We start from the raw sequence: 242147 nt of genomic DNA, 5'->3' as shown, positions 1-242147 counted from the left end.
AAAGCTAACAGGTCTTAGTTGTCCATTCAAGACAAAGCTATTTGGCATTACAACAGGGGATCCATTCTTCAGCTACTGTGAGGATTGTAGCTAAGCTCAGAGGGAACAGGGGTGCCTGAGAGAGGTGGCAGATGACTTCAGCATCCCTGCTAATAAAGAAGTGCTGGTACTGCATCCCTATGAGCCGTGGGCCCACAACACCACTGGTTGCTGGGAGTGGGAAGCAGGGCTCGTACTCCAGTTTGTTGGGTCCCTCAGCTGCTCTCCTAATTCGCAAGCAGCATATTATTTGTGTCATGGGTTTTCTAGAGAATTTCTGATCCAGTTGGAGGATCCATGTAAAGTCAGATAAACGTGTGTCACTGAATGGCATAGAGCACGTAGATCAAAACAAGACTCAAAAGGAGACTGATGTGGGTAGGGGTGGCAGGGCCCATCTGCATGCCTGGAATTCCACCACCGGGCACAGTACCAAAGAAGGCCTGGGTGAATTCAGATTGATCCACAATCTTTCCTTTCCCTCAGGCTCTGCAGTGAATAGCAGCATTTTGAGCAAGCTCAGTTATTTATTATTATTATTTATTAAAACATTTTTTATCCCACCCTATATCACAGGGATCTCAGGGTGGCGTACAGATAAAATCATACATATCAAATATACAGTTCTAAAACAAATTAAACCATTAATATGTTAAAACCAATATGAAATGTTAAAACAGTAAAAGTCAATTAAAACAAGACAGTGTGCAGGCTGGTGGATTTAGCCATCAAAGGCTCTGTTAAAAAGTCATGTCTTAATCTGGCGCAGAAATGAAGCCTATGCCAGCACCAGTCAGGCCTCCAGGGGGAGGGCAGTCCACAGCCTGGGTGCCACAACAGAGAAAACCCTCTCCCATGTCCCACCATAGCATATATCTCACGTTGGTGGGGCACTGAGAAGGGCTCCTCTGACAGTTCTCAGATCTCAGGCAGGCGGATCTAGGGAGAGGTGTTCCCTCAAGTATCGAGGTCCCAAGCCGTTTAGGGCTTTAAACGTCATTACCAACACCTTGTGTTTCGACAGGAAATATATTGACCACCTCTGCTAGATCATATTAGCCAAGATGGGCAAGGGTCAAGCTTACATGTAGTGGGAACCACTGATTCAAGCATCTTGTCCTCAGTTCTGTGAGGTATATGCCATCTGAAGTATCAGCGATCAGATTGGGTCCACAGCAGGGGGAAAGGGTTAAAGTCTCCTGCCTCCCATGTTAAATTTCAGGTATAGATTGGGACCTCGAGTAAACAAGGAAAAAGATGTTACTTTAAAAATGTAGGCAGCAACTACATGTCCTTTCGCTTTGTAAGATCTTCTCTAAACGAGCAATTTATAGCCCACTCATGATTGACCACTCACGGAAGTTTGTGGGTTCATTTCAGAATGTCAGCATCGAGGGCCCTTTCTGTGTTATCCCCTGGAAATTGTGCGTTTAAAAACCCCAGCAATATTGTGGAAATATCCGGGAAATCTCCCAGCATGTAATCTTGGCATTGCTCTATAATTACGCCATCACATGACGCTGTCTCAGTATCGTTAATTGAGCACATGGAGCAAGCAGACAGAGGAAGTATTCAATTTCAATCCACGTGGCCGCCCATTTAATGCCACCGATCACACCAAGAAAGCAACCACAAGTAGAAAGTCCAGGTGATAAGAGACCCTGACAAAGTAGAATCCCCACCTGGGTGGAGTGTTCTACTTGTGTTCAAGCAAATGCAAGTAAAACATCCTATGCTTGCTGCTCAACTTGATAAGTGGGAGTGATGAGTGGTATGTATATCCCCCCAAATGTGCATTTTATGCATAAGATGGCACTATGATGCAGGGGAAAGACACTCCAGGCAAAGAGAAGAGAGATTTTCCATCTGTTCTCCCAATTTCAAGCCCCACATATGGATCTGCAGTGGTTGCTCCTTCTCCACCCACCCCGGGGCTGTTCACATAACACACTAACCCACACGCAGTGGTTGGGTGTGTGTTGTTGTTGGGCCATGGGTTGTCTGTTGAACCATGCAGTGTGGTTTGCTAAGCACCCTGAAGAACCAAAAACAATCCTTGGGTTCTCACGGTGGTTTGCTCGAGAGAAGTAAGCCACACTGCATGCTTAACAAGCCCCCCTGTGGAAGATGCCCTGGGTTCAGACAACACGCTAATCCACAGTTCAACAAACAGCCCACAGTTCAACGACAACCCACACTCAACCACTGAGTGTGGGTTAGCATGTTGTGTGAATTCAGCTTCTCTCTCACTGTCCTGCCACTACTTTCTTAGCCACATGAACCTGACTTGTCTTTCCCATATGTGCTTGTTGTTCCTTAATCTTGCCTATGCCAAGCTGACCCCTTCGAGCTCCAAGTGGAGGGCAGATGCCCTCATGCTATCCCTTTTGCTATCCAAGTGAATCCTGCTGTGTCAGGCACTGCTGCCGGGTCCCTTGGGAGTCTTTCTCACGGGTGCAATTTAAAATGCCCCACCAGCAACTAAATCATAATTCTACTCACATCATGTTGAGATGCCTAGAAAGCGTTTCATAGCATTAATTCCAAAATGTGAATGACGGGAACAGAAGGTTGAGGACAGGGACTGCGGAAATTGGCCTGTGTCTGTGCCGTGAGTGCTCGCCCCGCTGCTCATGTGGTCCCTATTGACCCTGGTGTCAATAAGGCCTTTAAGGTCTCCATTGGCGCAGGGCAGAGGGAAACATGCGCTATCTGGAGGGTCTGGAAATGGCATATTTCCCCCCTCCACGCTGATGGTGCCATTAGCGCGAAGTGGGAGAAATGTGCAATTTACGTACCCTCCAGAAACCGTGCATTTCCCCCTTTTGTGTCAATGGTGGCCGCCATTAGCACAAATGGGGAAAAGGGTGGCTGGTTGCCAAGCGCTTACGGCAGCTTATGAGCGCTTCAGAGCAGGCCTGTGCTGCTTCCAGGTGCATCCGGTTGGGTCCGTGAGGGGGCATCCGCTGCTCTCAAGACCCCAACCAGATGCTCGACACATCCCTAGAGTGCTGCATTAAATATGCAGTACATGAAGGTCATTTCGCATTATCGTTGCCTGTAAGGACATCTCCAATAGCTCTGCTGGGTTCTGTTAGCGTCATCAGATAAGAGTTTTATTGTGCACTTGCTACAGCCCACTTACAGATGTTCGCGTGTCCTTTAGACGATGACGTCCGCCTCCTGCATGCCTTCCGCTCATTTTTCCATCGCAAAATAAACCCCTTTTAATCCAATTTTTTTAAAAAAACATGGAATGTGCCGCTCTTTCCAGGGGGGATCTACACTACTGCTTTTAAAGCGCTTTAAGCACTTTGAAAACGTTTTGAAAACTGTATATGTAGTGCGTCCTGGGCCCCAACAGTTGTCAAAACTGTTATAAAGCGCTTTAAAGCAGTAGTGTAGATTCCCCCCTGCTGTGTGCATGAAAAGTGGCATGTTGTAAATGGGCCACGTGGTCGTTGCTATTGTGGGACAGCAGCAGGAGGCCATAACAACAGTAGGGAAACATGAAAAATCCACCCTTCCCTCAGTACAGTCTATTGTGACCTTGAGAACAATAGGAGGGTCATAAGGTTGCAATCCTAGGCACATTTACTCAGTAGTCAGTCCAGTTGAACTCAATGGGACGTCTGTACAAACATGCTTTGGTCTGTATCAAGAGAGCATTTCTGATCATCTTACCCTTGTAGATGAAAATGCTTTAGGCAGGAAACGAAAAAACAACACATAGCCCACAGCAAGAGGGAAATTCCCTTCCTTCCTGTATGTAGTTCAAGTTATGTGGGCCAAACGTTCTCAGAAAGACAATTTCTGAGTATTTTGTTTACCCTTTCGTGGGAAAAAGGTTGCTGTTAGTGTGTGTGTGTGTGTGTGTGTATGAGAGAGACAGATGTCAGTCCCTTCACCCCGCAATTTCCCAGAAGAAAACAAAAACACTTCAGAAAAAGAAAAGTCATGCTTTTTGTACAAATGGTGCCGCTAGGCATCCCTGCCCCAAGACAGCGCTAGAGAACCTCTCCCCCACCCCAAGAACATTATTTATACTGTTTTATAGAATTGATTTTATCTGTATGCCACCCTGAGATCTCAATGATTTAGGGCAGGATACAAATGTTTTAATAAATAAATAAATAAATAAATAAATAAATAAATAAATAAATAAATACATTTGTCTCGTAATAGCATGGAAATTTTTGGAGAGGTCATTTTTGCCCTGCTGTATAAGAAAAGACCTCCTCCCCACACACAGAATCTGTACAAGTGCTGGAGATTTTTTTAAAAAATAATAATCCCATCCCCTGTGAAGTTCCAGGTGTATGATGATGCAGCTTAAGAAAGACTATTTGGAGGGCATCGGTGGCTGGTGGACAGCTGGAGGAGGCCCAGAGACAAGCTACCACCATCCGACTTCAGCTCAAAGCTATGGTTCATGACACGCCTGTAGTCCTGTGGCAGGGTTTTGGCCTTGGTCCTGCGCTCTGTTGCCCCACAGTTACGCCCCCCTGCACCTCACCTCCTGGCCAATAACCTCATAGGAACGTGGTTTCTGTGGCTGTTTTGTGGCTAATGGCATCCCTGCCATGGAGTTATGTGTGACTGGAAGGTTTAATTGAGCCTGCTCATTCAGAAGCGGACTTTCTGAGCTATTCCATTCTGTTTCAGATGTGTTTGGGGCATTATCAGGCCTGGATTAACCTTTAAGCAATATAAGCAGGTGCTTAGGGCACCAAGGAGCACCACATTGCATTTCCTCCCTTATAACAGTTTTATTAAAAAATGCATAAAAAAGTGATGAAAAAATGTATATAAATTTTCTCTTGCCCTAGTTACAAGTAAGTAATTGGCTTATATTGCTTGATGCTATTTAGTGTTAAATAAATATAATAAAAACAGTTTATCTTTAATATAGTTGTGTATTCTGGCGTGGGGGATGGCCTTGAAGAAAACTGAGTTTTTAATGTCTTCTTTCACTTTCAGCACTTTTAGAATCTTAAATGTCTTGCCAGCTAAGCAAAGGAAGGGCCAAGGGGGCACCATTATTGGGCTGTGTTTAGGGCATCAACTGGCCTTAATCCGGCCCTGGGCATTATGGGATTAATAGTAATATAATATTGCAAGGGTTTAGTACTAAAATATGGCTCTCAAGCGTTCCTTACACATCCTGATATTTTTTGCGTTTATTTTTTATAAAGAGGTTGTTCAACTCTGTTCCGGTCTAGCTTTTACGTCGTTCCCCTGAGATGGCGGGTTGGAGGCTGAAGCTCCGTTTAGCCCTATCGTTAACCCAACCCGGCCCACATAGATTCATTAATAATAATAATAATAATAATAATGCTGAATGCCAGTCGTGGCTTTTTTCAAAAGGGCAGGGACGCGGCTCCAGCCCCCTCCCACCCCAAGTTCGACAGTGATGATGAAATATTTGCACAGTGATTGGTCTGGCGGACGCTGCTGTCACTCTCCCATTGCAAAGACTGACCGTTCCTTAAAATGCACCCAACCTGCCGTCTGCCTGAGGGATCTGCCTGCTGGAAGTGGCGGAGGAGGAGGCGGCCGGGGAATCCGGCCGCGTCTTTGCCGCCACCCACCTCCCCGCCGGCCTCGTCCCAGCCACGGGGGTGCCGGTCGAGACCCCCTCCCGCCGCGGACCAGGCTCCTCCTTCCCTGCTCAGGCCAGCCCCAGCCCCAGCACGTCCTCCGGGCTGATCAGGAGGCCGGCGGAGAGGTGGGCGGCGACGCCGCAAGGACGCCTCCTCCTCCGCCTCTTCCAGGGCAGGATCTACACACGCGCTTTCGGATCCACTCTCAGCAATCGGTGGAGCAACAGCAGAGAGTGAGATCTACGCAGCAGTTGAGAGTCCCCTACTTGTAGCAGCGGTCTCCGGTTGAACGTGTGACAATAATTCGGCGAATCAACTTCAATTAAGGGGGCGAATCACTTTTATTTAAAACTCACTTGAGGATAGGGTTTTGTTTTTTTTTTGTTGCTACGATCGAGAGTTTAACTTTCTGCCTTTGACTGTGTTAAAGCCACAACTCAGGGAAACGCGAGGAAAGCAGCAATAGGCAGTAGGTACATTGTAGTTCTTTTTTTAAAATTATTATTTCTAAATAGTTTTTTTTTCTCTTCCCCTCTCCCTCTTTTCTCCAATTTCCGTTGCTGGGCTTCTCTGCTTCTTAATGCTTCTCTCCCCCACTCCAAAACCCGCTTCTCCTGCGCTAGGAACTTGCTTCCTTCTCCCCTCTCATTTGCTGGGAAACCGCTGCCAGGCTGGCTGTGAACGCGCTTTCCTGTCCGTACTGGGACCTGCTTCCATCGTCAACCCCCCCCCCTCTCCTTTCTCTCCCTCCCCCTGCTGGGAACGCGCTTTCCTGTCTTCCTCCCCCCCCCCCCCTTTACACTGGGAACTCGCTTCTCTCCCTCCCTCCCCCCTTCACACTGGGGACTTGGGGCATGTCTACCCCATGCATATATCCCCGGGGTCGTCTCTAGGTTGTCCCTGTGCGTCCAAATAATGCACAGGGAATCCCGGGGTCAAATGGACAACCAGAGAGTTTTCCTGGGATAAGTGTGACCGTGGATTTTCTGGTTTTTTCCACTGTCCCCGGGACACCTCTGAGGACCGTGGGCGTTGTGGCACCTGTTCCTGGGATCGTCCCTTCTTCCCGTGAGTAGCAGGGCTCCTCAAGTGGGCATGGAGTTGTGCAGGGGAGGGGAGGGGGCAGCAGTTTCGCCAGCTCTGGGGTGGCTCTCAGGGGGTTTTGGAAGTTTTTTTTTTTTTTTTTTTTTAAGCTTTTGGCACAGGATTGCACCACCATTGTGCAAACATCCCTGTGTGTGTATGTGTGGTTTTCTTTTTTAAAAAAGAACATTGTGCCGGATGACTCGCTTCCGTTTAGGCCCTAGGGCAGCCTTTCTTAACCTGGGGCGCTCCAGATGTGTTGGACTGCATCTCCCAGAATGCCCCAGCCTGGGAGTTGTAGTCCAACACATCTGGAGCGCCTCAGGTTGAGAAAGGCTGCCCTAGGGGAACAGAAAAGGCTGCGATCCTCCCACCCAAGCCCTGGAAGGCCTGTAGGTTTCCCCTCCCTCTTCCCTAACCTCCACACTCTGCACTGGGGACTCACTTTCTTCACCTTTCGCGGAAACTCATTTCCCTCTACTACTCCCCCCACACACACACACTGAACACGCTTTAGTCTTTTCTCTCCTTCCCCTCCCTCTCCGCTCTTTCCTAATAATGCCCCCACAACTCTCCAACCTCCACTCCTGGCCCCTGTCTTGATGGTGGCGCTTTGGCACCACGTGGCACCTTGCTGCTGTACCTGCATTCCTTCCAGGCATCTGCAAGGGTTGTGAACTTTCCCGATCTTTAAAAGTAAAACACACACACAAACAAACAGGGAGGGGGGAGAAGAACGGGCCGTTCCTTCCCCCTTTTTATTTTATTGTCTGTACCTGCACCCAGAGAAAACATGAGGGAGCAGGGACTCAGGATTTTATTTATTTATTTATTTATTTATTACATTTTTATACCGCCCAATAGCCGAAGCTCTCTGGGCGGTTCACAAAAATTAAAACCACAGTAAAACACCCAACAGTTTAAAACACAATTACGAAATACAGTATAAAAAGCGCAACCAGGATAAAACCACACAGCAAAGTTGATATAGAATTAAAATACAGAGTTAAAACAGTAAAATTTAAATTTAAGTTAAAATTAAGTGTTAAAATACTGAGTGAATAAAAAGGTCTTCAGCTGGCGACGAAAGCAGTACAGTGTAGGCGCCAGGCGGACCTCTCTGGGGAGCTCGTTCCACAACCGGGGTGCCACAGCGGAGAAAGCCCTCCTCCTAGTAGCCACCTGCCTCACTTCCTTTGGCAGGGGCTCATGGAGAAGGCCCCCTGTAGATGATCTTAAGGTCCGGGTAGGTACATATGGGAGGAGGCGTTCCTTCAGATAACCTGGCCCCAAACCGTTTAGGGCTTGAACCACCTCTCCTCCTTCTGGCTGCCCATTTGTCCCCCCCTTTTTAATTTTTATTACCTGTAGCTGCGCAGATACAGATAATAAAATTTTTAAAAGAGGAGGGAGGAACAGCCCCATTCCTCTCCTCCCCCTGCTTTTTTTTTAACTTTTACAGGCGCAGGGCCGCCCATGATAACCAATCAGCCTCCCCTCAACACTCCACCAAAGAAATGTGTTCTTCATTAAATTGTTTAAAGGAAATCAGTTGAGGTTAACTCTGTTCGGCTCCTTGGGTGAGATGTTCTTCTATTCTGCTGCCACAAACACAGAAAATAAGAAGCCATTGCTAGGTCGAACGATTCCTTTGAGGGTCTTGCACTTTCCTAATAGTATTGCACTTTGTGCCACCTAAAGAACTGCCCCAGCTTTCCAAATTTACTTGAGACGAAGTTAATCTGGGCTTCAGATTTGCAAGGTCTACTTTGTTTTTCCTAGAACCTTGAGGTCCACCAATGCCCCCCCCCCCCAAGATGCAAAATAGTGGTGCAAGAAGACTTAGGCTAAGAAACAGGCTGCCTCTGAGATGTTCAGCCTAGGAATTTGTAAACAGTAGTAACACACCCAACAGTAGTAACACACCAAGTTCATAAATCCCTTCACACATCCGTTCCTGGTTTCTTTTTCGGTCACCTGGTTTGCTGAAATGGGAGGGGAAACCAGATCTACACCAAGTCGGATATGACACTTTGAAAAGGGTTTGAAAACTATCTGGAGTGTGTTTTGGGCCCCAACAGTTGCCACTACTGCTATAAACTGTTTTAAAGCAGTAATGTAGATTCTGGGATGTTTTTTAGTTGTTGCTATTATTAGACGATTGGGAGTTGGTTTGGCAGGCAGTCAAAATGTTTCTATTCCGAATGGGTTTAAATATGTGAATTCAACTATTTTTTGTCCATTTAGTATGGGTTAAAGTTTGGTTTTCATGGTTGGTGTTTGTATACCATCTTTGAGGCGCTTTGTACCAAAAGATGATTTATACATGTTTAATGAAATAAAGCCAGGGTTGCAGTAGTGACACATTCTTTAGAGAAAGAGGGGGAAGGTGTACCCTTGAGAAGTAAGTTGCTCTGCAACAATTAACAATGCAATTGAGAGTGTGTGTCATGTTATTATTATTATTATTTATTTATATAGCACCATCAATGTACATGGTGCTGTACAGATAACACAGTAAATAGCAGGACCCTGCCGCGTAGGCTTACAATCTAATAAGTTGTAGTAAACAATAAAGAGGGAAGGAGAATGCGAACAGGCACAGGGAAGTGTAAACAGGCACCGGGTAGGGTGAAGCTAAACAGTATAGAGTCAGAACAAACTCGTAGCGCATCTGGCTTAACAGAAAACAACTAGAGCCTGCCCACTGCCTGCACCATCAGCCACATGCAGGAAATCGACTAGAAAATCCCAGTAAAGGCGCTCCTCCCCATCCCTTCTCAAAGTTTAAAGGGCCATACACCAAGGTTTCACATGCATGCATCTCTATGTCCTCACTGCAGAACACGTAATTGGGATTGGGTGCAGTGCTGCTGCTAGCTATTTTATTTATTTAATTTATATCCCACCTTTTTTCCTCCAAGGAACCCAAGGTGGTGTACATAATCCTCCTCCTCTCCATTTTATCCTCTCAACAACAACAACCCTGTGAGGTAGGTTGGGTTGAGAGTCCGTGACTGGCCAAGTGAGTTTCCGTGGCTGAGTGGGGACTAGAGCCTGGATCTCCCGACCCCCAGTCCAACACTTTAGCCACTACACCACACTGGCTCTATGTACCTTGGGGCCAAAGTCCAAGCCTCGCCTGTCCTGTGTGTGTCAGGGTGGGTTGGCAGGGATTTCAGGGAAGGCTCCGGTTTTAGGTCCTTTAGAGCAGCTCATAAACAGAACGTCAGAAATAGACTCATCCCAAGTTTGAAAGTTCAGCTCATCATTTAGTTTTAAAAAACACTTGAAAAGGAATTCAACCCTTGCAAATCACGTTCCTTCCTTCCTCAATCAGATCCCCGGTGTCAGCACCACAGAAATTTATCAAGTTCATTGTAGATCGGCTCTGTACTAAAACTGCAGCTCCTTAGATTCCATGAATCTAAATGCAGCCACATAATGATGAAAAAGAAATTGGGCATGGCATTCCAAATGGAAAGGTATGAAGAATTAGAACAAGCAGAGCAGATTTTTAAACCAATTTCTGAAGAATTAGAACAAGCAGAGCAGAGATTTAAACCAATATCCATTCCATCTCAATTCAAAATATTTATGCCAGTATGATGGAATAAGGTGGAAAAGGAAGAACAAGCATCAGGATGTAGATGTCAGAATTACACATGGTGTAGAAAAAGAGGTAGGGAGACATTTTTCTACCTCTCCCATACTCCCATCTAGAAGCATCCTATGTCACTAAGTGAATGAAGTATGGCAGCTTCACACTAAACATCTAGCGTGGAAACACCCTAAATAATAATCTCTCTCCTTAGGTTATCCCAGCTAGGGTTACACACAATCAGGTGATACTTTTTCCATTGTGTGTCCCCCCGCCCCGCCCCCCAAATTTCTTGTTTCACCATATAACTGTAGGTAAAAAGTTATACAATCTTCAGTGACAAATGTAGTGCTGATTTCTTAATATGGCTAGAAAGATCCATAAAACAGCCCGTGTAAGGTTATCCTTAGTGTGTGGAGGGGAAGAACATTTGTATATGGGAATATAGATGTTGTTAGGGCACTTCTAATGGGGGGGGTATACAAATTCTATAAACCTAGTGTGATGTAGTGGCTAGAGTGTTGGACTGGGAGTCAGGAGATCTGGGGTCTAGTCCCCACTTGGCCATGGAAACCCACTGGGTGACTTTGGGCCAGTCACAGGCTCTCAGCCCAACCTACCTCACAGGGTTGTTGTTGTGAGGATAAAATGGAGAGGAGAAGGATTATGTGTGCCACCTTGGGTTCCTTTGAGGAAAAAAGGTGGGATATAAATGCAATAAATAAATAAATAATAGAAGGTTGTGTGTGTCCTTCTGTTTGTCACTGCCATAGCTCCAAGACAGTAAAATTTAAGCACCTGAAACTTGGTGTGCCTACTCAGTTGCCTAAGTTTTAAAACCATTGATTAATTTAAATTAATTTAAATATGTCCAGTGTGCCCAAGTAGTTAATCTTTGCACCGCATGTTCATCCGCTAGGGCAGACTTTGCTAGCCAGCACATAGCTTTGCAGAGTCCTATGGGGCAGCTCCTGCCCTCAGGGGACATACTCCACCCATAGGGCCTATGGGATGCATCGTCGCAGGGGCCTTGCTTAGGGGTGACAGTGAACATGCCTTCACTCAGACAGGATGGGCATAATATATCCTGCTCTGTGATGGCTGTGTAGGTTTGCTTGATGGCCTCATTGTGTCAAACTGACAGGTATTTAATCGACCAACGGACAGGGTTATATGCCTGCTCCCTCTCCCTTATTGTGGGGCAGGCACCCCTCAGGAAGACGGAGTGGACAGATTCTTCCCTCAGGGGGCTATAGGGATGCAACGTCTCAGAGGCCATGCGTAGGCATGTCAAAAGGCTGTCCATAGTGTGTCGAATTCCTGATAGCTGCATGAGTTTGCTTTCAGCTTTCGCTGTATCAACGTAAGGGCTGTTCTCCATGTTGGTGTGAGGAAGGTATCCCACAATGGTTATCTCCCCCTATCGCCCAGGAAAAGCAGGGACTCACGTGACTGAGTTTTAAGACCTCTATCAGTCTGAAGCTCCTCCTAGCCAGTTCGTCCCTGCTTTTCGCCCAGGACAGAGCTAATGTTCCCATCCATGTGAAGCCTGTTCTGTTCACTAATAAATAATTAAAAACTGTAAAGGGGGAAATCATTGTGTACTTTTGCTCCACAGGGAAGTCTTGGACACTGATCTTGGGGAGAGTACTGCGACCGAAAAAGCTGCTTCAAAAGTGTTTTCTCTGATCACATCATGTAGCCAAACTGCTTCAGATGGTGATCTAAAGAGTTGGGTTTTTTTTTTTTTTAAAAAAAAAGTCAGATGTATAGAAACTGTCCAGTTCAATATAAGTAAACCCTGTGAGTAAAGCCAACTTCCTGAGAGGCAATTAAGGACTGCGCATCCTTTGAGGAGAGAGAGAAAAGATGGATGGAACACGGGAGACCGAGCAAGACCTTTGTGCGAATTTGAATCCAAGTCCGAATACAGAAACTCCAGGAAGCAATAATGTCCGTCAGAGCAGAATACACAGATTGAAACGAGGTGAGTCATAACATGCAAAGTTCTTCGATCTTTAGCTAAGGTCAGAAAAGTTGTTTATGTATTTGAGGTTGTTGAACCTCAAGGCTGTGGGCCACTTTTGGCCCATCTGGAGTCCCTATCCGGCTCTCCTGCACTTCCCAGATGGACACGCCCCACACCCCTTTCTCCTAATGTCTGATCATTTGGTGCCCCCTTCCCCAGCTTTTGCACATTTTGTTCCCTTTCTAAAAGGTTGAAATGCGTAAGGCTTAATGAATGGCAGCAAGAGTTTTTAAGCTAAAAATATGCCGGTGTTTTTAAAAGATTTGGCACTGCCACTCCATTCGATTTCAGTGCCCCTGACCACAGGAATATGGTCCTCAAGGGCTTCTCCCATGAGTTTGACCCTTGGGCTGAAAGAGGTCGTTCACCTCTGATGTATTCTTTTATACCATCTTTTAGAACACAGACTTTACAAGGCAGCTGTGTATTTATTACTAGAATGAGTTGGTATTTCAGGTATGCAAATATGTCTGGAGGCAAGCAGTAGTGTTTAGAGATAAGAGCAGGGTTTCCCATGTCAGTACCAATCCCCAGCAGCCCTGCCAGTGAGATTGTGAAAGCCTCCCGCAACCGCCAGTGCTCCTAGATTTCAGTGGGCAGGGAGAGGAGGTTTTAACCTCTCTATGCCTTCATACTGAGATGTGGGCGGGGGAGTGTAGAATAGGTGTGTCTCTGTGTGTGGGAGTGTTTATGTGTACCTCCGTTGTATGAAAAATAGCTTTCTTTGGCTGTGTGCATAAGTGTGTGTACATGCACAAAGACTGAGCTTCGTGTTTTAGGCAGAGTAGGGGACCTGCTACAGGCTGCTAACTCCAGGGCCCATCAGGACCTTGTTTTAGCCCTGACTCTATACATTATGTTGGTTACTCTAAAGCAGTGGTTCCCAAACTTTTTCAGGTCACCGCCCCCTTGGTTCCACAAACTCATGCCCACAATGTTCAGTATTGCTTCCAGAAGCAATTAGCCTGAGCAAGTACTGCTGGCATAAAACACAATTGAACATGTTTTCCAATATACCCATTTGGGGTCAGATGATGCTTTACCCTCTACAGAAGGCTTTAGATCAGTGGTTCCCAAAGTGGGCAGTACTGCCCCCTTGGGGGTGGTGGGATTGCATAGGGGGTATTAAGAGGCAAAGGGACGGCGGGGGGGGGGCGCTAACAGGCAAAGGGGCGGCAGGGGGGCATTCGAGGTGGTCTCTCCAGAAAGTCCTAAAACCCAGGGACCAAGCAGGAAAGATCAGCAAATTCAGCAGCTCTCCCCACACCACTCCTGCTCAGGAAGGACTTTCTCACTCACGCAGCTGCTCTCGCCTCCTATCTCAAGCCCACAGAGAGAGAGAGAGAGATGCTGTGTGTCTGTGTGTGTGTTCTCACCCCACAAAAAATCTGGACTACAACAGGATTGGGAGAGAAAAGAAAAGGGGGAGAGAGAGAGAATTGCAATTCCCCAGGTCCTTCCTGGCTAAAGAAGATTCAGCAGCAACTTTTTCCAGAATGCTTGCTGAAACCATTCCTATCTACCCTTGCTTATTTCAGGGTGTCCATCCCCTTTTTTTCAAGCGTTCTTTTGGTAAACATGGTATGTGTGCATCTTGTGTCACCATAAAAACAGAGCTGCAGTATGTCTACTCAGAAGTAAGCCCCACTGAGATCAATAGAACTTACTCTGAGGTAAATGTGCATAGGATTCAGCCTGAAAATGAAGAGAGGGTGAAGAAAAGACAGGAGAAAATGAATTGTAGAAATAGAATAGCAAGGTAACTGTGGGATATTTAACCATATTTAAAGACAATAAGTACAGTAAAATTAGTGCCCCTCTACTTCAGTCACAGCCAGGTTTTCCATAGGAAAACTCTGTACCAGGTGGCAGATAATTATTTTTAAATTTTAATTAAAATACATTTTCCTTCCTATAACAAAATAGTGCTTACTCCTAAAGTAAGTGTGTTCCACTGAAGAAGGAAATCCTGTTTGATTCCTGTATTCATGCTAGTGTGACATGATAAGTTAAAGGCACAATTTTATGCATGTTTAGACAGAAAAAAGTCCTTCAACTCCTAGTTGTTGTTGTTTATTCGTTCAGTCATTTCCGACTCTTCGTGACTTCATGGACCAGCCCACGCCAGAGCTTTCTGTCAGCCGTTGCCACCCCTAGCTCCCCCAAGGTCAAGTCTGTCACCTGCAGGATATCATCCATCCATCTTGCCCTTGGTCGGCCCCTCTTCCTTTTGCCTTCCACTTTCCCTAGCATCAGCCTCTTCTCCAGGGTATCCTGTCTTCTCATTATGTGGCCAAAGTACTTCAGTTTTGCCTTTAATACCGTTCCCTCAAGTGAGCAGTCTGGCTTTATTTCCTGGAGTATGGACTGGTTTGATCTTCGTGCAGTCCACGGCACTCTCAGAATTTTCCTCCAACACCACAGTTCAAAAGCGTCTATCTTCCTTCGCTCAGCTTTCCTTATGGTCCAGCTCTCGCAGCCATAGGTTACTACGGGGAATACCATTGCTTTAACTATGCGGACCTTTGTTGTCAGTGTGGTGTCTCTGCTGTTAACTATTTTATCAAGATTTGTCATTGCTCTCCTCCCAAGAAGTCAACGTCTTCTGATTTCCTGGCTGCAGTCAGCGTCTGCAGTAATCTTTGCGCCCAGAAATACAAAGTCTGTCACTGCCTCCATGTTTTCTCCCTCTATTTGCCAGTTATCAATCAAGCTAGTTGCCATAATCTTGGTTTTTTTGAGGTTTAACTGCAACCCGGCTTTTGCACTTTCTTCTTTCACCTTTGTCATAAGGCTCCTCAGCTCCTCCTCGCTTTCAGCCATCAAAGTGGTGTCATCCGCATATCTGAGATTGTTAATGTTTCTTCCTGCAATTTTAACTCCAGCCTTGGATTCGTCAAGCCCAGCACGTCGCATGATGTGTTCTGCATACAAGTTGAATAGATAAGGTGAGAGTATACAACCCTGCCGTACTCCTTTCCCAATCTTAAACCAGTCCGTTGTTCCGTGGTCTGTTCTTACCGTTGCTACTTGTTCGTTATACAGATTCCTCAGGAGGCAAACAAGATGACTTGGTATCCCCATACCACCAAGAACTTGCCACAGTTTGTTATGATCCACACAGTCAAAAGCTTTAGAATAGTCAATAAAACAGAAATAGATGTTTTTCTGGAACTCCCTGGCTTTCTCCATTATCCAGCGGATATTGGCAATTTGGTCTCTAGTTCCTCTGCCTTTTCTAAACCCAGCTTGTACATCTGGCAATTCTCGCTCCATGAATTGCTGGAGTCTACCTTGCAGGATCTTGAGCATTACCTTGCTGGCATGTGAAATAAGTGCCACTGTCCGATAGTTTGAACATTCTTTAGTGTTTCCCTTTTTTGGTATGGGGATATAAGTTGATTTTTTCCAGTCTGATGGCCATTCTTGTGTTTTCCAAATTTGCTGGCATATGGCATGCATCACCTTGACAGCATCATCTTGCAATATTTTAAACAGTTCAGCTGGGATACCATCGTCTCCTGCTGCCTTGTTATTGGCAATGCTTCTTAAGGCCCATTCAACCTCACTCTTCAGGATGTCTGGCTCTAACTCACTGACCACACCGTCTGAGCTATCCCCGATATTATTATCCTTCCTGTACAGATCTTCCGTATATTCCTGCCACCTTTTCTTGATCTCTTCTGTTTCTGTTAGGTCCTTGCCATCTTTGTTTTTGATCATACCCATTTTTGCCTGGAATTTACCTCCGATGTTTCTAATTTTCTGGAAGAGGTCTCTTGTCCTTCGTATTCTATTGTCTTCTTCCACTTCCGCACATTGCTTGTTTAAAAATAATTCCTTATCTCTTCTGGCTAACCTCTGGAATTTTGGATTTAATTGGGCATATCTCCCCCTATCACTGTTGCCTTTTGCTTTCCTTCTTTCTTGGGCTACTTCCAGTGTCTCAGCAGACCGCCATCTTGCCTTCTTGGTTTTCTTTTTCTTTGGGACGTTTTTTGTTGCCACCTCTTGGACAATGTTGCGAACTTCTGTCCATAGTTCTTCCGGGACCCTATCTACTAAATCTAGTCCCTTAAATCTGTTCTTCACTTCCACTGCATATTCATTAGGAATATTAGTGAGCTCATATCTAACTGATCTGTGGGTCTTCCCTATTCTCTTTAGTTTGATTCTAAATTGTGCAATAAGAAGTTCGTGATCTGAACTACAGTCAGCTCCAGGTCTTGTTTGTACTGTCTGTATAGATGTCCGCCACCTTTGGCTGCAAAGAATGTAGTCAATCTGATTTCGGTGTCGGCCATCTGGTGAAGTCCATGTATAAAGCCGTCTTTTTGGTTGTTGGAAGAGAGTGTTTGTTATGCACAGTGAGTTGTCCTGGCAGAATTTTATCAGCCTATGTCCCGCTTCATTTTGTTCTCCTAGACCATGCTTACCTGTAATTCCAGATGTCATTTGACTGCCCACCTTAGCATTCCAGTCTCCTGTAACGAAAATAACATCTCTTTTAGGTGCTGCAGATCCTCATAGAACTGATCTACTTCTGCTTTTTCAGCATCTGTGGTTGGGGCATATATTTGGATCACTGTGATGTTAAATGGCTTACCCTGAATTCGAATTGAGATCATTCTATCATTTTTTGGATTGTATCCAAGCACTGCTTTAGCCACTTTATTATTAATTATGAAGGCTACTCCATTTCTTCTGTGATCCTCTTGTCCACAGTAGTAGATCTGGTGCTGATCTGATGTGAAGTGGCCCATTCCGGTCCATTTCAGTTCACTGACACCCAATATATCTATATTTAATCTTGACATCTCGCCAATAACCACGTCCAATTTGCCCTGGCTCATAGATCTTACATTCCAGGTTCCTATGGTGTGTTGACCTTTAGAACATTGGATTCGTCGTTCACCACCAGCACCATCGGCTGCTAGCCGTCCTTTCGGCTTTGAGCTAGCTGAGTCATCACGTCTGGGGCTAGTTGAACTAATCCTCTGTTCGGAAGCACCTGCCCTAGGCTTGCCGAGGGAGGGAGGGAGGGAGGGAAAAGAGAGCGAATGCCTCTGTTTGCAGCCAGCGTGGCAGGGCACACCAATTGGATTTTGAATAAAGTATTCAATTAATTGTTACTGTTTTGAATTTTATCTTCCTTAGTGGGGCATTGAAAACCGCTATTCTGAATAATGATTTTTATACTGTAGGGTAGGGGGCGCTGGGCATGAGTTTGTGGAATGAAGGGGGTGGTTACCTGAAAAAGTTTGGGAGCCACTGCTTTAGATCATTGCTGCAAAGAGCTAGCTCAAGATGTAGGTAGCAGATTTGGAGGCTTCGATTAGTCTGACTCTGATTTATTTTCGAAGGGTTAAGAAATGGTTGCAGTGATCTGCAAGTCCAGAGAGTCTGACATTATCTGGACTCTTGCCTCTTTTTCACCCATGTATAAGGTTTCATGTTCATTGCTCTCTCATCGCGTTATATGTCAAGTTCCACATCACAAGAGTTGTGGAATCACAATCCTATGTGATTATGAATGGCCCAGATTGGGTGGGTGGGCAGTAGTGGGCGGGTAGTGGGGGGGGGGTATCAACTGACAATCGCACATATGATTTGAGCGACCTACATGATGTAGAGGTTCAGGTGACATAGAAGATGATCACATGTAATGGTGACCATGGTTAAAAGGTATGTTTGGAATGGATCTTGCTGCCCTTGTAAATGTTATGGCTCTGAAGATCACTTCGTATAGCTCTGCGGATGCTGAGAATCTACAGGGGGAGGGGCTGTTACCCTCATGCCCTGTTTGTAAACTTCCCTGAAGCACCTGGAAAGCCAGTGTTGGAGACAGAATGGTTTTTAGCTCATCTGGTAGCTGCACATGAGCAACAGCAAAATTTTTGGCAATCCTATTTACGAAAGGCATAATCAAGTACTCTGGTTACGGGACTGAATCAGCCTTGGTTGCCCTGATGGATGACCTTTATCAAGAGAGGGACAGGGGGAGTGCAACCCTGTTAATTCTGCTTGATCTCTCATCGGCTTTTGATACCATCGACCATGGTATCCTCCTGGATTGACTCTGTGGGATGGGCATCGGAACCACTATACTACAGTGCTTCCGGTCCTATGTATGGGGTCATTTCCACTCCTCGGCCCCTTGGCAATTGAGCTATGGAGTGCTGCAGGGCACCATCTTGTCCCCAATATTATTTAACATCTATATGAAGCCATTGGGAGCGGTCATTAGGGGATTTGGAGCTAAATGCCATCAATATGCTGATGACACGCAGCTCTATCTCCCTGTGGCAACTGAATCAGGTGAGGCTATGCAGGACCAGTGTCTAGACTCAGTAATGGGCTGGATGAGGGTCAATAAACTGAAACTGAATCCTGGCAAGATGGAAGCCCTGTGGGTGAGCAGTTCCCGAGTCCAGGAGACAGGCTCATTGCCTGTTCTGGATGGGTTTGCACTGCCTCTGAAAGATCAGGTTTGTAGTTTGGGAGTACTCTTAGATCCATCTCTGTTGCTGGAGGCTCAAGTGGCTCGAAGTGCCTTTTACCAGCTTTGGCTGGTTCACCATCTGTGGCCTCTCTTGGACAGGAATAGCTTGGCCACAGTGGTTCAGGCATTGGTAACCTCAAGATTGAATTACTGCAATGCACTCTATGTGGGGCTGCCCTTGAAGCTGCTCCGGAAGTTGGAGCTAGTGCAGCTCGGCTGTTGTCTGGAGCTGCCCCTTTCCAGCATGTAACTCCTTTGCTGAGGGAACTGCACTGGCTGCCTATTCGCTACCGGGCCAGGTTTAAGGTTCTTGTTCTTGTGTACAAAGCCCTAAACAACTTGGGACCAGGATACCTGAGAGAGCGCCTTCACCCCTACTAACCTGCCTGGCCACTGAGGTCATCCGAGGGCATGCTCCTGGTGGTTCCACATAGACCCATCCTCTGATTGGAGTCCACCAGGGGAAGAGCCTTCATTGTGGTGGCCCCCCTCCTATGGAATTCCCTGCCTCTGGAGGTCAGGCAGGCGCCAACCTTGTATTCATTGCTCTGATGTGTAATTCATTACACATTGTTCCAGGAAGCCTTTCCTTAATGACTAACCACGGTTTACTGTACATTTTTGCTCCTTTTAAAATCTATTTTAAAGTGTTTTATTCTGTTTTTATTTTATGTTGTACACCGCTTTGAAATTTTCAATGGGGAGCAGTATATAAATATTGTAAATAAAACAAATACATAAATAAATAAACAAGTACTCAAAGCTCTTTACACTGTTGTCTTTTCTGAATTTCTCTTAAAAAGTTGATACATTAATCTTGGATGTAACCCCATGAATTCTGTTAGTTATTTTAAGGATCACACTGAAACCCTCTGAACATTAACACTTTGTTTCCCTCTATAGGTTTGCAGCATTATGCCAAACGCGGAAGAGTTTCTTTTACAGTATTTTTGAACGTGATAGTTATTGTGACCCTGTCCTGTGTCATTTTAACTAAAGGTGAGTGAAGAGCTGCATTGTTCCTTTTGTCCTGTATCTTCTGCCACTGTAATTTTAACTAGCTTAACTGGAGACTTTCCTTTTTCTGGCAACAATGCCAGAACAATCTCCTAGTCAGAAACTTTTTTGACTTTGTTGGTGGACTAGCCTGATAGCAGTGGTTGCTACTTCTTTTTGCGGGTTTAATCTTTTTTTATTGTTTCCAAACACCAATAAATAAAAGACACTACAGAGCAAAATATAATACATATAGACAGACACACCCACAAAAACCAAACAAACAGAAACCACAAAAATAAAATGTTCTTCCAATATTCTCCCCAGCAAAAATATGTAACAATGTTGTTATTTCTTTTTCTTACTCTATCACTGTCAAATCCAAATCTCTAATTTCTCTCTTAACATTTTCTACATCATTGGTTGAATCCACAGATATACAAGTCATCTTTTTCTCGTCCCTTCATAAAGTTTACAAAAGGCTCCTATTCAGTTATAAATCTTACAGTTGTTTTTCTCTCATTATTCAGTGGTTGCTACTTCTGACTGTGGGCACCCGTTCCTATCAGAGAAGCCCTTGTGTAATGTTATGATAAGTAAATATGAACACAAGCATGGTCTTTGCTTTGGTGTTTTAGATCAGGGGTGGGGAACCTCTTTCATCCTGAGTTCCAAATTCAATTTCAGAGAAACTTTCAGATGTATTCTAGTAGTGGATAAGTCTGAAGGCAAAAGAGGTGGAACCAAAAGTGAAAATCTCTGTGTTGGTGTGTGTGTGTACATACAAAAAAATTAGCATATTGCAGTGGTGACTGGTGGTTACTGGGGCTGGGAGGGCTAAGGATGGCCCACTTGCAGAGGCGGAGTCAACGTGCTCGACAAAGGCAGAGGAACATCAAAGTTGGCAGCAGAGGAGTTCCTTAAGACATAACATGGTGCGATGCAGAAACAAAAACATAGGAGCTTTTACAGGAATAAAAGTTGACCACCTGCGTAGCATAGTAATTCTCAAAGGCATATAGGAAGAGAGAATGAATAGCATAACAGGAGTGTAAAAAGATAAAATCTGGCTGCTGAGGGATAAGCTTCTTAAAGACCTGGAATTTGACAAGCCATAACAATGTTTTTTTTAAAAAAAAAGTTAACCAAAAGATCACAATTTTTTTCAAGCTTTCAAGATTTTCAGATCCTTTTTATCAGGCAAGATGTTATAAAAGACAAGTTGTGGGAGGGAGAAAAAACACAAAAATGAATAGATGGTGAAAACACATTATCTTCAACTTCAGGCTAGATCCAAGGTGTACTGTGGAAGGAGGCGTCTGCAGGTATTCAATGTGGGTTCAGTGGGTTATGTGCTGATTGCAGGAGCCTCCTGGTGGCTCAGGTTACATTGGGAAGAAATGGGGAGGATCTTTGGTCCTCCATTTTGGGGTGTTTATATACCCCTAAAAGGAGGATTAAAGATTTCCCCCTCACTCATCCTCTTTCTTTCCAGTGTAACCCAGTGCACCAGGACCTTCCTGTAACAAGCATATGATTTGCTGAGCTGAATACTTCCTCCCACAAAGAGTGGATAAAAATCAATGATAGATAGATATTTCTGCCCAGTATATCTCAAACCTTGCTTCTACCTATTTTTCATGGGCATTTCATTCTGGAAGTTGGGGTCCAAAATACCTGAAAGATACCAGATTGGGGAAGAATACTATATTCCCATACTAAAGTTGCAATACTATACCCTCTTACCTGGGAGTAAACTCCATAGAACTCAGTGAAATGTATTGCTTAGGAGAGATGTACAGGATTGTGCTGTTAGCCTCAAGTTGTCATGGGTACTGGTCATAAGAAAGACGCAGTGTTCAGATGACATGCTACATTACGGTGGTTAAGCATTTGAGCTAAACATTATGGCTTAGTGTGTCGTGTGAACCATTCCTAACCATGGTGGCTACATAACCATGGTTTAAACACGCTCACTAACCATTTGCTGCAACCCAACCCTAGCTTAGTGTGTTGTCTGGACAGGCATTATATGAAAATGTTTTAAAGGCTTTCCCTCTATAGGTAAAAAAGAAAAGTGTACAAATTACACAGTGAGACAAAGAGATGCAAAACCGGCTTGTAAGAATGGAAGAGTGTAAATGATGCAGCTGTAAATTAACATGTCTTAGTGTTCAGATTTGAACCATTCAGCATCTACCCTGGGCCACATGCTACACCTTGGAACTAGTTGAACTTGAAGACAATGTTACTTCACTTATCTAGTCTAGTCTAATTTTTTCCCCCTATTCCCCTAACTGCCACCTGCCCTTTATAGTAGAGTGACCGTATGAAAAGGAGGACAGGGCTTCTGTATCTTCAGCAGTTGCATAGACAAGGGAATTTCAACAGGTGCATGCATGTCGCATCTGATGACATTCCCTCTTCATCACAACAGTGAAAGCTGCAGGAGCCCTGCGTGACCAGATACAAAAATGTATTGTAAATGTGACCTTAAAAAAACTGTTTTAAAGCGAGAATTTAAAAAAAAAACAGAAGAAAACATGTGAGCGCTGATAAGAGCCTAGTGGGAAGCTTCTCTGCTAGTCCAGCTCTAACAACGTTTAAGAATTAGGTCCCACTGAGTTCAGTGAGCTTTACCGCGAATAAGTATGCTTAAAGTAGTAACCTTTAGGTCACTGAAATCTTGATCAAAATTCTCACTACCGAAAGGCCTGGCAAGATCAAGTTCAGATTACATGTTACCTCTTTAACTGTTAGTATTTTTTTTTATTTATTTATTTATTTATTTACATTTATATACCGCCCCACAGCCAAAGCTCTCTGGGCGGTTCACAAAAGCTAAAAGCAGTATGTATCAGGAAAGAGCACAGTCTTCAGAGCAAATGCCTCCATTTGCAAAATATTACTACTGCCAGTTAAGTGTGTTGGATCTTCCCAAATGCCCCGTTGCTCTCAGTGAATGGCCAATGTCTTGGTGGACTATGAAGTAGTCTTATTTTTCCAGTGCAGCATGCAAATGTCCAGAGATGGATATTATATCATCTTGAATTGTAGGGGTAGTAGCTCCTCAAACTATGTTGATTGTGTCTAGCATTCAAAATGTCTTCTATGTTTCCCTGCATACCAGGGTGTATGGTAACAGAACAATCAGAAGTGGTTTCCTGGTTATGCTAGGATGGTACACATCAAATCAAAGCTGAAGTTTTAATAGCATCTCACCTTCTGACTTCATTTCTTTCCCCAGCGAACTGTCCAACTCCTCCTACCATCTCAGTGGATGTCTGTCCAGCTGATTGGATTGGGTATCAAAAGAAATGTTATTATTTTGCAAATGCTACAGGAGACTTGAATTCTAGCAAGGCATACTGTTTGTCCTTCAATGCTTCCTTGGCAATGATTGATTCCCAAAAAGAGATGGTGAGTACAATGATATCAAGTCATAAGGCAGTAGCCATTGGTAGGCCCATTCACTTCAATGGTTCTACTCTGTGTAGGAGTACTATTAGGTACTGCCCAAAGGCTGAGTCTAGGACTTCTGCCTAGAAAAAGCAAGTACCCAGCAGTAGTAGATTATACTCCTTCAGTCCAAGTGTATATTGTATAATCCTGACCTAAGTATTAGTCACTATGCATTAGCTTTTTGTCTTGAAGCTGTTCATGTGGCAGGTTTAGAATTTTTGTATGGTATCATGGCACAACAGCATTAGATTTCCTATTGTTGTTCATCTGGAATACTTTTTTTTTATTTATTATATTTTTTATTGCCCAATAAATGAAGCACTCTGGGCGATTCTCAACAATTAAAACCACAAAAATGTTTAAAACGACAGTGTAAGAGTACAACATAGAATAAAGCCAAGCAGTAATGCTGAGATTTAAAATACAATAACAGATTTAAAACAGAGCTAAAAGACTAAAATAAAAAGGTCTTTACCTGGCATTGGAAAGAATACAACGTAGGCACCAGGCAAGCCTCTCTGGGCAGTTCATCTCACAACCAGGGTGCCACAGCAGAAAAGGCCCTCTTCTTGGTAGCCACCCACCTCACTTCCTTTGGCAGGGGCTCCTGAAGAAAGACTGCTGGATATGATCTTAGGGTCTGGGCAGGTGCATATGAGAGGAGATGATTCTTCGGATAACTTGGCCCCAAGCTGTTTCGGGCTTTGAATGTTAAAACCAGCACTTTGAATCCAGCCCAGAAGGGGACTGGCAGCCAATGCAGGTGGGAAAGTACTGGCATAATATGACCATGTTGCCCAATAGCATTGTTGCCCTGTTTTGGACCAGCTGAAGTTTCCGGATCATTTTCGAAGGCATGCATTGCAGTAATCCAGACAAGAGGTTTTGAGAGCATGGATAACTGTAGCTAGGCTATCTCCGTCCAGATAAAACCATAGTTGGTATATCAGCATAAGCTGATAAAAGGTGCTCTATGCCACCAAGTCCACCTGTGCCTCTAATGACAGTTCTGGGTCCAAGAGCACCCCCTAACTATGAACCTGATCTTTTAGGGGGAGTGCAGTCTCCTCCAGATCAGGTTGAACAAGCAGACGAACCACCTGTTAACAGTTATTCCATCTTGTCTCGATTGAGTCTCAGTTTATTAGCCCTCATCCAGTTCATTACCATGCCTAGGCACTTATTCAGAACAGCCACTTCAGACGCTTGCACCTTCCCAACTTTCCATGATATTTGGGCAGAGAGTCCAATTGTGCAATTAGCTTCTGGAGCCCATGGAGAAAGGTTTGTTTTCCCTTCATGATATAAATAGTAGAGATCCAACCTACAGTTCTAGAGTGCATGATGATACCTGGAGTGGTGATCTGTAAACAAATTCAACTGACATCCTAATAATATCTAATTTTATTCACGGCTACCCTAAATGGGTTTTAGTCAAACACATATTATCACACATTATTGCATAACAAATTACAGTTTGCAGTGCACTATATAGCAATTACTCCCATCAACACACATCTTCTGTAGTATACATATCTTACTTTCTCGTTGTACTCCGTGTATTTACGGTGACACCTGAACCTGTTCCTTCCTAATTTTTGCAGCTCTTACTGCAAAATAGGCCAAATTCAGTAGGGTCGATTTCTCTGCAGTTAGATGATGAAGAAGAAGATAATAATAATAATATTTCTTACCCGCCTCTCCATCCTGATCCATTGTTTTCCATTTCAGAGTCTTTTCTTATGAATATAAACTTGGGTGGGGGTGAGGGGCAGGGGGAGGAAACATAACCTAAACTTTTAATCTGGTAGATGTAGTTTTGCAGTTTACATTTTTAATAAATGGTTGAGATTTTGGTGGAAAAGATTCCACATGAATTTGGATAACTAGATAAGGGCACTGTGTTATTGCCTACGTCCACGATATTCGTAAGCCTCCGAACTCAGAGGCTTACGAGAATCCAGGGCAGAATGGGAGGAGTGGTGGAGGCCATCGTTGCCTCCCCATCCTCTTGCTCTGCATCTTCACTGGACGGGCTGTTTCCAGAATATTTTATGGCCCCCATAGGGTTGCTCCCTAAACTTAAAATAATCCTGGGGTTCATTATGGAATAATAGAATGAGGCCATGCACCACTGATTTAGGGCCAAAGTTTATGTGACCTAGGAGAGTTGTAGATCCCAGATTTAATTCAAAAGCAGCCACATTCAGTACAGCACCATGTACATTGATGGTGCTATATATATAAATAATAATAATAATAAAGATTGTGAATACTGAGGGAGAACTGGTTTTAAACTGCCCGGAGAGCTTTGGCTATTGGGCAGTATAAAAATGAAATAAATAAATAAATAATAACCCTTCCTCCCTGCTAGTTTCCGAATTGAAATTACACACACACACACTGAAGCTACTATTTTTTTATCCCGTTGGCTCAGAGTAAAGTGGGAGACACTCGGACTGGAGTTAGCAATGTGTACACTCTTCTTTTCTTTATTAAGGATTTCTTGAAACGCCACAAAGGTTCTCATGACCACCGGATTGGTCTCTTGAGGGACCAAGATAAAGGCTCCTGGAAATGGATTGATGGTACATCTTTCGATGGATGGTGAGACACTTTTTGTATATTTCAAGCAGTAAATGTATGTTTCAAGTAGTAAAAGCTAGAAGTGCCCTGACATTATATTCAGCAGCCTCCACCATGGATTTGTTAATGCCTTCAGAATGTTTTTGAGGATTTCTGAAAAAACTGTTTTCCTAATGCCTTTAAAAAGGGATTTAAGCATGAATAAGGAAGGTAGAGTATGTTGGATATACAATCTGAAGTGTAGTCTTAAGGTTTGTTGAAAGAGAGAGAGAAAGAGCGCAAATACAACCAGATGATTCTTTGATTCTTGAGCAACAATGGCAAAATAGTAGACTTGAAGGAGGAGTCAAATAGGGTGAAAAACTAGGAAATGGTGCATTATAACTATTAACTGTAAATGGATGGAAATTACAGAGTCCGCCAGAGGGGCTGTAAGATCAAGTATAAGAAAATAATATGGTAGTGGACTCTTTGGTCCTAAGGTGACCATTTATGCCTTGCCACAGAAGAGGATTGGCACTACCAGAAGGAAGACACATAAAAATTGCATATGCTAAATTGCATAGATGCACATTTAGGAATAATTACTAGAATTTAAATGTCATAAAAGGCAAGCTAATTTCCCATCCAAATAACTCCAAATAAATCCTTCAATTAATTTGCACCTCATCCCCATCTTTCCAAATGTCCCCCGTCTAGTCATGTACCCTCAATTTATTTATTTTGGGTGGTGATCACTTAAAGTATGGCTGGATTTTGGACAGTTGGGTTCTCCCCATTCATTTTGTGTTTAATAATAATAATAATGATGATAATAATAATAATAATAATAATAATAATAATAATAATAATAATAATAATAATTCTTACCTGCCTCTCCCTCTGAATTGAGGCGGGGAACAACATTGAATACAAAAATATAAAATACATACAACTGATTAAAACATAAAACCAATACATCATTAAAATCTTAATCTTTTAAGACATCTTAAAATTCGACTGGGTAGGCCTGTCTTCTATTGCATATACTGTTTGCAAATTTGGTCTAGGATTGCACTCTTAGTATTGATTCTTGAGTGTAAAAAGAAAAAGGGGGTGCAGGCTCTACTTGAAGGGGCTTCTTCTATGTCCCAGTTGCCCAAGGCTCCCCTTAAACACCCAGCAAAAACTGTGAGATGAAGCCGGGCAACTCAGAATGTTGCTCACTCTTTCCTCTTCCTCTTCCATCCTTCTCTCCCCTATATTCAGCCGCCAGTAAACCACCAGTAAAAAAATAAGACAGCATCAGCCCTGCTGCAGCAGCTTATGATTAGCACGCTCTCCACCAAAACATGGACATGCATTCACAAAAATGCGTACCCGTACACACAGCATCCCTTCAGAATCCCAGTTTTTTCAGAGGACAATTTGGGAACTTGGACGGGACGTTAAAATCCTCGGCTGCCCAGCGCAGGCCCTGGCCACCCAAATCCCCGCTGCCTCTTCTTTGTTCCAGTTATTGAAGAAGTATGTTCAATTACACTTATTCTGGGCAGAGAAGGGAGCGTAGTGGTAGAGCCTCTGCTATGCATTCAGAAAGTCCCAGGTTTGATCCCTGGCATCTCAAGGTAGGACTAGCAAAGAATCCTGCCTGAAACCCCGAGGAGCTGCTGCCAGTCAGTGTTGACAATACCGGGCTAGATGGACCAATGATCTGACTCCGTATAAGGCAGCTTCCTGTGTCCCAAAGGGGTCTCAGTGGCCTAAGCACTAGTTACTATTGTCATACCTTAGGACTGGAGTGGGCAACATGTGGTCTGTGGTGTTCATGTGGGTCTCCCTGGTCATTTTTGTGATCCCCACTGTCCTCAAACTGCCACTGCTGAGCTGCTGAATTTGCTGCCAAAATCTGCTGGTGATTTCCCTTTGAAATAAGCCTCCCGAGAGCATAATTGTGCTTGACAACAAGGTGCACGCTACCCACACGGCTTCTTTAAAAGGGCAATTGCCTTCATTGTTGTTGTGGTGGTGGTGGTGATGCTGCAGCAGCAACAATATCAACATTTTGGCATCCCCTGTAGAGATAAGCAAGCTATCCGAAGTTCACATCTGATTAACTGATTAAATTAACTGATTAAATTATCCAAAACTTCCCTCTACCCCAAATTGGGAAAACTCTGATATTCTTTTCTGTGTCAGTCTAAAGCACACACAAGATTATCTGCCTATCTTTGTGATCCTTGCCTATCCCTAAAAGCCGCCCCCCCCTAACCCACATCCCCATCATGCGTTCTCCGCTTCCCTTCACCCACCAATGGCGGCAGGTGCAATGGGCGTCAGGAGAACCCCATCTCCCCTGATTCCCAAGCCTCAGCATGCTGTTACTTTGCGAATTTTTGTGACTAGGGGGGGATCTACACATCGTCATGAAGGCGCTTGCGTGCGCCTTCAGTGTGTCCCGAAACTCATCGTGTAGATCCTGCCCTACCCTGGCCAGAAGAGGCGGAGGAGGTGGCCCCGCATCGCCCCTCGCGGGGACGGGGCGAAAAGTTTCCGGGCTCGGCAGCTTCGCTGGGGAATCCGGCCGCGTCCTTGCCGCCGCCACCGCCCTCCTCCCCGCCGGCCTCCTGCTGCCGGTGAAAGAGCCACCCGGGTCGGAGAGCTTAGCGGAAGAAAGCGGGGCGGCAGCTTCTTCCGCCGAGCTCTCCGACCCGGGTGGCTCTTTCGCCGGCAGCAGGAGGCCGGCGGGGAGGTGGGCGGTGGCGGCGGCAAAGACGCGGCCGGATTCCCTGGCGAAGCTGCCGAGCCCGGAAACGTTTCGTCCCGTCCCTGCGAGGGGCGATGCGGGGCCTCCTCCTCCTCCTCCTCCTCCTCCGCCTCTTCTGGCCAGGATAGGGCAGGATCTACATGATGAGTTTCGGGGCGCACTGCAGGCGCACGCAAGCGCCTTCACGACGATGTGTAGATCCCCTCTTGGCTTCACAGTAGGCAGTACCTTGCATTCTAGAATGTACCTGAGAATCCTATGTAATGTATAGGGTTTCTTCAGCAGAAATGCTGATTGTCCCCTGAAGGTAGAAACTTTGAAAGCTACTGCTCTAATGGAGCCTGTCATTCTCAAGTAAGGTGGCAACCTACCTCAACATTCCTTGCCCACCAGATGTTTGAAGTTTGGTTTCGGCCAGAAATTATGCCATAATTTCTTTGAACAGCTCAATTTGATTACTTTTCAGGTTTGAAGTTGGAGGAGGAGGAAAATGTGCATATTTGAACGACAAAGGCGTTACTGGCGCTAGCTGTAGAAGAAATGAACCCTGGATATGCAGCAAAAAAAAGGACATCCTGTGCTTTACCAAACAAGAACATGAGAAGAGTCCTGTTGCTTCCTGCTGGATCAGGCTGAAGGCCTGTCTAGTCCAGCGTCCTGATTCCCACAGCGACCAGCCAGATCCCTCTGGGAAGCCCACAAAGTGGACATGAAAGTGATATTATATGAATGAAGCTATGGGGAGCTGTTATTAGGGGTTTGGATCAAGGTACTCTGAAGACACTTGGTTCTGAGAGACTCCGCAATTTCAGCAGCAGTGTGGTACTTTACCCTGGGGAAGTGGGGAAGGTGCATAGTGATTTCAGCAGGATGGCCCCATGCTTCTGGGAAGAGGGGTACCTTGACTCTCAAAACCTGAAGATTTTTATACAATTTAAAGAAAAGCACTGACATCACTACTTATAAGCACAGGAAGTGGTCTACTTGCCACAGGAGAAAGACTAAGCTGGCCTTTCATCCCATGTAACAAACAAAGGTGCTTTGGGATGATGGCTGAACTTGCCGGAAACATTCTTTTAACAAAAGATGATTTACATGTAATGCTGTCTTAAAAGGCAGGTGTCCAGGCTGGAGTTCAACAGTAGGACCACGTTGCAGGTGGATGACCAGGTGCATTACCAGATATCACTCTTGCCATCTAGGATTCATGTTCTGCTCAATTTTAACCCCACCTTTGTCTCTGGGGAATGCATTTTGTTACACTGGTCAGACGACATGCTCACAGTGGTTAAGCATTTTGAGCTAAATGTAATGGCTTAGTGAGTCGTTAACCTTGACTTGGCGTGTTGTGTGAACCATTTCTAACCATTGTGGGTAAATAACGACAGTTTAAACATTATCACTAAGCTTCGGCTATTGGGCGGTATAAAAATGTAATAAATAAATAAATAAATAAATAATAAATATTTGCTGCAAAAGGGTTAGCAGCCTAACCATGGCTTAGTGTGTTGTCTGAACAGGCCCAATGAGTCTGAAACCTGGCAAGATGGAGGCTACTGGGCCAAGTTTAAATATGTTTTGTTACTTGTTTACAAAGCTCTACACAGCTCAGGAACAGAGATCAACTGACTGCGCCCTTATCTGGACAGAGATAGCCTAGCTACAGTGATCCATGCTCTGATAACCTCTCGTTTGGATTACTGCAATGCGTTATACGTGGGGCTGCCTTTGAAAACGGTCCGGAAACTTCAGCTGGTACAAAACAGGGCAGCCCGTTTACTAACAGGGACTGGCCGACGAGACCATATTACGCCAGTCCTTTTCCAGCTTCATTGGCTGCCAGTCCAGGTCCGGTCCCGATTCAAAGTGCTGGTATTAACATTTAAAGCCCTAAATGGCTTGGGGCCAGGCTATCCGAAGGAACGCCTCCTCCCATATGTACCTGCCCAGACCCTAAGGTCATCCTCAGGGGTCCTTCTCTGCGAGCCCCTGCCAAAGGAAGTGAGGCAGGTGGCTACCAGGAGGAGGGCCTTCTCTGCTGTGGCACCCCAGCTGTGGAATGAGCTCCCTAAGGAGGTTCGCTTGGCACTTACATTATATGCTTTTAGACGCCAGGTGAAGACCTTTATATTCTCCCAGCATTTTAACAGTATAAATAAATTTTAACTTGGTGTTTTAAATTTGTAATTTTGCATTGCTGCTGTTTTTATCTGATTGAGCTTTTATATTGTATTTTAAATTATGGTTTTACACTGTTGTTTTATACTTTGAATGTTTTTAATTTTTGTGAACCGCCCAGAGAGCTCCGGCTATTGGGCGGTATAGAAATGTAATTAATAATAAATTATAAATAAATAAGTAAGAGTGAGTACTGTGTGTGGTTCTTGCTTCTGTTAGTAGCAAAAAGCACTGAGCTTCAGCAGGTGTTCTCTACATGAGGTATGTTTAGCATGCTCGTTTCTGGCCACTCACGGAAGTTTCTGGTTCAAACTGACGATGCTGTGCTCAAACACAAAGTCTTCCTTAGCTTCCCCTCATCCCTTATTCCATTTTAAAATACAACCCAGATAAAGTGGAATAAACCCCTAATAGCATGAAACCAGCATCGTGTAAAGCTGACATTGTGCTATGAACCTGCCGAGGAAGGGCTTTGAACGGAGGAAGAAGAGGGTAAAATGCAACAAAGGGAAGCAGAGCTGATCCCTATGTGTCTACTCAGAAGAAAATCCCATTGGGTGTATTCCCAAGTAAGTGTGATGAGGGTTGTGAACTTACAGCAAAATCTTACTTTTGCTCAGGAGGGATCTACACTATTACTTTTAAAGCGCTTTAAAGCACTTTGAAAATGTTTTGAAAACTGTATATGCAGTGTGTCCTGGGCCCCAACAGTTGTCAAAACTGTTATAAAGCGCTTTAAAGCAGTAGTGTAGATCCCCCCACCCTGGCTTTCCTGGGGGCTGTGAGGAAACAGACAGCAGGAACACCCCCTCCTTTGCACACATACCAGGGAGGGAAGGAGGTGCTCCCATGATTCAACTGTGTTTATGTTTTAAAGGAACACTGGGAAACTGCAGCAGGACCTTCCCTCGCCCCTCTCCTCCCATATAATCCAAATTACATCAATTTGTATCAATCCTGCCAAAGAAACAGGAAGCACAATAGTGCCAGATAAACAACGGGGTTTCCCTTAATGTACAGAAGGTATATGGCTTTGTGTCAAATCATTATGAGTGTTTGAGTGCTGATGTGAGTACAGCTATCTAAGCCAACTTTAAGATCAAAAAGATTGCTCTGGGAAATCCATGTTAATCACTGCATTTGCGTACCACATATGGATCTGGCAAATTCACAACTGGCTGCCCACAATTCATCTCAAACCAAATCCATAGCTAGATCCTCCTCCTCCTCCTCCTTCTAGTTTAAGATCAGAGTCGAGCCTCAAGCTACACAAAGCCAGGAAACTTAGGCTGATGCCTTAACAAATGTGCCCTGTGATCAGTGATGAGATTGTGCAACGTCACAAATTGTGCTTGCTCACAAGTTGCGCTCCGTGCACCCACACTTTTCCTGGGTCTTTCAGACCCAAGTCCAGATGGGGAGGATGGAGTGCCTGGGACCAACGTAGTTATTACTGGATTTCTGGAAGAAAGTCCGAGCCACGAGGGAGCAGGAATATCCTCAAATTCCCTCTCTGTTTGCTCGCCCACCAACCAATCCTGTCTATCTAAAACTGCTGCTTGGAGCCATGCAGATTGGATTTTTAAGTACTCCCCAGCACTTCAAAATCAAACTGCAACTCCAAGCCACTTTTAGTGAGAGACCAGATGGGTCAGCAGAAGCAACTTTTGTTTACAAAAGGAAAGGTAAAAGGAGCTGATCAAGGGCCTTGCTACCTTAAAATCCTACCTTAAAATCCAGGTGTGTGGAGGGGCCAGCCTGCGTTAGAAGTAGCGCAGGCTGTCGCTCCTATCCACACGTCGACGCGTGCAAGAATTTTAATGTGATAAAGACTGTGGTTCATGTTTAATGCTCTAGTAAAAATCATTCGCTGCACTTTGTGAGAATGTTTTAAAAAAATTCTTATAAAACTGAATCAAATTACTATGCTGTGTGGAGATTTTAATGCTAGAATTGGGGCTGGTTCAAAACAAGTAGAGGGCACTAATTTTGGACAAGATATCCAAGTTTCACCTGTTGCTAGGGTCTCCCAAGATACTACTATAAACAAGCCATGACTAAGATTTCTAGAGGTTCTCTCTTTGCATCAATTGCAATGTCTCAATGGAACCCATCAGGATATAATGTTGGGTACCTATACCTATGTCACCAACAGGGAAGCTAGCACAATAGATTATATAGCAGTTTCTGCCAATCTGCTCCCAGACATTAACAACAGGGTTGAAAGTGATCATTTTTTTGTCACTGCTATTTAATTTTGAAATGCTCCACCTCCCATGTCCCTCTCAAAATTTAAATGGAATTCACGTGGGAGAACAGAGAATAAGGTGGTCAACCAATCTGGGCACTTCCATTTTTCAGACATTTGAGAGTCCAACTTTTAAATCCCTTTATCAAGAAATCTTACATTCTAATTCAGATATCTTAATTGTTTATAAAACCATTATTCAAAATCTTAGACCTAAATTGGTCTGTGACAAACAATTTAAACCCAATAGAGTAGTGGGCAACAGATGGTTTGATCTAGAATGTAGAGATCATAGTATCATAGAATAGCAGAGTTGGAAGGGACCTACAAGGCCATTGAGTCCAACCCCCTGCTTAATGCAGGAATCCACCCTAAATCATCCCTGACAGATGGTTGTCCAGCTGCCTCTTGAAGGCCTCTAGTGTGGGAGAGCCCACAACCTCCCTAGATAACTGATTCCATTGTCATACTGCTCTAACAGTCAGGAAGTTTTTCCTGATGTCCAGCTGGAATCTGGCTTCCTTTAACTTGAGCCCATTATTCCATGTCCTGCACTCTGGGAGGATTGAGAAGAGATCCTGGCCCAACTCTGTGTAACAACCTTTTAAGTATTTGAAGAGTGCTATCATGTCTCCCCTCCATCTTCTCTTCTCCAGGCTAAACATGCCCAGTTCTTTCAGTCTCTCCTCATAGGGCTTTGTTTCCAGAACCCTGATCATCCTGGTTGCCCTCCTCTGAACACGCTCCAGCTTGTCTGCGTCCTTCTTGAATTGTGGAGCCCAGAACTGGACGCAATATGCCCGGAAAGCATTAATGCATTATTCACGACAGGTATTTAGAAATAATGGTACTACCTCTCCTGACATTCTAGTTTCTATGAGATTATCTTATAAGGCACTGTTAATACAAAAGAAAGACACATATGTTAGGACACAATGGAAACAATTAGCCCTAGCTGTGACGGAAAAGAACGAGAAGCAGTTTTGGGATATAATTTCTACTGGTATGCACACTGTTAGACCGGTAACCATAGGGCACATTTCTTCTCATCAGTGGCATACTCATTTTATATATATATATATAAACTCTAAATTTGATATAAAAAGCCTTCTAAATTTGGTTGTATAGGCAATAAACCACGATTGAAATGTTAAGAATACCATAGGTGTTGTATCCCATGTGAGTTTGGTTTTGTAAATAAGTTTTAAAACTGTGTTAATCTGATTGATTGTAGTTCCTGAAGAAGGATTATTTCTAATCCGAAACGTCGAGCATTCCGGACACAGACAAGAACTATTAAAGATTTTAATCATTTTTATCGGCACCAGAGCTAGTCTCGCAATCTGTGCCTGCACAGTGGTGCCTTCTTACCCTGCCAACTACAGACTTCAGAAAAAGGCAACTTGCTAACACATTGTAATCATGAGTTGTTGTTTTTTATTTTATTCCTAGCAGATAACAAACTTACATACCACAATGAGATTATGCACCCATTTAAAACATCATATCAAGAGGGGGGCTTTCTGGCAAACCCATCTAAATTCCGCATTGCACGTATCAGATGTGATTTTGCTATTCTTTATTGCTCCACAGTATTCTTCCTCAGAGTGATTTGGTTCCTTGAACCTAGAGAAGTAAGAAAGAGGAACACTTGCTTTATCAAGATTCAATGCTGTGGCAACTTTCCCCCATTCTAATAATAAGCAACTTCAGTTTCTTCTCCAGTGCAGCCTTCCTTCCTACCTTTAGTGCCCAGTATTTCTTCTTGCGTCAATTCTGGATCCTTAATTTTACTTCTCTGTGGGAAATGTTGGGAGCTTAAATCTGAGCTAGTTTACAACTGAGAGCTTCCACTGAGCAACCTGATCAATTCAGGTCTAAACACCCCATGCTCCATAGTCTCCGTATTTTGATCAGAAAAGGAAAGGCCTAATGAAAAACAAACTTACAGATTCTTGTCCAACCGGGAGCCTGTCATCCATACCCATTTCTTCTCCGGAAATGACATGAAGAGTCCAGCCCAGTATGTATGTATATCTTGGGTAATCTGCTTTAAATACTCCTGAATCATAAACATAGTGGGGTTTTGTTTTTGGTTTTTTGAGAGAGAGGGTGATTAGAAAGTACTGTCACTCTCTTGTTATACTTCATTTTCCTGTCTATTCTGAGCACCAGACTGCTACTGCCTCTTGTCTATACAGTCACCACAAATTGCCCCTTTGTGTAACTTCTTGGTAACCTGGAATCTATGGATCATTTTGGCAGCAATTCCATTTGCTCTCAAGCTGTGTAAATCTAGTCAAAACTGTGCTCGGACAAGTAGTTGGATTTCTAGCACCAGATTTTGTATTTGTGTATTATTATTATTATTATTATTATTATTATTATTATTATTATTATTATTCTTGCTATTTCGGTCTCAGCTGAAGTCTCACTCAGGGGTAAGGATGCAGATAAATTTAACCCCAAACCATGTGTGCTGGATCAGGCTTTTTTTGGGAAGTGGAGCCAGGAGCATATGCTGAATCCTTTCTGGAAATACCCAGGGGCATTTGGCAAAGAGAGGCATTAATTATTTCATAAAAACTTCGCCATGTTCATGGCTTTCAGGTACACCAGATCAGAACATCTCAGAGAACAGGTAGCCTTATACCTCACATAGTCAAGGCCTTTGGTGAGGCCCAGTATTGGGCAAAAGGCGGGATAATAATAATAATAATAATAATAATAACAACAACAACAACAACAGCAACAACTTTGGTGTAACAAGGTACCAACACTGCCCAGGAGAGTTCCTGTTCTGTTTAGTTGAGTTCCAATTCCAGGCAGGATCTACACTAATGTTTTGAAACAGTTTATAACAGTAATGACAACTGTTGGGGCCCAGGACACACTCCATATATACAGTTTCCAAAATATTTTCAAAGTGTCATAACCTGCTTGGTGTAGATCTGGCCCATGTCATGGTTTCATCTGCCAATGATTTCCATAAGAACTGGCACCAACCTTCCCCTGTGCCAATTGATGGGGGGATGATGCTTTGTGGGGTTTAAGGCAGCCAAGGGATGTCCATAAGTCACATGACCCACTGCTTTGCATGCTCAGGAGCCATTGGCATGACAAAGAGTGGGTAAACACACTGAGCACTTGACAGCCTGGTGGCCTTCCAACATGCACAAAGAGGCCTAATCACGCAAGAGCCCTTCACACAGGCCTAGAATGGATTGTGGAATCCAATCCAAATCCAGTTTACTCTGGAACCTGAACACAATTATTTCCAAAGCTTCTCAGAGCATATCCAGTGGGTGCCACTCATTCCTTTCTCATGAAATTTTATTTTATTTTACTTTGAAATGAAGTTTTAAAAATAAAAGGGATAAAAAGAACACACACAATAATATAACAACATCTCTAAAACAAGAAAAAGAAAATAGGAATTCTCTGCAAATAAGGCCACTTTATATTCTGCATGACCAACACGTATGCCTTGGATGCGCGGATGAGCATGAAAGCAATCATTTTGCAGGCCTGGGATGGATTTCACAGTGTGGTTGTCCCTAACTGCCATCTTTGTCCTCTTTCAGACTCAGAGGCCAGGACCCCTTGGGTCACTGTCTATGCACTGACAAACTGACCAAGGCATGTGAATGAGATGTGGCACAGGGCAGGACCCTACGCCTAACATACCTCCCAGCTGGCCAATTACCAGTGTTATTATTTCAAAGTCGCAATCCAGTATAGACTTGGAAATAAGCCCATTGAACTCAGTGGGCCTTCTGAATAAACATTCATACCAACACATTGTAACAAATGGATGGTGGTTTCCTTTACCATCTCTTCCTTGTCTTGGATCACCACCAGGTGAGAACCCCTTGCTGAGCAAACATCTCGACTCTCGTTCCAAGATTTAACGTCTGTTGATGGCCAGTAGCACTTGTCCCCGTGGAGGTGCCAGTGTGCAGGGCAGAGTTTGCAAGTGGAATTCACTGGGGAAGGAGAGTCAGGCATGCCATTAATGCTTCTGGCTAAGCCCCATTTCCAGTGAGGGAAGACAGTTTCAGCAAGTCATTGTTTTTGCAACCTGTACAAAAGCACTGGATGCTTTCACAGAGTCTAGTTTTGCTTCATTATGCTACTGCATGGTGGAAGAGAAATGGATAGTAGCTACCTGAATTAGTCCTCAGCTAATCACAGAACCAGAGAAAAAGAAAGTGGCCTTCAATCAAAGACACTTTTGCCTGGACAAGAGACATGGCAACAGAGGGTGTATTTGTTTTGCCCTGTCTGTATTACCAACTAGCCACTATCAGTCAGTAAAGAGAATACTGAGCAGCACAGCAAAATAGGGCTGTGTACCACCAAAGCCCTGAATCCAAGCTGAGGCGGGCCAATTTGGCCTGCCTCAGCCTGAATCCAAGCCACTCCTGGTTGGCCTAAGGCTGAAGAGGATCAGTACTGAAGCACTTGGGCTGATTCAGGGAAGTGGTGGCCCACTCCCCCCACTCACTCACTTGCCCAAAAAAGCTTGTGAGAGGCCAGCTGGTGAGTCCAGTGGACTTACTGGACGCACCTTCCTCCCCCTCACCACCCTCCTCTCCCTTCCCAGTCACCTCCTGCCACTACTGGGATTTACCTTGTCATACATCTTCCTCCCTGAGAGCCAAGCCATGTTTTAAAGGTAAGATCATGTGGAGTCTCTATTTTTAATAGATCTATGGCTACTATAAAGGGCCATTTTGCCAGATCTATTAAAAATATAGCTCCATGATCTTACCTGTAAAGTGCAGCTCTGTTCTCTGGGAGGAAGACACAAGGCAAGGTAAGTCCCGGCAGTGGCAGCAGCTCTCAGTTGAGGGAAGGAAGAAGTGGGGAGTCTGTGGAGAGTCCAATGGACTCCTGGGCTAGATCTACAAGTCATTGCGAAGGTGCTTCCGTGCGCCTTTTTTAAAGACGTACCTAAAAGAAGCGCCTCTTTCTTTACTGTGTGTACTGTGAGCTAGGCAGCGGCGCCTGCGGAAGAATCTCTACCCCATTCAAAGACGCTGCTCGGGCCGCTTCCCCCTCGCGTGTTCTTTCATTCGAATAATCCCCCCTCCCACCCGCCGGCTCTTCTGGCGCGTCCCGGCGGCGGAGCCTCCCGCTGAACACTTTTCTCCCTAGGTGTGTTTGTATTTGCGTTTGCGTGCGCGTGTGCGAGCACACACCGAAGAGAGTCCCAGGGAGATGACACCGTGGGGGAGAGCGAGAGGCAGGAGCTGAACTCGTCCGCCGCGCGCACGCAAACGCAAATACAAACACACCGAGGGAGAAAAGTGTTTTGCAGGAGGAGCCGCTGCCGCCAGGACGCGCCAGAAGAGCCGCCGGGTGGGAGGGGGGATTATTCGAATGGAAGAACACGCGAGGGGGAAGCGGCCAGAGAAGAGCAGCGTCTTTGAATGGGGTAGAGATTCTTCCGCAGGCGGCACTGCCTAGCTCACAGTACACACAGTAAAGAAAGAGGCGCTTCTTTTAGGTATGTCTTTAAAAAAGGCGCACGGAAGCGCCTTCGCAACGACGTGTAGATCTGGCCCTGGTCAGCCTTGCAGCCAGGTTTCCTGGGTGCTGACCACATGGCTGACACCCAGGAACTCAGATGACTGACCCACTTTTATATACCACCTCATAGCCGAAGCTCTCTGGGTGGTTTACAAACGTTAAACTCTCTTGAAGTGCAAAGAGATGTTTATTTACTGAATAAAGTTTTCTGGATTACTTGGCAAACTTCTTTTTTTCTTGCACTTTGGCAGAAAGGCAAGAAAACACGACCGTGAGGCAACCAAGTTCTGAAGTGCCCCGAGTCGATTCAGGGCTGTTTCAGAGGCTCCGAAATGGCCTCTGAGGTGAGTTGGGGGGTGAGGGGCTTTGCACAGCCCTGTAGCAAAACTTTCTTGTGGGATTAAAATGAAATTGTTGCAAACTGCCCAGAGAACTTTGGCTATGGGGCAGTATAAAAATGAAAATAGCAACAACAAATAATAATAATCCTAGATTATGGAATGTTTCTGAAGATATACTCTGCTTGAAAGGAAGTGGAAGTTATTAGGCGGACATAATCCCTATTCTGAGCTAAAACACACGGAGAGAGAAAATGGAGCCCTCTTGAGGCTTGACACAGGACATACACAATATAAAAAGCAGATGATTGCGGAGTGTAGGAAAGAAGGAAGGAAAGAAAGAAAGGAAGGAAAGAAAGTAGTTCACTGCTGAAATATACTGTTGATGCTTGATATTATAAATGTGAATGCAGATACAATGAATGAAACAGATTTGTCTAGAGAAGGTCAGAAGATCCCAAAGAACAGCACAAAGGTGCATTAAAGGAATGAAGACAAGCACTTACAGTGAACTGCTATCAGTAACTGCAAGTGGACAGGAGAACAATGTATCATTTTTACCTGAAGAGCCACCCTGGCTTTGGTTGCAGACTTTGCTTCTAAGAAGAGATTGGAAATTGCCTGGAGAAACATCACATTTCACAGGGCATGTGCTGGTATATCTGGCAATGGCGGCCTCTGCTTTTCCTTTCTCAGCCTCCAACTGCAAAACTTCCAAAACAAACAAACAAGCCATTTCAGTTGAGAAGAATGAAAGAGAAATGGCCTCAACTCCATTTTTTCCCCATCATAGCAAAGTTATGTTTATGTTTATCCACCAGTATGAAAGGACGTTTCTTAGATTAGGAGCTTGCCTCGTGGCACTGCTTGGCCGCTAAACCCTGTGGTTTCGCTGCTTCAGGTGGGGGTGGGTAATCCCTGTTGTAGGAGGCAGTGCAGGATTTCCGGTGGCCATCTGGGTACTTGAGCCCGCCCTCTACCCAGCTTCTGGTGACCAATCAGTGGTCGTTATCTGCCCCAGAATGCCCCCAGCTCATTGCTGAAGCGAGGTCACATGGTGGGAAGAACCATGCTGACCTTGCTTGAAAGGAAAAAGTCGGATTAAGTCCTTGACTTTTTGAAAGTGCAGCTTCAGGGAAAAGCCCCTTGGTGGCTGTGAGTTGGTGGCTGCATCATATAACTGACGCAATGCCACCGCACAGCCACTGCAGGACAAAAGAGTTATATAGAAACACACACACCCCAGGTGATATTGGGCCCAGCATATACGTGACTTCATTGGGCAATGTTCATGCATTTGTTTGAACAAGCAGATCCTTCAGTGCTAGGGTGACCGGATTTACCCGGATTTGTCCTGGGGTTTTGTTGGCAAATCCAGGAGGGGGAGGAGAAATCCGGATTTTTTTGGGGGGGGGCAAAGAGCAGCTCTAATGGGAATTAACAAAAATGCTTATAACTCTGTCATTTTTAAAGATAAAGACATGAAACTTGGCACAATGGTAGCTCTTAGGAAGGGCTTTAGTCATACCAAATTTGAAACAGATCCGTTCATCCATTGATTTTTAAGGAATTTTTTAAAAATTGAGGTTTTAAAATTATTATTTTTTTAAATTGTCATTTTTAAAGATAAAGAGATGAAACTTTGTACCATGAAAGGATTTAGGTAGAGCTTTAGCCATACCAAATTTGAAACAGATCTGGGGCCAGTAGCAAACCCTGTTTACAACAACAGCAGCTTGCAATGAGTGAAGATACAATCAGAAAAGATATTTGAGGGAAGAGGAGAATGTAACACACAGAGTATAGCAAAAGCTTCAAAGTACAGCAAAACCTACAAAAGTAGGAGTGAGTGAAGTTAATTTCAGATACACTGAATCTCTCGCTTGTTCTTTATTTCAGTGATTTTAACATTAAGATGTTATGTAGAACAGATTTGTCTTAAATGTGTGCTGTAAAATCAGACATGTGACCAAGGCTATGTTCGGGTGGGCACGCCCCCTTGGTACTGGACACGCCCCCTTGGGGGCGACCAGGTTGTCCTCCTTTTTGGTTTCCAAAATATGGTCACCCTATTCAGTGCAGCCCTGTGGGATATTGGGATAGATGGACTTTTGAGTGCAGCCCTGTGGGATATTGGGATAGACGGACTTTTGAATTAGCCTAGCCTCAAACCAATCCAGCAGCCATGATTATTAAGTTGTCTATTTCCAAGATTTATCAGTATCATTTAACAATTCATTGGACCATGGGATGGAGCATAGAAGGCAAGCCAATGAGGCTCAGGGACAAGTAACTTCGTCAAGAAACTGAAACCGAAGCATGGGTGGGACCTGAGCCCCAATTGCCAGATCTCATATTTGCCCCGCAAAGCTCAACAAATGCCCATATCACAGGATGCCCATTTCACAGAAAGCAAAACTGGTGATGCTCATAGAAACACACACACCCTCACAAAAGCACCACCAGGAAAACAAACCAGCTAACACACACACATACACACACACACACACACACACACATGAGACAAGAAAAACACCCTGCAGGATGCTTCCCAGCAGCCCTTTTTTCTGGATGCATTTTCTGGATGGCTGAGATCTGGTGTGTTGTAATAGTTTGTGTGTTGGCCTGGGAATTGGGAGTTCTGGGTTCTAGTCCCCATTTGGCCATGGAAGCTCACTGGGTGACTGTGGGCCAGTCACAGACTCTCAGCCTAATTTACCTCACAGGGTATGTAAGGATAAAACGGAGAGGAGGATTCTTACAGTGCCTTGAGTTCATTGTAGGAAAAAAGGCAGGATATGAATGAATGACTTTTCAAAATGGAGAGCTGGGCTGCAGCCACCTGCCACTCACCCCCCTAAAAATGCTCACACAGCCCCCCCCCCCCGAGGCATTCTTGGAAACAGAGTTGGCACCTCACTTTGCAACAGGTCAGGGCTAGGGAAAAGCATGTTACACATTAAACAGACTTCTACTTCTAAATATACATAACTCTGGTACTCACCTAAGGCTATGACAGCACTCACCAGGATGACAATCACAAAGCATGCTATCCACAGAGTGATCTGGTGCCAACGGAGAGGGTGGGGAACATCTGTGAAAAGTGACAGCTTTTTTATGAAACTGAATGACGTGTGTAAGGAGTACTTGGAGTCTGTTAACCACAAATGATTGGAGGTTGAGGAGCACTGAAATTAAAGGATGCTTTGTGAAGTCTGAATTTTGTTCTGTGCAGTGTTATGTGCAACAGACATTATTATTATTATTATTATTATTATTATTATTATTATTATTATTTATTTATTTATATAGCACCATCAATGTACATGGTGCTGTACAGAGTAAAACAGTAAATAGCAAGACTCTGCCGCATAGGCTTACAATCTAATAAAATCATAGTAAAACAATAAGGAGGGGAAGAGAATGCAAACAGGCACAGGGTAGGGTAAACAGGCACTGGGTAGGGTAAAACTAACAGTATAAAGTCTGCACAACATCAAGTTTTAAAAGCTTTAGGAAAAAGAAAAGTTTTTAGTTGAGCTTTAAAAGCTGCGATTGAACTTACACATTCATCAAATTTCCAAATAGTCACTAAAATCCAACATTTTGTTCCTGGTAGATTAAGATTTCAGCACTGCATATCACAAATCTGTCGACCTTTTCAAATCCATATCTATCTATCTATCTATCTATCTATCTATCTATCTATCTATCTATCTATCTTTGGAAGTGTATAAACCAAAATAAAGAAAAACCCATATCTACCATAAAATGGCCATAGATCCAAAAGAGTGAATTTAGTTCTTGGAATCTAGAACTGCAGATTGCTTCACAAATTCCTGGTAAGAAATTATGCATTCACAGAACTATAGGGATGTTTTTTTAAAAACAACAATCTCCTTTTTTTTCCACAGAAAGAAAATGGTAACCCACGGTGTAGCCTGTCACTATGGCCATAGCTAGACGGGGCTTTATCCTCAGACGAACCCCGGAATAAGACCCTTCCCTCCTCCCCCTTACTTGCGTCCGTCATGTTCCAGCAGCGGCTTCACCTGAGGCCAAGGCTCAAAGAAGAAGGGCAGGCTGCGGTTGCGGCCTGGTCTTCCGGTTTGAGCCTCAGCCTCAGTTGAAGCTGCCGCCGGACCGCGACAGAGGCAGGTAAGCCCCGCTCCCCTCTGCCAACTTACCTGGCTCTGCTGCCGTCACTACACAGACTGCAGCAGTGCCAGGTAAGCCCCCACTTACCTTTTTTTCAGAGTTCTGGATCGAGGTGAAGGATCCGCTTGGTCTTGATCCTCTTCACCTTGATCTGCAGCCCCCCCCCGACCCGCTTCATCTCCGCCTTTGTCGGAGGCGAATCAGGCCACCTCTCTATTGCTTCTGTGCTCCGAAGCGAAGTGGAGCACAGCCCTACTCAAAACCACTTAACAGACAGGGGCTCAGCCTGTAAATCATGCCTGTGTCCAAACAGGGCGGTACTGTTCAGCCCACCAAGATGACACTACAACCTGAGTGACTCCTTCAACAAGCCCCCCACCCTTTAAAACACTTTATTTATTTATTTAAAACATTTGTATCCCGCCCTATATCATTAAGATCTCAGGGTGGCATACAGATAATCTCAGGGCAGCGTACTCTATCAGTTTCCCACAGAAGTCTTACAGCCCCAAGGCCAAGGGAGGAAGAGGGGCAAAACTACTCTCTTCTATACTCCTGAGAACCCTGACAGAGATAAGCCTGCTCACATTCTGACACTCCAAACCAGTTCTAATTAAATCTACCTACATCCTGCAAGGACTCCCAGCCTTGTAGAACAGATATAGCTGGTTTGCAATTCTTCAAAACCTGGGAATTGTTATTACAGGTATATTAGGGCATGTGCCCTGAACCTTCTGGGCTGTGCCTTCCTGAATCTTTAACACTGCCCCAGTGATGTTATGTGCCTCAACACAGACAAGCCTCTTCCCTCTGAGCTTAGTAGCCTTGCATTGGCTAGACATTAGGAATCTCTCCCTTAGTAGACCAGTAGAGGGGGGCAGCATAAAGGCAGCAACACAAAACAAAACAAAAATAAAAATTTCCCAAAGAACATGTTCAGAAGAAACACTCTTAAGTGCAAGGAACCAAACAAGGCTGCACTGGATAGTTGTTGCTTTTTTTAAAAAAAGTTTAATATAGGATGGTGCACTTAATATAGGATGGTACAATTCTAGCCTGGGCTGCAGTTGAAGCTGCCGTGATAGAGCCAGGTAAGCCCCTCTCCCCCCTTACCTGGCTCCACTGCCATTGCCACATGGATTGCATCGCTACTGCCAGGTAAGCCCTCCCCTCCACTGACATGGGTCCGTCATGGTCCGGGCAACAGCTTCAACTGCAGCCCAGGCCTCAGGCCAGAAACAGGCGGCAGCGGCAGAGCCAGGTAAGCTCCCCTCCCCACTTACCTGGCTCCGAATCGCTTCAGACTATTCCGAACCGCTTCAGACCATTCCAAACCGCTGTGAGCTGATCCGGACCTCCCCTGATCCATTCCGGAACCGGACTTTGGAGGTCCAGATCTGCCTGCTCTGCTTCGGATCTGGGGATCCATAACAGAGCGGAGCACACCCCTATTAAATATCAGGAATTCTCCTTAACAGAGAAGTGAATTTTAAATGGAAAGAATGTGTCTGCTAAACACTTTGTCTATTAAATTTGAGACCTTCGGCTCCTCTGAACGAGTGATTTATTGCACACTTGTTATTGGTCACTCAAGGAAGTTTTCAGGTCCATTGCATGACATTGTCCACAATCAGGACAAACCCTGCTGTGAAAAGAATCACTTTTAAAGCTGTAATATTTTTGGGGAAAGCGAGATCTTCCACCACTAGATGTCACTGTCTCAACAGAAGTGAATGGAGGGGAAGTTTTCAGTTCTCTGCCTGTGTAATCATGCCAAAAAACCAGGAAACAAAGCCCCATGATAAGCAACACGATGTCCCCTTGACTTGAACAAATCGTCTCATTGCTCTCCTGAACAGCTGAAAAGGGTATATAAGCCACAGTGGTTAACAAGTATTGACAGAGATGGATAGAGTACTCTGCAGTTATCACCACCAGAGATGTCCTCCATGGCATTATGGTAATGTAGAAAGAGGATGTGGGTGTAGAGTGAAGGAGAGGAGGATGTTTACAGCTTTAGACTGTGGCTTGGCCAAGACATCATGTCTCAATCTTTCACACAGAGTGGAGAAAGAAGTGTGAAATGCTAGGGTGTATGTTGTCTCTGCTGAAATTCACTTTTCAATACAACTGTTAAAGATACAGGAGCCCTGTCCTCCTTTCCATATGGTCACCCTAGAAATGCTGCAGAAGAAACAATAAGCAGAGGTCTAGCTCTGTGTGTGGTTCACAGCCTTTCCTCAGCCTGGGGCCCTCCACATCTATTGAACTACAACTCACACCATTCTGAGCCAGCATGGCCATGTTGACTAGGGATCAGGGGTGTTGTAGACCTGCATCTGGAGGGTGCCAGTTTAGGAAAGGCTGAATTTTCACTTCTTTGGATAACATGATTTGAAACCCATTTCTCTGCAGGGTCAAGGGTGCCTGGGCTCATTGAAGTCAATGGGTTCAGGCATTCCTGTTTGTGAAGGTAGGCAGGGAGCTGTGACTCTGCCAGCCTCCTTTTCCTGCTGCCACCACTTCCTGAGCCCTCCCTTTCCTGGGACTCTTGGAGGAACCTCTGAAGCATTCTCGTTCAAAGCTGCCAGAGCAGTATCCCACTGGTTTTAGCCCTAACACAACAAAAAGAATAATAACATCAAAGATTGGGGTAGATGTTTGTTTACAGATTAGGAGTGAGGAAATGGGAAGAGGAAATAAGAGCAAAATACAGAAAAATACCCAAGAACCAATTCCCTGGTTGGAAACTCGGCACAGACTAAAATAATAAGTTCTACCTGGCCTAACTACTTATACCCAAAGTAGGATCTTTTGTTGTTTGCCAGCAACTGAAACCTTCACCTGAACCTGATGAAAACCCAAAGGACAAAAGGCGGAGATTCTCTCCAGAGTTTTATACCATTTCCATCCCCACGTCCTCTTCCAGAGGAAGATGAGATGGCATTTTCACTCTTTCACAGCTAGGGCTGTTCTTTTGACAGACGAAGATGGTTTACTGCCCCGAATCGAGATAATGGCTCGGGACTGTTGCCCCCAGCCTTGAGATGAGCCAGTCTGCCCCTGGCCCAGGTTACTGGGGTTGCAAATCTTCTTTGCACGCTAAAAGAAATGCTATTCTCTATCAACCTTTGCCTCACATGGCAGTCACTGCAAATGAGGCCATCTTCTTTACATTGATGATGTTAATGATTAATTACATTTCTGTACCGCCCCATAGCCAAAGCTTTCTGGGTGGTTTACAAAGATTAAAACATTGAAATCTGTATGCAAAATTTAAAAACACACAACAGACAGTACACGCAGAGACAATGTACATATAAAAACAACTTTGAGCAGTCAGACAAACCATAAAAACAAATCCAGGATAAATTAAAACTCATCACATGCTGCTAAATGCCTGGGCAAAGAGAAAAGTCTTGACTTGGTGCTGAAAAGATACCAGTATTGGCACCGGGTGGGGGGTGGGGATCTACACTACTGCTTTAAAGCGCTTTAAAGTGCTTTATAACAGTTTTGACAACTGTTGGGGCCCAGGACACACTGCATATACAGGTTTCAAAACATTTTCAAAGTGCTTTAAAGTGCTTTAAAAGCAGTAGTGTAGATCCCCCCCCCCAGGTGGGCCTCATCGGGGAGATCATTCCATAATTGGTGGGCCACCACTGAGAAGGCCCTCTCCCTTGTTGCCGTATTCCAAGCCTTCCTTAGAGTAGGCACTCAGAGAAGGATCTTAGATGTTGAACTGTTTTTATGCATTTCATTGTTGTAAGCCGCCTTGGAAGGGCTTCTGCTTTGAAAGGCAGCCAAGAAATGTTTAAAATAAATAAATAAAATACAAATGGGTAAAATCCAATGTAAGTCCTACTTAGTAGACCCACTGAAATGAATATAACTTAGTCTTGACTAATATAAGTCCCATTCATTTCAATGGGTCTACTCTAAATAGGACTTACGTTGGATTCTACCAAATTAAAATCCAATTTGAATTTTAAAATAATCTCATGCCATCTTATTTTCCAATTTAATTATAAATCTAGTTTGATTTGCATTGTGCTTAATAAATGTAAATAATAATAATAATAATAATAATAATAATAATAATTCTGTATATGTTCTTAATGCTACTGTTCTTATGCAAATCAATTACATTCAACTTGTTTTACCTTATATTTAATTCATGCTTTAGAAATTGACATCTCTAATACATTAAGCGTGCAATCTTATGCATGTTTAGACAGAAAAACGCCCTACAACTCCTAGCATTCCCCAGACAGAATGGCTGTCTAAATATGCATAGGATCGTGCCCTTATGAACTCATATAAGGCTCCAGAGCTCCAGTTTGCTTGCCATCAGATCTTAGAGTTAATGACATCCTCTACCACATTACTCTTGAAAAATAAACCTTATTCCTTAATAGGTTGTTGGTTTCTTTTAGTTTAATAATAAAACGTTATCCATGGCATAATTAAATTATCACCTTGATTTCTAAAGAAAGTTTATCATAACAAAAGAATACCCAGGGGAAAGTTTGAACCTCCACATTATTTTGTTGTTGTTGTTGTTTTTGTTGTTGTTATTATTAGTATTATTATTTGTATACCACCCTGTAGCCGAGGCTCTCTGGACACTTTACATAGTATAAAAACACTTAAAAACAATATACAAAAATTTTAAATCACAAAAACATACAATTTTAAACCACAAAAACATACAAAACCAAACTTAGGCTAATTACATATTGCTAAATGCCTGGGAGAAGAGAAAAGTCTTCACCTGGCTCTGAAAAGATAACAATGTCATGCCAGGCTGTTCCACAATTGAGTGGGGGGGGACCAAGCCATGTAAGGCTTTATAGGTTAAAACCAACACCTTGAATCGGGCTCGGAAACATACTGGCAGCCAATACAAGCAGGCCAGAGTGGGTCTTATATGTTCAAACCTTCTGGTCGCTGTTATCACTCTGGCTGCTGCATTTTGCACAAGCTGCAGCTTCCAAACCGTCTTCAAAGGCAGCCCCAAGTAGAGTGCATTGCAGTAATCTAACTTGGAGGTTACCAGAGCATGGACAACTGAAGCCAGGTTATACCTGTTCAGATAGGGGCATAGCTGGGCCGTCAACCGAAGCTGGTAGAAAGCACTCCATGCCATTGAGGCCACCTGAGCCTCAAGTGACAAGAGATGGTTCTAGGAAAAACCCCAAGCTACAAACCTGCTCCTTCAGGGGGAGTGCAGCCCCATCCAGAACAGGTTGGGGAGTAAGTATTCCTTTGGCCAGCCTACATGTAGTTAGCATCATATCAACATGAATTATGAGCCATGATTCATAAATATGCTTAGAAGGTTTACTCAAAAATAAATCCCTCAGGAGTAATGCATATGCTTATATATTACCATTAAATCTCACCCCCATCCCAGTAAACGTCCTTTCTGAGATAGGGATAATTTATCTTTGGTTAGGGTGACCATATGGAAAGACGGACAGGGCTCCTGTATCTTTAATAGGGTTGTGCACGGACCCCCCAATCCACTTCTCTTCCAGATTCACAACTTCCGGATCGGGTCCACTCTGCTCCGCCCCGCCTATGGTCCGCTCTGCTTTGCTGCGGAGCTCCGGATCCGGATCGAAGCTCCGCTTTTCCCCCCATAGACTTGCATTGAAATCCAAAAATGCCTACAACTTTTTTTCTGTTAACGTTAGAAACCTCAAACTCAGCACCTTGATAGCATATCCATGTATACACATGCATGCCAAGCCTCAAGTAAATCCAAGCATCCCCTGATTTTGGGGGGATTTTTGAAAATCCAACACCCCATTTTCAGAAATGGGATTTACTCTGACATTTTTACAGATAAAAACTTGGAAGTGGGCACCCTCACAGATGCCATATAGATCCACATTCATGGCAAGTTTCAAGCAAATCCCATAATCCTCTTATTTTTGGCGGGGGGTTTAACCTTTAAAGCATCACCCCTAACCCCAATTTACACCCCTTCGTTATCTCTGTCAATTTTCACATTAGAAACCTCAAGTTAGGCACCATGACAGCTGATCCATGTATACACATGCATGCCAAGCCTCAAGCAAATCCAAGCATCCCCTGATTTTGGGGGGATTTTTGAAAATCTGACACCCTATTTTCAGAAATGGGATTTACTCTGACATTTTTAAAGATAAAATCTTTGAAGCAGGCATCCTCACAGATGCTATCTAGATCCACATTCATGGCAAGTTTCAAGCAAATCTCATCATCCCCTGATTTTTGGTGGGGTTTTTTCCCTTTTAACTCACCCCAATTCAAGTCCCATGCTAGAACTCCATCAATTTTCATGTTAGAAACCTCAAATTAGGCACCATGACAGCTGATCCATGTATACACATGCATGCCAAGCCTCAAGCAAATCCAAGCATCCCTGGATTTTGGGGGGATTTTTGAAAATCTGACATCCCAGTATCTCAGGGATTTTTAAAGCTGCAGACAGCTCAATGGGCTTTCTTTATTTATGGCCATTTCAAAGGAAATCCCAACATGCCATGAATTGGGGAGTAGATAAACCTAAATATGAATCTTCTTCCACACTTGAAAAATGTATTTGGAACTTCAAAAAGTCTAAGAGAGCACAGGGAGGACTTATCCTGAGTCAAAGCAAGACACACACAAACCATCCTTGCAAGGCGGGCACAGAGGAGGACAGGCAGCACTGGGAGCAAGCATGCCAGAGGCTTGTGGGGTTGAACCATAAAGCCGATCATGTAGTACAGCTGCCAGTCACCAGGTGGGCAGAGAGGCAGGCAGAGATATGCCATAGATCTATGGGGAAGTCAGTCCCAGCAGATACCCCAAAACAACAGCACCCAGGCAGAGGCGGGAAGGCAGGCATGGAGCAGACATTTCTGGGGGCACAACGAAGTGAGCCAAGGATTGTTTCAAAGCCAGTAATGCAAACCATCCCTGTGAGGCAGGCACAGAGAAGGACAGGCAGCACTGGGAGCAAGCATGCCAGAGGCTTGTGGGGTTGAACCACAAAGCCCATCATGTAGTACAGCTCCTAGGCACCAGGCGGGCAGAGAGGCAGGCAGATATGTACAACTATGCCAAAGATCTATGGGGAAGTCAGTCCCAGCAGATGCCCCACCACAACAGCACCCAGGCAGAGGAGGGAAGGCAGGCATGCAGCAGACATTTCTGGGGGCACAACGAAGTGAGCCAAGGATTGTTTCAAAGCCAGTAATGCAAACCATCCCTATGAGGCGGAAGCAGCACAGAGAGATGCCTTTTCTTTTGCATCCAATGGCTAGGAGGATAAGAGTAAAGCTTTGTGATCCTTGCTTCAGAGTTGATTGACTGCATTGTGATCACAGCCATTATTAAACAACAACAAAATAATAACGTTAAATAATAGCAGTACTAATTAATATTAATAGTAACAGCAACAGCAGCAGCAGCAACAACAAGTTAAACTACAATGAAAGCCTGCCTGACTTCACTGAAGAGGAAAAGCCAGGAGAGCTTGGGCTATGGGGTATATAAAATGTAATAAATAAATAAAGGAGGGGTGGAATTAAAAGCAGCAGTGTTGCTGAATAAACAACAAGATTTTTTTTTTAAAGACTATGTCTGTCTTTTACCAGTAAGAGGAAAGTGGATGTGCCCAGGGGCAGGGGGAACTGTGCCAATTTGACTGGCCCTAAGTACCAGTCTTTAAGAAGCTACCTGACACTTCAACACATGACAGGCATAGCTTCTCCACTGGTAAATCTTTGGACGGTTCTGATGACCCTCCAAGGACAGGAGTGTGTGCACTGGGCACGTCCACATGCCCTAGGGGACCTCAACCCCTTGCACCACATCTATTCAGTTGTTCACCAAGGTTAGGGTGGGTAGCAGTGCTGTGTTTCCTATCTGTTATTCATTTGCTCAGTATATGATTTCAGGTTGTGTTTGTGCATTTGGTGGGGCTACTGTTTAAAAAAAACACTGGGAAAAGTCCGTTCAGAGACTAAGAAAGAAAAGTTTCCCAGTATCCCAAGTTACTAAGTATCCCATTTTGCTTATCCCCCCCTCCAACTTTGGGATGGGAGGATGCTTCATCAGGTGATCATGATTGGGAGTTGAATCTGCCTCTCAGCACTTCAAAGAGGTACCTCTCCCGCTTTTTTACCCTATTTTAAAAAAATATATAGCAAGCAAACCGCAGCATGCAAAGTGCTGAAAATAGGCTCAAAATGACCCCCACCCATGACTCTCTAAGCACAGCGAGTTTCAAACAGATAGCTTGAAAAACAAAAAAGTTATCCAATAATCTTTTCCGCGATGCAATCCTACGGGCAAAAAAATCCAAAATGGCGGGCGGAGCGCTCAGCGAAAAGAGGAGTGATCCGCTTATGGTTGCTTCTCTTCGCCATGCTTCTCCAGCCCCCCGATCCTGTTGTGGAGGCAGATCACCCCAATCCGCTTCTGCTTCTCCGATCCAAGGAGAAGCGGATCACAGCCCTAATTTTTAACAGTTGTATTGAAAAGAGAATTTCAGCAGGTGTCATTTGTATATGTGCAGAACCTGGTGAAATTCCCTCTTCATCACAACAGTTAAAGCTGCTGGAGCCCTGCCCTCTTTTAAATCTGGTCACTCTAGTATAGCTCCTGCAGCTTTAACTGTTGTGATGAAGAGGGAATTTCACCAGGTTCCCCATATATACAAATGACACCTGCTGAAATCCCCTTTTCTATGCAACTGTTAAAGATACAGGAGCCCTGTCCTCCTTTTCATATGGTCACCCTATCTTTTGTACCTTTGGGGAAAGCAGCAACTACTGTGTAGTTTCTCAGCGTTAACGGGTATAAGCCATGGCTATCAGAAATTGATAAAAATTTCCTTGCAAGCCAATCAACTGAAGATTGGTGTGTTTCTGCTCTTGGATCACAGTAAGATGCAGACTTTTCTTCAAGCTCCTTGCAGCTCTTTTTCTATAAGACAGCAGTTTACATTTTTATGATCTTGAATTGTATAGCTATTTTGTCCCCTTTAGAACAAGATGCAGAACGACATCGATTTCATTTTTATACAAACTTCTAATGCCAACACTCTCCCTGTCCTTATTTTAGATTGTTCAGAAACTCTATCTGCTTGTATAGCAGAGATAAAAGTCAACATTAACCTTTGTTTGCTTTGGGGTGTTTTTAATTGTCTCAGTGTTTTGCCTCCGTTTGCATTTCTTTTTTTCTGGAGGAGATGGATTGTGCTCCATATGTTTTTAAAGCAAAGTACTACGGACCCGTCTGCATTTCCCTGCGATGCTCCAAACCAAAATATTGTTTTCAAGATAACAAAAATGCTTAACATTATTTATTTATTTATTTATTTACAATATTTATATACTGCTCCCCATTGAAAATTTCAGAGCGGTGTACAAAATAAAATGAAAATAAAAACAGAATACAATATTTAAAACAGATTTTAAAAGAAGCAAATACAGTGACTCATGGCTGGAGATTAAGGAAAGGCTTCCTGGAATAATGCTGTTTTCAGGAGGCGCCAAAAGAAGTACAAAGTTGGCGCCTGCCTGAACTCCAGAGGCAGGGAATTCCAAAGGAGGGGGGCCACCACGTGGAAGGCTCTTCCCCTGGTGGACTCTTATCGGAGGATGGGTCTATGTGGAACCACCAGAAGCATGCACTCGGACGACCTCAGTGACCGGGCAGGTTAGTAGGGGAGAATGTATCTGAATCAATACGGATCTGAATCAACAGGAAAATGAATATCTGCCCCTTTTCCGAAACTTTCCAGCTCAGTCAGACAAAACCAGAAAATGATGGAAAGGAACAGCCTTTGAAAACGGTTCGGAAGCTGCAGCTTGTGCAAATGCAGCAGCCAGATTGATAACTGGAACAAGGAGGTTCGAACATATAACACCAATTCTGGCCTGCTTGCATTGGCTGCCTATATGTTTCCGAGTCCAATTCAAGGTCCTGGTTTTAACCTAAAAAGCCCTACATGGCTTGGGACCGCAATACTTGATAAAACGCCTCTCCCGACATGAACTTACCCGTACACTGCGCTCAACATCTAAGGTCCTCCTCCGAGTGCCTACTCCGAGGGAAGCTTGGAGGATGGCAACAAAGAAGAGGGCCTTTTTGGTGGTGGCCCCCCAACTGTGGAATGATCTCCCCGATGAGGCTCACCTGGCGCCGACACAGTTATCTTTCAGGTGCCAGGTCAAGACTTTTCTCTTCTCCCAGGGATTTAACAACATATAACAACGCTAAGTTTGCTTTTAACGGACCCCAGAACTGTTTTTTTTAAAATGGATACTGTTGTTTTTATGTTTTTGATGCTTTTAAATGTTGTATAGTTTTTTTAATGTTTACTGTTTTAAACTTTTGTGAACCGCCCAGAGAGCTTCGGCTATGGGGCGGTATATAAATGTAATAAATGAAATAAATAAAATAAATAAAACAGTTACCTGGTTTCCTATCTGGAGAGAGAGCTGCTGAGGCACCCTTCCTAGCCTGGAAGCTCAAAGCAGTGTAGCCATCTTCATTCTCCATTGGCAAGCAAGGGCTGCAAAGGAGCAGTTCATAGCTGCACACAGCCAGCGAAGTAGCGCTGAAGATTTGTCAGTCTAGCCTGGGTGATGGTCAAACACATTTGCCTGAATCATGCTTGACTTCAACCACAAAACCAGTTGCACCTTATCAGCGTATTATGAGCTATGCTGCAGAGAGAGCTGGAGCAAGGTGTTGGGGTGTTTTTTTTAAAAAAATATATCTTTGTTTTAACTCTTGGGTGAAGAGAGGTTGAAGGAGTGAGTTTGTTGACAGCAGCTTAAGATTGTTCGCTTTTGAGACTGGATTTTTACCTTCTGTGATACGTGTGCAAACTCCTATGATGGATGATAACTAAGCACTTTTCAGATGTTATCTGGATTTCTATAGATAATAATAATAATAATAATAATAATAATAATAATAATAATAATAAAAATAATAATTTTATTTCTTACCCGCCTCTCCATTTGGATTGAAGCGGGGAACAACAATAATTATAAAATACATAAAACTGAATTAAAAACATAGTATACATTATTAAAACATCCTAAAAGTGGCAATGGACAGCTGTACATGCAGAGGCTCTACTGAAATCTTCCGGTGAACGTCTGTTGGTCGAATAAGTAGTCACCAGTGCATAAGGCCAGCTCCAAGTTTTGGAGGCCCCTTACCTGAGTGAGTCTACCTTTTCACCAGCATTGTCACCAGTAGGCTCACCATATGAAAAGGAGGACAGGGCCCCTGTATCTTTAACAGTTGTATAGAAAAGGGAATTTCAGCAGGTGTCATTTGTAGGCATGCAGCACCTGGTGAAATTCTTTCTTCATCACAAGTTAATGCTGCAGGAGCCCTGCTTAGTGTGACCAGATACAAAGGAGTGTAGGGCTCATGTCACTTTAACTGTTGTGATGAAGAGGGAATTCCACCAGGTGTTGCATGCCTACACCTGCTGAAATCCCCTTTTCAATACAACTGTTAAAGATACAGATGCCCTGCCCTCTTTTAAATCTGGTCACTCTAGTATAGCTCCTGCAGCTTTAACTGTTGTGATGAAGAGGAAATTTCACCAGTTGCTGCATATATACAAATGACACCTGCTGAAATTCCCTTTTCTATGCATCTGTTAAAGATACAGGGGCCCTGTCCTCCTTTTCATAGGGTCACAGTATTCTACGGATGCGTGGGGAGGAGGAATCTCTTGACATGTTCCAGTACATATCTCTTGGTTGGGGAAGGAGCCATCACAATGTCTTTTCCTCTGAAGAAGCCCTGACAATGTCTCAAAAAGTCTCTTTGGCGGCAGTTAGGGCCTCCATCTACTCATGGTCATAAAAGAGGAAATACATTGCCAAAAGGAGGCAAAAAAAGTTGTAGATTTGGCTAAAATGTGCATATGATCATTTATGTGAACAGTTACTAATTTAGAAATAATTACTAGAATTTAAATAGAAATGCAACGCATCTCACCATAGTGGGGAAGAATATGACTGTGAGCTTCTCTGCATTTCAATTTTTTTTGCTGCTTTCTACTTCCATTCAAATAAATGAAGCTGCACCATCTAGTGGCAGAATTATAGCACAATGACTCCAATACACAGGCCAGTTTCATAGAATCATAGAATAATAGAGTTGGAAGGGGTCCATAAGGCCATCAAGTCCAACCCCCAGCTAAATGCAGGAATCTACCTTAAAGCATACCTGACAGATGGTTGTCCAGCTGCCTCTTGAAGGCCTCTAGTGTGGGAGAGCCACAACCTTCCTAGGTAACTGGTTCCATTGTCATACTGCTCTAACAGTCAGGAAGTTTTTCCTGTTGTCCAGCCAGAATCTGGCTTCCTGTATATTGAGCCCATTATTCCATGTCCTGCACTCTGGGAGGATTGAGAAGAGATCCTGGCCCTCCTCTGTGTGACAACCTTTCAAGTATTTGAAGAGTGCTATCCTGTCTCCCCTCAATCTTCTCTTCTCCAGGCTAAACATGCCCAGTTCTTTCAGTCTCTCTTCATAGGGCTTTGTTTCCAGACCCCTGATCATCCTCGTCGCCCTCCTCTGAACACACTTGGTATTGCTCTATGTGGGCAATGTAGGTTGAAGGCACAGGATGCCTGATGAGGTTGGACTATCCATTTTCTTGGCTGGTCTTAAATGACTTCCACACCAAGTGGTCCATCCCCATTGCTGCACTCTACTGGTGGCCCTTGTGCATCTGTGTGAAGCTTCTGTGCCATGTGGTTAGGATGGTGCTCTGTGGAGTGGGAACTGTGGCAGTGGTGGCTGGTGGCTCCAATATCGGTGGGGCTTTAAATCTGCTCAGGGTTTCAGTCAGAAACAAGCAAAATGCCTTGGCTAATGGGCAGTATAAAAATATAATCAATAAAAATAAGTGGGCTCTCCAAGGAGTTGAATTCTACCCCCCAAATGCATTCAGCACTTTGGATAGCTCATTTAGAGTTCTGACCAGTAATGACTGAAACCCAGAGTGGATTCACAGCCCCACTGATATTGGAGCCAGCAGCCTTAACTGAATTGTGGATTCTTGACTGGCCTCCTCCTCCTCCTCCTCCTTTCGTGCTCTGCTAGAGACATTGCTGGCTGTGAATGCAAAAGGCTGAGCTTGGTCTTCATTCCACGCTTTCCACAGGCAGATCATGAACCTGCATTGCCCAACTTGCTGCTGCTGAGGTGACAAGGATTGCTCTTTTAAACTGCAGTTGTGTTGTAGCCTTCTTTGTCCACTTCTGACAAAAGCAAACATATAACAACCAACAACAACTTCTTTTCCTGACACAGTTCTTGTTTCTTCAGCAGGACTTGAACCCCTTCTCCCAGGGAGCCTATATGCTGCCTTCCCATGTGAGTTGTGGAGCTACCTGTATGGTCTGTGTAACATTTGTCTTTCCTTCCTCATATGTTCCTGCCTGTTGCACAGCCCAGGGGGTGATTATTATCTGATGGCTTTCAAACCACTGTGCAGAGGGATCCCCAAAGCGTATCAGTTGCTGAGCTCTCTGTCCGGGTTTTTATTTTTAAATATCCATAGTTTCAGTCCAACCCAGGCGGTTGCAAGGAGTTGCATCAGTCAATTTAAAGGTCAAGAGATAATTGGTTTATTGGTTAATGACTTGACAAAAGTGATTGATTGTCAATCAAGCTGTAAAGTGGTAGAGAAAAATAATGCTGTGTATATAAGTCTTGTGTAGAAGCATATCTTCTCTCTCCTGTGTGACCATGACGTTGTGTGAGTATAACTGTATGATATTGTAAATAAGATCTCTGTCTATGCCTCAGTAAAGTGTTGCTGAAGAAATTACTATTGCTGCCATTTATCTTTGTGGCTATATTTGCTTTCTCTGAATCCTGCCTGGAACGCTGCATTGCTCTGCTAATCTCTCTGATTGGAGAGGAATTTGTTTCTCCGAACACCCCAACACTCTCTTGCTGACTTCATCACAGGGTGCTCCTCTAAATGATCAATTTATTATTGTGATTGGCCACTCATGGAAGTTTGTGGGTCCATTACATGATTATTATTTTTTAAAAAATGTTTTATTATATTTATATACCACCCCATAGCTGAAGCTCTCTGGGCATTTTACAGAAGTTAAAAACAGTGAACATATTATACAAATTATAATATAAATTATACAAAATTTAAAACCATCAAGAACATAAAACAACAATATCCTTTTAAAACAACTATTCTGGGGGCAATTAAAAAACAAACAACTTGTTAACTGCCTGGGAAAAGAGAATGATGATGTCATCAATGACCAGGATGTCTCCCACGTTACCTCCTGGAAATCCCATTATTAAAAGAATCACTTTTAATGTGGTAATAACTTGAAAAAACAGGATCTTCTGCCAATAGGTGGTGCTGATTCAATGGAAGTGAACAAGCACGCTTAGAGGGGAAATGAACCGCCCAGAGAGCTTTGGCTGTGGGGCGGTATATAAATGTAATAAAATACTAAATAAATATTCAAACCATGTGGTCACCCCTCTCTGCACGTGTAATGCAGCCCTAACAATAATGCCAAACAAAAGGAATCACAAAGTCCCGGATAAGCGATGCAATTTCTCCTCAATGTAGAGACACCTTCTATGTATTATGTGGATTGTGCCATCCTTGTATGATGTGGTAAGGTGGTTGTCCTTCTGTGTAGATTGTGGGGTATGGAGTGGGGAGATCCGTGGCATGCTGCTCCAGGATTGATGTGTGTCAGAGATGTTGCCAGGGTTATTTTGTGAATGGCCAGTGTTAATAAAGCCTTAGATCCAGATTGAAACTGGATTAACTGCTCTAGCAGAAGTGAACGTTCCCACACCCTCCTTCCCACAGTAGCCCCTCCAGCTCCCTTAATCAGGTGAGCTGTGGGGTGTGTGTGTGTGTGTGTGATCCCTTAAAATCAGGCAGAGGGACCTTATCACTGTCTGTTCTTTCTGTGTTTAATTTTCCAGTTACCTCAGTGCTGATCCCAACCATGTCTACATGGACCTGTAACTCAGGATAACCCTTCATGCATCTGAAGAACTAGCAGTAGCCCATGACAGATTATGCCATAATAAATTTGTGCGTCTTTTAAGGTGCCACAAGACTCTTCGTTGTTTTTGCTGGCACAGATTAACTTGACTACCCCTCTGAAAATTGTTACACTTTGTGTTGTTGGCAGTGCAATTTGTCTCCTTATCCTCAGCATTGCTGCTGGGCGTGCATAAAATCTTGAGTAAAGCTACATGGCAGCATGGCTCCAATTTTAGCAGATCCCTGTATGGTGGGGCCGTGGGATTCCTCTTTTAGAATCACAAAAAATAAATTATTTTTTTTTTAAAAAAAATGGAATTTTTGAGTTCTGCCCCAAACTAACGACTCCAATTTATTGTTTTCTTTTTCTCCTGATGTCATCTTCCTACTCACGAGAGATGGGTTTTACAGCAAAGATGACTCGCAGAATTATTTAAGAAGAGAAGGTTGAGAAAGGAGTAGAAATTTTGTAAGCTTGGAGTGTTGCAATGTGGTTCCACGCAGAGAGCATTGCCCCAGACTCAGCCCTGTTAGTTCCCCAGTACCCAGCATTGAGTTCAATGAGGGGACAGAAAGAAGCCCTGTTCAGGCATTGAGTCTACGTAAGGTAAACATGCAAGGAGAAATCAATGTTCTGAGTGGCGTGGAGAGCCTTCACAGATACGGGGGATGCTCCTCTTCAGAGAGTTGGCCTCCGGGAGTTCAGGGTGATGAAAACAATGATGGAGGGGAGCAGGGATAGCGCCCTCCCTCTCCTCATGTGTTTACACAGAATCAGAACACCTGAATAGGGCTCTAGAGGTTGTATGGAGTGGGCTGTATAGAGAACATATGAGGGGATTGTGAGGCTGCACAGGCTAGTCCTGTCTGCTGACCATGAACTCCTTCACACAGTTTTTCTGTGTGTATCTGTGTGTGTGTGTATGTGTGTGTGTGTGCAATTGTTCTTTGGATATGGGTTTTCCTCATGCTTTACACAACAACTTTGCCATGCAGCTGTTGTTTCAAGTCTTCCCCCTCTTTTCCCGTGTTATTTTGGAAATGGGAAAATGCGGCATTTTTTGCGGTCACACAATGAAATCGCCATCGCCTCCCCATGTATTCCTCCCATCATGCTATGGCCCGCTTTATGTATGTGGGTCTTGGATGGTGCGATATTGATGTCTCTACTGATGAGGATTGGGGGTGGGAGTTTCTTCTCCCAAGCCTCCTTTGACCTCCTGCCCTTCCGCCATTTCACTCCTGGGAACAACACTGGGAACTTTGGAGGTGCCGGCATTTCACAATCTGCTTCATTTCACTAGTACAACATGGAGCCAACCACTTCGTGGCCCGATCGGGAACTTTTGGATTGGGCCCGAACCAGTTTGGGTTGATCCGACCCTCCCCTAACCCACTCCGGATCGGTTCCCAGAGCGAGAACTGAAGGGTCAGATCGAGATTCGCCCACCATTTTGTCCCCCCTTCCCCACTTGTCTCCACAGCAGATGGTGGAGGCAGGTAAGTGGGAAACGGGGGACAAAATGGGGGGGGGGCGAATAAGTCCCCCTCCCCCCTTACCTGGCTCTGCTGTCCGCCCCTGCATGGACTGCAGCGGCGGCCCCCCCTCCCCCCTCTTACCTGCCTCCGTTGTGGTCTGACGCTGGCTTATCTAAGGGCCAGGCCTCAAACTGGAAGAGCAGGCCACGGGCTATTTCCGCTTTGAGGCCTCGGCCTCAGTTGAAACCGTCGCCGGACCGCGGCGGAAGCAGGTAAGCCCCCCTCCCACCTTACCTGGCTCTGCCACTGTCGCTGCATGGATTGCGCCACCGCCACCAGGTAAGCCCCTCTCCCCCCACAGTTACCTGTGTTCGGAGCTCTGGATCTAGGCGAAGTGATCCACTTTGTATCGATCTACTTATTATTATTATTATTATTATTTATTTATTTATTTATTTATTTATTTATATAGCACCATCAGTGTACATGGTGCTGTACAGAGTAAAGCAGTAAATAGCAAGACCCTGCTGCATAGGCTTACAATCTAATAAAATCATAGTAAAACAATAAGGAGGGGAAGAGAATGCCAACAGGCACAGGGTAGGGTAAGCAGGCACAGGGTAGGGTAAAACTAACAGTAGAAAGTAACAGTAGAAGTCTGCACAACATCAAATTTTAAAAGCTTTAGGAAAAAGAAAAGTTTTTAGTTGAGCTTTAAAAGCTGCGGTTGAACTTGTAGTTCATCTTGATCTGCAGCTTCCCTGACCCAATTCGGCTCCGCCCTTGGCGGAGGCAAATTGGGCCACTCCGTTCCTGCTTCTATGAACCGAAACGGAGTGGAGCACAGCCCTACAAACTAGCTCACCCAGAGGACTGAATGGAGTGCTGGCTGCATCCCACTGTTGCCTGTTACACCTCTACAATTTCAGAGGCCCCAGAGGGAGTATTTCTCAGGTTGGAGATTTCATACTTGTGGACCAGTCCAGACTGGTCCATACTGGCGTGGACTGGTCCATGAAGTCACGCAGAGTCAGAAGCGACTGAACGAATAAACAACAACATGAATCCTCCACTAGATGGCAGTCTTTAATGCATGCTTAGCACACCAACATTCCCCAGAAAGACTGGAAATGGGTGCTTTTCACTGAACTCGCTTTAAAGGTTTCATTTTCTCCTTTCCCGTTTAGATAAACAGAAGGGAATTATTCTTGCTATGACCGTTTGACATTTTTTCAGAGAATTTTAGGGCCGTGCACAGCCTCCCCCACCTTGCCTGGGAGGCTGTTTCAGGGGCTCCAAAATGGCCCTGATTCATCTCAGGCCACCTTGGGGCTTGTCCATCTTGCCTTGGAACTGAAGCTGAGGCGAGATTCCCCCCACCCCCGAGGCAGTGAGGCCCTTGCTGAGTTCTTGGGTGACGGCCGTGTGACAGGCCACCCAGGAATGCCAGGTGAAAGCCGACCAGGAGTCCATTGGACTCCCAACTCCCTACATGCACGCTCCTGCTCCTTCCGTCCTTCCCTCCCTGACTCCCCACAAACCCAAAACTGCTGCCACACCACCATCACCAGGCCTTACCTTCACATGTGTCCTCTTCAGAGCTGAGCTGCAATTTAAAGGAAGATTGCGGGGAGATTCTATAGCTCTATTGCCGCAAAATACCAGAAATGGCTCTTTAGAGCTGCTCTAGTTTGTGGACATAGAGCTATTCAGAGGAGAGCAGGGGTCTGGAAACAAAGCCCTATGAAGAGAGACTGAAAGAACTGGGCATGTTTAGCCTGGAGAAGAGAAGATTGAGGGGAGACATGATAGCACTCTTCAAATACTTAAAAGGTTGTCACACAGAGGAGGGCCAGGATCTCTTCTCGATCCTCCCAGAGTGCAGATCACAGAATAATGGGCTCAACTGCTCCACTGGGTCCTGGAGTCTGGCAGACCTCCCACATTAACCCCCGCACCCAGTTGGGCCTTCCTGGTACAAGTCCGGATCCCCGCTTGAGCACTTGTAAGGCCCTGACAAATATTCAGCAGCTGCCCACTCATGCATCAAAATTGCACACTTCTCCTCCTTTATCAATGGCAGCTGCCATTGACACAACAGGGTAATTGCACAATTTCTGGAGCCTCTGTAACTTGTGTACTTCCTGTAAATTGTGAAATTTATTTTCAGAGAGCCAGTGTGGTGTAGTGGCTAAAGTGTTGGACTGGGAGTCAGGAGATCCGGTTTCTAGTTGGCCATGGAAACCCACTCGGCCATGGAAACCCACTGGGTGACTTTGGACCAGTCACAGATTCTCAGCCAAACCTACCTCACAGGGTTGTTGTTGTGAGGATAAAATAGAGAGGAGGAAGATTATGTATGCCACCTTGGGTTCCTTGGAGGAAAAAAGTTGGGATATAAATGCTAATAATAATAATAATAATAATTTCCTCCATTGCGGTGCCACCCTGCAGCTCTGCATTCAAGATGCTTCATTCTTCTCTTGTTGGCTTCTTGGTGCACAGCCTCCCACAGGATCCTGGCTGCCCATCCTGTTAGACAAGTTCTTTGCCCTTAGGAACGAGATCCAATTCAGCCCCTAAGAACGACTCCACACTTTCCAGCGACAGAGGGTTCAAAAGCGCTTTATTGATTATAATCACGATCTGAGAGTTTGAAAGCAACAGTCAGACAGAGAATTGGAAATTCAGCACAGCTTTTCAAGCCTGAAAGGGGCAGTGCCCCATAGCAATATTAACCAATCAGAACGTAACACCAGAGCTTTCTTATCTTGTGCAAAACAATCCCTTTGTAACAGTAAGTTACTGCAAGTTAACTTTCTGCCTGGAGCCGAGAAGCTATTGTTTTAGTTAGATAAGACAGTTTCAAGAAGACACCCTTGAAGACGCCCTTGGTATGTGACATTTCGCCTGGTGTGTAATGGATACTTTACAGCTTCCTTTAGAAAATGGAAGTGCTTATGCTAACAATCCTTCCTCATGATGAGCCAGATTATTAGTTGCCTCATACCAGCTCATCATATGCCTAGCAAAATTCCCCTGTAATCTCCCAGATTAGTCTAACCTTCATGCAGATGTGTTGAAAACTCACAACGGCCTGGTGTGAGTAGCATTCTGACAGGCTGAAATGAGCTGAAGGATTGGTTTTGGTTATTCACCACGGAGCGTTATGGAATAAAAATCCTATTGAGATAGTATTGAGATTATCCCAGAGACCTTCGGCTATGGGGGCAATAATGAAATGAAATAATAATAAGTGATCACCCATGGGATCAGGCCAGGCCAGGCACTCAACTTTTCCCTAGGAAGCAGATGTCCCTAAGAAGGAACTCCCAGTTCTTCCTCACGCTTGATCTAATTCTGTCTCCCATTAATTTAAACCTTTTGCCTTATGTCCTAACCACGCCAAAAGGAATAAATCTGGATCAGCCCACTGATTTTGGTCAGCCTCCATAGCTGAGAGCTCAGGAGGAAAAGCAAATCTCATCCTTGTTATTGCCAGGGCACCTCATCCTTACTGCACTATATTCGTGGGAGAGTACTGGATAATCGCAAAGCCATGGATGGCTGCAGCTGGAGATCTTTTGACCCACAAGGAGTGTTCTCATGAATGGACAAAGCAATGAATAGCTTTGTTGACTTCTGTCCCGAGAGAGCTGTGAAAATAAGGAATCTAATGAAAATAACATACACAGGAAGGGCAGCAGACAATACAAGAAAGGGAGGGAAGGGAAATGGGAGGAGACGCAGTGGCGCCAGTAGTAGGGTGACCATATTTTGGAAACCAAAAAGGAGGACAACATGGTCTCCCCCAAGGGGGCGTGTCCAGCACCAAGGGGGCGTGCCCACCCGAACGTAGCCTTGGCCACATGTCTGATTTTACAGCACACATTTAAGACAAATCTGTTCTACATAACATCTTAATGTTAAAATCACTGAAATAAAGAACAAGTGAGAGATTCAATGTATCTGAAATTAACTTCACTCACTCCTACTTTTGTAGGTTTTGCTGTACTTTGAAGCTTTTGCTATACTCTGTGTGTTACATTCTCCTCTTCCCTCAAATATCTTTTCTGACTGTATCTTCATTCATTGTAAGCTGCTGTTGTTGTTAACAGGGTTTGCTACTGGCCCCAGATCAGTTTCAAATTTGGTATGGCTAAAGCTCTACCTAAAAGCTATCACGGTGCCAACTTTCAGCTCTTTATCTTTAAAAATGACAGTTTAAAAAATAATAATTTTAAAACCTCATTTTTTAAAAAAATCCTAAAAAATCAATGGATGAACGGATCTGCTTCAAATTTGGTGTGGCTAAAGCTCTACCTAAATCCTATCATGGTACAAAGTTTCATCTCTTTATCTTTAAAAATGATGATTTAAAAAATAATTTTAAAACCTCAATGTTTTAAAAATTCCTAAAAAATCAATGGATGAACGAATCTGTTTCAAATTTGGTGTGGCTAAAGTTCTACCTAAATCCTTTCATGGTGCAAAGTTTCATCTCTTTATCTTTAAAAATGACAATTTAAAAAATAATAATGTTAAAACCTCAATTTTTAAAAAAATCCTAAAAAATCAATGGATGAACGGATCTGTTTCAAATTTGGTATGACTAAAGCCCTTCCTAAGAGCTACCATTGTGCCAAGTTTCATGCCTTTAGCTTAAAAATGACGGAGTTATAAGCATTTTGTTAATTCCCATTAGATCTGCTCTTTGAAAAAAATCTGGATTTCCCCTCCCGGATTTGCCAAATCCGGTCATATGGTCACCCTAGCTAGTAGCAATTCGAAAGCAAGATATGATGACAATGTCCATTTTTCTACTGTGAATATGCAGCTGCTGGTATTCACAGTTATTTAATGCTCTGCTGTTCAACACATGCCTGGGCTATACCACTCCACACTACGGTTGGAGGCTCATGTGATGAAATGTCCAGTCAAAACATTTCCAGCTCTGCTCACTTGAGAAGTCTCTGGAAGCTCAGATGCAGTGAATGTCTTATTGTCTCTCCTCTAACATCTCCATAATTCAGAGCTATTCCGCCATTTGACTATCTTGGCTACTAGACTTTAATAAACTCATTCTCCATGAATTTGGCAGTGGCAAAATGAAAATAAAGATATTGCATGTCTGAAATCTTGTCATTTAAAGCCTTACTCAGTTCACTGTTTCCGTGCCTTCTGATTGGTAGCACTGGAGTCCTCCACCCAGAAGCACCCCCCAGTCTCCCTTTCCCTACCCTAATGTGGGTTTTCTGGTCCAAATGATCTATTGGGTTCTTGCCCGACTGTTTGCATGTGACATGTAATTTGAAATTTGGTAGCCACAAATAGTCCTTTGTTCTCCTGCCTACAGAAGGGAAATGCAAATATAGTTAAGGATGGGCAAACTCCAACGCATCCTGTTCACATTCTGCTCACCGGATCCCGCCATGCATATTTGCAGCATGAGCTGCCAGATGGAAGAACTTTCCAAAACCACATCTGTAGTAGAATACGCATTGTAGTGGATAAAATTAATAAGATTTTTTTCTATCTTGTAGGTATGACTAGATCTGCATGTATGCATTATAAGGTAACTAAGAGTGATGTAATATTTGCTTGCAGAAAGAGAGGATAATTCTTGGAAGCCAGTACTTGTTCAACGCTAGATGAAAAAACCCCAAAACAAATAAAACCACACCTATATATGTCTAGCCAAGAGATAAAGGAGATAAAATAACCTATCAAATCACCTGTAGAGGAGATAAAAATACACCAGTAGTGGGATATTCACTGTAGCACATAGAATTGATAAGAATTTGTGGTATCTTGTAGGTGGGAGTGTTGTGAGTAATAACTATCAGTAATCTCTACCTATAAAGTGGAAATTATGTGTGTGTCACATATTTCCTGAAATGTTTACCCACTTCCACATATGGTACTGCCTTAATACTGTTCACCCGGAGAGGTCTTTATGTACATAGATCAGAAAAAATCTAAAAACATGAATTTTGGAGGTTTAAAGTATTTTTTAAAGAATTTAATAAAAACCTAGGTTTATGCCTACAACTCCCATCATGCCTCCCATCATGCTCTGGCCAAGGCATGATGGGAGGTGTAGGCATTTCAGGTAAAACAAAAAGTGTGGTTTATCACAAAGCTCTAATTTAAAAGCCAGTTCTTATTAACCAATTTTCCATTTATTCTAACAAAACTATTTACTAACTCAACCAAACTAAAAAACAACCAACCTAAAGATGAATAAGTTGCAGATTTTTTTATTATTTATCAAATAAATGCTATAAATATTATTCACAGACCCGAGCAACGCTGGGCATATCAGCTAGTAGAATATATTCTTAGAAATGGACGGAGGCTTCCACGAATGGGTCGGTCAAGTGCTGGAAATAGCACGTAGCTTAACTTAGCAGGGATACCTCCATCTGGGTGTTATTGGTATCAGTGGCAGACCTGGCTACATTGAGAATGATGGGAGTAGTAGCATGACCAGGTCCAAAATTAAGGATGACGTCATTGGCATCATAAAAATTAGAAAAGGCCAGGGTTTTATCAGTTTGAGAGAGAGAGATCCTGAGAGGATGAGAAACCTATTAGACATTCCTAGGCTAGATTCGCCCACCATGACCTTCATTAAGATAAATATGAACCTTTGATATCGACTGTTATATTGAGAAGAACCTATGTTTTGCTATGTTATCAATACGTAAATTGTACTTTTAGTGATTATGACAATGTGTATTTAGGGACGCTTGCTTTATGTGTGTATGTTCTGTGTTTCAAAATTTTAAATTTTGTATACTTGTTTTTATCTCAATTTTAGAATTCCTGTAAACCTCCCAGAGAGCTCTGGCTATGGGGGAGGGGTATATAAGTGTAATAAATAAATTTACCTCATTTTAGCTAAAGTTTGTTATTCCCTTAGCCTGTTTGAGCAATAAAAAGGTATTCTTTGATAAGACAATTATCTTATCTGGCTACCCATATACTTCAATTATTGAAGCCCAAAATACTTGGTAAAGAATGGTAAATCTATCACTTAGTGGGGTCTGTCCTTTAAAGCTGCTGCATTCTCTCTTCATCTGGTGAATCTCAGATACACCCGTTTAAGTTTGGGAAACAAGCTAGTGGGTTTAATCTTTTTTATTGTTTCCAAACACCAATAAATAAAAGACACTACAGAACAAAAACTAGTTGGATGGAGCAGGGAGCAATTACTCATCTCACACATATATAGCTGTAGCAAGAGCTAAAGGAGTTAAAATCACCTCCCCTACCATCCTGTGGAGTTTCAGGTGTGTGTTGTTTACCCTCATTTGTAAAAGCCTTGAAAGGTGATTTGGAACAGAAATGTGTTATGCATCTGTTGATCTCCCCCTGCTCCCCTCTCCTCACAGTTTATTTGCTTAAAATTATAGCCTTCCATACCTGCTTTGCTTAACGAAAAACATTTATTTTGGGCAGTGTTACATACGTTTGTGTATACTACATGATTTGTCCCTTAAAAGATCTTGTAAGGTTATTTTTATGCAAGGAAATGCCACACTCTGCAGAAGATTGAGGCACTGAGTGTAGGGTGATCATATAGAGAGGAGGACACGGCTCCTGTATCTTTAACAGTTGTACACAAAAGGGAATTTCAGCAGGTGTCATTTGTATGCATGAAGCACCTGGTGAAATTCCTCTTCATCACAACAGTTAAAGCTGCAGGAGCCTTGTCCTCCTGACCCTGCCTTTGTCAATATTTGTGCTTTGCATGTGGTTAGTATGTTTTCCCCCCATTTGTTATGCTACAGAGATCATCTATCTACATCCGCCAAATTGTAGCTCCACTTCCTGCCAGAGATAATGTGTTTATGAAAACTCATGCCACAGGAAACACGTGTTTGCCTTTTCTTTTAATATAAACCTATACATTTGTATGTATTTTTAGGAATGAATACATATGAAATACACATATATGAAAACACAACTTTCTAACAATTCTACATAAGCTTCAATGATAGTGGACCAAATCTCAAAATAATTATCCATTTTAGGTGGATTCCTGCAATGAGCAGGGGGTTGGATGCAATGGCCTTGTAGGCCCCTTCCAACTCTACTATTCTATGATTCTATGATATATTCACCTGTTCAAATGTTGAAATCATTGTAAGGTCCTCAATCCATCGCAATATAGGAGGTGAGTATTTATCTGTCCAATGTTATATTGGTCTTTTAGCCGTCAAAAGGTTGTGAAGGAAATACATTTGAGGTGCCACAGAACTCTTACAATTAAACAAGTATATGAATTGATAAAATTATTGTAGTTTTCTAAAATGAATTTAATGTTTCTTTAAAATTTTAATATGATTATTTTTTTAGTAAGTTGCCTTATCTAGGGTGACCATATGAAAAGGAGGACAGGGCTCCTGTATCTTTAACAGTTGCATAGAAAAGGGAATTTCATCAGGTGTCATTTGTATATATGGAGAACTTGGTGAAATTCTCTCTTCATCACAACAGTTAAAGCTGCAGGAATTATACTAGAGTGACCAGATTTAAAAGAGGGCAGGGCAACTGTTAAAGATACAGGAGCCCTATCCTCCTTTTCATATGGTCACCCTACCGTATCTCAAACCAAACCGTTGATCCGTTAAGGCCAGTATAATCTATACCAACAGGCAGCATCTCTCCAATGCAAACCACCTGAGAAAACAGGAGATGTAGGGTCACCATATGAAAAGGAGGACAGGGCTCCTGTATCTTTAACAGTTGTATTGAAAAAGGAATTTCAGCAGGGGTCATTTGGATGCATGCAGCACCTGTTGAAATTTCCTTTTCATCACAACATTGAAAGCTGCAGGTGCCCTGCCCTCTTTTAAATTTGGTCACTCTAGTATAGCTCCTGCACCTTTAACTGTGAGGGAATTTCACCAGGTTCTCCATATATACAAATGATACCTGCTGAAATTCCCTTGTCTATACAACTGTTAAAGATACAGGAGCCCTGTCCTCCTTTTCATATGGTCACGCTAGGAGATGCCAATGATTGGAGCTGAGACCATCTGCATTCGAAGCATGTGCTCCACCATTGGGCTATGATGCTTCTATCCAAAGCCCTGACATGTTCAGCCTGGTTGCAATTTCCTTCCTGCCAGACCTGCCAGGGCAGGGAAGCTTGTATGACTGTTGCATGCAAGCCAACTTGGTTGAGCTTCACATCTGCACTTCCCACGGGATTCCCCACAGTTTTGAGATTGGATGCTGCTCCCCATTTATGCACATTGGAAGAACCTGTTTCCAGTAACATGTTGAAGTTTAAAGTTGCCTCCCTCTTGCAAATCCGGCAGGAGGAAGTCAGCAAACCATTTTGTAAGCAGATGTTTCCCTCCCTGCAAACTTCTCTATTAGCAGTTTCTCTTTCCCCATCCCAGGTCCAATAACAGAAACTGCAACGGAAATTAATCTGAAGATTGAGGCAACAGTGTGATGTGGCTGCAAAAAGCAAAGCAAAAAGCAAATGCTATTTTGGGCTGTATCAATAGAATTACAGCTTCCAAATTGAGTGAGGTACTGGTTCCCCTCTGTTAAGCAATGGTGAGGCCTCATCTTTAGTATTGTGTCCAGTTCTGGGCACCACATTTCAAGAACGATGCAGACAGAGGATGCTCTCAGAGGAGAGGGCAACCAGGGTGATCAGGGGTCTGGAAACAAAGCCCTCTGAGGAGAGACTGAAAGAACTGGGCATGTTTAGTCTGGAGAAGAGAAGATTGAGGGGAGCCATGATAGCACTTTTCAAGGACTTGTCACACAGAGGAGGGCCAGGATCTCTTCTTGATCATCCCATAGTGCAGGACGCGGAATAATGGGCTCAAGGTACAGGAAGCCAGATTCTGGCTGGACATCAGGAAAAACGTCCTGAGTGTTAGAGCGGTACGATGATGGAAGCAATTACCGAGGGAGGCCGTAGGCTCTCTCACGCTAGAGGCTGGGGTTGGACTTGATGGCCTTACAGGCCCCTTCCAACTCTACTATTCTATAATTCTATGGAATCAGCTAAAAAGGGGAAATATTTGGGGGGAAGCCAATGAGTGAGAGAAGGTTTATTCATCCACCTCCAGTGCAAACCTTCTCCACTGCAAATTGCATCCCCTTGGTCTTAGCCCTGATTTATTCAGGAAAAGCAGCAGCTGCACCTTAAAGACACAGTGGGACATGCAAGTCAGTGCTGATTCCAGATGTTGGAGGGCCCTTGGGCAACACACCCTTAATGAACTCCTTCCCGTAGTGAGTCTACTTTCCTGCTGCCACTGCCTCAAGCTACTAGCACTTCTCATCCTCTTTCTCCTTACAGCTACCATTGGCTTGCTTGACACTTGATAGGCAGAGAGCCAGTGAGCTAATAGGCAGGGGGCATCCGATGCATTTCTTCTCACAACCACCATCACCTGGGCAAGGACGAGAGGAAGGAGAACAAGCAGGGGGTGATGGTGAAGAGGAAGAAGAACTCCAGGGGCCTTTTGTCAGTGGGCTCTGCTAGGGTGTTGTTCCTCAGCTGGTACTCAACCTTGCCTGTCCTAGATGCCAGCCCTGCATGTTGTTATGCCCTCAGTCACTGTACTTTTGGTGTTACAGCATGTGAATCAAGTAGCTGTTGTATTCATGATGGATCTTTTCCTTCATCCCAGCCAGGATTCCAGAAGGCTCTGGTTTCAAGCCAGTGCATTGCAAGTCCATGTAACGTCTTCTACTGGACTAGTAGAACAGAGAGCATTCTGGGAAAATCCAGGGGGTACTTTGGTTAACTGGAAAGTGGAAGATTAAAAAAAAAACTCTCCAATGTGCATTGTCTTCAAGTCTTGATGCCTGCAATTTCCACTCTCCCAGTGCATGAGAATATTTTTGGCCCATCAGGGGAAGACTGTGGTTCAGTAGCAGAACCCATAATTTGTACGCGGAAGGTCCAAGGTCCAACTCCTGCATCTTCAAGTAGGCCTGGGAAAGACTCCAGTCTGAAGCCCTTGAAAGCTGGTCCCTGTCAGAGCAGACAAATACTGAGCTAGGCGGTCTGATGTGGGACAGCACAGCTTCCTGAGTTCCAAATAGCTTTATCTGTCATGTTAGTTCCAGTTACTTTTGCAGTCTTGATCAGGGTTCCTTTACACCTTACATGCTTTAAGGTTGCCTTGTGGCAGCTCTTCTTGTTCTGACAGCATTCAGAGGTTTCAGTGGTTACCATCTGAGCTGAATCTGGAATAGAGACTAGCCTAGTTCGGTCATACAGAAACTAACCCGATAGTTTCCTATGAACCAAAAATACACCATGTCTTTACACAAAGTGGGGGGAAACTCTTTCTATTCTGAATCATCAGTTATACCATAGGGGAAAAACTTTTTTATTGCTAACATTCATTTATAAAGAGGTGGGGGAAAGCCCTGGCTTCTCAGCCATGGTATTCGGAGGCGTCTGGAACTTCTTCACTTCTCGCCCCTTCCTTTTCAATCTGTGCAAACGTAAATTATTAGGTGTGCTTTTAATGTTATCTGATCCTATTTGAGTACAGATATTTTTTGCTCCGTTTAGCCAATGATGTTTTTAGTTTTTAACTTGGTTTCTGGTGGGTTGTATGCAACTCATTGGGCTTGTTCAGTCAACACACTAACCCATGGTTAGACTGCTAACCCTTTTGCAGCAAATGGTTAGTGAGTGTGTTTAAATCATGGTTATGGAACCACCATGGTCAGGAATGATTCACATGGCATACTAAGTTATAGTTCCCTTGAGACTCTGAGCCATAATGTTTAGCTCAAAATGTTTAATCTCTGTGGCTTAGTGTGCTGACTGAACAGTCACATTGACCCTTCCCCCTTCTATCAGTTTCGTTTCTCTCAATATCTCACTTTTGTAACCAGTTTGTCCTGAATCTTGAGGATTTTTTTAAAAAAAAATCACATGAAAATTCACATGAAAATTCCCATGCTTTTTTGAACACAATTTTGCCTAATATATATACATTTTTTTTGCAAGAAATTGTCCTAATATAATTCATTTTAAAACATTATTTCCACAAATACACACATTTTGTATGTGCTTTCCTATGCACATTTTTGTATGCTTGTTTTGACAGAAGATCCCCATTGCAACATTCAGAGAGGTGCAAATTTTGAAGGATAACTCACTACACCAGTGTGGTGTAATGGCTAAAGTGTTGGACTGGGAGTTGGGAGATCCGGGTTCTAGTCCCCACTCAGCCATGGAAACCCACTGGGTGACTTTGGGCCTCTCAGCCCAACCTATCTCACAGAGTGATTGTGGTGAGGATAAAATGAAGAGGAGGATTATGTATGCTACCTTGGGTTCCTTGGAGGGAAAAAGGCGGGATATTTATTTATATATTTAAAACATTTATATCCCGCCCTATATTATTAAGATCACAGAGCGTTGTACAGATAAAAGCATACATATAAATGTAATAAATAAAAAAATTGCATATTGCTTTGGGAAAGGAAAGGAACCTCTCGTGCAAGCACTGAGTCATTACTGACTCTTGGAGGGACGCCAGCTTTCGCTGACATTTTCTTGGCAGGCCTTATAGTGGGGTGGTTTGCCGTTGCCTTCCCCGGCCGTGATTGCCTTTCCCCCAGCTAACTGGGTACTCATTTTACCGACCTCGGGAGGATGGAAGGCTGAGTTGACCTGAGCCGGCTGCCTGAAACCAGCTTCCGCTGGGATCGAACTCAGGCCTTGGGGAGAGTTTCAGCTGCAGAAACTGCTGCTTTATGGAAAACAAATGAATTCCTACCCCATCTCTACTTTTGGGAAGTGACGCATAGAAAACATATATTCCCCTACTCCAAAATAGTTGAGTGGGGGGAGGGAGAGTCATGTGTTACCTCCTTGGTTTCTCAGAAACTAGTTCTCTGATACAGAAATGATAAAGTGTTAAATTTCTTAACTTCTTGCATCTGAATAAATAAATGGGTGAAGAAATAAGATAGTCATATTATATCTCTCGAAACACACCCACTTCTCTAGAAATGGAGTGTTCTCAAAGTAAAGCTTATCTCTACTCCTAGAGCCCAGCTTTCTTCTCTGTATTATCTAAAAAATTTACAAAATTAGCTCCCCACCCTGTCTGCTACATTAATCAGCATTCCTTCCACTGTTCCAGTTTTAAGTGAAGGTTGCCTTATACCTGAGAACGCCATAAGGCAGTGTTTCCTAACCTGATGCCCTTCAGATGTTTTGGACTACATTTCCCATAATCCCTAGCCCTTGTCTATGCTGGCTAAGGCTGATAAGAGTTTAGTCCAAAGCATCTGGAGAATACTAGGTTGAGGATGGCTGCAATTCGGCCTATAAACACTTACCTGGGAATAAGTTCCATTGAACTCAATGAGGTTTACTTCTGAGAAGATATGTAAAGGGCTGCAATATAAGCCTATCATTTATCCTTTCATATTCTCTTTGAGTACTGGTGGGTCTGGGGTGTCTGTGTTCAGTGCAAAGGAGGGCAACTAAAATCATCAAGAAGCTGGAGCATCTCCCCTATGGGGGAAGGTTACAACAGCTGGGATTGTTGACTTGGATAAAAGGCGAGTAAAGGGAAACATGATAGAGCTATACAGAATTATGCATTGTATGCAGAACATGGATAGGGAGACATTTTCTCCCTCTCTCATAATACTAGAACCCAGCATCGTCCCATGGAGCAGATTCGTTGGATATTCAGGACAGAAAAAAGGAGGATTTCTTCACACAGCACATAGTTAAATTATGGAATTCACTACCACAAGATGATGGCCACCAATGGATGGCTTTAGATAAGTCCATGGAGGGGAAGGCTTTCAATGCCTACTAGTCCTGATGGCTATGTGCAACCTTCAGTATCAGTGGCAGTATGCCTATGTACACCAGGTGCTGGGGAACATGGCTGGGAGGGTGCTGTTGCACTCATGTCCTGCTTGTGGGGACCTAGTCAACAGCTGGTTAGCCACTGTGTGAACAAAATGCTGGACTTGATAGGTCCTTGGTCTGATCTAGCATGGCTCTTATGTCCTTTTTCATTCTTTCCTGTTTTCATACCTTTGAGACTCTCTGCACCAGCGATATATGACATGCTCATGACTGGCTACTCACAGAGGTTTGTGGGTCAATTCCAGGATGTTTCGCATGCCTTCCTCCGGAAATCTTGCTCTAAAAAACCCTCGAGAAATTCTGGTCCTTTTGAAATAGTGTGGGTTTTCCCAACGTCTAAAGTCGAAGTTACGCTATAAAGCAGCTGCTAGATGGTGCCTTCCCATTCAACGCCATGAGCACCAAAAGGAGGGGAAGTTTTCAATTACAAACCATGTGGTTGGCAATTCAAACGACATGGTCGCCCCAGTCCACCTGTTTAGTGGAGCTCATTACAATCGTGCAAAAGAGCATCCCTGATAAGGCAGCACTATTTCCCCCTAATTTAGAGGTGCTCTGTGTCTTTAAAGACCTGAGCAAATACAACTGTAGTTACATTATTGCAACTTCAATAGATCTGCAAGTAAAACAGCTGTGCCTGTAAAACAGATGTCTTAACAATAAAGAGAGCCACGTATTATTTACTTGGCTAGTTAAACATAGCCAAATGCAGCAGGATAGTCTACTTCACATGGAAGTATAAAACACTGAAATAATCCTCTCAGCCTAACCGCAAAATAAAATTGCAATGTAAAACGTAACACGTCATTGGCACAACCCCCCCTCCCCCAACTTTAAGTATAAGCTGATGGGATCTGGGCTAGAAGTAAAACTGACCAAGAAAGAGATCTTGGGGTTGTGGTAGAGAATTCAATAAAATTGTTGGCTCACTGTGGAATTGCTTTGAAAAAGGCAAATCCCATGTTGGGCTCAATTTGGAAAGGAATTGAAAATAAAACTGTCAAGATCATATGCTTTGACCACACTTGAGTACTGTCTATAGTTTGGGTCACCACACGAAGAAGAAGAAGAAGAAGAAGAAGAAGAAGAAGAAGAAGAAGAAGAAGAAGAAGAAGATCTGTAGAGCTGGAAGAAGTGCAGAAAAGGGAAACTAAAATTATCAAGAGACTAAGGAAAATCCCTTATGACAAAAAACTACATCTAGAATTTTTTAGCCTAGGAAAAAGAGGAGCAAGGGGAGACATGATAGAGGTGTATAAAATTATGCATAGCATGGAGAATGGGAAGAGGGAAGCATTTTTCTGCTTCTCTTATAATACTAGAACCCAATGGCGTCATCCCATGACGCTGATTGGTGGGAGATTCAGGACAGATAAAAGGAAGGACTTCTTCACACAGCGCATAGTCAAAGCATGCAGTTCGCTAGTGCAAGATGTAGTGATGGCCACCAATTTGGATGGCTTTAAAAAGGGGTTAGACAAATTCCTGGAGGGAAAGGCTGTGAATAGCTACTAGACCTACTGCCTCTATGCTTCCTCTAGTATCAGAGGCAGTATGCCCATGTACACCAGATGCTGGGGAACATGGGCGAGAGGGTGCTGTTTCACTCATGCCCTCCTTGTGGGTTTCGCCATGGGCAGCTGGATGGCCACTGTGTGAACAGAATCCTGGACTAGACAGACCCTTGTTCTGACCTAGCTTGGCTCTTATGTTCTTATGAGGTGGTTGGGATTGTTTTTCTTCTCTTTTCTCTCTCTCTCTCTTTTAATCACAAGCTGTAGTATGGTCACCACTTTGAATAGCTTTAAAATGGGACTGGACAAATTCCTGGAGAAGGTTATCAATGAGTACTATGCACTAATCAGAAACAGTATGCCTAGGTCCACCAGTTGCTGGGGAACATGGGTGGGAGGGTGCTGTTTCACTCATGTCCTCCCTGTGGGTTTCCCACAGACAGAATAGTGGACTAGATGGGCCCTTGGTCTGATCCAGCAGGGCTCTTCTTGTGTGTGTGTGTACACACACACAAGAGAGAGAGAGAGAGAGAGAGATCCTGTTCCTTTTCCTGATAGTATGGAAATGACAGAAGGAATAAATCAGCAACAATGATAAATCAGTCACTTGTGGGGATTGTATAAAGGCTAAATGAAGGTCAAACATAGCTGAAAATTATTGCCCTCATATCCTGTTCCCAAGAGGCGCGTCTAGTTGGCCATTGCGGGTAAACAGAATGCTGGACTAGAAAGGCCTTGGTCCTCATCCAGCCTGGCTCTTAAGTTCTTATTTGCAAACAACTCAGACTAAATGTGTTGGAGTTCACCATCCTCTGGAGCAGATCTGCAGGGTGCAAGGGGAGGGGTGGTCAGTAAGGGGAGAAGAAAGAACTTGAGAGACCCATTCTGCCAGTGGGATCCTTCCGCTGGTGGAATATCGAAGCTGGATCCAACCCACAGAGTGGTATAGATTTTGTTTCATAATAGTTATGGTTATTATTCATGTGCAATGAACAAGGGATACTAAAAGGTGTAAGCAAACAAAATAGTGCATGCTAAAACTAGCATGTAGAACAATGTCTATTCCCTATTTTCTCAACCATTTGAAATTAAACTTCTATTGAACAAAAATAGTAGAGTTGGAAGGGGCCTACAAGGCCATCGAGTCCAACCCCCTGCTCAATGCCGGAATCCACCCTAAAGCATCCATGAGAGATGGTTGTCCAGCTGCCTCTTGAATGCCTCTAGTGTGGGAGAGCCCACAACCTCCCTAGGTAACTGGTTCCATTGTCGTACTGCTCTAACTGTCAGAAAGTTTTTCCTGATGTCCAGCTGGAATCTGGCTTCTTGAAACTTGAGCCCGTTATTCCGTGTCCTGCACTCTGGGAGGATTGAGAAGAGATCCTGGCCCTCCTCTGTGTGACAACCTTTTAAGTTTTTGAAGACTGCTATCATGTCTCCCCTCAATCTTCTCTTCTCCAGGCTAAACATGCCCAGTTCTTTCAGTCTCTCTTCATAGGGCTTTGTTTCCAGACCCCTGATCATCCTGGATGCCCTCCTCTGAACACGCTCCAGCTTGTCTGCATCTTTGAAGTGTGGAGCCCAGAACTGGATGCAATACTTTAGATGAGGCCTAACCAGGGCTGAATAGAGAGGAACCAGTACCTCACGTGATTTGGAAGCTATACTTCTATTAACGTAGCCCAAAATAGCATTTGCCTTTCTTGCAGCCATATTGCACTGTTGGCTCATATTCAGCTTGCGATCTACAACAATTCCAAGATCCTTCTCGTTTGTAGTATTGCTGAGCCTAGTGTCCCCCATCTTGTAACTGTGCATTGGGTTTCTATTTCCTAGATGTAGAACTTGGCATTTATCCCTATTAAATTTCATTCTGTTGTTTTCAGCCCAGCACTCCAGCTTATCAAGACCACTTTGAAGTTTGTTTCTGTCAATCCCTCCCTCCCAAACCATATCTAAAATTTAGTCAAAGTAGTTTCCTGACTTTTGTGGAGCCCACCCCCACCCCGATTCTAAAAAGTTGAAATGCCTCTTCTAAAACTTAGGCTCTGGCAGTATGAGCTTTAAGCAAAAAATATGGTGTTAATATTTGTATTTTGAGCCCAGCACATTTGGTCTTTGGCCACCCTTAGAATGTATACCCTGAGAGCTTCTCCAAAAATAGAATTCAGTCCTCAGGCAGAAAGAAGCTCCCCACCACTGTTTTGGGAAAGATTTTTAATGGTAAAATCAAGTATTTACAAAACATGGCAATCCCTCAAAAATGGTTGATCATTGAGCGCCAAAATACATGTGTTGTATAAACACCACAGCTCCACATTAAAAAAATTATGCACCTTCTTTCCTCAAATGATGTGTACATATATACAGCATATATGGCATCACTCTGCCCCATTTTTTAAAAAATGTATTTGCAAAACACTTTGCCAGACGATGATAGATAACTTAATCACAGGACACTTTGTTTATACATGAAATTCTGGTGGTGATGAACAAATACGGGATGTTCTTAGGGTGACCATATGCCCAGCTTTCCCCGGATTTATCCCAGTTTTTGCTTTCTCCTCGGAGATCTGGGGAGACTTTTAATGTTTTAAAAAATAATGTCTGGGGTATTTCTGACATCCCAGATTTGCTGAAAGTCTTGCACCTTGCGAGACTTCCAGGATGAGGTGTCTGACATCTCATCCCAGACCTCATCCCAGAGGAAGCCAGTGAGCCATGACTGTTTAGTGCTCCATCATGCTGGCTCAGGAGTCAGTGGGATGGAGCACTAGGAAGCTATCATTCGCTGGCTTCTCCGCCTCTCCCAGAAGTCTTGCCTGTCACAACACTATCTGGGATGAGGTGTCTGATGTCTTCCAAGATGTCAGACACCTCATCCTGGAAGTCACACAAGACCTAAAGGAGGTGAAACCAGGGAACATCTATTGGCTGCTTCCTTGGCTGGCACTGACTCCCTGCCATTAGCCTCTTCTCCTTTCAGCTGCAGAGTGAGGAGGACATGCATCCTCAGCCAAACATGAGAGCATGTGGTGGGGTAGGCATGGTCGCAGAGGCGAAGCGGCGGCAACAGGAAGCGCAAGTGGCGGCAGCAGCACTGCGCAAAGGGAGGAGGTATGCCGATGTAGGGAAAAAACCGCATCAATAAGCGTGGATGCTAAAAAGAGAACTCAACTCTGGTGCTTGATAAACGTGTTAAAAACTATTTTATTCTTTAAATCCAAAAATGCTCTGCTCAACGTTTCGGACGTATCGATACATCCGAAACGTTGAGCAGAGCATTTTTGGATTTAAAGAATAAAATAGTTTTTAACACGTTTATCAAGCACCAGAGTTGATTTCTCTTTTTAGCATCCACAAAGGGAGGAGGTGCCAGGGCCATGGTGCAGAGCCCGACCAATGGTGGACAATGGTAGTGGGAGACTTGGGGCAGGTTCGCTATGGTTGACTTCTCCTATCTGTGCCTCAAGTTCAGCTTCATCATCATCTATTCCACAATGTTTTGGGTGAATATGAGGAGGGCTGGCCCAGTGGCTCCCTTCACGCACTCCTGAGGTGGGTGGAGCAGGGAGAGGCTTGAATGAAACATTCGTCTGAGTCAAGTCCCATTCATTTCGATGGGGCTTGTCCAAGTAAGACAAACATTGGGTGCAACACATGAAGTATGCACCAGTGCGAGGAGTGGCTGGACAGGAAAGAAAGGGGAGTGCTGAGGAGGGGCTACTCAGGGGATAGATAAGGTGGATGCGAGTGGGCTTCGTCTGCCAACACATTTCTTTGCCCACTGCTGGAAAAGCATCAGCGACCTTCCTCAGCCGCCAAAGCACAAAGGCTTGACCAAAATAGGAGAAAAGAAGGATGCTCATTTAGAGGAAATGAATTCTTGTCATGGTGACTAAGGGGGAAATGCAATAAGCAGAAGGAAACATGCCTGTGGTGACTGGCATGACTGGACTTTTTTAAAAAAGGAAGTCAACATATCTGGAAGGCAGCTATATAGCTTGCCACATTGCAAAGTGACTTTGGAGAATATCAATTTGGGAATAATAAGAACAATAATCGGAATAAATAATTAATAAACAGAATAAATAATAGCATAAAAAAATGTGTAGGATTGAAGGATACTTCCAGATGGATGGCTCTCAGCACTCTTGATTGGTTGCTTTTCTGTTTTATGTCGGATCCAGAAGTGAAACAGACCATCTATATGAGTGATAGTCCCTGTCCCCCTTTGCATGTATAAAGAGAGTAAACAAATCCATGGAAGTTCAGCTATCATTAGCTGATAGTCATGATGATTATATATTGCTTCCCGTATCAGTAGCGTTGTTCCCCTGTCAGTCACAGGGGAACTTAAGTGGGAGGCTGTAATTCCTTTCCTCCTTTTAGAGGTGAAACAATCAAACAGAGATGAATGGGGGGGGAAACATGGGGGAATCAATAGAAAAACACAGGCTGATTATGTAAGGGTGATGTTTTCTGGAAACCCTCCCCACATCAACAAAACAAAACATGAGTCAACAAAGGTACGGCCATCCCACAATAAAGAAGAACCTTAAATCACTGGAAGAGCCTTAAATCACTCACACTCACACCCTGGAGTGATCATAAATTCCTGTGATATATAACATGGAGAGACTACGCCCATAGTATTGTTGCAAAAACAGCTCATTCCCTGGTGTACCAAGTCCAATTCAGCACACAAGAAGGAGAAGAGAAGAAGTATGGATCAAATAGCGTTTATTCTGCAGAAAAAGGGGCACAAGAGCTAATTGCTGCAAAACATGTGCCTACCTTGCAAGGGAGGTAGCTAGGTATTTATACACTATCTTCTCAGGCGCTGCATACGTAGGCAGCTTTCTAACAGGAAATTTCTAGCTGTGGAAAGTACATGGAAATACAGTCTCTCTTGTTCTTTTGGCAAGCATTTACTAAGAGACAGCACAGTTCGGTTATCTAAGAATGCCTGGCCTTCTCCCAGACATTCAGACTTTGCAACTTCTCTTCAGCAATCACTCTAGTAACCAGCATAGGCTACTCTGGATCAGAGCTGGGGCCTTCTTCTTCAACACTCAAATAAAAGAAAGAAAAGGCTTTCTTCGCTTTATATCCTATTTCTTTGCCTATTTAGCAGGGTGATCAAGAAAACAATGCATGGCAAACAGCAACAGGCGCAGATACAAAAGCAGAAAATAGCGAGTATTATTCCTAGACTTTTCTATCTAGAACAAGTTACTAAACTATGATGTCAACCAAGACCTCTATGGAATTCTCAAGTGTGTCATTTCTTTTCCCATAGAAGTATAATGTGGGGAGGATATGCCCATGCATCCTAAGCACATTTACTTGGTTGGGAAGAAGTCTCAATGTTTTCATGGACAAACTACTCTTATGGAAGAGTACCCACTATCACGGCCTCTTATACATGCCAGCTTGAGGATCCGGCGCAAGAATGTCCAATTGCTCTTGGATTTTCTGGCTCACAAATAGTCCAGCGTAGATCGATCCTTTCTGATATTATGGCAGAAGAAACTCGTGAGAGCATTTTTTCAAGTGAATCTTTCAGCATCAGACGCTTCGTTGAGAGACACACCCAGGGCTGGCTTCAGTTTTGAGAGGGCCTCGCCCTGGACAAGCTCAACTAAGATCTAAGCCTCCTCCTTTCTCTGTAGGTCCTGGAAGGCTTGTCCGAGAGCAGCAGCCAGTGGCGGCAGTGCCCAGCGTAGTGCCAGGCAGCTGTGTCTAGACCAGGCCGGGTGGGCAACATGAGAGCCATTGGTGCTCCTTCCATTCCAGGGTTCAACCCCACCAACTCTGTCAGCCATTTTTCTGGGAAACAGGATGTGCTGAGCTGGCTCCTCCCACGTGCCATGTTTCCCTGCAGAATCAGCCATTGCTAAAGGGGGGGGGGGGGAGAGAGAGAGGCTTTGACCTCCCCCAGCAATCCTGAGGAAGTTTGCTCTTTCCCTGCTATTAACGGTGATAGCCAATGGTGATCCAGTTACCTGGGAGGTTGTGGGTTCTCCCACCCAGTCATCTGTCAGGGATGCTTTAAGGTGGATTCCTCCATTGAGCAGGGGTTGGACTCGATGGCCTTACAGGCCCCTTCCAACTCTATGATTCTATGTAAACATACGTTAGGGCCTTGTCACATAATTACAATACAGAAAGCAACAGTACACAGAACAAAACAAGTGGAGCAGCTGGAGGACCATTACCATGGTGTCTGGATCCTCCCCTGGATCCCTTACTGAATGCCCCCCTCAGTTTGGCACTTATTGCTTGAGACATTAGGGCATGCCTGGGCACACCCTGCACACCCCTTGCGCATGCCTATGATGTCTGCGCAGAGGAGCAGCAAACTAGTGGTCATTTTCTGTTCCAATTTTATGTGAAGTAGCAGCTACACAATGATGAACAGAGTTTACATTTTAGAGGCAATGAGTGAGTGTTACATTAATAAAAAAAAGTGTGTGTGTGTGTGTGTGAGCACATCAGCAGAACCAGGCAGGGGTATGCAAGCTCACTGAATTCAAGTAATACTTCCTATTTTGGAGCTAGGTCCCTGCCCCCATTTTAATCTTTCTGGTTTTTGGTTATATTTTGCTTCGTTTTTAATAATCTGTTCTGGTTGCTTGGGCCTTTTTTCCCTTTAAACAAAATATGCTCATGGCTGGTTGGACGTGCATTTTATTTTATTCTATTGCTTTTATGCAATCTGATGGTGATGGGTTCCCCACCCCTTTTACAAAATCTGGTTGTGGTTGCCCTACTTTGCAGACATGTTTCTCCGTCTGTGCAATGGGTTGCTGGTTGCTTAGTATTCCAAAAACTGTTTAAAGCCTTGCTTTGGGGTATGACCTATTTTTTGTTAAAAAACAAACAAACCCACACACCTCCGCCTGTTCCCCGCCTCCTAACCATTGTTTTGCATTCATAATCTTTACATATATGTGCATGTCAGTTTCCCTGTCCAGCACAATGGGATTGTACAGAAATGTGGAGATGCTGTAGTATGGTTTCATAGGATGTTACCTGTTGCGATAATACTACTACTATACATGTGCTCCCCCACACACACACTGCTTTGCAGGAACGACTTTTTAGTGAACCAAGTCTAAAAGCTCACAATCCTTCAGAATCACAGCACAAGACCAATCTACAGTTTGAATGCATGTGAAATACTTGTAAATTGCACTGTGCTGAATTCATCAGTCTAATGGTTTTGGACCATTCATCAGGGGTGGGCGAACTCACCCGCGTCTGACTCAGCAGACGCTCGCCCTGTCACCCCCACTGTCTCTCCCTGCTCGCTGGGCTATGCCAGCTACTTCTGAGTCTCAGCTTCTTTTGAGGCTAAGGGAGTGCTCAGCAGCCAGCCATCCTTGCTTCCAAACTTCCCCCCGCTGTGTTCATGTCGTCCGCCAGGGCTGGGCAGAGGTGGGGGGCAGTGGGCCAGTTGGTATGGACCTACGATTTTGAGGGTGCCTGCTGCGAGTCCCCCTGGGCAAAGTTGCTTGATTTTTCGGTTGTTATTGATGAATTTGCTCAAAGAAAAGCACGTAAAGCACTTCTGAATGTGAAGAAGTGATGTCTTATATAGAGCTTGAATAAAAGTGCTTGCTATTACTTTTATAAATTGTTCTAGTTCATACGTATTTAGAACTGATTAAAAAATACTTAATGAGCAGTTTGAAATGGGGCCTACATTTCCTATCTGGCCTGGACCTATTACCAGCTTTGCCCGGCCCTAGCGGCCGCCATTGGCGCAGCAGGGAAAGTGTGCGATCTCGGCAGCAAGGCTGAGCGCTCACGCCAAATGCGTCTGACTGGGTCTGGGTGGGGTGGGGGACATGGGGGAGTCCATCCGACTCACGGACTCTGTAAGGTGCTCGCAGCATCCCTAATTAAAGTGGGGTGGATGAAAAGAAATGGTACCCAAAAATTGTGGGAAGGGGTGAAGATTTAAAAGAATTTTCTCAGGGATGGAGGGCATCAATGCTTACCTTACTGTAAGGAGGTGGCTGAAAGGAGTGTGTGCTTTTAATTTATTTATTTAACCATTTCCTCCCACCACTTTCTGGCTGCTGGAGCTTCTTGGAAAGTCCCCTAGACGACTTAGCCAGGACTTCCTCCTTCGGAGCTTCCTGGTGCTGCTGCCTGCAGAGTACCTGAAGGCTGAGGCAGGTATTGTTGCTGTTTTGTTCCTCCTCCTCCTCTTCCTTCTGTTACAAAGCTGACAGCAAAATCAAACAGCTGCCAGTATCTCTGGGAGGCTTTGCACCAGGCCCCGTGTTGGTGGTGGGAATGGTAGAAGGAAGAGCACACACCACCACCATTAGCCACCTCCTTACAGTAAGGTCAGCGCTGAAGCACTGCACCTTGGGAAATGCCTCGGAAATTTCTCAACAAAAGAGGATGAAAAGTGACTGCCTCTTTCCCAGGGGAACAAAGAGGTTGTGAAAGGACAGAAGGTTTGTTTTGGCACAGCACTGTTTGTAATGCATTGCTTACATGTCCTTGACAGATTTTGTTAGAGAGGAGGATGGGTAGTAAACTAAATGAACTTGGCGCTGCCTATGGTAACCCATCCTCCATCCCTCTAGTCCCCGTGGGCCCCAACCGCCATTGTGAGGTCCTGTCTGAAAAGAGGTGGCATGGCTTTCCTCTCCATTTTAAGCACTAGGTTATGTGCAGCTGCACAGTAATGAAACCCCATTTGTTTTACACTTGAAAGCAGCTTTGGGAGGGTTCAGTTTTGAACAGAAGTAAGATGGAACAGGGCAAAAAGGAGAACAACATGATTAATCTTTTTCCTGCCAGCTCAAAATCGTCCTCCACAGCTGCTTTTGCTCCTACAAAATTCCAAATAGTTATACCCCCCTTTGGCACCACACTGTGATATTTATAATGCCGCATTTTACTATTTAGCAGGACATACTATGCTGAGGATCGAAACTAATGTAAATTATGTTGATTAGTGTAAGCGACCTCAAGGGTAATGCCAATAGAGTTTGCTGGTACAATGTGGTTTTTTGGGAAATTAACTGCTGTTTCAGGTTAATTGGATGCTGTCCAAGGTTAATAGACATTGAAAGCAGATAAAATTGAGTTATTAAACATAGTAAAAGAAGGAGAAGTCATCAAAAGTTAAAATCCTTGGCTGTTTAGCAAGTTAATTAATTTATTATTTATTTATTTAAAACATTTGTACCCCACCCTATATCGCTAGGATCTCAGGGTGGCGTACAGATAAAATCATACAATATTAAACAATAAATATACACAGCTAAAAACAAATTAAACTATTAATCAAGTTAAAACCAATATATAATTTAAAAGCAGTAAAAACGATTAAAACAATGTGCCAGCTTGGAGAATTTAACCATTGAAGGCTTTGTTAAAAAGCCATGTTTTTACTTGGCGCCGGAATAAAATCTTCCTCCTGTATTTCTGTGCAGGGGTAGGATAGCCTTGCTAGAATGATCCCTACACTGGTAAGCTTTACATTGAAATCATGTAACATGCTTTATGCAGGACTGCCCTTCATACTAGTTTGGATGCTGTAGCTAGTGCAGACGGTACACATGAGTCCTGTGCTGAAATTAGCTACAGAGCCATGTTCAGTACTGGCTGCCAATTAGCTATAGCGCCATGTTCATGGTATTATTGTTGGTTTTTAAGGCCCTAAAAGGCTCGGGGTCAAGATATTCAAGGGATTATCTATACACCACCCCAGTCTTTATGCTCTATAGGGAAGGCCATACTCACTGTTCTACAGTTCATGTGATCTTCATCTGAAAGTGGATTAGAGACAGACTTCTCAGTTGTAGTCATGAAGAATGATCTTCCCTCTGAGAGCCACAGTCCTTTGAGCACGCACACTGAAGATTGTGGAGAAGCTTCCCCAAAAAACTCTTTTACCTAACTCTAGAAATTTCCCAGTGTTGATTTGCATAGCCAGAGCACCCATACGTGAGACTGCTCAGAGGCCACGAACAAGAAGTATTTTAGACCCAATTCGCACATCATAGTTACCCAGGGTTTGTTTAAACCATGGGTAGTCATAAACAAACAGAGGTGAGCGAGACAGTGTGCTGACTCCCACTGAGCTAAACAACCTAGGGTTATTTAACATGACATCCAGATGCTGAATTGTGGGTTGAGGAACAAAGCAAACCATGAACAATTCGGGGTAGCTCTTCTCCTCAAACCCCACAATTTGGCATTCAAACATCATGCAAAACAACCCAGGGACGGAACGTCCCCGGGTTGTTTTGCTCATTGGGCGAAGGAAGGTGGACAGGAGTGTCATTCATTTACAACTGCTTTGGGTAAGCTATGATGTGTAAACTGGATCACGGCATTGCCCCTGGAACTTTTCACTGCTTGATCAAACCCCTCAATGGCATTTAAATACTTCACTAATGCATGACTTCTGCTTTGTGCAAAACATGAAATTATGTAGCTAATAGCAGGTTTGAAACAGATCATTTGTTCATTTAGCCCATTATTGTTTAGTACACTGATTGGTAGCAGCTCTTCAGGGTTTCAGACAAGAGTCTTTTGATTACTTGCTATCTGATCCTCTAGCTGGAGATGTTGGGGGTCGAATCTTGGATCTTCTGCAACCAAAGTACATACTGTGCTAGTCAGCTGTAGAAGAGATTAATTTGGAAAAAGCAAAGCCCTCCTCATCCAGAACAGAAGTTTCAATTCAAACTGGGGAGAGCCTGCAGCTGCTTTTCATGAAATAAAATATCACATGATGTGATTGCAATTTACTTGCTCTTTGGCCCAGAGGATAACTGAGTGGGCAGTGGGCCTAGAGAAGGAAAAGAGGTCGCATGGAGAGGGAGTCCCACCAAAGGCCATTTATTTATTTATTTATTTATTACATTTTTATACCGCCCAATAGCCGAAGCTCTCTGGGCGGTTCACAAAGTCCCCCAAAGCCTGGAGCCAGCTGAGCCCTACCATGTTGGTGGGGCAAAGGCTTTCCCACCAGGAGGGGAGATTATGACTGTGTGGGAATCATAGAAAAGTAGAGTTGGAAGGGGCCTACAAGGCCGTTGAGTCCAACCCCCTGCTCCTTTGCAGGAATCTACCTTAAAGCATTCCTGACAGATCTACATTGTTCCTGTCTATGTGGGTTGCATTATTCACATTGTTCAAGCGTGGGATCACACTATACAAAGCAGAAATGAATTTGAAAGCAGACTTATGACTTATTAGTCAGAAATGAATCTGAAAGTAGACTTTTGGCTCATTGTATTATCCATCTTTTATACATCAGATTTATGGGTGTTAGTCAGAGACATTTGGCCATTTTTCATCTCACCAGATTTCCCCAGTGCCCTGCCTCAGTTTGCATTTGTGAGCAAACTTTTGCAGACTTTTCCCTGAAATCCAGGAAGCTTTTTTTTTTTTTTTTGTAAATAGCTATTTGCTTAATTTGTATAAATTGCAGTCTTTATACAAATTAAAGTCAAAGCAGGCTGGGCTTAAGGGCTTCGGCCGAATCCAGTCAACTGCTCACCCAGCTGTACGAGCCCCCTGAGCCTTACTTAGATCCGCTGGGAGCAGCCACAGCTGTAGCCATTTTCCTCTCAAAATTGCAGCCACCCCCCCTCCAGCTGGGTAAGCCCCCCATCCCCCAGTCCAGCCGCATGAGATTCCGCCCATCCACCCCAGCCCGGCCAGGCAATGTTACAGGCATAGCACATTGTTATAGGCATAAATGTAGTGGGACTCAGCCATAGTTTTGACAGATAGTGTTGGAGCTCTCCATCTGGAATCAGCCACTGTCAGATGGGGGTGGGTGCTATCACTATTTCACAGAGACAGAGTTGCTGTGTCAGCATACTTTCTGCTAGCTTGTCAATACATGGGGATGCACAGTAAACATAGCAGTAAGACAGAATGCCAGGAGGTTCTGACTAAGCAAAAGAAAGGAGTTCTTTACTTCTCACATAGTTAAATCATGGGATTTGCTACTACAAGTTGGTAACCACCAACTTGGGCAGCTTTAAAGGCAGATTGCATACATTCATGGAGAGTACAGCTAGCAATGGTCCTCTGGGAAGAATCTACTACAGTCAACCAAAACTAGATTGACAACTGTTACCCAGAGGACCTTCTCTTCTGCTGCTCCCAGACTGTGGAATGGCCTGCTGGAGGAGATTCATCAACTTGACAGTCTTTTAGAATTTAAAGAAGCAATAAAGACTGACCTATTCTGGCAGACCTTCCCAGGGGAATTTTAGAATGTTTTTAGGATATTTTAAGGATGTTTTAATCATGTATGCTATGTTTTTAATCAGTTTTTAATGTGTTTTATATTCATTGTTGTTCCCCGCCTCAATCCAAGTGGAGAGGCAGGTAAGATTTATTATTATTATTATTAATAATAATAATAATAATAATAATAATAATAATCTGCAGTTTCAGAGGCAACATTGCCTCTGGAAGGTGCTATTATGCTCATGTCCTGCTTATGGTTGGTCACTATGGAAACAGAATGCTGGACTACATAATAATAATAATAATAATAATAATAATAATAATAATAATAATAATAAATTTATTTCTTACCCGCCTCTCCTTTTAGATCGAGGCGGGGAACAACATTAGAACAGGAATCAATACATCTTAAAAATTCATGGTTTAACATTGATCTGGATAGGCCTGCCGGAAAAGGCTAGTCTTTAAAGCTGCCTTAAAATCACACAAAGAGTTAATTTTACGAATCTCCTCCGGCAGGCCATTCCACAATCTGGGGGCGACAGAAGAAAAGGTCCTCTGGGAAACTGATGTCAGCCTAGTTTTAGCTGACTGAAGTAAGTTCACCCCAGAGGACCTGAGTGTGCGGGGCGGACTATATGGGAGAAGGCGATCCCGCAAGTAACCTGGACCCAAACCATTTAGGGCTTTAAAGGTAATGACCAACTCTTTGTACTTTGCCCGGAAACTAATTGGCAGCCAGTGGAGTGATTTTAATGTTGGGGTAATGTGGTCACCCCTAGGTGTACCGGTGACCAACCTGGCTGCCATATTTTGAACTAGTTGAAGTTTCCGAACTAGGTACAATGGTAGCCCTATGTAGAGCGCATTGCAGAAGTCAAGCCTTGAGGTTACCAGCGTGTGCACAATGTCTTTAGGTCTTCTGACTCTAAGAAGGGGCGCAGCTGGCATATCAGCCGAAGCTGATAGTAGGCACTCCTGGCCATCGCATCTATCTGGGCTGTCATTTGGAGCGACGGATCCAGGAGCACCCCCAAACTGCGAACACAGTCTTTCAGGGGGAGTGTAGCCCCATCCAGAACTGGCAGACACACCTCCAAACGTAGGTCAGAGCCCTTGACAGCAAGCACCTCTGTTTTGTCTGGATTCAGCTTCAGTTTGTTTTTCCTCATCCAGCCCATTACTGCCTCCAAGCATTCATTCAGAGGAGACACACTATCCTTAGCTGATGCTGTTATTGAAGGCATAGAGAAATATATTTGGGTGTCTTCAGCATACTGATAGCACCCTGCCCCATGCCTCCGGATGATCTCTCCCAGCGGTTTCATGTAGATGTTAAACAGCATTGGGGATAGGATGGCACCTTGTGGTACGCCATACAACAGCTCCTTTTTTGTGGAGCGACTATCCCCAAGCATCACCATCTGGAATCTACCTGAGAGGTAGGACCGGAACCACTGGAGCACAGTGCCCCGATTTCCAAACCCCTCAGGCGATCCAGAAGGATACCATGGTCGATGGTATCGAAAGCTGCCGAAAGGTCCAAAAGTACCAGCAGGGACACACTCCCCCTGTCAATACTCATGCAGAGATCGTCCACTAAGGCGACCATAGCTGTCTCAACTCCGTATCCTGCCCTAAAGCCAGTTTGAAATGGGTCTAGAAAATCTGTATCATCCAAGACTGCTTGGAGTTGGAAGGCAACTGCCCTCTCAATCACCTTGCCCAAAAATGGAAGATTTGATACTGGTCTATAATTATTAATTATTACATAGACCTTTATTCTGAAACAGCACAGCTCTTATTATGTTCTTCACTCTCAGAGCTAGGCAACACACAAAGCATGCTTTGTACCTAACAGGTCAACAATTAAAAGGATTTCATTATATTATAACTTCAGATCAAATAGGCAAATATTTTCTGGATAAATATTACTAGCATCACTGAGTGAGCCAAATGGAAACAGAGTGACCTGGGTCACTTACTGCTTTCCATTTAATCAGTTAATCAAATTGTGAGCAGGATCGTGCTGGGCTGAAAACAACAGAATGAAATTTAATAGGGATAAATGCCAAGTTCTACGTCTAGGAAATAGAAACCAAATGCACAGTTACAAGATGGGGGATACTTGGCTCAGCAATACTACAAACGAGAAGGATCTTGGAATTGTTGTAGATCACAAGCTGAATATGAGCCAAATGTGTGATGTGGCTGCAAGAAAGGCAAATGCTATTCTGGGTTGCAGTAATAGAAGTATAGCTTCCAAATCACGTGAGGTACTGGTTCCCCTCTATTCAGCCCTGGTTAGGCCTCATCTAGAGTATTGCGTCCAGTTCTGGGCACCACACTTCAAGAAGGATGCAGACAAGCTGGAGCATGTTCAGAGGGCAACAAGGATGATCGGGGTCTGGAAACAGAGCCCTATGAGGAAAGACTGAAACAACTGGGCATGTTTAGCCTGGAGAAGAGAAAATTAAGGGGAGACATGATAGCACTCTTCAAATACTTAAAAGGCTGTCACACAGAGGAGGGCCGGGATCTTTTCTCAATCATCCCAGAGTGCAGGAAACAGAATAATGGGCTGAAGTTACAGGAAGCCAGATTCTGGCTGGACATCAGGAAAAACTTCCTGTTATAGCAGTACAACAATGGAACCAATGACCTAGGGAGGTTGTGGGCTCTCCCACACTAGAGGCATTCAAGAGGCAGCTGGACAACCATCTGTCAGGGATGCTTTAGGTTGGATTCCTGCATTGAGCAGGGGGTTGGACTCGATGGCCTTATAGGCCTCTTCCAACTTTACTAGTCTATGATCTATGCTCTATAAAGTTAAATCCATAGGTATGGGGGAAGGTTTGGATTAACGTTAACCCTAGATAGAAGCCAACTAAAGCCCTAAGTAGAGTAGACCCATTGAAATGAATGGGATTTCCCATTCATTCCAATGGGTCTACTCTACTTAGGGCTTTAGTTGGAGTTTAGCTATAGCCCATGTTGTTTTCCCAGTCTAAATTACCTCCCCCTTCATAACCTGCCATTTGCCTTCCAAAGACATCCTACAGGATATCTGCATGGTAACTGTATACCAGCCATTCCCTACCATGGGTCCCCAGAAGTTGTTGAACTACAGATCCCATCATCCCCAGCCAGTATGATCAGTTATCATGACAGTTTTAGTTCAACAACATCTGGGGACCCAAGGTTGCAGTGGATTCGGTCCTACCTGAAGGGGCAATTTCAGAGAGTAATATTGTGTGAATGTTAGGGCTGTGCTCAGACCCCCTCCCTACCCCAATTCAATTCGGAGGCTGAGTCAGAGCTTCTAAATTGGCCCCAATTCAACTCGGGGCACCTTGGTCCCAGGCCGCCTCACTTCAGCTTCAGTAGCAGGGGTGGTGGCTGCAGTTTCCTGGGTGCCTGTGGGCACGAGGCCAATGGGGAGTCCATTGGACTCATCTCCCTGCCAGCTGCTACCCTCTATTAGCTCCTAGACACTTCCCCTGTTCATCCACCTGCCGATCACGGGACTTATCTGAGGTCTCCACATGCGCTAGTAAGCCACCCAGACTTCTTTGGGGACTGCCATAGATTTAGTGTTGTAAACTATGGTAGGCCAGGCAGCTCGCTAGGGCCCTGGGTAAGTCCTGCGACAGGTGGCAGTGGCTGGCCATTGGGCTGAATTGCCCCGAATCATTTCAGCTGCTTCGTGCTGATGCTTACAAATCTGGTCCTGAACCAGCTTTGGGCCAAGACAGGCCAAATTGGACAGCTTTGACTTGGAGTCGGGACTGAGGTGAAGCACAGCCATAGTGAATGTTACTCAGCTCTTCGGGAATTGAGCCATGGGGTTCTGCAGGGTACCAACTTATGTCCGATGTTGTTTAACATCAACTATGAAGCCACTGGGAGGAGTCATTAGGGGATTTGGAGCAAAATGCCATCAGTATGCCTGATGACATACATACTGACGATCTGAATTGAGGCTATGCAAGTGGAAGACTCAGTAATGGCTGAATGAAGGTCAATCAACTGAAGATTAATCCTGTGGGTGAGTGGTCCTGATGGCTATGTGCTACCTCCAGTATCAGAGGCAGTAAGCCTATATACAGCAGTTGTTGGGGAATATGGGCGGGAAGCTGTTGTTTCACTGTGTCTTACTTGTGGGTTCCTGGTTGACAGCTGAAATGCTTTTTGGGATGAAGGCATAATTTATAATGAATATTTTTTAAAAAAACAACAACAGCCAAGTATTGGAGATTTACAGATAGGGTAACTTGATAGGGGGATAGACTCATGACAGAGCACTGTGAATGCACCTCCTCACCCATCAGATCTAACCTGATGTTATGCACAGAAAACGGACTGAGATCCCACTTCTCCTTTGGCACATGTGACTGTAGGTTGTGCTGCCCTGGCTATTTTGCTCTGGAGCACCAGATTCTGCTCTTAGTCCATGAAGCATCCTGATGAGGGTGCACCAGGTGGCAAAATTTTGGAGAAGCAGCTCCGGCAGCTGCACCCAAGGGTGCAGTCACTGCATCTTGGTCCCACCGGCCACCTGCAAGCAGCCAGCGAGACCAAGAAGTGACTGCTTCTGCAAGCCTCCCACCTGGCTCCTGCCCACCCGGACTGCTTGGCAGGCAGCAGGCTGTGCCCGCCAGCCGCACTCACTGCTTCTTGGTCCCACCAGCCATGAGCACGTGGCCAGTGGGACCAAGAAGCAGTGAGTACAGCTGGCAGGCACAGGTCGCCAGTCAGGTGGGAGGATGGGCGGTGGCGGCAGCACTTCGGGCAGCAACCTGCCTTTATTTATATTAAAACATTTATATCCCGCCCTATATCACAAGGACCTCAGGGCGGTGTACAGATAAATCATACAGATAAAATAGAACAATAAATATGCCATTCTAAAACAAATTAAACCATCAATAAGTTAAAATCAATATCAAATTTTAAAACAGTAAAATCCAATTAAAACAATACAGTGTGCAGGCTGGATTTAGCCATCAAAGGCTTTGTTAAAAAGCCATGTCTTAACATGGCGCTGAAATGAAGCCAGTGCCAGTCGGGCCTCTACGGGGAGGGCATTCCACAGCCGGGGTGCCACAACAGAGAAAGCCCTGTCCCATGTCCTACCGTAGTGTATTTCTCGCATGGTGGGGCATGGAGAAGGGGTCCTCCGACAGATCTCAGGCAGGCAGATATAGGGAGAGGAATTCCCTCAAGTATTGAGGCCTTGGGCCAGGCCTGCCTAGTTCTAGCTACAAATGTACGGGAGACTTTGTATTTTACTCTGACCTTCAATTTGGAGGAGCCTCCTCCTGAATAACCCTGCGTTTATGCCACTACAGCTGATTTCCTCAGAACTGCTGATTACAGAAATTGCGCAAAGGTTATTCAGTTCTATTGCCCTTTCTGGGAAACCAGCACTGAAATGCAAACCAAGAAACGAAACTTAAAAACAGACCACACTTAGTTCATTCCAGCCTGACAAGCCTCCAATAATATCATCAGGCGCTCCCTTGGGAAGTCTCCAAATCCCCCCCCCCTTCCACTCATGCTTTTAAGGGGGCAAAACTATGCATGGTTAGGCAGAAAAGAAAGTCATACTGTCATGTTAGGAATTGTAAGTCTTGCCCCCCGCGCCCCCAGTCTAAACATGCGTAGGATTATGCCCTTCAGCTGTTTCCAGACCACTAATCGACATTGTGCAGGCGGCCGCTCACTCCTCAGTGGTTTTATGTGATAAGAAAAAGAAAGAGAAAAGAGAGGGAGAGAAAACACGAGTGGGTCGCAAATAGAAGAGACATCTGGCCAAACCCCCGCCCCCACCCACTCTTCCATGCTTCATCTGGAAGGACTCTGAGCTTACCTAGATCGCTGGTCTGGAGCCACAAAGTCTGCATGGAAGTTGGAGACAAGCTCTCGCTCGCTCGCTCGCCGGCGTCTTTGGCACTGGCACGTCCTTGGCTATCGGTGTGAGCCGGGCACAAAGACCCCTGGCCGCAGCATTGCGCCCAGGCAGCAGAGGCAGGGTGAGGAGCGAGACGGCTCTCAGAAAGGACAACTACGCAGGTGCAAATGGCTCCCCGACACCTCCCATTTAGTAACAGGGAAATTCCTGTTAAAAACAAGGGCAAAACGATAAACGCCGAGGGAGAGAGGACACGTAAACTGGAGTAAACAAAAACTACAGTCTCTGGCCGAAACATACACGCGAGACACGTGCGCGTTTGCATTTTGACTTTATTTTCTTTATAATAGATTTAAAAAAAAAAAAAAGTAATAACGAAATCCAGCCTACAGCTACAGTTTTCCTGAGACTGTCAATAAGGAGTTATGATACTGGCTGTTACCAAAAAAGCAGCTGCCGCTACTCACTTCCACACCCAGGGGCTGAGTTCGGACGACACGCTAAACAACGGTTGTTTTCCATTTTGTTCCTATCCCCCCCCGCCCCTTTCGCGTTTGTTTAGCGTGTCGTTTGAACTCAGCGCTTTTAAAATAATAAGTTTCCCGCCCAAAGCCAAAAAAAAAAAAAACCCAGTGCCATGTGTTATGATATAAAATTGCAAGGTTTTTGGCCTAAAATATTGTTCTCAAGTGTCTTTAACACACGGCACAGTTCCTGACACGGTTGTTTTTAAAATAATGCAGCCGTTATGACTCGTTCCGCCCATTCCGGCTTTTATAGTTTCGATTTCTCCTTCTGCTTTCTTTGGCACCCAACCAGGCAACAACAGATCGTACAAAAAAGACTTCGAGTCGCTGAGTTCTCTTTCTCAGCCCAAACTGTCCCCGAGGTTAGTTTCTAACTTGTTTTCTGCTGGATTGGCTCAACTGAGAATCATAGAATAGCAGAGTAGGAAGGGGTCTACAAGGTCATCGAGTCCAACCCCCTGCTCAATGCAGGAATCCACCCTTTTAACTTAAGGTAAGTTAAAAACAAACAAAGTATAATATGACCTGTGTTCTTCTCAATATTAAGAAAAACACAAATAGCAAGGAGGTGGGGAGGCTTCTGGAGAACAACATTCTTAAAAGAATGGAAGAAATAAATAAATCCAACTAACCCAGTATTCTGTTTCCAGCAATGCTTCTGGGAAGCTTGAAACTCTCCTCTGTCGTTTGCTCTCAGCATATGGAATACGGCAGGATCTATACTGCTTCTGGATATGGAGGTGTTGGTTAACAAGGCTCAAAGCCTTTTCTCTTCTCCATGGATGTGTTGAGTTCTTTTTGAACTGCCTTCTAAGCTTAGCGCTCACCCGTTTTGTCTTGTGATAGTGAATTCCAGAAGCTAATTGGGCATGTTGTGAAGTGGTCCCCCTTGACAGCCGTGAACCTACAGCTAGTATGTTTTCAGTAGTAGTTCAGAGGTCTTGTATTGGTGCCTGTGAGCTAATTTTCTCTATGTTCTTGAGGGATTTTTGTTCTTTTAGGGCAGCGTTCCCCAACCTGGTGCCCTCCAGATGTGTTGGACTGCGATTTCCATGATCCCCAGTTTGCTGGGGGGGATGCTGGGAGTTGCAGCCCAACACATCTGGAGGGCACCAGGGTGGAGAAAGCTGTTTTTAGGGAGTGTTTGCATGGCGGCTTTGCCTTGGGATTATGTTGTACTCTATAAAACTGACTCAGATGTATCATTGTTATTCCTTAACATCCCACCCCACATTGAAAGAATGCATGGGGGATTAATAATAATAATAATAATAATAATAATAATAATAATAATAATAATAATAAAAAAAATATATTTATTTGTTACCCGCCTCTCCCTCTGGATCGAGGCGGGGTACAACACAAATGCAAACACTATAAAATACATGTAACTAATTAAAACATTTTAAACTAATACATTATTAAAAGCAGCACATTATTAAAAAGGCATCTTAAAATTATGGGGCCGTAGAGTGTACTCCTGCCGCTGATGCCTACTATGGGTGTGCCTCACGTGTATGGCTGGTGTGAGAGGGGGCACCCTAATTAGTCCAGGGTGTCCCCCCCCATGGAGGGAGCTCTATGTGCATACATTGGCATGTGCACACAGCACTTTCCGATAAACTAAAAATATGCATACGGTGTGTGGCCACCAAGTGTATCAGTGGCACTGGCAGTGATACACCCTACAACCTCCCCTACCCCTCATTATTTCAGTGTGTGTCATCTGAACCACCACCACTCCTGCGAGTAACTTCAAGGATGTTGTGTGAAGCATTTATTTTTATTCTGCTCCAAAAACATAGAAAAGCACTAACTATTGCTGGGTTGCAGGTTTCCAGCCAATTATTTACTTTGGTTCTACATAACATTGTTGCAGTAGGTGGCCCCTGGAAGAGCTGCCCATCATTTCAACCTTCCTTGGGAAGAAGAGAGCCAACAATATGCCATGAAGTATGCCATGGCTCAAGTGTGTGAGAAACACTACAAGAAGTCCCTGCCCCAAGGAGGCTACAGTCTAAAAATAATTATCCCAGAGACACCAGCTTTCTTATTTGTCCTGCCCCTACATCTTTAATGACAGCTTAATGTGCAGACCATAAACAGTAGACTCCCCCCGGCCTTACTCTATCTTAATGCCAAGTTTGTTGTCTTGTCATGTAGTTGTAGAGGCCTTGACAACAGATCAAGTCCTTGATACACAGTCCTTGACAACAGATAAATTGTTGTTGCATTTATATCCCTTTTTTCCTCCAAAGAACCCAAGGCGGCATACATAATCCTCCTCTCTACGTTATCCTCACAACAACAACCCTGTGAGGTAGGCTGGGCTGAGAGTCTGTGACTGGCCCAAAGTCACCCAGTGGGTTTCCATGGCCAAGTGGGGACTAGAACCCAGATCTCCCGACTCCCAGTCCAACACTTTAGCCACTACACCACACTGGCTCTCAGTGCTTCTCCCGCCCCATGTTCAACTTTTTCTAGATCTGTAAAATTGCAACATGAATAAGATCGCTCTTAGGATATAGTGGGGGAAATTTCACTGGGTATGGAAGCAATACTGTGCACCTATAAAAGACTTTTGTGAAATATCACCAAAGTCTTTAATAAGCAATTACTTTAATACTCTGTAACTTTTCTCCACAGGGAAACTTGGGACTCCGACATCAAGGTGAAAATGTTGCAACATAACTAGAGACTGGGACTTCAACTTTTGCACAGGCTCTGTTTACACTGGCCATAACTTCAGTTGCAAAGACAATTTTAAAACAGGAAAATAGAATACATCTGAAGCACAGTTTGGCTGGACAGATTATCAGAGCAAAACACACAATTAAGTGGTATTTAAAAAGTGTTTTTTCTGATCACATTACATAGCCAAAGTGTGCTTGAGTGTGCAATCTAGTGAACTGTTTTGAACTGTTTTCTGCCGAATTGAAAAACTGAGGGATTGTGTGTAAGTAGAGCCTGAGAGGTTAAGGTCTGTGCTTGCTTCTGGGTGAGAGAGAAAAGATGGTGGCTGTGCATGAAAATGAAAAGGCAGAACAATGTCTTTCTATGAATCCACATGCAATGGAGAATGGGAAAATTAATGGAAGAATCAAAGAACATCTTGGACTAGGAAACCATAAGATTTTTTCTCAATATGGTAAGTGAGTTACAATTAATGTAGATAGGACTTTATCTCCACCTACTGTCTGCTAATCCAGATCTGGAATAGGTAGTAGAAATTTGGCAATCCTAGACCATATAGCACATGTGTTTTCCTTTTATGAGCTACTTATGCAGCTGTTTGATTTTGCACTTCTCAAAACAAAAACAAAAACTTGATAGACTCATTTTGGATATGGATTCATTTTTTATATGCATTCTGTGAGTTTCTGTAAGAGCTTGTTTGGAACCAGGCTGAAAAACCCAGCAAGTATTAACTATTTGTTTTCCTCTGTAGGGTTGCAGCATTCCATAGTATCCAGACCATTTTTTTATACAGTAATTGGGAGTTTGCTGTTTAATGTCATTCTGATCATAATCATCTTTGTATTAGCAGGTGAGTGAAGAGTTGCATTGATCCCCTATGTTGTATCTTCTGCCACTTTAACTGCAGGCCTTCCTACACTTGCAAACGCCTTTTATTCTTCCCTGCAGATATAGATTACTAGCTTTATTGGTAAAGAGAGGCAGCATGGTATAGTGGCTATAGTATTGGACTGGGACTCTGGAGATATGGGTTCTAGGCTCCACTCAGTCTTAAAGCTCACTACGTGACTTTGGGCTAGTCACCAAGCTACTTCACAGCGTTGTGGGGATAGAATGGATTGGAGGAGGACCATTTGAGTTCCTTCAGTTCCTTGCGCGAAGAAAAGGCGGGGCATAAATGTAGTATTTAATTTTTGTGAACTGCCCAGAGAGCTTCGGCTATTGGGCAGTATAAAAATGTAAATAAATAAATAATAAACACATATTCACTCAGCTAGTCTGGGAGCAATGGGCATCACTTGGGGATAAGAATCCATCACCCAGTCAGGGCAACCCACGTGTGCTATTACTAGGGTGACCATATGAAAAGGAGGACAGGGCTCCTGTATCTTTAACAGTTGTATTGAAAAGGGAATGTCAACAGGTGTCATTTGTGTGCATGCAGCACCTGGTGAAATTCCCTCTTCATCACCCCAGTTAAAGCTGCAGGTGCCCTGCCCTCTTTTAAATCTGGTCACTCTAGTATAGCTCCTGCACCTTTAACTGTGGTGATGAAGAGGGAATTTCACCAGGTTCTCCATATATACAAATGACACCTGCTGAAATTCCCTTTTCTATGCAACTGTTAAAGATACAGGAGCCCTGTCCTCCTTTTCATACAGTCACCCTACTATTACAGTAGGCCAATATTAAACTTGGTCAAAGCCCAAGTGGTTAACGGTGTTGCAAGAGAGAAATTAATAAATTAAAAAAAGGGGGGAAATCCAGCAGCAAAAGAGCAGATTTGTACAGATTTGAGCATTAGCAAGAGCCTAGTGAGAAAGCCTCCCTTTGGCCCAAACCTAAGCATGCTTTTTTAGAACTGAGAATGATTGATTTCACTGGGACTTATTTTCAAGTAAGTATGCTTAAGATAGCAGCCTGTTTCTCACAAATATTAGTCAAAACTAACACTACTATGAAGTTTCAAGCAAGATCACAGTCAAAATTTACATTTCACCTTTCTGCTTGGCCTCCCTCTTCTACCACATCCCCAAGCAGCGGTTTCAGAAACATATTTAGAATAATGCTTTTCGGAACCCACACCTGCGCTTCCTGCAGGTTAAGGCTGTTGGAAGAAACAAGTATTGTTGTACAAATTCCTTCGCAGCTCACAAATAAACACAAGCATGAGTTTTGAATCTTCAACGCAGTTTATTTAGAGAAGTTCTTCAAAAACAAAACAACCAGGCTTGTAGCAGCAAATTATAACAAAACAATTGTCTCACCATAAATCAAAGTAAGCATAACAGCTTTACAGTTCTCCTTGACAAAAGTTGGCTTTGCATCAAAACAGCATACTCCTTTCTCTGGCAGCGGCAGCAGCTTGCACCATACCCTCAACCCTCCACTGGCTGACTGTATATTGCTGTGAAAGAGCGAGCCTTATACTCCCTTCACTCAATCACCAACAGGTGTGCTGAGCTTGCAAGTCTTTGCCAATAATCTGCCTTAATTACTGTTAAGGTTAAGACGAAAACCTGACAAAGGCAGCCAGCTGAAAGGTGCAGCAGGCTTGATCTTTTTCATCTCGCTGCTCAAGACATCACACCCAGAACAAATGGGGAAAACGTACTATGGTTCCTACAATAATCTCATGCTGCAAATGCAGCATTCAGACTATTCAAAGACTGGCAGTTCCCTGTACAGTATCAATAACTTTTAAAATCATAATTCACAATAAGGCAATAGCTTTATTAATACTAACTAATAGCAGAAGAATCCTAGTTCAATGGAAGAGCCTGAAACTCTGGAGAGCCACTTTCAGTCAGTGTGCAATACTGAGCTAGATGGTCTTGATTCAGCATAAGGCTGCTTCCTATGTCTAAAATATCACAACATAGCCAGAAAGCTTTCAAGTTTGATGAATTTTCCATTTTTTTCTTATTGTGACCATAGACCATTTTTCTAATGGCTGCCTAGGCTTTCTCTGTGTTTTTTAAACCAACTGCCACATAAGGCCTTTTAGAGAACACGCCCGCCAGGAAAGCAGACAAGAACTTGCTCATCTTTCTTTAAACATGAACAGAACAGCCACACTGACACTCCTGTCTCCACCCAGATACAGTTGTATCCACTGCCACCCTGTGACCAAACTAGACCATGACACCACCCATGCACGGTCTTACTTTTGTCTAGAATTTCAGGTTTTCCTGAACTTCCTCTTAGATTCTACTTTTCACTGCTTTGCAGTTATGGTTGGATACAATTCTAATAAAGGCAATCTAATAAAGCTGTTTTAAACTGTGCAGTTTTTATTTTGTTGGAAGTCACCTTGAGTCTTTTTGAAGAAAGGCATCTAAGAAATAATAACAATAATGATAATAATAGAATCATCATCTCATTGAAGAGTTATTTATTTATTTATTACATTTTTATACCGCCCAATAGCCGAAGCAACTCCTCCCTGAAAGGCAGCCTAGAAATAATGTTTTAATAAAGCAACCTTTAGGCTGGTTGTGTAATAGACTGATCATTTTTGGTTCCTTAAGAAGAGTGAATAGAATAACCCTGATTGGCACGGGAGCTGCCCTGGTTGGGAGAGGTGGCAGCCATGGCAGAAGCTGCTCCTTGTGCCTGCAGCGTCCCAGGTTGGGCACCAGGCTGTCCAGTCCCCCTTCCGCCATTAACTGCCTAACCTGTTCCTTAATAGTTCATGCACAGGTGAATAGGAAGCTGCCTTTTACCGAGTCAGACCAAGCCCAGTTTTGCTTACACTGACTGGTGGCAGGTCTCTGGGGTCTTTTCCAGCCCTACCTGCAGATGCTGGGGATTGAACCTGAAACTTTCTGCATGCAAAACAAGTGCTGAGCCATTCTCCCTCCCATAAATGCATATTAGCTTCAGATGCTGAGACACATCACTCCCAGTAGCTAGAGAGGCGGAACATTTTTGGCAAAGCTATCCAGATGCTTGGAAGAGGGGTAATAAGACAGACAGTAATCCATCTCACCTTCTGAAACTCTTCTTAGCACTAGTGACATCACCGGGGCCATGTCCAACTCCTCCTACCACTCCTGCGGATTACTGTCCTGAAGGCTGGATTGGATATCGAAGGAGGTGCTACTATTTTGTAGAGGCAGAAAGTAACTGGACTTCTAGCAAGATCAACTGTTCTTCTTTTAATGCCTCTTTGGCTGTGGTTGACTCCAAAGAAGAGATGGTGAGTACAACAATATGGACTGCAACCTATGGGAAAAGCACAGCGTGTTCTCAACCACCAAATCTGGGCTCGAAGATTTGGAAATTGCATTTGCATTGGGCCTGTTTATAGTGCAATACTTTCTGTATTTTTTTCAACACAATCCCATAGTTCAGATGGAGACCACATAGAGAAATATGCCTTCCAGTCAATGAGAAGAAGCACAACATCTCTATTTCTTCCTCCATTTAAAATCTTACATTATGCTCTGTGAAAGGTAGTGCATTTTAACCCTCTGCCCATTTTTAAAAATCATTTTTTTCATTCCTTTCCAGATATTGGTTTTTGACTATTAATCATCATAAAAAGACAGTTGATTCATATTTCCCAGCCAAAGGCTTTACACAGCCATAGTATTTGGCATCATGTTGTCTTGATAAGGTTCAGAAGGTCTCTTGAGATTATTTTGATTGGCCCTTAGATTTGTGTATCAGAACTCAGAATCAAATGGGCGTACTTGCCTGGAGTTGGTAATATGTGTACACTTCTTTTCTCTATCAAGGACGTCTTGAGACGATACAAAAGTTCTGCTGACTACTGGATTGGCCTTCAAAGAGATGTGGAAACAGATCCCTGGAAATGGATCAATGGTACCATTTTCAATAACTGGTGAGTCACTTTTCTGTCTTTCAATAAACAAATGCAGTCTTTTTTCCCCTTTCCTTTTTTATTGTGAATATCAACAAATAGAACAGAAAATACATTGTGAAAATGGGGGGAAAACCCCATACAAATGCAATTTGTACAGGGCATAGTTAAATTATGGAACTCACTACCACAAGATGTAGTGATGGCCACCCATCTGGATGGCTTTAAAAGGGGGTTGGATAAATTCCTGGGGGCAAAAGCTATCAATTGCTACTAGCCCTGATGGTTGTGTGCTATCTCCAGTATTTGAGGCAGTAAGCCTGTGTGCACCAGTTGCTGGGGAACATGGTTTTGAGGGTGCTATTGCACCATGTCCTGCTTGTTCATCCCTGGCCGATGGCTGGTTGGCCACTGTGAACAGAGTGCTGAACTAGATGGACCCTTGGTCTGATCCAGCAGGGCTCTTCTTATGTTCAGTCTTGTAAGCTGCTCTGAAGGCCTTTGGGTGGAAAAGCACTCTAGAAATAGGAATATAAATGCAACTCAAGAAGCCCTCTGCAGTTTGTTCAGATGCCACAAGCATCTAGTTGGCTTGCCACGCAAATGTTTTTGGGCTTCATTTCTGCTATGTCATTTTATGTTGTTCCTCGTGGTTACTGTTTCTGTGAATGTTTTGGACATCTATTTTTGTTGCTCTTCAGGTTTTCAATTCGTGGTGGAGGAGAATGTGCTTACATGAACCATAAAGGAATTGGCAGCTCCAGCTGTCTAATAGAACAAGCCTGGATCTGCAGCAAGCCAGTAAACAGATGACAACAGGAATCACATATGCTGCTTTCAGCAACTTTCTTTGAAAGTATACACTGTCATGTTTCTTGGGAGACAATAACAAGGCCTGCTAAGTAATCTACAAAGCTCTATTCAAGCAATAAACATCTCTTCCCACCTGAAGAGAGTCTAATCTTTAGGAACTTTCTCCCAGGCAAAACTATGCAATCTAAGCGAGACAATTGTCCTTTTCAAGAAGAATGGAAAGCCCTTTCTCCAGACGCGTTAACTTCAGAGAGACTAGTTGTGATGCAGCTTCTGACGGGATGCCAGCCGGGCTAACTTCCTCTTGTCTTCCTTTAACGCCGCCCGTTTTACTCTGCGGTGTACTCTAGGATTGGCTAACTTCTCCATACATTCCCCTTCGGAAGAATGCTGGCTTCCCACTGACTGTGTATTATTTGGCCTTGAGGAGGTAAGCTCTGGAAAGGGTTCACTCCCAGCTGGTGAAGAGCCCATGAGAACTTTCTCCCCCACTGGTATAGCCTGGCATGTTTCTGGCGCCGACTCCTCTACTTCAGAGTCTGATTCTGATTGATCACCTGAAACACCTTCTTCCAACGCAGGGGGACAGGGCTAGACATGACAGACACTGATTTGAAGTACTCATAATGTGCTTGTCCCTACAACCTCCACCATAGAAGAGTCCATAATACCATTATGCTATGAATGGACCCAGCTATGAAATTTGTGATTAAATCTGTGAATATTGACTGGGGAAACTCCATATTTCATTTTTCAAGGGTGGGTGATGTCCTCTATTTATGCTTTCGTGCTGTTTTCCATTTCCCATTTCCCTAAGGAGTGCACTGCAGTCTCTGTCCTGAACTTGACCCTGCAAGGAGGCAGTGTTCACATGAATGAGGACATATTGGAAACTTAATCCCAAAGATGATCCCAGTGGGTATCTCTTGGCTGAGGAGACTAATATGCCTGAGCTGGCCAGGTTACAATTCCTCTCTATGAATAGGTTCAGAACTCCTGGTTCTGGTTCTGCTGTTTGATAAGCAGGTAGCTGAGGTAGCGATTTTAGGATTATATGTCATCAGGTGTGTTTTATTGCATGGAGTCTGAACCTTCCTGGCCAAGGCTGATCTGGCTGCTTTTCTAGCTTACTGCAAGGCATCAGGAAAGATCAGGTCTGCCTATAATGACACATGCCTAAGTTCCATTTAGATTGGACTGTTCTAACATGCTGTACATGGGACCGTCTTTGAAGAGTCTCTGGAACTGGTCTAGAATGCTCATCCAGAATGCAGCAACAGGGATTTTGTAAAACCTCTGGGAGGTCTTCCTGTTTCCTTTTCAAAAATGATATTGCTATGCATTTTACATATTGTCCAAATATTGCATGAGTTTTCAGATTATATAGTGTTTTAACCTATTATGATTTTAGAATATCAAGTTCATGTTCACTGTTTATCACTGTGATTTTGTATTTGCAAATAAGATTTTTTTCATTGAAAAAGAGTTCTGAATACATTTTGATATATACAGAAAAGTTTCCATTCTCTGAACATTTTTATTGCTGTTTGAGAACCATTGTTGTGTATTCTGCTTTTACTGTAGTGATCCTGAGGTCATGGAATGACTTCCCTCTGCTCATATCCTAAAGATGTGCCTTAACGTATTTCTAGGAGAAACTTTAAGACTTATTTAGTTTAACAGGCTTTGGGCCTTTTTGGCTTATGGCAGCTATAAGTGGTGAGCCAGAGTGTTTCTTGCTGTGATCAGCCCTTTTTCTTGGTATTCGTAAGGTGTTTTGAACATATGAAATTTATTTATTTATTGAATTTCTATACCGCCCAATAGCCAAAGTTCTCTGGGCAGTTCACAAAAATTAAAACCATTCAAAGTATAAAACAACAGTATAAAACCATAATATAAAATACAATATAAAAGCACAACCAGGATAAAATCAGCAACAGTGCAGAAATACAAATTTAAAATACAAATTTAAAACAGCAAAGTTAAAATTAATTTATAGACTGTTGAAATACTGAGAGAATAAAAAGGTCTTCACCTGGCATCTAAAAGAATATAGTGTAGGTGCCAGGTGAACCTCCTTAGGGAGCTCATTCCACAGCTGGGGTGCCACAGCAGAGAAGGCCCTCCTCCTGGTAGCCACCTGCCTCACTTCCTTTGGCAGGGGCTCACAGAGAAGGACCCCTGAGGATGATCTTAAGGTCTGGGCAGGAGGAGGCGTTCATATGGGAGGAGGCGTTCCTTCAAATAACCTGGCCCTGAGCCATTTAGGGCTTTAAATGTTAATACCAGCACTTTGAATCGGGCCCAGACCTGGCCTGGCAGCTAATTGTAAGTGTTTATTTCAGCCAATTGTGTCCTAGGTGTGCATATATAAGTTTGTGTTTGCAATAGTGTGTGTGTGTGTGTGTGTGTGTGTGTGTGTGTGTGTGTGTGTTCTGGGAGGGATGCAGGCTGTCAGATTGTTTGGGGATAATAATAGACTCACTGGAAGGATGTTGCAAAAAGTCATATACACAGCAGCAGCTGGAAGGCTGACTAGATGTCGCTTTTGCCCATCATGGCTGCCGAGATTGAGCTTGTGTTGAACTGAGCTTCCTCAATATGCTGCTATTCACTGTAGAGCCTGAGGCAAAGGAAAGATTGTGGATCAATCTGAATTCACCCAGGCCTTCTTTGGTACTGTGCCGTGGTGGAATTCTTAGCAGGCAGGGGCCCTGCCACCCCTACCCACATCAGTCTCCTCTTGAGTCTTGTTTTGATCTGCCTGCTCTATGCCCTTCAGTGACACAAGTTTATCTGACTTTGCATGGATCCTCCAACTGGATCAGAAATCCTCTAGAAAACCCATGACACCCAAATAATATGCTGCTTGCGTATTAGGAGAGCAGCTGAGGGACCCAACAAATTGGAATAAGAACCCTGCTTCCTACTCCCGGCAGTCAGTGGTGTTGTGGGCCCACGGCTCATAGGGATACAGTACCAGCACTTCTTTATTAGCAGGGATGCTGAAGTCATCTGCCACCTCTCTCAGGCACCCCTGTTCCCTCTGAGCTTAGCTACAATCCTCATAGTAGCTGAGGAGGAAGAATGGATCCCCTGTTGTAATGCCAAATAGCTTCGTCTTGAATGGACAACTAAGACCTGTTAGCTTTACAGAAGACGTGCTCCTGGTGGAGATGATGAAAACTACCAGAAACTGGTGTGTTGATAATGGATCAGCAGAACTGGCCTCCTGTCTTCTGCCCTGCTGGCAAAAATCTAGCAGGGTTTTGGGTAGATCTGAGCCTCTGATACCAGAGTCTCCAATGCAAGGGTGTAGGATTGCTAGCCTAGAGCTCTGAATTTCATAACGAGGAATTTTGATGAAAACAAATAAGTACCTTACATACACATAGTTGTTAAGGATTTTTAATTTTGTGTTTGTGACAAATAACAAAAAACATCTACATCAACTACAATATCACAGAAAAGTAGTGTCTTTCTGGCAAACCCATCTACGTTCTGTATTGCATTTGTCAACAGTTATTGTATTCATTGGATCCTTTATCGCCGCACAGGAGTTTCTTGTAGCACCCTTCGGCTCTTGAAACCTGTGAAAGGAAAGAGAAAACCTGCTTATCAGAGCTGAGGGGGTGCAACAACTCTTCTTTTTTTCATAATTTATTTCATTTCATTTCTATTCCACCCGATAGCTGAAGTTCTCTGGGCAGTTCATAAAAAACAATGATGGTACAAAACTTTGTAATAAGGTCTTTATGGGAAATTTAATAGTTCAAAAATGCACAAGTAGATACTGTGAGCACCAACATTTCCCCATTTCTCTAGGAAGGAGATGGTAGGAAGGAGATACCAAGAGCCTGGGAGCAGCCACTGCAGGTAGTTTGCTGAGTCCCAGGAGAGACAGTGAAGGTGGGGACTCCATGAGTGTCTTAAGCCTTTTAAGTACGTATGAACAGAAGAGCTCTGCTGGATCAGATTAAAGGCCTATCTATTATTATTATTATTATTATTATTATTATTATTATTATTATTATTATTTGTATCCCGCCTTTTGCCCAATGCTGGGTCTCAAGGCGGCCTTACAAAGTTTAAAATATACATGGGGGGGGGGGGTGAAACAAAACCATAAACATTTAAAATACACAACAAAATTATAAGACATTAACATAGATGGAGGGCCAGATTATTCTCCAAAGGCCTGCTGGAACAAAAAAGTTTTAGCCTGCTTCCGAAAGCCCATCAAGGAGGGAGCCAGCCTAGCTTCCCCGGGAAGAGAGTTCCAGAGCACCGGAGCAGCCACCAAGAAGGCCCTCTCCCATGTTCCCACCAAGCGCGCCTGTGAAGAAGGTGGGACTGAAAGAAGGGCTTCTCCAGAAGATCTCAAAGCACGGGCAGGCTCATAAGGGAGAATACGTTCTTTCAAATAACCTGGACCTGACCCGAATCTAGTGCAACAGCCGGACATGAATGCAATACCACTCCTGCTCATGCCCCACTGCCACTGATATTGGGAAGGACACTGCCACTGATACTGGAGGTAGCACACAGCCATGAGGTCTAGTTGCCATTCATGGCTTCATCCTTCATGAAGTTCTCTAATTCCCCTTTAGAGCTGTTGATAGCAAATTCTTGTGGTAGCAAATTCCATAGTTTAATCTCTTCAAGGAGATTTATACGGTAAACTTTAAAAACAAAATATTAAATGCAATTAACTAAAAGAACAGTACACGATAGGAGTGCAAAGTGGGTCTTCTCTGCCTCAAAATTCGGGCCAGAGCTCCGTTGAGGCGGTTCTCTGACCTGATTTTGGAGCGGCTCCCCTAACTTTGCTTCATTGGAGAACTGCCCGTTTTCAGAGAAGCACTTGTCAATGGAAATTAATCAAATGCTTACAGCTCCCTCATTTTTAAAGATAAAGAGATGAATCTTGGCATGGTGATAGCTCTTCAAGCCTAGGAATTTTTTTTTAAAATCATGGTTTTAAAAATTATTTTTTAAAAATGCTATTTCTAAAAATAGAGAGGAAACTTGTCATGATGATAGCTCTTACATGGGGCTTTAGGCATGCCAAGTTAGTAGCAGATCCATTCATGCTTTGATTTTTTAGGAATTTTTAAATTCCCCCCCTCAAACTATTATCCCACTTGCACACGCATACACACATACACACACACACACACACACACACACACACACACACACGTTAATCCACCCCTATGCATTTATGGAGGGAGCTTTTATCCTTAGTTTGCTAAAGCAGAGCTCCACTGCTGCTGGTGGAAGTTTCTACTCCAGCCCTCTCCAACTTAGTACCCTCCAGATCTATTGGATGGACCCCCCCCCTTTTGCACTGGAAGCCCAGCCAGCCAATAGGAGTAATAGTTTAACTGAAATAAAGAGTTTGCCTGACTCAGATGTAGAAGCTTACTCACGATGCCAACCAGCCCAGCACCAATTTCACATTGTGGATGATTGATTTTTATGAGTCAGCAGAAACACGCTCCCTCCACCCTCACGGCCAGAACCAGCAGCCAGTTAGTGTTTCCCACTCCCTCGAACACTGTCATTGGAGAACATGACAGCGCTGTGGCAATTCCTAATTGGTTAGCCACAGATGTCAATATCAAAGTTACCCATCACCCCACTCAGCACCTTCCAAATATGGAGTCTCAGTCTCTCTCTCTCTCTCTCTCTCTCTCTCTCTCTCTCTCTTTCTCTTTCTCTCTCACACACACACATACACACACAGCATTGATACCAGAAAAACAGTCTGATAATTTTGGAGACTTTAGAAGTTCCGATTGGGCATGTCTCTGCTCTGATATTAATCAATGGGTTTGGGAGTGACTAATCTCTGCTCTGGAAGATTGAATGTGCCGCGGATGTTTGTGGTTACCAGATAATGCTGAGGCAGAGAGCACACCCCTAGTACACAACATTTAATAACCATAAAACCTCCCCCATTTATAAAACAGGAATAGGCATCTGTTTTTTTAAAAGTAGACTGGAACATCCAGTTCTTCATAGCCCATTTAAAAACATCCCCTAGCATTTGACACAGCTGGGCCAACACAAAAAGGCCCTGTCCGTTGTTCCACCAATCCAACAGGCTTTAAATTGGGCACTTGAACAGGGCCTCAATGGCCAGTCTTAGGGATTGGACAGGTTCATATAGGTAAAGGCTATTCTTCAAACAACCTAGTCCCAAGTCATTTAGGGCTTTAAAGATGAACACCAGTTCTTCAAAAGGGGCCTGGAAACCATGCACAACCACTGCAGCTGGTACAGAATAGGTGTTCTATGCTCTGTTTGCCTGCCCCCTGGAGGCACACAGGCAGCATTCTGCACCAGCTCAAGCTTCCCAACTGTCTTTAAAGGCAGCCTCATGTAGAGCACATGATAGTAGTCTCGTCTGGATGTGGCCAGGGCACGGATAACTGTAGCAAGGTCTGTTTTCTCCAGATAGGGGTGCAGCTAGTGAATCAGCCAAAGCTGTGTTTCCATGGATAGTGCCGATTCCAGGAGAATGCCCAGCCGCACACTTGGTCCTTCAGGGGGAATGCAGTCAGTCTCATGCCTCTACCGAGACTGTCAGATTCCCCCGTCCAAAGCTCTTCCATCTTATCTGGATTTAGCCTCAGCTTATCTCAGCTGGATTTGCCCTACTCCATTCCAAAACTGCCACCAGATGCCTCTTCAAGGGGTTTTGCAGCCTCCCTGGGACTAGATGGAGGAAACGAGGTGGTCAGATACTGATAACACCTTAGCCAAAACCTCCAAATGACTTCTTCCAGTGGCTTCATGTAGATGTTAAAAAGCATGGGAGCAAGATAGGCCTGAGGCACCCCAAAACAAGAGCACCATCTTCTGGATATGTCCCTCCAGAAATGACACGCCATTGTAATATTGTGCCCCCCATCCCCATTTGTACCCCAGGTAGCCATTCAGAAGGAGACCACCGTCAATGGTATTGAAGGCTACTGAGAGGTCTGACAGAACAGAGTTGCACGCCTCCTGTCCATTCCTCAACGTAAAGCATCCACCAGGCTGTTTATGTCACCAAACCAGGCCTGAAGATGGATTGGAATGGATCCAGGTAATCCGTGTCATCCAAGACCAGCTGGAGTTGAGCTTCTTGCTCAAATATAGGACATTAGATACTGGGTAATATTTATCCAAAATCAGCATCTTATTTTGATTTTTTTTCAACTAGGGCTTAACCACTATCTTTGTGGCTAAGTCTAGTTATATTGAGCTCTACAATTTCCATACTTTTCTCCATCATCCAGAAAATGAAGGGTTCTATAAAAGAGAAACTCACAAATTTGGATCAATCTGCAAGCCTGTAATCCACACCCATTTGTTCTCTGGAGATGATGATAAGGAGAGTCCAATCCAGTACCTTTGTCCTGGCACTGTAATATTTTGAATGAATTCCTGTATCAAAGAGAAAGTATTTGGGGGCATGATTATTCCTTTGTTATATGCATTTTCCTACCAATTTCAGGAAAGCTTTGGGCTTCTGAACATTAGAGCTGTGTCTTGCTTATCCGTACATTCAGTATAATCCAGTGTCACTCCATCTACACACCAATCACTTCTGCCCAATTCCTTTAATCTCCAGCACCTGTTTTAATCCAATCAGAGCTGCATATCCGGACCAACCACAGTGGCCGCAACTTGGGTTTCTTGTATCTGAATGAGTGTTTATTTCTGCATCAACACTCCACACAGCAGAGCTTTGGCTCTGGGGTTGGGATGTAGCTAAATGCCACCCCAACCAGCACCCAAGCTGGAGCCCCAAGTGCTGGGTGAGCCAGAAATCTTTTGAGCCTCACCTATGGATTCCAAATCTATTTATTTATATTTATATTTATATTTATTTATTTATTTCACTTATATACCGCTCCCATAGCCAGGGCTCTCTGGGTGGTTTACAGAAATTCTAAAATTGAGGTAAAAACAAGTATACAAAATTTAAAACTCTAAAACACAGAACATACACACATAAAGCATTAAAAACCGATTAAAAACTAAACATGTGGGTAATTAGATCTGCTATCATGAGATCTGCTGGGATGTGCCGCCATATGCCTGGGCAAAGAGGAAAGTCTTAACCTGGCGCCGGAAAGATAGCAGTGTTGGTGCCAGGCGAGCCTCATCAGGGAGATCTTTCCACAGTCTGGGGGCCACCACTGAAAAGGCCCTATCCCTTGTTGCCACACTCCGAGCCTCTCTCGGAGTAGACACCCGGAGGAGGACCTTAGATGTTGAACATAGTGACCGGGTATATTCACGTCGGGAGAGGCGTTCCATCAGGCATTGTGGCCCCAAGCTGTGTAAGGCTTTATAGGTCAAAACCAGCACCTTGAATTGGGCTTGGAAACATACAGGCAGCCAGTGCAAGCGGACCAGAGCAGGTGTTATATGGTCAAACCTTCTGGTTCCCGAAATCAATCTGGCCGCTGCATTTTGCACGAGCTGCAGCTTCCAAACCGTCTTCAAAGGCAGCCCTACGTAGAGCGCATTGCAGTAATCTAACTTGGAGGTTACCAGAGCATGGACAACTGAAGCCAGGTTATCCCTGTCTAGATAGGGGCGTAGCTGGGCGACCAACCGGAGTTTGTAGTCTTATTCATTGGATGGAATTCCACTTACCCATCGAATCCCCTGCCTATTCCAACTTTGTAAATAAGCACACAAAGGTTACTGGCCCACCAATAAATAAATAAAAAATACTAGCTTGCTGGGGGCAGGCAGGAGAGAGACACCTGCCTGCCCCCAGCAGCAGCCCCACCCCCTGCATTTGTAAACCACCCAGAGAGCTTCAGCTGTGGGGTGGTATATAAATGTAATAAATGAATAAAGATGCTGGATGCAGAGGAGGAGGCTTCTCCCCTCTGGGAAGTCATTTGCTCTGTAAACTGGGCACAGAGGGAAGGACAGCGGAGCCTATCTTTCCTCCACCAACCCACTCACCCATCTGCGCACAAATCCATGTCACTTTTTGCTAGTGAGCGAGTTCTTGACTACCAAGCTAGTATATACCCTTGTTATCTCACGAGGAACATCTGTTGTGGGCACTTGGGAACATTCCCTAAATATACAGTTTAGTAATTTCAGTATGGCTGCTCTTAGGATCAAAGCACTTGCTCTAGTTTAGTTGCATTTTCCATTCTGTTTGTTAGTTGCGGGACCAGGCAGTGACTAGACAAAACCTTGCCTTGGTTCTAATTAAGTTCTGAAACTCTGTTCTACTGGGTGTTTGTGGAATTATGGAAACACTGATGAATTTAACATAGTTGGGGAATGGGATGGAGCACAGAGCTGGGCCCTAGCCCTACATGATCCTCCGTTCACCAACCATCATGCCGTTGATTTAAGATTTCACTCCTACCTAGTTTTACTTGGACTCAACCTCAAACTCAAGCCTTACTTCAGAATCTGCATATGCTTTCTATGAAATGCATTGTATCAATGTGTAATTGTTTCCTTTACCTTCTCCTCCTTGTCTTGGATCACCACCAAGTGAGAATGCCTTGCTGAGCAATAATCTTGGCTCTCATGCCAGGACTTAATATCTGCTGATGGCCAGTAGCACTTGTCCCTGTGGAGGCGCCAGTGTTCAGGGCAGAATTTGCAAGTGGAATTCACTGGGAAGGGAAAGGAGGGACACACATCTAATTAGTATATCTGGCCAGGCCTCCATTTCTAATGTGGAATTTTTTATATAACTCGGCAAATGCAGGGATCCACTGACTTGCTACCCAAAGTTGTCCAGCAAACTGTTTTCTACTGTACTGCAGCCAGTTTCAGCAAGCTAAACATTTGCAGTCCATTGAAAGCTGGTGACTGATGGAGGATTCCTAGTAGTACCAATTCGAAGACATTGTACAGCTATTCCCTCTTCTCCCCCCCCCCCCTTTACAGAATTTCTGCAGAGAGAAAAAAATACAGAAGAGGCTGTGGGGATACAAGCAGAAGATGACAACATCTGGACCGTCAAAGAGGCGGGCTGATTGTGCAATAAAGGCCTTGTCTAGAAGCACTCTTGGAGACGGAGGGAGGGGAGAGGGGATAGCACTGGGCTGCCTGAATTAGTCACAGAAAATGAGGACATCATCTTAAACTAACTGAAAGACATCTTTGGGCCAAACTACATATTGCAATATATCTACATGTAACATTAACCTGACACAGCAAAGTGTTCTCAGGAAGGAGTGACTTGTGGTGGGAAAAGTGGATTTGGCAACCATTGGGTTTCTGGAATCCAGAGTGGCCTATATTTATCTTTGTAAGCAAGCATCTGGAATCCCAATTTGGGGTGGCGGGGGTTGGATTGAGAGAGAGAAGACCTCTTGGGTAGGAGTTTCAGAAGGAAAGGCGCATGGATGCATGATGCAAATCGCCACTTCCCAAGGACGGTTTGCACCACTGGAGCAGTTGCATGTACTGAATACAATATATACAAATAATCACCCAATTGGGAGAATCCAGCAAATCTTAAGAAGGTGATTACTCTCGGTGCTTCCCAAATGGTTTCTGTGCAGCTAATGCATTTTAGATGCACACTGCCCTGAAGCCAAAGAAAACAAGTTGAAAAAGCCATAACAGTCACTGGATCTCAAGCCTAGTTCCCTAGATGCAATGCTAATTATTGTAAATCAGTCCCTCGTGACAGAGCTCCAGTGACTGGAAGGGCAGTCAACTGCTCTCATCTGTTGGAAGTTCCTTCCTCATTCTGCTGCATACTTGAAATGGCTGGAGTTAAATTTCTGTGAGATTTTTCAGTGGTTTGTGCAAGAGGCTTGGAAGCTGTGCATGGTAGGTGGAAGGAAGTACTAATGAGTTCTTTAGAAGTATCATTAGTACGTTAGAAGTACTAACTGATGCTTCTAAAGTTGAGTGTTGGAACAGAAGACAAAGAGAAGCACAGATGGCACTCTCACACCCCCTACTGAAAGTCTGCAAGCTTGGCAGCTCTTGTGAAGGACTTCGGTATCTACAACAGCAAGCCACTAGTTCTCCCCCTGGGCCATAGGGTACATTTGCACTTATGTTCTCTATCAACAGTAACGTAGTCCAGCGATACAGTGCTTTGTGCCTGCACTGTCATCAACTGCTGATGTATGTAACTGTTGGAGAAAACTTGCATGTCTTCTAGTTCTATCTCACGGATTCTGAAGGAAGACACTACTCTAAAAGATTGTGGGGAAATGTATTTTTCCTAACGTGTAACTGGAGAGGAAGTAAATGTTGCTTATATAACTTTGGCTAGCACTGTCTTCATGCTCTGGAGCTAGTTTACACAACTCAAGCTTTAGATTTAACAGGTCTCTAAACAAGTGATTTATATAGCACACTCTTGTCTGGCCACTCATGTAAGTTTGTGGATCAATTACATGACATTGTAAACAGCCAGGACACCTCCCACAATTTCCTCACGTAATCCTGTGTTTTAAAAATGTGTTTATGTTGGGATTATTGTGTTTATGTTGGGATTATTCCACCACTAGATGGTGCTGTTTTATTTAAAGGAATAGGCAGCAATAGCATTCCCTTTTCAGTTCAAAATCACATGGTCGCTTCTGAAGGAGCCAGTTTTGATCACGAAAAGGAACTGAGACATGGTGATAATGCAGGTTTTTTTCCTAATGTCGAGACCCGCTAAGATGACGCCATTTCAAACAGGGGTACAGACAGGAAGACTCTTCATATATAAACATTTTGACTTTTATCCTTACCAGGGCTGTATGTAATAAGAGGATATGTCATGTAACCAATGACAAATCTCAGTCTAGTAATTTCTGGAGAAGAATTTGCTAAGTTTTAGTGCCAAAGAGATGGAGTTGAGAAAAAGAAAGAAAAAGAAGAGAGAGAGAGAGTCTTTGGCCGGATCTACACTATTGCTTTAAAGCGCTTTATAACAGTTTTATAGCGCTTTAAAGCAGTTAAAGCGCTTTATAACTGTTATAAAACACTTTAAAGCAGTAGTGTAGATCTGGCCCTGTTTGGAGAGATCCAGGGAAGAACACCACACCACTGCTTTTTGTGATACCAGTCAAGACCTGCGTTCTTGCTGGAAGACTTTCCAGTAATCAGTTAAAAACATTTTAATGGGGTTTGCTGGTGCTACAGCTGCTGTACTGGAACATTTTGATTGCAAGCTGGTTTTGCCCAGCTCTATAAAAACTAATGTTGGGGATAGGGATGCTGCAGGGGCCTGACTGGGTCCAGGACTCCAATGGATTCCCCCATATCCGCCCTCCCGACCCAGTGGTGCATTTGCACCTGGTACCTGTCCAGCCAATGAGCACCTGGTAGCTGTCCACCCTCATCCAGAGCCTCCATTGTGCATGACAATGGAGGCTCCGGAAATTACATATTTTTCCCCACTGCGTAAATGGTGGCCACAAAGGCAAGAGTAAAGGTGCCAATGGGGAAATGCATAATTTCTGTAGCCTCCATTGTGTGCAACAATGGTGACTCTAGAAATTGCGCATTTCCCTGTTGCGTAAATGGCAGCTGTAAAGGCCCCATTTACGCAGTGGGGGAAATTGCATTATTTCCATAGCCTCCACTTTTGCGCACAGTGGAGGCTACAGATGAGGACACATCGTTGGATGCTTGCTGAGCCAAAACTGAAGCTCTCAAAAGTGCGCTTCAACATTTTTATTAATGATTTGGATGAGGAGGTGCAGGGAATGCTTATCAAATTTGCAGATGACACAAAATTGGGTGGGATAGCTAATACCCTGGAAGACAGAAACTACTTCAAAGTGATTTTGATAGGCTGGGCTGAAAACAACAGAATGAAATTTAATAGTGATAAATGCCAAGTTCTACATCTAGGAAAAATAAACTGAATGAACAGTTACAAGATGGGGGATACTTGGCTCAGCAATACTACAAGCGAGAAGGATCTTGGAATTGTTGTAGATTGCAAGCTCCCCCCACCCTACCCCTGATGGGCGCAGTGGCTCCTGGCTCTGCTTGAGTAACCGCGGCAACAGGCCACACATTCCACGGTCTCAGGCTCAGCCTGGGACTGTGTAAAAACTGGGTCCAAAGGGGAGTGCTCTTTGGGCCCTCCTTGATCCCGGGATGCCCTGTGCATCATGTGGACGCATAGGGACGATCCTGGGGTTCGCCCCGTGATAAAGCCTGGTCTAGCTAAGGCCTGTGTTGCACTATATAAGATCCATGAACAACATATGCTGCTACTACTGTTGTTTCATACTTTTGTAGTATGAAACAACACCTCCCAGAAGAACATGTTTGTTTACATCTGCATGTATTGAATGCATATGTATTGATGAGTGACTGAATAAATAAATAAATAAATAAATAAATAAATAAATGTATATCATTGTTCTTCAGCTTTTAACTAGCTCAGATGACAGTAATTTGAGGCTCTACAATACTGGTCTCCAGCAACATTTTGATTGAGGCCATCACTGAGGTGCTATTAATAAGAGCCGGTATTGTGTAGTGGCCAGAATGTTGGCCTGGGAGTCAGGAGATCCGGGTTCTAGTCCCCACTCAGCCATGAAGCTCACTGGGTGACTTTGGGCCAGTCACAGACTCTCAGCCCAACCTACTCACAGGGTTGTATTTGTGAGGATAAAACTGAGAAGAGGAGTATGTATGTTGGATTCATTAAGTTGGAAAAAAATGGGATTTAAATGTACTAATAAATAATAAATAAATAATAAGAAGAAAATATTGCCAAAACATTTTTTGCACTTAGTATTTTAACACCTCTTCTCATCAATCCAATACCCAGATCAAAGTTATAGAGTATACAATTATGATTAACTCAAATCATGAAAGGTTGCTGTACAATCATAAATGAAGGCCAATGTCTGGACAAGGCTGTGGCCATTTTCAATTTCTCTTCTCCGGCCCCCACTGTAGCATGTGAAGGCATAGGAACATGTGGATTCCTAACCATGAAGGTGCGAGGAACTTCTTTAAAAACACACACCCATTCTCTAATTTACTAAGAGGCTAACAATACAATCTTATGCATGTTTAATCAAAAGTAAGCCCCACTGAGTTCAGTGTAACATACTCCTAAGTAAATGTGCTGATAAATCAGGGAAACAAAGTGTGTTTATATGTGTGGGGGGGGGGGGCATTTACAACAACAACAACAACAACTTATTGCTTATTAACCAGTCACGCCATACACTTGCAAAAACATAATAAAATACTCCTCTCAGACAGAGGAAATACCAAAAAACGAAGTGTTAGTCAGGTGGCTAACAAGAACAAGTTAAAACATTTTATAAACCTTGAACAATATTTGCTAACATGTTATATTATGTTGACAAGTTTAGACTTTTGTGGAAGCCAGTGACTTTTGTTTCTCCAGAGCATGTTTGACAAATTTGGCAGTCCTAAATAATAATAATTAATAATAATAATAATAATAATAATAATAATTATTATTATTATTTTATTTCTTACCCGCCTCTCCATTCTGATCGAGGCGGGGAACAGCAGCAAATTTAAAAATACATAAAACTGAATTAAAACATAATATACATAATTAAAACATCCTAAAAACATTCTAAAAACATCCTAAAATTCCACTGGTTAGGCCTGCCAGAAGAGATCAGTCTTAATTGCTTTCTTAAATGCTAATAGACTATTATGTTGATGTGTCTCTTCCGGCAGGCCATTCCACAGTCTGGAATGGTGATGTATAATAATCTATACCAGCTAATAGTGATAGGGTTATGCTTAGGAAAGGAAAGGAACCTCTTGTGCAAGCACTGAGACATTACTGACTCTTGGAGGAACGCCAGCTTTCGTTGACATTTTCTTGGCAGGCCTTATAGCGGGGTGGTTTGCCGTTGCCTTCCCAGCCGTTATTACCTTTCCCCCAGCTAACTGGGTACTTATTTTACTGACCTCAGAAGGATGGAAGGCTGAGTCGACCCAAGCCAGCTGCCTGTGAAACCAGCTTCCGCTGGGATCGAACTCAGGCCGTGGGGGAGTTTCAGCTGCTGTAACTGCCGCTTTACCACTCTGCAGAGGAGTTATCCTTGAACCCAACTATTAAGGGCTCAAGGTGTTGCTTCCTATTCTCTGTGAACAATGGGCATTCTGCTAGGAAGTGTACTATGTCCTCTGCCTTGAGACAGCTGGCTGGGCAATCTGCTTTCACACTATGATGGGACCTATAGCGTGCCTTAACCTCCATCAGCTGGAGTGAGGGGGGCATTTAATGAATTCTCTTTGAATTACTGGGTCAATTTCATGAATTTTTGGTTGAACCATTGCTTCTCATTACCTCTATATCCTACTTGTTGGGATTTAGCAACGGGATTTTTAGTATGTCTGGACTTGATGCATGTAATCTGCCTTCCACATGGCCAAGCTACATGTGACAAGGCAAATCTGTGATCAGATCTCTCAATACCTTAAAAAACAAACAAACTTAAAAGCAGCTACAGCATTAGGGCCAGTGCAAGGCGTTTGGGTGCTTCAGACAAAGGACAAAATGGGGCTTCCCATATTCCATGTCCAGAAGCCAAATGAACTAGTAGTTGAATCTTAATTCAGCACTGGCAATGGGATAGCATCCTCCACTAACCTATGGATAGCAGGTTAGCGTAGCGTGTGCAGGGCAGGCCACAAAGCACACCCAGCTCTGTTCTCCAGCCATGGGAATGGCCAGGCAGACTGCAGTTTACAACACACACGCCCTCGAGCACCTGCAACCTGAGGCAGCCGCCTCACTCTGCCTTGTAGTAGGGCCTGCCATGTGGGGCATACAAGTTGGATTGGGGCCATAGCACTGCGAGACAGTTAAGACCCCCTCACTGTTACCCCAATTTAAATCACTCCCTCCTCTATGCTGAAGCTCCTATTACCTGTGGAAAGGGGGAGCGTTAGACACAATGGAGGAGCCTCTATGTGGCTATTAGTAGCTTCAGTAGGGGAGTGGGGGAGAATTTTACATCAGCTAAATGGCTAAGTGAAAAGGATTTACCACCCCCACCCCAGCAGTGTGGCCCAATTCCAACACACACACACACACACACACACACACACACACACTGCCCCACTGCTTTTAAGTCTAAAAAAGATACTGAGAAATCAGACCATGGATCATTCACACCATGCCTAGACTGGCCTTTAGGTCAGGAGTGGGGACCTAAGGCTCCCATCAGCCCCAGCCAGCATTGCAAGTGATCAGGGCTGATGGGACTTGTAGTCCAATAACAACTGGAGGTCCATAGTTCCCCCACGCCTGCATTAGGTAATGGTCCGGTCTGCGCTAACACAGAGAGAGGCAAAGTGGAGCCCTCTAGAGGGCAAAGCTCAACATGGAACATACTGAGGTCTGGAAATGGATATCTGAGTGAATTGTCTGAAGTTCTTTTACTGCAAAGTTACTGCAGGAATAAAGCTACTTGTTTTTGAAAACTGCAAAAATACCCCAAACAGCACAGATTAATGTCCAGTAAAGGAGCAAAGACAAGCACACAGCTGCTATATATCCTTGGCAAGAACTGTTGATTAAGGGGCACCAGAATAACGCTACAAAACATTGGCTTTACCTGAGGAGCTGCTCTGGTTTTGGCTGCAGAGTCCATTTCTTAGATGAGACCGAAAATTTTCTAAAGCAGCACTGCAGTTCGTTGAGCATGGGCCAATAGATCTGCCAGCTTCACTCCCAGGTTTTGTTTTCTCAGCCTTCAACTGCAAAGCTTCCAAAGACCCAAAATGAAAATTCAGACATTTAAATAAATAGGCATAAGGTTAAAGTTCAAAATATGGATGCAAAGAATGGGGGAGGGGAAAAGATGGATGTTAATAAGATAGGGAAGAAGAGCTGCACAAGAGGACAAAACTCCTGTATCTTTAATCATGAGAGAATATTGGCAGATCGTCATGCAGTGATGAGAGAAGTGGCACTAGACAGAATTCGCAGATGGGAACCTGTATGTGTGTTTGATGGGAGCGGCCTCAGAGGAGGCCTTTTTGGGCTGGATGGGGAGGCCTAGCAGACTGAATTTGGCCTGCAACCCATCCCTGCCACAATGAAATAAAAATAGGCAAGCCTACCTGCACCATGACATTCCTGACTTAGTGGAAATAATAATAATAATAATAATAATAATAATAATAATAATAATAATAATAATAAGTTTCAGAGGATCCCCTAAGCAGATTTGTGTGGGGTACATGGGGCTGGAGGGAGAAGGGAAAATTGCCTCCACCAACAGGAGCATCCCATGAGTGGAGTTCTGCTCAGAAGAACTTACGACCCCAGCCAAAATATGTCAGTTTAGATGAAACTACTCTTAAAATGAAGAAAATAATGTCTAAAGGCTGCAATCCTGGGAACATTTATCTGCACCTAATTCCCACTGAAAATAGCAGGACTTCATTCTGAGTAAACGAGCATAAAAATGTATCGTTACAATATTTATTACAAAACAAACAACTGCAAAAAAGACACGAACGCTCTCATAAACAACAGATACTTTTTAAAACAAGGGTTTCCTTTTTAAAAAATAGAAGAAAAAGAAAGATAAAGATCTTAAACATTTAACAGAAATACTTACAAGAGCTGTTTTCATTTCATAATAGAAGCATTAGAAAGAGGTAGGATAGGTTTGTTTTTTAAAAATACATCACATATTTTTCATAGGACCCCACAAAAAGCACACATAACTATATACAATACAACGATACTCACCCAGGGTTATTACGGCTGCCAGAAGAATGACATTCCCAAAGCACAGAATGATCACAAGCCAACGAGAACGCCGGGCAGTAGCTATAACGAGTAACGGCTAATTTATTAATGGAAGAATGTGTGTAAGAAATGCCATAAGTTTGCTTCTCTCCAACTGACTGTAAGTTGAGGAACATTACAGTGATGAGAAGCTAAGGGTTTGGGGTTTTGGTCTACATAATGTTACTCGCATTAGACATTCACACTTACACATTTACCAATATGTCGATTTTGCTCTTTGGTAAATTTAAGGGTAGATATTGGCAGTGTAATTCACAAATCCTGATATTTTCAAATTCCAATAAATACTTAATTACTGAGTCATACTGAGGTGTGTGTTTTTAAGTTCCATTTCCTGGCAGCAAAATTTAGTACTCTCTGGCCTTTGGCAACATATAATAAGTTTTTTTTTTAATATGGGTTCTGAACTGCTTATTGTTGATTGTTAAAATAGCTTCGAGGTGTGGGTGTGGGTGTGGGTGTGAGTGTGCGGGTGTGTGTGCAGTCTGTTTATATGTTTGCATGTATACAGTTTTTATATTATGTACAATATTGTATTTTTTAAAGTTTTGAATCTTTGTAAACCACCAAGAGACCTTTTAGTATTAGGTGGTATAGAAATGTAATAAATGAAATGGTGTTCTGCAAACCAAAATAACGAACACAACATTTTCCAGAGAAATAGCTACTGAATCAAGAGGCTAAATTTTGAGCATTGGGTATCGAATTGCAGAATTCTTAGAAGGAAATTCATCAAAACCCACCTAGAATTGTAACTGCTTTTCATCATCATTAATCATTAGCATCATTGTTTTAAAAACCCTATTTTTTGCCACAGAAAAAGAGCGATAATTTATAGAGCTCTGATCATTGCAATACAATGTGTACATTTGTTGTATTCTTCCAAGTATGAAACTGACATCATTTTATTCCAAGTCTATGATAACATTTATGGAAGGTACTCATTCCTCATACCAGCTACCTAACTATAAGGTTAATATTTCCACGCACATGCACACATTCCCATATGCTACACATCTATCCCTCAAAAGTAATATACACTGGTGGGGTAGCACAGGTTATTTCTGTACAGAATATATTTCTCCCAGATACCAGGATAATTCCGATACATTTGTACTAACAAAGCCACATACACACTATAAAAAATCCCCAGTACAGAATGATAGAATCCCAACCAGACATACTGATGGGGGATTTAAGTACCTGCTTTTTGACTTACTGTCAGCAAGACAACAACTAGCTTTTAAAAACAAACAAGCAGACAACATTAACACTCACTTACAGAGCTGTTGAGATGGATCCAGAGGCCTTGAGATTGGTGGTTCAGAAGGGATGTTGAGATCAGCGTAAACTATTTCTCCAGCCATGCTAGAAGCAGTGAATATTAGACTCTCTGTGACAAGGGGAAACCAGCGAATGATGTATGGACCTACCTGACAGATACAATACATTGCAAAAAAAGTGCTAAACCCGCCCAGAACCTGCTTTATCTCCAAGACTCTAGAGAGGCCCAATATTTTAATGGACAATCCTCAAAGGGCCTACTCAAAGATCAAAGAGCCTTGTGGCACTTTAAAGAGTAACTAAGGTATTATGGCATAAGCTTTTGTGGACTAGAGTCCACTTCATCAGATTAATGAAGTGTTTCCTGAGTTCCGTGGCAGTGAGTGGGTTGGAATTCCAAACAGTGAGAACAGAAGAACTGAAATGCAGAAAATGTATGGCAGTGATAATTTAATGGTGACCATACACCATTAATGTTGATGGATGATGACATGGACATCCTTGAAAGGATGAGCTGATTTATTATTATTATTATTATTATTATTATTATTATTATTATTATTATTTTTATTATTATTATTATTTCTATACTGCCCAATAGCTGAAGCTCTCTGGGCAGTTTACAACGATCCTAAGACAATAAAATACAGCATAAAAAGCAGCATAAAAAATAAATATCTAAAATTTAAAATAATTTAGAATGCTAAAAAAAGTTTCAAAAAAATACTAGACCTGTTTAGATGACTGGCATAAATACCAGATCATTTGCCATTAAGTCCCTGGGAGTAGAGGGCAGTCTTAACCTGGCCCTTAAAAGATGATCGTGTTGGTGCCAAGTGGACCTCTGTGGGGAGCTCATTACATTGTCAGGGGCCATCACTGAGAAGGCCCTCTCTCTTGTTGCGTGTAGACCACGTTCGGAGGGAAAATAAGCCACAGTGGCTTATTTTCCATCCCGCATGTACCCACTGTAAGTTACCTAATTACCCTCACTGGGCATGGGTTGTCGTGATGTGTGAACCGGGCGAGGGTGAGCGACTGGGGTTTCGGGGTGGATTGTTTGGACATCACAACAACTCACACCCAGTAAAGGTAATTATGCTAATTAGGTAGCCCACAATTGGCATGAGTGGGAATGGAAAATAAGCCACCATGGCTTATTTTTCCATCCATGGTCATGTGAACCTGCCTGCAGTGTGATTTATTTTTATTTTTTAAACCTATGTCCCTATTCAAGCCCCAGGAGTCAGAGCTGAAACGTCTAATGTACTGCAGTTCGTCTGCTCCCCATTGAATCCTGTATTTAAAGTTCTTTTTTTCAAGGAAAAGTCTTTCCACAATTCACCACTGATGGCTTTGCCCACATCATTACTGCTGCTGCTGGGCCCATAGTGGTCAACTTTTGGCTGCTGTTAGGATTTCTCCTACTGCATCTGTCTCACCTTCTCTCCTTTCCTCCCCAGCCTTCACCCATTTTCTAATTCATTAGTGCCACAGATGTGTCACTACCACTTCCGAATCAATGAAACATACTCCTGGTCAGGCTGGCTAGAGCAGAATTGTGCATCTCTCAGCCACTATTAATAAACACACGTCAATTTGATCTATCACAGATATCGGGGGTGGTGCTAGGTACCTAAAAGATCTGGGGTTCGGGCCCATAAAATTGCACACATTTGCATATGCTAATTTATATGCATAATTAAAAATAATTTGTTGTTGTTTATTCGTTCAGTCGCTTCCGACTCTTCGTGACTTCATGGACCAGCCCACGCCAGAGCTTTCTGTCGGCCGTTGCCACCCCTAGCTCCCCCAAGGTCAAGTCTGTCACCTCCAGAATATCATCCATCCATCTTGCCCTTGGTCGGCCCCTCTTCCTTTTGCCTTCCACTTTCCCTAGCATCAGCCTCTTCTCCAGGGTATCCTGTCTTCTCATTATGTGGCCAAAGTACTTCAGTTTTGCCTTTAATACCATTCCCTCAAGTGAGCAGTCTGGCTTTATTTCCTGGAGTGTGGACTGGTTTGATCTTCTTGCAGTCCAAGGCACTCTCAGCATTTTCCTCCAACACCACAGTTCAAAAGCATCTATCTTCCTTCGCTCAGCTTTCCTTATGGTCCAGCTCTCGCAGCCATAGGTTACTACGGGGAATACCGTTGCTTTAACTATGCGGACCTTTGTTGTCAGTGTGGTGTCTCTGCTCTTAACTATTTTATCAAGATTTGTCATTGCTCTCCTCCCAAGAAGTAAACGTCTTCTGATTTCCTGGCTGCAGTCAGCGTCTGCAGTAATCTTTGCGCCCAGAAATACAAAGTCTGTCACTGCCTCCACGTTTTCTCCCTCTATTTGCCAGTTATCAATCAAGCTGGTGTATGGTGTTTCTTGGACCAGCAAAGAGTTGTATGGGCTAGGGTGACCATATGAAAAGGAGGACAGGGCTCTTGTATTTTTAACAGTTGTATAGAAAAGGGAATTTCAGCAGGTGTCATTTGTATGTGTGCAGCACCTGCTGAAATTCCCTCTTCATCACAACAGTTAAAGCTGCTGGAACCCTGCCCTTTTTTGTATCTGGTCAAGAAGGCAGGGCTCCTGCAGCTTTAACTGTTGTGATGAAGATGAAATTTCACCAAGTGCTGCATGCATACAAATGACACCTGCTGAATTTCTCTTTTCTATACAAAGATACTAGAAACCTGTCTTGCTTTCCATATGGTCACCCTATATATGGTACCTTAAACATTTACCAATGAATTGCAAACTGAATATGGCACACTAGCAAGGGAGAGTGTAGGAATGTATTTAGAGTAATAACACATGCTTTTAGGCTGCAAGCTCACACAATTACTATTGGGTTAACATCATTCAACAAAGTGGTATTTATCTCTGAGTAGGTCCCCGCTGCCCATATCACCAACAGCACCAGAAGAAAGCCCTGAAGTTACACTCAGGAGCTGCTTTGCTGTGTCTGAGCCCTGAGCCCTAGATTAAGAGAAATCACATTGTCTTACTGGGGTTTTGCTTTCTGCTTTTCTTGCACAATTGTAATGGGCTGCATTACATGGGCAGAGAGGGTCAACCACATGGTCTATAATGGAAAACTTCCCTTCCTTGGTGCCCATAGCCCTAAATGGGATAGTGCCCTCTAGTTGGTGCTTTGTAGTACAACTCCCCTGCACACAGCAGGAAACCCCAAGATATTTCAGCACAATCGGGACATCCAGTTTCTTTTTTAAAGAATGGAATTACCGGGGGAGCATGCAGGGGATGTGTAGGAAGTTGTCAAAAGCTGTGAGTGACCAGTCATGAGAGTGCATTATTTTGCTTGTGTGAATAAACTCATAGAGTAGCCCCTCTACCACTCACCAGCTAGCACAACAGCACTAGAAAGTAGGGCTGTGCAAGCCTCGGGCCATTTTATGGTGGATCCGCCATTTTAGGGTGGATGCACCATTTCCTCGCACAGTCCTAGGCCCCTGTATAGCCTACAACTCCCAGCATGCAGTGCCTGGGAGGGCTGTACTTCGGTGCCACCATTGCCTGCAGATCAACATGGTCGCATCTTCCTGGCATGATTGTGTCCTTCCTGGTGCAATCGCCAGCTTCCCCACAAGAACGCTGGCTTCCCCATGAGCGATCTCGCCGGGCAGCTGGCGATCACGCAGAGAAGCTGGCAATTGCGCCGGCCATCACAGATTATCCCAAATTGTCCTCGCAAATAGAAATATAACAAAATTAATAATGGGTTGGATGGATTGAACTTTGCATTTTGGTAGTTTGCTCACTAAATTTTATCTTTAAAAAAATCAAATTGTAAATCAAGATGTATAGTCCTTAAGCGAGTATTAAAACTGAAGTGGAAAGAATTTGTGTGGTAAACACCTTGACCATGAAATGTTCAAATTTGGCCTTAGGTTGTAATGGAACAAGTGAGTCATCATTCCGCTGGACAGCGAGAGAGGGACTAGACCACAATGCTTAGCAAATCATGACAGATTGGCAGACAAGCGTATGGTTACTACCAGAAATGGCCTCTGCGTAATGGTCTTCTTGCTGGAAAAGGATGTGGGCATGTTGGGTGAGGAGAAGAAGTTGTTGACAAGCTTAGACTGCAGCTACAGCACTGGAGGAAAGATCTGCAGGAGTGACATATACGTTAGGGTATTGGGGTGGGTGGGAGAGTGTGAAATTCTGCAGAAGCAACAGGAAGCCGTGTGCATAGGTCATAGCTGCCCACACAGATCACTGGGTTTTTTTGTTGTTTTTTAAAGATTTTATTAGTTTCCCTAACAAAATCAACAGAAAGAAAACAAAACAAAAAATGAAGACTAAAAGGAAAACAAACAAAAAGAAATACACTGAATTTATATCAAATTCTTGACAGAGGGTAGTACGTTTAATCTCTCTTCATATTTTTCCACTTTACACACCAAGCCATACATAGAATCCTTAAGAACGTTAAGACGAGCCCTGCTGGATCAGAGCAAGGGTCCATCTAGTCCAGCACTCTGTTCACACAGTGGCCAACCAGGAACTCACAAGCAGGACACGGGTACAGCAGCAGCCTCCTAAACGTGTTCCCCAGTTTACTGCCTCTGATACTGGAGGTAGCACATAGCCATAAGGACTAGTAGCCGTTATAGCTTTCTCCTCCAGGAATTTATCCAACCCCCTTTGAATGAAATCTTTATCGCTAAAAGCGATAAACCATCACAATTTAACATAGTTAGAAAAATAAAATACAAGTAAAAAGATGAGCTATACGTAAGTGGAATAAAAATAGATAATTTAAAATAAAAAGATAAACAAATATACAAGAATATAAAAATACAAAATTGCATTTACATAAATTAAGAGCTTCACAGTGGGGAACTAGGACAACACATTTTAAAAGGGCAAAATCTCCAACTCCCCATTACAATACTTGTGAATGGTCTTGATGCCTAGCTCTCAACTTACTTGCAAGCAGGGCAAATTTTTCACTTCTCGGCCTTTGGGCTAAGATCAAGTGTAGTATCTGTTCTAATCCCCTTTTAAAGCCATCCAAATGGATGGCCATCACTACATCTTGTGGTAGCGAATTCCATAGTTTACCTATGCACTATGTGACAAAACCTTTCCTTTTATCTGTACTGAACCTGCCACCATCGGCTACTTAGAAATGTCCTTTATAATTCTTCTGGATGCCAATCTTATATTTAGTCCCTTTTCCATAATCTGAGAAAAGGCTTTGACAAATATTGCTGTGCATGTCCTTCTATATAGAAAAAAGTCCTGTCATATTTTATAAAAGTCAGATGTTTTGATTTTGCCTTTACCTAATTTCAATTGATACGTCACTTCTCTAGATCTTGGCCTATGAAGCTTAAACATACCTTGTGCAGACTTAGATCAATGGGCTTAGGCACATCTAGTTCTGCATTGGGCTAGAATTACTCCCCCCCCTCAAAAAAAAGTACCAGTACCACCAAAAACAGGACAAAAAGGGGCTGTGATTTTAATATTTGCATATGCTAATTCATACATACACATGCCAATTTAGAAATTGTTAGTATAATTTAATTAGGAATACAGTGCATCTCAACATAGTGTGGAAGACATTGGCTGCGTTCAGACAACATGATAGTCAGTGGTGGGGCAATAATCAACTCGATACTTGTTTATCAAGCGGGTACACCCCACACAACATAATTATCAACTGTGGTGTGAATTGACTATTAGTCCATGCTCATGCCTGAGTTGTCACTCATCTCTTGCCCTCTCTCCCCTCTCAGTCCTCCTGCTAGTAACTCATCAGCCATTGCTGCCGAAAATCCATCCTGCCGGCTGGACTAGAACAGCAGCCACTGCTTTGACCCCTCTTGCCTTGCAACTCTGTGGCTGACGAAATAACCAACAGTGGCTGAAGAAATATCCAATGGTGCCCTCCACACAACACGATAACCAATGGTGGTTCAAATAGCCAACTCTGCACAGTGTTGGGTTATTTGCGTTGGTTATTTCAGCCAAATAACCAACCAATGGCTAAAAAAACTCTCTCCACACAACACGATAACCAATGGTGGTTCAAATAGCCAACTCTGCACAGCGTTGGTTATTTCAGCCAAATAACCAACCAATGGTTAAAAACCTCTCTTCACACAACATGATAACCCAAATCGGCTATTGGGCGGTATAAAAAAATGTAATAAATAAACAAATAAATAAAATAACCAACCGTCAACTATTTAAACCACCATTGGTTATCGTGTTATCTGAACCCACTCTGTGTCTAAGTGACCTGCATGCTGCTTATTCACCCCATGTGCTGTTTGATTGCTAACTTGATGGGCAACAGCTCTTCTGGTTCATTACCTTTAAATTGGAATTGAACAGGACATCCCTAGGACGAAAAGACGCCTTCAAATAAGGACAGTCCTCTGGCAGCCCTTCAAAGTGAGGACTGTCCTCTGTAAAAGAGGGTGGCTTAAAATGCTGCGTAAACTCTCTTTTCCTGTAAAATAAATTCCATTTTCCTTTTTAATCACATACCATGCCTTGGGTTATTAAAGCGTTTTATCTGAGGAGCATTTTATTGCTCACTCACTTCTGCCCACTTTTTGATGTGTGCCTCCCACTCTTTGGTTTTCTGTTGCAAAATAGACCCCTTTTAATCCAACTTAAAAAAAAACAAAAAACGGAATGTGCTGCGATCTCCTGCTGTGTGCAGGAAAAGCCGTGCGATGAAAACTGCCCCTGAATGGGCCATGTAGTCTTTGTTTACTTCCTCTTTCCCCTCCGGGCAGAAAGAGGAAGTACTGAGGGACAGAAGCGGGGGTGGAGAAGCAATGGTGAGGAAACGCTGGGTACAATTACAAGTCCCCCACAGTTGGGGAAGCCCAGGAGCACAGTCGTATGGGCAAAAGTGTGAAATGCAGCCCGCAAGCTGGGAGATTATTTGTTGGTCCCACAGATCAGATTTTCAACAGTCAGACCCTCTTATACCCAGTTTCTTCCTGAGATTCAAAAGAGGCTGCCGCTCAACTGGTGATTGTCCTCGGAAAAGCCTCAGTCCATCCATGCAGCCGGCTTTTTGGCTTGGAATGAAGGCAGCCTACACGTGCCTGAAGAGGATTCTTACATGACCTGGAACCTGCATGTCTGCTACAGACTGGAAAGCTGCCCTTGTGAGAAAAGGCAGATTTGGGGGCTTCTCTGTGGATGCTCTCTTCTCACTTTTTCTCCCACCCAACTCACCCTTCCATTTAAATCCACACAAAGCCTCAGGTAGTAAGTCACCAGACAGGGAAACTTGTCTGGGCTCATTTTTTAGCCCTTAGATTGGGATGGATCTTTTTCTCATCACTGAGAGCACCCTCATCGATGCAGTGCTGCAAAATATCCCAGCACTCTCTCCCTCTCGTCCTCACGTTCAGCTTCCCCGCCCCTTCCTGTGCCTGTGTAGTGCCCCATTGCAACTAGCCAATCACGTGGCTGTTTACCACTTGGGCTCCCTCCCACCACAGTTAACTAGCCCTGCTTCTGTGTTCTCCTCTCTACCTTCAACCCTCATCCACTGTACAGCATAAGAGTGGCAGCTTCCCCTGACTCCCTCCTTCCAAAGCCTCCTCTGGTAGCCCATATCACAGAAGCCAGCCCCCTGCTGTATGAAAATGAGCAGCTACTGCAAAAAGAGCGAGCAAGAGAGAGGCGGAGGTGACTGGGAGCCTCCAGTGGCCCTTGCAGTGATGCTACCGTCACATTCATAATCTCCGAGTTATAGACAGAGAATAGGTTTAGGATGCTGAAAAGCTCAGAAATGGGCCTGGGTGTTCTAATATCAGGATCAGGCTTCCTCAGAAAAAGCAGTGTTCCTTCATGGTGTCCTGGATCTCTGAAGAGCTGGCGCTGGTCCCCTTATGTAGATGGAGACGAGGAGGCATCTCTTTTTCTCCTGGTGATGCATGCATCATCCTTGCTGCAGAGGAAATTCTTCACTGTGGAACACCTGGTACTACTGAGCCCATTGTCATTGATGTACCCGCAGAGGCCTCCTCCTCGCACTGGAAACCTGGAATAGGCATCAGTGTAACAACACGGTATTGTTATCTGCATTACAGTGACACCTGCAGGCCGTGAAGTGAACATTGCAATACATATTCTTCCAAGTCGTGTCTCACTTAAATTAAGATAGGTCAGAGCAGCCTTCTCTAAAATGACACCTTGCAATGTGTTCGACTACAACTCCCATGAATTCCAGCCAGCATGGCCAATGATCAGGGCTGATGGGAGTTGTAGGGATCTGCCTCTCCCTCTGTCCCCATGCCCAAGTACAGAAATCTGCTGAGGGGGTTCTCCTCTGTGTCTCATCGTAGGGAGGTATACACTACATGAGGGTGCATTATGGAACGCCCCCTGCTAAGAGACCCAGTTAGGGCCCATGTTGCCCTCATTTCAATGCCAAGTTAAGATCTGGCTGTTTACCCAAGCTTTGGGGGGGGGGTGTCTTACTGACTGCAGCTCAGAGTTGTTATTGTTTTAATTTGCTTGGATGGGTGATTGGATTGGTTGTATTTCTAATTGTTTTTAATATTGAAGCCATTCAGAGGTCAACTGAATTTCAACACTTGAAATCTTTAAATACATCCATAGCCCAAGACATCTGGGAAGTCCTAAGCTGGGCAAGGATGGGTTAGAGGTACCCAAGAGCTCTCTAGTTTAGAGGATGGAACATATTATTCTCTTCGCACTCAGCACACAATGGGGATTTCATAGGTGTGGCAGCTGAGAGGCATCGACTCTTTCCTTGTCATATCTCCCGTATTGTAAATAGGAATGGTTCACACAACATGCGAAGTTATGGTTCTCACAACTCCCTAAGCAATAATATTTAGCTCAAAACACTTAACCATCATAGTTTAGTGTGTTGTCTGACCAGGGCCATCAACAAGCAAATGGAGGGAGCATGAAGAAAAAAAAACTCACCAGTTTTTAAGCTGTGTGCCATTGGGCCATCTCCAGGGCATTTCCAAGGCTTCTCTTGAGAGGCCAATCCAGAAATGAAAGGGGCGAGTAAATTTCATTAAAAAATCCTAGGAGAGGGGAAATTAGGTAGTTCTATATTAATTGCATATTCCACCTTTCCACTAGAAATAAGAGTTTATGTTGGCTAACAATAATAAAATACAGATAAAAATAAAAATGATCATGAAAACAAATCAATTAGAACCATAAGAAAGAAACAACAGTCTTCAGTTAAAACTTTCTTGAGCCAACAAGTCAGCTAAATCAAACTAAAATGCTTTGGAAAATAAGGTTTTCAACTGGAGACAAGAAGAGCACAATGTAGGTACCAGCCCCTCTGGGAATCTCATTCCGCAACCAAGGTGCCACAGTAGAAAAGGCCTCCTTTGTTGTGTGCTGGCCGTAACGTTCTTAGTTATACAGCTGACCACCGGGCCAAGTAATACCCCAGACCAATGTTCCAGGAGAAAAGCTTTAAGTTCAGGCAAATGCAGAAATAGTCCAGATAACAGGCACAGGGTCAAAGCACAGACAATCACTCCAATATATAGTCAGGCAAAGCAAGAGTGGTCAAAACAGTGAGGCAGTCCAATACATACATAACCCAGTAGCAGAGTCAAGCAGAGATCAAAGCACAGCGGTTCAGGAACAAGGCAGGGTCAGGAGCCGAGGCAAGTAAGCTGATGAAACATTGTTTCCAGTAGGGATGTGCTCCGCTTCTCCTTGAACAGGAGAAGCAGGAGCGGAGCGGGGGGCTTCGCCTACCCTTAAGGCGGAGGCGAAGAGGATTGGGGGGCCGGCGGATCAAGGCGAATCATAGAATCATAGAATAGCAGAGTTGGAAGGGGCCTACAAGGCCATCGAGTCCAACCCCCTGCTCAATGCAGGAATCCACCCTAAAGCTGTCCAGCTGCCTCTTGAATGCCTCTAGTGTGGGAGAGCCCACAACCTCCCTAGGTAGCTGATTCCACCGTCACACTGCTCTAACAGTCAGGAAGTTTTTCCTGATGTCCAGCCGGAATCTGGCTTCCTTTAACTTGAGCCCGTTATTCCGTGTCCTGCACTCTGGGAGGATCGAGAAGAGATCCTGGCCCTCCTCTGTGTGACAACCTTTTAAGTATTTGAAGAGTGCTATCATGTCTCCCCTCAATCTTCTCTAAATGAGGATCGCCTCAATCTGGAAGAGGATCGCCTCAATCTGGAGCTTCGCCTGAAGGTAAGTGGGGGGGAGGGGGACTAATCTGGCGCTGCCGGCGCCGGCATCCATGCAGCGGCGGCGGCAGCACCAGGTAAGGGAGCAGGGAGGAGGGACGCTTACCTTCCTCCGTCGCCGGCTTCAACTGAGGATTGGGGGGCCGGCGGATCGAGGCGAAGATCGAGCCGAGGCCTCTTCCGGCTTCAACCGGGGCCTCAATTAAAGCCCGCGATGGAGGAAGGTAAGGGAGGAAGGTAAGGGGGCGGGGCCTGGGGCGGGGCCTGGCCTACCTGGCGCCGCCATCCATGCAGCGGCGGCGGCACCAGGTAAGGGAGCAGGGAGGAGGGACGCTTACCTTCCTCCGTCGCCGGCTTCAATTGAGGCCCCGGTTGAAGCTGGAAGTGAAGCTCTTCCGGCTTCAACTGGGGCCTCAATTGAATCCCGCGACGGAGGAAGGTAAGGGGGCGGGGTGGGTGGGTGGTTTCTCTTGCGCCGCCACCACCGCCGCCCATATAGTGACGGCGGCGAAGTCGGATCTCGCTCCGCGGAGCGGGAGACGGGCGGAGCGGCGCGAAGAGGATCAGGCCCGATCCGGATTTTCTGGATCGGGCCACGAAGAGGATTGGGGGGTCCGTGTACACCCCTAGTTTCCAGCAACTAGCAAGCTCTCACTGCTGGCTTTTATTCACAAAGGCTGCTGAGCCCCACCCAGGCTCAGCTGCTGCCCCATCAGAGCTCTCTGGCCAGAGCCCTACTCAGGAGGAGCTGCTTTCTCCCAAGGAGAACATTTCTGCAACCGAGCGTTCCTTCTAGCAGGAGGCTTACTACTGACTTGTCGCTTGGGGCAACAGCGCTCCTGAGGGTCAGGGGGTTGCTCAGCCTCTGATCCAGAGCCAGAGTCCCCTCCCCCTGACAGGGAAGGACCTGGACCTCACCCCCACCCCAAAAGGTCCAAGCTCCTCCTGGTCTGGTGCCAGTACTTCATGTGGTATCTCCCTGGTTTCTGGGGGCTCTGCTTCTTCCTCTGAGGATTCCTCTAGCAGGGGCATGACACTCTTCTTAGTAGCCTTTGGTGGGGGCTCCCAGAGAGGGCAGGCATATATGGGAGGTGATCCTTCAGGTAACCTGGCTCCAAGCCATTTAAGGCTTTGAATGTTAATACCAGCACTTTGAATCAGGCCCAGACATGGACTGGCAGCCAGTGCAGATAGAAAAGTACTAGCATAATATTATCACGTTGGCCAGCTTCTCCTAACAATCTCACTCTGCCTTGTTTTGAACTGGATGAAGTTTCTGGTCCATTTTCAAAGGCAGCCCCACATATAACACAGTACTGGTAACATGAGATGTTACCAGAGCACGGATAACTGTAGCTAGGCTATCTCTGACCAGGTAAAGGTATTGTTGGTATACCACCCTAAGCTGATAAAAAGTGCTCTGTATCACCAAGTCCATCTGTGCCTTGAGTGACAGTTCTGGATCCCAAAGCACCCCCACCCCAACTATGAACCAGATGCTTTAGGGGTGAGCAACCCCCTCCAGAATGGGTTGAACATCACTTAGCCTGGCAGATGAACCACTCACTAACAGTAGCTCCAGCTTGTCTGGACTGAATCTGTTTATTTCCCCTCATCTAGTCTGTTACCACACCTAGCCGCTAATTCAGAACACCCACTGTGTTTGATGAAAAGGACAGAGCTGGGTCCCATCATGACTAATAGCCGCTGATACAATTTATCCTGCATGAAACTGCCCTCCACATTGTGTTGCGATGAAACCAGTAAGTCCAATAAAATAATGGAAAGCAGCCTCAGATATAACACCAGCAGATAAAAGCCAGTCTCCATGTCAGTATCGCTGTTCAAATAAAAGGTGAGCAAATAAAATAGCTTTTACCTCAGGACTAAAGCTCAAGTGGGCCACAGCAGGCACCACCGTAGAGAACGCCACCTCACCCTGAAAGAGCCTGTGCAGGCAGCTACAGAGAAGCCAAACACATATATGCTGGAGTCTCCCATGATTCACTGTGGAAAAAGGAGCGCTGAGGGGGACAAACTCAATGATGTATTTCCTCCTCATGTGTTCTGTGAAAACCTAGCTGCTTACCTTAATACACACATGCACAAACTTTACTGAGGCAATTTTTTTTAGCAACCGGCCAAAATTTATAGCTTTTACACAAATATCAGAACAAAAAATGTTTGTCAGTTAGCAACCTACCCCACAAACACACACATACCTTTCTTCACTGAGCCGCTCACACGAACATCATGAGCAAAGGGGAGCATATAGAAGCAAACGGTCTCTCTATTTGGTTTCCTTACAGCTGTGAAGGGTTGAGGAACGCAAGCATTTTAAAGAGATTCCTTTAGAAGTTAAGTCCCACTGCTTTTGAGAAAATATGTTGAGAATCACAGCCACTGCTTACCAGATCCCGTCGGCTATCAATCACAGCCAAGGTACTGTCAAATGAGGAACAATTCACTGCGCTGATGTTCCAATTCCTTTCCTCTTCTGATGCATAGTAGCATTTTCCTCCATACCCAACCCAGCCATCCGGGCAGGCAGCATCAATAGGGGGAGGACAAGGGGCACATGGTGGTGTTTTTTTAGCTGGAAATAAAACAAGTTGCCCAAATGTGAGAGCTCACAATTATACAGTAACTCTGAGGTGCTCAAATCTCTTCCATTGAACTCATCAGGATTAAAATAATTTAAATTTGGTTGGATCAGGCTGTCTCCTTTTCTTGTTCTACATTCATCCTTCTATCCTCCCCTTTCCTTCCACACAACTGTATATGTTTTCCAAGCATTTCATTGCCTTAGAGCTAATCTTTCAAGCATATAGCATGTCATGTTATTACCCTATTTCTTCAATTCTAAGACACACTTTTTTCCCGTATAAACATCTCTAAAAATGGGGTGCGTCTTAGAATCGCAGGTGTGTCTTAGGGTGTTTTTTTCCTGTTGGTGGTACTGAAATTAGTGTGCATCCTGCAATCGATGGTGTCTTACAATCGAAGAAATACAGTAGCTTTTATCCAAATAGTTTTACTTAAATAAGCACGGACAAAGTTCAAGCATGCATGTCTCCCCACTCACCAGCCAATGCAATTACAGCAATAAGCAAAACTGTGATGAGAACAGCTGCTGCTAAGGCGTACTTTTGGTCCGCAATGCACTTTGGGACAGCAGCTGAAAAACAAATTAGTACAAAGGTCTGAGTAAATGATGTTCACAGGAAGCAAAATAATCAGCCACGGTCACATCTAACTTGTCAGAAACTCTTCTTCAGGACAAGACATGGCACATCAGCTGATTTTCATGAGATACCTCCCAAAACAAACTGAGTTCTTTGTTTTATCAGATGATCGTCTTGAGCTTCACACATGTGCCTCTCTGCACAGCAGACATGATATAGGAAGTAAAGGAAAAATTACAGTGCTTTATAGGACCTTCCCCAACCTGGCACCCTCAAGAAGAAAGCCAGTGTGGTATAGTACTTAGAGTGTTGGACTGGGAGTCAGGAGATCCGGGTTCTAGTCCCCACTCGGCCATGAAGCTCACTGGGTCAGTCACAGACTCTCAGCCCAACCTACCTCACAGGGTTATTGCTGTGAGGATAAAATGGAGAGGAGGAGGATTATATATGCCGCCTTGGATTCCTTGTATATGTAATAAATAAATAAGATTGGTTGGACTACAACTCCCAGTATCCCCCAGCTAAGTATGTGAAGGGAAGAAAGGAGTTGTAAGCAGAGACAAAAGGTTGCTTGGAGTGAACACCAACCCAGCAAGGTAGGCTGTCACCGCACCTTACATCCAACTCAGCACAAGTCAGGGGATTCTCAGACCTTACAGGACACCCCCAGGCTGGTGAAATAAGGGCCTAAGCCAGCACCTTCTATTTCAAAGCCCTAGGCCTGAAACCTTAAACAGTAGCAATAAGCAACTCTGGACTTGGTACTAAGGCTTAATTGGAATGAAGCGCACACAATCAATCTGATTAAGTGGTAAATTTAACTACAAAAAAAGGAAAGGAGCAAAGTTTTGAAAGAATACTTACAGGATAAAACAATACTACAAACGAGAAGGATCTTGGAATTGTTGTAGATCGCAAGCTGAATATGAGCCAACAGTGCGATATGGCTGCAAGAAAGGCAAATGCTATTTTGGGCTGCATTAATAGAAGTATAGCTTCCAAATCACTGGTTCCTCTCTATTTGGCCCTGGTTAGGCCTCCTCTAGAGTATTGCGTCCAGTTCTGGGCTCCACAATTCAAGAAGGACGCAGACAAGCTGGAGCGTGTTCAGAGGAGGGCAACCAGGATGATCAGGGGTCTGGAAACAAAGCCCTATGAAGAGAGACTGAAAGAACTGGGCATGTTTAGCCTGGAGAAGAGAAGATTGAGGGGAGACATGATAGCAATCTTCAAATACTTAAAAGGTTGTCACACAGAGGAGGGCCAGGATCTCTTCTCGATCCTCCCAGAGTGCAGGACACAGAATAATGGACTCAAGTTAAAGGAAGCCAGATTCCAGCTGGACATCAGGAAAAACTTCCTGACAGTTAGAGCAGTACGACAATGGAACCAGTTACCTAGGGAGGTTGTGGGCTCTCCCACACTAGAGTCATTCAAGAGGCAGCTGGACAACCATCTGTTAGGGATGCTTTAGGGTGGATTCCTGCATTGAGCAGGGGGTTGGACTCGATGGCCTTGTAAGCCCCTTCCAACTCTGCTATTCTATGATTGTATGATTTGCAGGGAGAGGAAAAGTTCCCCAAAACAGGGGGCAGGATTCAGCACAGCACTAATGGACACACACAGCAAGAGCTCTGCCACTGAATTATGAGTACTCCCTAAATTAAGTTTAGGGATAGAGGACAAAAACTCAAAGCAGTTGATTCAATTCTTCTCCAAGGTATACCAATCTTCTCTTATTTATTTATTTTATTTATTATTGCATTTATATCCCGCCTCCTCCTCTCCACTTTATCCTCACAACAACAACCCTGTGAGGTGGGTTGGGCTGAGAGTCTGTGACTGGCCCAAAGTGGGTTTCCATGGCCAAGTGGGGAGTAGAACCGGATCTCCCAACTTACAGTTCGACACTCCAGCCACTACACCACACTGGCTATAGCTTGTCCATCTATAACATAGGTGGGCAACCTGTGGCCCACCTGATGTTCTGGACTACAACTCCTATCAGCTGTAGCTAACATAGTGTATGGTGAGGGATGAGAGTTGTAGGCCAAAACATCTGGAGGACCTTAAATTGCCCACCCCTGATCTATCCTTAAAAGGCAAGAGAAATGGAACACAATGGTTTCGATGCACTGAAATACAGAATTGCCAATGTGTTTCCTCTCAGCAAGGCTCCAATGCCTTTAGCCGTTTCAGTTCATTCATGATAGGTAGAAACTCAGCTGGTGCCTCATTTCCTGGTGTGGAGGGGTGGTAATGGGAAATACTTCATGGTAGGATTTTCTGAATCAGGCAGCTGTTAAAGGTGCAGGAGCCTTGCCACAAAAAAAGTGGTAACACCTCTGAAACTACCGTATTTCTTCGATTGTAAGACGCCATCGATTGTAAGACGCACACTAATTTCAGTACCACCAACAGAAAAAAAAAACCCTAAGACACACCCGCGATTCTAAGACGCACCTCATTTTTAGAGATGTTTATATGGAGAAAAAAGTGCATCTTAGAATTGAAGAAATAGGGTATTATAATGAGGTCCAAAATGGGTCCAACTAATGGTCGAATGGGACAAGAGATGAATTCTACTGCTCAGATTAATCTGGTCTGGCCTCTTTGGAGGAAGAGCACAAAAGAAGTGAAATATGTAAAATAAATTTACCAGCATTTCCTGCTCCACTTGCACCGGCTGCATCAGGAGGCCTCGCCCCGTCTGGATCAGAAGGCCTCGGGCCCCCTGCCTCAAGATTCAGCGGTTCAGTGCCTGTGGAGCCTCTCCTCTCTGTTAAAGAGCAGAATAGGTCATGAACTATTATCATATGGGATCATGTGGAATGAGCTCCCCACTGAGACCCATCTGGCACCAACACTGTCATCTTTTCGACACCAGGTAAAGACCCCCCTCTACTCCCAGCCATTTAATGATATATTCTGAGGCATCTGTGTCTGCTGTTTCAGTACAGGTCTGTTAGGGGGAAATATTGTTTAATCATTTTTTGCAGCTTACATTGTTTTAATTTTTCTATGTTAAACATTTTAGAATATTTTTACTATCCTGTAGTTTTAACCACCCAGGGAGCTTTGGCTATGGGATGGTACAGAAATGAAATAAATAATAATAATAACAACAACAATAATTTTATATATATATACACATCTATTTCCTTTCTCTTTATGTTGCCACATGTGAAAACTTCCTCATCCTTTTCCATTATTAGGTATGGTGATGAATTCTACCTGAATCTGGCACTCAAGACAGAACCCCAGGGTCCAGCAGACATGGTGTCATGGCATCAGAGGAGTATCCGGATGAGGCATCTCCATCCCCCTTATCAGGTCCTTCCAGATCAGTAGATATGGCTTCACCTGACTCCTCCGGTACAGGGGTTTTTCTCCTGGCGCAGCACCCATCACTCAGTCATTAAGAGCCAACCCTCAGAAGTGCTTCTGAGGATCATCCCAAAGATCAGGCAGGGACATAAGGGGAAGGCGATCCCAAGGACAACATGGTCCCAAGTGGCTTAGGGGCTTTATATGTTAACTGCAGCACATCAAACTTGGTGTTTTAAATGTTAATATCTTTTTGGTAGATTAAAAGCAGTCAAATCAAAATGGCCAGAACCCAAAATGATTGTGCAGAGAGGTTCTCCCCCCCCCCGCCCAAAAGGGCCCCCGATTAAAAGCTGCTGATGAGGGTGGGGATATGTCCATAGAAGTGCTTGCCAGGCCTAAGGGAGTTTTCTTTATATCTTATCCACTGGGCCTTGTAACTCATTTCGGCTTTTAGGCCTGTTCATAGAGTACATTCTGATCCCTCCTCCACTTCAGCTGTGTCCCTGGCACGGAAGTCCATATTTTCTATAAACAGTCTACTGTTGTGTGGAGACAGAAAACAATATGTTGCTAATGCTTAAATTGAAGAATCTCCCTGAAAGCAGATATTGAAGTGTTGGCAGGAAATATGTTGGTGTCAAGTGACTATGTGGGAGACTGAGATTCTTGGAATGTGTATGTTGGTGTCAAGTGACTAGGTGGGAGATTGAGATTCTCGGAATCCCAAAAAATGGATTTATTTTTTTAAAAATAGGGGGGAAATGCAATTATTAGCACTTTTGACAGAATGAAACTCACTTTGTTACTTCAGAAACATAAAATGTAATTTTGTAGAAGTTGGTTTGAAATAAAATTATCACATTTGGTATATTAAAAGTACAGTGTATTCAAACAACTATTACAAATTGGATTTACTTTTTAAAAATTTTACTCTTTTTTTGGTAACAAATGGAGCTATAAGCTCCTGAGCTGTAAAGAACGTCTTTGGTTTTGCCAGTTTATGAGGAGCAGGCAAAAACAATAAAACAAGCAAACAGAAGAAACCATCAGCATTAGTAACAAAGAAAATTATTTATGTCTCCACTAGTGCTCCACAGTGTCATGCAGACATAAAGCACCCATTCCCATAAAAACTGAGGAAAAGGGGAGACCAAAATTCAATGAATATGCATGAAATTTAGTCAGGCATTTTCTGAGCTATAGCTATCATTATCAGTTTCAGTTTGCAACCTTCTCCTCAGTGCACCGAAAGTGTAATAAACTGATACCATACATAGATTTTAGAAATCATTTGGAGAATGAAACTGATAGTGATAGCTATAGCTCAGAAAATGACTTAAACATTTTATTCATCATGCTAAAATAAAACATTCCATAATCCAGTTTTTCTTCATTTTTTTCAATGTTTCAGAAACCCCCCCAGAAAAAAAACATAGTCGTCCCCAAAATCAGTTTCCCCCCCAGGCCTTATATTTATTTATTTATTACATTTATATACCGCAACACAGCCGAAGCTCCCTGGGCAGTTCACAAAAGTTAAAACAGCAAACATTAAAAAGTATACAAAATTTAAAAACCATCAGAGACATAAAAACCAACAGTTTAAAAACATTAGTATCCATTTAAAAACAACAGTTCTGGGGTCCGTTAGAAAACAAACTTAGCGTTGTTAAATGCTGTTAAATGCCTGGGAGAAGAGAAAAGTCTTGACCTGGCACCTGAAAGATAATCGTGTTGGCGCCAGGCAGGCCTCATCAGGGAGATCATTCCACAGTCGGGGGGCCACCACCGAAAAGGCCCTCTCCCTTGTTGCCATCCTCTGAGCTTCCTTCAGAGTAGGCACTCGGAGGAGGACCTTAGATGTTGAGCGCAGTGTATGGGTAGGTTCATGTCGGGAGAGGCATTCCGTCAGGTATTGCGGTCCCAAGCCGTGTAGGGCTTTATAGGTTAAGACCAGCACCTTGAATTGGGCTCGGAAACGTATAGGCAGCCAATGCAAGCGGGCTAGAATTGGTGTTATATGTTCGAACCTCCTTGTTCCAGTTATCAATCTGGCCGCCGTATTTTGCACAAGCTGCAGCTTCCGAACCGTCTTCAAAGGCTGCCCCATGTAGAGGGCATTGCAGTAATCTAATCTGGAGGTTACCAGAGTATGGACAACTGAAGCTAGGTTATCCCTGTCCAGATAGGGGTGTAGCTGGGCCACCAACCAGAGTTAGTAGAAAGCACTCTGTGCCACCGAGGCCACCTGAGCCTCAAGTGACAGAGATGGTTCTAGGAGAACCCCCAAGCTACAAACCTGCTCCTTCAGGGGGAGTGCAATTCCATCCAGAACCGGTTGAACACCCCCCATCCGGTCAGAAGAACCACCCACCAGCAGCATCTCAGTCTTGTCTGGATTGAGTTTCAGTTTATTAGCCCTCATCCAGTCCATTGTCGCAGCCAGGCACCGGTTCAGCACAGCCACAGCTCACCTGATGAAGATGAAAAGGTATCTTCATCAGCGTATTGATGACAACGCACTCCAAAACTCCGGATGACAGCACCCAACGGTTTCATGTACATGTTAAACAGCCTGGGGGACAAGACCGACCCCCTGTGGAACCCCATACTGGAGAGTCCACGGGGCTGAGCAATGTCTCCCAAGCACCACCTTCTGGAGCCAACCCGCCAAGTAGGAGCGGAACCACTGCAATGCAGTGCCCCCCACTCCCAACTCAGCCAGACGTTCCAGAAGGATACCATGGTTGATGGTATCGAAAGCTGCTGAGAGATCAAGGAGAATCAACAGAGTCACACTCCCCCTGCCTTTCTCCCGACATAGGTCATCATACAGGGCGACCAAGGCTGTTTCTGTGCCAAAATCAGGCCTGAAACCCGACTGAAATGGATCCAGATAATCAGTCTCATCCAAGAGTGTCTGGAGCTGGCCTGCAACCACCTGCTCAAGGACCTTGCCCAGGAATGGAACATTTGCTACCGGCCTAAAGTTACTAAGATTTTCCGGGTCCAAGGAAGTTTTCTTCAGGAGTGGTCTCACTACCGCCTCTTTCAGATGGCCTGGGACCACTCCCTCTCGCAGAGAGACATTAATCACTTCCTTGGCCCAGCCAGCTGTTCCATCCCTGCTAGCTTTTATTAGCCAAGAGGGGCAAGGATCCAGTACAGAGGTGGTTGCGTGGACCTGACCAAGCACCTTGTCAACATCCTTGAGCTGTACCAAGTGAAACTGATCCAAGAAAATGGGACAAGGCTGTGCTCTGGATACCTCACTAGACTCACCTGCTATAACACTGGAGTCTAAGTCCTGGCGGATGCAAAAGATTTTATTCTGGAAGTGCCTTGCAAATTCATTACAGCGGGCCTCAGATGGTTCTACCATGTCCTTGGGGCCGGCGTGCGATAGTCCCCGGACAACTCTGAAAAGCTCCACTGGGTGGCAGGTTGAAGATTTAATAGTGGCAGCAAAGTGTTGGTTTTTTGCTGCCCTCACTGCCCCTGAGTATGCCTTACTATAGGCACTTACCAGTATTTGGTTGCATCCACTAGGAATTTGTCTCCATCTGCCCTCAAGCCGTCTCCTATTTTGTTTCATCACTCTCAGCTCTGGGGTATACCACAGAGCTGTACGAGCTCTACTCAGGAGAGGGCACTCAGAAGCAATCGTGTCAACCGCCCGGGTCATTTCTGCATTCCACAGATCAACCAGGGTTTCAACAGGAGAGCCAGCCCTATCAGCCGGGAAACTCCCCAGAGCCCTTTGGAAACCATCTGGATCCATTAGTCTCTGGGAGTCGACCATCTTAATAGGTCCCCCACCCTTGCAGAGGGGGAAAGCTGCTGTAAGTCTAAACCTCAGCAAGCTGTGATCTGACCATGACAAAGAGACTGATGTAAGGTCCCCCACTTCCAGATCACCATCTTCATGTCCAGTTGTGAAAATCAGGTCAAGAGTATGCCCTGCTACATGTGTTGGGCCGATGACATGTTAGGACAGTCCCATGATTGTCATGGGGACCATGAAATCCTGAGCTGCCCCAGATAAGGTGTCCTCGGCATGAATGTTGACATCTCCCAGAACCAACAGTCTGGGGGATCTCAGCAGTACAGCCGAGACCACCTCCGTCAGCCACCATGGATTATTCAAGGCTTTAGCAGCCTTCATTGACATGCCTCGCGAACAGTGAAGACATTGTTACAACTTACCCGCCATGCTCCCAAACGTTCCCTGGATCTTTCAGGCCCAAGTCCAGATGGGCAGGACGGAGTGCCTGGGATCAGCAAAGATGCCCCACGTAGTCTTGGTCCTGTGTTGCCTTATGAAACATCTGAGCTTTACTCTATTGCTAGAGAAATCCTCCTGTGAGTTGAGCCATTCCTGTTTGAGGTTTAGGCAGAGAAAACTTTCCTCCTCAGAGTTGAACTTTGGCATGGTGTCACCTGTTTCCACATGGCTGAGTCCATCTACATCTGAAACAAAGGAAAGTGAAGCACTTTAATGGTTTGGAACCGGAGTACATTAAAGACGGCCTTTCTCTATATACGTGCCCTTTCATCTGCTCCCTTCGTCATCTGAGGCTCTACTCCGTGTGCCCTGGTAGACTACTAAAAGCAAGGCCTTATCAGTTGGTGCCAGCTTTACAAAATGTTCTTCTCAAGGAATCCTGTCAGGCTACAAAACTGAACTCTATACTGTGTGTGAGCCCCAATCTCAATGTTTAAACCTCCAAGAAGTGCTTTGAACTGACTGACTTAGGGCTTTTTTTGGCTGTCCTGTGGATTTGCACCTCTTTCTGCCGCTTTGCTTGATGAGGTCTTCTGCTCTGAATTTCTAATTTGATTACTACTTATTGGATGCTTAATGTTTGTATGCTTATTGTCATAAGCCGCCTGTGTTCAAAGCTTTAAGAAAAGCAGAACATTTTTTAAAAACAACTTTTCTCCAATCCCGGGGGGGGGGGGGAAAGGCAGGTGTAGAAATGGCCTCTGACTAAAGTCACATGTGCAAGGACATCAGCTGGATAGGATTATCAGTGTTCTGTGCTTATGTGGCAGGCTTATCTTGTACAAGCAGTGGGCTCATGCAAGCAGGAGCAGCTAAACAAATCGTGGGTTTCCATCTGTGGCTTGTTTCTTACCGACTGAGAACTGCAACTACACCATGACTTATTATCAGGGGAGGCACAAGCCCAGTTTACATGTAATGATAAACCACAGAGCAACCTGCTTTCTGCCTTTGGGTGGTGGTGCCAGTTACTGCTCCTACCAGCTAGAATCCCTTGTTGCCCAGCCACAATCCGCAGTAGTGGTAAGACACAGAAGCACCCGCTGCCGGGTCCCTGTCTAGGAGAGGAAGAAGAGGATTTACCAGCTCCTATGGTGGTGGCACAGTACCTTGGATGCAGAAGGGTAGTGGAAAAGGATGGACAAATGCGCCACAGACAGGTATTTTCAGTGGCACCTGCCAAGGAGTCCCCAGTGCAGTGCCCTTGGGCACCTGCCAAAAATATGTATTTGTTCCCATTTTTAAAATACATATCCATGGATTTGTATGACATGCACCCTACTTTCTAGCAGCCAGAACATACTTTTACAAGAAACAAAGAGCTTTATCACACCAGCGTTATATACAGGCTTCAACAAAAGCGGACCAAACATCCAAACAAGTACCCATATGAAGGTGGCATTTACATGCCACCCCTTCAAATATCGAAAGTGTTGTAAGGTGCTCAATCCATTGCATTATAGGAAATGAACGCTTATCCCTGCAACGTCGCAATATCAGTCTTTTAGCTGTCAAAAGGGTGCAGAGAATCCATTTATGGTGACTGTTTAATTTCCATGAAGCAGGTAAATAATTTAAAAGAGTGTGTACATTAGTGAATATTAAAGACTGATCCGGTACAAAATTGATCTGTGTAATATCCTCCCCCAGAAAAGAAGCAATTATTGGATACTGCCAAAACATACTTTTACAAGAAACAAAGAGCTTTATCACACTAGTGTTATACTGTGCAATCACTGAAAATTGCATGCAAAGGACTCAGAAGTTTTCCACCTTATAATCTGCTTTGATTGTGAAGTATTCCCATGCATCCTGCTTTAACTGTGCAATAAAGCAAAAAGATTCACCCTATTTAGCCACTACTTTTTGAGTGTATCTTCTGAGCTGCCACTGGGGCGCAAGAGCAGGATTTTAAAGAAATGCTTTCATCTGCGTAAGCTTTAAAGATAAAGACACCAACATTGGCACAGTAATAGATATTAGGGAGAGCTTTAAGCATACCAAATTTGAATTGAATTGGGTCATCTGTTGATTTTTTAATGATTTTGTACATTTCCCCCCTTAAGCATAACTTCCAGTTATGCAAAGGATTGCTGTCGCCCAGTAGCAAAAACAACAACAGCGAAAGCTTAGTGCTACGGGGATAATCCGAGGGAAGTAGGTACGTGGGATGAAATTTATAAGCTGCATTGCACCACCAGCAATTAGCCAAGTTAGACAATCCCTTATTTAGCAAAATGTTTTATCTAAATAAGATGCAGTGTAAGATCCACAGAAGTGACAGGTCGGTGTCAAAGTGGTGATCCACTGAATAGACATTTTGTAGTGGTGCTCACAGCAGTTTCTCAAATGCTCAATTGTGCCCATGGGTCCAAAATGTCGGGGACCCCTGATTTAGATGAACCAGTAGTCTGTCTCTGTTGACAGCAGTTTTCTATGCTCCTATATTTTAGGGGGAGGATGACAGTATAGGTAATATGCAGATAGCTTGATGAGTGCACAGATGGGTGTTGCAATAAACAGTCTGTTAAGACTTATGGTCAAGGTAAAAAAAGAAAATGATAGCTTTATTCTAAGTAAAAAACATAGTCACTTCTACTAGTAGAAATAAAAAAAGACAAAACCTCATTGCGGAGCAAGAAGGAGAGAGATAAGTAAAGCGAGGAGTGGAGCTAGATTGGAAGGGTCAAGATATAGGAGTGGACGAAAAGGCAGAACCAATTAAACCAATAAAGACAAATAAAGGAAGGTTAATCAGGTTAACCCTAGGGTGACCATACGGAAAGGAGGGCAGGGCTCCTGCAGCTTTAACTATTGTGATGAAGAGGGAATTTCACCAAGTGTTGCATGCATATAAATGACACCTGCTGAAATTCCCTTTTCAATACAACTGTTAAAGATACAGGAGCCCTGTCCCTTTTTCCATATGGTCACCCTACTTAACCCCTTCCAAACAACCAACAAGCATCATTGCCCATTTCCATCATCCCTTCTCAAGCACACTTGGTCAAGTCCACAACATTCATCTTCTCTCGTAGAAACTGAAACTGGTCTCTAGGAAGTGGCTTAGTGAGAATATCTGCAATCATCTCTTTTGTTGGACAATACTTCATCTCAACAAGCCCTCTCATATACAGATCTCCCGATATATGATACTTCACAAGTGGGGAGCAGTATATAAATATTGTAAATAAATAAATAAATAAATATCCCAATCAGGGTTGCTGGGGGTGGGGGAGACGGAGAAAAAGGCTTTAGCCTCCCCCTCCTTGAGTGACCCTGATGTTACCTGGATCCTTGTTTCAGTGCTGCCGATGCCAAGGAGGAGGGGGAATCAGCAATGGGGGAGGGAAGAGGGTTGGGATCTCTGGTGGGGGGAGGCTTTAGGGTCCTCTGTGGCGTTACACCCCACAAGTCAATTCCAAATGTATGTCTGAAGTGTGTAAGTCTGTGGTTTTTAGAATGTTGGCCTGAGTGGGCGGAGTTAGAATGTCTTGGGAGGGGGGAGGAGTGATATATAAGGCAAGGACTGAGGGGATTGAGAGTTCTTGTTCTTTTCAGGGAGACTTATTTATTTATTTATTTATTTATTACATTTCTATACCGCCCAATAGCCGGAGCTCTCTGGGCGGTTCACAAAAATTAAAAACATTCAAAGTATAAAACAACAGTATAAAACCATAATATAAAATACAATATAAAAGCTCAACCAGATAAAAATAGCAGCAATGCAAAATTACAAATTTAAAACCATGTTATTTAAAATTTATAGATTGTTAAAATGTTGGGAGAATAAAAAGGTCTTCACCTGGCGTCTAAAAGCATATAATGTAGGTGCCAAGCGAACCTCCTTAGGGAGCTCATTCCACAGCCGGGGTGCCACAGCAGAGAAGGCCCTCCTCCTGGTAGCCACCTGCCTCACTTCCTTTGGCAGGGGCTCACGGAGAAGGACCCCTGAGGATGACCTTTGGGTCCGGGCGGGTACATATGGGAGGAGGCGTTCCTTCAGATAACCTGGCCCCAAGCCGTTTAGGGCTTTAAATGTTAATACCAGCACTTTGAATCCAGCCGGACCTGGACTGGCAGCCAATGAAGCTGGAAAAGGACTGGTGTAATGTGGTCTCATAGGCCAGTCCCTGTTAATAAGCGTGCTGCCCTGTTTTGCACCAGTTGAAGTTTCCGGACCGTTTTCAAAGGCAGCCCCACGTATAACGCATTGTAGTAATCCAATTATTACTTGTTAGGTACTCTTAGAGTCTGTAGTGCTCTCTGTATTTATGGTACTTAAGTTCTGGGAAATTTGAGAGTCAGTGTAGTTAGTGGTGTCTTTAGAGTGTGGTGTGCACGTAATGGAAGTATATTAATCAATACTGATAATAAAGAAAGTCCAAGAGTGATTGTGTGAGAAAAAGGAAAGCGCGAATGTGAGAGTGACAGGATTGTATGGAAGGTTTAAAAAAGTTTTTTAAATGTTATTTGAAACAAAGCTTATGAACTTTTAAAAATAAATTTTGATTGTTTTGATTTTAAACTACCACAAAAATCCCACGTGTCTGTTTGGCGTTTATCATCTTAAGTTTACACATTTAACACCCACTCTGACTATCATTCACCTAAGCAGATATAACTCACAGCGCATTATTATATATATATTAAAATCCATTCTCCATTTTAAACCCCTTTCTCCACATAGTTTGGAGGAAGGTGGGCTTTATCCCTCACCTCAGGCGTACCAAGCGGTGGTGCTTGGCTTGAGCAGGGAGTAGCCTCGGCCGGGTCTGGTGTTCAGAGCCTGTGTCGCCCCATAATAAGTGGTGGCAGACGGGAGGTCTGGTGTTCAGAGCCCGTCTGGTGGGGGAAGGCTTTAGGGTCCTCCTCCCCCAGAGATTTCATCCCGTGTGTGTGTGTGCATAGGCATGTGTTTATGTGAGTGTGTACATACGTATATATGTGGATTCACACTCATCAGAGAGGGAGGAGTGTGTGCCTATGTATGACCCCTGTGGCCCCTTCACTCCAACACCCGGCTCGGCATATTATTATTATTTCTCTTTCTTGCTTGTGGTGGTTATTTTAGACAGACATGACTGGCTTTGCCAAATTCAATCGAAAAGGAGAGGCGGGTAAGAATTTATTATTATTATTATTATTGTTGTTGTTGTTATTATGTTGTCATGCTGTCTTTTACTGATTCAGGAATTTCCTGACAATTGAGCATGTTTTAAACGTGGCTGCTTTCTAGATGTTGGTGTGGATGTATTTTGGTAAGCCCAGTTTCTGGAGGTTTTCTGTTTAGTTTTTTGATGTGATGCTAACGGGATAATTGTGACCTTTCCCTATTGCCATAGTCGTCCATCATCATCATCATCATCATCATCATCATCATCATCATCATCATCATCATCCATCTCTATTCTGCCCCACAGCCAAAGCTCTCTGGGCGGTTTACAACATCTCACCTATAACACTACAGGGTCCCTCTTTCTCCCTTCAGCCCTCCGAGCTCCTTTCCTTCCCAAAAACGCGAGTGTGCAGGCAGGGCGCGGCTGACTGCAGCGCACCGTCTAACATGGAGGCTGGAGGCTCTCCGATTGCTGAGAGGAACTCTGGGATTTGGGCAAGAGACACTTTAGGGGGCAAAAGGACGGATTAACGTCCCTTAACGGCCAATGGGTGTTTCTTGGGGGGCCTTAGTTTCTAGGAAACACTTGGCGATTCTCAGCCAGGCGCGCGCGCGCGCTCTTTCACTTACTCAGTCACGGATAAAAGAGGCTGAACCGCCGACACGTCCTTAGTCCAGGTCAGCCCCGCCCGGGAACGTGGGGAAAGTCCCACACTATTACGTCCACCCGCCGAAGGGACTCTCCCTGAACCGACTTGCATTTTAGTTCGAGAGCTCGGGGACCCGCGGGTTTCCTCGCCCTCTCGCGCGGGGATCCCTCAGGTGCAGAACAACAGCAGCCATCAAAACAACACTCGCTTACCGTGACTCAAGAAAGCAACAAAGCTGCTCTTTCTCCGCTGCTTTCAGCAAATACGACAGCAAAGCAATTAAGAGGCTGGTTCCGCCTCTTACACGCACTACGTGGGTGGGAGGAGATTTTCCCGTTATGCTCCAGCGGTGAGATCATAGAATCGTAGAATAGCAGAGTTGGAAGGGGCCTACAAGGCCATTGAGTCCAACCCCCTGCTCAATGCAGGGATCCACCCTAAAGCATCCCTGACAGATGGTTGTCCAGATGCCTCTTGAAGGCCTCTAGTGTGGGAGAGCCCACAACCTCCCTAGGTAACTGATTCCATTGTCGTACTGCTCTAACTGTCAGGAAGTTTTTCCTGGTGTCCAGCCGGAATCTGGCTTCCTTTAACTTGAGCCCGTTATTCCGTGTCCTGCACTCTGGGAGGATCGAGAAGAGATCCTGGCCCTCCTCTGTGTGATCTCTCTTAAAACATCTTACAAGGAATTTAAGACGGGTGGATTCCTGCATTGAGCAGGGGGTTGGACTCGATGCCCTTGTAGGCCCCTTCCAACTCTGCTATTCTATGATTCTATGAATTCACTCCCACAAAGTGATGTGCCCCCCCCACCCCCCATTTGGATGGCAAAGGGAGTTAGACAAATTCCTGGAGGAGAATTTGGATTGCTGTCAATCGCTCCTAGTCCACATGGCTCTGTGCTACCTCCAGTATCAGAGGCAGATACAGTCTACTCAGAAGTAAGCCCCACTGAGTTCACTGGGGCTTACACCCAGGTAAGCCCATAGAAGATTCTTGCTGTAAACTGCCTTTAAGCCCATAGAAGATTCTTGTTATAAACTGCCTTTAATTGCTGTAAACTGTCTTTAAGGCGGTATAAGGACCCTTGTTTTTGCTGCGAAAGACAAAAGGCTGTGATCCTATGTACACCTACTGGGTACAAGCTCCATTTAACTTCGCAGGAGTTACTTCTGAGTAAACAAGTATGGGCTTCCTGTGAATGATTGGTAAATATTCTGTGATATTTTCCCTCATTATCCTTGGGATAAAATCATTACAAGGAAATATAATCTTAGAAAGCTGTTTATTTTCTTAATATTGTGCAGGAATTACACAGTGGGAAGTGACACTTGATTTCGTTTATTTCCTTTACTATTTGAAACCTGTAGAATCAGTCCCGATAACAACAACAAAAACAGCCCTTAGCTCCAACCAGCTTTGGTAGGTCTAATTAATTGTATTTTAAAAACATTCTGCTTGTCTAAAAAATTACAGTAACAAGCGTTTGCCTTTACCTTGGCCTTTACAAATGTTTCTATTTATGTTTGCATTTGTTCCATAGCTCACAGGCCATTGAGGAAGACCTTGTGTCGAAAGAAATGCGTCTGGCCAATGGAAACAACTTTACTGAGCATTCTTTGTTGAATTGTTTGATGGATTGATTGTGTTTTTGTACATGTGATAGAATGGTTTGTATATATTATTTTTAAACATTGCCATTCAATCTATAAAATCGTTATTTTTAATCTTCTGCCTTAATTTCTTTGTTGTCTATTGTATTTAGGCTTACTCCCTCTGATACTGGAGGTAGCACATAGCCATCAGGATAAGGAGCTATTGTTAGCCTTCAGGAATTTATCCAACCCCCTTTTAAAGCCATCTAAATTGGTAGCCATCACAACATCTCATGGTTATGAATTCCTTAGTTTAACTATGTACTGTGTGAAGAAGTACTTCCTTTTATCTGTACTGAACCTCCCACTGTGGGCTACTTAGAAATGTTCTTTATAATTCTTCTGTATGTCAATCTTTTATTTAGTCCAAAATTCCTCACCAATCGGCTTCATGGGATGACGTCAGGTTCTAGTATTATGTGTCCAGGCCAAGGGACACATAATTTTGTGAACCGCCCAGGGAGCTTCGGCTATAGGGCAGTATAAAAATGCAATTTTTATTATTATTATTATTATTATTATTATTATTATTATTATTATTGGTACTTCCAGATGAGGCTTTTATCCTACAATCACTCTGCTTTCATGCATGGAATTTTACTGGAGATCCAGACAAGACCGCGTTCAATTTATAGCCCTGCCATTTTTTGTTACCAGAAAAGGTGATTCCGGAGATAGACCTCCTACGGCCAACGTGACACTGCATGGCTGTTACATCTTTTTTCTTAATGGTTTATTGTTCTTGCAAGAACATGCATTGCAAAATGCTCAAAAACTTCATTTGTTCAACAAGTTTAGGATTGGCTGGAAAAGGCCTGGTAATTAGTGATGCCTACACTTTTTTAAAAGGGCACCACAAGATAGAAAAATACTTGTCTGATCTAAATCCACCTCTTCGCAGGGCATTCACTGCCCTGTGCTGCCAGACAATGAAATTAATGGAAGGCAGGTTTAAGAAAATCCCCAGAGATCAGCGCCTATGCATCTGTGGCAGCCAATGGGTAGAGGACACCAGACACTATATGCCACACTGTAAACTGTATGAAACAGCTAGGGAAAATATTTAGAGAAGCTCTTAAGGGTGATTCCTACTAGGGCTGTGCATGGACCCCCCGAACCGCTTCGTGGCCCGATCTGGAACTTCCAAATTGGGCCCGAACCAGTTTGGGCCGACTCGCCCTTCCCCCGCTCCACTCTGTGGAGCAAGATTTGGCTCCGCTGCCGTCGCCGTATGGGCAGCAGCACCGGCGGCACCAGGTAAGCCAACCCCCCGCCCCCTTACCTGTGTCCGTCTGGCGCAGCCTTCAATTGAGACCCTGGTTGAAGCTGGAAGAGAAGGCCACGGCCTCTTCCGGCTTCAAGCAGGGGCCTCATTTGAAGCCCTCAATAGACCGCAATGGAGGCAGGTAAGTCCCCCTCCCCCCTGCCCCCTTACTGGCTCCGCTGCCATCGCTGCATGGACGGCGGCGGCGGCAGGTAAGCCAACCCCGCCGTCCCCTTACCTGTGTCTGTCGTGGTGCATTGCGGGCTTCAATTGAGGCATCGGTTGAAGCCGGAAGCAAAAGCCATGGCCTCTTCTGGCTTCAAGCCGGGGCCTCAGTTGAAGCCAGTGACAGACCGTGACGGAGGCAGGTAAGCCCCCCTCAGCCCGAGACTGCGGAAAAAATGGGCCTAAAGTGGAGGACAAGATCCCAGGCCTAAAGTGGAGGACAAGATCCCAGGCCAAGGGAGGGATCATCTCTCCTTGATCTCAGGATCCCCTGTGCGTCATGTGGACGCACAGGATTTCGCCCCATCTAGCTGTGGCCAGAGTCTACTACCGACCACCTAATCAAGGAGAAGATGAGGATGAAACTTTTGAAAATAAAATTGCTAGTGTTTCAAGGAAGTGTGATGTAGTAGCGATGGGGGACTTCAATTACCCCAATATCTGTTGGGAGACAAATACTGTCAAAAGTGGCCCTTCCAAGAAATTCCTGACATGTGTGGGTGATAACTTTCTCCTACAGAAAATGGAGGAAGGAACTAGAGGATCGGCAATCCTTGACTTGATACTGACCAATAGGGATGACTTAGTGGATAAAGTGGCAGTTATGGGAACTCTGGAGGAAAGTGACCACATCATACTTGAATTCTTGATTTTAAAGGAAGCAAAAGCAGAGTGTAGCCATACATGTACTCTGGATTTTAGGAAAGCTGATTTTAATAAACTCAGAACTATGATAAGTAAGGTCCCATGGCAAGTGGCCCTAATGAGAAAAGGAGTCCAAGATGGGTGGGAGTTTTTTAAAAAGGAAATTTTAAAGGCACAAGAACACAACAGAAGAAACCAATGTAGCTTCACAAAAAACTTAGAGATGTCCTGAAAACAAAAAAGGACACATATAGTAAGTGGAAGGAAGGCCGGGCCACAAAGGAAGAGTACAGACAGGTAGCACAGAAGTGCCAAAATGGCATCAGGAACGCTAAAGCTGAGAATGAGCTGAGAATAGCGAGGGATGCTAAAAGCAATAAAAAGGCTTTCTTCAGATACGTGAATAGTAAAAGAGGAATGAAATGATGCTTCAACTGCTTAATGAGGATGGTAAATTGATATCAGATGACAAAGAAAAGGCTGAACTGCTCAATTCTTACTTTGGCTCAGTCTTCAAAAAGTGGGTCTTTGACCCTCCTGGAAAAAGTGAAGTACAAGCTGAATTGCACTTTGAGATTGATAAACAAATGGTCAAGGAACACCTAATGCCTTCAAACGAGTTCAAATCTCCAGGGCCTGATGAGCTGCATCCTAGAGTAATAAAGGAGCTAGCGGAAGAACCTTCTGAACTGCTGTCTATTATCTTTGCAAAAACATGGAAGATGGTGAAGGCTAACATAGTCCCTGGCCTCAGCTAGACCTAGCAGTCTAGCGGGATGGAGGGGTGAAGATCTTGCGATATTTTTACACGCGGCGCGCAATGATGTTGGAGGGTCACGGCTGCCATTTAAAAAAAATTCTTAAAGAGGAAGAGTGCATGAATGCTTGTGTGCAGAAAGGTAGGATTTTTTTAAAAATTAAACTTAATTCCCCCACACACCCCTGATCAGAGACCCATTTCGCTATGGCCAATATCTCCAAAAAGGGCAAAAAAAAAAAAAAAAGGATCTTCGGAACTACAGACCTGTTAGTCTGACATCCATCCCTGGGAAATTTTTGGAGCAGATTATAAAGAAGTCAGTCTGTAAGCACCTTGAAAATAATGCAGTGAATACTAGAAGCCAACATGGATTTGTCAAGAACAAATCCTGTCAGACTAATCTGATCTCATTTTTTGATCGGGTAACCTCCCTTGTGGACTGTGGGAATGCTGTGGATATAATATATCTTGTCTTCAGCAAAGCTTTTGACAAAGTGCCCCATGGTATTTTGATTAACAAACTAGCTAAAAGTGGGCTAGATGGAACAACTATTAGGTGGATTCACAGTTGGTTACAGAATCAGACTCAAAGGCCTTAGCTAGACCTAAGGTTTATCCCGGGATCATCCCGGGGTCCCCTGTGTGTCATTTAGATGCACAGGGATGACCCCGGGACGATCCCGGGATAAACCTTGGGTCTAGCTAAGGCCAAAGAGTGCTTATCAACTGTACCTTCTCAAACTGGGGGGAGGAATTGAGTGGGGTACCGCTGGGCCCAGTACTCTTCAACATTTTTATTAATGAATTGGACAAGGAGGTGCAGGGAACGCTTATCAAATTTGCAGATGACACAAAATTGGGTGGGACAGCTAATGCCCTGGAAGACAGAAACAAACTTCAAAGTGATCTTTATAGCCTGAAAACAACAAAATAAAATGTAATAGGGATAAATGCCAAATTCTACACCTAGGAAAAAGAAACCAAATGCACAGTTACAAGATGGGGGGTACGTGGCTCAGCAATACCACAAACGAGAAGGATCTTGAAATTGTTGTAGATCACAAGCTGAATATGAGCCAACAGTGTGATGTAGCTGCAAAAAAATCAAATGCTATTTTGGGCTGCGTTAATAGAAGTATAGCTTCCAAATCACGTGAGGTACTGGTTCCTCTCTATTAGGCCCTGGTTAGGCCTCATCGAGGGTATTGCGTCCAGTTCTGGGCTCCACAATTCAAGAAGGACGAGACAAGCTGGAGTGTGTTCAGAGGTGGCCAACAAGGATGATCAGGGGTCTGGAAACAAAACAAAACTTTATAACAGTTTTATAGCGCTTTAAAGCAGTTAAAGCACTTTATAACATTTATTTATTTAAGCATTTTTATGCTGCCATTCAGCCAAAAAAGGCTCTCACGGCGGCTTACAAAAGTATTTAAAAGTTATAAAGCGCTTTAAAGCAGTAGTGTAGATCGGACATAAAAGAACCAGACATGTTTAGTCTGGAGAAGAGAAGATTGAGGGGAGACATGATAGCACTCTTTAAATACTTGAAAGGTTGTCACATAGATGAGGGCCAGGATCTCTTCTCGATCATCCCAGAGTGCAGGACATGGAATAATGGGATCAAGTTACAGGAAGCCAAATTCCGGCTGGACATCAGGAAAAACTTCCTGACTGTTAGAGCAGCACAACAATGGAACCAATGACCTAGGGAGGTTGTAGGCTCTCCCACGCTATAGGCATTCAAGCTGCAGCTGGACAGCCATGTGTCAGGGATGCTTTAAGGTGGATTCCTGCACTGAGCAGGGAGTTAGACCCGATGGCCTTATAGGCCCCTTCCAATTCTACTATTCTATGATTCTAACTAATGTGTTAAAGTACAGAACTCCCCTGTAGGATCTTTTTCACATTTATAACTATCTTTCACAATGACACCAATCTTAGGCTACACCATGCCAGGCTGAAAAGGGTGTTTCTTATAGGTGGAGACTGACAGCCAGCTTCCAAGAGGGCTTTCCAAATTCTCATGAAGAATCCTTCTCTTTTTATTTAAGAGGAGCAATATACAAGGAGGCAACCTAGGTGAAGAGGTTTATGGGGTCAAAGCTCTGAACATCCCAGTTCAGTTAAAAAGATACAGATCGCCTTTCTAAGAACTCTGAATGAATGTAATATTTAGCAGTTTCAGTTCGTCTCATCACTTTAGCCCTATTCAGACATTTCACTCACATCTAGCTGAATACATGACTGGTTGCGCTGAGTAGCTCTGCCCCTGATTGGCTCATGTCACATAGCGCCTCCCTCTAGCATCCATGTGTACAACTGTACATGTAGAGGCCTCCACATGAGCCTGTACCCAGCTGTGCATGTGGAGGCCCCCAGCTGTGCATGTTCACACTGTTTTCATGGATGCCAGGGGAGGGTCTACAGAACATCAGGGGAGAGCAACTTGGCAGGTGCTGCTCCCAGTTAGATTGTAAGCAGAATGCCTGAAAAGGGCTTTTATCACTGTAATGAAATCCTCATTCACAGGAGGTGGCAGTGGCCCATTGCCACAAAGAGAGATGGAGGAGAGGGGAAAACATCCCACATCCCGGGCTGGGCCGGGGGGGGGGGCAGTGGGGCAAGTTGGCACAGGCCTATGATTTTGAGGGGGCCTACTCCGAGTCCCCCTGGGCAAAGTTGCTGCATTTTTCTGTTGTTCATGATGAATTTGCCCAAAGAAAAGCATGTAAAGCATTTCTGAATGTGAAGTGATGTCTTATATACATCTTGAATAAAAGTGCTTGCCATTACCTTTTTTATAAATCTTTCTAGTTTATATGTATTTAGAACTGATTTGTAGTAACTTGCACACACCAAGGTTTGAGGGCCGAAGTGAAGTTTATTGAACATACACAGAGTTTAAGTAGCCAAATCCCTGCTCCTTCTTCCCCCTCCTTCTTGGGTGAGTCATCGTCCATTGTCAGGTTTGAGTAAGGTAATTAACTTTTCTCATTACCAGTGTTTGCTAAATTAGCTTTCCTCATCATGTTTGTTCCCGGGTTTAAGCTGGAAGTTAAACAGGATGCACTGCTTGCAAGACAATAGCCAATTACTGAGATAACAAAGGTGCGATGACCTGCCCATAATCCCAAAGACAGTTTTCCGTCAGAGGGATTCCAGACCCACCATGTCACCCTTCATCTCCCCCTTTTGTCACGTCCACCCTTTATCTCCCGACAGTTTGCTGTCTGCAGACTCCAGGCGTTGTGACATCCCTATACTGATTAAAAATACTTAATGAGCAGGTTGAAATGGGGCCTACATTTCCTATCTGGCCCGGGCCTATTACCAGCTTTGCCTGGCCCTGCCCACATCTGCTTTATGGTGGCCCTCTTATTATCGTACAACATCTGGACAGGTTATTTTGCATACATCAAATGAGTACAGATTCCTTCTGACAAATCCATTGAAGATCTGCACTGCACAGGTCAGAACAGATGCCACTCTTCTTTGCTAAGGCACCACAACTGTCCATCTCAGGCTGCATTCCTGGAAACCTATGAAGAGAAGGATTAAACCATGGTCAGCACATGAAAGTTCTTGAAGAAGACCAGTACCAGCTTAAAGAGTAAGAGACTTAGGCCTTAGCTAGACCTAAGGTTTATCCCGGGATATCCTGTGTGTCATTTACATGAACAGGGATGACCCCGGGATGACCCCGGGATAAACCTTAGATCTAGCTAAGGCCTTATTGTGGGATACATATTTATGAACAAGTCTACTTCATCAGGCGTATGGAGTTTTATCTATATCGCCAAACTGAACGCTACATTAAAACCAAAAGTGTGCTTAAAAGTGGCAGCTTTATTTTTTATTTTTTTCCATACTGCCCTGCTGCTATTTGCTCTTAAAGATGCTGCTTACTGAAAACAGCACTGTCAGAGGCAAATAGTAATGAGAGAGGGCCAATTTCTGGGGAGGAACTGGCAACAAAAGGAAAGTGTTGACTCCTTTTCCTCCCACATTATGGTCAATGGGATTGGGGAGTGGGGTGGCGGTTCAGCATTGAGCACATTTAAAAAAACCAAAGCATGCTGAATGAAGCTACCTCCCAGATATATGCAGCCTTTCCCAACCCAGTGCCCTCCAGCGATATGAGATTACAGTTCCCATCATCCCCAGACAGTATAGCCAATACCCCATCCTCATTACTATATAAGGTGTTCTTTTCAATAAGCAGAACTTTCGGGAGCAAACAGCAGCAGGAGAGAGTTAAAAAAAGAAAAGAAAAAGTGCCGGTCTTAAGTGCTTAATGTAATGTGTAGTTTGGCCAAAAGGATAAAACTTCACCTGATGAAGTGAACTCATTGAATAATAATAATAATAATAATAATAATAATAATAATAATAATAATAATAATAATAATTTATTTGTTACCCGCCTCTCCCTCTGGATCAAGGCAGGGTACAACACGAATAAAAACACCATAAAATACATACAACTAATTCAAACGTTTAAAACCAATTCATCATATTATCCTATATTAATCTGTTACCCTTTAAGGAGCTATAAAACTCTTTGCTATATGTTCTGTGCAAGGTAGTAAGTTGATAAATTAGTCAGAGCTCTTATACCTTTCACAATGGTATAGGCATGGTAACGTCAACCATTTCATTATTTGTAGCTCCTCTTGCAAGTTTATCTTGCAAAACTATTGCTTTACAGAATTTTTCCTAGATAGAGGTTTGAATACTCACAATGTCCGATTTAAGGGAGAGTCATTTATCCAGATCCATTTCTTCTCCTGCGGTGTGACATGAAGCCCAATCCATACTTTCTCTACTATATTTTTCTGTAAGAATTCCTGTAAAATGCAATTTAATTTTCAGAACAAGGATTGCTGTCTGAGCCTACTTACGTTATTATCCATTACCAAAAGCTCTACTTTGCAGTATGTGTATTCATTTACTCAGCACAGCCCTGGATTAACCCTTAAGCAATATAAGCACGTGCTTAAGGCACCAAGGGAAGGGGGCACCACAGAGTACCGGTACCATAGCGGAAGCCATCTAATTTTAAGGAATCCCAGATTCATAGAAAGGGCTTAGCGGCATATTCTAAGAGTGGCAAATTTTTAGTATTTGTAGGGTGACCATATGACTGGATTTGCCAGGATTTGTCCGGGTTTTTGATGACAAATCCGGGAGGGGAGGGGAAATCCGGATTTTCCCAAAGAGCAGCTTTAATGGGAATTAACAAAAATGCTTATAACTCCATCATTTTTTAAGATAAAGACATGAAACTTGGCACGATGGTAGCTCCTAGAAAGGGCTTTAGTCATACCAAATTTGAAACATATCTGCTCATCCATTGATTTTTAAGGATTTTTTTTAAAAAATTGAAGTTTTAAAATTATTATTTTTAAAATAATCATTTTTAAAGATAAAGAGATGAAACTTCATACCATGATAGGATTTAGGTAGAGCTTTAGCCACACCAAATATGAAACAGATCCGTTCATCCATTGATTTTTTAGGTGTTTTTTTTTTAAAAAATTGAGGTTTTAAAATTATTATTTTTAAAACTGTCATTTTTAAAGATAACGAGCTGAAAGTTGGCACCATGATAGCTTTTAGGTAGAGCTTTAGCCATACCAAATTTGAAACAGATCTGTTCATCCAATGATTTTTTAGGATTTTTTTTAAAATTTGAAGATTTAATATTTTTTTAAATGTTATTTTTAAAGATAAAGAGATGAAACTTGGCACCATGATTGCTTTTAACAAGGACTTTAGCTATGCCAAGTTTGAAACAGATCTGTCCATCCATTGAGTTTTAGGATATTTTTTAATGGTTGAGGTTTTAAAATTATTATTTTTAAATGTCATTTTTAAAGATAAAGGGCTGAAAGTTGGCACCATGATAGTTCTAAGGAGAGATTTAGCCATGCCCAGTTTGAATCAGATCTGTTCATCCATTTTTTTTAAAGGATTTTTTTAAATGTTCAAAGTTTTAAAATTATTGTGTTTTAAAACTCCTGGAGCCATATCCTTCAAACTCAGGTTGTCAAACCTCCTCTTTGGGGTGTTGCACATTGAGCAGTTTCAGCCCTTGGCATTAAGGTGATCTCCAGTCTTTAGGTAAGAAGTCCTGGGCAAGCAGGGCACCTTTCCTGTTGCAGATTTGGTGTGCAGTCAGGTACCTGGAGCTCAGCAGAGGCAAGGCATCCACAAATCAAAATGTGGGAAAGGAGAGGTCAGTCAAAGCAGCCCATAGGGCAAAACAGAATGGGCCAGAGGCCTTTTTCTCAAATTTCCACATCATGGGCGATGAATGGTCATCTTTAGAGAAAAACTCTCATGACCAACAGTGAGGTGCCAGTCGAGAGAGTGGCACTCTTCTTTGCGGATGCCCTGTTGCTGCGAATGTTGGAACCTGGCATATCATTGCTTTGTTTCGCTACCACTTCCCTTCCACTTCACTTTGTACACTTGCGAGCTAGGCTCTGACTGCACTGCTGGGATGCAATGCAGAACATTTGAAGTGCATACCAGAGAAAAATAGATAGATTTGTGGCTTTGGCTGGCTAGCATATCTCTTAGAGACTGAAGACACAACTCAGAGATGGCTGTAGCCGAGCCCTGAGAGGCTGCTGTACCACACAGAGCCTTTTTAAGAGTGTCTCAGAGTCCAGTTTTGGTGCAGGCAGAGGCGGCTGGTGGTGGAGTTTTTTTAAAAAAACAAGAGTCACTGGATGCAACCAAGCCATAAGCTGTTGTCCTACCCCCAGCCACAAGGTACAAGTGCACAGCCGGGCTGGACCATTGGGAGACTTTGGCAGAGTGAGAGGGGGTGGGGGATTATTTGAGGCTGGAAATGTTGGTAGGCTGGCATAAGGCAGAGAGAGGCTGAAGGCAACCCAGATGCACCTGTAGCTTGGCCCTGAGGCTGGCTTGCCACACAGAGTGTTTTAAGAGTGCATCAAAGTTGTGAAGGAGGCGGCTGGTGGCAGAGGTTTTTACAGTATTGGGCAAAAGGCGGGATATTATAATAATAATAATAATAATAATAATAATAATAATAATAATAATAATGTAAGAATCACCAGACATGACCAAGCAATAACCTGCAATAAGCAATATCCCAAGCCACAAGTGTGCAGCCTAGCTGGACCATTGGGAGACTTTGGGGTGGGGAGGGGGAGAGGGAGAGAGAGAGAGAGAGAGAGAGAGAGAGAGAGAGAGAGAGAGAGATTGAGGCTGGAGGCTTTGGTTTGTCTGCAATGACTTAGCGTGAGAGACAACAGAGGCTGCACAGACAACCCAGAGACATCTATTGTAACTTAGCCCCAAGGTGCTGGCATGAAACGCAGGGCATTAGGAAGAGGGTCTCAGAGTCACATGTTTGTGCAGGAAGTAGACAGGAGTTCAAAGTCTGGAGGTGCGAAGTGGTGCCAACACACAAGCCTTGAGAAGCTAATGTATATAAGTGAGAAGTGTGAATGGGCAAAGTAGTGTTCACTGCCACAACACCCACCCTAATGTTAGAGTAGAGAAACTTGTGACAATTATACACAAGCTTTTTTAAAAAAATTGAAATTAAAAAAAGCCAGCCATCCGGCCGGCCAGTAGCAAACCCTGTTAACAACAACAGCAGCTTGCAATGAGTGAAGATACAGGGCCTTGCTAGACCTACCAGATAATCCGGTGGGGAGTAGGAGCGACGGCGCGCTGCAACTAGCGCGCGCCGTCGCCCTTTTCTAGACGTAACACGCGACAGGGTAAGGGAAAGCCCCGTTGCGTCCTCCAGTTTTTTACATCTTAAAGGGCCATGTGCGCAGAAGCGCACCAATGGAAAAGGTAAGTGATTTTTTTAAAAAATAAAGGGTTCCCCGCTCCCCCTGTTCCCCCCCCCACGATGTCTGATGCCAGAATTTTGAAAGGCTACTTGTGCACAGCTCTACAAGGAACAGTTCCCACAATCCATATTGGTCCTACATCATTGGCCCTGTTCAGACAACACGCTAAACCATGCTGCTTAACCACAAAATGGTTAACGAAATGCTTAACCATGGTTAACAGTGTTGTCTGACAAACGTTTTACCTAACCATCTGCCCTGTTAACCACATTACTTAACCACAAAAGAGTTGAAAGTGTTATCTGCAAGCATTCCACATGTGGTTAGCATTAACCACAGCTAAACATGGTTAAGCTAACCCCAAAGCCCAGAGTGTCATCTGAACCAGGCCATTATCACCTACAGTGTCGGTCAGCAGGGGCAGACCTGAAGTTATGTGCACATATATATGGCAGAGCTTGGAAGTTCCCCTGTGTTCCCCTAGTCCAAGCACCAATGGAATTTGTTTACCTTCTCTTCCTCGTCATGTATCACTAGCAGCTGAGATTTCTTCGCTACACAGTCTCCCTTGCTCTGCATCCAGTTTTGAATTGACTTAGAAAACCAGTAGCATTTATGCCTGTGCAGCAGCCATGTCACAGGGCACAGATGGCAACTTCCATTCTCTAAGAAGGAAAATAAGAATTTTATTTGCATTTATATCTCACCCTCTCCCTGCCTCTCAGGCAGGTTAACACCATTCTGAAAAGAAAAGAGAGGAGGGAGGATTTAAAATATATTGTATACTTTTAGCATCATTCATTCAGTTTCACTATTGCCCTGCAATAGAGCTCTCAGCAGTTTCCAAAACTCTATTAACATGGTATTCACTATTGGCAGAAGAATGACAAAACATCTTAACGGTATAATATTTTTTAAAGGAAGACAGCAAATGTGATACCTCCTGAAAACTCTCTACCCAATTCCTTCCCAATTGAATATAGTTGATTTAAAAGTTAACACAATGGAAAACAAAACAAAACAATAAACAAATGTGACCCAAAAGAGTGAGCCGGGGTGCAGCCGCCTTGATGCTCCTTCCCAGAGTCTATATGGGAAGGAGTGCAGTTGCATGTTTACAGGAGCCGTGCCCACCCACCCAAGGCATCTCAGAGCATCTGCGCCCCCTCCTCTCTGGTAAGCGGGGGGGTTTTTTAAGGGGAAAAGGTTTTGTTTGTGTGTTTATTTAGGGGGGAGTAGGGGAGATGCTATCCTTCGCATCTGAAGATTAAGAAGAAATAAAATGGAGACCGGACGGCGGGGGAGAGGAACAGGGCAGCCAGAGTGAGCTCAGAGGTAGGAGAGCCAGCTGCCCTGTTCCTCCCCCCTCCCTGGTGCTCCTGGCAGCAGCAGCTGACTCCATGCTGCCTCGTTCCTCTCTCCCCAGCTGTGCTGCTGGGAGCACCAGGTAGGGGCAGGGCCGGTGCCAGACTATTTTGCGCCCTAGGCAGGTGAGCTACTTTCACCCACCCACACTCACCCCAGCGTACCCGGGCGCAGGGCGCCCTCTCGCCCGCCCAGCTGAAACGAAGCCAAGATGCTGGGGGGGGGGGGCGGGCGGCTTCGGAACGGTGCGCCCGGCCGGAAGCCACTCTGGGAGAGCGACTTCCGGTCACGCCATTCCAAAGCCGCCCATCCATCCCCCCACCCCAGGGTCCTGGCTTCGCTTCAGCTGAGCGCCCACCCAGCTGAAGTGAAGCTAGGACGCTGAGGAGGGTGGGCAGCTTTGGAACGGCGTGCCCGGAAGCGCCCTCTCAGAGCCGCTGTGGGAGAGCAGCTTCCTGGTGCGGCGTTCGGCACCCCCTTACCTTGGCGCTCTAGGCAGCCGCCTGAGTGGCCTCTATGGTAGCACTGGCCCTGGGTAGGGGGGAGGAAGAGGGCAGCCAGCTCTCCTACCTCTGAGCTCACTCTGGCTGCCCCATTCCTCTCCACCCCCATCTGCCCCTTCCCCCTTTTATTTTTTTCCTTAAAAAGCCTCCACAGAGGCGCGGAGGCTGGCTCTGAGCTAAAAAAGCTTGGGTAAGTCCCCAACTTTTAAAGCTTGGAGCTTTGGGGCTTTGCCCTGGATCCCTTCAGAGTGGCGGCTGCGTCATGTAACTCACCTGTTGCCACTCCGAAGCTACCCTGGGGTAAAGCGCCCGTGTAGACGTCCCCTAGGAAACTCCATTCTGGTACCTCACTTTCTTGGATTTCTGTCCCCACCCTCCAACAATCACTTAACATTTTGTGGCCACTGAGCATATCCAAACCTCATTGGGCTGTTTAAAGATTTTTCTAAATGTTTTCGAACTTTGGCAAAACATGGGGGTCTGCTGCTACCTCTCTCTTTATTTATTTATTTATTTATTTATTACATTTTTATACCGCCCAATAGCCGAAGCTCTCTGGGCGGTTCACAAAAATTAAAACCACAATAAAACACCCAACAGGTTAAAACACAATTACGAAATACAGTATAAAAAGCACAACCAGGATAAAACCACACAGCAAAGTTGATATAAGATTAAAATACAGAGTTAAAACAGTAAAATTTAAATTTAAGTTAAAATTAAGTGTTAAAATACTGAGTGAATAAAAAGGTCTTCAGCTGGCGACGAAAGCAGTACAGTGTAGGCGCCAGGCGGACCTCTCTGGGGAGCTCGTTCCACAACCGGGGTGCCACAGCGGAGAAAGCTCTCCTTCTAGTAGCCACCTGCCTCACTTCCTTTGGCAGGGGCTCACGGAGAAGGGCCTCTGTAGATGATCTTAAGGTCCGGGTAGGTACATATGGGAAGAGGCGTTCCTTCAGATAACCTGGCCCCAAACCGTTTAGGGCTTTAAATGTCAATACCAGCACTTTGAATTGGGCCCGGACCTGGACTGGCAGCCAATGAAGCTGGAAAAGGACTGGCATAATGTGATCTCGCCGGCCAGTCCCTGTTAATAACCTTGCTGCCCTATTTTGTACCAGCTGAAGCTTCCGGACCGTTTTCAAAGGCAGCCCCACGTATAACGCATTGCAGTAATCCAAGCGAGAGGTTATCAGAGCATGGATAACTGTAGCTAGGCACATAGATTGTGCTGTTTCGGCTACATAAACAACAGCATTCACACCCGAACGTTAGCAATAGAGGGAATGATGTGACACTATTCGATCCATTTTAAAGGACTGAAGCACAGAGCACAGCCAAAGGTATGTCCCTGAATCTGGGAGGGGGGTTGGGTGGGCGGAGTGCACAGAAATTGAAATGCTACTTTCAAATGATTTTTTATAGTAAGCTTATTATGACCTATTATAAATTGAACAATACATTGTCTGCAATGCTCCTAATAATTAAAATTTGAGCCATAGAAACAGCAGTTCAGTCGAAAACTGCTCCCAGGACTGCACATTCTGGAAGTGACCACTAGCTGTCACTATGGGGTGCTCCTTGTGTGAATAAGTCTGCGTGATGCCTTATGACTGTCTTAGGAGACGAACAAACCAGAGATCTTGGTTCAAATGTAACACTAAACAAACCATTGCCGCTCCCATTGACAGCAGGAGCCAAGTGGAAGCCATTGAGCAGCTTGTTCATTCATAATAAAATTATTCTGGCTTATTATGTGCCAACCAGACCTCTATGTTGAGGATAGAGGTTTTTGGCTGGGGTCCAGGTTACCTAAAGGATGGCCTCCTTCTGTATTTACTTAAAGTCAGATGAAGAGCTTATCTACTTTTGGTTTCATCGCAGAACTGTATCTACTATATCTATTCTCTGTTTCATTGAAGAATTGAGCTCTGAGATCCAGGCTTTCCTGGATCCCACTACATAGAGCTTTTCCACATGTATGATTTACTGCACGCTCATAGTCACTCACTGAAGTTTGTATGTCCTTTTCATGATGCGATCAACCTCTGGTGCCTCTCCCTCCATTTTCAAGTGAGAATCCGCCATTTTATAAACCCGTAAGAATGCTGTAATGAGTCCCAGAAAGACTGTGGGATCTTTGCTAAATGTGGAGAAGTCCATAACCTCTAAGTGGTATAACAGAATAATGTAATTATGCAAGTGGGGAAATGCGTTTTGTTTGGGAGTTGAAAAAAACCCACCTGTATTTTTCACACTCCAAAAAACTCCATGTAAGTGCTCTTTAAATACAGAAGCAAAACTGGAGGGTCACAACATCATCTAAAACACTCATAAAGAACCATGAGCAAGGCATGATGGGTGCATAATAAATGCATTGTGTATAAAAGCTCTCAGGGGCCTTTCTCAGAGTGCCCCTGCCATGTGAGGTTTGGCCAGAGAAAGGGCCTTTTCCAGCAGTGGCATGCCCAATTATTGTCTGCCCTTCCTAAAGAGGCTTGCCTGACATCTATGCTATAGTCCTTTTGGTGTTAGGTGAATATCTTTTTATTCTCCCAGGTGCTTTTATAGCCTTTAAAGGTTCTTTAAAATTGCTTTTATGATCACCAGTGTCTCATTTTCCACTCTATGTACTGTTCATTGTTGCTAGTTTTATTTTATCTGTTTAGTTTGTACTGTGGGGGAGATTTTAATTTATTTGATGTTTTGGTTTTCATGTTTTATGATTTTAAGTTTTGTAAACCGCAAGAAGGCTATGTTGGGCAGGCGGTATACAAGTGCTGAAAGAAAGAAATATGTAACGATATTTGGTAATGACTTGGAAATTAATTATAGCAGCAGCCAAAGAGGGGCAGAATGATGTAGTAGAAACTTGGGGCACGGTGGCTAAATATTGAAAGAATTTACCTGTGGATGCTGTTGCAGCCTCACACAATTTTTGTTTCAGGATAGACTTGAAATCCTCCAGGGTTTTGTTTCTTCCATCATGACTGTATTTATGTGCATTATGTGAGAACAACATGGCTCCTTGTTCAGGATGCTGTGAATTTTTATTCATAACTGGGGTTGGGGGGACGGGACGACACACACAACAGAATCCAGGCCAATCTCAGAATTAATCAGAAATCTCAATGTAAAAACAATCAATCATAAAACTCACAAACAACAAAAAACAGTGGAGTATAATATTAAAAAAAAGCATCAACCTAGATCCTCAAAATGTAAAGTGATTTTTAAAGTAAAGATACCATCATTTTCTTCTTTGCTGGAATTCATGCCATATTTCAGTATCACTGCAGATTTGGGGGAGTCGGGGGGAGGGGAAAACTCATCAAAATCCACTGTAAATTCTGACAGATCCGAAGGCCACCCAGTATTACGCTAGTGCCTTACTATGCCTGAATCAGTGGAAGCTGGTGGCCCCAATTTCAGTGGGGTTGTGACTCTATTCTGTGCTTCAGTCAGAAACAAGCCAGAACCCTAAAGGAGCTATCCAAGGTGCTGAACCTATTTGAGGGATCGGGTTCAGCACTTTGGATAGCTTCTTTAGAGTTTGGCTTGGTTCTGTTTGAATCCCAGAATGGATTCATAGCCATACTGAAACCGGAGCCACTAGCCTTCACTGGCATGAATACTGTCGCTTCGGCCTTCTTCTTCACCGTTGAGGATTCACTGAAGAAGTGACAGCAATGAAATGGTACTCCTGATCTTGACCAGCCCTCTATACTTCTGCCTGCACATGCTAGTATGTTTCCTCCTAACAGTTGTTTTCAGGAGCCATCAAGCATTTCTTGGTCGCGTGCTTTTGCTAGGAGGCAGCTGATTAACACTCAATATAACATGCCAACCTTCCCCTAACCTGGGATTCATCACATTGGCTTCAAATGGGCCTGCTCAGAGTGTGTGCATTCTCATTTTAATAGACCAAAACTAAATCTGTGGGTGTTATTTCTCTTAAGAAGTAACTTTTGAACTTTTGTAGACTGCAGGGACAACCTTTTCTATATCTTCTTCTGCACCTTTAAAAATTCCAGAGAGATAGTTGTGTATTGCAGCGAAAGCAGTTGCACATCTTGCAGTGTCTTAAAGACAAACATTGCCACAAGGTTCTATATTGCCCTCATTGTAAATGTGCAAAATCAAAATCATTTCAACTCTGATCCAAGCTTATCACTTATTATTTATATTGTCACTGTTTAATTATTTTTAATTGTTTAAGAGACCTTGAGAGCACTGCTGTTTGGAAGTGGAAAGGTAGCATAAAATGTTCTAATACTAACATTGCATTTGTCTGGCATTATTGTTGATTCCACAATTAGCCTCTACATCATCATCCATTCTAAAGGTAGATTCTGTGCTTTAAGGTAGATTCCTGCATTGAGCAGGGGGTTGGACTTGATGGCCTTATAGGCCCCTTCCAACTCTACTACTCTATGATTCCTCAAACTAGGATTTTTTAAAAAAAATGAAACCAAACATTTTAACAATCAGCAGGGCAACCTAAATTGTAGGCCAAGGGGGAGTGAAGTGGCAGAATATTAATCACTTCCAAAACCCGCCAGCCCATGCCAGATCCTTTCTTTAGCCTTTCTTTTTTGGAATTCAGAGCCCTATTGGAGCTGGATCCTATGGCCTTTCTATGCAACAGAGGGCTCATCTACACCAAGCAGGATATTGCACTATGAAAGTGGTATATGGTATGTGTCATGGGCCTCAACAGTTGTCAGTGCACTTCAGTACCACTATAAAGCAGTAGTGTGGCTCCTGCCTTGTATATATACCGCTTTGATACTGTTTTCATAGTGAAATATCCTGCTTGGTGTAGATGAGCCCAGAGAGGCTTTGTGTGTCTAAACCTGCCTTCATCCTGGATCACTGAGTTTCCCTCTTCACTCTGCTGTATGGAATTTCTAACTCAATTATGGAGTCTCATGCAAACCTCTACCATTAAGATACTCACCGCAAACTCCCAGCGCTATCACTGCTGCCACCAAGATGATGTTTCCAGCCCATCCAACCTGCAGGACAATCCAATGCCAGCGAGGGCAAAGTCGGTGTTCTGCAACGTGAAAGCAGGTGAGCACATTGGGGAAGATGCTCCAAGACAAACCTGGATCAGATTGCAGGCCCCACGTTGCAGGGCCCCAACCACTGGGAACTCTGCTTATGGACTAGAAACACAAGGAGCTTTCTTAAGACGACAGCATTGTTCCATCTAGCTCAGTATTGTTTGCACTGACTGGCAGCGGCTCTCCAAGGTTTCAGATGGGGCCCTTTCCCAGATCTAGCTGAAGATGCCAGGGATTGAATTGGGACCTTGTACATGCAAAGCATCACTCCCTCGAATAGCAAACTCAGGTGGTGGGTGGTGACAGAGTTGGAACCAAAATGGGGGCCACTGAGAAACAAGGTGGTTTTGTTAGAACAGAATGATAAATTTGTAAAAGGATCAAAACGCTATTTAGCCCAATGGCTGGCACTCATCCATAGATCAACATGTGCCCTAAACTTCTCTGCAGCATCTATAGTGCACTGCACCCTCTATTGCCAAATTATTTTAAATCTTCCTCCAGCTGGGTACATGACCCCCTTCTCCCCTATTGCATGATCCCCTATTGCAATAAACATCCCATTCCACAGTGGGCAACTTTTCTGGCAAATGTGCCACAAAGCAACTCCCAAACATAAGACTAGCTCTGCCATTCTAGCACAGCCACTTTTACATATGAAACTGCCACCACATACAGTGTGGTGGCACTTTGGCACTATTGAGCCAGGAAATAAGAAGCTGTGTCATGTCCCTGCTAGAGGAATCCTCCTCAGAGGAGGAAGCAGAACCCAGACAATTTAAAGCTTGTCTGCTGGAACATTGGTCTTGGGTATTACTTAACCTGGTGGTCAACTGTATAACCAATATAACTCCCAGGAACTAGGGAGACATATCAAGTATTGGCACCAGATCAGGAAGACCCTGGGCCTTCAGGGGAGACGGCTCCAAGGTCTTCCCTGACATGGGGAGGGGACTCTGACCCTCAGGAGTGGCATCACCTCAAGCAAAAAGCCAATAGGCTTCCTGTAAGAAGGAGTGCTTGTTTGCAAAAATGGTCTCCTTGAGAGAAAGAACTCCTCCTGAGAAGGACTCTGGCCAGAGAGCTTGGATGGACAGCAGCTGAGACTGGGTGGGACTCGGCAGCCTTTGTGAATAAAAGCTAGCAGTGAGAGCTTGCTGGTTGCTGGAAACAATGTCTCACCACCCTTGTCTCCCCCCTGATCCTCTGTGCCATGACCTTAGACCTCTGCTTGACCCTGCTACTGGATTATGTATGTAATGAACTGCCTTTCTGTATTTGACCCTTTGCCTGTTTGACCACTCTTGCTTTGCCTGACTCTATATATTAGACTGATTGCCTGTGCCTTGACCCTGTGCCTGTTACCTGGACTACTTCTGCATTTGCCTGAACTTAAAGCTTGTCTGCTGGAACATTGGTCTTGGGTATTACTTGGCCTGGTGGTCAGCTGTATAACCAAGAATGCTACAGCCAGTGCAGGACAAGCTGTAGTGGTGGGAAACCTTCTTTATTTCAAAGCTGAACCATATGAGTTTGGTCCAAACCTGTTTGGGTCCATATTCCAGCAGTGGACACGGACCTAGTCAAAAGTAAGTGGTCTCACAGGTATGAACCTTACCATTAAGGGGGAAATGGTATTTGAATCTAGGCATTCTCCTTCCGCAACATATGCAATGTTCCCTCTATTAGCTTTGTCATTGGGGGACAAAGTGAAATGGAGGACATAACATCAATACCTCAGAGTCAGAGAATCTGGGTTGGGGAAAATCTAGAGGTCTGCACAGAAAGACCTGGAGGTCTGCATTCAGCCCATAGGTTAGAAGTTCCCCACCTCTGCTGTATAACATAGGCCCTGTTTGGAAGACACCTTAAAGGACGGCTTTAACCATGGTGGTTAAGCCAGAAAGCCAGGCTGTGTTTAGAAGACACCTTAAACCATGGCTTTAATCAAGGTGAATAAGGCTTTGACTTAACAACTGCGGTTAAAGCCATGGTTTAAAGTGTCTTCTGAACACAGGGAGAGGCGGAAGGGAGAAGCGCCACTGAAGCTGGGCGAGGAAGAAGAGGTGAGGCTCTGGTGCTAGTATCAACAGTAAAACTGGCTTTAATATAGTTATTTAAAAAAAGGTTTTCTTGACAATGTATCAAAGATGCACTCGATGTTTCGGATTACTGCGAACCCTTCTTCGGGAGCTTAAATAGATTAAATTACTATACTGTTATAAAAAATGTACCTTAAATTGTACAACATAGCATATATCAAACGACATGGACAAACCCTAAGAATATAGAACATCTTGCTAGCATTTCAATTGTCTCTTACCATGACCACTGGATCTCTAGTTGATGTAACGTATTTTTTACCTGAATTATGTTCACATCGATACATAAATATCTTCAAGCCGCACATTCACTTTTAAAGAGAAAAACTCTCTGTGAAGTCACTTTTACAATCCAGTCAACCTAAGACCAAATAACCTGACCCCAGTTCCAGAGTGAGTCTCAGAGTAATGCAGTTAAGCAATGCTACTCATTGTCAATCTTATACAGTATGCAAGAGAAACGATCAACCTGTAACGCAAAATGTTTGTCAAGTATTCTTTTGGCGTTCTCTTGTATGAGGCAGTGGCCTCTCTAGAATAACAGTCTGCATCACCTGACCCTAATCGTTACTGATTTATAACTGCCCTCAAATCTCAAAACACTGCAGCCTTTGTGATTTTGTAAAAACTTATCTCATCTGAAAAGTTCACCGCTTATGGTTTATAACTGCTCCACTCTAAGGAATCATTCAATCTTTCAGGTGCCATTGATTTTAAGGTAAGGATCCAGAAGAGTTCTCCTTTACTTAGTGTGGCTTTCTTCCCTCTTATTTTTTCAATAGCCCCAAACCGCATGGAATCTGGTGGAGGTCTGTTACCTGTGTAATGTTTTACGAGAGGCGCTCCTGTTTATTCATGCCTGTGATTGTACAAATGCTCTCCTAGCCTAATCTTCAGCACTCTGGATGTCTTCCCAATGTATAATTTATTGCAGGAGATGGCGTAAACCACTCCGATGGAATTACAATTAAGAAAGTCTTTCATGTCCATCTGTCTGCCACTGTGGATATCCTTGAAGGAGGAAATCTTGGTCGTAAATTTACAGTAGACACAACTCCCACATGGATGAAAGCCTTGTGGCCTTGGTAGATTGTAAAGCATGGGTTGGACTATGTTATTATTTTGACTTATAGAATGATCTGTGTGGATGCGACGGTCTTTAAGGTTTTTTGTCCTCTTATATGCAATCAAGGGTCTAGCAGTTAGACCTGGAAGGTCCTCCAGTATATGCCAATTGGCACGGATGTGTGGCTCCAGATGTTTAGTGACTGGGTTGAATGGCAATACACAGGTAACCCTGTTGTCTTTTGTTCTAATTTTGGTTTTGAGATTGGACCGGTGGCTGAGCCCTGCCTTGTACATGGCTGTCTGGATGATCCTGTCTGGATAGCCGCTGTGTTGTAAACGTTTCCTAAGGTTTTGTGATTCTCTAGCATAATCTTGATCAAGGGAACAATTTCATCTGAGGCGAAGAAACTGGCTGTACGGAAGGTTGTTTTTTTAAAATGCATTGGGTGGTAACTGTCGTACTGTAGAAAACGATTCTCGTCTGTGGATTTATTATAACTTGTTGTCACAAACCCCTGTGATTGTTTATGTATTTCTATGTCAAGGAAATGGATCTGATGTGTACTGAACTTGCTCTCGAAGGAGATCTTTACATCCTGATTGCTAATCCATTCTAAAAAGATTTTTAATTGTTCTTCTGATCCATTCCAAATCAGGAAAATGTCATCAATGCACTGTAACCATGTTGTTATTTGGTTACCCAGGATGTTCTCATAAATGTATTGCAACTCAAAAGCCTCCATGTACAGATTGGCTATTTCTGGGGCCATGGGGCACCCCATGGCTACGCCTTTTTTAAAAAAACATTTTTTTTGTTGTTAAAGGAAAACACAGCCTTTTTGTCTTTGTCACCATGGTTAAAGCAGTGGTTTAAGGTGTCTTCTGAACACAGCCTGGCTTTTTGGCTTAACCACTGTGGTTAAAGCCGTGGTTTAAGATGTCTTCTGAATGGGGGCAGAGAGTTGGAGACAGAAGGGCTGTCTAAATGGCAGCAGGTTGCCACCATGATGAGCTCAAACACCGTGCTTTTGTTGCTGCAGGGCAGTGGTTAATCCCGATGTTGCAGCAAAAGCACAGGGTTTCCAGTACCACCCCTGCCCCCTGTCCAGGTGGATGGCAAGTAATCAGGAATTGCCATTGACCCAGCCATGCAACTCTAGAGTGAGGCTAGACAGTGGATACCCCGTACTCGCCTTGCTCTGGAGAAAAATGTAGGGGTAAGTCCCCAAGTTTTTTTTCTTTGAAGTTTTGTATAACTGACGCAGTGCATATTCACAGCCACTTCAGGGCTTTGTGTATGTGCGGACAGACCCTAAAAAGACAGGTGTTGATTGTTTTAGCTTGCTGCCCCATTAAACTGACATCCCAAATAGATAGGATTGATGTCAAGCCTCCTCTGTAGAACTTAACAAATTTGAATGAATTCATAAGTGTGAAGACACTGCAAAAGATACGTTAGTCCCAGACCATGTAAGGCATTATATCGTTAGTACTTGAAGGAAAGATTCCTTCAAGTACTAACCGGCACTTTGAACTGTTCTTGAAAAACCACAGGAAGACTATGAGAGTAAAATCTATGGTAAAAAGATGTTACAGTCAATTTCCAGGTATCAGAGCAGGAAATCCAGTGGTGCACCTAGGTAATTTTAGACCCTGGATTTAATAATCTTTCTGACATGTGGCTTTCCGCAGCTACACAATTGTGAAGCACGCAACTAACATTTTTCTTCTTCCGACCCACTCCTACCATTCTAGTGTTTTAGAACTGCTCCTAAATGTTAGAGCAACACCCCCTAAAAATTGTTGGTGCTATAAAAATAAATTAATAATAATAATAATAATAGTTTGCTTTTAAAAGATACTCTGAGCATGTACAGCTTTGCATCTTATGTTTGCATAAAATGCAAAACTGTTCATACTCAGAAACAATCACACGATATAGTAACATGATAACAACTACAGGAATAATGTGAAGTTTGTTTCTGCTGCACATTTACCTCAGAATAAGACGTACCATTTTATTATAGATAAAAGCATTAAAATGAGCATCTGTATCCATGTACATGTTCAGCTGGCTGCCCCCTGACCATAAGAAAAAGCTGATGTGACCAGAGTCCACCCCAGTGGACCCCAGTATGCTAGTGCCAGCCCAAGTGCTGACACTGGGCCCGTTTCCCACTGCTGTAATCACTTTCTCTTCTCTAAGGAGTCCTTTGTGGGCTACGGGCCCTGGAACCTCAACCTCCAAAGTCCAAGCCTAGCTGCACCACTGAGGAAATTCATAGGTATCACATGCAGTATCGGATTATTGGTTGAGGAGCAGAGCTGAGGAACTAATGTGATTCCTTCAAGATCTCATAAAAAGTCAGGTTACCAGTGGTCCTTTGTGTTTGCTGAATGTGCATGAAGTAGCAATACAATAATAATTATAGGAAGTATACATGAACAGGTAATGCTCTATTCCTTTACAGTGAACTGTAAGCAAAACTGACTACTGCTCCTTGAATAAAATTTGTAGGGCCACTGTGGGCCACATACGGCATACAGGGTGCCTACAGGCAATCCCTCTTCTCTCCTGCATCATGAGGAGAGGATACAAGACGACTTCTTTGCACACTTCTGGTGCAACACTCAAAGAGGAATTTGTTTTGTGGAAACAGACAAGCTCCAAATGCAGAAACGCCTCGCTCGCTCCCCTTACACAAGTTATTCTGTGGACATTACTTCAGAAACACACAAAGAGGCCTTTGCGTCCTGTGTCACCACTTCCTTTGTATGGCTCAAGTTGCTCCAAGTGAGGCTGAGACGGGCAGCATCTTTCAGAAAAATGTCTGTCTTTCTCAGCCCCCTACTCCCACAGATGGAAAGTTTCAAGAGAATACCCTGAAATAAATTCAACTTACCCGGCTGCTGAACAGAGCCTACGTTTCTTCTGGATAGGGAACCTTCAGGTAAATTTATATCTGCATAGACTATGGCTGCATCCATGGTGAACTGAAACCCTGAGGAAGGTGTCTATGTATCAGCAAGAAGCTTTTTTTTACGCCCACATATGTCTTGTGGAAACTTTACTGATCACATGTGAGTGTAGTTAAAAGACTATCCTTTTGGCCTAGTACATTTGTGGTTACATTTATCTCTGCTCAAAGGAGGGTGTGTGTGTGTGTGTGTGTGTGTGTGTGTGTGTGTGTGTGTGTGTGTGTGTGAGTGAAATCAAAGAACATTGCTGCAATCAAATGAGGTCCTTCGTGGGTGTATTGTAGATAGCAATGCAACTAAGGGTCAGGGGGATGCAGTTGAAGTAAAAAGGCAACTGGGTGCAAGAGGATCCTGTTGAAGTAAAAAAGGAAAGCAACGTAAAAAGCCTACTACCTTCGTTTACATTTGTGTATTTTCATATCATGGCCAGTAGCTTTACCAAGTGTGGTCTGCAACAAAATGTTGCAGTGTGGAGTGTTCCTGTTCAGAATTCTAGCCAGCCAGCCAGCCAGCCAGCCATGCTGACTCCCAGGGCTATCCATTCTGTTCCTCCTCCTGACTGTTTTTCTAGTCCCCCATTTCAACAGCCAGCTAGGATTCTGGGTTACTGAGCATGCTCAGTTGTCATTGGGCTGAGTTATTTATTAATAAAGTTTTTATACTGCCCATCAGCCAAAGCTCTCTAGGCAGTGCACAATTAAAAACTATAAAATACAACAGGTATACATTTAAAACATAAAAAGTTAAAAAGGCAATATAAAACCAGTATAACACCCACCCACCCAATTATAAGGAATAATACCATAATACCAATACATAAGTGGTTGGTGTGTTTTTTAAGGAAAACCCATTCAACAACCTCTTAAACAACACAAATTTCTTTGTCAAGCATTGGCGTTCAGAATAAAAATAAAACAAAATTTCTAGATTATTGACAGAAGAAGTGCAGAGTGGCTTCTGAAGTTGTTGAGGTGTTGCTGTTGTTGTTTTTAACAGTTTTTTATTTTATTTATTTACCGCATTTATACGCTGCATGTTCTTAAACTGACAGTAGCCCTGTGTTACACTTGAGAAGCCACTTCTGCAGCTTAGCAAAGTGTCAAGAACGGTGCAACACAACACAAAGAGCTGGTGTGAGAAGGGGGCAGTGGAAAAGGCAGAGTGATAGGTCACGGAAGTTGCGTTGTTGTTACTGCTTGATTCTCAAGAAGGAGAGACTTTTTATCCTTCAGGAAGAAAGCAACAATCATGCTTCCATGACAATTTTCAGTGGTTCCCTCAGTCCTCCTGATTGACAGTTGGCTGCCCTGGGCCTGGTAACATCTTGATTCTCTAGTAGTCTCAATTCTCTGAGGCCTAGTCATAATAAGGCATTTTGAAAAGTTGCTAGTTCTTTTTATTTTTTTTATTTTTATTGCTTTTCCACATTAATTAAACATACATCATTACAATAAAACAACAACAACATACTACATACATGTTGAAAATGTTGACTACATATATATTGAATAGATATTAACTATAAAATATATCATAACATAATCATTCTTTACATATAAGTGCACCCCCCACCTCGGGATCTATTCCTGATTCCAAAATCTCATACTTTCTTCTGCTGGCGGTTTCCCACTTCCCTTAGAAAACACATATATTAGGAACTGTTTCCAAATTCCTTCAAACTCGTTTATTTTAGTTATACCTTTTCTCCACTTAATATTACAAGTCAGTTTATCATTAATAGCTATATCCCATACTTCTTTGTACCATTCTTCAATAGAATATTCCCCCTGAATCTTCCAGTTCCAGTTCATCAATCGTGCTGCAGTCAGCAAACTCGATATCAATTCTTTAATTTCTTTTCCACATTTTAAATCTTCAAATAGTGACAGTAATGCAACTTTTGGTGTTTGTTCTATCTTCATTCCCACTATTTCTTCAATTTCCAAAAACACCATCTAAGTTGCTAGTTACTTCTGGTGTGGGTTCATTTTAGGGTGGGCCATGTGTCCGACTTTATAGTTCCCTATTTAAAGGGTGGTCAGAGGACAGTCCTATATTTGAAGTTGTCATTAATTTGGAGGTCTGTCCTGCCCAAGTCCAATTGAAAGATAATGAATCACAAGAAAGGAGAGGAGCAGGGCTCTCTAAATGGCACATCAACAGTTAACACCCAGTATGGTGAGATGAATTGTGATTACTGTGATTAAAATCATAGTATTTATTTCCCAATTTGTGCGTCTTGGATCCAGGATCTGTCTTCCACAAGAGGGAAGGGGCCATCTGTGAGCTTGTTCAGACAACACGCTAAGCCATGGTTAGGCCGCTTTTGCAGCAAGTGGTTAAACTGTGGTTATGTAGCCACCATGGTTAAGAATGGCTCACACAATACACTAAGTCATGGTTCACAAAACATGCTAAGCCATAATGTTTAGCTCAAAATGCTTAACCACCATGGCTTAGCATGTCATCTGAACAGGGTCAATGAGAGGAAAGGCTGTGCTCACCGAAGGTCCCTCTGCCCAATTTTTTTGGATCCATCTACCCCCAGTTCACTCTATCCAGCAAGGTTTCCAGACTCTCTGTATAGCATTCTCAGGGGTTGGAGGGGCTGCCATGGGAAGGATGGGACCACTGGCACAGTTGATCCAGGGCATGTCTACACTGGGGAGGGGAGGGAAGGGTGGAGGATCTCACGATATGCTGATCGCGAGATCCTCCCCTTTGTCTACATGCGGCACGAGATGCCCAGGGAGGAAGGAGAATGTCGCGCCCACCATTTTGTTTTTTTTTAATTGAAGGTGAGTGCACGAGCGCTCCAATGGTGTCAGGTTTTTTTTTAATAAAATGATCCTGCTCCCTCCACCCCACCCTGATGCTCTGTGCCTGATTCCTCTCATTTACTCGCATGGAGCCGGGACAAAACCACACCTCCCGCAGTCAGGGCCGGTGCTACCATTAGGCTAACTAGGCAGCTACCTAGGGTGCAGTACTGCCCTTTAAGGGCCACAGTTTTATACAAATTAGCTGTTTTAGGAAAACAACATAAGAAAAGGAAAATATAATAGTTCAGAAACTCTTCTTGAACAGCTGAATCAAAGTTGGCAATTTGGGTGTGTGGGTGTGTGCAAGTAGCTCACCTTGCCTAGGGCGCAAAATAGTTGGGCACTGGCCCAGCCCACAGTCTCTGGACAATCCTGAGACTGCGGGAAATATTGGGCTAAAAGCTGTCCTGGTTAACCTGGGGAAATGGAGGGATCATCCCTCCCTGCCCCCGGGATCCTTTGTGCGATCCCTGGGATAAGGCATGGTGTAGACATGTCCCAGTTTATCTTTTTCCAAACCAGTCTCTACACAGTATATACACATTTTGTGAAAATCTGTGATCTCTTTTGACCTTTGTTTTTGGTGTGACATTTCCCCCTCTTTTTGGAGGTCAATTAGAAGGCCTGTGTTTTTCACTAAAAGTGAAGTTGGGAAATGGAAGTGAAATAATCTTTCGTTCTCATGGTCAGGATGGAGATGTATTGGAAATGCAGAAGTGGGGATGATACAAAAATAAGTAGAATCCCTGTGCTGCAGCATGTCCAAGGTTACTGTCTGAGGGCACATAATATAGCAACCAAGTTGGGCTAAGCAGAGGAGCTGGGGCTGGTCAGTGCCCAAATGGGAGATCACCTCATCACCTTGAGTTCCCTGTCAGTAGAAAGGGGATAGAAAATGAAATAAAACTGTGTGTGATGGTTAAACTGCTGCCGTGCCACAACAAATGAATACAATAAGTCAAGGATTCCATGAGTCCTAAATTTCTGCATGGGAGCCTGGCTGCTGTGTCTCTTAAGTTAGTGCTTTGACATTTGTTTCCCATGAGATGCCTCTGGAAGCTGGTAATCTTGCTCTGTTTCTGCACTAGTGGTGACTGAGAGGCAACAGAATTATTGACACCCCGAGGAGTTTGTCTGCTGCTTCTCAGCATGTTGCTGTTTTAAGCTTGATGGGGCGGCCCTACCATTAGGGAGAGTGCGGCAGCTGCCTCAGGTAGCAGAGTTGGGGTGTTATGCAAAGGCAGAAAATTCTTCCTTTTTAATTTATTATTGTTGCGGGTTTTTTTTACTTCCTGGGAGAGGTATTTGTGGGCTTTTCTGTCTCAGGTGCCAAAATCACCTGAATATTATGCATTGTTTGCAGCTCCATCTCAGGTAGCAAACGATCTTGGGCTGGCCCTGGAGTTTAGCTCCTATCAATCAGGAACTATGACTGGGCTCCTCAGAGGACAGGGCGCTTATTCTTCCCATTATACTTGCCACCATCTTCTCTACCCTTTGTTGATTTCCCAGTGTAGAATTTTACATTGTAAGCTCCTCAGGATCAGGACCTATCTTTTTGTTGTTACTTGGTAAAGCAGAATGCAGATTGGCAGAGAGCTACTTTAGGCCTACCCTGAAAGATGCTTAACTTCTGGCACATGGCGTGGAAGGCTGTTGTTGAAAAGAATAAGTTGCTTTCTTAGTTGTTGTTTTGCTTGTCTGAAGGTCCTGTTGGGTGGGCTGCCAATTGGATAATAATAATAATAATAATAATAATAATAATAATAATAATAATAATATGGTTTGCCCTACTCCTCTGCCTTTAACCAGGGGTGGGGAACCTGTAATTCTCTGGAGGTTGGACTTTGACCAGCATGGTCAATACTCAGTGATGATGGGAGTTGTTGTCCATCAACATCTGAGGGGGCACAGCTTCTTACCCATGTTTTAACAGCACTTTGGTCCACAGGAATTGGCAAGTGAACCTTATCAGGGTGATGTCCACTTCGTAAACTGCCCAGAGAGCTTTGGCTATTGGGCGGTATAGAAATGCAATAAATAAATAAATAAATAAATAAATGTCTGCACACAGAGAACTGCTGTGAAAGGCACATGGGCAGAATACGGTAACAAACATTGCCAAACCCAGCAGAGTTCAGTTCATTTTTAAACCAAAGTTCTTTGAAAGCTGTTCGTGCCTGCTGTTCAGCATCTTAGTGCGCTGTGCACATTTTGCCTGCTTAAAAATAAACAAATCTGTCAGTAGCTTTTGATAGCTTAAGGGCACAATCCCATGCATGTATAGACAGAAAAAAGGCCTACAATTTCCAGCATTCCCCAGCCAGCATGGGCGCCTGGGGAGTTATAGGTCTTTTTTCTGTCACAACATACATACAATTGCAGCTTAAGTGGAGTTGATGAAATCAACAGCCCCAAAGCTGTCCCCCAAAGACAGCCCAAATGGAGGATCGTAGAAAACAAGGCTCTTGTGCATAAGCCCTGGCAGCTGTCTAATTTTTTACCAGCAAGTCAACCGCATGGGAGAAATGGAGCATATTCCCTGGTGGAGAATGAACAACCATGGTTATTAAGAGCATGCAGCTGAGTCCCATTGCGTAGGGAAGGAGAGAGATTGACAAGGACAACAACGATTAGAAATAAATTAGCTTTCTGGAAAATGAAACTAACAGGCAACTCCCTTGGTGCTTGGGAGCGCAATGACATCTTTGGGATTTTTGACAGAGCAAGAGAGAGGAAAACATCACACCATGTACATACTAGGAAACCTATTGGGCATGTTTAGCTTGAGACAGTGCGCCCCAGCAGTGAGCACAGCAATCTGTCAGGGTAAAGAACAATTCAATGTGTTTTCTTCAGCACTGACCTTTGTTTTACAGATCTTGAGGCTGTGTGTGAGACTGGGGAGAGACTGGAACAACCCACAGAGTGTAAAGTGTGTAACAGTGAAATCTAAGACACAAGTCCCACTGAGTTCAATGGGACCTATCCTCAGGTAAGCAAACATAGGATTGCAGCCTAAGGGACTATCAGTCCCATTGAGTTTACTAAGACCTACTCCTAGGTAAATGGTAAATAGGATTATGTGATAAGGCTCTTTGATTTCAGTGAGAGAGTAAGCACATGCAGTTGAAGATGTTTAAGAAATCATGTTACTGCTTCTTCATATTACATATCCAGAATTAACATATAATCACATTTCTTTTTACTTCATATCAGACTGACCATGTCAACAAAGTGCAAAATCAAGGCAGGACATACTTGCTAAGAAAAAAAATACAATACATTATATAAAAACAAGTTCATAAAGTTCATACCAGTTTGTGTATTTTTGGTATGTTTTTATTTGCACAAACAGATATTTGCATAAATTGTAGCCAAAGTTTGCACAAATTGCTACTGAAATTTGCACAAATTATGAAAACTGCAGCTGTAATTTGGGCAAATCTCTATTTGTGCTAATAAAAAAATAAGGAAAAAGTTCCCAGAGTTCAGGGAAAACCTGAACTCGTTCCCGGTTGTGGAACGAGCTCCCCAGAGAGGTCCGCTTGGCGCCTACACTGTACTGCTTTCGTCGCCAGCTGAAGACCTTTTTATTCACTCAGTATTTTAACACTTAATTTTAACTTAAATTTAAATTTTACTGTTTTAACTCTGTATTTTAATCTTATATCAACTTTGCTGTGTGGTTTTATCCTGGTTGCGCTTTTTATACTGTATTTCGTAATTGTGTTTTAAACTGTTGGGTGTTTTACTGTGGTTTTAATTTTTGTGAACCGCCCAGAGAGCTTCGGCTATTGGGCGGTATAAAAATGTAATAAATAAATAAATAATAAATAAATAAATAAAATAAATAAAAACTGTGGCTTGGCCCACAAAGGCGAGCCTGATAGGGCTTGCCGGAGAACTCCATCAACATCCCTAATTTGTATGTTTAGTCTGGATTTAGAAGCAGGTTTTTTTTTACTTTCTTCCACCAAGGGCTATTTCTGAGTTCTCCAAAACAGGTTGTTTCAATGATTGGGGTTGTGAGAAGAAGTGAATTGGGTGGCCCTGAAAGGGAGGGAGGAGTGATTTTCAGGGGAAATATTCCAAGTGGTTCAGAGAGGGTTAGATATGTATCAGGTAGGACTGTGCACCTGCAGCTCTGAATTCCAAGATGAAGTGGACCAATTTGGACCAAATAGGGTCAGATTTGAAGAAACTGTAATGTAAATGCACCTGTAATGTCATGTCCTGATGGCCTTATGGCTGCTATTTATGCAACATTTAGTTTTTGGAAGAGGAGTCAATTTTTGGAAGAAGATGGCGATGGATGCAGGCACTCCTCCAACGGGGTCCAGGACTCCAGGTAAGGAGCAGGGGGCTCACATGCTGGGCACGCGCTGGGCTGGAAGGCACGGAGCAGGGGGCTTGTGGCTGGGCAGTCTGGGGGGCTGAGTGGGAGGGGTGATTCAGAAGCTCCGAATCAGCCTCTGAAGTGGGTTGTGGGGTCTGTGCACAGCTCTAGTATCAAGGTGAGAGGTGGTGGCAGGGATGGCTGCTTTCTCCCTCTGAAGAGGCAAGCTTCTCTCTCCGTGTGTATGAGCTACTGCAAAGGGAGCATCAAAGGAAATTCTGGCTCATGATCTGGCTTTCCCTTATATCAATTGTTTCTTTGGATTGTGGCCTTCACCTGAGCTTGATTTGGAATGGCTTGGCTTGAAAGATAAATGAATGGAAAGAAGCTCATGAAGGAAATGTTCCTTGCCCCTGCAACCACCTATATCGTCCTCACCCCCGCAAAGCCTCACTGGAGGATCGAAGAAGTCCTCCTGAATAATGTGGAACGGGGTGCACGGGGCTGCCGAGGGAGAGGGAATTGCCCCCCCCTCCCGATCAGGTAGGTGGAGGGACCCAAGCCAATGTGATTAAACCGTAGGAAGTGGATTCTCACAATGTCATCCCAACGAAGTTAAGAATAAAGATGGGGAATTTTTCATTTGGTCTGCAGTTTTAAGTGAACTTCCACGACTAATATGGGACATCATTATCCTTCGGATTGTGCACATCTCTGAATTTCGTAATGCAGTTCTCAGCTCAAAAGCTTGCACACAGAAATGCATATAATTAGTAGGGGTGTGATCCGCTCCGATTAGGAGCGTAGAAGCAGTAGCGGATTGGCCTGCTCCGCCTTACCCAGAGGCGGAGTAGGAGCGGACCGCGGACCCCTAGAAGCAAGGCGAAGAGAAGCGACCATTTTTCGGAGCTCCTAGTTCAGGCGGAGCGCTCCGGTCACCATCTTGAAAACATTTCGCCATAGGATTGCATTGCGGCAAATAATCGCGGATAACTACGTTCATTTTGAAGCTATCGTTCTGGAAATTCTTGTGCTCAGAGAGTCGTGGATGGGGGTCATTTTGAGACCACTCTCACCTCTCTGCGTCGTGCGGGTCGCGTGCTATTTTTTTTTAAAATCGGGTCAACCACGCGGCTCAAACAGCGTTTTCGGCTTTTCGCCCATAGGATTGCATTGAGGGAAAGACTTGGGCATAACTGGGTTGGTTTTTAAGCTATCGTTCTGAAAATTCTTGTGCACAGAGAGTCGTGGATGGGGGTCATTTTGAGACTACTCTCAACTTTCTGCGTCGTGCGGGTCGCGCGCTAGAAGTTTTTAAAAAATCGGCGGGAAAAATACCTTTTTCAAAGGGCTGAGGGGCAGAGTCAGCTCCCGGTCATGATCACATGATCCCAAAGTTAGAGGAGGGCATAGGCAAAACGGGTAACTTGGGATTCTGGGAAACTTCTCTTTCTTCATCTGAACGGACTTTTCCCAGTGTTTTTTAAAACAGTAGCCCCACCAAATGCACAAACACAACCTGAAATCATATACTAAGCCAAGAATAAGAGATAGAAACACAGCACTGCTACCCACCCTAACTTTGGGGAACAACTGAAAAGATGTGGTGCAAGGGGATGAGCTCCCCTAGGGCATCTCATCGTGGACGTGCCCCCACTCTCTCCTGCACTGGAAGGCCATTAGAGCCTTCCAAAGAGAGTAAAACGGTGGAGCAATGCCTATTATGAGTCGAAGTGAGCGTTTACTTCTTAGTGGTGGAGTGATGCCTGTTATGAGTTGAAGTGAGTGTTTACTTCTTAATCTCAGAGCTGTTGGTGGCTGTCTTGAGTTGAACTGGCAGCTGCTTCCCCCTCCCCCGGGCACGTCCCCCTATTGCTGGTAAAAGACAGATATAGCCTTTTTTAAAAAAATCTTCTTGCTGTTTATTGAGCAACACTGCTGCTTTTAATTCCACCCCTCCTTTGTTTATTTATTGATTTATTCCATTTTATATGCATTACTGGCTTATCCTTGGCTCACTTCCTTATGCCCCCAGAAATGCCAGCTGCATGCCTGCCTGCCTTCCCTCCCTCCCTCCCCTGCCCACCTCGCAGGGATGTTGTGTGTGTGTGGCTTTGACTCAGGGGAGAAGTCCTTCCTGCGCTCACTTGGAGTTTTGGAAGTTCCAAATTTTGCAGGTTTAAGCCCCGCCAAAAAACAGGGGATGATGGGATTGCCTTGAGTCTCGGTGTGCGTATGTATCCCTGGATAAGCTGTCATGGTGGTGAGTTTGAGGTTTTTTTTTAACGTGCAAAATTGACGGAGCTATGGAAAGGGGTGTTGAATTTTCATAAATTCCCCAAAAATCAGGGGATGATGGGACTGCCTTGAGTCTCGGCGTGCGTATGTATCCCTGGATAAGCTTTCATGGTGGCGTGTTTGAGGTTTCTAACGTGCAACTTGACGGAGCTATGGAAAGGGGTGTGAATGGGGTGCCCAATTTTCAAAAATTCCCCAAAAATCAGGGGATGATGGGATTGCTTTGAAACTTGGCGTGCGTGTGTATACCCCCATGAGGTGTCATGGTGCCAAACGTGAGGTTTCTAACTTGAACAGAAAAAAAGTTGTATAATTTTTTAGCTTTCAATGCAAGCCTATGGGGGGGGGAAAAAACGGAGCTCCGGATCCGGATCCGGAGCTCCGAGCGGAGCGGAGCGGAAGTGGGCAGAGCGGGGGCGGGGCGGAGCGGCCCGATCTGGAAAATGGTGGATCTGCAAGTGAAGCGGAGCGGGGGGTCCATGCACACCCCTAATAATTAGGGGAAATGGTGTATGGAAATAAATTGAATTTTTGTATGGATATGTAAAATTTCAGACTGACACAGAAATGGACATGAACAGACATTTCATGGAATACATGCAACACTGACATGGATCAGAAATAGACTGATCCCTACCGAAATGGCTTAAAATGACATTAAGTCCAAATATGTGATCTCAAATGGAGTTGTGGAAAGGGCAGCTTGAGCTTCTACCAGTTCTCTAGTTCGTCTGTTTCATTTTTAGTTTGTGGTTTAAAATAGAACAAATGCACCACTACAGGACCTGGCATATGAAAGGTGAAAAACAGACAAGCAAACAAGATGCTTCCTTAGCTATAGTCACTTGCCTCTCGAAACAACAGCTTGAGAAATTATGTCTCTGACATTCTTCTATGCTAAAAGTAGGTTTCTGCTTTCTTCACAATCTCCTGTCTTAGGTGAAAGGGAGAGAGGAGCAACCTGAGTTGCATCGCTGAGAGGTTGGGGGTAGAGTAAGATGGAGGGAACAATATTTGCATAGAAATATGCTGGAGTTTGGAATGTCGTCGAAATCGATAACAGATTCAAATGCTTTTGGATTTCCATGAATCTGACCTGCAGATTCTGCAGCAGACCAGCTTGTTTTGAGTCATGTGGATTCCATGGACTTGTGTACCCGTTGTTCATTTTGGGGAGGAATTTGTGCTAATTGGCATTTGCACAAGTGCACATTAGCGCTAATGCAAATTACCGCTACTATAAATTACTGCAAGTTGAACAAAGTTCTGGTTCCAAAAATCTGATTCCATAAATGAGCAGATGATGGAATGAAAGATGGACGGGTTTAATGAAATAAGTTATGTCACTGAGCTGGAGCCAAATTAACATTCATTTCAGGCATGTTTGCAGGTTCTAGCTTGGCCAAAACTTTTGAGAAATTTAATGAGAAACTAAAGCTGTAAACCTATGTGACTTATCCTGGAATTAAGTCCCATCAAATTTAATAGAACATGTTTCTGAATCGGCATGCATAGGCTTGCGCTGTAAATGTACAGATTGAAAAATTTGTTCCACCTATGTTTCACAGATTGTCAAGTGATTTTTATCCCATTGTCTGCTCATGGGTGGAATCTGTCGTTTCCCCCCCCCCCCCAATTTCCTAAATTTGTGCAAATTTGTATTTGTGCAAATTCACAAATCACGCCTTCCCCAAATGCACATTTTCATGCTTTAGCCTAACGGGGGTGGGTGGGGTCGGTAATGCATATTTTTTGCCGTTTTTTTTTTAAATATGTATTTTAATATGACTAAATTTGCATACAACAACAATAATTTGTCAAAACACGGAACATTAAAAACAAATATACAAAATTTAAAAGCATAAAAAGCATAAAAACAGATTACATACAAAACATTAACTTTACTAACATAGTGTTTATAACAAAAGGCACAGAGGTTTCCCCCCCCTTTCTCTCTCAACTATGAACAATGGAAAAAATATTTACAGTTTGCATGGAAAATAGCAAATGCACAATTGATCTTTTCAGGAGTTTTTTTTTTAAAAGTTTTTATTTCCCCCACACCCCAGTATCATTATTAAAAGTTCCACAATTGGTTTTCCCCCCTCCCTGACAAAGGGGTCCATTCTACAAATATCAGTTACAAATCCTAGAAAGTTTTAAAAAACACACACACACACACACACACAAAAAACAGCCTGCAAAATCCATGGAATCTTTGTGAACTGCCCAGAGAGCTTCAGCTGTGGGGCAGTATGTAAATGAAATAAAATAAAGAAATAAATCCGTGAGACTTAGGAAATGCCAGTCGAGGTGGAATCTGTGGGTCAGATTCATGGGAATCTGAGCTCATTTGATTCCATTGCAGATTTCTCTGGCATTCCTATGACACACCAACACAGCCTTCCTCAACCTGGAGCGCTCCAGATGTGTTGGACTGCACCTCCCAGAATGCCCCATTCTGGGAGTTGTAGTCCAACACATCTGGAGCGCCCCAGGTTGAGGAAGGCTGCACCAACATCTCTTTCATGGAACATCGAGTGACATTGTCCCGCTGGCATTGCATCTTTTTGCAGCTGCTTTACGTCATTGCCTCTTCATCCACAAGAGATTGCAGGACAGAGTACACAACGCTTTGTATGAAAGGACGGGGAGCTCAGTTCAGTTCTGAAAACCAACACCTAGCCTCAGCATGTGCTCAGAGGCATATTGTTCTTTAATTCTAAGTATATTATTATTATCATTTAGAATATTTATATGTCTTTGTCTTCTGCGCTGTGTGTTTCTAGTAAAAAAAAAACCACACACACCACAAAGTGGATCAGGCAAGCATGAATTCTGCCCACCCATGCTCTAAGGCACCCTTCCTTAATTATAGTTTTGAACTATAACTCCCATCATTCTTGATAATTGCTCATGCTGCTTGAGTTGCTACTGGGCCAGATTAAGACATGCTAAGGCCCTAAACCATGCCAAGATTATATGCACCCATGCAACAGCTGCTATCCTCAGAGGAGGTCCTGCTGGCCATTCCGAAATGAATGGAATGCCGCCGTGAAGAACCTTGACAGAGGGCCTTCTCTGTAGTGGCACCCACCCTCTGGAAAACCCTCCCTCGTGCGGTTTTGAGGTGGACAATATAACATCTTTTAAACGCCTCCTGAAAACATACCTTTTTACACAAACTAGCTTTCCCTAGTTGTTTTTTATCGCCTTTTTTAAACTTCTAATATTTTAAATTTATCTGACACTGTTGTATTTTATGGTTTTAATTCTGCACTGCTCAGAGAGCCTTGGCTAATGGGCAGTATAAAAAATATAATAAAAAAAATAAAGTAAGATTCAGAGGTTTCATACCATAAAAATAAAGAGAAAAAAGGGTATTACATTATAATGCAAAGGTACCACCCTGCATTGGCGGGAGGGTGTAGTTAAATAGTGTTAGGTAGCCTTATCTGAAGATGTGTATAAAAGCACTAATAAAGTAAGTTGAACTTCTTTTAAACTGGCTCTAGTCTGTACTTACTGCCTCTAAAACGAAATGTTGTGTTGCCATGCTTTCTCTTTCTAAGGTAACTCTGCTGTAAGCCACACCAGACTTTCCAACATATTTAAGCCAAAGTGATTTCAATTATTAAGTGATTTAAGAACATAAGAGACCTGGTGGACCAGACCAAGGGTCCATCTAGCCCAGGGCATGAGTGCAACAGTAGCCTCCCGTCCATGTTCCCCAACAACTGATGTATATAGGCTTGCTGCTTCTGATACAGGAGGTAGCATATAGCCATAGGACTAGTAGCTTTCTCATCCAGGAGTTTATACAACCCCCTTTAAAGCCATCCAAACTGGTGGCCATCGCTATAACTTGTGGTAATGAATTCCATAGTTTAACTCTGCACTGTGTGAAGAAGCCCTTCCTCTTATCTCCAACATATTTAGAGGCCCTTCATAATATGAGGACTTAAGCCATGGTTTGCTTAACTTGTTATTAAATCTGGCACTAGGCTAGTGAGAATTGAACTCCAAAATATCTGGAAAGCACCAGTTTGGGGCAGGTCACTCTGAGGGCTTTCCAAGTTTATACATCTGGGACTATACCATGTTTGAATGCTTCCTCACGCCTGTAGAAAACTAGCATGTCAGAGAAAGGTTTTGAACTTCCTGAGGTGATAATTTTGTATATGCAAGAATTGTTCCCTTACTCGTCCTATGGAGAAGCATTCAGACTTCTAGCTTCCACCCTGTTGACTGAAGTGGTACATTCTAGGGGGGAAAAACTTTTCATTTCATTTCATTTATTGTATTTCTATACCACCAAAGCTCTCTGGGCGATGTCTATGAGGCCATCGAGTCCAACCCCCTGCTGAATGCAGGAATCCACCCTAAAGCATACCTGAAAGACAGCTGTCCAGCTGCCTCCTGAATGCCTCTAGTGTGGGAGAGCCCATGACCTCCCTAGAATTGGTTCTGTTGTTCTGCTGCTCTAAAAGTCAGGAAGTTTTTCCTGATGTCCAGTTGCAATTTGGCTTCTTGCAACTTGAGCCCATTATTCCTTGTCCTGCATTCTGGGATGATCGAGAAGAGATCCTGGCCCTCCTCTGTGTGACAACCTTTCAAGTCCTTGAAGAGTGCTATCATGTCTCCCCTCAATCTTCTCTTCTCAAGGCTAAACAGCCCAGTTCTTTCAGTCTCTCCTCATAAAAATATTTATTTCCAGTTTATTCTTTCAAATGTATAACAACTGGCTCTAACTGTAACAAACATCCACACAGCTTCACTGCCTCTTACCGCCAGACACGGCAAGTTCTACAAAACTGCACGCGTCGCTCATGTTGTTGGATTTCACTGTGACTTGGTATCTCCCAGCGTCTTTCCGTTGTACATTCCAGATAACCAGCCAAGCATTTGTCATGACTGACTTCTTCCACCGATGTGTCGGCATCACCTCTAAGAAGAGGATGCAGCTACGTTCCCACCACTTCTGCGTGGTGCTGCTTGCACTGCATGACCTCAGCGCAAACTTCAGAATTAAGTCTTGGGGACTTTCTGTGACGTGGTGCCACTGGATCTCAATGAAGTCCCAATCAGATTTGGGGACTTCAACTTCGACGGGGATGAGTACTGTTTCATTGACTACTGCAGTGATGGGGGCCTTCGGTAAGAGTATGCAGACTTCAGAAGGAGTAGCTATGTGTGAAGGGAGGAAGAGCAACAAGCTGTAATTAAAATTCTGCAGAAATGTAAAGCATGGTAGGTTCTCAGCTTTTGGATTGAAATGTTCAATTTTTGATTTTTAAAAAATTAACTTTAAAAGAATGTGTAAAAAAACCCTAACAAAAAGAACCCACCACATAAATATCAAGACTTTTGTTCAATAATCTTAAGCATCAACAGGTCATATTCAGAATATTCTATAATATTTTGAGTAGTGATGATGGGTAACCCCACCTCTCATCCCCTGGTGAACTTCGTGATTGGGCTTGGGAAACAGGTATTCCCACCCCAACCATCCCAAATCTCAATTTATTCTGAGACCATTCATGAACCAAATCATAACTAGTCATGTCCCTATAGACATCATCAGGAGCGCACAATGGAGTCTGATCCCTTCCAAACACCCTCCTCCCCAAATCTCCAGCAGTTAAAGAGGAAAGGGTTTGGAGGCTCAATGAGAGCAGCGAAAGAATAGACCATCTCTTCTTAACTAGTGGTTGGGTTGGTCTTGAACAGGAACAAGGAAGCCAAAAGAAACGCTCTGACCTCTAGTATCCATGATCCAGTGTGATCTCCTCAGCCCAATGCTATTATATTATTACTCGATTCCATGTTGAGGGAACACTTGACCAAACTGATTTCTGCATGAACCAAATTGAGCATCGCACACCATCCATGGAATCACAGAGTTGAGTGGGAGGAGGGGGCATTTCATTTGATTCAGAGTTGAAGCAAACCTACCAGATGGTTGTCCAGTCTTTGCTTGAAAACCTCCAGCAAGGGAAAGCCCACCCTGTTCCACAGTCAAAATATTCTTACAATTAAGAAGCTTCTCCTAATGTCTGCCCTCCTGTAACTTCAGTTCTTAATGGATGACAGAGAAGATGTCTTTGACCTCCTCAAGTGACAGACCTTCAGGTATTGATTGAAGAGTGCTATCATATTCCTCCTTGGTCTTCTCTTTTTCTGGCTAAACATATCCAGTCCTTTCAAGCTTTCCTCATCGGCAGCAGTATGCCTCTGTAACCAGTTGCTGGGGAACATGATTGGGAGAGTCCTAGTTATGGGTTTCCCATAGGCAGCTGATTGTGAACAGAATACTGGACCAGTAGGCTCTTGGTTTGATCCAGTATGGCTCTTATGTATGACTTGATTTCCATTCATTGGTCTTCAGTTGGTGGGTTGGGACCCATGATTGGACTAAAACAGACTGCAGCAGCAGCAGCACTATCAGCATACATATATTTGGTTAAAAAGAAGGAGCAAGAAGTGGGTCCCCAAATTCATGTTTGGACTAAAGGTGGCATCCAGGTTTTTAAAGGTTGAAGGCCGTTGCTGAAGGATCAGCTCACATTTCTGCCTTCTTCTTTTTTACATTCCCATTTCTGCACAGCTACCTGGGCATATGCTGGATGGTACCCACTACATGGTGAAGTGATTGTATGAATGGGCCTTGGGAATGTTGAAAGGCTAGGAAACCCACAAATTAATGTGGAACCTGAATAAAAGGTTCTGTGAACTTACTTGAGTCTCCTTGTTATAATGTGGATGATGGGGGATTTGATGTGCGGGGGTGAGTGGGCTGAGACAGAAGGAATTAACAGTTGCAATGGTGAAGCTCTAAGTCATCTGTAGGAAACCTTTTTCACTCTTGAGGACTGGATTGCCTCTTGGGACAGCTCCTGTGAGCCATATGATAGCAGTAGGTGGGCCACAGCTCAAAACAGGCGAGGCCATTCTCTTTCACACACTCATTCCGTTCATACATATGCTCGCTGTACATGGAGGCAGGGCCTGTCCCTTTTTTGGTGCACAGAGAGTAAAATGGGCCACGGAGGAAGAGACAGAGCTGGAGATTCCCTATCCCTGTTCTAGAGCAAGTAAAGGGAGGGGAAGTTTCAAGAAGCGGCAGTCATACGCTGATGACGACACTGGAATTTTCAGAGTGAGATAGCAACCATCCTGCTGCTGTTGCAACTTCAGTCTTTCCCAACCCACAGCTGTCAAAACTCCTATGAGTCATCCATTCCTTGAAGGTATGAAAGGGGTAAGAAAGTCATGACAATTGTATCAAGCTAAGGACTCGAGCTAAAAGAAGAAAAGTTCAAAGGTGGGCGAAAGCAAAACTACAGAGTCATCTACCCAGCCCCACGATTTGAGTGCTTAGCTCTTAAACATCTGGATTTGAATCCCTGTGTGGTCCTGAATTAGAGTGTCCACATCACCATCATCATAATTGACAGGCTCCTCATCCTTAATAGCTACATGACAGGCAGCTCCAACATGGTCCTCTCCATGCTGGGAACAGATATTCCTATTAAATTTGACTAGTGCAGATGGGTGATAATTTAGTTTCAGTTAGTTTTTGATAAGAATTTACTAACATTCACAATTTCCTCATAAAAGAGAGTGAGGAAAAAAATGAGGTTTTTTTTTAATTATAATGATTAAACAAATGTCTGAGAAACTGAAAATGACATATTTGTCCACCCTTAGTATTGAGCTTCTCAACCGCCTTGCCTGCTTTCTGTTTGACTCTTTCTAGAAAGCATCTGTGCTTGCCATGGCCATCACAACATTTTGTAACAGTGAATAAAAGACGAAGATGGATTAAAAGTTTGTATTTTGGAATGAAATAACGTTCAACTGAGGCATATATGCACACAGAGAGCTGTACTTACATAAACACGAGGCATCTGCTGAGGTGCACGAATTTTTTTTCGGGAGCTTATAGAAATGGTCCTTCAGACTGCTGTCATTTGAGCCACATAAATGTGTGGAGAGAACCACTGGATGTTGAACAACCATCTGCCCTGTTTCAGAGGGGCCTTGGAAAGCTTGTTGGAAAAAACGATGGGTTAGAAAATGGCAAGTAACACAACGCAACAACATGCACGATGCTATCCTATTTTACTTCCGGTTTCCTTTTGACTCTCAGTTCAATAAAAGGAAGCTTCCCATGGCGGCTTGACTCCTTACAGCCATCCAGTGCAGACTGGGAGGAGCAGCAGAGGCTGTTTTCGCTTTTTCCTGTTCTACATTTTGGCTAGACAGGCTTTTTTGCCCATCTAGCTGGGGCTCTGTGGAGTGGGAAGGATGGAGGCTGGGGAGGCCTGGGGATATGGCATAAAGTGGCATCCTCCCTTCCCTGCTGACCAGTACACACCCCTTTCCCTTCTCTCCAAAGTCGCTTTTGCTCTGTGGGGGAGGGAGCAGGAGCAGGAAGTTCATATTCAACCTCGGATCCAGGAATCTAAACTATCCTACGACCATCCCACTCCACCCCCGGTCTCTGTGTAGGGGCCATAGGATTGCTCACGCCCAGCTGAATACATCACATCTGGGGAACGGGAAGAATCGAATTTTCCCAGCAACGAAATATTGTTGTTTGGGAATTACTTATCGTTGTACCCTGCTTTTCAGCTGAGATTGGCTCCCAAAGTGGCGCGCAATTAAAATGTGCAAAAAGGTACGTTCTGTCATGGGTAAGGGAAATGTTTACGGCATCTCTTCTGGTCCCTGGTTGTTGATGACATAGTCCAGGTTTCTAGGCTCCCCACCCCCATCCCTAGAGGGAGTGTGGCCGAAAGAACTGCAGATGGACTTAGGGGTTGACTGATGGCAAAGAAGCCAATGCCTTCCCTTTGTATTGATCTGCAGAATCTTCCAGTCCCTGACAGCTGAAGACACCCAGGCTCTTCTCTCCAAAGAGAAGGAATTGCATAGTGTGGTGTAGTGGCTAAAGTGTCAGACTGGGAGTCAGGAGATCCGGGTTCTAGTCCCCACTCAGCCATGGAAACTCGCTGGGTGAAAACTCTCAGCCCAACCCACCTCACAGGGTTGTTGTTGTGAGGAGGAGGATTATGTACGCTGCCTTGGGTTCCTTGGAGGAAGACAGGCCAGATATAAATGCAAAAATAAATAAAATAAAAGGTCTATTGCAAGGAAGATTGAAGAAATGCAATACCCGTGCAGGCAAAGCAAGGGGGGATGTTAATGCTCAACACATAAAAAGCAACAAGATATTATTAATGCATGAAAACTAGAGCTGAGCACGAACCCCCCCTACCCACTTCAGAGGTTGATTTGGAGCTTCTAAATCAGCCCTGATCCACCTTGGCCCACTTTGGCTCAGATCTGACCCACTTTGGATCCAGAACTACAGCTGGATTTGGATATATGAATTATTTGCCCCCCTGCTCTTGACCCCCCCTCTAGCTGTGTGAGCCCCCCTGTTCCTTACCTTTGCATACATGGCTGCTTTATAGCTGCTATTTCTGGAGGATTTTACAGAAATACATGAGTTGCCATTTTTAAAATGGTGGTCCATTAAGAAGCATGCCAGTGCTTGTGACCAGTCCAGGTATGGAGCAGGTGGGCTCACGCAACTTGGTGGGTGCAGGGGGCAGCACAGTTCAGGCTGAAGTGCTCCAAAGTGTTTCCGGCCTGATCTGGATCTGGACCAGTTTGGTCCAAACTGGCCCACTTTAGCTCAAAATTTGGATCCGGAAGCAAAGCTCTGCACAACCCTAATGAATACAACCACAACAACTGTATGTAGAAGCTTTTTCAGAGCAGAAGAAGCAGAGCAGGAAGAACTTACCTGAAAGACTGAGAACAATCAAGATCACAGTCAAAACAACAACTGCTGCCAGTGAAACACCAAGACCAATTTTCCACCAGAGAAGTTTGGAGGAAGGTTCTGTGGAAATTGAGTTCATGGTCAATATTGCCACTTTCTCCTTCACAATTGGGTTTACACAGCAGCTGTACACAGCCTGGTGCAAATGAAAGACATACCCTCCACACACACACCCTCGCTGCCCCATCCACTATGGAACCCAACGTCCATGCATTCAGAAGACACCAAGTTGGATTATGGCTTTTTTAAAAAATGAAAGAAAAAAGAGCCAGTGTAGTGGAGTGGTTAGAGTGTTGGACTGGGAGTTGGGAGATCCAGGTTCTAGTCCCCACTCGGCCAAGGAAACCCACTGGGTGACTTTGGGCCAGTCAGAGTCTCTCAGCCTAACCTACCACACAGGGTTGTTGTTGTGAGGATAAAATGGAGAGGAGGAGGATTATGTACGCCAACTTGGAGGAAAAGAGGCAGGATATAAATGCAATAAATAAATAAAATAGAAATGTCAGATTTTATCAGCTGACAGGGTCCAAATTTGTTTGTGAACAACAGTGCAAATTGGACCAACACCCTGTGTGTGTTCTAGGGGCTTCAGAACCTTCAGAAACCAAAAACACAGGGGGATGGAAGGTACTTATACTTGAACATTAGAAGGACTTGCATGCATGTTCTGTGAAGGAGATGCATGGAATGGATGCCTTTGAGTGGAAGTGACAAACATGCAGTGATTTGCTGCCTCTCAGCCCTGACAGTTTCTGGCTTAAACAACCCAGAATTGTTGTTATGTGAGAAGTAGGTCAATACAATTTACCCCAAAGCTAGTGTGCATAGGTTTAGCAACACAAGAGGATTGCTGGTGGTGGTGACCTTGCCTATGCACAGGGTGGGGAGCTCACAGCCTAAAATCTGCTCTCCAGCAGAAAGAGAAAGGGGAAACTGAATTACAGATATGAAAGGTGCTTTCAGGTGGACAGTTCTTCGCGCTAGCACAGTGGTTCCCAAACTTTTTCAGGTAACCGCCCCCTTGGTTCCACAAACTCATGCCCAGCGCCCCCTACCCTACACTATAAAAATCATTATTCAGAATAGTGGTTTTCAACGACCCACTAAGGAAGATAATAACAATAAAATTCAAAACAGTAACAATTAATGGAATATTTATTCCAAAGCACCCGCTGCAGGCTTGCCGAGGGAGGGAAAAGAGAGCGAACACCTCTGTTTTGCAGCCGGTGTGGCGGGGCACACCAAGCAGGGTATGTCTCTTCATTAGCGTTTTGGTGCTTTTGAAATATTTCAATTCACCGTTAAAAGGACTCTTCTTAAATAGTATTAATACATGTGTGGATTCTTCCCCTATATGGCTTAGGACCAAACTACCTTCTCCCATAAAAGTATCCCTAGGTTTTAAGACCTTCTGGAGAGGCGCTTCTCGGAAAAGACCACCTCGAGCGCCCCCCTGCCGCTTCCTTGCCTCTTAACGCCCCCCTATGCAATCCCACCGCCCCCAAGGGGGCAATACCGCCCACTTTGGGAACCACTGCACTAGCAGTTAGAAGGCATTGTGCAGCTATTGCATTTTTCCTCTACCCTGATGGTTTGTTCTTGTCTTGTTTTGTGGTAAGAAAAAAGATGGGGAAATGTTGGGAAAGCTTGAGTGGAAGACAATGACATTTGGATGTCTTGTCTTATAAAATTCTGTGCATGAGGCAGGGTGATGGTGCCATAAAACTCTTCTCTAGAATCATCCTAAGAGGATATAGTTCCACCATGGGCCAATTGGTGTGATAGCCAGTAATTCCTATTTTCCTGTGAACTTTTCTTCAGGATGGGGAGGTGGGTGGAGTTAAGACACTTAACAAATTATTCTTTGTCGATGCCATCACCAAACTGAAATTCCCAGAAAGCTTTGGAGGGAGTCATTACAGTGAAATGTAGGGTCAAAGCACATTACTTAAAGACATAGGTAGCAACTAGGAACATAACGACTTAAGAAGAACCCTGCTGAACCAGAAAAAGCTCCACCTCTTCCAGCGGCCTGTTCAAACAGTGGCCAACCAGATTCCTGTGGGATACCCTCAAGTGAGACATGAGTAGGGTGACCATATGAAAAGGAGGACAGGGCTCCTATATCTTTAACAGTTATATTGAAAAGGGAATTTCAGCATGTGTCATTTGTATATATGGGGAACCTGGTGAAATTCCCTCTTCATCACAACAGATAAAGCTGTAGGAGCTACACTACAGTGACCAGATTTAAAAGAGGGCAGGGCACCTGCAGCTTTAACTGGTGTGATGAAGAGGGAATTTCACCAGGTTCTCCGTATATACAAATGACACCTGCTGAAATTCCCTTTTCAATACAACTGTTAAAGAGACAGGAGCCCTGTCCTCCTTTTCATATGGTCACCCTATTTATTTATTTATTTATTTATTACATTTCTATACCGCCCAATAGCCGGAGCTCTCTGGGCGGTTCACAAAAATTAAAACCATTCAAAGTATAAAACAACAGTATAAAACCATAATATAAAATACAATATAAAAGCTCAACCAGATAAAAACAGCAGCAATGCAAAATTACAAATTTAAAACCATGTTATTTAAAATTTATAGATTGTTAAAATGTTGGGAGAATAAAAAGGTCTTCACCTGGCGTCTAAAAGCATATAATGTAGGTGCCAAGCGAACCTCCTTAGGGAGCTCATTCCACAGCCGGAGTGCCACAGCAGAGAAGGCCCTCCTCCTGGTAGCCACCTGCCTCACTTCCTTTGGCAGGGGCTCACGGAGAAGGACCCCTGAGGATGACCTTAGGGTCCGGGCAGGTACATATGGGAGGAGGCGTTCCTTCAGATAACCTGGCCCCAAGCCGTTTAGGGCTTTAAATGTTAATACCAGCACTTTGAATCGGGCCCGGACCTGGACTGGCAGCCAATGGAGCTGGAAAAGGACTGGCGTAATGTGGTCTCGTCAGCCAGTCCCTAGACATGAGTGCAATGACACCCTTCACTAGCAAGTGGGGATATTTGTCTCTGATACTGGAGGTAGCATATATCCATCAGGACTAGTAGCCAATGATAGCCTTAACTTCCATAAATTTGTCTAATGCCATTTTAAAGCCATCCAAGATGGTGGCCATTGTTACATTTTGTGGTAGCGAACTCCATAGTGAGTGTTTCAGTATGTGAAAGAAGTACTTCCTTTTATCTGTCCTGAATTCCCACCAATCAGCTTCACTGGTTGACCCCAGGTTCTAGTATTATGGGAAAGGAGAAAAACATCACCCTATCCATTTTCTCCATAGCATGCATAATTTTGAACATCACTATCATGCCTCCCCTTACCCTCCCCCCCAAAAAAACTAAACTGTCCCAGAAAGGCTAAACAAGCCAGGGACTTCCAGTCTGTGGTTTGTTTCACATGACACCTGAACTGGGAACTCTGGCTTGTTGCTCTCCTAATATACCAGAATCATAAGCCAGGGTTTGTTCTGCTCATTCACCTATTGTGATGTATGAATGTAGCTATTCTAACTGGTAATATTTAAATGCAATATTAAGGTTTCACAAACATACACAGACACAAATGCAAAGCACTTTTTGACTCCCGTAATTTTCTTTAAAGAAAAAAAAAGTCCAATGGATAAGGTTGAGCTTCTTCCAAATCATGCCTACAGGAGGTCTTTTGGTTTTTGTTTTTAAAGTTTCCTCCTTTCAAATTACTGCAACTAATCTGCTTACAAAAACTGGACAAAGTGAGAGAGCTTTAAGTCAATACCTTTGGTCTCATAGTTGGGAGCTGGTCTTGTGTATGTTTCTCTTCTTGGGTCTATAGTCATATATCCCTCTGCATCTTCCATCTTCCAGAGCTCTTATTCTTTGTTAGTTGTAAGTACGACTGTCTTCAGAAGAGGAACTGGCAGTTCCTTAAAGTGCATGTAAATTTATTTGCATAATAGCACCAACAATACCAACTTCCCTGTTGGTGAAGGAAGTTTCATGATTCAGTTGGCATCAATGGACAAGTTTGTTAGTTAAAACTACTAGTAGGGAATGGATGATTCATGGGCTAAATCTGGCCTGCAGATGACCACAATTTACTTAGTTGTGGTAGGCGCCTCCTCCCTCCGAAACCCCACGTTTTTCTCTCCTGGGGTGGACTTGGGTAATCCCAATGCCAAAGATGGAGTGTGGGATTTCTGGGCAACAATCCTGATACTGGAGCTGCCTCTGCCCTGTTCCTGATGGAAGGTAACCAATCGCCAGCCACCTTCCACCAGGCATTGACAAGGAAATCTGAAAATACCCCATTGAAACCCCTCAATTTGATGTGAATAAAATGCAGAAGCGTATTTGAGACATACTCCTGACACTCCCCCCCCCTCAGTCCCTCCTCCATGCCTGCAAACAAAGAGACACAGAAGAGTCTTCTGGCCGCCAATTCAAGGCTGACCTGCACACTTTGCCCACTCATTGTCCTGCTAATCTGACACAGAGGAAAGGTTACTTTTTCCTAGAAACATATTTGAGAAGCCTTGAAGCTTAAACTAAACATATCACCATATTCACAAAGACATGGAGGCACATCTTATATTTGTTTATCACCTAAGTCCCTCAAATGGGTATTGGCTCGCAGCTGGCTGGAGACACTTTCCATTGACCTTGGGAGGGGGTCTTATCAAAGTACAAAGAGTTAAATACACTGGACATAGTTGTCACAATATAGGGCATTGCTTTAAGTAGAATAGTTTCGTTTATGTAGGGTGACCATATGACCGGATTTACCTGGATTTGTCTGGGTTTTGTTGGCAAATCCGGGAGGAGGATGGGAAATCCGGATTTTTTTTTTGCAAAGAGCAGCTCTAATGGGAATTAACAAAAATTCTTATAACTCTGTCATTTTTTAAGATAAAGACATGAAACTTGGCACAATGGTAGCTCTTAGGAAGGGCTTTAGTCATACCAAATTTGAAACAAATCCGTTCATCCATTGATTTTTTAGGAATTTTTTAAAAATTGAGGTTTTAAAATTATTTAAATTGTCATTTTAAAGATAAAGAGATGAAACTTTGCACCATGAAAGGATTTAGGTAGAGCTTTAGCCACACCATATTTGAAACAGATCCGTTCATCCATTGATTTTTTAGGATTTTTTTAAAAAAATTGAGGTTTTAAAATTATTATTTTTAAAATCGTCATTTTTAAAGTTAAAGAGATGAAACTTTGTACCATGATAGGATTTAGGTAGAGCTTTAGCCACACCAAATTTGAAGCAGATCGGGCCAGTAGCAAACGCTGTTAACAACAGCAGCTTGCAATGAGTGAAGATACAGTCAGAAAAGATATTTGAGGGAAGGGGAGAATGTAACACACAGAGTATAGCAAAAGCTTCAAAGTACAGCAAAACCTACAAAAGTAGGAGTGAGTGAAGTTAATTTCAGATACATTGAATCTCTCACTTGTTCTTTATTTCAGTGATTTTAACATTAAGATGTTATGTAGAACAGATTTGTCTTAAATGTGTGCTGTAAAATCAGACATGTGACCAAGGCTATGTTCGAGTGGGCACGCCCCCTTGGTACTGGACACGCCCCCTTGGGGGCGACCATGTTGTCCTCCTTTTTGGTTTCCAAAATATGGTCACATGTTTATGGAACATGTAGAAGAAACTTGTAATCAATAAAAGATGGGAGGAGGAAATCTTATGATTTCATTGGAGGGACTTGGAATGTTATAAAAGTATGCTGATGTGGTTGATGGGTAGAGAGTTCAGCCTTCGGACTGTTGGAGGTGAGCTTTCTCCTGCGTACATAATAAATAAAGCCTCTGTATCTGGACCAGTTGTTGGAGTGGTTCCTTTCCCTACTGGTTTTGGGGAATTTCCCCAACAGCACCACCCCTGGATTTGCCCCGGAGGGACATCAGGTGGCGGAAGAACCATACTGACCTCGCCCCAAGTGAAAAAGCCAGAGTAAATCCCTGACGTCTTCAATCCACAGCTTTGCGGGAAATCCACATAGTGGCTGCAAAGCTGCACCTGAGTCGTCTAACTGATGCAGCACAGATCCACAGCCGCTGCGGTGCTTTCCCCGTGACTAGACAACCCTTTAGACTTGTGTAGGCTGAGATCCCCGGCTTCTGGCAAAGGATGGTCCAACATGGGCTGAATGTGGCCTGCAAATGACCACTAATTAGCTGATAAAATAGTATTTTTTAGCTTTATTTAGGCTCTCCTCTCTAGGCATGTCAGGGGCATCCCAAACGGATTAAAATGAGTTCAGAAGAGTATCTTCTTTTTCTTTTAATACTAATAAATTACAAATTAAAAATATGGATCAACACAGCTGTCTGCATTTTTGGCCTTTCCTTGGGAGTGTGTCTGGGGGACCTGTCATGATGAGCGCCTTCACTTCAAAATGTACCATGATACCACTGTTCAGAAGGTGATGGACTCTCTTTCATTGGAGGTTTTTGAGCAGCTGGATGGATACCTAACAGTGGATACAACTGGTCAATCTCTGTAAGAGAATTTGAGAATTTTGTATTGCTAAAATGGCAAATATCTATTCAATGAACTAGTGAAAGAAAGAAAAAAATATATCCAGCCTACAGATTAGCAATCCACCAAGCATATAGTTCACCAGCCATCTATGGGAATGGGGCTACACGGCACTCTCTTGGATGTTGTCAAAGTATCAAGAGTCACTTGTTGTAGAAGATTGTGCAGTTGTTGTGACGGTTATTGGGAATTATGATTGAGGTCTCCTGGTGCTAATATTTATTTATTTATTTATTACATTTATATACCACCCCACAGCCGAAGCTCTCTGGGCGGTTTACAACAGTTAAAAATGGTAAATATTAAAAAGTATACAAAATTTAAAAACCATCAAAAACATAAAAACAACAGTATCCATTTAAAAACAACAATTCTGGGATTCATTAAAAACAAACTTAATGTTATTAAATGCTGTTAAAATGCCTGGGAGAAGAGAAAAGTCTTGACCTGGCGCCGAAAAGATAACAATGTTGGCCCCAGGCGAGCCTCATCGAGAGATCATTCCACAGTCACGGGGCCACCACCGAGAAGGCCCTCTCCCTTGTTGCCATCCTCTGAGCTTCCCTCAGAGTAGGCACTCGGAGGAGGACCTTAGATGTTGAGCGCAATGTACGGGTAGGTTCATGTCGGGAGAGGCGTTCCATCAGGTATTGCGGTCCCAAGCCATACAAATGAAAGACGTCATCTGCACTCTCACCGGGAAGTGTGTGTGTGTGTGTGGGGGGAGGAATTCCACTTCCTGGTACATGGTGTATGCTTGGTCTAGACATTGAATGTCTAGTCATTTTAGATTGATATAAGGCTGTCCCCTGTATCCATAAAAATTAGTGATGCTGCTGAATTTCATAATTAGTTGGCTCACTGGTCAAAATTTATGTGTTCATAATGCTCACCTTGGTAGTGAGCTTGGATCAGTGTTCTACAAAGTCAGTGTTACATTAAGAATTGATTGTGAGCTTCAGAACATGTGCAGTCTGCATCTAAACAATGCCGTTTCTGGGCATGTGCTGAACCTGGGTCCTTAGACAATGGATCCCTCTGGAATGATCTAGTCCTGCTTCCTTCCTGATCCTGTACTGCCGCTGTAGCTCTAGTTCCACAAAGAGGAGGAGGACGCAGCAGCAACATTCCTTTCTCTGTCATCTCCAGGATTGGTGATATAGCGCACTACACAATTCTAAACTATAGCTCCCAAGATTGCAGTTTGATGCACATGCAGTTCTGCATGTGCAAAAACTCATGAATCCAGAACAACATTTCGTAATAAAAGAGAACTCTAATCCAAGCTAATGTGGGTGAATTCATTATTTTCTGAGGAAATAATAATGAAATCATTTGGGGTAGGTTCACCCATCACTAATAAGAATAAGCAACTTTAAGATTGGTGCTTTCTTTGTAAATGAGTTGTTTTTATATTATTGTTCTTATGTTTTTGATGGTTTTAAATTTTGTATACTTTTTTAAATGTTTACTGTTTTTAATTTTTGTAAACTGCCCAGAGAGCTTCGGCTATGGCGCAGTATATAAATGTAATAAATAAATAAATAAATAAAAATGAAATTAGTTTACAGAAATAAGTCAGAGGAGGAGAATAGTGAAAATCTAAAATCTTTGATAAAAATTCTGGTCCACCTGCTGGGAAGGTGGTAGCTCATAAAAGTCACAGTTCATAGCAAATGACACAATGCAACTATAAGGAAGTTATGGCACCTCTTCAGATCTGACAAGACGGATGATAGCCTGTAGTATTCAGTTGATATGGCTCAATGCCAGCCTAGATGGTCCAAGAGGCACCAGTGATGTGTGGACTCCCTTTGACTAGATAGGTTGAAGGGGATGAGGCAGGTCTGTGTGTAAACTAGGGATGTGCTCCGCTCTGATTAGAAGCGTAGAAGCAGGAGCGAATTGGCCTGCTCCGCCTGCCCAGAGGCGGAGTAGAAGCGGACCGCGGACCCCTAGAAGCAAGGTGAAGAGAAGCGCCCATTTTCAGAGTGATCCTCTTTCCGCGGACCGATCCGATCGCCATTTTGAAACATTTCGCCCATAGGATTGCATTGCGGAAAAGAATAGGGCATAACTGTGTTGTTTTTGAAGCTATCGTTCTGAAAATTCTTGTGCTTAGAGAGTTGTGGATGGGTCATTTTGAGCCTACTCTCAGCTCTCTGCATGGTGCGGTTCGCTTGCTAGAATTAAAAAAAAAACTGGCGGGAAAAATACCTTTTCCGAAGGGCTGAGGGGCAGAGTCAACTCCCGGTCATGATCACATGATCCCAAAGTTGGAGGAGGGGATAGGCAAAACGGGTAACTTGGGATTCTGGGAACTTCTCTTTCTTATTCTGAACGGACTTTTCCCAGTGTTTTTTAAAACAGTAGCCCCACCAAATGCACAAACACAGCCTGAAATCATATACTAAGCCAATAATAAGAGAGCACTGCTACCCACCCTAACTTTGGGGAACAACTGAAAAGATGTAGTGCAAGGGGATGAGCTCCCCTAGGGTATGCCATGTGGACGTGCCCTCACTCTCTCCTGTACTTGGAGGGCCATCAGAGCCCTCCAAAGAGAGTAACCCGGTGGAGCAATGCCTATCATGAGTTGAAGTGAGAGCTTTACTTCTTAAGATTGGGTCTCAGAGCCCTCGTGGTGGAGCAATGCCTTTCATGAGCTGAACTGACAGCGTTGCTTCTTAAAAGACTGGTCACTAGGACCAGTCAAATTGGCAGCTGCTTCCCCCTCCCCCGGGCACGTCCCCCTCTTACTGGTAAAAGACAGATATAGCCTTTTTAAAAAAGTTCTTCTTGTTGTTTATTCAGCAACACTGCTGCTTTTAATTCCACCTCTCCTTTGTTTATTTATTTATTTATTTATTTATTCCATTTTATATGCATTACTGGCTTATCCTTGGCTCACTTCCTTATGCCCCCAGAAATGTCTGCTGCCTGCCTGCCTGCCTTCCCTCCCTCCTCCCCTGCCCGCCTCGCAGGGATGTTGTGTGTGTCTGGCTTTGACTCAGGGGAGAAGTCCAAATTAGACTTTTGGAAGTTCCAAATCCATTTTTCAAGTGTGGAAGAAGATTTCATAGGTTTATCTCTACTCCCCAATTCATGGCATGTTGGGATTTCCTTTGAAATGGCCCCATTGAGATGTCTGCAGGTTTAAGCCCCGCCAAAAATCAGGGGATGATGGGACTGCCTTGAGTCTTGGCGTGCGTGTATCCCTGGACAAGCTATCATGGTGGCGAGTTTGAGATTTTTAACGTGCAAATTGACGGAGCTATGGAAAGGGGTGTGAATGGGGTGCCCGATTTTCATAAATTCCCCAAAAATCAGGGGATGATGGGACTGCCTTGAGTCTTGGCGTGCATATGTATCCCTGGATAAGCTTTCATGGTGGCGAGTTTGAGATTTTTAACGTGCAAATTGACGGAGCTATGGAAAGGGGTGTGAACGGGGTGTTGGATTTTCATAAATTCCCCAAAAATCAGGGGATGATGGGACTGCCTTGAATCTTGGCGTGCGTATGTATCCCTGGACAAGCTTTCATGGTGGCGAGTTTGAGATTTTTAACGTGCAAATTGACGGAGCTATGGAAAGGGGTGTGAATGGGGTGCCCGATTTTCAAAAATTCCCCAAAAATCAGGGGATGATGGGATTGCCTTGAAACTTGGCGTGCGTGTGTATACGTCCATGAGGTGTCATGGTGCCAAACTTGAGGTTTCTAACTTTCACAGAAAAAAAGTTGTATACTTTTTTAGCTTAATGCAAGCCTATAGGGGGAAAAATGGAGCTCCGATCCGGATCCGGAACTCCGAGTGGAGCGGAGTGGACATAGGCGGAGCGGGGGCGGGGCGGAGTGGGCCGATCTGCAAATCACGGATCTGGAAGAGAAGCGGAGCGGGGGGTCCGTGCACACCCCTAGTTTTGAAGTTTTTAATTAAAAATATATTTTTCCAATGGGGCATGGAGTGGAAAGATTCACAGGTATCATGGCAGCCACGGCACCATGATAAGGACCCTTTGCCATAACGTTTTCACTGGATGTTTTTTATTATTATCAAAAATAGATTTTTGAAGGGGCAGGAAATAGAGATTTTGATTACACCGCTGGTGATACCGCGTAGGGGATCCCCACCCTCATTCATATATATACAACTTAAGATAAAATCCACGCATGTATTCAATAATGCCACAAAACACTTTGAACGGTACATTTTCTACATGGCCCTGCTCCATAAATAAACAGCCCTGTCTGGAGAGCAACACCTCCCCAGTATCTGCTTTACATGGTTGATGCAGGGACCTGAAGGATGTCCCCACAGGAAAGTGGGGCTCATGCCCAGAACCCTCCGCAGAGACTGAGATCTTAGAGGAGCTTCCTGAAACCAATAGCATGTTCCTGTATCTCATGGATGGACCATGAGCTCCCCATTCCACCCGTAGATCAAGAACCAAGCATAGATTGGTTCTCCGGCGAACTTGACTTTTGGAAAAGCGAAGATTTGGGCACTAGTATCACCATCGAAAAACTCCACCAGCCCCTCCGAGTAGTCGAGATAAACCCGGATTCTACTGGGTCGGTGGCACAAGGACAGGTTTGTCCTAGGTTCAGTGATGGACTGGTACTGTCCGTCAATAAGCTGTACGCCCCAGTACCCTCCACCAGGGTTGAGTACAATTGGCCCATTTCTGTTTGCACTGGCCCTGACGACTCCAACACCCCACCACTCTCCACGCTCCACCAACTCCACTTCCCAGCAATTTCTCCCCGAGGTGAAGCTCTGATGGCTTAGGACGCTGGCCAGAACATTGTATCTGAAAGGGCTGCTATTCACTTCTTGTTTCATGTCTTTCCATTTCACGCTTTTCAGATCCGCAGACACGTAGAGCTGGGGGTGAGCGGTCTTTGGGTCCAGAGTCAGGTTTGCTGTATGGAAGAGAGGAGAGGGAGGACGAAGATCCAGCTTTGATTAGCAACTTAAGAAATGATAAACAATGTTATTCTCATTGCAATTAAAGGTCATCACATACCTGCATTTAACCCCTTTATTTTTGTAAGATCACTTCATTAAGTGATGGAATCAGACTACAATTAAGTTAAAGTTTTAAACATTATTTTTTTTGCTTGTTTATGTATTTATTTATTATTGACTCATTGTTTTGTACCCTGCCCTTCTGGCCAGGTACCCAACGTAAAATATGAATTATAATGTTCATTTGCAGTGTTCTTGCTCAGCCTTCCAAGACACCCTGTCCTTTTCCATGATTTCAGCTGTGACAAGAGTGCTAAAACAGAAGAATCATAAACTAAATGTGTATTTTTGGTGCTCTGTAGTTATTGCAGAGTGCTAAATGGCTCACATTTAGCTAAAAATAAAAACAAAATTTATTTATTAAATAAATAAAAATTTTAAAAGCTTAATTTAATACATTTAGTGCTACTGAGCACTACAGAGTGCTTTCCCATCTGACCTCGCATGTATGATTTGATTGCAACAATAAAGCTTTATTACTACAGTGGCAAACTGGCTAGGGTGACCATATGAAAAGGAGGACAAGGCTCCTGTCTCTTTAACAGTTACGTAGAAAAGGGAATTTCAGCAGGTGTCATTTGTATATATGGGGAACCTGGTGAAATTCCCCCTCCAGCACAACAGTTAATGCTGCAGGTGCCCTGCCCTCTTTTAAATCTGGTCACTCTGGTATAGCTCCTGCAGCTTTAACTGTTGTGATGAAGAGGGAATTTCACCAGGTTCCTCATATATACAAGAGACAGGAGCCCTGCCCTCCTTTTCATATGGTCACCCTACAAACTGGCAAACTTTTAATGTGGCTTTTTATTTCTTTCAGTGCAACCTCAGGGGTGTGTGGGTGTGTGTGGAGTGAAAATGAACCCTGGAACTCCTTCAGCTGCCCCCCCACCCCTCTGCAGAGGAAGAAATATGTCGTTTGGTGCTGAATGAGCAGGCCTTACCTATTGTGCTCTTCTTAGCCGTATTGCAGGGAACACATTTTCGCAGACAGCTCTGTATCTCATTGTGTGGAAGTCTTGCCTCAGATGCAATCTGGGAACCTTAGAAAATAAGGCTTGATTTTAGTATAGGACTGCCATCTATTCACAATGTTTAGAATTTGTTCCCATTTAGAGTAGCCTCTAATAAGTGCTTCTTGTGTTAATACGTGCCTCCTGCGTTAATTAACTCTGGAGCTTTGTTAATTTGCTTCTCTTAGCTCCAGAGCTGCCAGCTCCAGAGTTGTAAAGAGACTAAGTTAATTCACTTCTGTGATGTAGTGTTAGAGCCAGAGCTGCTAAGTGCCAGAGCTGGGAGCTGCGTTAACTGGCTTCTCTGATGTCATATTCAGGCTGGAATAACAACAACAACAACAACAACAACAACAACAACAATAATAATAATAATAATAATAATAATTTCTTACCCGCCTCTCCATTCTGATTGAGGTGGGGAAGAACAATAAATGATAAAATACATAATACATTAAAACATAAAATACATTGTTAAAAACATCCCAAAAACATCTTAAAATTCCACTGCATAGGCCTGCCAGAAGAGATCAGTCTTTATAGCTTTCTTGAATGCTAGTAGACTGTTAAGTTGACGAATCTCTTCTGGCAGGCCATTCCACAGCCTGGGAACAGCAGAAGAGAAGGTCCTCTGGGTAACAGTTGTCAGGGGTTCTTAACCGGTGGGGTACGCCTCCCCAGGGGAGGTTTGGCCTGACTCCAGGGAAGGTGTGAGTAGCCTCTCAACTATAAATTGTTTATTTTACAAATACATAGCACCGCAGCTTGCCCAACCTTATTTCTTTCTACTAATCTTGGGAGCTACAACGTAGCTCATTTGTACACCACATGCGTTATCGTAGTTATCATTACCTGCTACACATGTGTTAGCGTTGTGAAGAACAATCAATTTTCAAGGTAAGTGACTGCTTTGTTCTAAGTCACTTTTTTTCCGGTTTATTGCAAAAAGTCGAGCAGGGCAGAAAGTGTTGATTGTTCCATTTTTTGGCATTTCATGGTGGGGTGGGAGGAAAACGAAGACTCTGGAGAAAAAGGCTTGGGGAAGGAGAAATTTTCGGAGAATTTCGGGAAAGGAACAGGGTTTCCACCTTTTGAAGTTTAATCAGTTGTTCCTTTCTTCTTTCAATTTTTTTTATATTTGTAAAAGCGCCCCTTGAAAATGCAGCAGCCCAAGAGTTCTATCTGAATGCTGTTTGGAGAGGGTGAGGTCACATGGTCTCCAACTGCTCGCCTAGGAGCACAGGAGAAAAGGCCTACAACTCCCAGCATAGGCCTTTTCTCCCTAAACTTGATTGGATTGTGCGGCTGGGATCTTCCATGTGCTGTGAGGGGTGGTTTACAAACAAACAAACAAGACTCCTCCACAGTCGGCTACAAAACTATTCATTGCTTGTGGTTGTGTTCCTTTCATTGAATATGCATTTTTTTTAGTCCAGAGACAGAACTAAAAAATGCAAACTCGTCCTGCCTAAGCCTAAATTTTGGGCCATCAACACATGGGAGGCGTAGGTCATAAGATTTTTCACAAGGGAGGTGTGACACCAAAAAGGTTAAGAACCACTGCCCTAGTTAATCTAGTTTTTGCTAACTGAAGTAGATTTTTCCCAGAGGACCTGAATGTGCATTCCGCAATACTTTTTGTAGTAATGTTTATTTGTGCTGGTGGGGTCTGTTGTGTCCTTATTATTTATTTAAGATAAGGACCAGGACTTAGGCTTGGAGCTTCGACTATACTTCTTTATTAAGAAGCTTCTGGAACCCAACTGACAAAACGGTAAAAGGGGCTTGCTTGGAAACTGTTTGCTGGCAGCCCTGAACACTCAAAACAGGAACAACTGAGTGTAGGCACAGCCAATCAATCATCAAAACAAATACATTACACTGTTAGCTCCAGAGCTGCCTGCTCCAGAGTAGTAAAGGGACTGTGTTAAGGTCTGGGTGGTGAGCCCGCACTGTGTGAGATGAGGTTCTGTTGTAAGGGTAGGTGTATGTACCGCACTCGTGCTAGACGGAGGAGTGTGTGAAACCATGCTTGTCGGGGCCACCATGGTGCAATGATGATGGCATTCGTTCGTTCCTTGTTGATCTTGGCGATTACCCTTGTCAGTAGGGGGAATGGTGGGAATAGGTAGAATAGTGTTCCCGACCAGTGAATGGAGAAAGCATCCCTGAGTGATGCGTGATGTGGCCCTTTAGAACAGAATTTGCTGCAGGCTGTGTTCTGTGGGGAGGCGAAGAGATCTACTGTGGGATGTCCCCATTTGTGGAATATCTTCTGCCGAATGAGAGGTGCAAGTTCCCACTCGTGTGACATCTTGTTGGAGCGGCTCAGTGAGTCCACTAGGGTGTTGGAGGTGCCTGCGATGTGTACTGCAGAGAGCTGTATGTTTCTCGGTATGATCCAGGTAAGTATGTGTATCGTGAGGTTGACAAGGTGTGGAGAACGTGTACCTCCCTGCTTGTTCAGGTGCCATAGAACCGACGTGTTGTCTGTGAGGACTTGGATTCGGTGTCCTGTGATGTCTGGTTCGAAGGCGATCAAAGCTTTCCATACTGCCAGGAGTTCTAACCTGTTGATATGGTATTGGCTCTTGGATGCGGACCATAGACCTTGAGCTCGTAGAGGACCACAATGAGCTCCCCATCCCTTGAGGGATGCATCTGTCGTTATAGTCATAATGTGTGAAGGGGGCAGAAATGGGGTGCCCTGAGTCAGGTTGGAAGTGTCCATCCACCAGAGTAGGGATTGTGCTATGGTGGGCGGTACAATGAGTCGGATCCGACGGCCGTTGGATGCGAAGTAGAAGACCTTCACCAACCACAGTTGGAGGGGTCTCATTTTTTGAAGAAGAGGAGAAAATCGAAGACAAGTGAAGAAAAACGAAGAAAAGGATGATGATAGAGTTCTCAGCGATGGTGAGTATGTAACTCAAGTCCCGACGAGGCAGTAGCATCGGCGGTCAAAGAGGAACTGAGGGATTGGGCGGGAACACGGAATATATATCACATGATGGTGGGGGAGGAGTTCCCGCCCAAAAAATTCTCAGCTATTAGAAGTCCGACGTAGGCTCCGCGCAGGCGCAGAGCCCCATTAAGTGTGATGCACAGAGACCACGAAGAAGAATTAGGCTTACTGCCCCTGCAACTGGAGGCAGCACATAGTCATCAGAACTAGTAGCGTTATAGCCTTCAATTTCAAAAAATTATCCAACCCCCTTTTAAAAGAATCCAAATTGGTGGTCATCACTACATCTTGTAGTTGCAAATTCCATAGTTTAACTATGCACTGTGTGAAGAAGTGCTTGCTTTTTTTTATCTGTGTTGAATCTCCCACCAATCAGCTTTGTGGTCATAGCATAGAGTTGTATAAAGGCAGTATGATACTGGCAGTTTTATTCTCAATTCCTTTTCTAATTATGCCTAATGTGGAGTTTTTTTGAATTTATTTTTAATTTTTAAAAAATTCTAACCCTCCTCTCCATCCTGATCAAGGCGGGGAACAACAACAGCATAAAACATTAATCAAAACACAATATACATTGTTAAAACTTACTAAAAACATCCTAAAAGCATCCTAAAGTTCCACTGGATAGGCCTGCCGGAAGAGATCAGTCTTTATAGCTTTATTAAATGCTAAAAGACTGTTAAATTGACAAATCTCCTCCAGCAGGCCATTCCACAGTCTGGGAGCAGCAGAGGAAAAGGTCCTCTGTGTAAGCCTAGTTTTGGCTGGCTGAAGGAAGTTCTTCCCAGAGGACCTGAGTGTGCAGGGTGGATTGTATGGGAGAAGACAATCCCGCAGGTAACCTGGACCCAAACCATGTAGGGCTTTAAAGGTGATAACCAACACTTTATACTTCACCTAGAAACTAATCGGTAGCCAGTGAAGAGATTTTAAAACTGGTGTAATCACCCCTAGATGTACCAGTGACCAACCTGGCTGCCATATTTTGAACTAGTTGAAGTTTCCGGACTAGGCATACAGGTAGCCCTATGTAGAGTGCATTGCAGAAGTTGAGCTTCGAAGTTACCAATGGGTGCACTACCGTCTTTAGGTCTTCTGACTCCAGGAAGGGGTGCAGCTAGCGTATCTGCCGAAGCTGATAGTAGGCACTCCTGGCCGTCGCATCTATCTGGGCTGTCATTTGGAGTGACGAATCCAGAAGCACCCCCAAGCTGCAAACATAGTCCTTCAGGGGGAGTGTAATCCCATGCAGAACCGGTTGGCACACCTCCAAACCCAGGTTCTGGCCTTTGACAGCAAGCACCTCCTTCACAGCAAACACCTCTGTTTGCCTCCTCTTCAGCGTGCTGACATTCATGTTTCTTGCGTTTACCTTACTTAGGTGGTGGCTGAAGAGTGTGCTCAAGTGTCCTGTCTTTCAATGAATAATCATCTCTCTGGCAGCCTGTAGCACCCTCCGCTTTCTATACTTCAGTTAAAGCCCAGAGGTAGATACCATGAGGTAATTTCTGCCATAGGGCTTTTCAGATATGGAAGTGCAGGCAGCCTGGGACAGATGTGTAATAGAAAGGAAACAGCCCCCCCCCACCCCCTTGGCCACCTCACAGCGATTAGGTAAGCTCCAAAAACCCACTACATTTTGAAATGCCCTGAAAATGAGGAAACACAATGGAAGCCTCTTTCAAAGAGGGGAAGAAAACTTTCAGGAAACTGGAGCTCAGAGTTTGATACAGTACTAGCCTCACCTCTTCCCTGGAGCTAGGCACAAGACTCCCCCCCTCCAGTTACAGCTCTGTATTGTGGTGGATATAAAATGGAGAAATCCAGTGAAATTTTCCTCCCAATTTCTCTGCCCACAAATAGGTTGGAGAATTTCAAGAGGCTGTTTGCACACAGCTCTGGGTATTACAGCATGAAGAAACAACCACCACCTGATTGTATGGGGAAGCACTTAGGGACCTGAAGGAACAGAGCAAAAATGTCTTACCAGGAAGAGTGAGAAGAATCAGAACGATGCCCAGAACAATGTTTCCTGCCACTGCAATGCCAAAACCAATTTTCCACCAAGGAAGGTTGCAATTACGACCTGCGGATTTGGAAGAAATGATGAAATTCAGCATGAACTTCCTCCCACCCACCCGTCACGCAACATTTGAGTGTGCAGCTGTGACTGGTTCCATTATTAAGGCCAGTTAGGCTCAAGAGAGGCCTGGTTTGCATAACAAGGCCTGATTGTCATGTGTTATTTAAACAACCCTCACATAACCCATGATTTGCAGTAGGAGTTAAGCAAGTGTTGTTTAACCCTCAATTAAGCCACAATGACTGCATTCAGATGACACAGTGCAACCCCTGATAGGGTGTTATGAAATTAAAATGGTGGCCACATGCACCCAGCACACACCGCAGCTCATCATGCAAACCAGCCCAACACCCGGTGGAAGGCATCTGCTCCAATTCATAAGAAGTGCCATGCTGGATCAGGCCAAGGGTCCATCTAGTCCAGCACTCTGTTCACATAGTGGCCAACCAGCTGTTGACCAGGGACCAACAGAGCAGGACATGGTGCATCAGCACTCTCCCACCCATATTCCCCAGAAACTGGTGTACACAGGCTTACTGCCTTGGATACTGGAGGTAGTGCATAACCATCAGGGCTAGTAGCTATTGATAGCCTTCTCCTCCAAGAGGGAAATTGACCCACGGGAGCAGGCTTCCATCTGTTCAACTGACATACCAATGTTGATTATCAATAGCATGTTGATCATACCCGAAGTAGCTAAAGGTGGCCAATGTAGGCCAACGTAGGCCATTTACTTGCTATTTACTGTTTTACTCTGTACAGCATCATGTACATTGATGGTGCTATATAAAATCATCATCATCATCATCATCATCATCATCATCATCATCATCATCATATATGGGCAAAGCGTAAATGTACTGGATACCTATGATTAGTATCAGCCCAAATTGTGGCCATTGGATATTCCTCTTCCTATAACTCAGGGACAGGAATCAGTTCAGACAACACACCAAGTCATGGTTAGGCTGCTAATGGTTAGTGAGCTTGTTTGTTAGGAATGCTTCACACAACATGCTAAGCCATAATGTTTAGCTCAAAATGGTTAACCACCATGGCTTAGCATGTTGTCTGAATGGGGTCTATGTCTTGTATTAGGGATCAGCTATATAAACATCTGGTATATTAGAGAGTGAATTTAAATTCAGAGCCATGTTGTGTTTAGGGTAGATTATAACTGTAGGGTGATGTATATTAACATATATCCCCCCATGTATTTATTTATTTATTTATGTTTTTGTACCACCCAATAACCAAAACTCTCTGGGTGGTTCACAAAACAAAATTTTAAACTACAAAATATTAAAACATAGTAGAGAAACCTGAAAGCCTTTCCTCATCACCTCTTTCTCACTCACTTGCACCTCCCTGAAAATCATAGGTGTTCTTGTTGCTTCATCTTCGGATATCTAAGGTGACTGACAATATCACCTCCTTATGGTGTGCAGCCGATTTCATTGTGTGAAGATGTGAATGATGTCCTAAGAAGGAAACAAGATGCATCCATTTCCTCATCTATTCTACTTGAAGGGATTTTTCAGACCAACACTCCATCCTTATTGGCTGGTGATGGATGCATCACTAATGCTGTGAATCCAACAGGAAGACTTCAAAAGTAGTCCAACAATGGTTATATGAGGTTGTAATCTTCCAGTAAATCGATGCCTGTTTATCATCTAGTCTTTTAATACACGGTTTCTTTCATGATTTCCAACAGATCATTGTCAGAAGCACCTCTGCAATGAATGACCAATGTCTTCCTTAAGGAAACATCTGGATCCATTTGCCTTTGAAATACCTTATGCTTCTTTGGAACCTTCAGTACTTCATTCATAAGAGTAATCCAGCCCCATTTCTACAAGGGCAAGAACTTTGGGGTGCCTCATTGCCTATAAGAGATTTCTTTCATGAAGCTCAGTGTAGCAATGGGCAAGGTGTGGATAATAGCCAAACACACACACACACACCCAAAAACCCCATGACTTCCTTTAATCAAATTCTCCATAAGTTGTTCAAGGAATGAAGGTCACAAAAATCAACAATACAGTCTTGACATTCTTTGGGAAAGCTGCTATCACAAATGTTTGGAAACTTAGAAAAGGTGGCTCTGAAACCTCTCCTTGAATATAACATGTGGCAGTGGGTATCAATAACCCCTTCTTCTAAATATTTAGGCATGTCACCAGGCAAATGCTGGTTTATTTATTTATAATATTTATACACTGCTCCTCATTCAAAATTTTGGAGTGGTATGCAAGATAAAATAAAATAAAAACACCTTAAAATAAATTTTAAAATAAGCAAAATGTCCAGTGAACCATGGCTGGTCATTAAGGAAAGGGTTATTAGCAAAAAAAAAAAAAAAAGTATGACTATGTGATGTTGGAACACATGATCATACTTCCATACTTTTTGTCTGTGAATTATATTCCCCATTCAAGGTGCTGGTTTTTGATGTACAAAGACCTATCCAATCTAGGCTCAGCACACTTAAGGAAACGCTTCTCTCTACAAATCTTCTCATATCAATTAAGATGAACTGGGGATATACAGCTGAGAAGCCTTAGCATCCAAGAACTGAGAACAGGGTATGTGACTTTGTGTATGATAGCACCAGGGCTGACCCTACTATGAAGCATTAGGAAGTGAGCACAGCCGGTCCCAGAGTATGGGTAGGGTGGCGCTGTCCCCCTCCAAAGGGTCTGCTGCTGCTTTGTCCTGCTGGCTGGTCGGCCATGCAGGCAGGCAGCTAGCCGGACCCAGAAGCCGCTGCTCCCTTCCTGCCTTCCTAGCGTGCGATGCTCTCTGCTCTGCACTCTGCTCGTTGCCCCTGCCTGCTTGGCTCTTGGCTGACCAACTTATTGATTTTTGCACATGCACACATGCTTCCCCAGTGCACTGCCTGTACAGTGTTTCCACCTTCTGGAGCCACATGGTGCGTGCACAAGGTCATGCAAAGTGTTGTGAGACATCCCGGAACTTCTGGGATCTGTCACAATACTTTGCCAGATCTGCAGGTGCGCATGGCTTCTGAAGGTGGAAACATCTTAAGGGCAGTGCGATGGCGAGGCGGGCACATGCATCTGCCCAGCAAATGTAAGCTAGTTGGCGGATAGGCTGATCAGGAGGGAGGGTGGATGAGGAGTGGTGGTGGCGGCAGCAGGTCCCTGCTTAAGGCAGCAGCCTGCCTTGAGCCGGGTCTGGTGAGGATGGTAGTACAGCTAAGTGATTTTAGATCCTGGACTTAATGGTCTCATGGGAGGGGGGAGATTGCTTCATAACATTTCACCTCCCCCATCCAACCACCATTCCATGTTTGAAAACTGCTTCTTCATTTGTGGTAAGTCAGAATGATAACAATAACCCAGATTTAAATTATCATCATCATCTGGGCATGTGAAGTTTTGCATGTTAAACTCACTTAAATCATTAGCACCGCGATAACTAGAGGAATAAAATGGAGTTTGTTTCTGCTGTCCAGATGCTCTCTGGGCAGTCATTTGGGAGGTCCTAGGCTACAAGCCCCCGGACTTTGGGCCTCTGTGTGTGTAATTCCCAGGGCCTACTGAGGATAGGTCTCTACATTTTGGAATTAATGCCCAGAGAGGCCAATCTCAGTTACATTATGCAGACTTCCTCCCTCCCTCCCTCCCTCCCTCCCTCCCCCCTTTTTTTTAAAAAGAAATGTACTATACTTTTTTTCTTTAAACTAATGCAAAGCTATTAGTCTAGACAGGCCTTCTTTTTAATGAAGGCTTTCCTTTAGGATATATGAGCCAGCATTAGGAGTGACACGAGGAATGGCATAGAAATTAACAAAAACAAAACTGCCAACCATGCTGACTCTCCCGTGACTTTTGCCAGCAAAGTGCTTCGCTGGCAGGAAGTACCCCAGAAGCAGAAGTGCTGAAGCAGGGATCGAAATTGTTGAAACAGCATTTTTGACTCATCCTCATTGAACATTAAAGTTATGAGGACGTCTCTCTTAGGAGATAACAAAAATAGGTCAGGCCCTGTTATTCGCAAGAACCAATGAGATGTAAATGAGGTGGTTCCCCATTCTTCCATTGCAACACTGTTAGACACCATCCAATCACAAGCTCCTACTTTGAACACTTGTGCAGCCTGTTCATGCTACCTGGGAGTAAGTCCAATTGTTTTAATTTCCTCATTAGAACAAGTGACTCTAGTTAGTCCCTTTACATTCACTGGAACTTAGCCATAAAACTTTTCAGCTGGATTCTCATTTTTCCTCTAGACAGGCCTCTGGCCCCATCTAGAAGAGTCTCCCTTCCCCTCACGCCCACTGGAGTGTTCCTTTATTACTTCTACAAGGTCATCTGAAGTCAGTTTTGCCATCTCAGAAAGCAGTTGGTGTGGTTCTTTCCACAGCCACTGTGTGGAGTGGGGAGGCAGGAATTGGACCTCAGGCTCCCTCTCCTGAAGGAGTAGGAGTTGTGAACCGCCCAGAGAGCTTCGGCTATTGGGCGGTATAAAAATGTAATAAATAAATAAATAAATAAATAAATAAATAAATAGGAGCATCGATGGCTTTGAGGGGGGCAGTTCTGAACTATCCTGTGTCCCCACGATGCTCTCCCTGGGACTTTAGGATTGCTCACTAAATAAATAAGGGCACAGTCCTATGAAGGTAGTCAGCAGCCTCCAGACTCAGAGGCTGCCAAGTATACAATGCTGGAGCGTGGAGGTGATCGTTGCCTCTGTGTTTTAGCTGCCTTGCATTTTTGCAAGACATGCAATTTCACCTGTCTCTCAACAGTCCTTCAGAGGGGGAGAATAGGAAGCCGGGGGGTATGTACATGGGGTGTGCAGGGTGTGCCCAGGCATCCCCTAAGTCTCAAGCAATAAATGTCAAACCGAGGGGGGCATTGAGTAGGGATCCTGAGGGGGATCCAGACACAGCAGGAATGGTGCTCCAGCCACTCCACTGCTGCCACTCCCAATACTGAGCTACTGCTCCCAGCACCAGGAGCAAAAAAGGAATCACTCTGCCAGGGGCCACACTTCAAAGAGGCTGGAAAGAGGAGCCTTTAAATCTCCACAAAGCTGCACCAATGCTGGAGCTTGAGGGGTGTCTCCTCAATCCCCCCTGCACCTGCAATGCCCCTCCCACAGTCAGGCAAGCCTATTGTGGAGCAGGGCATCAGTGTCTACAGTGTTTAATAAATAAATGAATAAAAATGTGACTGAGTATTCAATAAACTCCCTGGGTGCACACCTTAATATGCCATAGGTGTGCTGCGCACGCCTATGCCTCCAGAGATGAACAAATCTAAGCAAATGAGCTCAGTCTTGTACTGTGTGAGCGCATAATGAACCACAGATGTGGCTTTCCAGTTTACTGTAGAGTCAGGGGGGGGGGCTATTTTTGCACAACGCTTTCATCAGCTGCAAGAAAATGATTCTGGTGATCTTTCCAGGGATGGATATTTTCCTATGATGATTTGTCCTGCTCAGTGTGATGGCTGAATAAGGGATCCTATTGTCTCCATTGTCCCTGATTAGCTGGGATCACTTCCGAGGATGAAGAAAAAAGGGGAAAAGGCCCTGTTTGTTTGTTAATGCCATTTGGGGAGTGAACAGTTTGGAAACAACGGCGAGAAAAATATGAGCTCCAGAGGGATTGGGAAGGGCATTTCTTCCTTCCACCCCAATCCTTGCCAAATACTACATTCATATCATTTTTTCCACATGTGATGATTTCATGCAGCTGTAGTATCTCTGTAATTCCCCCCACACCAAAAAAAGGGTTCAAGGATGCATATATCTCCAGAGGCCTCAGGTTATTCTGATGGCATGTTGCATTCCATTTCCTTCTCTCTTTATTTGTCCTGTCTAACATAATGTTATTGGTAAATAATGGGAGTGGGGGGATGGAGAGGAGGAACAGAAACTGTCCTGATTGGGGGCTTTCCATAGGCATCTGGTTAGCCACTGTGCAAATAGAATGCTGGACCAGATAGACAACCAATTGAAGTGTCATGGTGTTCAATATGAAATCCAGTCTTGGTGGCTAGTATTTTATTTATTTATTTATTTATTTATTTATTTATTTGCTAGAATGGAATCACAATATCTAGATGGGAGGAAGGCATTCAAATCTCTCTCTCTCTCTCTCTCTCTCTCTCTGTGTGTGTGTTTGTGTGTGTGTGTGTGTGTGTGAGTGTGAGAGAGAGAGAGACCCTGAATACAAAACACTTTCTGATGTATGTATTTTTAAGAAAAAAGAAGTTGTACAGACAAATCAAGTTTCTTTTAAAATACGTCTACAGGATTGAAAAAAAACCTTCCTCATTTTAAGTTACTGAAATTGTACAGCTTACAAAAATAAAAATGAGAGAGCATTAAGTCAATACCTTTGGTGTCTTTGGGAGCGGGTGGTGTTTTGAACGGTTCCCTTCTTCCCGGGTCTATGCTCATATATCCATCTGCATCCTCCATCTTCCAGAGCTCTTGTTTAGTGTCAGCAGCAAGTATGATGATCTTCAGAAGAGCAACCGACAGTTCCTTGAAGTCCTTAAAATCACCAACCTGATGCAATTATGTAAGGGGATTTACAAAACGAACTTGCCAAGTGGTGAAATCGGTTTCCTTCAGTTGGAATCAGGGGCACCACCTTATTTTTCAGTGAACTAGTGATGGACAATTGAAGCCTGGCTTGCAGATGACCACTAGTTAGTTGATAAAAGACATCTTTTAGCCTTCTTCAAACTTAGAACTCTCACATCTGGTGACAGAGTTTATACTTCCTTTTCCTGAGCTGTTTCAGCTAATAAGATTCCAGGTATGCAATGCAGCAGCTGAAGAAGAGGCCAGGTGAGTGGATTGAGAAAGAAGTGGGAGAACCTGTGGCTGTTGCATTTCCAGTTTAATCATTCATTGTGATCATGCAAATCTAATGAGACAGTGCTGCGCCCTTGATGAGCACCGTCTCAAATAGGGCTATGATCCGCTTCTCCTCGGATCGGAGAAGCGGAAGCGGATCAGGGTGATCCGCCTCCACTACAGGCGGAGGAGAACCGAATCGGGGGGCTGGAGAAGCATGGCAAAGAGAAGCAAACATAAGCGGATTGCTCCTCTTTTTGCGGAGCGCTCTGCTCACCATTTTGGATATTTTTGCCCATAGGATTACATTGCAGAAAAGATTAGTGGATAACTTTTTTGTTTTTCAAGCTATCTATTTGAAACTCGCTGTGCTTAGAGAGTCATGGGTGGGAGTCATTTTGAGCCTATTTTCAGCACTTTGCGTGCTGTGGTTTGCTTGCTATATTTTTTTAAAAAATAGGGTAAAAAAAGCAGGAGAGGTACCTTTTTGAAGTGCTGAGAGGCGGATTCAACTCCCAATCATGATCACCTGATGAAGCATCCTCCAATCCCAAAGTTGGAGAGGGGGATAAGCAAAATGGGATACTTAGTAACTTGGGATACTGGGAAACTTTTCTTTCTTAGTCTCTGAACAGACTTTTCCAGTGTTTTTTTAAACAGTAGCCCCACCAAACGCACAAACACAACCTGAAATCATATACTAAGCAAATAAATAACAGATAGGAAACACAGCACTGCTACCCACCCTAACCTTGATGAACAACTGAATAGATGTGGTGCAAGGGGATGAGGTCCCCTAGGGCATGTGGATGTGCCCAGTGCACACACTCCTGTCTTTGGAGGGTCATCAGAACCCTCCAAAGATTTACCAGTGGAGAAGCTATGCCTGTCATGGGAGAAATAGAGCTTTATCACACCAGCGTTATACTGTGCAATCACTGCGAATTGCATGCAAAGGACTCAGAAGTCTTCCACCTTATAATCTCCTTTGATTGTGAAGTACTCCCAGGCATCCTGCCTTAATTGTGCTATAAAGCCAAAAGATTCACCGTATTTAGCCCCTACTTTTTGAGCGTATCTTCCGAGCCACCGCTGGGGTACAGGAGCAGGATTTTAAAGCAATGTTTACATCTGCGTAAGCTTTAAAGATAAAGACACCAAAATTGGCACAGTAATAGATATTAGGGAGAGCTTTAAGCAAACCAAATTTGAATTGAATTGGGTCATCTGTTGATTTTTTTAATGATTTTTTACATTTCCCCACTTAAACTCACTTCCTGGTATGCAAACGATCGCTGTTGCCCAGTAGCAAAAACAACAACCGCGAAAGCTTAGTGCTACAGGGATAATCCGAGGGAAGCAGGTACGTGGGATGAAGAAGCTTGTGAGGTTAGAAAGTTGGGAGGGAGGGGGAAATAGTGAGGCAAAGTGATAGAAGGGAGATAATGAATGAGGCTAGAGGCTAAGAGAGGAGAAAACTGATGTGAAGAGGAGTGTGGGGAGGAAAATAGTGAGTCTAGGAGATGTGAGTGGAGCAAGGGCAGGTGGGAGAGAAAGGGCAAAGGAAGTGAGAGAAAGAAGGCTTGGGATGGGGCAGGGAGAGAAATAGCAAGAGTAGGAGCTAGGAAGCCAGAGAAAGAAGGCTAGGGATGGAGAAGGGATAAAAATAGTGAGGAAAGGGGTTTCAGCCCTCCTCAACCTGGGGTGTTCCAGATGTGTTGGACTGCTGGCTGGGGCATTCTGGGAGTTGTAGTCCAACACATCTGGAGCGCCCCAGGTTGAGGAAGGCTGGGTTAGGCAGAGAGAAAGAGCAAAGCGAGAGGCTGGGATTGGGGAGAGAGAGAGAGAGAGAGAGAGAGAGAGAAGGGGGAAGTCTATAGGGATGGAAGAAGATTGGGTGGGCTCAGGAAGCAACTCTTTCCTTCTCTTCCTGTCCGCTGAACAGCTGATCGGCCCCAAGTTCAGGAACAGGAAAGAGAATCTGGTGCCATAATGGTTTTGACGTTTTTAATTTAAAATATATATATTTTCCAATGGGGCAAGGAGTGGGGAGCTTCACGAGTGTCATGGCACCGACAGCACCATGATGAGGACCCCTTGCTGTAATGTTTTCACTGCTGTTGTTTCTTAATCAAAAATAGATTTTTTTTCTAATTCAACAATTTTATTGTTTTCTACACTAAAAGACAAAACTTAACAAACAAGACAATACTTCTTATAAAAGCACACATACACAACATTCAAGGCCCTATTCCATTTAAGGCATTCTTCATGTCAGACATATGGGCTATCTGTTCTAACTAGTTAGTTCCCTAAATACAGTAACATTATATCATTCTAGCCAGCACAGTATTGTGTACTAAGTCCCCCAACATTATATACTGAATCCACAGACATATAAATCATTTTTTCCAACTCTTGCCAATATTCTATCAGAGGTTGCCAATCCAATACAAACGAAGCTGTCGATTTTTCTCTTACTAACACTGTAAGTTTGGCCATCTCCACCGACTACAAAACCTTCAACAGCCATTCCTCCGTTGATGGTACTTGTGTGTTTTTCCAGTTTCGCACATAGAGGAGTCTAGCAGCTGTTGTCATATATAAAAACAGTGTTCCTCCTTTTTCTTTAAGTTGATTGTCCATAAGTCCCAACAGGAATGATTGTGGTTTCATTTGTAAATTGGTCTTTAATATTTTTTGCATTAACAAATGAATCTGGGTCCAAAAGGATTTTGCTTTTCTACAGGACCACCAAATACGGTAGAAGGTTCACTCTTGTTCTTCATGTTTCCAACAGCCCCCCAAGGCAGCCTTATACATTTTGGCTAATTTTGAGGGAGACATATACCATCTATACATCATCTTGTAAAAGTTATCTTTAAGTCTGGTACTTAAACATATATTTTAAACCTTTTAACCCACATATTTCTCCATAGTTCCATTGGTACATTATGCCCAAAATTTTGGGTCCATTTTGTCATACAATCTTGTTGTTGTTGTTGTTCACTCTCTTGTCTCGAGCTTTAACAATAATTTATAAACCTTAGAGTTAACATGTTCATCATTGGTACATAGTGCTACTTCAAATCTCGACTTTGTTTGTTCAAAACTACAGTCTTTTAAATCCCTTTTAAACCTTTCAGCAATTTGTAGGTAAGATTTTTGAAGGGTCAAGAAATGGAGATTTTGGGTACAACAGTGGAGGCACGTGTTGGGGATCCCCGTCCTCATTCATATCTACAACTTAAGATAAAATCCACGCATGTATTCAATAATGCCACAAAACACTTTGAACGATACATTTTCTACATTTCACTGCTCCATACATAAACAGCCCTGTCTGGAGAGCAATACCTCCCCAGTATCTGCTTTACATGGTTGATGCAGGGACCTGAAGGATGTCCCCACAGGAAAGTGGGGCTCATGCCCAGAACCCTCCGCAGAGACTGAGATCTTAGAGGAGCTTCCTGAAACCAATAGCATGTTCCTGTATCTCACGGATGGACCATGAGCTCCCCATTCCACCCAAAGATCAAGAACCAAGCATAGATTGGCTCTCCAGCGAAATTGACTTTTGGAAAAGCAAAGATTTGGGCATTAGTATCACCATCGAAAAACTCCACCAGCCCCTCTGAGTAGTCGAGAGAAACCCGGATTCTACTGGGTGGGTGGCACAAGGACAGGTTTGTCCTAGGAGTGGTGATGGACTGGTACTGCCCGCGAATAAGTTGTACGCCCCAGTACCCTCCTCCAGGGTCGAGAACAATTGGCCCATTTCTGTTTGCACTCGCTCTGACGACTCCAACACCCCACCACTCTCCACCCTCCACTACCTCCACTTCCCAGCAATTTCTCCCCGAGGTGAAGCTCTGATGGCTTAGGACACTGGCCATAACATTGTATCTGAAAGGGCTGCTATTCACTTCTTGTTTCATGCCTTTCCATTTCACGCTTTTCAGATCCGCAGACACGTAGAGCTGGGGGTGAGCGGTCCTTGGGTCCAGAGTCAGGTTTGCTGTACGGAAGAGAGGAGAGGGAGGACGAAGAAGGGAATCACAATCCAGCTTTGATTAGCAACTTAAGAAACGATAAACAATATTATTCTCATTGCAATTAAAGGTCATCAGCTTTTAAAGCTCAGCTAAAATCGCAGCTTTTAAAGCTCAGCTAAAAACTTTTCTTTTTCCTAAAGCTTTTAAAACCTGATGTTGTTTGGACTTTACACTGTTAGTTTTACCCTACCCTGTGCCTGTTTACCCTACCCAGTGCCTGTTTACATTCTCTTCCCCTCCTTATTGCTTTACTATGATTTTATTAGATTGTAACCCTATGCGGCAGGGTCTTGCGCTTTACTGTTTTACTCTGTACAGCACCATGTACATTGATGGTGCTATATAAATAATAATAATAATAATAATAATAATAATAATAATAATAATAATAATGATACCTGCATTTAACCCCTTTATTTTTGTAAAATCACTTCATTAAGTGCTGAAATCAGACTACAATTAAAGTTTTAAACATGATTTTTTAAATTTTGTTTTTGCTTGTTTATGTATTTATTTATTATTGACTCATTGTTTGGTACCCTGCCTTTCTAGCCAGGTACCCATCGTAAAATATGAATTACAATGTTCATTTGCAATGCAGAGTCATCTTGCTCAGCCTTCCAAGACACCCTGTCCTTTTCCATGATTTCAGCTGCGACAGAGTGCTAAAACAGAAGAATCATAAGCTAAATGTGTATGCTTAGTGCTCTGTACTTGTTACAGAATGCTAAATGGCACACATTTAGCTAAAAATTTAAAAAAAATTAATAAATGAATAATTTTTAAAAAAGCTTAGTTTAATGCTTTTAGTGCTACTGAGCACTACAGAGTGCTTTCGCATCTCACCTCACATGTATGCTTTGGTTGAAACAATAAAGCTTTATTACAGCAGTGGCAAACTGGCAATTTTTTAATGTGGATTTTTATTTCTTTCAGTGCAACCTGAGGTGTGTCTGTGGTGGGGTGGGGAGTGAAAATGAACCCTGGAACTCTTTCAGCCGCCCCTCCCCACCCCCACCCCTGCTGCAGAGGAAGAAATATGTCTTCCGGCGATAAAAGAGCAGGCCTTACCTGTTGTGCTCTTTCTAGCTGAACTGCAGGGGACACATTTTCGCAGACAGCTCTGGATCTTGTCGTGTGGAAGTCTTGCCTCAGATGCAATTTGGGAACCTTAGAAAATAAGGCTCGATTTTAGTATAGGATTGCCATCTATTCACAAGGTTTAGAGTTTGTTTCCATTTAGAGTAGCCTGTAATAAGTGCTTCCTGCATTAACTAACTCTGGAGCTTTGTTAATTTGCTTCTGTTAACTCCAGAGCTGTTAGCTCCAGAGTTGTAAAGGGACTGTGTTAATTCACTTCTGTGATGTAGTGTTAGAGCCAGAGCTGCACAGTGCCAGAGTTGGGAGCTGCATTAACTGCCTTCTCTGATGTCGTGATAGGGCTGGTACAATACTTTTTATAGTAATGTTTATTTGTGCTGGTGGGGTCCAGTATTGTGAATTAGTTCACTCCCATTCGTCTCCAGATGATGTTGCTTCTACTCCCTCCCCCACCTGTAAGTATGTATTTTCCACTACTGAAAAGACAGGTTTTAGGGACAGCTGGCTCTACTGTGTAACAATGATGGAGCAGAGCCAATTTCAGCACACTGCGGAGAATAACAACCATGTGCGCTTCGTGAAGATAAGGCCCTACTTTAAGGAATCCATTTCCAAGAAGCCTTGGAATCAACCTCATCATCTCAGCCCCCTATTGTAACTGAGAAAAATACATCAACTGAAATAATCACACCTTCTCCCCTTGTTTACTCCTGCCTCCATTTCTTTCCTTTTCCTCTGTTGTTTCCCTGTGCGTTATTTTTAGACTAGAAGTGTGAAGAAGTGCTTTCTTTTATCTGTGCTGATTCTCCCATCAATCAGCTTTGTGGTCATAGCATGTTGTTGTTTATTCGTTCAGTCGTTTCCGACTCTTCGTGACTTCATGGACCAGCCCACACCAGAGCTTTCTGTCGGCCGTTGCCACCCCTAGCTCCCCCAAGGTCAAGTCTGTCACCTCCAGAATATCATCCATCCATCTTGCCCTTGGTCGGCCCCTCTTCCTTTTGCCTTCCACTTTCCCTAGCATCAGCCTCTTCTCTAGGGTATCCTGTCTTCTCATCATGTGGCCAAAGTACTTCAGTTTTGCCTTTAATACCATTCCCTCAAGTGAGCAGTCTGGCTTTATTTCCTGGAGTGTGGACTGGTTTGATCTTCTTGCAGTCCAAGGCTTCTCAGAATTTTCCTCCAACACCACAGTTCAAAAAAGCATCTATCTTCCTTCGCTCAGCTTTCCTTATGGTCCAGCTCTTGCAGCCATAGGTTACTACGGGGAATACCGTTGCTTTAACTATGCGGACCTTTGTTGTCAGTGTGGTGTCTCTGCTCTTAACTATTTTATCAAGATTTGTCATTGCTCTCCTCCCAAGAAGTAAACGTCTTCTGATTTTCTGGCTGCAGTCAGCGTCTGCAGTAATCTTTGCGCCCAGAAATACAAAGTCTGTCACTGCCTCCACGTTTTCTCCCTCTATTTGCCAGTTATCAATCAAGCTGGTTGCCATAATCTTGGTTTTTTTGAGGTTTAACTGCAACCCAGCTTTTGCACTTTCTTCTTTCACCTTTGTCATAAGGCTCCTCAGCTCCTCCTCACTTTCAGCCATCAAAGTGGTGTCATCTGCATATCTGAGATTGTTAATGTTTCTTCCTGCGATTTTAACTCCAGCCTTGGATTCATCAAGCCCAGCACGTCGCATGATGTGTTCTGCATACAAGTTGAATAGGTAAGGTGAGAGTATACAGCCCTGCCGTACTCCTTTCCCAATCTTAAACCGTTCCGTTGTTAGGTGGTATGTTCTTACCGTTGCTACTTGTTCGTTATACAGATTCCTCAGGAGGCAGACAAGATGACTTGGTATCCCCATACCACCAAGAACTTGCCACAGTTTGTTATGATCCACACAGTCAAAGGCTTTAGAATAGTCAATAAAACAGAAATAGATGTTTTTCTGGAACTCCCTGGCTTTCTCCATTATCCAGCGGATATTGGCAGTTTGGTCTCTAGTTCCTCTGCCTTTTCTAAACCCAGCTTGTACATCTGGCAATTCTCGCTCCATGGATTGCTGGAGTCTACCTTGCAGGATCTTGAGCATTACCTTGCTGGCATGTGAAATAAGTGCCACTGTCCGATAGTTTGAACATTCTTTAGTGTTTCCCTTTTTTGGTATGGGGATATAAGTTGATTTTTTCTAGTCTGATGGCCATTCTTGTGTTTTCCAAATTTGCTGGCATATGGCATGCATCACCTTGACAGCATCATCTTGCAATATTTTAAACAGTTCAGCTGGGATACCGTCGTCTCCTGCTGCCTTGTTATTAGCAATGCTTCTTAAGGCCCATTCAACCTCACTCTTCAGGATGTCTGGCTCTAACTCACTGACCACACCGTCTGAGCTATCCCCGATATTATTATCCTTCCTATACAGATCTTCCGTATATTCTTGCCACCTTTTCTTGATCTCTTCTGTTTCTGTTAGGTCCTTGCCATCTTTGTTTTTGATCATACCCATTTTTGCCTGGAATTTACCTCCGATGTTTCTAATTTTCTGGAAGAGGTCTCTTGTCCTTCCTATTCTATTGTCTTCTTACACTTCCGCACATTGCTTGTTTAAAAATAATTCCTTATCTCTTCTGGCTAACCCCTGGAATTTTGCATTTAATTGGGCATATCTCCCCCTATCACTGTTGCCTTTTGCTTTCCTTCTTTCTTGGGCTACTTCCAGCGTCTCAGCAGACAGCCATCTTGCCTTCTTGGTTTTACTTTTCTTTGGGACTGTTTTTGTTGCCACCTCTTGGACAATGTTGTGAACTTCTGTCCATAGTTCTTCCGGGACCCTATCTACTAAATCTAGTCCCTTAAATCTATTCTTCACTTCCACTGCATATTCATTAGGAATATTAGTGAGCTCATATCTAACTGATCTGTGGGGCTTCCCTATTCTCTTTAGTTTGATTCTAAATTGTGCAATAAGAAGTTCATGATCTGAACTACAGTCAGCTCCAGGTCTTGTTTTTACTGTCTGTATAGATGTCCGCCACCTTTGGCTGCAAGGGATGTAGTCAATCTGATTTTGGTGTCGGCCATCTGGTGAAGTCCATGAATAAAGCCGTCTTTTTGGTTGTTGGAAGAGAGTGTTTGTTATGCACAGTGAGTTGTCCTGGCAGAATTCTATCAGCCTATGTCCCACTTCATTTTGTTCTCCTAGACCATGGTTACCTGTAATTCCAGATGTCATTTGACTGCCCACCTTAGCGTTCCAGTCTCCTGTAACGAAAATAACATCTCTTTTTGGTGTATTATCCAATAGGTGCTGCAGATCCTCATAGAACTGATCTACTTCTGCTTCTTCGGCATCTGTGGCTGGGGCATATATTTGGATCACTGTGATGTTAAATGGCTTACCCTGAATTCTAACTGAGATCATTCTATCATTTTTTGGATTGTATCCAAGCACTGCTTTAGCCACTTTTTTTATTAATTATGAAGGCTACTCCATTTCTTCTGTGATCCTCTTGTCCACAGTAGTAGATCTGGTGGTGATCTGATGTGAAGTGGCCCATTCCAGTCCATTTCAGTTCACTGACACCCAATATATCTATATTTAATCTTGACATCTCACCAATAACCATGTCCAATTTGCCCTGGCTCATAGATCTCCTTTGCTGGAGGGTCATAGCATAGAGTTGTATAAAGGCAGGATGATACTGGCAGTTTTATTCTCAATTCCTTTTCTAATTATGCCTAACATGGAGTTTGCCTTCTTTTCAGTGGCTGCACACTGGGCTGACATTCATGTTTCTTGCGTTTACCTTAGTTAGGTGGTGGCAGAAGAGTGTGCTCGAGTGTCCTGTCTTTCAATGAAAAATCATCTCTCTGGCAGCCTGTAGCACCCTCCGCTTTCTATACTTCAGTTAAAGCCCAGACGTAGATACCATGAGGTAATTCTTGCCATAGGGCTTTTCAGATAAGGAAGTGCAGGCAGCCTTGGACAGATGTGAAATAGAAAGGAAACACACACACACCGCACCCTTGGCCACCTCACAGCGATTAGGTAAGCTCAAAAATACCACAAAAATGCATTTTGAAATGCCCTGAAAATGAGGAAGCACAATGGAAGCCTCTTTCATGGAGGGGAAGAAAACTTCCAGGAAACTGGAGCTCCGATTTTGATACAGTCCTAGCCTCACCCCTTCCCTGGAGCTAGGCACAAGACTCCACACACCCCACACCCCCAGTCACAGCTCTGTATTGTGGTGGATGTAAAATGGAGACATTCAGTGAAATTGTCTGCCCACAATTTCTATGCCCTCAAATATGCTGGAGAATTTCAAGAGGCTGTTTACACACAGCTCTGGGTATTACAGCATGAAGAAACAACCACCACCTGATCGTACGGGGAAGCACTTAGGGACCTGGAGGAACAGAGCAAAAATGTCTTACCAGGAAGAGTGAGAAGAATCAGAACGATTCCCAGAACAATGTTTCCTGCCACTGAAATGCCAAAACCAATTTTCCACCATGGAAGGTTGCAATTACGACCTGCGGAATTGGAAGAAATGATGAAATTCAGGATGAGCTTCCTCCCACCCACCCGTCACACAACATTTGAGTGTGCAGCTGTGACTGGTTCCATTATTAAGGCCAGTTAGGCTCAAGAGAGGCCTGATTTCCATGTGTTATTTAAACAAACCTCACTTAAACCATGATTTGCAGTAGCGGTTAAGCAAGATTTGTTCAGCCCTCGAATAAACCACAATGACTGTGTTCAGATGACACAATGCAACCCCTGATGGGGTGTTGTGAAATCAAAATGGTGGCCACATGCACTCCGCACACACCAAAGCTCATCATGCGAACTGGCCCAGTGACTTGATCACCCGGTGGAAGGCGTCTGTTCCAATCCACAAGAACATAAGAAGAGCCCTGCTGGCTCAGACCAAGGGTCCATCTAGTCCAGCACTCTGTTCACATAGTGGGCAACCAGCTGTCAACCAGGGACCAACAAAGCAGGACATGGTGCAACAACACTCTCCCACCCATGTTCCCCAGCAACTGATGTACCCAGGCTTACTGCTTCTGATACTGGAGGTAGCGCATAATCATCAGGGCTAGTAGCCATTGATAGCCTCCTCCAAGAATTCAGTAAGGGAAATCGACCCACAGAAGCAGGCTACCATCTGTTCAACTGACACACCAATAATGATTATCAATCGCATGGTGATCATACCTGAAGTAGCTAAAGGTCGCCAATGTAGGCCATCATACATAGGCAAAGTGTCAATGTACTGGATACCTATGATTAGTATCTCAGCCCAAATTGTGGCCATTGGATACTCCTTTTCCTATAAACTACTGACAGGAATCTCTTCCTATAACCTAGTGACAGACAACACATCAAGCCATGGTTAGGCTGCTAATGGTTAGTGAGCATGTTTAAACCATGGTTATGTAGCCACTGTTGTTAGCAATATTTCACACAACTTGCTATGTCATGGTTCACACAACACACTAAGCTATAATGCTTTAGCTCAAAATGGTTAACCATGGCTTAGCATGTTGTCTGAACAGGGTCTATGTGTTGTATTAAGGATAAGTTATATAAACATCTGGTGTATTAGAGAGTGAATTTAAACTCAGTGCTATGTTTGTGTTTAGGGTAGATTATAACTAGGGTGACCATATGAAAAGGAGGACAGGGCTCCCGTACCTTTAACACTTGCATAGAAAAGGGAATTTCAGTACGTATCATTTGCATATATGGAGAACCTGCTGAAATTTCCTCTTCATCACAACAGTTAAAGTGTAAGAGCTATACTAGAGTGACCAGATTTAAAAGAGGGCAGGGCACCTGCAGCTTTAACTATTGTGATGAAGAGGAAATTTCACCAGGTTTCCCATATATACAAACAACACCTGCTGAAAACATTTCCTTTTCTAGGCAACTGTTAAAGATACAGGAGACATGTCCTCCTTTTCATATGGTCACCCTATTTATAACTGTAGGGCGAAATTATATACAAGGGATGTCATCTATCTATCTATGCATCTATCTCCCCATTGTATTAATTTATTTATTATGTTTCCGTACCGTCCCAGTAACCAAAGCTCTCTGAGTGGTTCACAAAGCAAAACAACATATTAAAACATAGTATAGAAACCTGGAAGCCTTTCCTCCTCACTTCTTTCTCACCCACCTCCCTGCAAATCATACATGTTCGTGTTGCTTCATCTTCGAATAGCTAAGGTGACTGACAATGTCACCTCCGTATGGTGTGCAAGCAATTTCACTGCGTGAAGACGTGAACGATGTCCTAAGAAGGAAACAAGGTGCATCCATTTCCTCATCTATTCTACTTGAAGGGATTTTTCAGACCAACACTCCATCCTCATTGGCTGGTTATGGATGCATCAGAAATGCTGTGAATCCAACAGGAAGACTTCAAAAGTAGTCCAACAATGGTTATATGAGGTTGTAATCCTCCAGTAAATCGATGCCTGTGTATCATCTAGTCTTTTAATACACATTTTCTTTCATGATTTCCATCAGATCATTGTCAGCAGCACCTCTGCAGTGAATGACCAATGGCCTTAGCTAGACCTATGTTTTATTCCACGATGGAGGAGGGAAGATCCCGCGATGTGATTATCATGAGATCCCTCCTCCGTTTACACGTGAGGTGCGACGACCTCACGAGGAGAGGCGTCATGCCCGCCATTTTTTATTTTTTAAAGAGACAGCAGCGCACGAACGCTTGTGCACAAAGGTAGGTGCTTCTTTAAAATTTAAATTAATTTCCCTGCTCCCCACACCCTACCCCCGATGGGCGCAGAGCTCCTGAGCATGGCTCCCGGCTCCATGCAAGTAATCGCGCGGAGCCAGGTGAAACCGCGGCAACGGGCCACATATTCTGCGGTCTCGGGCTCAGCCTGGGCCACGGAAAAACTGGGCCCAAAGGGGGGGCTATATCCTGGGGCAAGGGAGGGATGATCCCTCCCTGATCCCAGGATCCCCTGTGCATCATGTGGACGCACAGAGATGATCCCGGGGTTCGCCCCGAGTAAAGCCCAGACTAGCTAAGGCCAATGTCTGCCTTAAGGAAACATCCAGATCCATTTGCCTTTCAAATACCTCATGCTGCTTTGGAACTTCAGTACTCCATTCATAAGAGTAATCCAGCCCCATTTCTCCAAGGGCAAGAGCTTTGGGGTCCCTCATTGCCTATAAGATTTCTTTCATGAAGCTCAGTATAGTAACGGGTAAGGGGTGGATGATAGCCAAATACACACCCACACACCCAAAAACCCCATGACTTCCTTTAATCAAATTCCCCATAAGTTGTTCAAGGAACAAAGGTCACAAAAATCAGCTATACAGTCTTGACATTCTTTGGGAAAGCTGCTATCACAAATGTTTGGAAACTTAGAAAGGTGGCTCTGAAACCTCTCCTTGAATATAACATGTGGCAGAGTATGGGTAGGCATGTCATATTTAGGCATGTGGCCAGGCAAATGCTGGTTTATTTATTTACGATATTTATATACAGCTCCGCTTCCCAAATTTCAGAGTGGTATACAAGATCAAATAAAATAAAAACAATAAAACAACTTGAAATAGATTTTAAAAGAAGCAAAATGTCCAGTGAACCATGGCTGGTTATTAAGAAAAGGCATATTAGCAAATAAAAAAGTCTGACTATGTGATGTTGGAACACATGATCATACTTCCATATTTCTTTGTCTGTAAATTATATTCCTGATTCAAGGTGCCATTTTTTGTTGTATAAAGACCTATTCAATCTAGGCTCAGCACAGGGGTGTGACTTTGTGTATGTGAGCACCAGGGCTGGCCCTACTATGAAGAATTGGGAAGTGAGCGCAGCAGGTGGCAGAGTCTGGGTAGGGTGGCGCTGTCCCCCTCCAAAGGGTCTGCTGCTGCTTGGTCCTGCCGGCCGGCCATGCAGGCAGCCAGCAAGACCCAGAAGCCACTGCTCCCTTCCTCCCTCCCTTTCGTGCTGTGCTTCCTGCTCTGCACACTGCTCATTGACCCTGCCTGCTTGGCTGTTGGCTGACCAACTTACTGATTTTTGCACATGCACCCACGCTTCCCCACTGCACTGCCTGTACAGTGTTTCCACCTTCTGGAGCCACATGGTGCGTGCACAAGGTCATGCAAAGTGTTGTGAGACATCCTGGAACTTCTGGGATCTCTCACAATACTTTGCCAGATCTGCTGGCGCACATGGCTTCTGAAGGTGGAAACATCTTAAGGGCAGTGCGATGGTGAGGCGGACACATGCATCTGCTCATCAAATGTAAGCTAGTTGGCGGATAGGCTGATCGGGAGGGAGGGTGGATGAGGAGTGGTGGTGGCAGCAGCAGGTCCCTACTTCAGGCAGCAACGTGCCTTGAGCCGGGTCTGGTGAGGATGGTAGTACAGCTAAGTGATTTTAGATCCTGGACTTAATGGTCTCATGGGAGGGGGGAGATTGCTTCATAACATTTCACCTCCCCCATCCAACCACCATTCCATGTTTGAAAACTTCTTCTTCTTTTGTGATAAGTCAGAATGATAACAATAACCCAGATTTAAGTCAGTCATCTTCATCATCATCTGGGCATGTGCAGTTTTGCATGTTAAACTCATTTAAATCATAGCACCGTGATGACTAGAGGAATTAAATGGAGTTTTCCCCCCCCCCCTGCTGTCCAGATGCTCTCTGGACAGTCATTTGGGAGGTCCTAGGCTACGAGCCCCCAGGCTTTGGGCCACTGTCCATGTAATTCTCAGGGCCTACTGAGTATAAGTCTCTACATTTTGGAAGTAATGCCCAGAGAGGCCGATCTCAGTTACAGAATGCGGTCTTCCTTTCGTTCGTTCTTTTTTTAAAAGAAATGTACTATACTTGTTTTCTTTTAACTAATGCAAAGCTAGATAGGCCTTCTTTTTAATGAAGGTTTTCCATTAGGACATATGAGCCAGCATTAGGAGTGACACGAGGAATGGCATAGAAATTAACAAAAACAAAACTGTCAACCATGCTGACTCGCTGGCAGGAAGTACCCCAGAAGCAGAAGTGCTGAAGCAGGGATCGAAATTGTTGAAACAGCATTTTTGACTCATCCTCATTGAACATTAAAGTTATGAGGACGTCTCTCTAAGGAGATAACAAAAATAGGTCAGGCCCTGTTATTCGCAAGACCCAATGAGATGTAAATCAGGTGATTCCCCATTCTTCCATTGCAACACTGTTAGACACCATCCAATCACAAGCTCCTACTTTGAACACTTGTGCAGCCTGTTCATGCTACCTGGGAGTAAGTCCAACTGTTCTCAGTTCTTCATTAGAACAAGTGACTCAAGTTAGTCCCATCAAAACTCACTTAGCCATAAAACTTTTCAGCTGGATTGGGTCTACAGGCAAGCCCATCTCAGAAAGGTTGTAGCAAAGGTTAATTTACTTAAATTGGGCCCTCAGACATTCTCCCAGATCAAAGCCAGCACTCAAAGGCATGCAAAACCTCATACTCGATTCACTTGCAGGCAGATTGGATTCACTGTTAAATGCCCCCCTCCAAATCTCACTAAGGGCACGATCCTATGGGATTGCTGCCTGCTAGATTGGAGCCTGTGATCTGGGAGGCTTCTAAGTATCTTGCTGCAGGCTTGAGAGGAGTGATGTAGACAGTTTTCTGCTCGCCATCCTCTTTTTTTCTCATTTTCCCTCTAGAGAGGCCTCTGGCTTCATCTAGAAGAGTCACACTGCCAGGGGTGGGGGATGGAGAGGCCACAGGATAGAATGGATCCTGGCCTCTTCTCTCCCTTCCTCTCCATGCCCACTGGAATGTTCCTTCTTTACTTCTACAAGGTCATCTGAAGTCAGTTTTGCCACCTCGGAAAGCAGGTGCTGTGGTTCTTTCCACAGCCACTGTGTGGGGTGGGGAGGCAGGAATTGGACCTCAGGCTCCTTCTCCTGAAGGTGTAGGAGCATCAATGGCTTTGAGCGGGGGGTGGGGGCAGTTCTGAACTATTCTGTGTCCCCACGATGCTCTCCCTGGGACTATAGGATTGCTCACTAAATAAATAAGGCACAGTCCCATCAAAGTAGTCAGCAGCCTCCAGACTCAGAGGCTGCCAAGTATATAATGCTGGAGTGTGGAGGTGATGTTGCCTCCATGCTTTAGCTGCCTTGCCTTTTTGCATGATAGGCAATTTCACCTGTATTTCAATAGCACTTCAGAGGGGGAGAGAAGGAAGCCAGGGCGGCCACAGGAAACCTTGTATGGCCGATGCCCCAGGCCACAGCTAGACATAAGGTTTATCCTGGGATCATCCAGGGTTCACCCCTGCCTGAGCACTGTGTGTCACGTAGATGAACCGGTTTGACTCCTGGATGATCCAGGGATAAAACTTAGGTCTAGCTATGGCCCCAGTCTCCTCCCCTCCCTGGCCCTCAGAACACCCCTTTCCCCATTTCCACACTCTGTTCCCAAGCACGGAGACAAAGCCAGAACCACGCTGACTATGAGGGGGAAGGGGAGGGACTGGGAGTGGGGGGCTTCTGGGTCCTGGCATCAGAACCTTGTTTCTGACTTCGGAGCCCAGAAACCAAACAATCTTATGTCCCCACCCCCACCCCAGATGCTGTCCAGAGAATGTAGCATTGCTCCCTAAATAAATTTAGCATATAAAGTAAGACCCAAGTTAGAACAGGCACTCCTGCCTTTGATGCTAACTTTTGTTTTTTCAGGTCCAGGCTCAAATAATGCACCCACCCACCAGGGATACACTGCAAGATTCTGTCGCAGGGTTCTACTTATAATCTTTACATTCCACAGTATCCCTAAATAAGAATGGGCTGGACTCAGGATCTGCTTTCCATTGACAGAAGAATTCTGTGTGTAAAAGCTGCAAGAACACAATGATGCAATAGTGTTGTTGACAGCCAAATGCTTGAATTGATATCATGGAAGTTAAGAGAACCTCCAAACGTAGGCATGTGCAAGGGGGGTGCCGGGGTGCCCAGGCAAGCCGTAATGTCTCAAGCAGTGAGCACCAAACTGAGTGGGGGGGGGCATTGAGTAAGGGATCCAGAGGAGGATCCAGACACAGCGGGAATAACACTCCAGCTGCCCAGTCCTTACCAGATACTACATTCATATCATTTTTTCCCATATCTGAACATTTGATGCAGCTGGAGTAGCTCTGCAATTCCCACCCCCAAAAGTGTTCAAGGATACGAAACACTTGAGATATATATATATATATATATATATATATATATATATATATATATATTAAGAAAAAAGGAGTCGTATGAACAAATCAAGCTTCTTTTAAAATACGTCTACAGGATTTTTTTTTAAAAAAAACTTCCTCACTTTAAATTACTGAAACTGTACAGCTTACAAAAATAAAAATAAAAATGAGAGAGCATTAAGTCAATACCTTTGGTGTCTTTGGGAGCGGGTGGTGTTTTGAACGGTTCCCTTCTTCCCGGGTCTATGCTCATATATCCATCTGCATCCTCCATCTTCCAGAGCCCTTGTTCAGTGTCAGCAGCAAGTATGACAATCTTCGGAAGAGGAACTGATAGTTCCTTGCAGTCCTTAAAAATCACCAGCCTAATGCAATTACATCAGGCTGGATTTACAAAATGAACCTGCTGGGTGGTGGAGTCAGTTTCCCTTCAGTTGGAATCAGGGGCACCACCTTATTTTTCAGTGAATTAGTGATGGACAGCTGAAGCCTGGCTTGCAGATGACCATTAGTTAGTTGACAAAAGACATCTTTTAGCCTTCTTCAGACTCAGAAGTTCATACTTCCTTTTCCTGAGCTGTTTCAGCTAGCAAGACTCCAGGAGTTCAAAGCAGCAGTTGGAGAAGAGCAGTTGGAGTGGATTGGGAAAGAAGTGGGAGAACCTGTGGCTGCTGCATTTCCTGTTTAATCATTCGTTGTGATCGTGCAAACCTAATGAGACAGTGTTGCGCCCTTGATGAGCACCGTCTCAGCTACTGTGCTGATCTTGTGCAGGGCAGGCTGTGTGGTACACAGACAGTTCCATCTTCCAGCACCTCGCTGCCACAGGATCTGCCCCCTGAGGCAGCTGTCTCTCTCTCTCTCTCTCGAATGGCAGGACCAGCCCAAAGCCTCCCAAAGCCATAGCTGCTGCAGTCAGCTTCATTCATCAGCCCCAAGCCCCTGTATCCAGGGGTTTTAAGAACACAAGAAGAGCCCTGCTGGAGCAGACCAAAGGTTCATCCAGTCCAGCATCCTGTGGACAGGCTACTGTTGTTGTTGTGTTTTGTTTTGATCCACTCAAAAACCGATGTTCTCTGGATTAATTACAGGCACTTAAAAGCATACCACACAAAGAGTTTAAAATATGAAATGCAGTACAAGTATTTAAAATAATACAATACAATATAGTATGTTGCTGGGATGTTACATCATCCAGTCATTTGTCTATCCTCTTTGGTCACTATTTCAGCCGGTGGCCTTCTCCGCACCTTGTGGCAGTGAATTCCATGCCCCAGGGAGGCAAAGGGGTATTCCTGTGGTGGAATTCGGCCTTGGAGAAACCTAAATGGGCAACGAAGGCTCAGCCGGCTTCTGCATAATCAGGTCTCTTCATCTGAACCAGCCAAGCAGGTACAAGGGGTGTGGTTGGCTGGCTGGGTGCCTTTCGTATGTGCAAGTGGAGACCTGATGAGTAGAAAGCCATTCCTGGGAATTAGATCCGGATGGGTATTTCTTTTCACTTTGCTTGATTCATCCTTTCAATTCAAATGATGGGGAAAGCTTCAGCTGCTTTACTTTTATTTATTTTATTTGTTGCATTTATATCCCACCTTTTTTCCTCCAAGGAACCCAAGGCGGCATACACAATCCTCCTCCGCTCCATTTTATCCTCGTAACAACAACCCTGTGAGGTAGGTTGGGCTGAGAGCCTGTGACTGGCCCATAGTCACCCAGTGGGTTTCCATGACCGAGTGGGGACTAGATCTCCTGACTCCCAGTCCAACACCTTAGCCACTACACATCAGGTGGATATAAAGTGTAGGAGCAGGAACATGTGACAATAAATAATGGTTAAAAACATTCATTTGGGTTCATGAACAATGGTATGGAGAGAAAAAGGGACCCCCATATTTAGGCAACTGTGTAGCACCTATGGATGTCAGATGAAATTCATGATGGAATTGAATGAATTTGAATTTCTATGAATCCGAACTGTGGATAACGCATTAGACTGGCTTTTTTCTGAGTTGTGCAGATACTGCAGACTGGTTTAAAAAAAAAAAACATTTTTCTGCCTCTCTCATAATTCTAGAAAACAAGGTCATCCCATAAAGCTGATTGGTAAATTTCTCTGTTTATGTCTATGTCTTCTGTTCTGCTCTGTTATGTATAGCTTGTATTGTAATATGTAATTGTGAATTTTGGCTAAAACCTATTTTGGTTGCCTTAATAAACTTTGAGAAACCAAGCTGTTTGGTAGGAGATTCAGGACAGTAAAAAGGAAGGACTTCTTAACCCAGCACATAGTTAGACTATGGAATTTACTACCATGAGATGTGGCAATGGCCACCAATTTGGATGGCTTTAAAAGGGGGCTAGATAAATTCCTGCAGGAGAAGGCTAACAATGGCTACTAGTCCTAATGGCTATGTGCTACCCCCAGTATCAGAGGCAGTGAGCCTATATATCAGTTGCTGGGGAACATGGGCAGGAAGGTGCTGTTGCACCGTGTCCTGCTTGTGTGTCTCTGGTTGACAGCTGGTTGACCACTGTGGGAACAGAATGCTGGACTGGATGGGCCATTCTTCTGAAGGTTTTTAGGCATTCATTCTGAAGCTCAGGCACAATTTGCCCCTTGATTGCTAACAGCGAAGGAAGATAGATGCTTTTGAACTGTGCAGTTGGAGGAAAATGCTGAGAGTGCCGTGGACTGCAAGAAGATCAAACCAGTCCATACTCCAGGAAATAAAGCCAGACTGCTCACTTGAGGGAATGGTATTAAAGGCAAAACTGAAGTACTTTGGCCACATAATGAGAAGACAGGATACCCTGGAGAAGAGGCTGATGCTAGGGAAAGTGGAAGGCAAAAGGAAGAGGGGCCGACCAAGGGCAAGATGGATGGATGATATTCTGGAGGGGACAGACTTGACCTTGGGGGAGCTGGGGTGGCGACAGCCGACAGAAAGCTCTGGCGTGGGCTGGTCCATGAAGTCACGAAGTGTCGGAAGCGACTGAACGAATAAACAACAACAACCAATTCTGCAGTATGATGATCAGAGTAGCAGCACAAAATAGCACGTAGGGGGTCCGTCATGGGAGGCACATGTGCTGGGCAGGAAAGGGCTCTGCATAATCCGTTCCCTACATGCACTGCTGGACGCACTTAACAGGGGACAGATGATGCAGTCTTTTAAAACAAATAAAGTCAAATTTCACAAGTCAGTTTTGAACACGCTGGACATTCAAAACCTCAGACACCGAAACCTTGCCAAATTTCAGCTTTGTGCAACACTTTCAGTTCTGCTTCATTAGGGCAGAGGTTACATACAGTGGTCCAATAACATTCTGACAAACAAACACAACTCTTCTTATTCAACCCAGGGGGATTTGCTCAAAGATGCTGCCATGTCCCCCCAAAAATGTACATATTGCACCTTACAGAGGGAGAAAGAGTGCGACAATTTCGTGTACCGAAAGCCATCTGAACGACCCAGTAATGTAAATGGGAAGATATCTGACACAACAGGCACAGCCTTATAAACATTTCTCTATTGTCTATTATGGCCAAACCAAACATTTGGCAGCATCTCCCATTTGTGTATGCGCGTGGGTAGGGTGACCATGTGAAAAGGAGGACAGGGCTCCAGTATCTTTAACAGTTGCATAGAAAAGGGGATTTCAGCAGGTGTCATTTGAATATATGGAGAACCTGGTGAAATTCCCTCTTCATCACAGCAGTTAAAGCTGCAGGAGCTATACTAGAGTGACCAGATTTAAAAGAGGGCAGGGCTCTTGCAGCTTTGACTGGTGTGATGAAGAGGGAATTTCACTAGGTTCCCCATATATACAAATGACACCTGCTGAAATTCCCTTTTCAATACCACTGTTAAAGATACAGGAGCTCTGTCCTCCTTTTCATAGGGTCACCCTACACATGGGTGCATGGGGAGGATGAGATCTGGAAGGTGAAAGTGACAGGCAGGGGAAGGGTGCTTAACCGACTGCATGCTTGGCCAGTTCTCAGGGCCCACTGCTGTGCTGTAATTGGCTCCTCCCACCCCACCCCCACCCACATCATGTAGCATTGAGTCACCATTAAAAATACCCACAATGACCCCAGAGGGAAGCTATGTCACAAGTACATTGTGGGGAATGCCACCAAAACAGGAAGTGGCCCACTATTTTAGAGGTGGGGATTTCAGGGCTTGGGTGGGGGTGGGGTAGGGTCAAAAAGAGATTGAACTCTATCTATTGAATATCTATTTTCCCCTGAGGGCTGCATATTGCAATGAGTTAGTGCAGTTTTTTCTGGGTTGTGTTATACTATTCGGGTCTCTGAATGATTCTGTGCTCCCGGGCCAGATTTGGACCTGGTATCTGTTAAGCCCTGCCAAGGTTTCAATGTTCTGAAAGTGGCACAATCCTCCATATTACTGAAAGTTTGCAGAAACCATGGTTTAGGTTGCACACAAGGGCAAAATTGACCGGTTTTACCTGTCTACAAAAGGCCCAATTTCAGCATTCATTATCTGAAATGACTTCAGGGCATGGGGAGTGTAATGGGAAGTCGCCTGGGCACGGGGCATGGATAGTCTGAGCTGTCACCGGGTCTTCAGAGCTGCCCCAATTGCCATCAACTGCCTTAATACAAGCCTGCTTCTTCCTTCTGAACGCTGTAGCCTCGCCCTTGCTGGGAGATCTCATAACTCACCCCCTTAGCAGACTAATCTGGAGTGTTGCAGGAAGGCACTCTCCTTTCAAACTGGAGGAAACACTGCCAACTCTCCTTTGTAGTCTGGTCATTATTTTCATATATTAATAAATAAATAAATAAATAATACATTAAGTCCAGAGTCCAAATTTGCCTAAGAGCACCACTGTTGCCCAACTTTCTCAGAGTATGCCTATTGCCTAACTCTGCAGAGATGTACCCAGACAATTGCTCTTGTGCCCTGGGCCATTGTAGAGAAATGAAAAGAGGAAGAGCGGTTGTATCGGCAGATCCCAAGTCAAATAGTGTCTGAGGGCTTCTTCATCTGTTCTTCCTCCAAGACATGGGCGCCCACTGGGATTTTTCCAGGGGGAGAAAGCTGCACTGCTGTTTGTCATTGTCATTCGCTTGCCTAGCACATGCTGCTACATTATTATTATTATTATTATTATTATTATTATTATTATATTTATTTGTATCCCGCCTTTTGCCCAATGCTGGGCCTCAAGGCGGCCTTTCAAAGTTTAAAACATACATTGGTGGTGGGGGGTGGGAACAAAACCATAATACACAATACACAACAAAATTATAAGACATTAACATAGATGGAGGGCCAGATTATTCTCCTAAGGCCTGCTGGAACAAAAAAGTTTTAGCCTGCTTCCGAAAACCCATCAAGGAGGGAGCCAGCCTAGCTTCCCTGGGAAGAGAGTTCCAGAGCACTGGAGCAGCCACCGAGAAGGCCCTCCCCCATGTTCCCACCAAGTGCACCTGTGAAGATGGTGGAACTGAAAGAAGGGCTTCTCCAGAAGATTTTAAAGCACGGGCAGGCTCATAAGGGAGAATATGTCCTTTCAAATAACCTGGACCCGAACCATATAGAGCTTTATAGGTCATAAGCAATACATTCTGTGACATATAGGCATCCACACTTAATAGAACATGCTGAGAGTAGAAGGTACTAGATGGAATTGACAGAGTTTATCGTGATATGTGGTTTCTGTGATTGTTTTGTAGCTTATAATATCTATTGTACCTAGTCTGGTGTGAGTGGTGAAGTTGGTTGAGTCGGCTCACTTGGATATTGCTGTTCTGGCCTCTTTTGTGCAATAGGAACTATGGCTTGGGACAGGTATCAGAACGTGGGTTTTGTGAACGTTTTGGAGCTTATTATATCAGTCCCATCTAGTAATGTGTGATTGGTGAGTTTGGTTGATTTGGCTCACTTGGAAGTTTCCGTTCTGGGCCATTTTTCTTCAATACGGACTATTGCCCGGAACAGATATCAGAACATGGTTTCTGTGGATGTTTTGTAGCTTTATTGCAACCCTGCCATGGAGTTATGTGTGATTGGTGAATTTGGTTGATTTCATTCATTTGGAAGTGCCTGTTCCAGGCCATTCTGGGCCATTCTGTTTGCTTCTGGATGTGCTCTGGGAGTTATGGGGTTAATGATAATATAATAGTGCATGGGTTTTCGCTCTAAAATATTGTTCTCGAGTGTTTCTAACACATGTCACTATTTTTGGCTTTTTCTAAAAAAAATAATATTATTATAAAAGTGAGACAGGCCACTTGTCTCTATCGCCCCCTGGTGTCTTGAAAGCATAAGAGCTGTTCCTATTATCCAATGCTCTGCGGCCAGACTGGATGAGACTGGGCAAAAATTGGTAGAGAAGTCCCAGAAGTGCGGCTTCTTGTGTCCGGCTTGGTTACAGGATGCTGGAGTTTGTCCTACTCTGATCAAGCTGTTGAGCAGGGGGTTGGACTCGATGGCCTTATTATAGGCCCCTTCCAACTCTACTATTCTATGATTCTATGACGGTGGAATCAGTTACCTAGGGAGGTTGTGGGCTCTCCCACACTAGAGGCATTCAAGAGGCAGCTGGACAACCATCTGTCAGGGATGCTTTAGGGTGGATTCCTGCATTGAGCAGGGGGTTGGACTAGATGGCCTTGTAGGCCCCTTCCAACTCTGCTGTTCTATGATTCTATGATTCTATGAACTCCTTCTGAAGATGGATTGGCAAAGAGAGCAAGATGGTTAAAGGAGCATTGACCCATATAGCACCCGTCCTAAAGCCATGAATGGAAGAACTCTAGTCAGCTGCTACACTTGAGTGCTCGGAGTGTGGAGCTCTTGTATACATTGAACACAAGTTTCAAAGGAATAAGCTGAGCAGACATGATGTTTACCTCTTCTAGGCTATGTCCTTCTCCGTAAAGCATTGTTGCTCCCCTATTTAACTAAATACTCAAGGATAAAATGGAGAGTCATGTCAGCCACCTTGTGTTCCTTGCAAGAGCAAAAATAGTGGGATATGAGTGTAAGAAAGAAAGAAAGACTTACGTATTTATCTTGTTCAGTACCAAATTGTATTAAAGAAATCCCATCAGGTGTCTCTGAGTCTAAACTCACAGATGCAAAAAATAAAAAAAATAAAATCATAGTTCAGCCTTCCCCAATCTGGGTCCCTGCAGATGTTTAGGACTACAGTGCCCATCAGCCCAAGGCAGCATGACCCATAGTCAGGGATTATGGGAGTTGTAGTCTGAAACATCTGGAGGATACCAGTTGGGGAAAGCTGCCATTGCTAGTGAAGTGGGGTGTCCCAGAGGCCTCTCCTGGAATGTCACAGAATGCCAATCTGTTTTTAGGTTGCACGCAGCCTTGAATTGATTCATTTCCCTACTTGGTGTTCTCCAGATGTCAGCCATCCTGACTGGGGATGATGGGTGTTGTAGTATCCAGTACATCCAGAGGGCACCAGGGCTTGGGGAAAGCTGAGTTTTGCGTTCAATTAAAAAGGCATCCCCAGTAAATTGGGCAATTAATTTTTTTAAAATTATTTTTTTTAAAGGATTGCTAATTACCTTTTAGAGCTGGGCAGTATAGAAATGTAGTATATAATAACTATAAAAAATCTTACCTGCAGCAACATAAACGGAGCAACACACACTCCATTTCTAAAAACAAAGCAAATGTACCATCTTCTCCCCCTAACTAGCCACATGCACATTTAATAAATTTAAATTGTATTTGATGTGGTAACATCTCTGTCACCCAAACCTTCAAATTCTCTATCACCTCATCCCCAGGATGTCTTCACACCTAGAACGTAGAATGTTTTTGTGATTGTGCGCACCAAATTCTATTCTGAAGTTTCAGTTTTCAGTGGAGTTATTTTATTATTATTATTATTTTATTATTATTATTTATTTATATAGCACCATCAATGTACACGTACATTTTATGCCATGTATCTGCTTGTTGCCTCACCTAACTCTTCATGACTAACCAAAATGGATGCTCTACATTAGCTTGAGTAAGTGTAACACCTGATGCCCCTTTAGATCCATTTGAAATCTGGTTATAAGATACATACACTTTCTAGGTAACATACAACATTTTACATGCCCAGCAACATGACTTACCTACAGCTGCATAGCATAGTGAGATTGACTGAGGCCATAGCTAGAGCTTAGGTTTATCCCTGGATCGTCCAGGGGTCAAACCTGTTTTACCCTACCCAGTGCCTGTTTACCCTACCCTGTGCCTGTTTGCATTCTCTTCCCCTCCTTATTGTTTTATTATGATTTTATTAGAATGTAAGCCTATGCGGCAAGGTCTTGCTATTTACTGTTTTACTCTGTACAGCACCATGTACATTGATGGTGCTATATAAATAAATAAATAAATATAATAATAATAATAATAATAATAATAATAATAATAATAATAATAATCTAGGTGACACACAGGGGATCCAGTGCTCAGGCAGGGGCGAACCCTGGATGATCCCAGGATAAACCTTAGGTCTAGCTGTGGCCT

General features: G+C 43.9%; 7 protein-coding genes, 1 long non-coding RNA gene and 1 pseudogene across 18 annotated transcripts; 3 read left to right on the top strand and 6 right to left on the bottom strand.

Moving 5' to 3' along the window:
- The first annotated feature begins 12094 nt into the window (after positions 1 to 12094).
- On the top strand, positions 12095 to 30419 carry LOC134396888 (C-type lectin domain family 2 member D-like). The gene is made up of 5 exons (XM_063123493.1): positions 12095 to 12313; positions 19761 to 19856; positions 23101 to 23273; positions 25816 to 25922; positions 29114 to 30419. The coding sequence occupies exons 1-5, from the start codon at positions 12196 to 12198 to the stop codon at positions 29358 to 29360; spliced, it is 741 nt and encodes a 246-aa protein (XP_062979563.1). The 5' UTR covers positions 12095 to 12195; the 3' UTR covers positions 29361 to 30419.
- A 4068-nt stretch (positions 30420 to 34487) lies between these two features.
- LOC134395997 (killer cell lectin-like receptor subfamily F member 1) lies at positions 34488 to 121241 on the bottom strand. Of its 6 annotated transcripts, none has more exons than XM_063122305.1 (7): positions 94387 to 94469; positions 93186 to 93434; positions 41951 to 42100; positions 39508 to 39657; positions 36905 to 37059; positions 35023 to 35135; positions 34488 to 34699 (listed from the first exon to the last, which is right to left on the bottom strand). In XM_063122305.1, exons 2-7 carry the CDS (start codon positions 93217 to 93219, stop codon positions 34576 to 34578), a joined length of 726 nt encoding a protein of 241 aa, XP_062978375.1. In that variant the 5' UTR covers positions 93220 to 93434; positions 94387 to 94469; the 3' UTR covers positions 34488 to 34575. The 6 variants fall into 6 exon arrangements, with proteins under 6 accessions (XP_062978375.1, XP_062978378.1, XP_062978377.1 ...); XM_063122308.1 differs by having other exon boundaries at positions 41951 to 42040; XM_063122307.1 differs by lacking the exons at positions 36905 to 37059; positions 39508 to 39657; positions 41951 to 42100; positions 93186 to 93434; positions 94387 to 94469 and adding exons at positions 111594 to 111748; positions 118670 to 118819; positions 119815 to 119895; positions 121157 to 121241.
- Positions 62263 to 67971, bottom strand: LOC134396001 (uncharacterized). The gene is made up of 2 exons (XR_010025242.1): positions 67783 to 67971; positions 62263 to 63309 (listed from the first exon to the last, which is right to left on the bottom strand). It is a non-coding gene; the product is annotated as an uncharacterized LOC134396001 (long non-coding RNA).
- On the top strand, positions 93938 to 102403 carry LOC134395998 (C-type lectin domain family 2 member B-like). 2 transcript variants are annotated; one of them, XM_063122311.1, is made up of 6 exons: positions 93938 to 94116; positions 96401 to 96902; positions 97203 to 97301; positions 100462 to 100652; positions 101194 to 101300; positions 101981 to 102403. In XM_063122311.1, the coding sequence occupies exons 2-6, from the start codon at positions 96767 to 96769 to the stop codon at positions 102090 to 102092; spliced, it is 645 nt and encodes a 214-aa protein (XP_062978381.1). In that variant the 5' UTR covers positions 93938 to 94116; positions 96401 to 96766; the 3' UTR covers positions 102093 to 102403. The 2 variants fall into 2 exon arrangements, with proteins under 2 accessions (XP_062978381.1, XP_062978380.1); XM_063122310.1 differs by having other exon boundaries at positions 93938 to 94247.
- Positions 121242 to 125403: 4162 nt separating the features above from the next.
- On the bottom strand, positions 125404 to 148238 carry LOC134395987 (C-type lectin domain family 2 member D-like). Of its 5 annotated transcripts, none has more exons than XM_063122284.1 (7): positions 148153 to 148238; positions 142090 to 142353; positions 137213 to 137332; positions 134454 to 134546; positions 133780 to 133964; positions 130118 to 130224; positions 125404 to 129203 (listed from the first exon to the last, which is right to left on the bottom strand). In XM_063122284.1, the coding sequence occupies exons 2-7, from the start codon at positions 142094 to 142096 to the stop codon at positions 129050 to 129052; spliced, it is 666 nt and encodes a 221-aa protein (XP_062978354.1). In that variant the 5' UTR covers positions 142097 to 142353; positions 148153 to 148238; the 3' UTR covers positions 125404 to 129049. The 5 variants fall into 5 exon arrangements, with proteins under 5 accessions (XP_062978354.1, XP_062978356.1, XP_062978355.1 ...); XM_063122286.1 differs by lacking the exon at positions 148153 to 148238 and adding an exon at positions 147921 to 148032; XM_063122285.1 differs by lacking the exon at positions 148153 to 148238 and adding an exon at positions 145458 to 145536.
- Positions 126132 to 126273, top strand: LOC134397070 (U2 spliceosomal RNA; annotated as a pseudogene).
- An 8987-nt stretch (positions 148239 to 157225) lies between the features above and the next one.
- On the bottom strand, positions 157226 to 171219 carry LOC134395508 (killer cell lectin-like receptor subfamily B member 1B allele C). The gene is made up of 5 exons (XM_063121671.1): positions 171138 to 171219; positions 167159 to 167257; positions 165106 to 165258; positions 160841 to 160995; positions 157226 to 157336 (listed from the first exon to the last, which is right to left on the bottom strand). Exons 1-5 carry the CDS (start codon positions 171217 to 171219, stop codon positions 157226 to 157228), a joined length of 600 nt encoding a protein of 199 aa, XP_062977741.1.
- A 12502-nt stretch (positions 171220 to 183721) lies between these two features.
- On the bottom strand, positions 183722 to 192810 carry LOC134395507 (uncharacterized). The gene is made up of 4 exons (XM_063121670.1): positions 192693 to 192810; positions 190771 to 190926; positions 187664 to 188062; positions 183722 to 183805 (listed from the first exon to the last, which is right to left on the bottom strand). The coding sequence occupies exons 1-4, from the start codon at positions 192808 to 192810 to the stop codon at positions 183768 to 183770; spliced, it is 711 nt and encodes a 236-aa protein (XP_062977740.1). The 3' UTR covers positions 183722 to 183767.
- A 10649-nt stretch (positions 192811 to 203459) lies between these two features.
- LOC134396886 (butyrophilin subfamily 1 member A1-like) lies at positions 203460 to 216977 on the bottom strand. The gene is made up of 4 exons (XM_063123490.1): positions 216749 to 216977; positions 210276 to 210374; positions 205255 to 205353; positions 203460 to 204207 (listed from the first exon to the last, which is right to left on the bottom strand). Exons 1-4 carry the CDS (start codon positions 216831 to 216833, stop codon positions 203687 to 203689), a joined length of 804 nt encoding a protein of 267 aa, XP_062979560.1. The 5' UTR covers positions 216834 to 216977; the 3' UTR covers positions 203460 to 203686.
- Positions 216978 to 242147: the final 25170 nt, after the last annotated feature.

This window comes from Elgaria multicarinata, chromosome 3 (assembly GCF_023053635.1).
Source record: "Elgaria multicarinata webbii isolate HBS135686 ecotype San Diego chromosome 3, rElgMul1.1.pri, whole genome shotgun sequence".
Taxonomy (NCBI): domain Eukaryota; kingdom Metazoa; phylum Chordata; class Lepidosauria; order Squamata; family Anguidae; genus Elgaria; species Elgaria multicarinata.
Note: the sequence above shows the minus strand (reverse complement) of the source record. Positions and strands in the feature narration are given on the sequence as shown.

Excerpts from the sequence above, each read along its gene's own strand:
- LOC134396888 (XM_063123493.1), top strand. The coding sequence starts at position 12,196 with ATGGATGGAACACGGGAGACCGAGCAAGACCTTTGTGCGAATTTGAAT. Across the intron at positions 12,314-19,760 it reads AATACACAGATTGAAACGAG|GTTTGCAGCATTATGCCAAA; the intron begins GTGAGTCATAAC and ends TTCCCTCTATAG. Across the intron at positions 25,923-29,113 it reads GGTACATCTTTCGATGGATG|GTTTGAAGTTGGAGGAGGAG; the intron begins GTGAGACACTTT and ends ATTACTTTTCAG.
- LOC134395997 (XM_063122304.1), bottom strand. The coding sequence starts at position 53,652 with ATGGAGAATGAAGATGGCTACACTGCTTTGAGCTTCCAGGCTAGGAAG. Across the intron at positions 42,101-53,567 it reads CTCTCCAGATAGGAAACCAG|ACTCCAAGTACTCCTTACAC; the intron begins GTAACTGTTTTA and ends TGTGGTTAACAG. Across the intron at positions 39,658-41,950 it reads GAGTGCTGTCATAGCCTTAG|TTTTGCAGTTGGAGGCTGAG; the intron begins GTGAGTACCAGA and ends TTGTTTTGGAAG.
- LOC134395998 (XM_063122311.1), top strand. The coding sequence starts at position 96,767 with ATGGTGGCTGTGCATGAAAATGAAAAGGCAGAACAATGTCTTTCTATG. Across the intron at positions 96,903-97,202 it reads TAAGATTTTTTCTCAATATG|GGTTGCAGCATTCCATAGTA; the intron begins GTAAGTGAGTTA and ends TTTCCTCTGTAG. Across the intron at positions 100,653-101,193 it reads TTGACTCCAAAGAAGAGATG|GACGTCTTGAGACGATACAA; the intron begins GTGAGTACAACA and ends TTCTCTATCAAG.
- LOC134395987 (XM_063122284.1), bottom strand. Across the intron at positions 134,547-137,212 it reads AAGTGGAGCAGGAAATGCTG|CTGCTGTCCCAAAGTGCATT; the intron begins GTAAATTTATTT and ends TTTGTTTTTCAG. Across the intron at positions 130,225-133,779 it reads TTGATAGCCGACGGGATCTG|GATTTTTTAATGAAATTTAC; the intron begins GTAAGCAGTGGC and ends CCCCTCTCCTAG.
- LOC134395508 (XM_063121671.1), bottom strand. The coding sequence starts at position 171,219 with ATGGGGTGCCCCATGGCCCCAGAAATAGCCAATCTGTACATGGAGGCT. Across the intron at positions 167,258-171,137 it reads CATTTATGAGAACATCCTGG|AACACCGACTTTGCCCTCGC; the intron begins GTAACCAAATAA and ends TTCACGTTGCAG. Across the intron at positions 165,259-167,158 it reads GATAGCGCTGGGAGTTTGCG|TTATGAATAAAAATTCACAG; the intron begins GTGAGTATCTTA and ends CCCCAACCCCAG.
- LOC134395507 (XM_063121670.1), bottom strand. The coding sequence starts at position 192,810 with ATGAACTCAATTTCCACAGAACCTTCCTCCAAACTTCTCTGGTGGAAA. Across the intron at positions 190,927-192,692 it reads GATTGTTCTCAGTCTTTCAG|CTTTCCAAGGCCCCTCTGAA; the intron begins GTAAGTTCTTCC and ends TTTTCCAACAAG. Across the intron at positions 188,063-190,770 it reads AGCAGATGCCTCGTGTTTAT|CTACTCCTTCTGAAGTCTGC; the intron begins GTAAGTACAGCT and ends CTTCACACATAG.
- LOC134396886 (XM_063123490.1), bottom strand. The coding sequence starts at position 216,833 with ATGGAGGATGCAGATGGATATATGAGCATAGACCCGGGAAGAAGGGAA. Across the intron at positions 210,375-216,748 it reads CGCTCCCAAAGACACCAAAG|GTCGTAATTGCAACCTTCCT; the intron begins GTATTGACTTAA and ends CCAAATCCGCAG. Across the intron at positions 204,208-205,254 it reads GGCTAAGAAGAGCACAATAG|CAAACCTGACTCTGGACCCA; the intron begins GTAAGGCCTGCT and ends TCTTCCATACAG.